We start from the raw sequence: 288,358 nt of genomic DNA on the forward strand, positions 1-288,358 counted from the left end.
CTTAATGTCACACTGTGTCGGGTCAGGGTATGAGTGTTCACCCAGAAGCCAGGGGGACTGGCCCCCATACTCCATAATGCCTCACCACCTCACCACAGCCCCTCCATCAGCCTCACCCCTTGCTGGTTTCAGAGATGGGACAAACTCTAAGATCCCTTTCACCTCACAAGTATTGATTCTTCGCTTTCTCCTATAAATGGAAAAAGAAAATCAACAAAGTAATTATTTCAGGGTTAGACAGAGATGGAAGGGTGACCAGAGCAAAGAGCATGAAGTAGCTCCTTGTCTCTGGACATTGATTGTTGAGCCATGGGGAGCCATTCCCCAGAACTGAGGTAGCAGCTTAGATTCACTGGAATTGCCAACCTGCCTGCCTCCACACAGTGAAATATTTTCTGGAAATATCCTAAGATGAAAAATGATCTTGTTTCATATTTAAAGCATTTTAAGCCAATGTGTTTCCTTTTCTAAGATTCATCAATACACACTCATTAAAATATTCAGTTTGCAAGTTGGTATCAGGATTTTCTTAAAATGGGACTCATCTCCCCTGTTCAGGGATTGCCCCCCATGAGTGTCTGGAAAGAGATGAGGGTGAGTTTAAAATGATAAGAAGAGGGACTGGCATGCTTGTTTGTCATCAGAAGTTCTGAGTTTTAATCTGTCACTTAATGGTTCCTCCAGCACCACTAGGAGTGACCTTCCCGCACTGGGCTGGAGTAGTCCCTGAGCACCCACCTGGTGCAGCCCCCAAACAAACGAATGATGATACTTAGAATATTAATATCAATAATAATGTTCAGAAGGTTGAATCAGCTTACAGATGGAATGACACAGAAATGGCCTTGGTCACTGCTTTTTCCATTTGAGTTGAGATCCAGTTTTCAGTTTTTAAAGGATTTGTATTTCAGTTTTGCACCCCCAAATTACAAATTCAGCCCCTCTTAAGGAGCCAGTAGCTCTTGTTCTTTATTTACTTTTGCTACAGCACTCTTGCCCCTCAGTTCCAGGCCACAGCCAGCACTCCCCCCAAGTTTGAGAGCTGAACCTCTTTCAACAAGAAACTCCCTTCCCCCATTCCTCATACTTCCAGATCAGTGGAGTGATGAAGTGAGAGCATAGGAGGGGGGAGGAGACCAAGCAAAGGGGCCAACAACTTTTGGGGGGCAGGGGTAGTCCCTTTCATTCAAGTGCAGCATCTACTTCCAGCCACTGTCGACATTGATCTTTTCTCTGCCAGTCTCAGCTCTCTCCTGCCAACCCACGCGCACGGGGTTGCCTCTTTCTCTTTCAGATCATTCTAGCCGTTCATGACTTCTCCAGGAAAAGGGAACACCTCTCACTGGAAGCATAGGAAGGGGGATCCAATCACACTCCAGAGGCTGCCTCTGGCTGTGAGCTCACACCTTCAGGCCAGGAAGGTCTCGGCTGCATTGTCATGACCATGGAATTATGGCTCTCTGAGGAGTCCGCATCCAAGAATTCCACCAGCAGACTGTTTATGCTCACAGCTCACTCAGCTGCCCCAGAACCTCTAAGATGACACAGAACTATTAAAATATCACTTTTCCTGCATTTTCCACCGAAGTGTTCTAATCTGGTTTTATTATTGTCTGCTAACTCACCAGTTTCTCTGCTGTTCTAATTATTCCACTATCCTCACCTAGAAAGCATGCTTGAGTTGGATCAGTCCACCAGGCAAGAGGGAAAGAGATGGGAGCAGAGAACAAGTTACAAAGATGTCCACAGGGTTTCCAAAGGGTCAGCTCTTCCAACTCCAGCACCAACAGAGGCAGGAGGAAGGTAACTCTACCTGTTCCCTAGAGCTGATATGCACAAGTTCTTGTCTCTCCCAATAGCCCTTCAAGTAACACAACATTGGGAACATGACATTGGCTATGACAGGAGTGGCCAGACAGAATCAACAAACCATGACACTGGGTACTTTTCCTGGCTGGCCAGATTACTATTACTCCTGCTAAGCCACTTTGGGGTACACAGGGGAGGGGGACAGGCAAAGCACAGTAACAAGGATCCTACCCTGAGACTAGGGCCCAAAGTGTTCATTCACCAATGCCCCCAAATGCCCTTCCACCCACCAAAGGCATTTGAGAGAGTATTTTAAATCTCCTCGGGTAGAAAAAGACAGGAGGATCCACCCCCAGTGAATCCACTGAAACACTGGTAGGTGGAAACATCCAAAAAAGAAGAAAACATGTCCAAAAAATGCTTCAAGGAGCACAAGGAGCAAAGAGACCATCCAATACCTTGCTGATGTTTAATGGACTCTCCCATCACGACGAATCACGACCATCCTGTTATTCGTCGATTGCCTCGAGCAGGCCCCAGTAACGTCTCCTTCATCCTAGCCCTGAGATTTTTAAGAAAGTGCTATATATTCAAGGCTCTTTAGGAGAATGAGACCCATCACTGTTACTGGTATTTGGCATATTGGGTATGCCACAGGGATTTTGCCAGACTCTGCTGTGTGGGTAGGTTACATTCGGCAGCCTGCCAGTTTGTCCAAAGTAGGAATGAGATAATAAGATGTCATAATAAGATGTCGTGTGGCCACGAATGTGGCCGTGCGGTTCCAGGAGCTGGTTTTTATAGTCTCTGAGTCTTGGCTGTTGATGGGATTACACGGCGACAGGGGGCCTGTTAGTGGGTGTGATCCCCGCCTACAGGACTCTCCCATGCACACCTAAACACTGCACATGCTAATCACAAGTCTACAGGCCTGTGCGTGTTCGTGAACATGACGTATATGTGTACATTTACATGCATAGATGCCCCAACAAAAACGCACATACCCATGGCTTTTGTTTTCATCTTTTTGTATAACTCTGAGAAATAATTTAGTGATGGACTGAAACACACATGCCGTATCTCCACTCTTCTGCAGATTCCTAGAACTTGAGGTCTGTCACCCACACACAATCACAAATACTCAAAACACAGAACCTCAGGCAGCCTAGCTGAGTCTGGCTCCAAAATTTTCTAAAACCATAGTGTATAGAAACAGACACACCTTCTTGCCTGAGCATTTTCATCACTTTATGAGTAATTCTTTTGGGCCTCTTCAAGTGTCCTTTGTATCACCCTTTCTTTACAGGGCTCCCAACTCCAGTAATGGTCTCAGGGAAGCAAATGGGTGGTAGACCAGTTGCTCTCAGATCTAATCATGTATCCAAGTCACTGAGAGTTAAAACAAAGATCTGGGTGAGTGCCCAGCACTGGATTCAATCCACTTAGGACAGGATCTCAGAATTTTGTCTTCCAACAGGTTCTCTGATAATGCTGAGCTTGGTATAGGAACCACACTTTGAAAAACACTCAGGATTCTAAGATGCTGCCCCCAATTATTTTAGCCCCTTTTTTGCAAGTTGTAGTGCACTGGCTTGCAAACTGTTGTGAACCCAAGAACCATTTGTAGGGCTCATTAAAGCAGGTGTCTGGGCCTCAACCCAAGATTTTCATTCAGTTTTGAGATCATTATCAGGTGGTGGGGCTGGAGCAATAACACAGCAGGTAGGGCGTTTGCCTTGCATGCAGCCAACCCGGGTTTGATTCCTCCGGCCCTCTCGGAGAGCCCGGCAAGCTACCGAGAGTATCCCACCCATATGGGAGAGCCTGGCAAGCTACCTGTGGCATATCCAATACGCCAAAAGCAGTAATAAGAAGTCTCACAATGGAGATGTTACTGGTGCCTGCTCGAGAAAATCAATGAACAACGGGAGGACAGTGCTACAGTGCTACCAGGTGGTGCTCACCAAGGCAAGATTGGCATCAACCTGCTCTGCTGCCCAAGTCCTACTCACCTATAGTCAGCAGCAGGTCTGGCAAAGGGATTTTTTTTTAACTCCTGGGTGACTGCAACCATATGGGAAACCACCGTGGTGTCTGTTTCCTGAACCCCAGCCCACCTGCTGTCACACTCTGACCTAGGACAGCTCAGTCCTCCACATCTTTGGTCCCCAGATGGACTCTGAGGGGGCCAGAGAATACTCTGAAATGTAGTCAGCCTTGTTCTCAGAACCATGGGGCCCATCCCCGTGCCTCAGAGGCAAGGTAAAGGAAATGAAACCACGGAGGGCAACACCCACCCGAGCAGGCCAGCAAGCGTATGCACAGCCACAACAGAGGTGGGGGGAAATTTGGAGAGGGGGCAACAGATGCGAGGTGAGGGGCAGGTGTGCCGTGAAATAGGTGCCCGAGGGGGCAGGAGGCAGCCACAGCAGGTGGACAGGGCTGGGCAGGTGTGTAGGCAGGAAGACCTCCAGCCCTGCGGCTGCCGCCCTGAGCCAGTAGGCAGAAGAGAAAGGAGAGGTAAGGAGCGTGGAAAAATGGGGGAGGGGGGAAGGTGGTTGGCGGCGGGGAGTACTCACAGGAAGGTGAACAAAAGGGGGAGGCCGGAAAAGGGGCACCCCCTCTGTGATCCTGGTGAGGCTGGCACAGGAATGGGCCTGCTCTCTCCTTCAGCACTTCCTTCTGCAGGTCCACCTCCCCTTCCCTGGAGGTGGGACGGGGGCTGGCTAGCCGCTGCTGCAGCAAGGCCTAAGCAACTGTGAGAGGGAGAGAGGTGGGGGTAGGAAGTGCCTGAATCGAGCAGCGGAATAGGGTGACAAGGCCAAGGGGTTCTCCTAGCCTCCGGGGGTGTCTGTGCTGCCCAGGTGGGGAAGCAAGAGGAGCGGATGGCTGTGTGCCATCAGCCTGGGTCTCGGTCTGAGCCATTGGCAGGGACCTGAGATGCTGCTGAGAGAACCATGGCTGAGAGGGCCCAGGGGCAGCATGGCTGAGAGGAACTGGGTCAGTGTGGTCAGTGTGGTTGAGAGGGCCCGGGGCAGGTGGCCAAGTGGCCCCCGGGGCAGATGGCCGAGAGGGCCTGGGGCAGACGGCGGAGAGGGCCCAGGGCACTGTGTCTGGGGGAGTGCAGAGCACTGCTCCCTCCCAGAATCAGCACTCATGATTCTTTCAAAAACGTTTCATCCCGAGTCACAAGGCATGGCAATGCTTTCCATATACGAAGGTGACTGCATTTCCCCACCCCCTCCAAACACACAGACACACACACACCCACACAGAGCCAAACACCCCCCAACTATCCCCGGATCCCTTCTAGTCTGCCCCCCCTCCCCGCCCCCCCGGGGGTAACCTCGGTTCCAGAGTCCAGGGGTTGGTTTGTGTTTGCCACTGTCCGTCCCCGGGCTCTGTTCTTCACGCCTGCCCCCAGCATCTGTCTTTCCCCCTCTGACCCACTCCGCTTCCCAGCTCCGCGCAAGGAGGGAGGGATTTCCTCTCGACTGAGTCTGAGTCTGACTCCGGCAGCCTAGGCCACACCTGGTCCAACCCGGGCACTGCGGCTCTTCTGGGTCTCGGTTCCTGTAAAAGACCGTCAGGAACGTAGGCGTGCGCGGACCTTCTCACACCCGTGTTGCTTCTGTCCTGGGGGGCAGCGCACGCCGGTCTCACCCCACGGTTGTTCCCGGGAGTCTCAGCACGGCCTACTCACGAGACCCTCACCACGCGGCCTTCTCTTCTCACGGACTCTCACAGGACGCGGCTGTTCTCGCGAGAGTCTCACGGCGCGGCTTTCTCACGCGATTCTCACCTCGTGGCCGTTCTCGCGGGAGTCTCACAGAGTGGCTGTTCTCGCGCGAGTTTCCCCGCGTGACTATTCTCACTCTCTCTCTCGTGGGAGGGCTGGGAGACTCCGTGGCGCGCGTCCGCTCCGTGTTCCTGTTTGAACACCAGGGAACTCACTGGTGCCCAACTCGCTTCTGAGCACGACAGTGCACGAGGCCCAGTGAAGGGCGTGGAGGGCCGCCTGGCACCCAGGATAGGCGCACACACCACCAAACGGGGCTGCAAACCTGTGCCAGCCCAGGCTTGGGGAATTGACTGAGCACAGGGATGGGAGCTCAGGCATTCCAGAAGCATCTCTGTTCCAGCCCCCAAGCCCCCCCCCCAACTCCCTGAGACTGATAAAGTTACCCTAACGCAGAACAGACCGTTTAGGAAAGCATGCACTTGGCTCTTTCTCCCTCTTCACTCCCCTCCCTGCTACTTCCCTCCCCTTCCCCGCTAACCCACCAGAACCCTCTGCTATTTGAGAATGAGAATGAAGCCCCTGGGTAAGAGAGATGGTGGACAGTGCTGTGGTGCTTACCTTGCATGAGCCCCTTCTGCTTCAATCCCCAGCCCTCTGTGCCCTGCCAGGAGTGCAGAGCAGATACATCCTGAGCACTGCCAGGTGTGGCCCCCAAACAAACACATAATGATGATCCCCTGTGCTAAGTGGACCTGCTACCAAGTCCCACAGACCCTGCACTTGACTGGCTGCTGTTTTGTCACACACACCCAGACTCTTAAGTTTTGGAGTCCCTCTTCCCTCTGCCTAGGGCACTGCAGACAGCTGAGCAGTGGGAACTAGGTGCCCAGAGGTCAGAGCACCCTCTCCTGTGGCAATAGCCCTGCTGGGCCCCGCTGCTTTTCAAGGTCCTTCATCATTCATGACAGCTGGGCACACACAACACACCTGTGTCAGCAGAGAGCACAGAGACAACAGTGGAGGCCCAAGGGAAGCCAGAAACACAGGAAAAGGGGCATTCGCCATGGGGAAGACCCAGCACCCCCTGCGCTCCAGGTTGAGGTGCAGCTAGAACACCATGCAGGGGCCTTTTTTTTTTAAGGGAAGAAATGGCACGTTCTTTATTCTACAGCACATGGGTCCCATGGCCATGAGGGTGAACATGCACACATGCATGCGGGCACACACTGCAGGCACAGTTCCTGCTGCCCAGCAGGGAGTCAGCCTGAGGCTACTGCTGTCAAGCTGTGGCTGGTTAGATACCACCCAACCTCAGCAGAGTCCTCATCTCTAGCCCCTCACTCCCGACTTCTACCTCCACCAAGAGCTGGGTGGGAGGAGGCTCAACCACCAAGCACAACGGTTGGTCTATAATAAAGGCCCTGAGTCTGCAAAGTCCCTGGGAGAACGGGGTGCAGGCTGTCCTCCTCCCCACCATACTGGTCTTTGCAGTGCTAGACACAAACCCCAGGCACCTGGAGGGTGCCCCGCGGGTAACTGGCTCCCCCAAAGCACCCTCCTACCACTTTCTCTGCACTGAGTCATTCCCAAATCCACATGCTGCTCTCCCGTGTGCCTTAGAACCTTCCCAGCACACCTGACACCACCTCATTCTGGGTCAAAGCAGAGACCCCCTGCCCAGACATCCCCCACTCCCCAGAGCCGCACCCACCTCTGCTCTGAAAGGCAAGAAGTAGCTGACCTTCCCTGCCTCTCACAACACCTGGAGAACCATATTTTACTATAGGTTCCTCACAGAGTTTACACCTTTTTATTTATTTTGTAAAATAAATAAATAAATAAAGTGGGATGCCGCCATTATGGAATGCTTCAGTTATAATGTTACAGGGGGAAAGCCATGCTCCAGCACTCAAGCCTTACTCCTGGCTTTTTGTTCAGGGGACCAGGGTATGCCTGGACTCTCGTACATGTCAGGTGTCTATTCTGCCTCTTGTGCTGTGACCTGACCCTTGTGACAGTTTTCTTTGCTCCTTGGTTTGGGGGTGGGCACTCCAAAGCAGGTCAGTGGTTCAAGTGCAGGGGAGCACCTCAGGATGTGGTGCTTCTGAGGTCCTTGCAGTGTGGGGATTCCCAAGCCCCACAAGGTATGCTAGGGCACCCAGAAATGTTTGGGGAACTTTGTGGTGCTAAAGATTAAGGCCAGGTCAGGTGCATTCCAGGCAGTCACCTTGCTCCAGAAATCTCCCAGCCCCCCATGAGGGTATTTTTTATAATAATTTATTGAGCTGTAGTTCGACGACTTAAAGTATGCAATTCACAGTCTTCAGAATCTCCACAGGGTTTTCTGCATCCCCACCATTAATTTTAGAAAGTTTTCATCAATCTCCACAAAGAAAGCCTGCCTCTAACAGTGACCACTGCCCATGTCCCCTTAAGTGCTCCAGTTCAAAGCAGCACTAATGCACTTTCTATCTAGATTTGCCCATCTGGGCGTCTCATACACATGGCACCATAGCATGTGTGGTTTGTACTATGGTATTCTCTGGTTGAGTGCACTGTTCTCAAGTCTCACCAGGCTGTAGCAATGACGAGATTCTAGTCCTCTTTATTGCTGAATAATATTCCATTGCATGCTCATTCCACAGTGGGTTGATCCATGCATCTGTTCAAAGATAGACATTGGATTGCTTGCACATTTGGGCAATTGTAGGTAGTGCTTCAATGAACATTCCTGTACAGGTTTTAGGTATTTTCGCTTCACTTGAGTATACACCTAGGATCTGGATTGCTGAGACACGTGATAGCTGTGCCTCTGATCTTTGAGGATCTGTCAGCTTTCCAAGGTGGCTACTATATCAAGCTTTACATTGCCACCAGCAGTAATGTATGAGAGTTCCAATTTTCTTCACTCCCTCATCAACATGTGATGTGGGATCCTGTTGGGTTGGGTTTGTATTACCTGTCTTTCTGAATATTCTTTAGGTGAGGGGGAGGCAGTTCCTAGCAGTTCCTCTAAAGCTCAGGGAGCAACCCCAGTGAAACTCATCATCTTGTTGCCATCTGATAGTTTGATGCACAGGTCTAAGGCTGTTCGGGACCCCCAGGACTGTACCTGGCAGTGTTCTGGGATCCATGTGGTCTCAGAGTTCTCTCCCTTGGAACTCTATCCTGGTGCAACTTTTATTTTCTTGATGGCAAGTAACCATGAGCATCTCTACAGGTCCCTATTGGCCACTTTTATATTTTCTATGACAAAAACTTAAATATTTCTATCCTTTGCCCACTTTGTTAAGCTATCTATCTTTTGTTTGTTGAATTATAGACTCTGATCATGAATCCCTGATCAGATGTGTGAGAAAAAGATATGTCCCACTCCTCATGAGGCTGTATTTCAACTTTCTTGAAACGATCACAATCACGATCATCCTGTTATTCGTCGATTGCCTCGAGCAGGCCCCAGTAATGTCTCCTTCATCCTAGCCCTGAGATTTTTTTAAAAAGTGCCATATTCAAGGCTTTTTCAGGATTAGGAGAATGAGACCCATCATTGTTACTGGTATTTGGCATATTGGGTACACCACAGGGAGTTTGCCAGACTCTGCTGTGCAGGCAGGTTACATTCGGTAGCCTTGAAACAATTTTTAAAAATTTCAATGAAATCCCATGTATCTTTTATTCTTTTACTTATTTATCTTGTGGTACCAGGAAAAATATCCAGGGCATGTGTCCTGCCACTGAGCCACATCACATTGACCTCAGTTTATCATTTTTGCTGTGCATTGCGGTCTCATCTCTAAGAAAACATTGCCTAATCCAAGGTCATAGAAAGTCTTCTAAATGTTTATATGGTTTTAGCACTTACATTTACTGATCCCTTTTGAATTGATTTTTTTTTGTACAGTTGTCAGGTATGGTCCTCAGGTTAACGCACTTGGGAATCAGTTGTCTAGAAATTTTTTGAAGAAGCTTATTATCCCCTACTTACAGGACCTACTCAGGACACCTCCTCTCCCAAATCTCTAATTGACATTCTTATTGTTTGATAGCATTTCCAAAACTTATCTGTCATGGATCTTCTAAATATATAGTCAGAAAAGCGAAAAATAAAATCTCATTAGCTAAAGAGCTCCAAGTACATTCAAATGCATAAGATTAAATGCCATTCATTACTGTAAACTTCTCAGAGGTTTTACTGCAGCAATTTTGTTATTTGTTTTTATTTGGGTACCACACCTGGCAGTTCTCCTGACTAACTCGTGACCCTGTGCTCAGAGATCACTCCTAGTAGTGCTCGCAGGACTGTATCTAGTGCAAGGGATGAAAGTTTAGTGACTTCTCAGCCTGGATTTCTCAGAGGTTTTTGTGTGCTCACATGTTAGCATCTCTAGGAGCACGCTTCCAAGGATCTCAGGCTGGCATGCTGGCGGAGACAGACAGCTTGTTTTAGAGCCATTAAAGAATTTTAACTTTTCTCTTTAAGAATTAAGCCACAGAGGTCCAAGTTTTGGTTTAGAGGGCACAGGAGTCTTTCCTCTTTAACAGGTCTGAACAAAGTTGGTTAACCTATCAATTCCTCTGTTTTCCTTTTGGCAACTGATATAAAGTGCACTGTTTAAATTTTAATTAATTAATTAGTTAAACAAAATTAATTAATTTTGTTTTGATTTTTTTAAAAAATTATGTATTGGGGAACTGCCAAGCATCTGCAGAGGAGGAGGAGAAGAGGCTGACAGGTACTTGGAACCAAGAGAGCGTCTTTCTTTCTTGGATTCTTTTCATGGTTGCCTCCTCAAATAGGCACCAGAGGGCGCCAGAGCATCTTCAAAATGGCACAAGAGACTCCCTCCAGTCTCCCTTCTCAAGCCTGTCTCCCACCTCCGGGATTCACCAAAGGACATCAGCTTGTTTGTTTAGTTTCTAAGTCACACACTTACTAATGGGGAGGTCCAGGGGAATTCACCTGGTAACCAAGTTCTTCTCCTAAGAAGTAAATAATGTGAGTCTATTACTGTCGTTCTTTTCATGGTTAAGAGCAATAATAGAGATGAAACTCCTTCTACCTGTGACTCCTATTATTCTTCTATGGATTGTAATTTGCATCATGAGGAAAACAGAAACCTTGAACTTCAAAACTGTATATGCCTAATATTATTAACAAATTGCAAATACATTTAAGTTTAATCTGTAACTGTCTTATATTCATATCCTCAGCAAACTTTCCAGCTCCTCGTTAATTTTCACGCTAGACCTGGTCACTTTTCATGCAACCTAGTTCACAACAGTGGCTGTGGGCAGAAGTGCTGACATTCACCAGAGGAAATCTCCTTCAAACCCAGAAGCCAGACCCCTTCCCCACACTCTTGCAACTTTCTGGTACATGTGGTCCCCTGATATGTCTGCTAAAGTTAACATCATATACTGTTCTCTGGGGCAAGGACATAGTGAAGATGGTGGAGATGGAGGCATTGGCTGTGTTAGTGGAGATGCAGGTGGAAGATTGGCAGTTTGGTGGAGCAGTTTAGTTTGTGTTGGAATTTTTGCTTTGTTTTTGAATTAAAATTGTTTTCTTGAAATATCACGCTGGACAAGAACTGAGTCTTAAACAAAGGTAAAGGGATGTACCTGATAACCTTTCAGTATCTGTATTGCAGATCACAATACCTGAAAGTTGAGAGAGAGAGAGACAGAGACAGAGAGACAGAGAGAGTAAGAGACAGAGAGAGTCAGAGAGAAAGAGAAAGAGAGAGAAAGAGAGAGAAGTGGTTGCCATAGAGGCAGACTGGGGAGTGGGTGAGTGATGGTAGGAGGGAAACTGAGGACACTGGTGCTGAGAAATGTACACTGGTGGAGGGATGGGTATTGGAGCACTGTATGACTGAAACCAAATCATAAACAGCTTTGTAAAGGTCTATCTCACAGTGACTCAATAAAGAAAGTCTTTTTAATTGTTTTATTGAAGGAGACTAATTCTAAGGAAGAGTGTGGGATGAGAGAGAGAGACAGACAGACAGACAGACAGACAGACAGACAGATGGAGAAGAATGGCAAAGAGCCGGGGCAATCCACAGCTTTAGGGAGAACAGAGGCAGAATCCGGGAAAGTGCCATGCAGCAAGGAGAGCTCGTGCCCACCACTGGCCATGGGTGCCCCAGGATGGAGTCTGCTTTGGATCTGGGCAGAGGCACGATCTGCATGCTTGCTCCTGCAGCCTCACCACAGCGCTGCTGCCACTGCTAGCATGGCTCATCTTCAGCCTCTGTTCAGAGGCTCAAGTCATCCACCCAATCTGCTGCCAAGCGCCAGGTGCTTCTCCGTGGCTGGTACTCTGAGCACTGCCACTCTAAGCTCTGCCATGTGTGTCCAACGCCAGCTCACATTTCCTAAGGGTGTATTCCTGGAGTCAGGGCTGGTCTGGGATTCCCCAGTTGGTTGGTTCGTTCGTGGTTCTTCCCTACATGTGTCCAAGGTCTGCACCTTCCCTGCTGCAGCCTACACGAGTTCCAGTTGCTCTGCTCCCTCATCAACACTCGATGCTATTTTTTTCCTTTAAAAAAATTCTTCCTTGTCCTGTTTTGTTTGTTTGTTTGTTTGTTTGATTTTTGGTTTTGGTGGGACCCACAACCAGCAGTGTTCAAGGCTTCCCCCGGTTCTAGGCTCTGTGCATCGTTTTTTAGGCATTTGGAAGTTTATTTCATAAGTTTAAGTAATATCAAGCCATTCACTACACTTTTAACTTTCAACCCATTAAAAACTACTATCAGAGCAGTTTTTGAGGTACAACTGTTAACTTAATACAGAAAATGTTGTTGATATGGCATGAAATGTGATTTAAATAATGCAGTCATGCTTTGCATACGGGGATGCCTGGATTCAATCCCCAGCATCACCTGGTCCCTCAAGCGCTGCTGGAAGCCATCCCAAGTGTGGAGCTGGTTGAGACCCCAATTTTTTTTTATTAATTTTTTTAAATGGTACATAGTGTAGACTACAGATGTGTCTCATAGCTTTTATGAAATTACAGCGCATGGTATTAACAAAAACTTCATGGCAGTTTGATTGGTCATTTCTCTGGGGACCATATGGGGTGCCAGGGATTAAACCTGGGTCAATCGCATGCAAGGAAGGCAAGCACCCTCCCTGCTGTACTATCCTTCTGGACCCTCGATGCCATTTTTCATACCCTCGTCCTTTATCCCAGGTCTATCCATTTATTTTCCCTCTCCCATGATTTCTAACTGGCATCCCTGTAACTGCCACACTCCTGTCACACTGGCAGCCGATGGTGGGACCTTCAGCTTCCTCGTGAACCCCTCCCATGTCCCAGACTCAATCACACGCATCCATTCCAAGAGCTGGGCTGGCGGGGGGGGGGGGGGGCGCTCTGCGTGCTTAGCTGGTTTGACTCTGCAGACCTTAACAATGACGAAGCTGAACCCTATCCCTCCTTTCCTCCGGCCACACCTTTGTAATCCCCCACACTCTGCACCCCAGTGCCTGCCTGCCTCTCCCTGTATGCCTCAGACGGCAGCTCGTTTGGCAGGAAAACTGTCTCCTTTGTGAGATTCTGTAAGAAACTCCCAGCCTGGCAGAGCCTCTGGGAGCCTGTTCCCACACCCTTGTGGCCAGAGGAGCCCTAACTTACAAAAAAGTTTTTAAGAATCCTAATGACCCTGTAGGTGTCCTTATGACTTGCAAAAAGTCATGTGTTACTGGCTGATAACATGTTCATTTGTTCTAAAATCAAGGGAACAGGATAGTGGTGAGAAGAACAATTGTTCACCCTGCTTTTAAGGCGACTTCTCTGTGAGAGGGAACATTCTCATCACCCCTACATTTACAGAGGGCTGTGAGCAACGGATGCCTTTGAAACCTCCCATCACTGCAGAGAAGCATAGAAATATGCTTGTACTCGAGAGCAGGCACATATACCCCAGTCCTCCTGAATTTTCACACAAATCATCACAAATCATCCTGTTAATCGTTGATTGCCTCAAGCAGGCCCCAGTAACATCTCCTTCATCCTAGCCCTGAGATTATATTCAAGGCTCTTTAGGAGAATGAGACCCATTATTGTTACTGGTATTTGGCATATTGGGTACGCCACGGGGAGATTGCCAGACTCTGCTGTGTGGGCAGGCTACATTCGGTAGCCTGCCAGTTTGTCCAAAGTAGGAATGAGATAATAAGATGTCATAATAGGATGTCCTCATATACCCCAGTCCTCCTGAATTTTAAGAAGGCAAAAAAAGCATGTGTAGTGTTTGTTTGCAGTATCTTATGATGATTGCTTGAAATAGACAAGGACTTCCCCCACCCACAAAACTTATGTTCCTACCGTTCCTATGAAAAACTTAGAGCATACGTTTACTATTTTCAGTGGCCATCAAGGCTCAGAGTTGGTATATTTTAATCACGCATGACTTTTATCAATCATATTTGCTTGGATCCTGGTCCTCTGACTGGGGCTCAATGCCCGATTATTGAATCGCATGGAAAGCAGAGCAATAGCACAGCGGTAGGGCATTTGCCTTGCACACGGAGGGCCCGGCCGAGCTGAGTTCGATTCCTCCGCCCCTCTTGGAGAGCCCGGCAAGCTACCAAGAGTATCTAGCCCACACAGCAAATCCTGGCAAGCTACCCGTGGCGTATTCGATATGCCAAGCACAGTAACAAGTCTCAAAATGGAGACATTACTGGGCCCGCTCGAGCAAATTGATGAACAATGGGAGGACAGTGCTACAGTGCTACCATCAATCTCATGCATTACACAAGGTGGAGTGATGTTTCCCTTGGAGACCTCAACTGAGGCTGGATACATGGGTCAGGACTTCCAGAACACCACACAGGACCATCAGGAGATCGATCAGCATCCACCAGTCGGCTACATTTCTCTCAACTTTCAAGTCTCTTTCTGGAAGAGGGTTCTCCGCTGGACAGGGAGATAGTACAGGGATTAGGATACATGCCTTGCACCTGAGTTTGATCCCCAGCACTACATGGTCCCCTAAACATGCTGAGTGTACCCCCTGAAAGCCCCCAAAACACCACCAGGTTAACCTTGGGATCCCCAGCACCACAGAGCCTGAATAGCATGCATCCTTACTTGAACAGTTGCATTGAATTGCACGGCCCATCTGGCTGAGAATCAGTGGTCCCCAGGTCCTTAAAGTATGACTTGGGAGCACTCCACAACCACAACAAACAAACAAACAAGCAAACAGTGTTGTTTCTCATCCTGCCTGCAGTAATACTGCTCAAATGCCAGGGGTCTTCTGAGGCCCATCTTTAGGCCTCTGGGGCATCATCTTAGGCATCTAAGACCACATCTCCTTGTGCCTACTAAAGAGACAACTGATGTTACCCAAACTCATTTACCCTCAATCATATCTGCTCATCGTTGAGCCCTTCTTTGCAAGTCATCTCTATCAGTTAGAGTTTGGGGGTGGAGTCTTCCCTAGGAGTGCTCAGAAAGACCAGTGGTTCCTCCTGGCAATTCTTGACCACTGGGCCAGTCGTTCAACACAACTGCTGGACTTCTAATCTCCTTTAGGGCCCAGAGAAATAGTATAAAATGTCTTGCATGGGGTTAACCTTGGTTCAATCCCTAGTACCACATCATTCCTCAAATATAGATCACACCACTGGATGTAGCTCTAGAGGCCCAGAAATACCTCTGGGTGGCTTGGGTAATTCCTGGCATCATGGGACCTGAGTAGTACTGTATCCCTGGTCCCTTGCCTCATGCTTACAAAACAGGTGCTCTACCACCAAGCCATCCTCAGGTCCCCTCATCCAGGAAAAATGCTGCAGGAAGATCTTTCCCCCACGAACTGGGAAAGGTGGGTACTCCTGTAGAGCAGGGGATGTGGGTCCTGTGGGAGGCTGAGACCTCTAGCTGGGCTTTAGGAATCACTGCCCAGCTTCTGGGACAGGAAAAGGCTTGCCCTGTGCGTGCAAAGAGCTGCCTCATGTGACCTGTGATCACCTGCCAGGTGATTGATGAGGCACCCAGAGTTCGTGTGGAGAAAATTGTCCTTAAGAGGGTGGGACCTGATGGGGTGTTCTGATAGAGACAGACGGGAGGATGAGGCGTGTGACAGCGAGCTGTTTCTGGAAATGCATGACTCACCGCAACTCACCATGGCAGCAGCTGTCGAGGTAACCTGGACTTGGAAACTGTCATCATTCCAGACACTTTTGGCTTCAGCCCTTTTCACCAAGAATGAAAAATAGGGATGCTTTAGAGCAACGCTCCCCAAATGAGAATGTGCTTGTAAATTCCCTGGGGAGTGATGAAAATGCAGATTTCATGACAGAGAGGTAGTACAGGAGGTCAGGCACTGGCCTGGCATCCCAACTCTTTATCCAAACCTGGTTTGGATTCTTAGCACTGCATAAAACCCCCTGAGCACCACCAGGGGTCACTCCTGACCACAGAGGTGACTCTTGAGCACTGAGAAGTAGAGCCCCCCTGCCCAAGAATTAATGAAATAAAATACACATTCCTGTTCTAATGGTCTGGGCAGAGATTAGAAATGAGATTCCTCCTGGGGTCTGAGCTGCCCCTGCCTCAGGTGTGTGGACCACCCTCTGCTGTAGCAGAACTTGAAAACAAGGGCGGATGAAATTCACCTCTCCCTGCTTGATTAGGAGCGAGGATGGCTAGAACCATCCTTGGGTGCTCGTCAAGCATCTATGCTGAACCTATCAATGGGAACCTGATGGCTCAGCATCAGCAACAAGCAAGTCATAGCTAGGGGCTAGGTAGGGGGACACGGAAATAAACTACCTTGGCTCGAATGCCTATCACATGCCATGATCTTATTTAATTTTTACATTTATCAAGGTAGTATTTAATGATTAATAACCACCATGAAATTAAGGCTTTCAAAGAGGAATTTTTTTTCTCCAAGATATTAGAGCTAGCTGGAATTTGAAACAGGTCTGTTAAATCACTAGATCCCTCTGATCCCACCCTTCCTCATTTGGGAGGAATTAAAGTGTGAGTGGTTCTGCATGTCACTTCAGCTGGATGAATATTAGAAAAAGCAAGAAAGCTTAAGATACCCACAAACCAATTATGACAGACTCTAAGAGAAAACCTTTCTAACAGTGTTTTACATGAGCCCTTACACACCCACCGCCCCTCAATTCCAACATGCAGAGAGTTCGCACCCTTTCTTAGGAGTCGAAGAAGGGCCATTTCTGAACTTTACTCTCTGGATCCCTTCCCTGGCATCCTTTACAACAAACCAGCTACACATGAAATAATGGAGTAGAACAAAATGGGAGGGAAGAAGTCTGAGTACTTGCTGAGACGAAATTCACAAAGAAGGGACTGGAGCGATAACACAGCAGGGAGGGTGTTTGCCTTGCATGTGACCGACCTGGGTTGATTCCCAGCATCCCATATGGTCCCCTGAGCAGCTCCAGGAGTAATTCCTGAGTGCAAAGTCAGGAGTAACCTCTGTGCATTTCCGGGTGTGACCCAAAAATAAAATTTTAAAAAATGCACAGAGAAAAGCAGAGAATCTCAACCACTGCTGTAGGCATTAAACGTTTGGAAACAGATGGGGAGAATCAGGAAGTCAGGGAAAATTGGAACCCTTAAAATCAGACTAGGATCTTGCTCATATAGATCCCCCTCATCCCTTGCCTACATTTGATAATGGATCCAGTGGATGGATGGAATGAGGAATATGCAAGGGACAAGAAATCTAGAAGTCAGGTTGAGTGGAGAAATGGGAAGACACACTGAGGCCAGGGACAATGATGCAAGGAGGACTTTACTTACCTGATATCATGCTACTATGGAACACTATGCAAGTGTGTTCCATCCAAAACACACTGGGAGTTGTTGCCCTCAGAATCAAGGTTTGTTTTTTTTGTTTTGTTTTGTTTTTTGCTTTTTGGGTCACACCCGGCGATGCACAGGAATTACTTCTGGTTCATGCACTCAGGAATTATTCCTGGCAGTGATCGGGGGATCATATGGAATGCTGGGAATCAAACCCGGGTGAGCCGCGTGCAAGGCAAATGCACTACCTGCTGTGCTATTGCTCCAGCCCCCAGAATCAGGATTTCTTTTGGTTTGTTTTGTTGACCTCACAGAAGGCAAGCACTCTGCCTGCTGTACTATCTCTCCTGCCCCAGGACTAGGATATTTTATTAGTAGAATGGGTCGCACAGAATGGAAATTTAAAATGAGGGGAAATAAACAGTTTGAGTTTCTTCTAGAGGCACCATGCATTATTTCTCATCAACCCAGAAGAAAGACTTAAGGCTGTCCACAGTCTCCTCCGAAGAAATCACAGATTCTATAGCAAACCAACCTCTGCATCACCAGCCTGGACCCAAGACTGTCTTTAGGGTGAATTTCCTCTCCTTTCAGGCTGGATGATACAAGATGTTCAATTAAAGCTAGTTTCTCCCTTCAACTGTGGACAAGAAGCTACTAAAACACTGATTATAAGATTTTCATGGATTATGATTCTGTAAAATGATTCTATGATTCTGTAAAAACATGAGATGAGAAGTCAAGGCTCTGAATGTGTCTTAACATTAAGAGTCAACAAAAGAATGTTGAGTTGTTCAGCATTTATCGATTTCTTTAATTTTTTTACTGGAGCTATCTGCCTCGGTCAGCAGTATGAAGCTCATTACCAATGTCATATGTGAGTTTCATTATGAACACTGGGGTTGGAGAGACAGTATGTGAGATCATACATTTGCATTGCAGACAGTCCGTCCAGGTTCAATCCTCAGCACTGATAGGAGTGATTCCTGTGCACAGAGCCAGTGGGTCTCAGCCACTCCCACTTCCCCAGTCACAGAGAACTGATGTCCTTGCTAAGAGCCTGTAACTCTAGAGCAGCCTCCTGGCCCAGAGTGGGACCAGAAGGGTCACTCATTCCCCCTTCTTTACTGGCCAGATGGAAGCAAAGAGAGACCCACCATGCCAGGAACCATTGTCCTGATGCTAACCAGCTGGAAGCCGTGAAATGGGTTGTAAATAAAAGAGCATCAGGGAACAGGGATGTTCCACTCCCAGCTGTATCCTTTCCCCAGAACATCAATCCTTCCCATGTTCAGCCTACTAATCTAGAGAGACTGAAGCCATTCTCCTCGACCTCTCTCCACCCTGTCTCTCCCTGGAACATTATTAGTACTCTTAATTCTGAATGTTAAAAAGTAGCATCAGCAGGGCCATTACTGGACCATATGGCTTACTCCCTTTGTGCCCCACAGGACCAGCAGCCCTTTCCTCAAGTTGTCAGAGCGTCACCTGCAGGAGTTGTGCTGGGATCATTACCAGAACGTCTCGGCTATGCTTGGTTTCTCTGTGCAGTGTACAACCTGCACACTGTGAACTTAGGTTGTGAACTCCAGGGGCCACAGGACCATGCGATGGGGCTCTCGAGGGCCTGCACTTGGTACCAAAGGCAGAATAAGGTCATAGAGATAGTGCAGTGGGAAAGGCACTTGCCTAACACGTAACCATCCCCAGTTCGATTCCCAATATCCCATAGGGTCCCCCAAGCACCACCAGGAGTGAGCCCTGGACAGGAGCAGGCTCTGAGCACAGCACATTCTGTGGCCCCCCCCAAACCATACTGCAGATGCTAATATGTGCAAGTGGATGGCAGCAGACACTGGCATCCTGGGAACTTGTGTAGGAGAACGTGGTGGCTCCTGGCATAGTGCCTACCCTGGGTCCAGTTCCTGCCAAGTTGCTTTCCACATTCCCCACCAGGCACCTTTGGATTCCGGGACCACGTGCTCTGAGAGTGCACTGGTGGCCCTGCCGCCTTGGATCCCGTTGCTGCCACACAGAGTGTACAATCCCTGGCACACGTCAAAGCCAGATGAATTAATTAAAAATAGAAAGGTGGTGCATGCGGGCACATGATAAAGAGAGTGAGCAGAGATGCGTACTTATGACACTGTCAGCTCTTGAATGGAACCGAATAATCGAAGAGCACTGATGGGCTCCAACCACAGGCACTGCCAGCCTCCCTTCCCCGCCCCTCCCCTCCCCCCCCCCCCCCCCCCCGCTATCCCTGGCACTGCACTCCCCTAGGCAGTGGGGGTGGTTGCAGAGAGACACTCTACTAATGCCTGCAGCGGGCTGCTTGGCCGGGCTTCTAGGGAATGCCTACCACAAAGGGCCTACCCCCTCCCTCCCAGAGTGGCTTTCTGGGTCACCAGGGGGGTTGGCTCCCATCTGGGCCTCTTTGTCTGACTGTTTACTAACCCAAATGCCGTGGACTCAGAAGACACTGCTACAGAGAACGCCGTGTCCTGGACTGGCGTCCCGGTCTCCCTCAGCAGGGGGTGGGAGGGCAGCAGGAATGGAGAGTGTGTTTGCCCCTTAGTAATCTCTCTCCCATTGAGAGGAACCCCGGTCAGGACCTAAGAGCGCTCGCTCCAGCAGCATTCTCCTGGAGAACTCGCAAGAGTGGGTGCTGTCCCGTGATGTGGCCCCCACAAAGAATTTGCACAACCAACCTGTTTATAGAGAGCTGGGAGCCCGCAGTTACCAGAAATGAGCGTGAACCATGACTTGCCTAGAAAACACGACAGATGCAAGAGATTGTAGGAAGGAATATTTGAATCATGTCACTATACAGAGTTTGGTTCTCTTTCTTCCCCACGTTTTCATCTCACTCTCAGACCCTCTTGCACAGATATTGTGTACTTCCTCAACCACTTCCTGGAAGGAGGTGTGTCATGAATAAAGAGAACTCTGACAAAGCAATCACGTTGTTCCAGTATCTTCCAGTCCTGGTGGGGCTCTGCAGTCTAAAATATTATTTTATTTATTGGCGAGTGGTTGAGGGTCCCACTCAGTGGTGTTCAATGCTCAGAGGTCCTCCTGACACTGCTCAGGAGACCACATGCTGCTAGAAAGAAAACCTGGGCCTCCTGCATGTAAAGCATGTGTTCAGTTTGCCGTGCTCTCTCTCCAGCTCAAACACAGCCATGGCGCCATAGCAGGGCAGGTGTCTGTCCAGTGAGGAAGAGGAACATAAATTGCTTTAAGTTCCCAAGAGTGTGCTCTGGCTGGGGACTGGGGTCAGGGTGTCTTCTTCTGGGACAGCCAGATAGAAGAGGAAAGAAAGCAAGTGCAAGAGTCTGGGCTGAGTGGAGAGAAAGAAACTTGTAGAAGCAGGAGCTCTATGAAGAAAGAAAGGAAAGAGGAGAGAAAACTGTAATATATTCCCCTGAGACTGAGCTGACAGAAGGTGGATGATGAAGTCAGAGGACAAGAAGAAGGAAGAATTTGTTGGCTGAATGACAGGGGTGGTTTTGGGGGCCGGAGGAAGAACTCAGGGAAAATCTGCTCCCTGCGACCTGGCAGTAGGGTTGGAGGAATCTCATCATCCCTCCAATCATCCACAACCAGGGAAAGTGAATGGCAGCAGACACTGGCATCCTGGGAACTTGTGTAGGAGAATGTAGTGGCTCCTGGTACAGCCTTGGTCCAGGTTCCTGCCAAGTTGTTCTCCACATTCCCCATCAAGCACCTTTGCATTCCAGGGCTACATGCACTGAGAGTGCGCTGGCAGCCCTGCCGCCTTAGATTTCATTGCTGCCACTCAGAGTGTGCAATCCCTGGCACATCTCTGGCACATCTCAACCCGCCAAAGGGGTGTGAGCACCATCACCAAGTATGCAACTCCCAAAGCTACCACAATCAACAACATCAGCAACAGGAAAGAGATGGTGGGAATCGGGAACTTTAGGTTGGTACCACAGTCTGTCTTAGCACACACCTGGTTATCAGACAAGTTGCCTACACGTTGTGGGCCTCAGTTTCCTTACCTGCAACATGGGAATAATGGAATGTACCTGGTGGGGTGTCTGTGACGGGTGGGTGTTCCTACAGGGCCCAAAATAGGGCCGATGCTTTTCACACTATCATTGTTTCTTGGAGGGTGCATCCATAAGGAGTTCAAGGAAACAAAGCTGCTTCCTTTCATCCTGTCCCAGGCTCTGTGTCTGGTTCCGTGTGATTTGTATTCCTCCTTCTTGGTCATATTGACTCCTTATTTTAGCAGGAAAAGAATATTAGGGGGAGGGGTAGAGTTGCCTGAACCTCATGATTTTAATCAATGGCCTGGACCTATGGCCTCCCTCTCAGACACACATCAGAGTTGCAGGGGGGGCACCTGGAGGGAGGGCGGACCACCCAGAGGACAAGGAACCCTGCGGTTTGGCGGGTGTCCAGGGGGTGGAGCCAGAGAGTTGCCTAGGGCCTTGCTCTGTGTGACAAGGGCTATCAGCCGCTGCAGGCGGCCAGGCGGGAGGTCGGGATGAAGAGACCCATGTGCCCAGCCATTTAGAGAGATTTTGTTCTGTGAAATTTCAAGACACCTATGCCATGCTTTGCCCTAACGAAAGGAGCCAGGACACTGAAGTTTTAAGAAGAATGGGGAAGAGAGAGGCTTGTCGCCTACATTTAAAATGTTTGTCTCCTGACTTTTCAAAGGCAGCAGATTTGATCCGAGATTCTCACCTGGTAAAAGGAACATTCCACAGGACCATTTCTACTCTGTTATTTCCTGCCTGGGGGAAAGGGCAGGTTGATTTCCAGACAGCAAACTGGAGGCCCCTGGTCTCCTCACCCTCAAACCACGCCCCCTCCCCACCCAGGCCTCTCAGAGTCTCTATACCTTGTACAGAAACGGTGTCAAATGAAAGAGAAAATTTCAGCCCGAAGCACTCACGACTCTCCATATATCTGGATACCACTCAGAGGAGTTGTTGGGGGTGTGGGAGGGGGGACGTGCGGAGTGGTGTTAGGTTTAAGTAAGACTCTCTGGAGACTTGAGTTACAAACCTCCTGCCCCCAAGGATTTCAGAAGTTAGTGGAAACAGAAGTTAGAAACAACAGCTTGGAGAAGAGAAAGATGAGCCCCTGTTGGGTCAAGGCCTGGCAGAGACCCTGGAATGGTGTGGAAATGATGGCAGAGCCCTTGGCACCATGTTTGGGAGAGAGAGAGAGAGAGAGAGAGAGAGAGAGAGAGAGAGAGAGAGAGAGAGAGAGAGAGAGAGAGCCAGCAGGTAAGAGAAGGGACCAGTTCCTGGGCAATGCTTTGGCACTGTTGCCTACGGTGGGAGGAGAAAGCCAAGCAGGGCTACGCAGCGCGGGGCTCTGAGTATAAAACCACTGGGTGCCTCCTCCCAGCACTATCTCCTCCCTTTGAATAGAGCCCGGCAGGGCTTTATCAGCCAGTGCCTTCTGCCACCAGGAAACCAGCTGCGGTGAGTTCCCTGTTCTTTGTAGTCGGGGCAGGGGCTTGTTTGTCTCTTCGTCTTCTCTTCTTTCTACTCTTTTTGCCCTTCTTTGCGGGAGAAATAGGTTTCAGATGGTCCGGACTGCGTAGAAGCAGCCAGGGCAGGGTTCTGGAAGGCTAGAAAGCAATTTTCCATAGCCACCCGCTCCTTGCTGAGACATGGAAAGGGGTGTCTTTCATTCAGGATTCTGAAGCAGGGTGCAAGCACCCCCCTGACTTCCACAGGGAGCAGGATTTTCAGCCAGGCATCCTCCTAATGTGGAAAAATTGATTCTGGTCTTACCCACAGCAGTTTGGGGCTTTGATCTTGAAATAACTAAGTTGGAGATGTATCAATATGACTCAAAAAAAAAAAAAAACCCAGAAAATAAAGAAACCAGGGCACTGGGCAGGGCCCTTTCCAATTATGGTTTTATGCCCTGCCTGCATGCGCTGTCACGCTGAAAGAAGGAGGGACTGGTGGTGACAGTGAAGCCACGGAATTGGCAGAGTCTCTATAACTTGCACTTAACTGTTGTGGAATTCAGACCCCAAGGCTTCTTCGGAGCGGTGTGCTCTGAAGAGAAGTGTTTTAACCAGGAGCCAGGAATATTTGACAGCATTTTCTTTGTTTCCAATTACAGCGTTGAAGAAAACCGTCCCACTACTAAAATAAATAACTGCCTAAAATAAAGATTATTGTAAGTACCAAAGGAGGTCAGTGCTGGAAGACTATTGTGATAGGGCATGACTGTTTAAATGCTTTCTTTATGCAAAACTTGGGGGTTATTTTAAAATATGACGCTTGAGGCATAGCCAGACTTTCGGGTCTCTCCAACTTCAGATATTTCTAACGTGCTGCTCAGAGAATGATCTGTTTCATAGAATGCAACAGGAAACACCGGCCAATGAAATCTTGATGTTGCTTATTGTAGTGATGAGTAACCGCTTCATTCACTCGTGAGTGATCTGAGCTTGGAAAAGTGCTTTCTGGTGTGTGCCGGGAAGCTCCCGAAATATTCTTGGGATGTTGGCTTTAGCTTATTACAGTATTGGTGTGGAGAGATGAGTCCTAGGGGTGCACGCGGCTCATGTTGAGGCATGGGAAGATGTTTGTTAGACTCTTCTTTCTGCAGAGACAGTGGTGAAAGGGGACAGTTGAATTTGTGCTTGTTCAGCCCCCATAGTTAAACCAGGATGATTTCAAAGTGTCAGGGAGATCTTGCTGTGTTTGCTCCCTCATGTGAACCTAGACTTTGAAGAGCTGTTCCTTCACTCCTTGTCGGCTCAGAGAGAATCTTAGGCAGCATTAAGGGAACTGGCTCTGCTGAGTAAACTTGTATGGTCTCTACTCTGAACTGCGGGTCTTCCCTTCTGGAAAACAAAGACTTGTAGTGCGTGCTCTATAGAACCTCACCTGGCTTTCAGTTTTTTGCATCTTGTGACTCTGAACAAATTGTGGAGTTGAAGGATTTCACTGTATCCATGATATGTGTGATTTAAGTGGTGGGAAATATATAGGAACCTTTTAGACATGGAAAAGGTAAGTACCTGCACTGAGGGACTGTGACAGTTCCTGCTGCCTTTTATTTCTTTTCTTATTTTCTGTGGGTCAAAGGCATGCAGGTCCCTGGGCTGAGATCTCTATGCCTGCTCGGATCGGGGCTGAGCATCCTCCACCCAGATCCTCCAAATTCCAGTAGGCAGGGGTCACACCCACCAACTTCCCCCCCCACCCCCACGCCCTGTAATTCCATCAACGGCCAAGACCCAGAGACTATAAAACCCAGCTCCCGGAAGCAACATCTTATTATCTCATTCCTACTTTGGACAAACTGGCAGACTACCGAATGTAACCTGCCCACATGGCAGAGTCTGGCAAACTCCCCATGGTGTACCCAATATGTCAAATACCAGTAACAATGATAGGTCTCATTCTCCTAACTCTGAAAGAGCCTTGAATATGGCACTTTTAAAAAAATCTCAGGTCTAGGATGAAGGAGACGTTACTGGGGCCTGCTCGAGGTAATCAATGAATAACAGGATGGTCATAATCGTGATTTTCTGCGACCATGTATAACATGAAATATTATTCTACTGAATTGCTTATTGCTGTTCTCTATCAAACAAAAATATACCAAATGCAATTTGCAGAACCATAGTTTGTTACTTAACTAGCCAGGCGGTTTAATAATGGAATAAAAACACAGACACACAATTCATTTCTAAGACATGTCATATTTTCCACCATTATGGAGTTTTCTGAATCACTTAGTTGAGTATAAGTTTTTCACATTCAAACCAAGCCAGTAGAAAAAAGTAAAAATTTAAAGGGGAAGAAAAAAGAGAGATACCAGACATACAACTTTTCTAGAATACAACTTTTCTTTTATTTATTTGGGGACCATACCCAACTGGGCTCAGAGCTTACTCCTGGCTCTTCACTTAGGCACCACTCCTGGAGGTGCTCGGGGGACCACGTGTGGGTACACGGGATTGAACCTAGTCAGCCACATGAAAGGCAAGCGTCTTACACACTGTACTATCTCTCTGGCTCAATAAAAATATATATTTTTTAAAAGGACAAAAAAATTGGAGACACAACCTCACTAACTGAGCACAAGCTTTGCAGGAAGCCCGAGTTCCATTTGACACCACAAGATCCCCCAAACACCTTTGGGAACCATCCTGAGGACCCCTCAGCACCACTGGGTGTGGTCCCAAAACCACATAAACACCAAACAAATGAGAAAGAAGGAAAAAAGAAATTTATAGTCATTACACTTGTTGAACTCCACTAAGTACACAATATTGTTTATTAATATTTTTAATTTTTATTGATTGCAATTTTGTGGTTTACAATACTATTAATAATGGCTTCTTGTGCACATAATTTCAAAATCACACCATCACTAGTGTGCTGTTTTGCTGATTATTAAGTTTATGCCAAGTATTTAATAATTATTATTTAAATATGAGACAAAATGCCATTTAACAGTCTTTTTATTATTAATTTATTTGGCTTGGGGGCTACACCTGGCTGTGCTCAGCACTTACATCTGGCCCTGCGCTCAGGGATCATTCCTGGTCAGGCTCAGAGGATGACCATATGTGCTGCCAGGGATTGAACCCTGCTAGGTTGCATGCAAGAGAAGAGAAGTTCCTTTTCCATTGTGCTATCACTCCAGCTCCCCTAACAGTCTTTCAGACTGGCATTATGCTGTGCAATCAATGTTTGATTACCAAGTAAATATACATATATATTATATAAAACTAAATAAATGTATTATAAATATATATTATATATAATTTAGTATGGTTCTGGAGCCACGGGTGCATTTCCATATTTCCGTGATTATGGCTGGGGGCTGGAGCAATAGTACAGCAGGGAGGGCGTTTGCTTTGCAAGTGGCCGACCCAGGTTTGATCCCCGTATGGTCCCCTGAGCAACGCCAGGAGCAATTCCTGAATGCAAAGCCAGGAATAAGTCCTGAGCATATAGCTGGGTGTGGCCCCCTTCTCCCCCCAAAAAATGTCCATGAATGTGGCACACCACATAAAGTATGTCATAGCAAGCCACCAACCCTAGACAACCACGAAAAGAAAATCAATCAACTGTAGCAAGGAAATAAGGTGCTGCTTATTTTCCTTTTCTTTTGTTTTTAGTAGTAATATATCTTTTTAAAAGATTCTTATTTTTCCTATGTAACCCTCAGGGGCTCAGGGTTCCTGGAGTGTGCAATACCAGACAACAACAACAAAGAGAAAGTCAATCCACAGCAGCAAGCAAATAAGGTGGGGGGTTTTGTTTGCTTGCTTTATGTTGTGTTGTTTTTAGTAGTACACGTATCTTTTTAGAAGACTTATTTATACTGTGTATTTGAGGGATTCGGGGTTCCTGGGGTGAATGACTCCCAGGGACTCAGTCAAGAGGCTGCAGAGTTCTAAGGGATGGGGGTGGGGAGCTGGGGGCGCCTGGGGCACAGTGCCAGGACCTCCCAGGCCAATCCCAGGATTGGGGGGGGGGCAGTCTGTGCAACACGGGGGCATCCCGGCACTAAAAGAGAATAATATGACAGGAAATAGAATCATGTCACAGGAAGTAGACCCCGCAAGGGACCTTGTGGCACCTGTAAATAACCAAACGGCAGTTTGGGTTATTGCATTACCAAAGTGGAACCTTAAGTATTGCCTTGGCAAGCTCCCCCGCCCCCGGTCTCCCCTAGTAATGAAACCCAACCTCCATGACCTCCCAGAGAAGAACAGCCTAAAGCAGCATCTGCGTGCTTGGGGCTCTCCTCCTTTCCATGTCTTTCTCGGGTCTTATCGCAAAGCCAGGGATGCCCTCCCCCAGCCCCCGGGTGGAGGTTTGTTCTAGGGTTCTCCGGCATCGAGAGAGGGAAGGCAACCCTGGCTGTCCCCGTCAGAATTGTGGTGCAGACATGCGAGGGTTTGGGACTGAGTCTTGCTGCCATGCTCTGGGCGCTGTTTTGTTCCCAAATGAAATGCACCCTGGGCTCAGCAGCTTAGCTCCTGTGGATGGAGAGGTTCGCCAGGTTCCTGGGGAAGGCTCTCTGGCTAGGAGGCGCTCGCTGCTTCTAGAACCTGCCTGCACACCTCGTGCATTGCACGTGCTCCTTCCTCAAGACCCTCCCCCCCCCACCCTGCACCCCCCAGCACAAAATACTCTGGGTCCAGGAGAGAAAGGAATATCTGAACAGGCTTTGATGCCCCGCGCTGGTACCATTCCCTCACGGTCCTCTCCGGGCAGACGTTTTAGAGCATAAAGCCTGCCCCCCCCCCAGAGATCACAGCTGGCTAAAATTAAGAATGGCCTGTGGGGTCCAGAGCAGCCGCACTCCCTGCATTACAGCTGCTGGCCCTGGGAATGTCTTCCTGCACCCCAAGTTTAGGGCGCCTTCTGAGCAGGTCTGCGCCTGGTATGATGCCCAGGGCTATGCCTGATGCCCTTGGTCCAGAGAGACACATGGCACTCGCCTTGCTAGACTGATGGAACTGTACGGAATTTGTTTGTTTTGTTTGGGGACCACACCTGGCAGTACTTGGGGCTTACTTCTGGTACTTGGCTCAGGCATCATTCCTGGCAGGGCTTGTGGGAGTGTATGTGGTGCCAGAGATGGAACCTAAGTCAGCTGTGCACAAGGCAAATGCCTTAATGCTATCTCCCCAGCTCACTGCATGGAATTTTGACAACTGGGAAAGAAAGGGGAAGCTCACTACAGACTTTCAGTGCACCCAGTCTTTTGTATGTTGTTGGAATTGCTTGCTTTTATTTTCCCCTTAATCTTGAATTCCAGTTAGGCTGTGGGTTTTTAAAGTTTTCTAAAGAAATACCAGTACCTAGTGTGACATGTTAAGGTGAACTATAGCTTAAAGTTACTAGTTTCTCATGGCCAGTTCTCAAGCCTAAGCTTTTTTCTCCCCACTTTATTTAAACTCTGTGGCTTACAAAGGTGTTCATGATGATTTGTTATAGCACTTTGTATTCAAACACCAATCCCACCACCACTCTCATCGTCCCTCCATCATTGTCTCCATTTTCCCAACAACTCCTCAAGCCTGTACCTGTAGCAGGCCCACAGAAATTTATTTTTTATTGCTTGTTACTACTGACAGCTTAACAGAATGATTAAAAAATATTTCTATAGAAGAAAATTTGTGAAAGTTGTTGTATCTCACCATGGGAACATTAATTCCTTGTCTGAGGGTTTACTAAGCTGATGTTGCAAGTTAAATCTTCTGTGTTCATGTTTTGTTAGTTAATATTGTTTGGCTTCTATATTACATCCATCCAATCCAGTGCTATATTGTGTGTGTTGTTGAAGAGTTTGGAGATGTCTGGAGATGTCACAAATGTGGCCACATGTTACAGAAAATCCAGAATGTTTCACTGTGCCATCTGTAAGGCTCAGTTCTGAGGTGGCAGAATCCTGCCAGAGGCATGGTGGCAGTTTTGGGTTGTGGAAATGGCTGCCTGGGCTTTGGTAGGGCAGAAGCTAGCCTGCCCCCTCCTGAGATTGCCCTGAAGGTCTCGGCCAGGAAAGGGTGTCTGAGAAATTTCAGCAGCTTGTTGATCTCTTTTGAGATTTATTTATGAGTCAGGTCTGAGTTTTGGAACAAATAGTCAAGGCTTCCTGGGGCTCAGAGGGGACTCACTGTATATAACAAATGGTTCTCTGAGGGGCAAGGAGATTGCTCCGTCAGCTGAGAGCAGGAGGTGGGGTTAGAGCTCCAGCACCACCTGGTGCATCTCCCTCCACCCCCACCACACCCCCAGATAAATAAATGGTTCCCTGGGGCAACCAACAGTCACTGTCCATCCTGGAAGATCTCTCTCACTGGCATCTGAATATCCTCTACTTCACCTCAGTCTATGGATGTTGGAGTGACATATGGCAATATGACCTCTCTATTAGGCTATGCCTTCAGACAAGAAAAGTTCAGTCTTGACTTAACTGCAGGTCAGGGTGGGGGGAGGGAATTCTAGCCACCCAGGTTCTCAATCAGGTCTGGCCTGTTATATTATCAAGTTTCACATCTGTATCTCCAGATCTAGGAGGTGATGTATTTAAAATGCTCTAAAATAAATAGGCATGTACCGGAAGTTTTGCAAACATGAATTTTTTCACCTGTAATAACTCTTATACATAATTGCTTCTGCAGGGGATAAAAATGCCACTTTTCTGATTTTATTCATTGCTCCCTGCTGTAGAACTTGACGAACTCAGTAACAGAAACTCAGCAGTTATAGTTGAGCTGTTTGGGGTGCTTTGTTTGTTTGATTTGGTTTGGGGGGCATTCCTGCTAGTGCTCAGGCTAATTCCTAGTCCTGCACTCAGGGATCACCCCTGGAGGGGTTGGGGAACAATATGGGGTTCTGGGGATTTAACCTAAGTAAACCAGGTGCAAAGCAAGCATGCTATCCATTGTACTACCACTCTAGCCCCCGCTGGGCTGTTGAGAGTGTGTGTGTGTGTGTGTGTGTGTGTGTGTGTGTGTGTGTGTGTGTTTTCCGAGAATTAAACCTAGGTCTCATACATGCAAGACAAGTGCTCTAATCACTGAACTATATGTGTGACTTAAAAAAAATTTTTTAAAAATCCTTCCTGGGGCCAAGAGATATGTCAAAGGGTTGAAACACATGCCCAGTTGGCACCTCCAGGTATTATCCGAATAGCCCCCAAGTATAGGAAGATGTGACCCCTGGACCCCAGCACTACTGATGAGCTCCCACTGCCAGGTAAAGATAAAATAATTTCTCGGATAAGACTATAGCTCCAGTAGATATGAAATCTTGAATCCTGTGCTCCCTTTCGCACTCCCCACACACAGACCCTTAATGAAAATCTTCATAAGAGAACTCACTAATGATGGTGGCTAACACTGTTTTGCCCAGCAAAATTAGCTTTGTTCAGAACAGGATGCATAAATCACTCCTTTATGTAATGATTAGTGGTCTGCCATTGTTTCGAAGTGAGATGGCGAGTTGCCCCCATTGGTTTCCGTCCTGGGATTAATAGAAAGTCCGACTAGAGTCAGGAATTTTCTTAAAGGGCATAACTTTTTATCTGTTGATAACAATTTGTTGGCTCTGATAAATGAAGCAGTGTTAGAGCCCCAAGGAGCTGAGCATACACCTCCCTTCCAGTGAGGCCATGGGATACAATGGGTGATTTAGCTGCATGAGCTGGGGGTGGTTCCTTGGCACATCCCAGGCACCTACAGAGCCAACATTCACCATTAGGCTTTCAGGGTTTAGAGGTGTGGCATGCCCTATACTCACCTGGCCAGGATCTTGACTTACCTTACACACAAGGTGTTTTTTCCCTTGGCTTTCTTTTTACCCTCACTGGGATCCCATACTCAGTATCCTTTTGTAACTGTCCTTGACGCCAGGACCCCTTCCTTCCTTTTTGTCTGCCAAACTGTAGAGTTCCATGGTCTGATGCTCTGAAGGCAAACTCATTATTTCTATTGTTCAGGACATTGGAAGAGCATCTGAGTGAGCACAGCCACAGTTAGACTTAGCTTACCTGGAGCACATTTCCTGTCTCCATGCCTTGGCCATTCCCTTTCCTTTGATTCCCCCTACCCTCACAATTTCCCTTGGTTGTTGTGATGGCTGAGGGTTACACACCTCCTTGGTTGTGGAGCTTGAGCTTCCAATGACGATGCTTGAACACCTGTCTCAGTACTCATAGAGGTCATGCACATGAAAGCCAAGATGCTTGTGTGCATTATGCTCACACAAAGCTCATGTGACATCACTGTAGTATTTATACACATGCTATGGAAGTTGGCCAGGTGCTCACACTCATGCTTGTGGGGGTGCTCTCACACACACACACATACTCTCTCAGGGTTGCACCTTTGGCATTGAGCTCAAGAACCTTTAGTTGTGGTGCTATCTGAGGATCACACACTCGATTTGTGCTCGTCCACACTTAGTTGTGCCCCAGAGATGGTGCACTCAGCTGAAGTGTCAGGCCAGTCCCACACAGCAGAGCTTCCAGGACCACATTTGTGCGTGTGGACTGCACCAGGGATGGAACTTATGACCTCACAGTGAAAAGGAGGAAATTTTGCTGCTGAACCATGCCTGGATCTCACGTAATTTCTTATATTACAGCCCTATGGTTTCCAGCAACTCTGTCTGCCTCCACCTTCTCTAGCTCCTAGACCTTCATAGATAATTATTCTTGCATATAAATAAAATGATGTAGCTGGGGCAGTTTACCTGGGTTGAGAATCTAGTCAAACCATCTTGACTTGAAGAATCTCTATCATAGGTTATACAGTCTGTATTGACACATACTGTTTTGAAACATTTTTGTTCCTTTCCAATCTTTGAACTATAAAACTCTCTTTTTTAAGATGAAATTTTAATTTCCGAAGACTGCTTGTCTTTAAAAGCAGTGGATTTGTCTGTGTTGGTGAGCAGATCATGTGGTCACTTGGTCCCTGGTTCTTGTGTCAACAACGGGCAGCTTAAGCATTGGAACTTAGCCCTTTTGACGTTTTTCTTTTTGACTCATTTCATTGAAACTCCCAATTTTTCCATCTTTCTCAGTAGATGGAGTCTTTTGTGGATGGCATGTAGTAAGGTGCTTAATCAATATGTGTTAAACCAGAACTAGAACTTGATGAGATATAAGGCCAGAAATGTGTCTTGGTAGTAGTGACAGTAAAGGTAGGAGGGGCTTGAGGTGAGGATGATGCTAAAGGAATGATGCCAAGGTCCAGAAGAAGTTCCTTTAAGTCTCTGACTGCTCTGCCCAGACCCATCACCAGGCAGTCCGAGGTGTTCTGCATCAGGGATTGAAGAAATCCTGTTCTTTTCAAGAAGCCTGAGAAAGAGGAAGCAAACCTCATGGAGGACAGTACCAGGATGGAGAAAGAGGACTCAAGTGAAAGCCAGATGTCAGCATATCAAAGGAGACGGTGCATCCCCAGGGTGCTAACCTACGTCACTGGGGATATGAGAGAGCTTGCCGACTGGCTGAAAGGTATGTGTGCCTCCAGTCCTCAGAGAGTAGGGACAGTGACTTTAGGAAGCTGTTTTGCTGGTTCTTCAACTTCAATCTTTAATTTTAGTCTCCTGCCTTAATTTTTTAAGCACAGAAAAATGTTTGCTTTCAAACATGATTCCTTTATTTATGTAGCAATGTAGCACTGTCCTCCTGCTGTTCATCGATTTGTTCGAGCGGGCACCAGTAATGTCTCACAACAAATTGTGAGACTTGTTGTTACTGTTTTTGGCATATTGGATATGTCACGGGTAGCTTGCCAGGCTTTGCCCTGAGGGCGAGGTACTCTTGGTAGCTTGCCGGGCTCTCTCCGAGAAGGGCAGAGGAATCGAGCCCGGCCAGGTGGGCCTCATGCAAGGCAAACGCCCTCCCCACTGTGCTACTTATTTTTACTTTATGTTGAGATGATCACAACATGAAATCTACCCTCTTAACAAATTTTTTAATTTAAGGGGCCATGATTTATAAATTTGTATGTGATAGGTTTTCAGGCATATGTTGTTTCAATACCACTCTCACTACAGTGTCAATTTCTCTCTGACAATGATCCCAGGTTTCCTTCTATCCCCAGTCTGCCTCCTTAGCAGGCACATTTTAAAGTGTATTTATAAAAGTTTGGGGCTCCTTTTGGCAGTGTTGTTGGCTCTGTGACTTAGAGATATGCCTACACCTCACCTCTATACTACTGATGTAACAAGGTCGCTGGCCCCTGCCCCTGTTGCCCCCCTACTTCTTACTCCCCCTCCCCACCCCTCCATTTCTTTCCTTCACTGCTCTCATTTCTTTCATCTTCCCCTACCTTTTAAAATGTATTTCTTTCTTTCCTATTTTGTAACATTTTTTTGGAGGGGGGATAGGAGATTCAGCCACACCCAGCTGTGGTCAGGGATCACTTCTAGTAGTACTCAGAGGACTCAGTGTCAGGGGTCCAATCTGGATCAGCCACGTGCAAGGCCAAGTACTTTACCCAGTATAATATCTCTCTGGCTTCTGTTTTATAACATTTTAAATGGTCCCTTCACAACCTGGCTCTAACCCATAACTTTATTTCTTGAAAACTGATGGTTTAGAGTCAGGAGCTATCATAGCAGTTAGGGCACACGCTAGACTGGATCCTCAGCAACTCTTGGCTTCCCAAGCGACACTGGAGATAGCCCTGGGGGACCCCTGCTCTTAGCACTACAAGGACATAGCAGCATTGCATCCTTATACCCTAGCATTTGTCAAAATCACCAGGAGTAACCCCTGAACACCTTTAAACTAAAAATTCAAGGGCCTGGAATATAGCTCAGTGGTATGGCATGCTCCTTTGTGTGTCTGAAGCCCTGGGTTCAATTCTTTTTTTTTTCTTTTTGGGTCACACCCGGCAACGTACAGGGGTTACTTCTGGATCTGCACTCAGGAATTACTCCTGGCGGTGCTCAGGGGATTATATGGGATGCTGGGAATTGAACCCGGATCGGCCGCATGCAAGGCAAACGCCCTACCCACTGTGCTATTGCTCCAGTCCCAGCCTGGGTTCAATTCTTACATCGCCAACCCACAAACCCTGAAATTGGACGGTGTGTAATTCTTTTTTTTTTTATTTAAATCTGTCTCTCTGAGCATAGTAAATCAGTGTGCTCTAGACTTCCTGAAGCTCAGGTTCTAGAAGGGTTTGTGTGGGTAAGCCTAAAGCTTTCAGAGACTGGGAATCTCTAAAGGATACAGAGAGAGCTTTAAGGAATTGAAAATCGTTTTCACTTTCATTCAAGGAGGAGTTGATGGTTTTACTCAGAACTTAGAAAGTTGTTTTTCTCAGGATGATTCCTGGACTTAGTGTCTTGCACCCAATTTCTTAATCCCATTGATTTTGTGTCTTCCAGACAAACCCCCGCTGCTCCAGTTCGTTGACTGGATTCTTCGGGGCATATCCCAAGTGGTCTTCATCAACAACCCCATCAGTGGAATACTGATTCTGGTGGGGCTCCTGGTGCAGAGCCCGTGGTTGGCTCTCAACGGCTGTGTGGGAACGGTGGTGTCCACCCTGACGGCCCTCTTACTCAGTCAGGACAGGTAGGTGTGACCCTCTAGCCTGAGAACACAGGAAACCCATGAGTGATTTGGGGCAATAAAGCCCCACCCTTCTCAGGATAAAAAAAAAAAAAAAAAAGAAAGATCTTTGTCTCAGAGAACTCTCTATTTGCCTTTAGTCAGGACTAAAAGAATCATTTATAACCTTTTCTTCATGGCACTTGGAGAGGTGGCCAGTCTACATGAACCTAGGTTCTCATGTCAGCGCATGGTAACCAGAACTAATCTACGCTTAATTCCCAAGAAGTGTCTAAAAAAACATTGTTGGATGCCTGATCAATTATTTCTTAACATTTTTATGAGGAAATATGTCTATGTCTCTGGAGCCAGAGAAATAGTACAGTGGGAAGGTATTTGCCTTGCGTGTGGCTGATCCAGATATGAGACCCTTTCATTGCATGTGGTCAACCCAGGTTTGATCCCTGGAATCCCATATAGTCCCCTGAGCATCAACAGGAGTGATTGCTGAATGTAGAGCCAAGTGTAATCCCTGAACAATGCCAGGTGTGGCACAAAAACAAACAAAAAATATATCTATGTGTTCATGGAGAAAAAATGTCTTAGTGGTTTGAGAGTCCCGATGATAGTTTGTTCCCATGATTATTTTAGCAAAATCATTCTTCATAAATAGTGCAAAGGTTGGCTCAGCTTATAGAGACATGAATGACCACAAATTACAAGTTCTGACTTAGGAGAGTATTGAGGGGTCTTCCGAAATATGTAGCACTATAGCACTGTCCTCTCATTGTTCATCGATTTGCTCGAGCAGGCACCAGTAACATTGTGAGACGTGTTACTGTTTTTGGCATATCGAATACACCACGGGCAGCTTTCCAGGCTCTGCTGTGCAGATGAGATATAATAAGTATTTTATATCCCCATTCAATGGTTCCATCATTGAATGGGGAGTGAGTTTACTCCTCTAGGCAGAAGACAGCTAACTCCTGAATAACCAGTTCAGTCTTCCAAGTGCCTGAGATCAATGCCTAGTTCCCAGAAGATGGTCCACAGACAACTAAACTCTTTTAACTTTACTGAAAATTGCCTAAAGAGGTTCTCAGAAGAGTCAGTCAATATTCCACTTTCCCAACAAGTCAAGGAACCTGAATTTTCCTCTGTCAGTGATGATTTTGTTATCTTAGTTTAAACCCTATTCTAAGGCTTGTGAGAAAAAGAAATGGACTTTATAGTTTGGGAGTGGGTACACATTTGTGCCATATTGAATAAATTCCTTCATTGCTTTGCTCCAGCATGACCTGCTTTCCTAATCAGGTTCTGCTTAGAAGACCAGCCATGGCTGCAGGTGTTAGTTTGCAGACCTCCGTGGTAGACATTCTAAAGTGCATTTAAGTCACATGAATGTGGTGATTTCTATCTTAAGAGAACGCATTCTATGGCTGTAAGGCTGTCATTCTGCGACCTGCAGACATTGCACTCATTTTCTGTTGAGCACATCCATGCACTTAATCTCCAGGTAGTTGCGGGGAGGACAAGTCTTTGCACAGCTCCACCCTGTCATCGGAGAGTCCCAGTGTCTAGAGGGCATTAGCACTTCCTGAGCTAACCCGATACAAATTTCTCCACCTCCCACATGTCCTGAGGGATAATTTAAGGGAGACAATGGACTCTAGAACAGGAATCCCACCTCTCTTCTCTCCCTGGATGAATGGAAGTGATGTCACCTTTCTGTTGATCTGGAGACTCCATGTCAGAGCAAGCCAAGAAGACACTCTTATGCCATCATGTCACCTGGTCCCACCCTGTGCAGTGGCTCTAGACTGCTTCACCTCCCCCTCAGGTCCTGCACTAGACCCCACCCCCTCCCTTTACCATGTTCACACCCATCTTCACAGTTGCAGCCCCAAAGACTTTTACCATGAGTGAGCCTTCACAGAGCTCTCCTTTGTCACATCTCAGAAGCTCAGGAGATCTTGCTTGTCAACGGTTTTACTCAGTAAGTAGGCTGGAGAGATTGTAGAGCCAATTAGGCATTTGCCTTGCACAGAGTGTACACAGGTTTCATCTCTGATACTGCATATGATCCCTGAACATTACCAGGAGCTATCCTTTTTTTTTTTTTTTTTTTTTTGCTTTTTGGGTCACACCCTGCGATGCTCAGGGGTTTCTCCTGGCTTATGCACTCAGGAATTACTCCTGGCGGTGCTCGGGGGACCATATGGGATGCTGGGAATCAAACCTGGGTCGGCCGTGTTGGCTGCGTGTAAGGCAAACGCCCTACCCACTGTGCTATCGCTCCAGCCCCCAGGAGCTATCTTTGAGCACAAAGCTAGGCATAAGCACTGGGCACAGCTGGGCACAGCTGGTCCAAGCCATCATGCCACACACAAGCCATCCATACACACACAAAAGAATTATTCTGAAGAGGTCAGAGATATAGTAGAGGATAAAGATGCTTGCTTTGCATGCAACCAATTTGAATCCCCAGCACCACATATGGTCCCCTGAGCACTGCCAGGAGTCAGTCCTGAGCAGAGAGCCAGAACTGGTCCCTGAGCATGATAGGGTGTGACTCCAAACCCCTCTCTTTCCCCCAGTAAATTATTCTATTAAAAACATTCTGCTCTTACCAGCGGGAAAATTACCAATAGAAACTTCCCCATAGGACTTTTTGGGTGTTTTGTTTACTTGTTTTTGAATTTATTTGAAACACCATGATTTACAATACCATTTATGATAGGGTCTCATGCATATAACATTCCAGCCCCGTACTCTCTACCGCCAATGTCTGCTTCCCTCCACCATTATCTCAGTGGAGGACAACTTTTATAAGTGAGATTAAATTCTGTGAAGTAAAACAGACATTAAAAAGCCATAGGTGTGGGCTGGAGAGATAGCACAGCGGGTAGGGCATTTGCTTTGCACGCGGCCAACCTGGGTTCGACTCTCAGCATCCCATATGGTCCCCTGAGCACCGCCAGGAGTAACTCCTGACTGCGGAGCCAGGAGTAACCCCTGTGTATCGCCGGGTGTGACCCAAAAAGAAAAAAAGAAGCTATAGGTGTGAACTCAGCAGACATTCCATAGAATCCCTTTGCCAAAGGCGAAGTCATTGTTTTTCTCTGTAATCATGTGAAAATATATACTCAGAGGTAAACTGGATGCCCTGGAAGATGAAAATATATGCTGAGTTGGAAGATGAATGCTAGTGAGTTCAAAGACACTTATGAAAGTAAATTTACTTTTCAAGCATCTTACATCTTGCACCAAGAAAATCAGACATAGGAAACAGTTTCATGTAAAAGTTCCATTCAAGTCAGTGGCCTTTAATGATTTAAAAAAAATACTAACTTTTCAAAGGAAAGGCTGAAAGGAAGCAGAACGGGTTGCTAATTTCCTTTTCCTCCCCTCGATGCTAGAATTTCTATCTTTAGCTGGGATGCCTGAGTCCGGGAGTCACTATCTGCACATTTGTGTTTTTAGCTGTGTCTGTTGCACCTTATCAGTATTCGTGTGGTTCTTTATAAATTTTGAAATTTATTGTTAGGTAATCACCTCATTTTCTCATTAAGATCTGGAAGCTATGCCCATCATTAATTAGGGAGCCAGCCCAAGTGCGACTGTCCCCACCCTCAAAACTATCGTTGTTCCTCTTGTGCTCAGGGCAGCCATAGCGGCAGGGCTCCATGGCTACAACGCCACGCTGGTGGGGATCCTCATGGCTGTCTTCTCAGACAAGGGAGAATATTTCTGGCTGCTGTTAATCCCCGTGACTCTGATGTCTATGACGTGGTAAGTTGTACCTGGTTTTCAAACATGTTTTAAAAATAAGGATGAGGTGGTGCAGTGGGGGGAAGGAATGGGGAGTTGCTGTTTAAAGGGTGCAGCGGTTTGATTTTATAAGACAAAAACTGTGGATGGAGTTGGAGTTGATGGCTGTTCAAAAATGTGTCCTCAAAGCTCCTGAGCTGCACCCTTGAAACTCATGAAGGGACCAGGGAGATGACTCAAATAATAGAACACATGCCGAGGCTGGGCACGGCTCTGCTTTGATGCCTGATCCTGTGTGTCCCTGAGCTTCCCAGCTCAGCTAGCTGTGGTCTCTATAAAAAAAAAATTAAAGTCAGTATATGGTCAGTTTGAAGTGCTCTACATTGTACACATTCTTTGGGGAGAAACAATAAATAGAGATTCAAAGTGTGTCTGTCAGAATCTACTGGTGCATATGATTTTTCCACATACTCCTTGTCCACCAAGATTTTAATGTAATGGTCTGGGAATTGCCCTGGCAGTGGCAATTCTAACTGTTCTCCAGAGAATTCTAAAGGTCTCCAAGAGCTGAATCCACTTCCTAGGTCAGAGGTCATCAAAACTGCCCACTCTGAGAGTCAATGACTGTTTCTCTCCAGTCCTGAGGTTGACTTGGTCAGTCTAGGGCGGGGCCTCAGGGCATGCTTTTCTCAAAGGTTCCCAGCTCAAGCTGGTGTGACTAACCCAGGAACCCCACTCTGAGAGCGTGTCTCGATAAACTTAACCACTTGCCTTGCTCCCTTCTAAAAATGCTCTTTATTGAATTGAATTCAATTCTATTTTTTTAATTGACCCTAAATTCTTTAAACTAGTTTCTGTGTTGACATGATCTTAAATCCTTTTTCTAGAAGTCAGAATTCCTTTCTACTATGGTGTATTTAGAATTAAATTACGAGGAGTTGGAGAAATAGCACAGGGGTAAGAGCAGTTGCCTTGAAAGCAGCAAGTCCCAGATCCATCCCCACCACTGCATGGTCCCCTGAGCACAATCCTCGAGGAATCGCCCCAAGTATGACCCCCAAACATAAAGAAGTAAAACAGGAATAAGGCTACATGTGAGAAGCACGGCCTCCTATGGGCAATGTCTGTGACCTGCCCACCATTATTATGTGATTTGCTCTTAAGTGGTGGTTCCAAGTCTGGGAGACCATGAGAGCAAACCCAAGGAGTCCCAGATCATGGGATCTAATCACCGTTCACAGACAGGGAAACAGCAGCTTTCCCATGGTCCACCCACTGTTTCAGGGTCTCTCTGCCCCTGCCTGCACACTCTGGACAATTGTTTCTGTTTCAGAATAGATATTCTAATGACTTATGAAAGGGCTGAAGTGGGAACTCAATGGATTGAGTGCACAGTTTGCCTGTGGGAGGCCCAGGTTTGATCCCTGAGCATTACTGGGTTCCACCACCACCTCACCCCCCAAAAAGCCATTAAAAATACTAGTGGCAATGATGTCAAGTCCAAGGTTTTGTCAGGAAAGTTAAATTACTCCAGCATATAAAGATTTTCTTCATCTGCCTGACTTCTCTTCCTCTGGGTTATTTCTGTTTTCAGCCCAATTTTCTCAAGTGCACTGGGCTCCGTGTTTTGCAAATGGGACCTGCCTGTCTTCACCCTGCCCTTCAACATGGCGCTGTCCATGTACCTGTTGGCCACAGGACATTACAATCCCTTCTTCCCAACCATACTGTTCACACCTGTAAGCACCGTTCCCAATGTCACCTGGTCTGAGCTCAGCGCCCCGCTGGTAAGAGACACAACTTTCTCAGATGGACTTATCTATGGGTGTCATTTCCTCCAATTCTCCTGCCTTCTTCCAACTCCAAAGTGTTACTGTCCATGAACCTCCCACCTTTCCCTAACTCCTGGAGAACTGTCCTCCATTGGAAGCCAAACATGCCATGCAAATATTGCCCTAGTTTGGTTGAGTGTAAATGAGAGCCAGTGCTTGCTAACAGAGCACTCCAGCCCAGATTTAAGTCTTCTACAGTCTGCCTCCTTTCATCAAGGAGGTGCTTCCATTAGATCTCATTATGGAACAGCTCTATTCTGTTTTTCCTTAGAGTCAATCTCATAAAATATGTACAAGAGTTCAGGATTGCTTCTCCGCTTTGGCAGATATCAGAATCATTGTTCTGTTTGATTGTTTTGTTTTACTGAGGTAACTGGTTTATATAACCGTATATGCCTGTGGGTACATTTCCACACCTCTTTAAAATATACATTGTGCCTAGGTTGACCCAGTTTTGAGGGTGGGGGTGGGAACAGTTTCCTTCTAGCCTTCACATCCATAGTCAAATTGCAGGGAGTAATACTCTTTCCGTGTACATAGACATGTCTGGCTCCATATCCTGATCTCATGCCTTAGAAAAGTCCAGGGAGATAGAAGTGTAATCTGGGATTTCTTCCATCCTCAGTGCAATGTATGTGTGTGTATGTGTGTGTGTGTGTGTGTGCATGTGTGCTTGCGCATGCGTGTATGCATATGTATGCATGTGTGTGTGTGTGTGTGTGTGTGTGTGTGTGGGGTGGTAGCAAGACTACCCTAGAAACTTATCAGCCAGTGGAGCAGAGTGTCAATGTGTGATGGGTCAGGAATAGAAAGGCATTTGGAGAAGGTGTGCCTTCCTGGCACCAGGGAAGGGTGGGTGTGTCTCAGGATGAAGCAGAGCAAGTTGGGTTTTTCCTTAGTGAAAGAGATTCTTGTGGTTGCTAGAATAAATCCATGACTGCACCCCATGTGTTTGTGGGTATCCAGTAGGTTTCCATCCCACCGTTTTAATCCCTTCCTTTTCTACATGGCTTTTGTAGCTGTTGAAAGCTGTGCCTGTGGGGATCAGTCAGATCTACGGCTGTAATAGCCCGTGGACTGGAGGCATCTTCCTGTGCGCCATCTTTCTCTCCTCCCCACTCATATGCCTGCATGCAGTCATTGGCTCACTGCTGGGGATAGTAGCAGGTAAGTCAGAGCGCCGCGCCCCCAGCTCTGCACTTCCTCCTCCATCCTGGATCCCTGACCCCTAGTCCCTTCCTGAAGGGTCTGTTTCTAGGGGAACAATGCCTTCCCCTACTTCTGGACCCCACCTGGAAGCAATCTGAGTTCTCATCCTGCCTCTGGTCCTGCCCGCCTTGCCCACTAGGACTCAGCCTCTCGGCTCCATTTGAGAACATCTACGCTGGCCTCTGGGGGTTCAACAGTGCCCTGTCCTGCATTGCAATTGGAGGCATGTTCATGGCACTCACCTGGCAGACCCATCTCCTGGCTCTTGCCTGCGGTGAGTAACACCGTATGGGGACGGGGCAAGTCATTTGTTACTCTGGGCTTGAAAGCAAAGGGGGGGGGGGGACAAACTTTTAAAAAAGAAAGTCAGTGTGATAAATTGGGGGTGGGGTTCCAGTTAGGATTCCCTGTTTTCTAAGTATGTCCCCAGGTAATTTCCAGCCCTGTAAAAGGCTCCAAGCTAGGCTGCTGCTCCATGGGGTGTGGTGAAGACAGGCGCACCCTATTGGGCCCCACTAGCCAGTTGCCATACCTCTAATTGAGGAGTAGCCTTGACTATCCCTTGGTCCTTCCTGAACTATTTGACCTAAGGAGCCAAAAGGAAAGTGCTTAAGCTAAATCTGGAATGCATTGGTCCTGCCCAATCACATGCCATTATCTAGGGTGCTGAGAGAACAATGCTAATGCAGTCATTCCCAAATTTGAGGGTTTGGTAGGAAAACCATTTCAAAAGCTTGTTAGTTATTGCTGCCCCTCTTCCACCCCTTCCTGTCCTGCTCCAGAATCAGACCTGGTGTCATTGCTGGGGAAGTTGGGGAGGGGGCTATATTTTGAGCGAGGTATCTGATGGGTCTGAGACTGCCCTGGGGGGTCAGGATGTGAAAACCACTGTGTTAATGAACCTCTTCAAAGCCCTACTCTAACCAGCAGTGATACCCCTGGAAGGTATTCTGGCCTTGCCGTACTGCATCCTCCTAACTTGGGGTTCTGAGCCCAGAGAGGTAGAGTAAGGCATCAGTTCAGCATAAATGCCAACTCAGATCCCATCTTCACAGTTAACTTCCCTGTCTGTTCCACCCATAACCCCTTCCACCCTGGCCAAGTTCTCTTCAGCTGTCCAGAGTAACCTTCAGTCCCTATGGCAAACCTATTGGTCTCATAGCCTCTCTTCAAGGAACAGTGATGGAAGACTAGAAAAGGTGCAGATCTTCATTGTAATCTAGTGGGAATACTTGTCCAGACTATTGATCAACTGAAGGACCAGTGCAATAGTAGTGCTGGGATCAAACCTGGACAGGTCATGTGCAAGGAAAGATCCTTACATGCTGAACTATTTCTCCAGTCCCTTACCAACTGACTCTTGTCAGGAGATGGGAAGGGTCGCAGCCCTCCCTGGCATACATTTGTGTATTGAGTAGGCAGCAGGAAGTGAAAATATTTTTCTCCTGCTCCCTGAATAGAACTTTCTGCCTCTTCATAGTCAGAACCCTGGGATTATAGTATGTTCACTTGGCTTTTTCCAGATCATCTCCCCCATCTTAAAATCCTTAACAAAATCCCAACCACAGAGTTGCTTTTGTGGAATAGACATGGGTTCTAAGGATGAGGAAAGGACATCTTCGGAGGTGACCATTGGCCTCCCATGCCTTCCTTTGTATAGTTCAGATTTTCTTTGCTAAAACAATGTAATAGTTAAGTCACTCCCCTGAATTTGTAAAGAGCCAAATCCCAGTGCCAAAATCCCAGCTCTGTTCATTTAAATTTCACCAGAAGACAGCTTCACCCTCACAAAAGTCATACCAATTTTTCCTTTCATTCACATTATGTGAGGTTCTGTTTCATCCTCACTGGGTACTTTCGGCCTCTTTAATCTTTGAACAAGACAGACATTTTGAGACAGACTTCCAGCCCCTCTTGTCAAGACAGCCTCACATGTAGAATACCATGACAAGTTTCAGCTTGCCCATATCACCCTGATACTGCCAAGCAAATGACCAGCCTTTATTTGTCAGCCAGAGTAAATAAATAACAGCCATTTATTGTGGAACTGCTCTCTTCATCATTCTGATGACTCTTTTGGGCAGAGGAATTCTAATAGAACCTGGGGTCATGCTGCCTTTCTCCAAACCTGAAACTATATTGCCAGGGAATGTCTTGAATTTCTTATTTCTTTTCCAGTTTTTTCCAGCAAAACTATAAACATGTTTTGCATCTCTTTTTCATGGTTGGGTTCTCATAGTGGGATGCACTCGTGGCAGCCTGTTGGGAGAAAGGTTGTTTACAAAGAACTAAAAGGCTGTTTTCCCTTAAGCACTTAGCACATGCATAGCATATACTCCAGCCCTTAGCCATCTCCCTGATCCCTGGGTAACAGTTATTCTTTAGGCTGCTTCACGAACATCTTTGAACCCCCTCTTCAATGCATGCTGAGTAAATGATCACTTTTCCCTTGAGATATTTGCCTTTGTTGTTGTACACTGAAAGTCACACAGACACTTCAATTACCTACAATTAAGATTTATTCTCACTGAGCTGGAGAGCTAGTACAGGAGGTAAGGAGCTTGTCTTGCATGCAACTGATCCAGGTTCGATCCCCACACCACCTGGTCCCCTGAGCACAGAGCCAGAAGTAGCCCCTGAGCACCAGTGGGTGTGACTCCACTCACCCACAATTTTTTAAATTTTAAAAAAAGTCATTCTTGCTCAAAGTGAAAGAAAAGAGCATGTGACTTCTTGACCTGTGTGCCATCTCAATAATACTGGGGGAAATGTGGGGAGAATGTCCAAGCTGACAGTCATTTTCTGTGATCTCTAAATTGCTACCTTGCTTTATAAACCATTGCTTTTTATAGATACCTTGTAACCCTGAATTTTTAATCACAGATGTAGAAGGATGGTACAGAAACCACATAGCTCAAAAAACACTTAGAAATTTCATTTTAATTCAACTGATTGAAATTCAACTTATTGAAATAAGCCCAAAGGAAGCTTTGTCTTCTACAGAAGGACCTAAGCTATAACAATACAGCAACACAATAGTAACCACAGACAAGCCACCTTGACTGGGCACTCTGTCTGCCAAGTCCAGACATTAACTCTTTTTATTCCTATACAATCTGTGAAAGATATTTCCATTCTCTTCATGGCAGAGGCAAGGGATTAGAGGCACCAAGCTTGTGAATGGTAGAACCCAAATCTGAACATCGAATTGCTGACCTTAAGCTCACACTTGTAACCAGGGTATGGGGTTAGCTGGGAAGCTGCCATTCCTAGGGGTTTGGGTCAGGGGACAGTTTCTCTGGTAAGGAAAAGTACACCATGCATTGTTCTTTCCTCTTTTTTTTGTTGCAGCCCTGTTTACTGCCTACTTTTCGATCAGCATGTCCCATATGATGGCTGTGGTGAGTCCATGTGCTCCTGCTTCAGCAGCACAGATCAGTTCTCTTTCCTGTGGGAATGTTCCCGGTGGAGGAGGGGGGAAGGGACTGCATGGTGATGGGGGAAGGGCCCAGGACACTGATACTCGCTGCTGCCTGGTCTTGCTCCTCAGCTTCCGTCACCAAGTAAATGTCAATTCTAGGTACCAGCACCAGCATACCCTGGTACATTTTTCAGCATGCTGAAAAACAGTGTTTGCTTGACTTCAAGAAGGGGAATTTAAGTTGAATAATGTACTATCTGTATCATATACTGATTGTTAAGAAGTTGAATTCAGAATAATCCTTTCCCCTCCTTTCCTTCCTCTGTTGATAGTGTGTTGCCATGATATGGTGTCACACACTTTCCTGTACTGCTCAAACATTTAGTTATAGGGTTCACACACATGCCTGCCGGGGTCACTCTGGTGTTTGCATATGGGCTTGTAAGGGGGTCACCATTGTGCTCACGTACATGGTCTCCAGGGGTCACCCTGCAGGACACAAATGTGTTACCCTGGGGGCCACGTTGAAGGTCACACACATGCTCCCCAGAGGTCGCGCCAAGGGTCACACTCCTGGCCACAGTGCTGGCCTATCCTTCCCCACCCCTCTCCTTTGTTTTTTGGGTCACACCCAGCAGCGGTGCTCAGAAACCAAATGGGATGCCAGTGACAGGCCCTGTATCAACTGCTTGCAAGGCAAGTGCCCTAGCCACTGTACTATCTTTCCAGTCGCACTGACCTATCTTTTTAGCTTCTGGCACATGCCTGACTGTGGTGTGGCCAGAAGTCAGTTGCAGCATAGAGCAGCTCAGACAACAAAGCCAACAGCCATAAACGTCAGAGCTGCAGGGTGACATTCAGCCCCTATGGAAGCACCAGACACAGACCTCTCGGCCTCACACTTCCACAAGGCTACTGTCTTGATACTCAGTTATGCCAACTTGAGAATATCTTTCAACTAAAATCCCAGTTGTCAGTGTGGTTTTTTTTGTTTGTTTGTTTTAATCAGGTCAGTAGTTTTTCACACCTCTTGTCTTTGTGTGAAGCCACACTTAGTCATCAAGACATAATTGGACCCAGCTCCTGGCTGAATTATTTCATGGGCAAACTCCTTGCCCATTAACTGCCTCCTGACACTGTCCTTCCATTTCAGAACTGTCTTGCCTGTGGATCTTCTCCATCCTGTCTTCTGAGGAGCTAGTACCTCTTGACTGTCCACCATACTTCCCCTCTCAGTAACCTTGGCTGATTCTCTCTCCCTCGACCTAGTTATCGGTGACAAAAGCTAGTCTCTGCCAGCCCCAGCCATGGGTGTGAAGTTTTGACTGCTAATGGATCAGACTGTATCAATCCATCTCAACAGCAGGCAGCAGAGCTGATCAGCTGATCTGATCTTTTGCAGATGCACTGTCTGTGTGGCAGGAAGTCAAATCCCTGTCGCAGGCCCTTCAACATGTTCACTGGAGCATTGTGGACCCTTTTACATGCCAAAAAGAAGGTTCAAGGACTCTGATCTCTGAGCCAAAAGTAGAAAGACTTTTCCCTAGCAGCAGCTAGGGGGATTTGTAAACTACAAATCCTTAGCTTCTGTTCTTTGGCATATCTGATAAAAGTGGCTCTTGAATGGGGCTTGGAACCTATATTTTTTGAAACTCCTCCAAGGGATTCTGTCAGGTCGTCAGAATTCCACCCTAGGAGCCAGATCCAGGGCATAGTGTCTGCTCAGTTTTGCTTAAGAAGGATCTTACCCTTGTGGAGCTTAGAATGAGAAGCCAGAATAAGGAGCCATAGTGAGAAGGAGAATAAGCAGAACCTAAGAGCTAGCCTAAGGGAGAGAGGATCCCATCGGCTGAACTAACAAAGGTGGCTGTGTGCATGTTATGAGTGATTAGAGACCAGTGGTGGTTTGCTAAGTGTCATCTCTGTGCCCTCTGGTATGGGACATCTTAGTGGAAGGGTTGGAGGGAGAGGCAGACAAAATAGACATGTAGTAGAGCAGTAAAGAATGTAGGATAACAAAGATTTAGACATATTACACACCCCAATATCTTAATCTCTGTAGGGACAAGCCCCGGGACTCACCCCTCAGACTGAAAAGCACAGGGGGCACCATGTGGGCTCACTTCCTGATAGGGATACCAAGAATCATGACCATGTCTCTCCTTCCCCAGTTTGGCTTGCCAGCCTGTACCTGGCCCTTCTGCTTGGCTGCGCTCCTTTTCCTCTTGATCACCACGGGAAACCGCAACATCTACAGAATGCCGCTGAGTAAAGTCACCTACACGGAAGAAAACCGAATTTTCTATAAGCATGCTAAGAAAAGGATGGCGGAAAGCCCTTTGTGAGAACAAGGTCAATGTTCACCACGGCCAAGGTCACAAGGCATTTCTGACCCCCTGCCTGGCAAACTGTCATTTTCACTGCTAGCAACTTTCATACTAACACTCCGGTGATCTGCTCTTAAGACATATTTTTGGTTTTTCATTTTAGACTCCAAGAACATCTTCAGACATGGGAGCAATATATCCCATGGGTGTGCTCTGGCTGGGGAATTTTAAACTCTAATGGGTCCTTGGCACTAAGACTGTCCCATGTTTATGAGTCATGGTGCTCCAACAAAAAGAAGGGAGGCTAGAGCTAGATATTGATTTATTTTTATAGATTCATCATATTTGATTGCTTAGATGACGCTAACAGTATTAAACATTAAGCTCTATGAACCTACTGAGCCTCAGGTGAATGGAACTCACAATCACAAAATCAAGGTCAACCTGGTATTCTCAGCTAAGCAGGCTGGCTTGTTAAAATCAATATAAGTTGCACATTGTAGACATGGTTAGCACTGGGGATGGGAGTGGGGAGACAGGAGCAGAGCAGATTGTTCACTGAGCTTATTCCTGGGTTCCTTAGTCTTGATGTTTGGGGGTGGGAGATGTTGTTTTCTTTTTCCAACTGATGAAGCTACAGGAAGGATAAAGAGATTTAATTAGTACAATTTTTCTATTTTGTCACTTTCCTTAGGAAACTGAAAAAGCTTTTTAAAAAAAATTTTTAATTAGTGAAACACCATGAGGTATAGTTGTAGACTTACACATTTTTGTGCTTGGGTTTCAATTATACAATGATCGAGTACCCGTCCCTCCACCAGTACCCATTCTCCACCACCACTGATCCCAGTATCCCTCCCACCCACCCCCACCCCACCCATCCTACCCTGTCTCTGTGGCAGGGCATTCTGAAAAGGGTTTTTTTTACTGTATTTTTTCTTCCTTAGAGTAGCTTTGTTTTTCAGTGACATAAAATAAGGGAAGTTCTTGGCTTACTCAGTTTCTTGATATTAAAGAACTTTTCTGTTTTTATACAATGCTAACCTGACTTTTTTAATGCCACCAATTCATTAAAATCAAGTCATGCACATCCAAGAACCCCTTGCAATCACATTTTCTATTCATCTGAAATATGGTGTTTATAAAAACTGAAAGTGAAGGTCAAAGTTCTTCCAGAAGTTTTGAAGTTGTTGAAGTTCTTTACTTTTTTACTTAAAAAACAAAATCATTCTTTTCCACATATTTTACCATACTCTTGCTCAGGATCCCAGAATATCTGTATAACCAAAGAAATCCAAGTAAGTAAAAGATTGTGCTGTTTTGCCAATTAAACATTATCATTCTATAAAGATCCGGTAACCCAATATGCTGAAGATGGTGGTGAAAAATATGTTTATCATCTTCCACCTGAATCTGTATGAACTCAGCATTTTGGAGGATGAGAAACATGAAAGTCTGGAATCTTCAAGGTTTTCCTGAGCTTGCAATGCTCAGTGCAAAATGCAGTGTGCTGAGTGAAACAATGACAATAAAGGAGAAGGAAGTCACCTTACTGACATCTGAAAGAGAAATTCACTTCTTTTTCTCAGGAAAACACTGTTTGCTTCATAAAACCCTGTGGCCAGAGAACCTTCGAAACCATGAATCTGAAAGTCATAAATTCATGTACATTTCTATGGGAAAAGTTAATTTTCAATGGTTGAACTGAATTTCCTTGGAAGGGAATTTATGAAATAAAAGATGAGGGGACAGATGTGGACAAAGAAGAAGCATCAGTTAAGATAACCAGTAGGGAAGCCAAGGGCCCGTGTCTAGGATGTAGCATTCAGACATGTGCTAAGTACATGCTTCCTCCTTGTGTGCTCTCAGACTTGTAAATAGAAATATTTAAAGTCTTACATATTTGCAGAGCCTGGCAAGCTCCCCGTGGTGTATTCGATATGCCAGATCCAGTAACGACAACAGGTCTCATTCCCCTGACTCTCAAAGAGCCTCCAATCGTTGGGAAAAGACGAGTAAGAAGAGGCTGCTAAAATCTCAGGGCTGGGAAGAATAGAGATGTTACTGGCGTCCACTTGAGTAAATCGACGATCGACAGGATGACAGTGATATTTGCTACTTTAAATGGCTTTCATTTTCCCAAGCTATTTTTTGTTATTGAGTATTGTTCTAAAATTAAGTATTTTATTCATTTTTTGAGAGAACCCTCGAATTCTTTCATATTTTCATTTAACCAATTTCTATGTAAGAGTGTTAATAAATAATACTCACAGCTCAGCTTCGTGTAAATTATGTTTGTAAGTCTTAGTTACCTTTTGACTAACATGTATATTAGCAACCACATGTCCAACTCTGTATTGCTTATATTTCCTAGTGTCCAAATTTTTAGATCTTTCTTAAACTTTATAAGAACACCAGATGTGTGAGTGAGCAAAGCCCTATTCAATTTCATATTTATGGGCTCATCCTCCCAAGTATCCATTGTTGAAATGAAAAAGTCACTGATGAAACTGAATTGTTAAGGGCTATTCAGGGCATATTCCTATCATCTGAGATTAATTACTCTGAGATTCCACTTTCATGAATCTCCATATTGGTTATAGATGTCCCAACCAAGCTGATGAGCTGATCTTGGACCAGCATGAGTGAGAGGGGAGTTGGGGAAGGAGGAGGGTCAGCGTTTCAGTATCAGTGACTTCTCATATTCTGTCCCTTGGGTCAAAGTATTACTTTCCTCCGCCACCTAAAACACTTGTCCTCCACTTCCCTTTGCCTGTGTTTAACATATGTGAAGTAAAACATAGTAAGAATGAAAATTTACCCCAGAAAATTTCAAAGGCAACCCAAGAAGGATAGGAAACAAGAAGCAAATAAGAAGAAGCCACAATGGACAGGCTCCTTTGTAGTGCCCTGTCAAAACAAAACCTCTCTCATCAATTGCTATTCTTTCAAGGTTATTAATTTACAAGAGTGAACTGGTCATTAAATATTCCAGTTGGTCTGAGGTAGAAAACTGAAAATTTTAAGGTCCTTTTGCCAAAGACTCCAACATTATATACCATGAGGAGCTGTAGGTGCCAATTTGTTCATTACTCATGATACCTGGTTAGCATGGAGCATGTTGGGATGGTAGGTCAAGTTTCATGAAAAGATAAGAACCTTCAAGGAATTTCTGACAACCTTGCAAGAATATTTGCGTGCTTGGTAAATACAAATGGAGGTTCTGTAGCTTGACCCTATTCAAGAACTTCCTTCCAAAGGCATTATTCTCTACAGTGTAATCTCTTTGTCCCTACATTGATATCTCCACCAACTATTAGAAGGTATGGAGTTCTAAGACCAAACAGTTTTATCTGCTAAAATAATCTGTGGCATAGATCCTGAAGAAATCTAAACAAGAATAGATAAGAGTGCTTTAAAGAAGAAAATATAGGGGCTGGAACAATAGTACAGTGGGTAGGGCACTTACCTTTTATACAACTGACCCGAATTTGATCCCTGCTGTTCCATATGGTCCCTGCAAGCACTGCCAGGAGTAACTCTAGAGTGCAGAGCCAGGAGTTATCCCTAAGCATTTCTGGGTGTGGCCCAAACCCTCCAATTTTTTAAAATTTTAAACATAAGTAAGGGAATATAGTTTCATTAGAGTCCTCTTTCCCAGCTCTTAACCATGAAAGCTTGTAACTATCTCACAGTGATTCAATAAAATTTTAAAAAAAAAACAGAAAATACATACTCTACATCAGAGAAGATCTGAAAAAAAATCTTATAGGAAAAGACTGCTCCTACGTCTAGACTGCTCCTACGTCTGACCCTTATTTCCTTAAGGAGTAGGCAGTAAGCGTTAACATACCTAAGCAAGTTTTGGGGGATGACAGGTCATCTACTGAAACCTAGAAGTTGAAGGCAAGTATAGGCAAGAGGTCATCACTGGGCACAGTAGCCCAGACAGTATAAAAGGAAATCTTTGTGATGGACTTGTTATAGTGTGGTCCCCTGGTTTAGCAAATAATCATTTAAATCAAGCAGCTAATGCCACTGATCTCATGAGCTATTTGGCTTCAGGTGTAAATTTGACTTCTGAAGAAATAAAACCTCCCCCAGGAGTTTCTGATATATGATGGTAGCTCTTCTTATTTTAACTGATAACTAATCTTGATATACAATTCTGTTAAGGGTTTTATTTGCTTATAGAGGTTATCCAAAGCCCAATAACCTGATGAGGCTGATCTGACAAAGTTAAATTTCTGAGGTCACAAGACCAATAAAGTTGAGGAGTGTCAAGGAAGGCCTCCATGAGGTCCTGATGTTTAGGCTGAAATTGAAGAACAGATGGAGGAGATGGCAGGTAGACTAAGGTGAAGGAAGACAAGAGGGGTATATGTTTTGAATGGAGGAATGGTTTAGGTCTATACACATTGGTGCTTAGGGCTTATTCCTTGATCTGTGTTCATGAATAACTCCTGGTGGGGTTACTATGTGCAGTATCAAGGATCAAACCCAGGTCTATCACATGCAAGGCCTTACCCACCGTACTCTCTCTCTCCAGCCCCAGCAGTGGTGTTATATATAGAGGGAGCCTTGTGGAAAAAATCCTGGGACAAGAAGATGGGAACTTTCAAGGAGGGAGAGAAGATGATTGTGGCTGGGATTACAATGAGTGAAAGGGCTTTGCAGTGAATTAAGAAATCAGAGTAGATGATGCAAGATGTGATGAGTTTCATCTCAAAGCGTGGGCACAAGGGGCTGGAGCAATAGCACAGTAGATAGGGTGTTCGCCTTGCACGCAGCCAGCCCGGGTTTGATTCCCAGCATCCCATACGGTTCCCTGAGCACCGCCAGGGGTAATCCCTGAGTGCAGATCCAGGAGTAACCCCTGAGCATTGCCAAAAAAGCAAAACAACAACAACAAAAAAAGAGTGGGCACAAGGAGGATGTAATAAAAAGAAGGTAGAATCCTTAGGACAACAGGTCTATGTCAGGAGTGAGGAGAGAGAGGGGTCAAGAAGGATGGTTTTCTAATTGCCTGTTTGACATAAGGGGAGGCTGGTTGTGCCACACAATGTGATGTGAGATTGGAGCATCATATTCTTCCTCATAACCTCATCCTTCTCAACTATTGGTTCAAATTTTATGTGCCAGTCACTACAGACTTTTACCAAAACACCTCCTCAGTTGCAACACAGCCAGGACAAAGCTCATCTCCTTCAACGCTCTGCTTCCCCTCCCATGTTGACTCATCCAGAAAATTACCACCCTCCAGCCAGCCAGCCACTGATGTAGACACAGAATATCATCCTTGATGTCATTTCCACCTACAGACAACAGCCAAACTCTAGAGATTCTTCCTCCAGATAGGCACGTGAATCCATCTATTCATGGGGACATAATTATTGAATGGCTTTATCATATATTGAGAACTGGGGTGACAACAGTAAACCAGTCTGTCACAATCTCCTTCTTCATGTGAATCTTATGGAGTTAACTGACAAGCTACTGAGTGAATGGTGTGTTGAAATGAGGAGACAGTCAGGCAACAAGATTGAGGGAGGTGTATTCCAGTGACTTCTCCCTTTAAGAAAAAAGAACAAATCATTTTTTAAAAAATTTTATTGAATCACTGTGAGATAGTTACAAGCTTTCGTGTTTGGGTTACAATCACACAATGAGAAAACCCCCATCCCTCCACCAGTGCACATTCCCCACCACCAATATCCCTGGTATACCCCCCTTTCCCACCCTCCCCCTGCCTCCATGGCAGACATTATTCCCCATTTTCTCTCTCTCTCTCTCTCTTTCTCTCTCTCTCTCTCTCTCTCTCTTTCTCCTTTTGGGCATTATGGTTTGCAATGCAGATACTGAGGTTATCATGTTTGGTCCATTATCTACTTTCAGCACACATCTCCAATCCCAACTGGTTCCTCAAGCCATCATTTTCTTAGTGATCCCTTCAGAACAGATCATTTAATACTCTGCAGCCAGAAGTTGGATGATTTGGGATGCAAGGATCAGGATCTCTAACTATGGGTGATTTAAACAAGAATTTCAGTACCCAAAAGTTGGAAATTTTATTTCAGAATGGGTAAGCTCAGTGATATCACCAAGGATGCAATCTTTTTTCATTCTTTTTACCATCTTTAACATCCTTAAAAGACTCCCCTTTCAGTCTCATTTCTTGCCTCATGAGCACAAATTATGTCAGGGAGAATGGAGGAAAGGAGAGAGGCAAATAAGTCCTGTTTTCCTATTGATCTTATTTATCAGAGAGACAAATTTTTCCTCAAAATACTTTCACAGGTGTCTTTTTGGGCAGAATTTGGTCACATGGCCCTTCCTGATTTTAAAGGCATCTGGGAAAGCCCTTATCTGGTGTTGACAGCATCCACTGTAGCAGGCAAGAACTGCCATATTGCAGCAGAAGTAGCAGAAATATGGTTACCGTGTGGTCAACATGGTTAGATATATGGTCAACACATCTGCCTCAGCAGCTTAATGAACCACTCTGTTCTCCTTCTATACCCAGGACTATGTGCCCAGATCACACTATGGAAAGCATATAGGGGCCTACAGTGCATGGCTATCAGTTGTAGAATTCACAGGGAAATTTGAAGCAAGATCTATCTAAGAATTTTCACACAGAGACATTTTGTGGAACACTTGCTGGAATATTCCCAGAATATTTTTAGGCTATTCCAGACTCATCCAAGGTTTTGTAGCCTCTGACTAACAGGATCCTGAGCAAAGGGTAAGATGGTCAATGATAACGATCAGAACGGGGAAAGCCTAGGATCAATTCATGTTCTAATTAGTTCTCTTGATCTAACAGTTGGAACGTCTAAATTATTCCACGTCAGAAAGCCCCACTGGAAATCGCTGAGTCTCCATTCAGTTCCAGCTCAAAGAGGTGCTGAAAACAAGTGTCCATCTTTTTCTGCTTCACAGATGCAAACAAACAATGAGAAAGCCAGTTTCCTGTTTGGGTTGGGTCCTTTGGCTCTGGGCCCATTGGAGCTTTGAATTATATCACAGTGGCATGCAAGGACTTGATGGGGAAGAAGTGAAGCACAGAGGAAAGATGGCACAGTGCCAAAAAACCTGGCTAAAGTTAGTTTTTCTGACCAAAGGACACAATGCCCTCTAGGACATGAGTCAGGAGTCCTAAGAACAAGTGCATCTTGAAACAACAGGGGTGAATTCACACTCAGGTCAGGAGCAAGCAGGCTTTTCTCTCTCTCTCTCTCTCTCTCTCTCTCTCTCTCTCTCTCTCTCTCTCTCTCTTCTGAGACCCCTTGGTGCCTCTTGATAAGAGGTTGGATCTGGGGTAGCATCTAGCTACATGCAGTCCTTGAAACAGCAAGCCCAAGTCGAGGTGGAATAAAGTATGAGACGCACAATGGATTATAAACAGGAGGGACAAAAATATATATGACATTCGATAATTTTATATTGACTACTTGCTGAGATGACAATATTTTAATGCACTGAATTAAATATTATTTATATTATAAGTGTATAAAGATTACTAAAGATTATTAAATCAGGGACAGAAAACTGCAGAGCTAAGGGCACATTCCTAGCATGCATCTGACCTGGTTCCATCCAGCACCACATGACATACAGAGAGCATTGTGGGGTGAGTCTTAGAGGCCCCTGAGCACACCCAGGTAACCCTCATGGTCCTTGACACTATAGGGGCTGCGCATCACTGCACTCTCGGGCCTTAGCACTGAGCCACTGACCTAGATGACCACATATTGCTGGGAGTAGCCCTAAGGACCTCTGAACACTGCTTGAAAACACCCCCACACCCCCGCCCAAGGAAAGGATTATTAAATTAATTTCAACTTATGATAAAAATTTCAGTGTGACTACTGGAACATTTTTGGGATTTGGGATTTTTGTTGTTGTTTTGGGTAAGAGGCCTTCCCTCCAGAGATGCAGATCAAAACCACAATGAGATACCATCTCACACCTCAGAGACTGGCCCACATTCAAAAGAACAAAAGCAACCGTTGCTGGCGCGGATGTGGTGAGAAAGGGACACTCCTTCACTGTTGGTGGGAATGTCCACTGGTTCAGCCCTTTTGGAAAACAGTATGGACGTTCCTCAAAAAATTAGAAATTGAGCTCCCATTTGACCCAGCGATACCACTCCTGGGAATTTATCCCAGAGAGGCAAAAATGTGTAGCCGAAGTGACATCTGCACTTGTTTGTTCATTGCAGCACTCTTTACAGTAGCCAGAAACTGGAAGAGACCTGAGTGCCCAAGAACAGATGACTGGTTAAAGAAACTTTGGTACATCTACACAATGGAGTACTATGTAGCTCTTAGAAAAGATGAAGTCATGAACTTTACATACAAGTGGTACAATATGGAAAGTATCATGCTAAGTGAAATGAGTCAGAAAGAGAGGGATAGACATAGAAAGATTGCATTCATCTGGGGGATATAAAGTAACAAAATATGAGATCAATACCCAAGAATAGCTGAGATCAGCACCAGGAGAATTACTCCATAACTTAGAGGCCAGCCGGGTATTCTAGGGGAAAGGACAATTCAGATAGAAAGGGCAACACCAAGTGGAGGGTGTTTGGAGGATCCTCCCAGGAGGGGAGATGCAGGTTGAAAGTAGACTGGACTGAACATGTTCACCACTCAATGCCTCTTTTGCTGATCACAACACCCAAAAGGAGAGAGAGAACAAGGGGGAGTGCCCTGCCACAGTGGCAGGGGGGGATGGGGGGATGGGCGGGGGGAGGGATGTTGTCCTGGTGGTGGAAAGTGGACACTGGTGGAGGGATGGGTATTTGATCGTGGTATGACCGAGATCCAAGCACAAAAATTTGTAAATCTACAACTGTACCTCATGGTGTTTCACTAATAAAATAAAAAATAAAAAAAAATAAAATAAAAAAAAAAAGAGGCCTTCCCTCCAGCATTTTGTGCAGTGAAAGCTAGCTAATCCTAGAGTCTTTTATCTCATATGCATAAATTCAAATATTGTAAACCTTGATTTCAGGCAAAAATTCACACCTTTCAAAAATATCTGTATGGGGGTGTGCCAATTTTTTAAATACCAATAAAGTGACTCCAGAGAGAGAATATTGATTGTGAGTGTATGTGTGTGTTATAAAGTTATTCTAAAGATAGTATCTAAAGAGAAGTCTCAGAAGTTCTCAGAGGGAGGGCAGAACCTTTGGGGGCTCTGGAATACTTCCTATTGCCCCATCCATGAATGATATAGTCACCCAGATCTGTTAGATCTGTTAAATTTTCATTAGTCACAAGCAATTTTTAAAAAGTGAAGCACCTAGTTGTAAACAACAGGGAATAATGAGGAATGTGGCAAATTGAAGCTTGCACATCCCGAAAGATGCACATTCAGATTTGTTTTAACCTGAGCTAGCTAGCAAAAAAAAAAAAAAAAGAGTAGGTGTTCTGCAGGCGGCATTTGGCAAATTCTAACCCTAGGAATCTCCTATAAATGTTCTGCAATATTGCAAAACCAAAAAGTGCTACAGTTCTTGCCTCTGCCTGAAACTCCTGTGCCTCTTTTTCTCTTTCCTCCTCCTGGCTGCTGTGATGGTGTGGCATGGTGGAGGTCTCACACGCAGTTGGCTGCATTGTGCTGGGGTTGCACTCATGGTGCCAGGCAATGCACTCAACAATGTGGATGTTCCCAGATATTGAACCCATGACCTCATGCAAGCAAGCCAGCTGTTCTGCCACTGAGTCAACCCCAGGATCAATCTCCTGAAGCTTGAGAGGTGATTATCATGTACTCTTCTTCTGTGTAATCACAGCATATGCAAGCTGATCTTACTTATCTGTGGTGTATAGAATAACTGGATGGGGGAATATAATGTAAACGGGGATGCCTAGATCACCCTTGACCCCAGAGTACAGAAATGAGAAGGGCAGAGAAGGAAAGAATTTGAGAGATGTAGTAAGAAAATGAGGAGGGATCCCAAAACCTCTGCCTCTGTAAACTCATAGGTCAAGTTTTGCAGATTCACAACCAATCTCAAAAGAGATGCAAGCCAACCTGCTAAAATTCACGGGTACACTATTCTTCTGGTTGAAAACTCAGGAGTGCCCTGAGGGGTGGGGGCCTGAGTCCTGGCCTTATTGATGCCCCAACAGTTATACCCCACAGCCACCACCATGCCAATGGCCCAGCTTCACAGCTTCACAACTAATCTCTGCAGAGCCGCCAAACCTACAAAAATTCCAGGTACACTGGTTTTCAGCCGAAAACTCTGGAATCTTCTCAGAGTGGGTTGGGAAGCCTCACCCCCCACACTCCATTCTTCCAGAAGCCCTGGCAGCCACACCCATATCCCACAGCTGTCACCATATAAACTCATGGGCCCCGTTCTACAGATTCTGGGGTTCCTGGAGTGCAGGGTTGCTTGACACCTCCAAATCCACAATACTGACAGTTCAACAGGAACATACCAAATTAGGTGGAAAAGTAGCATAGAAGCCAACTATGCTCAAAAAACAATAATCACTTAAACACTTAACTTCCCGTTAGTCGTTGATTTGCTCGAGCGGGCGCCAGTAACGTCTCCATTTGTCCCTGTCGCGTGCTAGTGTAGCCCAATGGCATCTGTTCGCTCTAGGAACACGAAGAGCCTCAAACCGATCGTTCATGATCTTGATGAAGAAGTCTGACCATCTGGTAGGTGGGTGGCCACGCAGTCTTTTGACATCCCGTGGAATCCAGTCGGTAACAGCACTAGCCCAGCGGTCGTCTTTAAATCTCATTACATGACCAGCGCATCTGATTTTTGACACCTTGGCAAATGAGACAGCGTCCCTGATTCTTGATCGTCGACGGAGGTCGGAACTCCGGATTCTTTCTCTCATTTGAGTGAAACGTGATATTCCAAGCATAGCTCTTTCAATTCCTCTTTGGGAGACCCGAATAGAGTTCTCATCCTGTTTGCGTAGGGCCCAGGTCTCTGAGGCATGTGTTAATGCAGGAAGAACAGTGGAATCAAAGAGATGTGGCCAGAGCCGGAGGTTCTTCGTCCTCTTAGCTATTTCTTTGACATTCTTGAAGGCGTTCCAAGCCGCTCTCTTCCTCCTGCGCAGCTCGGGTGCCAGGTCATTTGTCATGTTGACTTCTCGACCTAAGTACACATAGCTGTTGCATTCAGAGATGGTCGTTCCATTGAGAGTGAATGGGGTATCAGGAACAAGGCTGTTTCTCATAAACATTGTCTTCGTAAGATTCAGCTGTAGTCCTATCTTTCCACACTCACGTCAAAGTCAGCCAGCATTTGTGCCGCTTGGCTGATGTTTGGTGTTATTAAAAACAATGTCATCAGCAAAGCGGAGGTGGTGTAGTTGCCGACCATCTATCTTCACTCCCATTCCTTCCCATTCCAGTCATCGCATGATGTTCTCGAGGGTGGCACTGAAGAGTTTCGGTGAAATGGTATCACCCTGCCGAACCCCTCTCTTGACATCAATGATTACTTCTTTGTAGAATGGTGAGATCCTGGTAGTGAATCCGCAATACAGCTCACGGAGGATCTTGATGTATTGGGCTTGAATGCCCTAATTGGCTAGGGCTTCAATGACCGCTTCCATCTCAACAGAATCAAAGGCCTTCTTTAAATCAATGAACGTTAAACAGAGCGGCATCTTGAACTCCCGAGAAACCTCAATGAGCTTGGTTATCGTGTGGATATGGTCGATGGTGCTGAATCCTTTGCGGAACCCTGCTTGCTCACATGGTTGTCCTTCATCTAGTGTTCTGCCAATCCTATTTAGGATGACTCGAGTGAACAACTTGTAGATGACAGACAATAGGCAGATCAGGCGATAGTTGCCAATGTCATGGATGTCTCCCTTCTTGAACAGTAGTACGGTCCTGCTGGTTTTCCACTGGGACAGAACCTTGCATTCAGACAGGTAGCGAGTGAAGAGCCGAGCCAGTGTATTGATGAGTACTGATGGCAGGTTCTTCAGGTGTTCAGGTCTGACCTTGTCTGGGCCGGGTGCTGTTCGTTTCTTTACTGACAAAATGGCGTGTCACATTTTGGAAGGGAGAACGTTGGAAACGACATATCCATCCTGTGGAATTGGTATGCCGGCCCAATCTCTCTACTCAAAGAGATTTGAATAGAAGTCATGGATGATCTTCTCCATTGCCGTTCTGGAGGATGTGATGGATCCATCAGGACGTCGGAGGGCAGTCATCTTGGTCTTGTAGTTGGCAAAGGACAGGCGGGTGTTACGAATACTTTTCCCAGCTTCTGCCGCATCTACCAGCACTTCTGCTCTTCTCTCTTTGAGGTCTTCCTTGATCGCATCTCTGCACTGCTTTGCGAGCTCGGACATTAGCTTGCGGTTGCCTGAGGCATGCGCCAAACCACGCTGGCGAATAAGCTCAAGAGTTTTTGAAGACAGGCTTTTTTTGTGGCTATCTCTCTCTTGGCGTTCCTCACACATTCATGTAGGTGCTGTACCAGTCGATCGTATTCCTCATCAATGTTGTCAACAATGGCATCTTCCCATGTTGCCGCAATAGTGCCAAAGAGCTCCCAGTTGGTGGTCGTTCTGGGAGTTCCCTTTTTAAACTTTGCAGCCCTTTCTCCCCGCTCTGTGAAGTAGAATTTTGCACGAAGAAGATGGTGGTCCAATCCCGTTCGGAATTTTGGGACAACAGCGACATCAGTCAGGCAAAACCATCGATTGAATATAATGTGGTCTATTTCGTTGTGGATCGTCCACCGGGAGACTCCCATATCCAACGTTTAGACTCTGCCTTCTGGAACCGTGAGTTACCATGGATGGTCTTGGTCGACATGATGAACTCAGACAGTCTCTCACCCTGTTTGTTCCATTCTAGGCCATGGGTCCCGATGTGAAGTTCTTCAGCTGATCTTCTCGGTCCTATTTTGGCATTAAAATCACCCACAATGATCTTGTAGAAGGTGTGGTCTTCTTTATAGAACTTCTCCAGCTCCATGTAGAACTTCTCAATTTCTCTTTCATCATAATGAGATGTTGGTGCGTAGACAACAAAGATAGAAGCTGCCGGCAGTGAGCCACATCTATTCAAATGTAAACGTCTGATTCAGGTTGTTAGGCATTCGAATGAATCAATGCTCATGGCCAAGTTTGTGTTGACAAGGACACCGATGCCTCCGACACCTCTTTTATCGCATGTTCCGAGGAACAATTCTTCTCCAGTGTTGAAAACGGCATGGTGAGATTCGTGCCTTCTTGTCTCGGTCAGACCAATGATGTCATACTTGATCATTCGCGCTTGTACCATCAGGTCCTCGATGGATGCATCTGATGCTAGCGTATGTGCATTGAAAGTACAGACAATCACTTTTGTCTTCCTTCGTTGTGGCAGCCTAGTTCAGCCTTGAGATTTTATCGGCCTCTCCTTTCTCATCCTTCTCAAGTGCTGCCATGTTGGTGAAGCCTTCAGGGTCAAGTGAATGAGACCAGTTGTAGTTACTGGTTTTGGCATATCGAATACACAACGGATAGCTTGCCAGGCTCTTCCGTGCAGGCAGAATACTCTCAGTAGCTTGCCAGTCTTTCCGAGAGGGATAGAGGCTTTTGGGGCGACCTCTAATCGCCCTCGTAGGTGTTACCATATTTGAACCCTATCAAATATAGTACGACAATTCCGGAAGATGGGTATTTAGTGTCTTATGATGTGTTGCGCGGGTCCAGAAAGCATCCTGGAGTGTGGCGGCGACTGGGTAGTGGAGGTAGTCAAGCTACCCGTGGCGGCGTTCGGCCTGTTGCAGCGACCGGCCCTCGGCTCGCAGTCGCCGGCGCCAATAAACAATAACAAAATGTATAACACAGAAGGCTCAACTAGCAACAAACAGCTGAGTAAACCCTAGGAAAATGACTTAAGTGAACTTACAGCAAGATATAACAATTTTTACAAATTTTCTCTTACTGAATTATTTTTTTATAATTTCAATTTTCATTTAGTTGTAACAAGCAATATAAAATTATTTTATGCCTGCTAAGGAGACACTCTTAGAGGAGGGGGTAACTGGGGAAAATGGTAGAGCTAAGGTCACACTGGTGATGGGATTGGAACTGGAATATTGAGTGCCTGTAACAACTGTATTATGAACAACTCTGTAAACTATGGTGTTTAAATAAAGTAAAAAGGTAAAGGTAAAGGCCCTCCCGTTGATCATCGATTTGCTCAAGCGGGCCCAGTAACGTCTAAATTTAAAATAAAATTTTAAAAAATTAAAGAAGATAAGGAAGGGAAGTATTGGGGGTCAAGAGACCCAGGCATATCATCAGTAATGTGGAGGAGTTCTAAAGCTATATAGCCAAGGGGCTGGAGCAATAGCACAGTGGGTAGGGCGTTTGCCTTGCACGCGGCTGACCTGGGTTTGATTCTCAGCGTCCCATATGGGCCCCTGAGCACCGCCAGGGGTAATTCCTGAGTGCAGAGCCAGGAGTGGTCCTTGTGCATTGCCAGGTGTGACCCCCACAAAAAAGCAAAAATAATAATAATAAATAAAGCTATATAGCCAAACCACATGAAAACATGAGATCCAAACTACAACAACTAAACTTTATACTGTGCCTGCAGGGCAGGGGTGAGATGAAACTTGGTAACACTAGTGGAGGAAAGTTGACACTGGTGATGGTGTAAGTACTAGAATACTATATCTAAAACTTAATGGCTAAAACATTATGAATCTAAAAAATTGTAAATCATGGCTTTGTAAATCACTCTAATGGCAGTGCAGTGCTTGCTGGCAGTCAGATGCTTAGTTGAGGCCTACAAGTATCAGTGGGATACTCACTCACTGAAGGGGTGCTGTGGTATTCATACATAAACATATCCCCTCCAGGAGTTGCACTCCTGGGTCCCTCTAATTGCAGTGCTCCACAGGGGTTAGGTTCCTTTTTTTGTGGTGTTCACATACCCTTTTCTGTGGTGTAGTCAGAAATCATTGTGTGGGGAATCACAGACAGTAGAAACTGCCACAATCACACACTGCAGAACTGACACCAGGTCATGTTCTGCACATGTGAATCACCCAGATTTAAACTCATGACCATATGCTTCCAAAGCAGGCACTCCAAGCCACTGCACTGTTTCTGCAGATCCAGAAATCCATTTTCTCAAGTGCTAAGGCTCACCTAAAGTGTTTACAGTCCTCGTTTCCCATCTCACAATACTCAGCCTGTGCCAAGGTAGTGAAGGACCCAGGGTTCATCTTACCCACCATGAGCTGCTGTGGGATTCCTCCTCACCTGGACAGATGACCAGATTTTATATAGATACAAAGAGACTAAAAGAAGATGGGCATTGTGATTTCCCAGGCCTGTACCACCCCTCCTCCTCCTTTCTCATCACTGTAGAAAGGCTTGTTCTTCTATTCCCTTCTCCTAGTAACATCCTTTGTCTCCCACCCCTGGCCCACTCGTCTTGCCTCTGGCCTCCACATTCCTCATGGACACTATCCTGTCATCTGCAATCCTGCCCCTCCCTGTAGGGCCCTAGAGGCTCCAAGACACAAGCCGCTGGGAGACCCTTTTTCAGCATCCTGGACCTCATTGGTCAATATTCTTGCCAAACCAGTTAAGGATTTTTGCAGCCACCTTGTGAGCACACACAGTCAGATGATCCGATCTGATGCAGACAGACTTTGTGTGACTAAAAGCTGGTTGAAACTTAATGCAAACCTTTCTTTCTTCCCAGGCAGTGAGGTGGAGTCTAAAGACCAAGACTTGGCATTAAGGTCACAACCTTGGTATCAGAATCTGTGCCACCTGGGCCAGATCAGGCAAGCACCTAAATGATCTGAAAGCACCAAAGCCCTCAGTTACCTTTACCAGCAGTCCAACAGAATGCATGCCCTGAAGCCTGAAATCTCCCCTGGATTGCTCAGTAAAGGAGCATTCTGCTGTGACATCAGTCAGTCATTAGGATATCAGATAGTCAGACTTGATGGAATTCAGTTATCCACTTATTTATCACCCCATCCCTACCCTCTGCCCCGCTGCTGCTCAGAGTCAACAGGAACAAATGCTATAGGAAAGAAATTCTAGAAAGAGTTTTGTTGCTGGACAAATCCAAGAAAAACAACCATGGGTAACTAGGTCAGTGGTCATGAAGAGGAAGGAAAGAGGAGGAAGAGGGTGTTGGAGAGGAAAACACGCCAAAGCATAATTAAACCCATCCTCCGCCCAGCCTATCAATGTGGCTGGAGAAGCTGTGGGTGGGGACCTAGGAGAGCAATCAGGTGTGTGCAGTTTATGAAGTCGGGGTGAGTTAAAAAGCAGCTTCCCTCCACTGAGCCATTAATAATTAAGATCCTTCCTCTTCCCATAATCTCGAAATCCCAGCTTGCTTGCCCTAATCGTCCTTTGTTGTTTTTATGTTTCCAAATACGTCCCACCTTCTTCTGGTAAGAACACAGCCCTTTCCCTAAGGGATAGGTTACTTCCCAGTGTGGGGAGAGTTCTATTGGAACTGTCAATCTCAGTATCCTAAATCCATTCACAGTGGAATTCTGCTGTTGTCAATCCGGGACTCCTACCTTGGGGACACAGGGATTGGGTCAAGGGAAACCACCTGACCCAAACTGAGCCAATAGGATTCTGCCCTTCCAGAATTTGCCCTTTCAGCAGATATCTCAGTAGAGAAGGAAATGGAAGCCAAATCTCACAGCAGCGGTCTGGACTCTAGAGGAAAGACCATGAAATCGTCAAAGCCACCATGGCTCCTCCCTCCCCCAACCAGAAAACTGTGCAGCAAATGAACCCCTAAAACTTGCCATATATCCAATTGATACTTGAGTCACTCTGTTTCTGTTGCAACTGACAACCAAAATTGATAAAGAATATTACAAGGACATCCCTAGAAGAACAAATAGAGTGAGTCAAGATGAAGTGGGAAACAAAGATGAAGACACACACACACATACACACACACACATACACACACACACACACACACACACACACACACACCTGACCACCATCCCTGGCAGGGAATTCAAGTGTCCTTATACCACAGGGGGATCAAGATTGCTAGCTGCTGTACGTTTGTGTATCATGTTTCCAAAGACTTCCCACCTTTGGATTGGTGTAAAAACACTGCCCAAACCAAGCAACCTCATACTTAAAGCTTTAGAAACTCTTGGCAGGGAACTGTCAGGCTATTCGTCAAGCCATGTTTCTTGACTTACTGCCTTTATCCAATGCCACAGGCCCCACAGGTTGCACACTTGGCCTGTGCAGCCAGTGGACCACTGCCTCACAGCTCTGCTCACCTGCCTATACTCCGCTCAGCCTGCACAGGGGCTGGGACCTTGATGCTCACATTCCCCCTTGGACCTGGGTGGACCAGAGCAAGCCAGAGCAGTCAGGAGGGAAGATGGATTCACCACAGTCAGTCACTTCTATAGTATCTGGGTTCACAGTATCCCAGTTTATGGTATTTGAGTTCACAGTATCCAAGTCCATAGTGTCTGAGTCTACAGTATCCACGTCCACAGTACTCAAGCCCACAGCATCTCAGTCCACAGTATTCCAGTCCACATCATCTGAGTTCACAGTATCCAAGTCCAATAGCATCTGAGTCCACGGCATCCTAGTCCACAATATACCAGTCCACAGCACTCAGTCAGAATATCCCAGTCCATAGTATCCCAGTTCACATCATCTGAATCCACAGTACCCTAGTCCATAGTATCCTAGTCCACAGTATCCCAGTCTATGGTATTTGAGTACACAGGATCCAAGTCCACAGAATCCTATCCCATAGTACCCGAGTCCATAGTGTCTGAATATATAGTATTCCAGTTGACAGTTTCAGAGTATCCAAATTCGTAGTGTCTGAGTCTACAGTATCCAAATCTACGGCTCTACTCTAACCTGTGCCTCCAACTTAAACATCCCCATAGGAGGTCCCAGCTCTAGCCAGAACTCACAAGTCCCTTGTTCTACTAACAGAAAACCTTTTCATCCCTGCAGTAAAACAAACATCCTGAGCTGCCTGGGAGGGTAAAGAGAAATGGGTCTTCCCCAATCCCTTCTCCTCTAATTCCCTCCTAACCCCCTACGCAGCACTTCTTGTTCCTGTCACTGTCTCTGGAGAGCAGCCTGGTGCAGGGACAGTTTTGGTTTAAGGCTTGAGATCTTAAAGGGACAGTTTTTGTTTAAGGCTTGAGATCACCTACATGAGCAGGTCCCTGTCCTGAGCCTCTCCATAATACTTTAACATGTCCAGGGAGAAGAAGGGTATGGAGAAATAGTAGGAGGCAAGCTGCTTTCCTTGCAAGCACCCTACCCTAATGTCATCCCTTGCAATGCATATGGTCCAACTAGTACTGCCTGGGGTGACTTCTGAGAATCACTGGGTATAGATTCAATACCCCAAAATGAAATAAAATGTCCTAATCTGACTCTCCTCTGGCCTTCCCTGCTGACAAAATCACCGGGAGCAATGTCTTCCAAAGCTTTAAATTTCCCTTTTAAAGTGCATTTCATGCACCCAAGGTCACAGAACATCCTACCCAAACAGTCACACTGGCCTGGGAGGGCCCCTTCCGCTCCTTCTGACTGGACCTTGCACTTCCAGGTCACACTGCTTGGCTCCATTTTCAGATCCAGCTAAGGCACAGGCATCGGGCCAAGCAAGCCAATTTTCTAGAGTAATCATCCTTGGAGTATTAATGGCAAATAATAAAAGTGAAAAGTTCTGTCTGATTCCCTGATCTCCCCCTACTCTAAGCATGCTTCATTCTGGAGCTGATGAATTCCATGGAGGGTTAGACTCATAGTTTTTCTTCTTTCTTTCTTTCTTTTTCTTTTTTTCTTTCTTCCTTGAATTACTGTGAGATACAGAGTTACAAAGCTGTTCATGGTCCAGTTTCAGTCATATAGTGTTCAAACACCCAAACCTCCACTAGCGTACATTTCCCATCACCAATGTCCCCAGTTTCACTCCCGCAATTCTCCCCCCACCCCACCCCCCGAGCCTGTCTCTATGGTAGACACTTCCCTTATCTCTATCTTTCACTCTCTCTCTTCTTTTGGGTATCATGGTTTGCAATACAGACACTGAAAGGCTATCATGTTTGTCCCTTTACCTGTTTTCAGTGCGCAGCTCTTATTTAGTTATCATTTCCAACTATCTTTGTCATAACGGTCCCTTCTCGACCCCAACTGCCTTCTTCCCAGCACTTGAGGCAGGCTTCCAACCATGGACCAATCCTCCTGGCCCTTGTTTCTACTGTTGTTGGATATTAGTCTCACATTATGTTTTTTATATCCCACAAATGAATCCAATCATTATGTCTATCCCTCTCCCTTTGACTCATTTCACTCAGCATGGATATGGAGAGTATCTTACTGAGTGAAATGACCCACAGTTTTTCATTTCAGGAATTGATCTACCACCCAGATGAGGAAAATTTTCACATGAGCCCAACCGTAGCCTACTTCAGCAAGCATTGGAAACACTCAGGAGATCTAGGTGATGCTGGTAGCTTGATCTCATGGGATCAATTCTGACAGATGTCACCCAGGTTACATTAGAAGGGTTGACATTAAGCATTATCATTTGGAGAGACTAGAAGCTTATGCCTATCTCTAAACTTTGATCAGCTGAGGACCATGGTCAGTGAGCAGTCAAGTGTCACTGCCACTGAAATAAGAACAGTCTATCATCAACATAGTATGATAGAATTTCTCCCAGGGCTGGAGCGATAGCTCAGTGGTAGGGCGGTCGCCTTACAAGCGGCCAACATGGCCGACCCGAGTTCGATTCCCCCGCCCCTCTCGGAGAGCCCGGCAAGCTACCGAGAGTATTTGATATGCCAGACACAGTAACAAAAAGTCTCCAATGGAGACGTTACTGGGCCCGCTCGAGCAAATCGACGATCAACGGGAGGGCCTTTACCTTTTTACCTTTACCTCTGGGGAAGGGAATGGTCCCAGAGCAACTTGATTAATGAAAGTCAAATTGCCAGCAGAAATGCTAAAGAGAATACGTGTAATGGGTGATGGGTGTCCTGGTAACTTGAAGCCATGTAAAGGCATCAGCAGGTTCATTCATTATTATAAGTGCTTTTCAGGGGCACTGAGTTGGTGTGGTGATTAGTTTACCTCCAAAGGTTTTTATGTCTCCTAAAACACTGAGTGTTTTTTAAATTAAAATTGATATGAGTGGAAAGAAAATAAAATCATCTGTTAGATTGGTTGGTTTGGTTTGTTTGATTTTGGTCTGAAGGCCACATCTGGTGGTGTTTGAGGACTAATCCTAGCTCCATGCTTCATTTCAGGAGACCATGTGGTGCCAGAGATTGAACTGAAGTCTCTGTATGACCTATGAACTATCTCCCCAGCACCTAAAATACTGTTCTTTTAGTCCTGAGTTCCTACATTCTCTTATATCATTTCTACCAAAGTAAAAACCCAATTTTGACACCCTTACCACATAATGATACTCTCTGTTGGAGTTCCAAAAAGGCTATTTAATAGAGACAACAGTGAAATTAAGTTATAAAGGCTAATTAGGTGTGAGTCACAAACGAAGTAGGAGTGATGGTGAATACTGGGTAGGAGAGCCCCCATATGCCAAGGTCTGGAAGCAAGTGATTCCTAATGACGTGCAGGAACTTTGAGGGAGTCAGCATAATGAGCAGAGCAGGAAGCAGATACAGAAAAGAGTGGGAAAGTAAGCAAGACTGAGCAGGGGAGACTTGCATTATGAACACACATAGGAGCAGTATTTCGCGACCTCTTTCCAAATCTCATCCCCTTCAAAACTTGTTTCTAGCTGGTTCCTTACTGGCCCCCTTATCTCATCATGTGATACCACCCCCACTTATATGATTTTCCCCAGTGATCACCTTGGTCACCTGGGACCTCAAGGGGGTCATATGGCCCATGGTTGAGAAACAATGGCCCAGAAAGCAATGGTGACACCATATAACTCAAGGCAGAGTATAACACCAGCCGTGTGTAGAATAAAAGTTTGCAGTAGAGCTGGACTCCAACTGAAGAGATTTCTTGGTGGTGAGAGAGGTGGGGTCCAGACCCAAGATAATGGTAATGGAGGAGACCAAATAAAGAGTATGAAAATGGAATGAGCACTTAGTGATTGGTTTCACCTGGAATAAGACAAAGGTGGGTGTCAAGAAAGATAGCTGGAGAACCAAGGGGTAGTAACATTCACTGAAAAGTAAATTATGAAAAAGATGCAGCTTTACAAGGGTAGAGAAATAGGATCCCAAGGAGGGACTCCCAAGAGGCAGTTGGTCATGGTGGTCCAGAACTTAGCAAGGAAATCAAGGCTGCAGATAACTCAAAGCAACAATAAATAAAATACCGTTGCGTGTGGGATGAGAGAATGAATGTGAGATTGCAAGGAAAATCATCATTAGGGTAAAAAGGGGTATGGGGGAAGCTGGGGAATAGTCAGAGTGGGAGAAAAAACAGAAGAGTAGGCACTCCTGGATCTACAGGTGAACCGATTGTCAGAGGAGCATAGGGCTAATAGAGCCCAAGAGCTCTCTATGAGAGATTTTTGCCACAGAGAGTGCCATGGTGAAGAATGCTCAGACCTCTTGATGCCTCACTTTGTCTTGCTTCATACAAAACTGGAGAGTCTTGAATTTTTTCTTTTAATTATAGATTAGGGCCAAAGAGACAGTGCATTTTACCTCCTCAGCCTTAGAATGGCATTGTGTTGGGAAGGACCTCGCACTGAGGCCACAGGGTCAGCGTTAGCATCTGGATTTCAATTTGCTTTTACAGTTTAGTACAGAAGGTAAGGCACTTACCTTGCATGTGGCTGCCTTGGTTCAATCTTCAGAGCCACATTAGGGTTCCCCAAGCTGTCAGAGGTCACTCCCAAGCACAGATCCAGGAATAACCCCTGAGCACTGCCAGGTGTGGCTCTAAAACAATGATAAAAGTTGTTTACGCAATGTGGGCTCAGTAGTGTTAACATCAATGGCACTGATATACAAAGTTAGTTCACCCCTCACCTCCAGGTGCCCCCACTGGCCTTCTTTTACCTCCTCTTCAGCTGTCCCTTCCTTTCCACCCTTGCCCCCCCCCACCCCACTGCTTGGTAATCATAATTTTGTAGACTAAGACCAAATGTTTACCTTTGTTTACCATACTGTATGTTCCCTTGAATTATCTTTCTCTATACCACAGATTAGTGAGGTTATTCTGGATAGTTTTGGAGTTATGTGAGAATAGGAGCCAGAAAGTAGAGAAAATGACTTGGAATCCCTTCACGGTTTATCATGTTTTTAAGGGAGACACTTAGGATAATTTAAATGGTTTAGATTTTAGTACTCATATGATCTCATCTGAACCACAATTAAGCTCCATGAAGTTTCCCACTTCTAGCACTGTAGCACTGTAGCACTGTCTTCCCATTGTTCATCGATTTGCTCGAGCAGGCTCAGTAACGTCTTCATCGTGAGACTTGTTGTTACTGTGTTTGGCATACTGAATACATCACAGATTAGCTTGCCAGGCTTTGCTGTGAGGGCGAGATACTCTGGTAGCTTGCTGGGCTCTCCAAGAGGGGCGGAGGAATCGAACCTGGCTCAGTCAACTCGGCTGCACGCAAGGCAAATGCCCTACTGCTGTGCTATCGCTCCAGCCCTTTTAACAGTGTGGAAAAGAAAATTTTAGGAAAGCTTAGACTGTTTAAAGAACCTGAGGTGGGTCCATGGGAGCATTTGGAAGAGAAGACACAAGCATTCCTTCCTGCCCCCTCCTCCCAAGGCCCTTCCAAATTACCACAGCAGAAGCGAGAAGAAAAGAGGAAGGAAAGAGCATGCATGTACAGGAAGACTCTTACTCCCCAAGGCTCTGAGAGAGGCGAAACTGTGAGACACACACTTTATTTCCTCTGAAATAAAATCCTACTCAGCCTCAAAGTTGCATTGTACTGTAAAGGCCCAACACTGAGGCTGCAGAGTCCGTGCTGGCAGCTAAATTTCAATTTGCTTCTGCATATGTTGGGGCCATTCACTTCCACCAAGCTTTCATCTCAGGCAGCTGAGCCCTCTCCCCGACCACTGCTCTAAGGTCTCCATTCATCCCTCATGGCCACATGTTGGGCTATTTATCCCCCTCTATGGCCTCTCAAACCCCACAGGGTCCAGCTATCATGTCAGGGTCAGAGACCACATAGCACTGGGAGATCATGTGTCTAAAGAAGAGGAAGATGAAGGAAGACCCTGGTATCTTATTCAACGTTAAGTAATTCACAAGATTACTTTTATTTGTGGAGGTAGGGGCACACCTGAAAGTGTTCAGGGCTTACTCCTGACTCTTCTCTCAGATATGGCTCTTGGCAGGGCTCAGGGAACCATATATGGTATAGGCACCAAACCCGTGTGATCTGATCTGAACCACAATTAATCCCCATTAATTAATTTAAATTAATTAATTTCCCCCTTCTATCCCATGTTGGCCATGTGCAAAGCAAGCACCTACCCTATGCTATCTTTCTGGCCCAAAATATCACTTTTACATAGAAAGTAAAACCTGAATATATTATTAATATAAAAATCACTTTCATTTATGAGGTAAAACATGACTTCTATAAAGAGTCTTGTTGCTTTAATCTCTGACCAACTGCCACTTAAAAGATTTCAGAAAAGAACTATGAAGAATAACTGGCAAAGGGATTAAAAAGCTTAAGATGAAATTTCAGAACCTGTCTTTCCCACTCACTTCCCTTCTCTTCAAGAACATTACTTGATACCTTCTGTCCAGCTCTTGATCTCCCACCCACCATCACCTTTACTTCCCCTCCAGCATGAAGTTTCCCCTTCGACTAACTTATCTGAAATATGCTAACCTCCCACGAACTCCCATAGTATCAATGAATTACCCCTCTCCTGAGTCCCTGTACTAATTCAGCATATGCCACAGCTCCTTTGTGTTATTATATCATCCCCACATGTGCTGCAAGGTCTGACTCAATTACTTGAAAAATAAGAACAGAATCTGCTGTCTTCATACATGACCACTCCCGCAACACACAGAGAGCAAGAGACCATTCCCAGAGAAATAGACAACAGCAGCGCCACCAACTTATATTTAATGAGTATTCATATGCAGTATTTTGTATGAACCTCTAATAACCCAGAGATAATGTTTTCCTACCCTACAGTGTGAAAACAGACACTTAGAGAGGCTTAAGTGATCTTTGGACAGCCTCACAGGTGAGAAGAGACAGCTCTATTAGCACTGCATAGCCTCTGGTTCCAGTCACTAGGGACTGAAAATAGTTGATGTTCAATCTTAGAATGGCAACTGAATATTCTAGAAGATCTTCACAGACTCCACACAGAAGAGAAACACCAGTAGAGCCCCACTATCATTCTGCATGCACCAATCACTAAACATCATTAATTTAATTTTAACCACTGGGTCTTGGTTTAAGCTACCACATTTGTGAATAACTTGTTAGGGAGCAACAGAAATGAGGCCCTCTCACTGACTCTGAAACAGCCTCTCCCCTTAGCTGGCATTTAACGTTTCTTATGCTATCATCACTGATTGCACATTAGACAAGGACGCTCCTCCCAGTTCCTGGTTGATGCTCTTTCACCCAGAGCTCTGCAAGGCCCTGGGACACACCCAGTTCTTCTCACTGATTCCCTCCTGGGCCTCTCTTCCATACACAACCCAAACCTCAGATAGTTCTTTCTTATTCTCCTATATCCCTTCCCCACTTTCCCATCATCTGCCCTCTATCCTTGAGGTTCATTCTATGTGTGTTTGAATTTTAAAAGAAGAATTTAGTAAACCAGAAAACCAGGTTAAAAACATCCTCTTTTGAAGAGGTTTGGATGGAGAGAGTCCAAATTTTTAGCGGTCTCTCGATATGTCTTTCTCATCTTTTGCTCATTCGCCTACATGAACCAGAAGACCACTCATTCATACATTTTATGACAGATAATACAAAATTCCTCCTCTCACAACCTTCCCCCAGCAGGAGGTTCTAATTAATACTTGGTCCCGCAATCTAAAAATGGTTTGATGTTTCATTTCTCTTGAAGCTATAGTACTGTAGATTGCTTTATCTCTTCAAGGAGAAGCTATTTTAGGCAAATTAAACATTAACATGTGTAAGTATTTCATAAACCTCAGTCCATCTTTGGGAATCTTCTGTGCTGTTCTACTCACGCCATACCTTCCTTCCCTTCCATCCTTTTTCTGATTAACTAAGAACCCATTGAAATTGAGATTTGTCCAGTGCTACTTAATTGGTGTGAGAATAAGCCATTAACAGTTTCTAAACTTAAAAAAAAATTCCTTGGAAGATAAACTAACTTTTCTATTGTGTGGGGCACCCCAGGAACCCCAACAGCTTCCCGTTTCCATGTCTGGACCTTATGTGCCCACCAAGCTGCACATGCACCTTCCCCAAGCAGCTCTCAGGGAGTGTATAAAGGCCAGAGCCCCCAGAATCGCATGACTCAGTCTTTGTCTTAGACCTCAGGCATCACATCCTGTTGTCCACCTAAAATCCCAGAAGGCAACTGAAAAGACAAAAGATACTTATTATATACTTAGGATCAAATGCAATTTGTGACATACAGCTTCCAGTATCAAATTTAAAGCATGACACATCCCAGAGGGACAGTGTCAGGACTTTTTATGGAAAGAAAGGAAAATTTGATACATGGCATAAGATTAGTGTTAACAAAGGTAAAGAAGTCTTATCTATACAGAATTAGTCATTGAGTCTAGAGGGGGAAAGGATGATAAGGAATCTTGACTAATTCTTTTCTTAACCTAAAAGTTCATAGTTATCAGTTCTAGCAAATACCAATTGTTTGCTTGATAGTGTCTTGAACAAGCACTTTTGGCCCAGCTCATAGGACAATCTCCAGCCAGTTTTCAAAGGCCTTTCCATATCTAATGCCCTCCACAATCAACCAAAATAACCCCTATAACAAATTTGTTTTTATCCTTTTTATCACAAATAAAATGTCTTTTTAAAGAGTTTTTTCTCACAAACTTACAATTTTCCTTTTCCTTTTTATGTTCTTAATTTGTCTCATCTCTTTCACATTTTGAAATAACCAGTTTTACTTAAATACAAAATTATTTTCTTTTGTATTTTATTATCCTCAACATCATTATCCTCAATATTATTATCCTCAATAAATCACCTGCCTTCTCTTACTGATTAATACATCTATTATTACTTTGAGAGTCTGTATGCCACAAAACAAGAGAACCTAGAAGAAATGGATAAATTCCTGGGTTCCTATAATCTCACAATATTGAATCAAGAAGACTTGATAGACCCATTCATATCAAGGAAATTGAAACTGTAATCAAAATTCTTCCCCAAAACAAAAGCCCAGGCCCAGACAGATTCACTAGTGAATTCTTACAAACATTTAAAGAAGACCTTCTGCCAGTTCTCCTCAAGCTTTTCCAGGAAATTGAAGAAACAGGAACTCTTCCAAACAGCTTCAATGAGGTACATATCTCCCTAATACCAAAAGAAAACAAAGACACCACCAGCAAAGAAAACTATAGGCCAATATCCCTGATGAACACGGATGCGAAGATTCTCAACAAAATATTAGCAAATAGAATCCAGCAACTCATCAAATAGATCATACACCACGACCAAGTGGGATTCATCCCGGGGATGCAAGGATGGTTTAACATTCAGAAATCAATCAACATAATCCATCATATCAACAAAAGTAAAGATAAAAACCATATGATCTTATCAATAGACGCAGAGAAAGCTTTTGACAAGATCCAGCACCCGTTTATGATGAAAACTCTCACCAAAATGGGTTTTGAAGGAACTTTCCTCAAGACAGTCAAAGCCAATTTACGACAAAACCATGGCAAGGCATTATCCTCAGTGGGGAAAAATCTAAGATCAGGAACAAGACAAGGATGCCCACTATCACCACTTCTGTTCAATATAGTACTAGAAGTACTTACAATAGCGATTAGGCAAGAAAAAGACATTAAAGGAATCAAGATAGAAAAGAAAGAAATCAAGCTCTCACTATTCGCAGATGATATGATACTATATCTCGAGAATCCTAAATCCTCTATCAAGAAACTCCTAGAAACAATAGACTTGTACAGTAAAGTCGCAGGCTATAAAATTAATGCCCCCAAATCCATGGCCTTCCTATACGCAAGTAATGAGAAGAAAGTGACATGAAAAAAACAATCCCGTTCACAATCATGCCCCAGAAAATCAAATACCTCGGAATCAGCCTAACTAAAGAGGTAAAAGACCTCTACAATGAAAACTACAAAATGCTACTCCATGAAATAAAAGAGGACACGAGGAAATGGAGACATAACCCCTGCTCATGGATAGGAAGAATTAGCATTGTCAAAATGGCAATACTCCCCAAAGCATTATGCAGATTCAATGTGATCCCTATAAGGATAAATGAAATGAAATTCTTCAAAGAAATAGATCAAGCACTCCTGAAATTCATATGGAACAACAAACATCCATGAATAGCTAAAGCAATTCTTGTGGAAAATAAGTGGGGAGGCATTACTCTCCCCAACCTCAAACTCTACTACAAAGCGGTAATAATTAAAACAGTATGGCACTGGAACAAAGACAGAGCAGCAGACCAATGGAACAGGGTGGAATATCCGTACACATAACCCCAAATGTATGAACATCCAATCTTTGATAAGGAAGCAAGAAATGTGAAGTGGAGCAAGGAAAGCCTCTTCAACAAATGGTGCTGGCACAACTGGACAACCACATGCAAAAAAATGGGCTTAGACTTCGACTTAACACCATGCTCAAAAGTCAGATCAAAATGGATCAAAGATATCAACATCAGGCCAAAATCCATAAGGTACATTGAAGACAAGATCGTCAAAACCCTCAGTGATATTGAAGCTAACTGTATCTTCAATATCACTGACATCCGTCGACGATCAAGGATCAGGGACGCTGTCTCATATGCCAAGGTGTTGAAAATCAGATGGGCTGGTCACGTAATGAGATTTAAAGACGACCGTTGGACTAGAGCTGTTACTGATTGGATTCCACGGGATGTCAAGAGACCGCGTGGCAGCCCACCTACCAGATGGTCAGACTTCTTTGTCAAGATCATGAACGATCGGTTTGAGGCCCTCCATGTTCCCGGAGCGAAGAGATGCCATTGGGCTACACTAGCACGCGACAGGGACAAATGGAGACGTTACTGGCGCCCGCTCGAGCAAATCGACGACTAACAGGAAGTTAAGTGATTAAGTGAAGTGTATCTTCAAAGATGACACTCCACTGACCAACCAAGTGGAAACAGAGATAAACAAATGGGACTATCTTAAATTAAGAAGCTTCTGCACCTCAAAAGATACAGTGACCAGAATACAAAGACAATCTACAGAATGAGAAAGGATATTCACCCAATACCCATCTGATAAGGGGTTGATTGATATATAAAGCACTGGTCGAACTCCACAAGAAGAAAACATTAAACCCATCAAAAAATGGGGTGATGAAATGAACAGAAACTTTCTCAAAAAAGAAATCTGAATAACTAAAAAGCACATGAAAAAAATGCTCTACATCACTAATCATCAGGGAGATGCAGATCAAAACAATGAGATATCATTTCACACCCCAGAGACTGTCCCACATCCAAAAGAACTAAAGCAACCAGTGTTTGCGCGGATGTGGCGAGAAAGGGACCCTCCTTCACTGCTGGAGGGAATGCTGACTGGTTCAGCCCTTTTGGAAAACAGTATGGTCGATTCTCCAAAAATTAGAAATTGAGCTCCCATTTGACCCAGCAAAACCACTCCTGGGAATATATCCTGGAGAGGCAAATAAGTAAAGTTGAAATGACATCTGCACTTCTATGTTCATTGTTGTACTGTTCACAATAGCCAAAAACTGGGGAAAAAAAACCCCAGCACCAATGACTGGTTAAGGAAACTTTGGTACATCTACACAATGGAGTACTATGCATCTGTTAGAAAAGATGAAGTCAAGAAATTTATATACAAGTGGTACTACATGGAAAGTATCATGCTAAGTGAAATGAGTCGGAAAGACAGGGACATATATAGAAAGATTGCATTCATCTGGGGAATATAAAGTAACAAAATAGGAGACTAACATCCAACAATAGTCAAGATAAGTACCAGGAGGTTCACTCCATGGCTTGAAGCCCAGCCACACATGCTAGGGGGAAAGGCCACTCAGATTGAGAGGGGAACACCAAGTAAAGGGTGTTGGGAGGATCCTCTCAGGATGGAAGGTGCATGATGAAAGTAGACTATAGACCAAACATGATTGTCACTCAATGCCTCTTTTGCAAACCATGGCACCCAAAAGGAGAGAGAGAACAAAAGGGAATGCCCTGCCACAGAGGCAGGATGGGATAGGGGAAATGGGAGGGTGGGAGGGAAACTGGGATCATTGGTGGTGGAGAATGGGCACTGGTGGAGGGATGGGTACTTGATCATTGAATAACTGAAACCTAAGCACAAAAACTTGTAAGTCTACAACTGTACCTCATGGTGTTTCAGTAATAAAATTTTTTTAAAAATACATCTATTATTTTCATTTATTTTTCTTCATTTTTGTTACACATATAAATTAAAATTCTTAATAAAATATCTCAAGTATTCTTAGTTCCTTTTTAATTAGAAGACAAATATTTGAAAGTAATCAAAATATAAAATAAATGTCCATCTCTAACTTAGCAAAACAACAAGGAAATAAGTAATTGAAAGGAAAAATGGAAACTTTCTATTCATTTACACAAGTTTTGGTATGGGGCCACATCTAGAAGTGTTCAGGGTTTACTACTCCCAGTTGTGCTTAGGGCTCGCCCTCAAAGATGTTTAAGGGTCTGTGTGGTCCTGGGGGTTGCAGGCGACTGGACACATACAATGAAAAAACCTAGACACATGCTCTTTCTCTCATGTCCCTGGAAAATCTTTTGAAAACTATGCGTATATTGCTGAAATTTTTATCTAAAAATCCCTTTGATTCATTTACCTCTATTCTTTTTACTTCTTAATAAATCTTCACAAAATTGATCATTTAAAAATGACAGGGTCAGGGGGATTTAAAGAGAGGAAGGGCACATTTGCATGTGAGTGACCCAAGTGTGCTTCCCAGAACTTCATAATCTCTCAAGCATCAGTGGGAGCCCTATTCTGAATATTAAGTCAGTGTCTAAGCACCACTGGGTATGCCCACACTCCAAATGGTTTACATATGAAAGACAGTCGGGGCATACATTGTAGGTCCCAAAGCAAGCAAATTCCATTGAGAAGGACTTTATATAAACAGCAGCGGATTGGAATTGTGTCTTAGAGTCACCACACCGCAGGTCCAGTAAAGACTAAAAGTCATACTTGGTGCTCTAAACCACTGAGATATCCCCAAAGGTCCTCACTGATAGTTTTTAAAAAGCAATTACATTTGGTCCTGCCCAAACATCTTCAACTCCACTGAGAGATGCAATTTCTTTGCAGAGGTTTTCCAGGCTCCATTAAAAAAAATCTCCATAGATATCAACTTTTCATATTATCACTGTGCCGTGTCACTTGAAATTAAAATATGGGGCTGATTCTGCTAGAGGAAAGGTGGTTTCACTTAACACACACTTGACAAGACTCCTGTGTGAGCCTCTTCCTCCACTCCCACCCTGAAAAGGATCCTTTTCTTTCCACTCTACAAAAGGCCATCCACACCTCCAAAGTCCACTTCAAGTTCCACATCCTCACTAAAGCCTCTGCTAGCCACTTTACATAACCTTTTTCTGTAACCCTCCTGCAGCTATGGCAAGAAGTGTTTCATTTGTATCATTCTCCGAGGCACCACCAAGATCACAGAGAATAGCTTGTGGAATTTGTCTTCCCAACACCAATTTGAAGTGCAGAAAGTGTGTGTTTTCAATATCTGGACATCCTGCGATGCCTAACAATGGACAATGCACAGTGCAAATGGTTAGCCAGTGATTCTTTAAAAAAAAAAGAAGAAGAAGAAGAAGAAGAAGAAGAAGAAGAAGAAGAAGAAGAAGAAGAAGAAGAAGAAGAAGAAGAAGAAGAAGAAGAAGAAGAAGAAGAAGAAGAAGAAGAAAGAAAGAAAGAAAGGAAAAGAGTAAAAGAAAAAGTAACTGGATAAGTTAAAGGGAAAAGACACGCCATCTTTCATTCACTCAATTAAGAATATAAGTTCCTGGGGCTGGAGACATAGCACAGCAGGTAGGGTGTTTGCCTTGCATGCGGCCAACCTGGTTTCGATTCCCAGCATCCTATATGGTCCCCCTAGCACTGCCAGGAGTGATTCCTGAGTGCAGAGCCAGGAGTAACCCTTGAGCATCGCTAGGTGTGACCCAAAAAACAAACTAATAAAAAACAATATATATATATATATATATATTCCTGATATAAAGTCTGTGGTGCATAGAACAAGTCGCCGGAGATGTGGTGCAAACAAGACCAGAGAACTCACTAAGCATCACAAAACCAAGGAAGGGAACTTGTTTGAAGGCGACATGGAAAGACGGTGAGGTAAGAACCTTAGGAAGGCGGAACTGTTGGGCTGCGCAATGCAGACCTCCGCCCGGAAGGGTATTCTGCACGCTCTGGGACGCACTAGAGGAAGTGGCGCGGGGGACGAAGATAGTGCACCGTGGCTCGGAAGTCGGATGCTCTGTATTCGTACCTGCACTCCTGTTTTCAGTTGCATCCCCAAGTTTTCTCGAAAGTTGCTTTTGCAGCAAAGCACTCAGGTCCCAGAGTGCTCCCGGCCCATGACTGGCTGTTTGGGTGCCGGAGGCGGCAGGCACAGGAGGCGTGAGAGCGCGCCCACGGGACTGGGCTGCGGGAACTCGTGCCAGGTCTCGGCTGGTGACCTTCTGCAGAGCAACCCGGAGCCCCAGTGACAGCCCTGGCTGCACAGCCGCAGGCGAAGTTGCGATCCCTTAGGTTAAGACGTTGCCTTCTTTTGGAATCTTCCTCCAGAGAGGGTTGTGGCATGAATTTGAACGACTCGCGCTCGTCCTTAGAGAAGGTTGAATGCGAAGGCCCGAGAGGGTCGCATTCTTGAAGGGGAGAGGAGGTAAGGTCACGCTACAAATCCGTGTCCTACATCCCATCTTGATTCGGTGGACCAGGTAGTCAGGGGAAACGAGTGGCAATGGCAGAAATGGCCTAGAAACTGCTTTGAGATTTGAGAAGCGGCTCCGAAGAGGAGTTCATGCAGCGCCACACGAAAACTCAGCACTTGGGGACCATGCAGCAGAGATCCCAGGAAGGGCGGGGGGCTGTCCCAGTGAAAGACAGTGGGAAGGTGGGGGTCCAGCCAAACCACTGAAAATGGAGTGGGGTGTGTGTGTGTGTGTGTGTGTGTGTGTGTGTGTGTGTGTGTTGGATACTGTATTTGGAAATTTATCTGTAGAGGTCATTTGAGACCAAGGACAGTGTCTCCAATGAGACAAGACTTCCTCTTGTTTTGCCAGGCACTTCCAGACACTGTCAGTTCAAGATCAGCCAACTTAATCCAAATTTGAGACTTCGGACTCTGTTTCATCCACGTGATTCTGCGGGGTCCCTTGCCAGGTGAGGGCAGGTTACTTCTGGTTTGCCTTGGTCCTGCAGAATAGATCTTTGGGTTCCCAAGTGCCCAGTTGTGCCAGAGCACCACTGTGGAAAAGAAAGTTGATAATAGATTCCAGCATTTGGGCTCTAGTCATTTAGGGTCATCAAAAGCATCACTGGTTGTCAGCCTCCTCTTTGGATTTAGCCAATGGCTCTTGGACAGAAGTCATCCTCAACATTTTTGATTCCTGCTTTGCAGATCTGGGCTTGCTAATTCTTGCATATCCCATTAACTTTTTGATGCTTTAAGAGCAAAACTTTGAGTATTCAGGTTTCTTCATGGTTTTCATAAGGACCATATTAAGTCGTCTGAATCTACTGGAAACAGAAATCTTATTAGGGACAGCCCCCTCCCCAATTGCATCACAGCAGTAGCCTACCCCTCCTTATACTCCTCAAACTTCCCAGATGACATCCTGTTTTATAGCCTGGACAGAGACAGTGGAGCCATCCTCTGGCACTTCTGGCTTTAAAGCCACATGCACCACTGACTAAAACTTCACCCAATCATCATATCTGTAGTGCCACTACTGCATGGGATGGTCATATCAGCGGACTCCATCTCGTGCATCTAGCAAAAACACAGAACCATGGGCATCATTATGGGATGGATGGAGCTACAGCACACTGAAGAGCCTGCCTATCTTGTGATAACAGAAAAGCGCAATTGTCTTGACTTGAGCTAGCAAAATCAATAAAATCCCAGTAGTTTAAGATGCTGTGGGGCCACCTGACCCTTGCCGGCATATCTTGCTTTTTCTGTTATAGGATCCCTTTCTGCATTCCCTACTGGTTTGATTTTGTTTCCCTGACTGCCAACGACCTCTGTACATCCAAGAGAATTGAGGTACAATTTTCCTACTCGTTAATGAATCTCCCGTCTTATTTCACAGGAGGGCAGTGAGTCAGTGCCTCACAGTTGAACGAGACTGGCCCGGCCACCTAGTGTTTCCAAGGTCACCAGCACCATTCTATTGACCTGCCCCTGGAGCAGCTGGTTGTGAAATTCTTTCCCCTCCCCATTTTTCTCCTTCGTTTTCTTAAGGTGGGTCTCCTGGAGGAGTGAGTTGCTGAAGGGATCTACATTAACCCAAGAACATCCCCTTTTCATTCTCCCACATCATGGTCCTGTACTCAGACAAGCCTCTCTATCTTTCTGACTTTATTTCCCAACTCTATGGCCTCACCATCTACAACTCCTCTATTTTATTCCGCCTCTTTCCGGAGTTAGAAGTTACTGACCTATCCTGTATCTTCTGTGATGCGGCCTCTGCCTCCTTCGTGGCCTACCTCTCTCACAGCCGTCTCCTGGAATGCTTCCCTCTTTTCCTCAGCCACATTGTCTTCTGTGACAAGCCGCCCCATGTCCAGCCGTTTCACTATCTTGTTAGCCAGCTGCACTACCTCAAAGTCCTTCTGCGCCATTCAGCCGTGCCAGAACGCCCCTCTCGCTGCATTCCTCGAATACTTGGCACCCTCCAGAATTGGGCCTTGCGAAATCTTTTCTACCATGTCCGTGAACAGGTTATGCCCTACTTTTTTCAGTTATCCAACCTTCGGGATGCCCGGTCCAGGGCAATCCACCCTACGACTGAAGGTCTTTTCATTGGCCATACCTTGTGGAGAAACAACACTGAATCTGAGCAAGGCCAGCACCAGCCTCAAGTACTGGCCCCAGACACATCTAGAGAATAGACAGTAGGTTTTTCAAGCAAGACTCCCTCAAAACCTCTCCCATTTTCTCTCTCAGAGTTGAAGAAATAGGAAGTCCTGAGACATTTCTCCAAACCTACCCCTCTTGACCTCATCCCTCTCTTTTAAAATATAGGAGACAGTTCTGCTGCTTCTCTTCCCTCCATCTCATGCCCTGCACTACAGCCTCAAAAAGCTGGGAGATATGGATCCAGACCATTTAAATAAGAGACTCCTTGTCTTTCTATGTAACATTTATAATGAAGTCCCAGTATCATTTAGGATGGCCTAGTGGGTAACTCATGTCCAAACTGCCCTTTGGAGGGGCGGAGGCAGTACTTGACCAGAACAAATACCCTCATAAAATGCAACCCCCAATTTCCGACTTTTCCTCTTAACTGGTCCAGGAAGTCATCATTTACTGCAAGGGCCATTAAAAGATTAGCAATTTTCTCGTCTCTCAGGACAATGCTTTAGGCTCAGGAAAAGCCTTACCTCTGAACCCTCTCCGGAGTACCCCTAAATACTAAGGAGGAAGAATGAGAAGGAAAAGAAAAGTGGTAGGATGGGAACTGATGGGGAATACAGGGCAAATAGATAATACCCCCAATGGATCCTGGTAGAAATTGGTAAAATACCTGCATTATAGTCTTGGGAAAGGAGCAACTAATGGGCTGATAGAATTTTCCTTGGTAAGGGGCCCCGAGGAACAAAGCATTCGTGCCAGTCCTACCAGATATGCTTATTAAAATCATCTAACCTCAAGGCTGCTACCACTGGTGGAAAGGGTCCAACAAAGAGGAACATGTCCCAGGGCAGACTGGCCTGTAGGTGTTTACCCACCGACTTCCTGTGGATGAGACAAAATAGTGCTCTTTACAGGGGCCTCAACAGGATGGGCAAAAGCGCATCTCACCCCCAACTCCACCAAAAATGCATCAGCTGTAGCTTTCCTGAAAGAAAGCTTCCCTTTGGGCTGCCCAGGTCTCTGCAAAGTTATAGTGGCCCCATTCACTTCTCCCAGATCACTCGGGAAATTGAGCAGAAACATGATCCTGGATAGGTAGGGACAATGCCCTGCGTCAGCCCGAAGTAGCCTCACAAGATGTATCTTCGTCCCAAACCCCAGAAAGGTATCATGTCTTTGGGGGGAGGGGAGAATATTAGGGACGAATCCCTCCCATAGTGCCCAGAATGTGGGTCCACATAATACCAAGCCAGAGCCTGCCCAGTGCCCTCCCACATGCTCCCCAGAACATCCTGGTTTATTTGGCCTGATTGGAGAGATGGTGGATCTGAAAGTCACGGCGTACCCCTGTAAGACTGACCCTAATGTACTGACCTCTGTAATGCCACTATCTCATTGAAAGCTCATGCCTGTGAACTGCATCTTGTACATTTAATGGAAAACAGTTACGGAATGGATAGAGTCCCAAAGTATTCCAAGGGGCTTGTCTGGCGTAAGAGCTTGAAAGACAGAATTATTCTGTTAGGAACCTGTCAAAGCCAAGAAGATGCTGGTAGTTTAGAAACATTCTCACTTAAGCCCCACTGCTTCCACACTGTATCTTGCTTTTTGTGTTAAAGTGCCCCTTTTCTGAGAACACCACAATAGTGATGGAAGGAAGTGGGAGGAGGGACTGCTGAAAGGTGGTAAAGTGTTATGCATGACACCCTGTCTATAACAGTACTGTAAACCACTGTGCCAAAGGTTATTTTAAAAATACTTAAATGCCTCTCATAGAGGTAGGTTGGTGGGTAGGAGGGTAATGGGGCAGGAAGTGGGGGTGGGCATTGGTGGAGGGAACTGGACACTGGTGAAGGGATTGGTGTTGAATGAAACCCAATGATGAATAACTATTCAATGATGATTATGTTTTTAAAAAAATTAAAATATTGTGTCCTTTCCTATAACCTGTTTTGGCTTCATTTCTGCAGATCGCCTATGTTCATCAGAGCAGTTTCGTGCCCAAGAGGACAAGGGCCTGTATCATGCCCAGCAGTCTAGTATAATCTCTGTACAGAGGTGAGGATTCCAGTGCTTGAGCAGCATCAGGATATGAGCCTAGAAATCAATCAGAAAGCGATGTATAGATTTTCTACAGGGCCTATTGCAGGGGTCAGTGAGAGGTAAGGGCAGGAGAAATCAATGTTTTTCAGTTGGTTTCCTTACTTCAGCCCACATAGAGAATCAAAGCGTCTAATGGGTTAATGTTTTGACTGAGACTTCTAATCTTAATGGCACCTGTGGGGATTTTAGAAACAAGCAGCATTGTCTGACTCGTTTCGTTGCCTTATTGTTGGAGAGCCGTCCATTCCATGCCAAGAGGAAAATGAAACCTAAGCCACAGGTGGAAAAAAATATCTACTCCAGGAGCACTCAACCCTGTTCAGACCATCAGCCCTGCTCTCAGCCTCCTGCAGGCAGATGGGACTGGAAACGAGCTGAGAATCAGGAATAGGGACAGTAGCCCTGGGCAGAGGCACCCATCACAATGAGGGGCTTGTTTCCATATACGTATTGTTCATCTTCTTTGGGGATCACCCATTTACAAATGAGGTCGTTGGGTTCTTTGTTGTTGAGTTTGTGAGTGCTTTATAGAACTTAACTATCAACCCTTTATCTGATGGCTTATGTGCAAGTATTTTCTCCCATGCAGTAGAATATGAGTTTCTTTCACTGTACAGAAGCCTTTTTTGTTGTTGTTTTTTGTTTGTTTGTTTGTTTTATTAGTGAAACACCATGAGGTACAGTTGTAGACTTACAAGTTGTTGTGCTTGGGTTTCAGTTATACAATGATCAAGTACCCATCCCACCACCAGTGCCCATTCTCCACCCCTACCAATCCCAGTATCCCTCCCACCCCCCTATCCCCCATCCTGCCTCTATGGCAGGGCTCTCCCTTTTGTTCTATCTCTCCTTTTGGGTGCTGTGGTCTGCAGAAGAGACATTGGGTGGCAATCATGTTCGGTCCATAGACTACTTTTAGCAGGCATCTCCCATTCTGGGCAGATCTTCCCAGCACCCTTTATTTGGTGCTCCCTTCTCTATCTGAGCTGCCTTTACCCCTAGAGTGTGCGGCTGGCCTCTAAGCCATGGAGTGAACAACCTGGTATTTATCACAGCTGTTCTTGGGTGTTAGTCTCTTATTTTGTTACTTTATGTTACCCGATAGCACAGCGGGTAGGGCGTCTGCCTTGCACGCAGCCAACATGGCCGACCCGAGTTCGATTCCTCTGCCCCTCTCGGAGAGCCCGGCAAGCTACCGAGAGTATTCGATATGCCAGACACAGTAACAACAAAGTCTCCAATGGAGACGTTACTGGGCCCGCTCGAGTAAATCGATGATCAACGGGAGGGCCTTTACCATTACCATTTACCATGTTACCCAGATGAATGCAATCTTTCTATGTCTGTCCCTCTATTTCTGACTCATTTCGCTTAGCATAATATTTTCCATGTAGTACCACTTGTATGTAAATTTCTTGACTTCATTTTTGCTAACTGCTACATAGTACTCCATTGTGTAGATGTACCAAAGTTTCTTTAAGCAGTCATCTGTTCTCAGGCACTCAGGAGAAGCTTTTTTAAAAAAAAAATTCTTTGAATCACTGTGAGATAGTTACAAAGCTTTCATGTTTGAGATTCAGCCATACAATGATCGATCACCCATCCTCCGCCAGTGCACATTTTCCATCACCAATGTCCCCAGTACCCCCCCACCCCCATCCCAGGCCTCACCCTGCCTCTATGGCAGACAATTTCCCCCAATACTCTCTCTCTCTACTTTGGGGCATTATGTTTTGCCTGAATTTCCCCACCACCATTCAAGCCTGCCTGCCAGGAGCAGACGCTAGATAATTTATTTTCCATTGCTCATTTTGAATATCATGAGAGTTCATACGGCCACTTTGCGGCCATGCACTTATACAAAAGTTTTTAATTTGATGTGGAACTTAAAAATATACAGCAAGGTAAGCAACTAAGGGGCAAAAGCAGCATAATGGGAGAAATGATCCACAATGTTGAGTGTGGCTGGTGGGGTGGGGGTGTTAAGAAAAAGGGGCTGTTGGGGTCCTTGAGGGAGGGAAGTGGGTACACTGGTGATGGGTGCGATATTGAAATTATGTCCATGAGAATCCACTGTTAATAGTATTGTAAACCACAGAATCTCAATCAAAAGAAATTCTTCAAAGTGAGGGGCTTTAAAAAGAAAAGCAGTCTGTTCCCCAGGGCTGGGGGTGCTGGATGTAGTCTGTCTAGCAGGGCTGATGGCAGTTCTGTGGGGTGACCCCAGGCATTCCTACACCTCTCCCTTTGCTCTACAGGCTGCAACAGCCAACAGTCACTTGACAAGCATCCCTTCCTCTTCTAATGGTATTAGTGTACAGTTCTGGCCACCAGTGACATCTAATCAGAAGCTTGGTGGGCTGGTTCTGGGAAAGCCCTCGCTTCCCTGACAGAAGAGACAGATGAGGCTGGCACCGATTCTAAACCGGAGTGTTATGGTGTTGTCTGAAGTTGGAGTAGACATCTTGTGAGGAAAAGGCCTAGCACACTGCTTACACACCAGCGCTGAGATCTCTTATGTGAGAAGAATCAATTCTTACGTTCAAGCTTTGGTGGTTGGATTCTCTGCCATTTGCAAATGAAATACTCCTGTCTGATAAAGAGGGATTGAAGGGCCAGGCCCGGCATCAAAACAGAACTCTCCCCTGCCTTCATACAGTGCAACATGATCCAACAGCAAGTGTTAATTGAGCCTTCTGGGAGGCCAGCACTGGACTGTTGGAACTGGAACTCACCATGGCAGTGGACATTGAAAATACCATCTAAGAGATGAATGAATATAAGTGAAATCTCACCAGGTCATCTTAGAAAAGTCTCGGATAATCTAATGGATTTTGTCATATATTTCTTTCCTACCGGTACCTTTCTGGCCAAATACTGTGCAAAATCAAGATGTAGAACATAAAACCTGCTTAATTTTCAAGTAAACTGTCATCTTGGAACTGACTCAATCAGTCCCTCCTTATCTTTGATGATATGTGGTTGAAATGTTCTGGTCCAGGAACCGGAATGATAGTACAGCAGATAGGGCTTTGCCTTGAATGCCACTGACCTGGATTTGATCCCTAATATCCCATATGGTGTCCAGAGCTTGCCAGGAATGATCCCTGAGCTCAGAATCGGGTAGAATCAAAAACCAAAAGAAAAAAAGGGAAAAAGGAAATGTTCTGATTCAGCACCTAGTATGATTTGACAGTTGACCTACGGCCCCTGGGGCAACTTGCCAGCTGAGTTGTAACAGGTTTATGGTGGTTCCTGAATGGAATCTGCATCTCCAGGATATTTTTACAGCTGTCTTCTCACCTCTAAAGGGGGCTGTAGGGATGGAGAGATAATGAGAGATAATGCATTCTCAGCTCTAAAGGGGGCTTTAGGGATGGAGAGGTAATGCAATGGGCAGGAATGCATGTTTTGCACGTGGAAGGCCAAGATAGTCTGCTTGGTCTCCAGAGCACCAAGTAAGGAGTAGCATCTAAACACCACCAGGTGTGGCTCTGAAATTTTCTTAAAGGTTACCTTACTCATCCTCCTAAATTCACTTCTGTTCTTACACTCAGCCTGCTTGCAAAACTCAGCAAGCCTGTTACCTGGCGAGTAACCTGCAAGGTTACTTAGATGATGCCAGTTCCCTCCCCCACCCATAAGCTCCCAACTGAGTAGGCAGGTGGCAGGTGCTAGGGGACTGGATGTCCCTTTATAGTCACCAGCTTTGACCCTTTTTGAATCCTAACTGCTTAGCCCTAGCTACACTCTCCCACCCTCTGTAAGTTCTCCTGCATGTCCTTTCAGAGGGTTTCAAACCCCCTCTTTGAAGGATTCATTAGGGAAAGTGATGGGTGCCCCATGAACCCAGCTTCAGTGCGTATCTTTTCATGCATGTCCCGAAGAGAGATGTTGCCATGAAATTAATGATAGCTCCAACCTCAATAAAGCATCCATTTGATTGTGTGCAAAGTCTGGTCAGGGAAACAGTTCAGGATCACAGATGGAGACTCGGGCAAGCCCATGCTTCAAGCCATTTGACTCAGGAAGAGTGTGCAAGAAGCAACAAAAGGATTAAACACTCATTAGAGCACCTGAAGCCAAGAGTATCATGGATCAGCCTCCACCCAGTCCCGTTCATGTTCCCAGCCTCCACCCCCGCACTGCCTAACCAGGTTTCATGCTCTCAAGGTCCCGCTCCAAATCTTTCTAAGCATGCTTTTAGTGCTCAACCACTGATACCCCCATCTCTATTTCTAGAGCACTTTAGTCCAATCTTCGGTTATAGAAGGAAGAAAGAGAACTAAAGTCCTTGACAAACATTTATCCTATAATCTAGGATATTGGAGAAAGTACAGTTCTGTGCAGTATTTATGAAGATTCCGGGGATCACTCCCACGGATCCCTGGTTTAATTGATCATTATCACCTCCTTCATAAATAACCTACACTGACTCAGATCAACTTATTCCCATTCTTCAGATGAGTAATGTCAGAAAAGGCCCAGTCCTTTGTTCAGGGTTCATATTACAGAGTCAGTGCCAAAAATTATGTCAGACAAGATCAGCCCCACCCCCAATACAGACAGCTTATCACTCCTAATCCAGAGGATTGGGAAATGGAACCAAAGAGTTCCAAGGATGTTCACTCATGGAAATCTATTCACCCGGGCGGCCTGGCATTTCAGTCAGGGTACATGGAGAACAAGTTTCCTTTTACTAGAAACACACACACACACAATGACACAGCCAGATGGAAGGCCTGGAATTTCCTCCCCTAATAGATGTCCTAAACCCAGAGGTAGCAAGCTGTGGGGTGGAGATGAGGAAGCACCTCCACAAGAGGTCAAGTTCTGCCAAAATAAAAGCATTCGATAAAGCATTGCCTTGTGCTTGGACAAGTTAAAAAGAGACAATAACAAGGAGAAGAGGAATGGATTCTTAGCACTTCTTTCTAGGAGAAAGCAAATTAGATCAGACTATAAAAAGTGCAAAGAAATCTTGTGCAATTGTGATTTCCCTTCTGCTGCTGCTGAAAATGGGTACACAGACAGAGAAAACCCAAGAAAATCACATATAATATTTTTCACTGGATAAAGAGATTACCTCAATATTCTACGTTAGTTATTTTTCTCTTTTGGCCATGTATGGATTCTCATGTTTTTGTACTAAACATTTAAGTACACATATAGATAAATATACATGATATGCATATAAACACATATGTATAATTTTCAAATGTTCCTGTGGGTACAAGTCTCTGAGTAACCTCAAGGAAAACAGACGAAACGCCAAGGTGAGCCCTTGGCAGTGTGGATGATTAACTTGAATATCTGACAGCTGGCAGTCATCTGTTCCTGACACTGAAGCTTGGGTACTGTGCTACTTGGGGGGATAGAAAGATGAAAGACAATCCTTATCACAGATGGAATAACAGACAGAAATCAACCATGAAAATTATGTCAATGATAGTCATCCCTGTGCCCCTCTGCCCAGTTTCTTCCTCAGTGTCCGTATCATAGGAAGAACTAGTAGTCCTATTGAACTCAGCATGCAGAGTAGACCAGGCCACCTTCAAACCCGGATAAAAGTCGTCACTGCAAATCCCCTATTTAGAGCAACACCATGCACACTCCTAGCAAGTAGCTGTTGGATATGGAAAACAACACTTGGGGACATCAAGAAGGATACAGAGAATAAGACAGTTTTATTTGTTCTTGTTGTCAATATTAAAAACAAGCTCTGGTTAACTTTAGCAGGAACATAATGATAAACGATAGAAATGACAGCAAGGCTGGACAGTTGGGTTTGGAAAACAACTGAAAGGGCAGTGAGTGATAGCAATGATAGAGCCCCAGGGAATAGCCCCCAAAAAAACACCAAAGGTTGTCCACGAAGGTCTTCAATCCTGACCATCCATATGGTCTCTCGAGCACCACTAGGAGAGATCCCTGAGCACCACTGGGTGTGACCCCAAACGAAAACAAAACAATTCTGCTTAGCTTGATTTATTCATCATGGTTCCTGAGAATCAGCTCAGAAGTAAATGCTCTTCATGCTGAGAAATGCCCAGACACATGCCAGGCCTCAGTCCACAAGCACTTGGTGAAGAAGCTCAGATCAGCTCACTCAGCACACGCTCCCAGCCCAGCCAATCTTGCAGGTCCCATTTTTCATCCTGTTAGGTGACAAATTTCCTTAAGAGAAAGGACCTAATTGCACATTGGTGTGTGTGTGTGTGTGTGTGTGTGCGTGTGTACCACACCATCTGCTAGAGGGTGCACTCAGGAAACTAAAGAAAAGTTCATATTGTGAGAATAAATAGCACCCCATCCCCCTCCTCTGTCTGACCCTACTAGGTCAAAGAGTAATTATAGCCTCTTCCTTATCAATTCACCAGCCATCTATTCATCAAGACTCAACAAATCATCTCCAGTCCAGCACATCAGAAAAACAGTGAGTTTTTTAAAAGTGTATTTGACCTGGTGAGAAAGGAAGAGAATTCCCCAGAAGCTAGAGGTTTAGCACTGAGGCTGGGGTTTACCAGGTATCTGTCAACCCCTGGAATTTTCCAGATGTCTGCCAACTTCAGTCTGTAAAGGGCAGATGAGAGACAGATGAAGGTGTGGGGACCAAGCAAGGTAGGACTCATGTTGTATGTGTCTGCTTAAAGCCAAAACCACTAAGCAAAATACAAAATAAATTTAAAGAAGAGAATTCTTCATATACCCATGCTGGAGTTTCCCAGAGTAGATAGTACCAAGCACATCAGCCAAATACATCTTTCACTCCTTTATGGTACAAATGTGCGTGCTGTGACTTGAAATTGTAATATATTTGTCTGGAAAAAAAAAAACCTCCAATGCAGTGTAAACACCTAAAGAGATGACAGTGCAATCAATGCACAGAGATTTTCCTTCAGTAAAGACCATAGTAAGCCAAATCACCAACACAACTGGAGCTTTTTGTTCACTTTCACTCCCACTCCGAAATCCCAGCAGACTGTCAAGCTTCGCCAGAAATTGGAGAAAATCATCTATAATGAAAGAATTTTTTTCTTTTTGTTTTGGTTTGGGGGCCATAACCACTGTTCTCAGAGCTTATGCCTGACTCTGTGCTCAGGGATCACTGCTGGTGGGGCTCTGAGGACCGTATGTGGACCCAGGAATTGAACCTGGACAGCTGTGTGTAAGTAAGTAACCTAACTACTGTCTACCTGGTGCCAGAAACACTTTACTTAAAAAACAAAACAATGTATAGAAGAAAATCCTATGCAAGTGTTGCAGAAATCCTCACCAAATGTCAGCAAAAAAACAAGTAACATGCTTCAGAACTGGGAACACCCTATTATATTACACTAGCAGACCCAGTAGGGCTTGTGTTCAGAACTGGGGTCAGAACAAAGACAAAATCTCCGTTTAATAGGACAGATGATGGGGTTGGAACATTTTCAGGCAGCTTTGCCAGGAGGGTACAGAAGCAGAAATTCCAAAGTATGTTATTTTGAAAAGCAGAGTCTGAACCACCTCAAAGACATGAGCACATTTGAGATATGTTCCAGGTTATTAAGGTTACAAAGAGAGACTCTGACTACCTCAAGGGTGTCCTGATTATGTCTCCCAGACTCAGCTACTCATGGGCAGGTTTTGCTCTCTGCTGTTAGTCTGTTTGAAATATGGGGAGGGGTCTCCTTTCCTCATCAAAAGGAGAAAACATAATACAAATATACTACCATTGATTCACTGATAAATTGAGATCACTTGATGACTTAACATCCTGTTACTCATCGATCTGCTCGAGCAGGCGCCAGCAATGTCTCCATTCATTCCTGTCACGTGCTAATGTAGCCCAATGGCACCTGCTCACTCTAGGAACATGAAGAGCCTCAAACAAATCATTCAGGGTCTTGACAAAGAGGTCTGACCATCTCATAGGTGGGCGGCCATGCGATCTTTTGACGTCCCATGGAATCCAGTCGGTAATGGCTCTAGTTCAGCGGTTGTCTCCAAATCTCATTAAGTGTCCAGCCCATCTCATTTTTGATGAATGAGAGAATGAGAATGAGAATGAGAAAGCGTCCCTGATTCTTGACTGTCGACGAAGGTCGGAACTCCGGATTCTTTCTCTCACTTGAGTGAAGCATGATACTCCAAGCATAGCTCTTTTGATTCCTCTTTGAGAGACCGGAATAGCATTCTCATCCTGCTTTCGTAGAACCCAGGTCTCTGAGGCGTATGTTAATGCAGGAAGAACAGTGGAATTGAAGAGATGTGCCCGGAGCCAGAGGTTCTTTGTCCTTTTAGCTATTTCTTTGACGTTCTTGATGGTGTTCCAAGCCACTCTCTTCCTCCTACACAACTCAGGTGGCAGGTCATTTGTCATGTTGACTTCTCAACCTAGGTACACATAACTGTTGCATTCGGAGATGTTCATCCCGTTGAGAGTGGATGGAACTTCAGGAACGACACCATTTCTCATAAACATTGTCTTCATTAGATTCAGCTGTAGTCCGACCTTTCCACACTCATGGTCGAAGTCGGCCAGCATTTGTGACACTTGGCTGATGTTTGGTGTTATAAGAACGATGTCATAAGCGAAGCGGAGGTGGTATAGTTGCCGACCATCTATCTTCACTCCCGTTGCTTCCCATTCCAGTCGTCGCATGACGTTCTCGAGGGTGACACTGAAGAGTTTTGGTGAAATGGTATCACTCTGCCGAACCCCTATCTTGACGTCAATGATCACCTCCCTGTAGAATGGTGAGATCCTGGTAGTGAATCTGCAATACAGCTCACGGAGGATTCTGATGTATTGACTTTGAATGCCCTGTTTGGCTAGGGTCTCAATGACTGCTTCCGTTTCAACAGAATCAAAGGCCTTCTTTAAATCGATCAATGTTAGTCAGAGCGGCATCTTGAACTCCTGAGAAATCTCAATGAGCTTGATTATTGTGTGGATATGGTCATTTGTGTTAAATCCTTTTCGAAAACCGGTTTGCTCGCATGATTGTCCTTCATCTAGTGTTCTGTCAATCCTATTCAGGATGACTCGAGTGAACAGCTTGTAGATGACAGACAGGCAGATCGGGCGATAGTTGCCAATGTTGTGGTGTCTCCCTTCTTGTACAGTAGTACAGTTCTGCTGGTTTTCCATTGGGACAGAACCTTGCATTCAGACAGGTAGCATGTGAAGAGCCAAACCAGTGTAATGATGAGTACTGACGGCAGGTTCTTCAGGTGTTCAGGTCTGACCTTGACTGGGCCAGTAATTGAGATACTTTTTAGTAAAACAATAGTGAAAATTATAGACACAGTATTTCCAAAGGAACAATAAAATGTTCCTGTGAATTAAAAATAGGATTGTAGAATTGAACATTTAAACCAAGCTTAAAAGATATTGGTGAAGAACTCTCCTGGAAAGTAAAGAGAAATTTCAAAGCTGGTCAACAGCAGAGAAAGCTAGCAAAATAAGAAGGTGGGTTTACATAATACCCAAAAGTAGAGAGAGATTATGGGTAATCATATCTGCCATGGAGGCAGAGGGAGGGTGGGAAAGGGGGGTTAAACTGGGGATATTGGTGGTGGGGAATGTGCACTGGTGGAGGGATGGGTGTTTGATCATTGTGTGATTATAACCCAAACATGAAAGCTTATAACTATCCCACGGTGATTTAATAAAATTAATTTTAAAAAAAGAAGGTGGGTTTAAGAAGTTCCAATTTCTAGATAACAGGAATGTTATCTAGAAATTGTGAAACCACAATCTATATGTTAGAGCAAGGAAACAAAGTTAGAGCGTGTAGCACAGCGGTAGGGCGTTTGCCTTGCATGCAGCCAGCCTGGCCAAGCCAGGTTCGATTCTGCTGCCCCTCTCAGAGAGCCTGGCAAGCTACCGAGAGTATTCAGTATGCCAAACACAGTAACAAGAAATCTCACAATGGAGACATTACTGGGCCCGCTCGAGCAAATCGATGAACAACAGGAGAACAGGACAGGACAAGAAATAATTTAAAATTTCCCCAGGGTCTAGGAGGAATAAATAGCTGAGTGACTGGAGCACTGCCTTGCAAAGGTGTGGTCACAGGTTCAAATCCCTGGGACCACCACATTTGTGAAGTCAATCCTGGCTGCTCAGTGATCCCTGTGCTATGCATGATATCTGGCTGCACCACACCCATATGTGTGAACTTTTATCACAGGCTTCAGCCCCTGCACACACTGTATCTAGAGCAATGTTCAAGCACTGTGGTCAAGAAATACAGTCCTGCCAAGCATCTGTGAAGACGTCACAGGAAACATGACAGCCAGAACATGCATGCCTGGTCTAGAGTGCAACACCCAGAGTGCACACATACAAGCCCCACAACAGAAGGGAGTATAAACCTGGGGAACACCACATCCTAATGGGTGGCCCCTAGTTGCCCCCACAGCTAAAAATGAATGTTCAAACAGGGAGGTGTGTGTTCAATCTCTGGTCATTGCAACAACAGCATCAACATTAATAAGGGGAAATGGGAGGGGAGAGGGAATTTTTTTTTAAGAAATTTTTCCAGAATTGATAGACTAAGTTTCTTTTTTTTTTTTCATTTATAATTGATTTTATTGCATAGTTTTTTTTTCCCCCCTTTATTTTATTTTATTTTTTTTAAAGTTGTAGATTTACAATTTTTTGTGCTTTGGTTTCAATTATACAATGATCAGATACCCATCCCTCCACCAGTGCCCATTTTCCACCACCATGGATAATATCCCTCCCACCCCCATCCCCCCATCCCCCCGTCTCTGTGGCAGGGCAATCCCCTGTGTTCTCTCTCTCCTTTTGGGTGTTGTGGTCTGCAAAAGAGGCATTGAATGGCAAACATGTTCAGTCCATAGTCTACTTTCGACATGCATCTCCCCTCCTGGGAGGATCCTCCAAACATCCTTTATTTGGTGCTCCCTTCTCTATCTGAATAGCCCTTTCCTCTAGGATACCCGGCTGGCCTCTAAGTTATGGAGTAATCCTCCTGGTGCTGATCTCAGCTATTCTTGGGTATTAATCTCATACTTTGTTACTTTATATCCCCCAGATGAATGCAATCTTTCTATGGATAGACTAAGTTTCTGGAAAGAAATGGTTTTCCAAACACACGAAGTCATAAATTATAATGAATCTACAGTAAAGCACAAAAGGCGGGACACTAGTGACAAAAGAAGCAGGGTGGAGAGTTAGGATCCAGATTATTTAAAAATAAATAATAGAAATGGAATGAGGATTCTCAGCTAAAATCTAGAAAACAATGGGGGAATTTCTGAAAACTTTTGCTCGAGCGGGCCCAGTAACGTCTCCATTTTTTTTTTTTTGAGACTTGTTACTGTGTTTGGCGTATTGAATATATCACAGGCGAGATACTAAGGAAAATTACTTCAACCTAGAATTGTCTTTCCAGTAATACTAGTAAATAGGTGCAAGAATAAAGCAGCAATTTATATTTTGGAGCAAGTTGATCACACCAGCAGTGATTGAGGGACCATGTGCTACTGGAGACCAAATATAGGTCTCCTGAAGGCAAAGTATGCTCCTGCAGCCCTTTGAGTCAACTCTCTGGCCCATGCAGAGACAATTTCATACTTAGAGTCTCCACATATACACCCTTTGTATAGGCTTTGTCCAGTAACTTCTGGGAAATTACAAAGGATTGATGCAAGAAAGAGGAAGGCAAGAAATACTAAAACAGGTACAGAGAAACTGCTAGGTCATTGCAAGGGGAGCTATCAGTATAATAACTGAGAACCAAGTGAGGCCAACAACCCAATCCAACTGGTCAGGATAGAAGACAACTGGAAAGATACCATCAAGAAGATGAAATTGATAGAACAAGAATGTGGTTGAACATATGGAGATCAGATATCCCCAAAGGGTCCAGAGACAGTTTGGTTTCAATTTGAGACAAGAACAAAACAAAAACAACATTAAAAAATTCTAAACCAAAAGTAGAAAGTCAAATTAGACAGCAGTAAATCTACTTACATAGTCATAATATGGATCTAGAAAAAAATTAGAATGGTTATATGGAATGGTATGAGGGGAAGATGGCTATATATATTGGAGTGAAAGGGTCCATTTGCTCAAAAAAACAGGATCAACATATCATTGAATACTACAGAGAGAACAAAAGAATTTAGGATTGGAAGCAGCTGGGCCTGAGGAGTAAGAAAGATCTGGGACCACTATCATTTTTAGAGAAACTTTTCTTTTAGATTTTTTGCGTGTGTTATTAAAAATATAGATAATTTTTGTTTGTTTGGGGCACACCCAGCTATGCTTAGGGTTCACTCCTGACAGACTCAGGGAACCATATGTAGGGTACTGGGAGTCAAACCTAGGTAAGACACATGCAAGACAAACTCCTTACTTGCTGTACTACCTCTCCCACCCCCAAAATACAGATTTAAAGATAAGAGATATATATAATTTAAAACAAATATTCACTGCATGGAAGGTAAATACTCTAACAATAAAAATGTTATAAATAATAGAATAAAATACAGTGTTCAAAGTGACCATCAGCTAACTCATCAATACGTTACAACTTTTTATGCACTTATTTTGTATTTAAATATTTGTCTTAATTTTATTGAGTTACAATACTGCATAAGTTTCAGGACTACATATTTACCCCCCCCCCAGACCATGTATAAGCCTCCCACACCACTGTTACAGCCCTCCCCAACCCCACCCCCCTCTCTGGCAACCATTATATTTTCCCCCGGTATGCTAAAAGTATGTGTGTTATTTGTTTATCCATTTGCTTTGCTTATTTATATTCCATGTGTTAGAGGAACCATCTGGTAATTGCCTTTCACTTTCTGACTTATTTCATTTACCGTAGTTAGCCCACGTTCTGTCTTTGTTGTCAGAAAGACAAGGTTTTGTCTTTTTTAAAACTTAAGTAGTTTTCCACATAGTACATATGTCACAGCTTCTTTATCCCGTCATCTGTGGACAGGAAATTATGTTATTTCCACGTCTTGACTATTGTGAGTAATTGACACTACAAACATACAAGGATATTTATCTTCGAATTCGTGTTTACTTGTTTGGAAAATACTTAGGAGTGGTATTCCTGGATTACATGTTATTTCTGTTTTTAATGTTTTTAAAAGGAATCTGCTTATCCTGTTCTACAAGGGCTGAACTAATTCACATTCCTACAGCGTACGAGTTCCTCCTCCTCTGTGCCTTCCCAGTACACCTGGTTTCCAACCCTTTTCTATAGGGCATTCTTCGTGTGTTGTACAGTATTGACTCCTTATGGTTTTCATCTGCAGTTTCCTATAGTAAGTGAACTTGGGTGTTTTTTTTTTTCATGTGTCTGCTGGCCATCTTTGGCCAGCATTCTTGGAAGAAATGACTATCCAAGTCTTCAGTTTATTTTTGGATCAGCATGCTTTTTGTTGTTGTTCAATTGTATGCATTCTTTATATCTTTAGGACACTAATCACTACCACAACGACAAAGATACTCTTTTCCCTCTTTTTCTTCCTTCCCTCCCTCCCTTTACCTTTTTTCTTTCACTTTCTTTCTTCCTTCCTTTCTCTCTCTCTCTCTCTCTATATATATATATGTATATATATGTATATATATGTGTGTATATATATATATATATATATATATGTCTGTCTCTCTCTTCGGATGTCCAGGTTTTCCAAGAAAATTTATCAAAGAGGTTTTTGTTTCTCCAGTCTAGTCTGATTTCCTTTGTTTTAAATTAACTGGCCTATATATGTGTGCATTTATTTCTGGGTTCTCAATCTTTTCCATTAATTTCTGGCTTTGTTCCAATACCATACTTAAAAAAATATAACTTTATTGCCTCGTTTGGAATCAATGAGCAAGCAGTCTCCATTTCTCTTCCATCTTTTATTCAGGATTACTCTATTTCGTGTCTTCTGTGGTAACATAAAAATCTTTGAATTGCTTGTACTATTTCCCTGAAAACTGGCATTAGGCTGTTGAAAGGAGTTGCCTTGAATCTGTACATTGTTTTAGATAAGACTGCCATTTCAACAATGTTTATTCTTCTAGCACAAAAACATGGGATATCTTTCTATTTCTTTGAGTCTTCTATTTCTTTAACAGTGTTTCATAGTCTTCAGTTTACAGGTCTGTCACCATCTATACACTGTTAAATTCACTTCCAGCCGATTTATCCTTTTTAATGAAAGTAGGATTTATTTATTCCTTTACCTTTTCTCTAATTCATTGTTTTCCTATAGAAAAGCAGCACGTTTTTGTATATTGATTTTGTATTATGAGTTTAATAATCAATTCATTTATTTTTTCCTATTTCATGATCATGATCATCCTATTGTTCGTTGATTGTCTCGAGCAGGCACCAGTAACGTCTCCTTCTTCCTAGCCCGGAGATTTTAAAAGAGCGATATTCAATGCTCTTTCAGGGTTAGGAGAATGAGACCCATCATTGTTACTGGTATTTGGCATATTGAGTACGACACGGGAAGTTTGCCAGACTCTTCCGTGCGGGCAGGATACTTTCGGTAGCCTGCCAGGTTCTCCAAAGTGAGAGCAAGATAGTAAGATGTCGCATGGCCACAAATGCGGCCACGCACTTCCGGGAGCTGGATTTTATAGTCTCTGGGTCTTGGCCATTGATGGGACAATCTGGTGCTGGTGGCAGCTGGTGGGTGTGACGCCTACCTACTGGAAAATGGGGGATCTGGGTGGAGAAGGCCCAGTCCCCATCCAAGCAGGCTTGGAGATCTCAGCCCCGGGACTCGCATGCCTGGGTTCCTCTGCCGGTTCCTTCATGCATGAGGCTTGTCCGGATGTGTGGAGAGTAGTCTCAGCATGGCTGTGGCTGGTTCTGGAGGTCTTCGGCTGCCGGGGCTCTGGTGAGGGGGTGTGGGGAGGGAAACTCAACCTGCCCCCCTCCAAGGGGCCCTGGTGAGGAAAGCCAGGTGCGGGGGCAGGAGACTCTTTTTCCTATTTATATATTTATTGGGGTTTATTTTTGGTTGGCAGAGCAAGAAGTCTCCATTTTCTTTTTGGTTGACAGAGCAAGAAGTCTCCATTTTCTTTAACTTTTTAGATAAAATATTTTATTCAAACACAGTGGTTTACAAAGTTGTTCATAACACAGTCGCTAAAGGCTTTTGATGTTCCAGCACCAAACTCATCACCACTGTCACCTTTCCTCCACCATTGTTCCAATTTTCCCAGTCACTCCCCCAAGTCTGCCCCATTAGCATTAAAACAATAATTTATTTACTATTTTTTACAACTAAATCGATAATTATCAAAAACACTTCAGTAAAAGAAACTTCGTAACAAAATATATTAAACTTATAGGGTCTTTAAATCCTTGTCTGAGAATTTACTAAGCCAGTTGAGAATTTGTTGCTGGTTGAGTCTTCTATATTACTGTTTTTATTTGTTGAGTTTAGTTGACTTCTATGTTATGTTCCCATCTAATTACATTCCCATCTAATTCCAGTAGGTGTGCTCCTCAGAATTTTGGGATTTGGGAGTCTCACATATGCGGTCATGGGGTCCAGAGACTTCCAGAACTGGGTCCATGAGTTGACCTGGAGGCTACTGTGAGAGATGGGCATGACTGCTGGGGCATCTGGAAGTATTGAGGGTCGGGGGAGGCAGCCCGCCCCCACTCCAAGAAGACCCCAGAGTTTTCAGCCTGAAAACTGGAGTACTTGGAATTTTCACGGTTTGGTGTCTCTGCAGAGACATTAATGAGCACTGGAGTTGGGCCATTTGAGTGGCAGCAGCGGTGGGGTGTGGGCGCAGCTGCTGAGGCTTCAGCAAAACAGGGAATCCCTTGTTCCAAAAAGTGTTCCAGAGTTTTTAGCCACAAGACTGGTGTATTCATGAATTTTAGTGGCCTGGTTTGCATTTCCTCATTACTGTTCTAATTTATTATCTCTAGTAATTTTATTCATGCATATTATCACGCACCTATTAATAGTGATATTTTGCTTCTTTTCCAATTTGGGTTTCTTGTCTTAAGCTTTTTCTTGCCTAATTATTCCAGCTAGTACTTCAGAAACTGTTCGACATCAGTGGCAAAAGTTCAAACACTTTTGTGTTTGAAAAGTGGCAAAAAGTGGCAAAAAATCCTGTTTTTTTGTCTCATCTTAGGAGTAAACTTCTGCTTTCTCCAGTTGAATATAGTATTAGCTGTGGGTTTGTCATCTGTGGCCTTTATTGTGTTGAGATATGTTCCTTCATTTCCAATGTATGAGTCCTTTTTTATCATAAATGAGCATGTGCATATGCATGGTGGAGAGATTTGTATGTGTACCTCTATATAAAGTGCATGGACATGCACATAGGTATATTACAGTTCACAACATGATGAAAGATGGTGGACAATAACAATCATAAACACAGGTCATCAGACTGTAGGGGCAAGACACTGATGTGGAGACAGGGAGGAAAGAAAGAGGGAAATGAAGAGAAAACATAATATGGGGGCAATTTTTGTGCAAGCATGCATCACAGATTCACACATATATAGATCCTATATAATTTTATTTATTTATTTATTTATTTATTTGCTTTTTGGGTCACACCCGGCGATACTCAGGGGTTACTCCTGGCTCATGCACTCGGGAATTACTCCTGGCGGTGCTCAGGGGACCATATGGGATGCTGGGAATCGAACCTGGGTTGGCCGTGTTGGCTGCGTGCAAGGCAAACGCCCTACCCGCTGTGCTATCGCTCCAGCCCCTATAATCATATTTTTAAACCTCTTTAAATCTGTTGTCTGCAGAAGGCTCAATGTTAAGGGGCTTCCGGTTATTGTGTTTTCCAAGGCAATGGAGCAGCTGCACTGTCTCTTTTCAGGCAACCCAATCCCTGGGGCTTTGCAAACTGGGAGGTCCCTGCCAACAGCAGCAACAGATTCAGGGAGTCTCTCCCACCTTTAAATTCTCTGTCCTTCAAGGTACATGGACTTACAATGCTAGATACTCATCAGCCATGATCCCAGTGGCAAGTGAGGTCAAAATCATAACCCAGAGCCAGAGAACTCCCACTCCTCTATCCCCACCAGACTCGCCCCAGCCTCCACATCCTCAGAGGGTCAGCACTGAGCTTACTGTTCTCTCCCTTTGTTTGACGTCCAGCAGTGCAGAGAAAGAGCAGGGGCAGGGCATTTTCCCACACCTCTCCTACTATTCTCCTGTGGACCACAAGTGAATCTGCTTCCTTCCCTGAGGCTCTATTTCTTCATCCATAAAACGGGAATATGCGCTTTCCCAGGGCTGCAATGAGGGCTGGACCACACAGCCGCAACACAGAGGACAAAGGTGGCTCTTATTCAAGTCACCGGTTCTCCAGCTTCTCAGTTAAGATTGTCATGATTTGGGAAGCAGGCAGGTGCGTTTGGATGTGAAACTTCCCTTGGGATCAGTCACTGAAGGTGTTTTTCCAGCTCGCAAATGACTTCTCCAAATAACCTGGATGTTCACCAAGTGCAGGGCCACGTGAGAAACTAGGCAAGTAATGAGGAGGAAGGTGGTAATGGCTTTACAATGAGGCTGCCGCCTAAAGAGACTGAGGGAGTGGGCAGGGCAGGTACTCGGCCAGCCTAGGATTAAGGGAACCTTGTCATTCTCCTCACCCCACTCCCAGAGTCTGTCCTTGAGCAGGTGTACATCAACAGGCTTATTTCAGACTTAGTGTAACTTACAAGTGGAGCCACCTCAAAGAGCTAAAATATAAACCAATTTTTTAATGTAAAAGCTTATGGTAAGCTGGAGAGGCAGGAAAAGAGGCAGGACATTATGCTTTCATGGATGTCATGTGAGCATTTAAAAATATACATACAGGGGTGCCTGGATAGTAGAGCAGGTAGGGTGTTTGCCTTGCATGCAGCCAACCTGGGTTCAATCCCCAGAATCCCATATGGTCCCCCGAGCACTGCTAGGAGTAATTCCTGAGAGCAGAGCTAGGAGTAGCCTCTGAGCATCACCAGGTGTGACCCAAAAAGAAAATAAGATGCACACAGGTGTTTTCATTTGTTATCACTTGTGTCATTTGTCATCCCATTGATCGTTGATTTGCTCAAGCAGGCGCCAGTAACATCTCCATTCATCCCTGTTGTGTGCTAGTGTAGCCCAATGGCATCTGCTCGCTCCAGGTACACAAAGAGCCTCAAACCGTTTGTTCAGGGTTTTGACTAAGAAGTCTGACTATCTCGTAGGTAAGTGGCCACGTGTCCTTTTCACGTCCTGTGGAATCCATCGGTAACAGCTCTAGTCCTGTGGTCCTCTCTAAATCGCATTACATGTCTGGCCCATCTGATTATTGATGCCTTGGCAAACAAGACAGCATTCCTGATTCTTGATCGTCGACAGAGATTGTAACTCTGGATTCCTTCTCTCACTTGAGTGGAGCATGATACTCCAAGCATAGCCCTTTCAGTTCCTCTTTGGGATACCCGAATACCGTTCTTGTCATGTTTTCATTGGGCCCAGGTCTTTGAGATGTATGTTAGTGCAGAAAGAACAGTAGAGTTGAAAAAATGTGCCCGGAGCCGGAGGTTCTTCGTCCTCTTAACAGCTTCTTCGATGCTCTTGAAGGTGCTCCAGGCCGCTCTCTTCCTCCTGCGCAGCTCTGGCGCCAAGTCGTTCCTCATGTTGAGTTCTCGATCAAGGTACACAAGCTGCTGCATTCAGAGATTTTTGTTCTGTTGAGAGCAAATGGAACTAGTTCATTTTTCATGAATATTGTCTTCGTGAGATTCAGCTGCAGTTCGACCTTTCCACACTTATGGTTGAAGTCAGCCAGCATTTGTGCCGCTTGGCTAATGTTTGGTGTTATTAGAATGATGTCATCAGCAAAGCAGAGGTGGTGTGGTTATTGACCAGATATCTTTACTCCCATTCTTTCCCATTCCAGTTGTCACATGATGTTCTCGAGGGTGGCACTGAAGAGTTTCGGTGAAATGGTATCATCCTGCTGAACCCCTCTCTTGACATCGATGATCACTTCCTAGAATGGTGAGATCCTGGTGGTGAATCCTTAATACAGCTCTCAGAGGATCCTGATGTACTGAATTTGAACGCCCTGTTTGGCTATGGCGTCAATGACTGCTTCAGTCTCAACAGAATCAAAGGCCTTCTTTAAATCGATGAACGTTAGACAGAGGGGCATCTTGAACTCTCGCAAAACCTCAATGAGCTTGTTCACCATGTAGATACGGTCAATAGTGCTGAATCCTTTGAGGAACCTGGCTTGCTTGCATGGTTGTCCTTTGTCTAATGTTCTATTTTGTCTCATTCCCTATTCTATTCAGGATGATTCGAGTGAACAACTTGTAGACGATGGACAACAGGCAGAATGGGTGATAGTTGCTGATGTCGTGGATTTCTCCCTTCTTGTACAACAGAATGGTCCTGCTGGTTTTCCATTGGGACAGAAACTTGCATTCAGACAGGTAGCATGTGAAGATCTGAGTCAGTGTATTGAGAGTACTGGCAGCAGATTCTTCAGGTGTTCAGGTATGACCTTTTCTGGACTGGGTGCTGTATGCTTTTTTACCAAAGAAATGGCGTGTCAGATTTCATAAGGGAGAATATTGGAAACGACATATCCATCCTGCGGAATTTGGTATATGGGCAGGTGGATGTGGCTATCGAAGAAATCCATGTAGAAGTCATGCATAATCTTCTCCATTGCCCTTCTGGAAGATGTGATAGATCCATCAGGATGTCGGAGGGCAGCCATCTTGGTCTTGTAGTTGGCTAAGGACAGGTGAGCTTTGTGAATACTTTTCCCAGTTTCTGCCACATTGGCAAACTCTGCTGCTCTTCTCTCTGAGGTCTTCCTTTATCGCTTCTCTGCACAGCTTTGTGAGCTGGGACATTAGCTTGTGGTTGCGTGAGGCTCGTGCCAAACCACATTGGTGAATGAGGTCGAAAGTTTCCGAAGACAGCCGTCTGCTTGTGGCTTTCCCACTCTTAGCATTCCTCATGCAGTCATGGAGGTGCTGAACCAGTCGATTATATTCCTTGTCAATGTTGCCAGTGATGGCATCTTCCCACGTTGCCGTAATAGTGTTGAAGAACTCCCAGTTGGTGGTCATTCTGGGTGTTCTCTTAAACTTTGCAGTCCTTTATCCCTGCTCCGTGAAGTAGAATTTTGCATGAAGGAGATGGCGGTCCAATCCTGTTTGGAATTTTGGGACAACAGCAACATTGGTCAGGCAAAACCGACAATTGAATATGGTGTGGTCAGTTACGTTGTGGAACTTTCCACCGGGAGACTCCCATGTCCAACATTTAGATTCGGCCTTTTGGAACTGTGAGTTAGCATGGATGGTCTTGGTCGACATGATGAACTCAAGAGAGTCTCTCATTATGTTTGTTCCATTCTAGGCCCTAGGTCCTGATGTGGAGTTCTTCGGGTGACCTTCTCAGTCCTATCTTGGCATTAAAATCACCGACAATGATCTTGTAGAAGGTGTGGTCTTCTTTATAGAAGTTCTCCAGCTCCATGTAGAACTTCTCAACTTCTTCTTCATCGTAATTGGATGTTGGTGCATACATGACGAAGATAGAAACTGCCAGCAGTGAGCCACATCTATTCAAGTGTAATCATCTGATTCGGGTTGTTAGGCATTTTAATGAATCAATGCTCATGGCCAAGTTCATGTTGACAAGGACACCGACACCACCAATACTTCTGTCGTCGCATGTTCCGAGAAACAGTATTTCTTCAGTGTCGAAAATGGCATGATGTGATTCGCATGGCAGAGCCTGGCAAGCTACCTATGGCATATTTGATATGCCAAAAACAGTAAAAACAATGGGCCTCATTCCCTCTGACCCTGGAAGAGCCCCCAATATGGCAGCGTTAAGAAGGATGAGCAAGGAGAGGCTGATAAAATCTCAGAGCCAAACAAGGCTGCCAAAATGAAGAAGGACTAAAATGACTGTCTACTTTCAACACACGTACGCTGGCATTAGAAGTATCCATTGAGGATCTGATGGTGAAAGCACAGAAAATCAAGTATGACATTGATCTGACTGAGACAAGAAGGCATCGATCACATCACGCCATTTTCAACACTGTTTTTTTCCACATCATAGGAAAATTCTATGGACAGGATTATTTTAATTTGGTGGGGGAAGAAGGGGAAAGGTTTGGGTCACACCCAGCAGTGCTCAGGGGCTGCTTCTGGCTTTGTGCTCAAGAGTGACCCCTAGCCATACTCAGGGGATCACAGGTAGTTCTAGAGATGGGACCAGGCTGAAGAGCAGCATGCAAGGCAAGTGCATATTATCTCCCTATAGGATAGAGTTATATGTATAGAAGTAGAAGAGAAAAAATAGTTTAAAAATAAGAGAAAATAATTCTAATAAAATAACATAAAAAGAAATAAGAAAAACTATTCAGAGAAAATCCAACAGCCCAGTGATGGAGCAACCACCTGGGCAGGCATAAGGTACAGAGCTGACCCCTGCACCAACTCCATAGGCTGAGCGCCATCTCGGTGGGCCTGCAGTATAGGATCCCTAACACCTCAAGCAATTATGTGACCCTAGTCAGCGAACCTAAAACTAGAAAGGAAAAGGAAGGAGGAAAAGGAAGAAGAGCCTTCATGAAGCTAGAGAACCTCAACAAAACAGACCAGTCTGAGATATCAGAAAAGAGCTACAAGAGCACGAGGAAATTGAAGATACTAAGAGAAATACACAAATAACGCTTAAAAAGAAAAGAAAAACCATATAGAAAATAGTCATGTTTTCTATCTCAACTACAGGGAGAAAAAGATATTTGCAAAAAGTAAAGGCCACGGAGGGAGCTGAAAAGGCTGGGAGGAGTCAGGCAAGAACCCTGGGATCCCTTGATCCCTTGAGCCCCAGCCTGGAGTACTCCTCACCCCCACCCTTCCAATACAGCCAAGTGTGGTCCAACTCCCAATAAAAGGATTGAAAGAGAATATGCCAAAACATTCTCATTGAGGAGTAGGCCCATGAACAATTTTCATTCTTTAATTTCTAGGATTTCTGTGCTGGGCCTGTAACACCTTAATGACTAAGATGAATATTTCAAATAAAGAACATAAGCTAGTAAGACATTTCCCTGAGCAACTTTGGCACTTTGACCTTGGAGTGTCCTTGGAGGTCCTCACTTCTGAGAAATGTGTTCACCTTCACAGGCTCTGAATTTTCAGTTTCACTCTCCTGCCCGCACGGTCAAAGTGTCTCTCATGCCAGGCGACCAGGAAATCTGGGGATGCCTGATGTTCTTTCCAGAGTGGGAACAAGTTGGACTGTGAACCGGGTTGCCATAAGTAGAGGCAAGAGAAAGTGGGGAGACCTCCCCTCTGATCAGAAAATGCCTCTTAGCAAGGAGAGCGGCTCCTGGTTGGGAGATAGGGCGATCTGGGTATCGAGACATCAGTGAGGAGTTTTGCAAAGAAAGTGAACCGATTCCAAAGCATCCTCTTCCATCCAACTTTGTAAGTTGAAGAAAGTGTGCCGATGGCCAAAACCTCAGTAGTCAGTATATAGGAGGGTTACTACGAATCACAATAACACCAAATATCAATCAACAGGAAGAGGAGTTCCTGCAGGTGCTATGAGGTTCAGGGTGGCTGCTGAAGTGAGTGAAATCTGTCATACCACAGGGACTTGGTGACCGTCCTCCCATCTGCCACTGTCTCTGTCCACCTGAAACTGCACCTAGGAGGGAAGAGGGAGTGAGAAAACAAGGGTCCCTCTCTCAGGGAAGCTTCAAAAGGAGAAGGGCCTGGCCCACTGAGGGAAAGACCAGGGGGTGGGATATAGGTCACCAGGAAGGACCATGGCCCCCAGAATCTCTGGGGATATGAGGGCACTGTCCACAGCAGAGTCAAAAGTTGGACACCATAAGATCCCTGGAGGGGGTTGCTCCAGGCCCTGACCTTTCCCACCCTCCACACATGGTACACCTGAAGGAAAATTTAACAGGGAGAGAGAGGATACATTTGACCCCTGGCACCCCATCTTCCAGGGCTGACATTCCCCCCACCAACTCTTTAGCCTTAACTCCTGTTCCCACAGTGGCCGCTCTGGGGAAACACCAGTAACATTTTGACACCATTCCACGGACTGTCACGGAACCACAAGGAATCAGGTACAATCATGGAAGGAAATGGGTCCTGCAAGCCTAGCAGGTCCATGGTCTTAGGTTTAGAGGAGAAATGAAGTTTCTTTTATGGAGAATTTGAAATTGCCCCAAAGTTCTTAAGTCACAGAGGGTCAAAGGTTAATACTTTGAGCTGTTATGTCCCTCCCAGTTACATCTAAACAAGCAACTCCCACACCAGTCCCCAGAGAAAGCAAGAGGTAACTTGGCCAGCCCAGTTGTACCTCATATGTCTCACATTTCCCTGTAGTCCTGGAGCTCTTCCCCTGCCATGACTGGGCTGCCCCCACCCCCCACCCCATCCACCCTAATACACTAGCATGACTAAGTGCTTGGATACAGATTGCACATACTTGCTCATTTCTAATCACAGTCTAGCATCTCATACCCCCTCCATGGTAAATAAAATGGAGGAGAAGATGCCTCTTAATAACCTGGAAATTCAAGTTCGTACCATTCCCAAATCAGTCATTCTGTATAGAATTGAGCCAGAACCAGCATTTGCACATGGACTGGCCCTTGGCCTTTCTGCTGAGTCTCTCTGGGTATCATGAGTCACAGGAAAGGGCTGGTTCAGCCCTGGATGAGTCATGGTCATCTCCTGGTTTCATAGGTGGCCATCACTTTCTCTTCAGGAAGTAAAGACCCCATCCAGAGAGGGGTGAACTTTGCCATGCAAGAAACTTCAGCTAAAACCCTCCTTCTCCTGGGGCCGGATCGATATTACAGCGGGTAAGGCACCTTGCACACGGCTGACCCGGGTTCGATCCCCGGTGTCCCATATGGTCCCCCAAGCACTGCCAGGAGTAATTCCTGAGTGCTGAGCCAGGAGTAACTCCTGAGCATCGCTAAGTATGACCCAAAAAGAAAAAAAAAATCCCTTCTCCAGAGACACATCCAAATTTACTTCATGTCTGAAAAACCTTCCATTTGAGTCAGTCTTCCCCACAATAATCTCAATAATCCTTTAAGGTTTATTTGATTGGCCAGAATAGCATTGTAGTAGGGAACAGGGAACCTCAGAGGTAAGGAAGCCAGGTTCTGACTGAGTTCCCTTCTGGCATGGTGATTAAGCTCTTACTGTACTTCATGAGAACAACAGTAATAAATTATGAACCAAACAAACAGACTGCCAGAAGTGCCCGAGAGGGTGGAAATAGAAAGCTTTCATTTCAAGAGGAAAGGTGATACTTGAAAAAAGACAATCGTAGGTGGTGAGTCTCTTGTTTCCAGAACTTCCAGTCAGGAGTAATCTGTAGTCAGTATCCTGAGAGGTAGCTAATATGGACAGAAAACAGTTTTTCTAGCAGAACAGTGAACAGAGTTTGTCGCGCAACCACAGCTTCCAAAAAGTTGGGTTGGGGTGGGGAGGAGGTCCAGGAAAGGAGGGAGACAGAGAAAGGCAGTTTCTGTTTTCATATGTAGCTTCTGCCCAAATTTCCACCTGACTCCAAATCACCCTTGTATAGAATATATTTTAAGCAACTTACTTAAGCATAAGACAATGAAAATGAGCTTTGAGATGTCACTCAATCAACATAATTAGTAGTTTGAGCCCAACCAAGTTATAATTTGCTAAAATAAAATTTCAAATTTATTTGAAAGAATATCACAAATGCAGTCAGTCTTTATAGCATAATATCTGGAATACAATTCAGGAATATCTTGACTTGTGAAGAAACAGGAAAACATAACACATTCTCAAGAGAAATAGCAATCAACAAAAACTAAGCTCACACCTGGCACACAAGAAGAACAAAGCCCTGGCCTGGATGTGAAGAAAAAGGATCTCTCATTCACTGTTGGTTGGAATGTTGACTACTCGCTCAACCTGTTTAGAAAACAGTATGGATATTTCTTTAAAAATGAATAATTGACCTCCCATGTGACCCAGGCAACTCCACTTCTCAGCACTACCCCAAGGGCCCCAAAAACACTATTTTGAAAGACATTTGTGGCCCTATGTTCATTGCAGCTCTATTCATAGTAACCACGATCTAGAAACAACCCAAGTGCACAACAAAAGATGACTGGTAAAAGAAACCATGGAGCATATACACAATGAAATACTACTCAGCTAGAAGAAGAGATGAAACCATTCAATTTTCCACCTCATGTATGTAACTAAATAATACCATGCTAAATGAAGTCAGTCAAAATGAGAGGGATTGATATAGAATGATTTCTCTCACACATGGGATATAAAGAAACATAGTAAGGGAACAACAAATGTTCAGAGTCAACAGATCTACAAAGTTAGTCTACAAAACTGAGTTTACCTGGGAAAGGGGGAGGATCTCTGAGTCATTGGTGGAGGGATGCATGCACTCTGGTGGTGGGTGTGATGTTGAAGTGACATGCACAAAACTCTCATTGACAGTATTGTAAATTACAGTATATCAGTAAAAATTGGGAGGAGGCAAATAAGCTCACAATGACCCAGATATTGAAATTAGCAAAAAATTATTATTTTACAGCAATAATTTGGGGGGCTGGAGAGATAATACAGTGGAGTGGGTTTTTGACTTGCACACGGATAACCCAGGTTTGATCTCCAGCACCACTTATGGTCTCCTGAGCTTCACCAGGAGTAAGTCCTGAGAACCACAGGGTGTGGTTCAAACCATTTTTTTAGAACATTTTTTAAAAAAGAAACAATTTTGACTATGCTAAATTATGTAAAGGAAAAATGTGCTCATAATGGTGAAAATATCATGAGTCCCACCAGATACAAAATTTTAAAAATAATCTTCAGATAAGGATATGAGGGTGTTTTAATTGATTTCATTTCATTGGCAATGATAACCAAAAAATGTAATTACATAAAATTAAATAGGTTTTATATAACAAAAGAAACTCAAACTAATTTTATCAACTCCCTACTGAATAGGAGAAAATATCATCTGTACACAATATACCTGGTAAAGGGCTAATATCCAAGACATATAAAGCATTCACAAAGCCAAATAACAACAAAAAATTATAATCTCATTCAAAAATGTACAGAGGAAATGAAAAGGCATTTTCCTGAAGAATATGTACAGTCAATATGTGAAAAATTGTGCATTATCATTTTAATATTATGGAAATTAGATATTATCTCTCCCCAGTGGGAATGGCAAATATCAAAAGGACTAAAAACAACCTGTGTTGGCAGGTATATGGTGAAAATTGAATCTTCATTCACTGGAGATGAAAATGTTGTCTAGTTTAACCTCTTCAGAAAACAGTATGGAGATTTCTCAGAGAAAGTAGACTAGAGCTTCCACATCACCTAATGATTGCACTTCTCTGCATTTACCCCCCCAAACACAAAAAACGTTGATTTGAAATGATATAGGCACACCTATGTTCATTGCAGCACCTAGTATAATAGCAAATATATGGAAACAGCTCAAATGTTCAATGACAGATGAATGGGTAAAGAAGTTGTGGAACATAAATACACAATGGAATACGATACAGCTATTAAGAAAAAAAGCATAATATGCCATTCACTCCAATTTGGATGTAATTGGAGTGTATCATGGTAAGCAAAAAAAAATCAGGAGGACAAATATTGGATGATATCACTCATTTGTGTATATAGAGAAACAGGGTATAGTCACTGTAAGTGATAAAAATCCCTGGACCGTGGATTACAACACTGAGATTACCAGGCAAATACAGGAGTAGGTGAGCAGGAATGAGGGGGTGGACTGGGAATTACTTAACACAATAATAGAGGGGTTTGAGTACTTTGGTGATGGTTAAGTAGCAACTGTACATCAAAACCATAAACATTAACACAACTATAGTGACCTAAACTATGATATGTGTGAAAAGTTAAAAAAAAATAGATTATGATTTCCATAGTCACTGTCACTGTCCTCCCATTGTTCATCGATTTGCTTGAGCGGGCCCAGTAACATCTCCATTGTAACATTTGTTATTGTGTTTGGCATATCAAATACGTCAAATATCAAATATGGGTAGCTTGCCAGGCTTTGCCATGTGGGCAAAATACTCTTGGTAGCTTGCCGGGCTCTCCGAGAGGGGCGTAGGAATCAAACTTGGGTCATCCAGGTAGGCCACATGCAAGGCAAACACCCTACCCACTGTGCTATCGCTCCAGCCCACGATTTCAATAGTAGTTACTTAAGAGGGGGGAAAAGCAATGACATACAGCAAAAATACCAACACGTTAACTGAAACAGGATTCTAAAATATGTTCAAAATAATAGCTTTTAGAAAACACTAAATGGTGTATGGTATCATGGCTCAGCTTCTGATGTAGAAAAGGATTATTTGTGCAGAACCAAGTGAATTCCAAGTAAAGCTTGGCACTTAATCAATGATAATATACCAACGCTGGTTTTTCAACTTTGACAAACGTACCATTGACAAAGTCAGATGTTGACATCAGTGGAAATTGGGTGAGGGATAAGGAACTCTATTCTATCTCTGCAAATTTTCTATCAGTACAAAATTATTTTGAAATAGCTTATTTTGGGGATTGGGGAGATCGTTAAGTAGTCATGGACACGTTTCATATTTGTGGGAACGTGAGTTCAATCCTATCACCTTAAGGTCCTCTGAACACCACTGGGTGAGACACATAAGGGTCTTGAGAACCACTGGAGTGGCCCTGGTGGGCTCCAGCAGTGTCTGATATCTGGTAAATAGCCGGTGATCTTAAAATCCTGCTTTCTCTCATTTGTTCACTCTTCTCTCTTAGGCTTTAAGATAGAAGGATAGGATGTCAGCAGCTCTGGAGCCCTAGCTTTGAGCCTCCTGGCCTAGGCTGTCCAATTACAGCCAGGAATTGACCCCCAACTCCCTAAGCCTTGCTGGAAAAGATCTCCTCCCCACCCAGAAAAAAAAGAGCTAGTTTTCTTAAGACAGGAAAAAATGGCACAAAAGAAAAAACTCAGAGGGGAGCAAAAGAAAAAATAAAAGGATATATCTATACGAATGTTTGCATTAAGTGTTAATTGATAAAAAGCCAGTAAAAGTACAGAGATTGTGGGCTGGGGGCATGACTCAAGTGGTAGGGCACATGCCTAGAATGCGTGAGGTTCTGAGTTCAATCCCTGCAGCACAAGGGCCCCTGAGGACTACACATGATGGTCCTGCAGGCTCCTGAACTCCTCTGGGTGTGTCCCTAATAGAAGGGAGAGAGAGTGAGCAATTGCCAAAACAGATTATTACAAAAAGAATTGCTACGCATTAGAACTGAGTCAACAGAGGGATTAGGCTCCACCTTTTGAAGAGGAGCATATTTATGGACATAGATGAAAATCATCAAAGTTCTCAATCAATCACTGTCATTGTTTTTTTCTGAATCTTCTGCCCTTTTTGGCCACACCCAATGCTCGGCGATTACTGCTGGCAGTGCTCAGGGGCCCTTATGGGGTGTTGTGAATCAAACCTGGGTCAGCTGTGTGCAAGGTAAGTGCCCTACTTGTGTACTATGACTCCAGCCCCAGTTTCTTTTCCCCCCTCACTTTATTTAAACACCCTGGTGTACAAAGTTGATCACGATGATTTGTTACAGGCATTCAATATTCTATCAGTACAAAATTATTTTGCTTGCTACCATATTGCTTGCTACCACTAAATGGCTAATGGAATAATCAAAAAGTACTTCAGTAAAATAAAATTTGTAAAAATTGTTGTATATCTCACCATAGGGACAGTAAGCCCTTGTCTGAGGATTTACTAAGCTGTTGATGCAAGTTAAACCTTCTGTGTTAATGTTTTTGTTAGTTGAGATTGGTTGACTTCTATGTTACCTTCTCATCAAATCTGGTGTGTGCCTACTGGGATGTGAGTATCATAGAGTTTGTAGATGTCACTCTAGAAAATGCAGAATATTTAACTGGATGGTCCAGCCGTGGCATGGCAGCACTGTTGGGGTGTGAGAGGGACTTCTGGGGTTTTGGTAGGGTGGAAAGTTGGCCCACCCTCTCTGAGATTGCCTGGGAGGTCTCAGCCAGAGCTACAGCCCCAGTTTCTTCTGAGTCTTTCCAGAAATTATCACAGGTACACACACAGGATGGTCCTTTTTCCTTTTCATATAAATGAGATCTATTTACATATCAACACCTACAAGTCTATGCTACTTAGTTAAATAGACTTAACTAAGACTTAACTAGACTTCACTTAAATAAACTGTCTGGATAACTCAAATACTTAAGTTAGTGACCTCCGCTAGTGGTCATATAGATTGTTTGCAACAACAAAACAGTGCTACGAAGAAGATTCGAGTAGCATACTATTGCCAACCTAGGTAAAATATCTAGAGAATAAAATATGGAGTAGAATTTCTGGGTGAGAATATACATACGTTTGCAAACTTGATTGATTATGTCAAATTGTCTTCCAATGAGATGACTGTTTGGTACATGTACCTGTAACACAGCCCATTTCCCTCGATAATGCGAGGATTTAAACTAGCTTTAAAATGTTTGCCAATTGGGCCAAGGATGGAACTCAGTGATCAAGCACTTGGCTTGCATGTGTAAGTTTGATTTCTGACACAACTAAAAATATACATGCAACTAAATATATATATATGGTTTAGGTAAAACAGTATTTCTTTCTTTCTTTCTTTTTGGTTTTTGAGCCATACCTGGTTTTCCTCAAGGATAATTTTTGGCTCTGTGCTCAGAAGTGACCCCTAGCGGTGCTTAAGGGATCATATGTGGTGCCAGGAATTCAAATTAGGACCATAATCACATATGAGGCAAGAGCCTTTACCCTTTTACTACCTCTCCAGCCACAAAATAAAATTCTGCTTCTGTTTTGCTATTCTTTTATTGCCATTAGCTGAGTTTATCTGTCTAGCTTTGTTCCTTCTTTATGAATTATCCTATACTTAAATGTGTGAGACAAAGAAACCGGTCTTTACAATATTTACTGCAAATATTTTCCCTCACTATCATTTGCTGTTTGATACTTTTTCCACCTCTTTTTACCTCTCTTGGAGATCCCGGCAAGCTACCGAGAGTATCACCTGCACAGCAGAGCCTGATAAGCTACCCATGAAGTATTTGATATGCCAAACACAGTAACAAGAAGTCTCACAATGGAGACGTTACTGGTGCCTGCTCGAGCAAATCGATGAACAATGGGAGGACAGTGCTACAGTGCTACTTTTTCCATATAGGATTTTCGAATAGTCACGTTTTATTTTTTTTTAATTTAAATTAATTTTCGGAGAGCCCGGCAAGCTACCGAGAGTATTTGATATGCCAGACACAGTAACAACAAAGTCTCCAATGGAGACGTTACTGGGCCCGCTCGAGCAAATCGACGATCAACGGGAGGGCCTTTACCTTTTTACCTAATTTTATTTTATTTTTAATTTTTATTAGTGAAACCCATGAGGTACAGTTGTAGACTTACAAATTTTTGTGCTTGGGTTTCAGTTATACAATGATTGAATACCCATCCCTCCACCAGTGCCCATTCTCCACCACCACTGATCCCAGTATCCCTCCCACCCCCCATGTCCCCCATCCCACCCTACCTCTGTGGCAGGGCATTCCCTTTTGTTCTCTCCTTTTGAGTGCTGTGGTTTGCAAAAGAGACATTGAGTGGCAATCATGTTCAGTCTATAGTCTACTCTCATCACACATCTCCCATCCTGGGAGGAACCTCCCAACACCCTTTATTTGGTGCTCCCTTCTCTATCTGAGCTGCCTTTTCCCCTACCATGTGCGGCTGGCCTCAAAGCCATGGAGTAATCCTCCTGGTACTTATCTCGGCTATTCTTGGGTGTTAGTCTCCTATTTTGTTACTTTATGTTCCCCAAATGAATGCAATCTTTCTATGTCTGTCCCTCTCTTTCTGACTCATTTCACTTAGCATGATACTTTCCATGTAGTACCACTTGTATGTAAATTTCATGACTTCATCTTTTTTAACAGCTGCATAGTACTCCATTGTGTAGATGTACCAAAGTTTCTTTAAGCAGTCATCTGTTCTCGGGCACTCAGGTTTTTTCCAGATTCTAGCTATTGTAAACAGTGCTGCAATGAACAAACAAGAGCAGATGTCACTTCAAGTATACTTTTTTGCCTCTCTGGGATATATTCCCAGGAGTGGTATTGCTGGGTCAAATAGTCAAGTTTTAAATAAAACTATCTAAGAAGTTGTGGGGCTTGAGTGACAATATAGTGAGTAGGGTGTTCGACTTGCACATGGCCAACCTGGGTTCGATCCCTGGCATCCCATATTGAGCACTTCCAGGAGTGATTCCTGAGTGCAGGGCCAGGAATAACCCCTGAACATTTCCAGGTGTGGCCTAAAAAAATAAAATGAGAAGTTGGCTTTTAAAAATATATTTAAGAAGCTAAATCTGTCATTATTATGTTTTATAGTTTCTAGTGTTCCCCCAAATTAGATCTCTATTTCATAACTCATTTAAAAAGTACTCATATTTTGTTTTAATATTTTGATAAATTTTATATTTTTCCTTGAAATAATTGTATCATCTGGGAAATAATTTTTTGTTTGTTTTGGGGCCACACCTGACTGTATTCAGGCATTGCCACAGGCTTGGTGCTCAGGGGTCATACCCCGAAGTTCTCAAAGACCATGCAGTGCCTGGGATCTTACCCAGGCGTCCTGCATGCAAAGAAAGTGTTCATCTCATTGAGTTGTCTCTCTGATTTCTGATACATAGATGAAGAATTAGGGAAACAAGGAAAGAAAAACATTCATTCAAAAAGAAAAAGATACTTCGGCTCTCGGTACAATAACTAAGCTATGAAATCAACCTCAGTGTTCTACAACAGAAGAATGGACTATGAAGATGTGGTATATATACACAGTATAATATTATGCAGCTGCAAGAATAGATTAAATCATGCAATTTCCCATGAGTCTTTGCATTCTGTGAGCAGGCTCTAGCCTTTATCCCTCATAATGCCCACTCCATCATCCTTCCAGGAGGCAGACAATACCCACCTTTTCCCGCAAAATGAGGCAGTTTCCCGAAGATGCACACAGGTGAGGGAGATAGAGGGACCTGCTACCACGCCTTTGGTGGTGAGCATGAAACAGGCACGGCGCCATGGCCAGGGACAGCATCTTCCTCTGGGATCTAGAGAGTATGGGGAAAATGAGACAGGAGCTGAAAATAATGGGGATTCCCAGAAAAGAGGAAATGGAAAGAAGACATGGGAAGGAAGGACCAGGCCATCCTTCTTTGTCTGAAATCAGCCAAGGAATGTGGCCTCATTTCTCCTGACAGGATGACTCAGCATCCCGGAGCCTTCGGTCCCCAATCCCTATTGAGAGCTGGTGTCCAGCAGTCGCGTCATGGCCCCTGGTGCCCTGTGTCTGCAGGTCTCTAGGCAGAGAGCTGATCAGGTCTCCCTGGGACCCTGTCCCCCACCCCATTGCCACTCACCCTGACCCTACTCCCTGGTTGGAGTCAGCACCTAGGCCCAGTGGAAGTGGGCAGAAAGTCACAGGTGCTAAGGATGGGAAACTCCTACCAGCCTGTTACTGTCCAGTGTTCAGTCCTGTGGGCTCCTTCTGCCTTTCTTCCCACAGTTGCCTTCCCATGCACACCACCCTCTGATGTCCACACTCTGGTATCCCAGACAAGGCCAGCTTCACAGCTCACTGCCACCAGATTAAACCTGATTAAGAGTATCAAGATGGCAGAGCGGGGCCCTTGAATTCCCCCAGAAATAATTCTGGTTTCATATTCCAAGTCTTCCTCACTTTCTTCAGGGCATTCAAACAGGGTAGCCACATAGTTGCATGAATTACAGACTGCACTAGCTCATCTCATGCAAAAAATACGACACACATTCTGCGCTAGAGCAGTCCATGAGCGGAATCCTACACCAGGATTCTCGGAGCACAGGAGAATAAGCCTTTCCCTGAGTAAAGTGCAGGTCACTCCCCCGTGCCGTGTGTGGAACCAAGGGGGGAGCCTCAGTACCACAAAGGAGCACTGTGAGTACACAGTTTCTTTCATGGGGGAAGCATGCTGTGGTGTCTGGTTCTGGTGACAGGGACTCAAGTGCTGTAAATGTTGTCTCACTTGCAAACCCTTATTTTTAATCTCACTTGACCAAGAAGCTAGAAGTGGACTTGTGTGTGTTTGTGTTGTGTATGTGTGTGTGTGTGTGGTATAGCGGGGTGAGGGAAGGCTGGTCACACCCAGTGATGCACAGAATCTACTCCCAGCTTTGTGCTCAGGATCACACGTGGCAGTGCTCTGGAGACTATAAGTATGGTGTCGAGGATTGAACTAGGTTGACTACATGCCAGGCAAGGGTCCAAACCCTTGTACTTTATCTCTGACCACTGGCCACCTTGTTCTTATTACTAGCCTCCCAGAGTTATTTGTCCTTTCTGGATTTATCCTTGTTCGAGTGGATTTTCCTTTTGATGTCATACCTCGCCACTCTGCCTAACTCAAGCTTACAGAGAATTTTTTTCTTACACATTTTCTAGAAGTTTAACACTTCTTATTTTATATTTAGGTCTATAATAGGTTTCCTGGAAGTTTTAATGCTTTTTATTTCACATTTAGGTCTATAATACATTTTTCCTAATGTCTGTAGAAAGTGTGAATGATGAGTCCAGGAGTCCAGGTTGTTTTTATTGTATGTGTTTATGTATGTGGATCTGAAATTGTTCCCATACCATTTGTTGAAATAACTAACCTCTCGTTGAATCGCTTTTGCACCTTTGTATGATGTTAGCTGGATTTGTGGGGAGGTTTTTAAAGTCTGTATTTTACTGATCTTGGTGGCATCTTTTCACTAATGCTGCCTTACTTGGTTTCTGCAACTCTTGGCAGTAGTAGTATCTTAAATAAGATAATAATATCATTCCTTGTTTAGTTTTTCTTTAAGGACTTAAAAAGGCCAGTCTGTGTCCTTTGTTTTCCATATAAAATTTTTTTTTGGCTTATTGGGTCACATTGGCGATGCTCAGGGGTTACTCCTGGTTATGCACTCTGTAATTACTACTGGCAGTGCTCGGGGGACCATATAGGATGCTGGGAATCAAATCTAGGTCAGCCACATGCAAGGCAAATGCCCTACCAAGTACTATAGCTCCCGCCCTTCCATAAAAATTTTATCGTTGGGGTTATTTTTCTAAAGTATTTGTTGATGTTTTGGGTCATACCCAGCAGTGCTCAGGGCTTACTCCTGGCTCAGATAACTCCTTCACTCAGGTATCACTCTTGGAAGTGCTCGGGGGCATCTTGTATGGTGCCAAGAATCAATTCCGGGTGAGCTTCATGCAAGGCAAGTGCTTTTACCTGCTGTTCTATCTGGCCCCATCCATATAAATTTTAGAATATGCTTGTGAAAATCTCCTGGCTTTTATGAGTAATTTCAGGACAGAGGGCCTCCCACTGCCACTCTAAGAGCTGAAACCACTAGTTTTCTCTTAGTATCATCATCTACGCATCGTTATTAAAATAAAAAAATTGTACATCTCCCATGACTGAGAAAACCCATTCTGGGGAATGAGCTGATGAAAACACAAAACACAAGTGCTAGCAGTAAGGACGCATAACCTGGATTGCGCTGGGCAACTTCACTTGGAGCCTCCACACGTATTCTAGGGAATAATGGCAAAGTGACATGTGCTACATCTTCAAAACATCAACCCTGGCACATACCACTAGTGACTCACACTTGGATGTGGTTTCATTAACACCACTTGCAGCACCAGAGTCAACGTGGTATTTTTGTTTGTTGGTTTGTTTTTGGCTTTTAGCCCATACCCAGTGGTGCTCAGGGGTTACTCTTGGCTCTGCATTCAGGAGTCAGGGGAACCTGTATGGGTTCCCAGGGATGGTACCCAGGTCAGCCAATGCAAAGAAAGGGCCCGACCCATTGTGCTGTCTCTCCAGCCTCTCAATGTGTTTTTAAAAAAATAAATAAAAGGTACTGTAGGGTCCAGAGAGACACCATAGGGGCTAAGGAATATGTCCTGGTGCCCATCCCAGTTTTGATGCCTGGCACCACCTGGTTCCAGACCACAGCTAGGTGAAGTCCTAGAGGCCCAGGAGCATGGCAAGGGCAGCCTGGGCCATGATCAGCACACAGGGTCCCAGCATCACCTCATCCTTAAGTCACAGGGGCCCCTGAGTACCACTTGGGAGTCCTATGAAACTGTGTGAAAGTCTGGAATCACCAGATCTCCTGACAGGAACTTCAGTGTAGGGGACAACTGCAGTGTGAGCAACCAGCGCCCTCCGATGAAGCTAGCTGCTGGTCCGTCACAGATGGTTTCTGAGGTCTCTGCCACCTTTCTCCCCACAGACATGGCCAAACCTCCCAAGAGAGCCAGGATGGCGGGCTCCTGCTTGGGTGGGGCTGAGCCAGGTGCAGGGGTGAGGAGAGACCAGCAGGATCCTGGCATTGCTCCCCCTCCCTGGGAAGAGCATCATTGCTCAGGTCACCTTTGCACTCCAGGAGGGACACCCTGAGCAGCGAAATCCAGCCCAGATACCCCCTGGCAGATGGAAGCTGGAATAGGATCTCCTCCCGAGTCTCACTGTCCCTGAGACCCCACAGAAGCCACCAAGGAAGCTTCCAAGAGTCCTTCCCTCTTCCCCCAGGAGCTGGACATCTGCCTACACATCCAGTCATTCCCAAGAGCAGGGGTAAGGTGTGGGGCCATATCTGAGGGGTCTTAGCTCTCACTGCAGGCATTATCAGCAGCAACACCCCAGCACCTCCCATCTTGGAGTTCCGCGCTCCATGCTAGGACCTCTCTGGAGGGGGGTGGGTCAAGAGAGTGACACATCTTTCCCCAAGAAATGTGTAAAATGTCCCCAGGTGTGACCAATGGGTCATGGTGTTGGCAGGCTCCTCCCCTCTCTCCATCCCATCCTACCAAATCTCTTCCAGGGCAGCTGGGGAAGAAAGAAGGCCTGGAGGAAGGAAAACCAACCAAATGAGGAGGGAAAAGACAATAGCAATGAATGAAAAAAAGGGAAGGAAGGAAGGAAGGAAGGAAGGAAGGAAGGAAGGAAGGAAGGAAGGAAGGAAGGAAGAAGTAGGGAGGGAGGGAAGGAAGGAAGGGAGGGAAGGAAAGGAGGGAGGGAGGGAAGGAAGGAAGGAGGGAAGGAAGGAGGGAGGGAGGGAGGGAGGGAGGGAGGGTGGGTTGGAGGGAAGGAAGGAAGGAAGGAAGGAAGGAAGGAAGGAAGGAAGGAAGGAAGGAAGGGAGGGAGGGAGGGTGGGTTGGAGGGAAGGAGGGAAGGAAGGAAGGAAGGAAGGAAGGGAGGGAGGGAGGGAGGGAGGGAGGGAAGAGAAGGAGGGAGGTAGGGAGGGGAGGGAGGGAGGGAGGGAGGGAGGGAATGAAGGAAGGAAGGAAGGAAGGAAGGAAGGAAGGAAGGAAGGAAGGAAGGGAGGGAGGGAGGGAGGGAGGGAGGGAAGGAGGAAGGAAGGAAGGGAGGGAGGGAGGGAGGGAGGGAGGGAGGGAAGAGAAGGAGGGAGGTAGGGAGGGAAGGGAAGGAGAGAGGGAGGGAGGGAGGGAGGGAGGGATGGAGTGGGCAGAGACCAGAGGGCAGATAAGAGCAGCTTTTCCAAAGGACCCTGTGGCCCCAGGAAAGTTCCTGCATTTCCTCCATCTACTTCCCTCTTTGCTGTTCTGGAAAATCCTCCTGATGCTTCCCCCTTGATTTTGCACATGACTAAATCCCACGGGTCTTGTCTCATCAAATCAGGGGCCTCAACAGTTTCTCCCCAGTTCCTCCTGTGCCTGCAGAGTCAGGCAGGGGTGCAGACCTGGGCCCAACACCTGCTCCGTCCCCCACCCCCATGCCCTGGAGGAGCCTCAGTGGTGTCTGCGGGGGGCACCGCTGGGGTGTGCAGACAGCCCCAACATGACCGAAGGCTGTGTCCAGCTGCTGGCCTGCCTGGTGTGTTTCCTCCTGATGGGTGAGTCTCCCCGCTCAGATTCTCCCCTCCTCCCATGGGCCTGGGCGGGTGTGCCCGGGCAGGGCTGTGACTGGGGGGCCCAGACTGCCAATGCCAGGAATCTAAGTCATCAGAGGCTGCCAGTCTCTGGACTCCCTAGGCCTCTGTGTCCCCACTGTCTGATCCCCCCACTGCTGTGAGGATCCAGGGGTAGTGCGCTTCTCCAGGGGGTGATGAGTGTACAACCCAGTCCCTAGAGATGTGGGGCTTTGCCACCCAAGGGCTTTGCCTGGAGGACACAGCCTAAAGGAGAAGGGAGAGAGAGCATGAAGGTTTGGAGAGCGGGGCAAGTTCACATGTGCAGCAGCGCATGATAGAGGGCACCCCAAATGCACAGCAGGTACACGGCGGCAGGCTGCATGCCCCTGAGGCCCAAGCAGCTGCCATGCCACCTGTCAGGATGCATCGGCCCACCCAGCCAGCCCCCTTCCTCCCACCCCAAGACCCAGGCCAGGCTCACCTGCCAACTGCAGCTCCTCTGAGTGCCCCAGATCACCAGGCACGGGCCCAGGGATCTGCATTTGCAGTCTTTCCCCAGGCAATTGCAATTTGCTGCTTGCATTGTGTCTCAGTCCCCAGCCCAAGACTCAGCAGCTGAGACCCCAGGCAACTGGGGACAACATCAGAGCTCTAAGCTATCAACCTGCCCTATGGGGACTTCAGTCCCCATCATGGCACCAGAAAGTCACTGCCTGAGGCTTCAGTCCTCCCTCTGGGCACCTTAGCAGAGTCTGAACTGGTGCAGTCTGGGTAGTTACCCGTGCTCTTCTGAAAGGCCAGGGCCTTTACAGGCCCCCAAGGGAGAGGAGCTGCGCAGATGGGCGGTGAGAGGAGCCACATCTGCTCTCTGAGAAGGGGACAGCCGAGTCACCCTCCTGGACATATCTTTGGGATATGGGAGGGACGATGCAGAGGAGAGCATGGACACTCTGCACAGGTGGCAGTCCTAGCTGGACACCGAGGAGCAACTGGACCCCAAAACTTCTGACTTCTTTCAGGGAGACAAATTTCTAAAATTCCACATGACCTCCCTTATCCTTACTTTTATCCAAATACAGGTTTTTTGTTTTTTGGCATAGACCAAAAGTGTTAGAAGCTTCTCCGTCAAGAGCTCGAGACAGTCCTCTCAGAGGCTATTGGATTTACCTCAGTGAGGATCGCTTACAAAATGAGGGTCAGTGTATCCAGGGCAAGAGCCACAGACAGATCCTGGGCCTCCTCTGCATTCACACCTCTCATGGCCCTAAGCCTGTTCAGGGTGACCCATGTCCTTGGTGATCATTGGGCACCTGCTGCTTGTCCTGAGGCCTTGGGGATCCTCTCAAGACACCCCCTTGTAGCTCTGCTGTGATCCCTCTGTCCTGAGTCATCTTCCATTATTTTGCATTTCCTCCGTCCCCGAAGGTCACTTGCCATTTCTGACTGCTTTCAATGGGCCTAACGAATGGAAAACATTGTCTAGATGTTGGGTTGGGCACAGAGGGTCCTCGATAATGTCATCCAGCTCCACGCTGTATGGCTGTGACATAGATGAGAGACTAGAATCCTGTCAGAAACAGGATGACAGAACCTTTCCTGAGGCCCAGCTTCCGTTAGGTCACCCAGCTTCAGCAATCAGCTTTGAGAATCCCTCACACCTTCTGTGAGGGCCTCCAGTGTTCCTAGGCTGGCAAGTTAATTGAACAAACAGGTTAGTATTGTGCAGAAATGAAAAATAAACAGTCACTGAACAAAAGCCTGACTGTAAGGACCCTGTGGAAGGCCACTCAGCCATTGGAACCGCACCCCAGTCCATTGCTCATTTGGCACAGTTTAGACCCTTGATAAATCCCAAATGAGAGGATAGAGAACCAACAGCTTCCCTGAGTTCAGGCAAAGGGCTGGCTGTGTCTTCCACATGGTCTAAGAGGCCAAATCAGCCTGCAAATGTTTAATGTCAGAGTATCAAGGACTTGTCACCCCCAGTCGGCTGCAGAGCCCTGAGGCTCTGTGGTTCACTCTCCCCACCACACCAGTGACCTGTTCCCTCACGGGGCTGGAGAGAGAAGAAGTCTAGAGACATGACTTTCTTTGGCACTCAGCCCTGTGAGGAGGGCACAGTCTCCATTTGTCAGCAAAAAGGCCTGTGACCCAGTTTGACAATGTCAAGGGACACAGAATGACTTGCCTAGAGATCACCCAGGAACGGAATAACCTAGAACACCAGGCACAGAGCAGATGCTTCACCACGAAAGAAGGAATTTATGAAAGACTCACCCAGAGGTGAGGCTGAGGTGAGGCTCCAAGTCCAATGCAGGTCTTGGGTTTTGCTCCCTGGCACCTCAAAAAAGATAAAAGGAAGAAGTGGGGGCAGAGGAAGGAAGAATGGCACCAATCCCTCCATCTTGAAGCTGTAGTGTTTACCCCCTCCAAGGGTCCCTCACCAGTCCAGTCGTGAGGGGAGGGTCCGGGGCCTTGGAGAAATAATGGGCCTCCTGAGACCAGTTTCAGGGCCCGGGTTCCAGCTCAGAAGCCGGTACCTCCCTGATGGTGCTGAGAGACATGGAAGGGCTGCCCGGGGCCTTGGTAAATGTCACCGGAATCCAGGGAGCTTCCAAGGAGCTTGGACACCTGCCAAAGCAAATGTAGCTGCTCCCTGGGCTATTCCTGCTGGGCCTCCCCACCTTCACCTTCAAGGCCTCCTGGGGGACTCATCCAAAGGTCTCTGTGTGAGCAGGAGCCAGAAGCCTGCCTTTGGGAACACCATTCCAACAGGAAATATCCCTCTCCCTGTGATGGGAGCCAAGATCCCTCTGTGTGCCTGCTCTGATTCTAGACGCCCACATACACACACAGGGAAGGGGCCTGTCCTGCTGTCTGAACCCCACTTCAGGCTGTTTCTAAACAAGGGTGGCATCTGTGACCAACTCGGTATTCTGGTCAAAGTGAAGACCTGAAGTTCAAGGAAGCTAGGATGCTGCTTCTGGTGGATCAGATGATATTTTCAAGTCCCCTGGGCTCTCTGGGACCCTGTTCCCCCCTCCCCTAGAAGGGGCTAATGATAGCACCTGTCAGGAGAGCTGAAAACTGAAGTGAAATGAGACTGTCTCCCAAGGGGACACCCAAAGCACTGTGTACTGTTCCCCACTTTATCCCACTGTGCCTTGCAACCTCTATGAGAATGTCCCTATGTGGTCTCTGCCTTCCCACAGCTTCTGAATACCTGGGCTAAGACACAGTTAACAGGTCATTATCACACAGAGGAAATACCTCTGCCAGTCCTGGGGCACCACACCTGGGCATGGGGACCCGGAAGGTGGTTCGACGGTGAAGACCTGGTGATGTGTAGGAGGAAGGTGTGAGTGCTCTGTGCCAGGAGCCACGTTCAGACAGAGAGGACATTGTTTGCGTCCCTCCTTGGAGCCCCTTGGCAGGCTGGACTGTAATTCCTGCACACTCTGAGCTCCAGGTAGCTGCTAAGTTAGTCTTTGGCCTGTGTCACCCCAGCTTATATCCTGGTGCCCAGCTCAGAGTGAGAACATGCCCAATGACTGTTTTCTCGCTGATGAGCGCAAAATAGAAAACCTTCCCCAGGGAATCCATGTTGGCCCTGTGTAGCCTGTATGATGCAGGAGTTCTGGGAAGGATTAAGTTCGATGTTGTGGGAAGTGCAGGAAAACTGAGGCAGCATCTGAACATCAAGAAGTAAGAGGTACCCTCTGCAACCAGGACTGACCAAACACAAAAGTTTCAGAAAGCATTTTTCAAGTTCTGAACTAGACCCTCTTGAGTGTTAACAACTGAGCAAATCAGATTGAACCAAGAATGAATGTTGAATTCTCCATTTGGGTTCAAAAGTATTCATTTCATTTGTCCAGAAGAACAGACATTTAACTTAAAAGCAGGTTGGTCTCTCTCTCTCTCTCTCTCAAAAAAAGCAGATTTGGGGAAGATAGCTATGATTTTACTAGTGTTTTTAAATTAGCTTTTATAGGCAATACCACCACCCACACACCTGATCTATGGGTCCATACATTCTGGGTCCCTCTGCCCCAGGGGGATGGGGAGAAAGGATGGAGAGTAACTGGGATGGCCCCCAGAGAGGAAAAGACTTAATGGATCCCTGTGGCCTCAGTAGGCTTCCAAAAGGACCATCATGGGGAGGAGGCAGCAGGTTTCAAGAGCAAGGGTGGCCCTCGTGGTTGATTCTAATGTTCTAGTTGGTTCTGTGCAGGAGGGAAGGAAGTCCTGACCTGGAGATTTCTCTACATAGGAAGTACTCCCTGGATGTCAGCACCCCAAGAGCAGAGACCATGGGAGTCAGCCCAGCTGGATTTCTTCCACTTCTTGCCCTGTGACACTGGCTTCCCTTTATTATTTGTCCTTTGCTCCATTTTCCCTGTGGTTCCTGTGGCCTGGCACCTGTGAAAGAACATGTTATCTGCTTAGTCCTTGGAAATACAAGGGCTGCAACATTATCTAAGGATTCCCCTTGGGGACACTGTCAGGTGGGGTTAGGTCCTGTCCTCTCACATGCAGAAGGTGTCACCCAAGCTTCAACATGCAAGGACCAGGACTAATACCCCTCCCCAAAGCAGCACATTGTGCACAAACACACAGTAGGGCCGCTTATGTCCTCCTGGCTACAGGCAGAGCCCTGCGTCCAGGCTAGGGCTCGGCCTCCATGGTCCGGTATCCAGACCAGAGCTCGGCCTCCCAGGTGCAGGCAGAGCTGCGCATCCAGGCTGTGGCTCAGCAACACTCCCAAGGCTCACACTATGGCAGAACAGCGCCCAGAGACACCAGCATGAACCAAATTGCAGCTTAGTGGCTGCCAGCCTTGGTGTCCAACTCTGTGTGGGTCCCGGTCTCTGGGGAACCCCACTTTGACCTGGAGTCAAGAAGAATCTCACAGCCAACTCAATACACAGCTTCAAAGCATCTCTTCTCATCCCAAGACTTGTTCTCTCTGTGCACACAGGCATGTTTTACAGCCTTCTCTGTGAACTCCGCAGCCCTGGGTTTGAAAGCTGAGTTGGCCTATTCCTAGCTGTGTGACCTGGGGCAATGACTCAACTTCTCTGGCGCTAAGTTGATTCACATCACATGTAACCTAGAATCATTATGCTTACCCCTAGGATCATTTGTGAGAACAAAGAGAGATACCACAGGGGACCTGTTCAACACTGAGGCTTACAGTAAGTTGTTATATTATTATTATTATTATTATTATTATTATTGTAGTAATTGGTGGGGAGAGGGGCAGGGCGCTGAAACCACAGCTGTGATCATGGGGTCGCAGGACTTTTTTTTTCCTGCAGGGTTTGGTGGGTAAAAGAGACCCCTGGGCCTACAGATGAAGTGGGGTCACCCAACAGAGGCACACAGCGGCGGTGGAGCGATGGCACAGCGGGTAGGGCGTTTGCCTTGCACGCGGCCCACCCAGGTTCAATTCCCAGCATCCCATATGATCCCCTGAGCACCGCCAGGAGTAATTCCTGAGTGCCGAGCCAGGAAAAATTCCTGTGCATTGCTGGGTGTGACCCAAGCGAAGGGAAAAAAAAAAGGAGGCACACAGCGCCAGGCAAAGAGGGGTGGAATCCGGGGAGGGGATGTCCTGGAAGTCCATTTCCCCAGGGATGCGTCTGGAGTTAGGGGATGGGTCTCCAGATTGAAGTCCTGGGGTTCCCAGATCTCCAGGGGCTGAGCTGGGACCTCGGGGGGTGAGGGGAGATGTGCCCCGCCCTACGCCCCCCACCCCTGGGGTCTGATACGCGCCCTCCGCCCCGCAGGTGCGCCGGCGCAGCGCTGGTCCATGCAGGTGCCGGCCGAGGTGAGCGCGGCGGCGGGCGAGGCGGCCGTGCTGCCCTGCACCTTCACGCACCCGCACCGCCACTACGATGGGCCGCTCACTGCCATCTGGCGCGCGGGCGAGCCCTACGCCGGCCCGCAGGTGTTCCGGTGCGCGGCGGCGCGGGGCAGCGAGCTCTGCAGCACGGCGCTCAGCCTGCACGGCCGCTTCCACCTGCTGGGCAACCCGCGCCGCAACGACCTCTCGCTGCGCGTTGAGCGCCTCGGCCTGGCCGACGACGGCCGCTACTTCTGCCGCGTCGAGTTCGCGGGCGACATCCACGACCGCTACGAGAGTCGCCACGGCGTGCGGCTCCGCGTGACCGGTGAGCGCGGCGCGAGTGTGCGGGGATAAGGGCTAAGGAGTTAAGGGCTAAGGGGGTAAGTGCTAAGGGCTAAGGGGCTGTTGGCTAAGGGCTAAGCGGGAAGGGGCTAAGGGCTAAGGGGCTAAGAGCTAAGGGGCTAAGGGCTAGGGGGATGCTGGGCTAAGGGCTAAGGATGAAGGGGATGCGGACCTAAGGGGATGTGGGGCTAAGGGCTAAGGGGCTAAGGGCTAAGGGGCTGTGCTGTTTAGGGCTGCAGACTAAGGGTTAAGGGATGCAGAACTGTGGGCCAAGGAGCTGCAGACTCGTGGGATGCGTGGTCATGCGGCTCCTCCAGCCTCCCTTCTGTGGCCTTCCAAGGCAAACGGGTCTCAAGCCTGAAGGTTCCCCTGGGAACTAGTCCCAAATGCTGAATCCTGGGTGCCAGAGAGAGAATCTCAAAGGGCTGAGTTTCTCCCTGGGCCCCCCACCCAAAGAAACACCAAAGACTTCCTTTCTGAGGAAGCACTGGGTGGAAGTGTGAAATGGACATTGTAATGAAGCCCCCCCCCCCAGCAAAAAAAATGTGAATGGCCCCAAGAGCTCTTTAAGAGTGAGTCATCCTAAATATGGCAGATTAGGGACCGGAGAGACAGCGGGTGAGGTGCTTGCCTTGCACACGGCCGACCAGGATTCGATTTCTCCCCAGAAGTCACCCCATATGTTCTCCTGAGCCTGCCAGGAGTAATCCCTGAGTGCAGAGCTAGGAGTAATCCCTGAGCACTTCTGGGAGTGACCGAAAAAACAAATATATATTCCCCTCAATGGGGTGTATGCTCTGGGCATGTACAGGAAGCCCATCAAGTGCACAAGCACTGTTAGTCTAAGATATGGGAGTGGACGGTTATCAAGCTGGGAACACCTGGGAATAAACTGTCAGAGCATCTCTTTTCTTGGCGCCTGCGGCGGAGGATCCCGGCGCCCATCTCCAGGGGGCGCTGCTGAGCGCTTCCCGGACCCACCTCTTGTGGCAACCGGTCAGGTGTCCAGTGTCTGTGCCTCCCTGCCCTGCCACACTCCCCCGGATTCAATGAATGGGCCTAAACTCTGGTGACCTGGGTGAGGGTATCTGAGAGTAGGGTTGCCACGGAAATCACACCAGTAGGCAGCCCTGAACCCTGAGTTACAGCAGTAACAACCTTCACTGGGGCAGGGGAGATAGTACAGCCGGGAGCGTACCCGCCTTGCACGCTGCTAAACCTGGTTCAATCCCTGGCACCGCAAATGGTCCTCTGAGCACAGAGTCAGGAGTAAACCCTATAGCTGGCTGTGACCCCCCCAAAAAAAAAACCCTAAAAATAACCACAATTTAGTGAGTTCTTGCTATGACCAGCTGTCCCCACTCCTCCCCCTCCCCCCCCCACCAAACACACACACATGGTCACAACTTCCCCATAAGGTGAGCATCCCCGTTTTACACATGGAGAAACTGAGGCACAGAGCGGAAAAGCTTGCCTGAGGCATAGCTGGATTGGGATCCCAGAGTCCGGCGTCCGCACCCCCGACCGCCCCCCCCCCAGCCCTTGCACTCCTGGAGGAGGGTCCCCCTCGCCCGTGCACCCTAACCGCTGTCGCCTTTGTGCCCGCCGCAGCCGCCCCGCGGATCGTCAACGTGTCTGTGCTGCCCGGCCCGGAGCACGCCTTCCGTGCGCTCTGCACTGCCGAGGGGGAGCCGCCGCCCGCGCTGGTCTGGTCGGGCCCGGCGCTCGGCAACAGCTCGGCCACCGCCCTGCAGGCGTCAGCTCCCGGGCACGGCCACCTGGTCACCGCCGAGCTGCCCGCGCTGGCCGAGGATGGCCGCTACACGTGCACGGCCTCCAACAGCCTGGGCCGCGCCGAGGCCAGCGTCTACCTGTTCCGCTTCCGCGGCGCCTCGGGGGTCCCGCTGACCGCGCTGCTACTGGGCGCGCTGGGCCTCAAGGTGCTGCTGCTGTTGGGCCTCCTGGCTGCCCGCGCCATCAGGAGCCGACCAGGTGGGTGCCGTGGGAGCAGAGCAGAGAGGGAGTTTCTGGGGAGAGCAGGGTGGGTGCAGAGGTAGGATCCAGACAGCAGGTTCCCCAGGACAGGCTGTGATTCCGCTCACAGGGCCTCCGGTGCGGCAGGTTTTATTTACCAAACAGCACCCAAATATTGGGACATCTAGGGGCTCCACTGTGCTGTGGGGTGCTAGGAACACAGGATGGTTTTGTCTTTGAATGGGAGGTGACAATAGTGTGACAGGCAGTGAGGGGTGAGCGGATGGTACCAGGTGCAGTGAGGGGTGAACAGATTGTGCCACCTGCGGTGAGGGTGAGCGGGTGATGAGTGGCATTGCCCTAGAGCCCAAGGGTTGCAGGAGTGCCAGCTGTCTCTGGGGGTCTAGGAAATGGGCCAAGGAAAGGTGGTCTAGAGACCAAGGGGAGCTAATCCAGACCTGGGCACGCATTTCCTAGGGGAGCAAGGCTGTCCTAAGATAAGGTGAGAAAATGGGGTGATTGGAGGTGCTTGCAACACACACACAGCCCTGACTGAGCTGCGCAGGAAGTGTATACCCTCTTCTGCAAAATAGAAGCCCCTTCTGCCTCCAGACCCGGGGCCCAGCCCTTAAGTGCGTGGGATGAACTAAGAAGTTGCAGGTGCCCTCTGAGAGGTGCTGGCTAAGCGTGCTGGTCCTCGCATTGAGGGACAGCATTCGGTCTTCAGGGAGAACAGGACTCCCTCCCACCCCCCTCCCCCACAGGCCCTTTCACATCCTCACATCCGTGGGCCCGCCTCTGGGGATGGGGTTGCTGTGGAAATCGAACCACTCCCAAGTCTTCCTACAGCAGGGTCGGGGTGTGGCCTGCAACCTGTGGGGTCCTGTTAGATTCATGGCCCCCCTCTCTCTCGCCCACAGAACACCAAACCCCCCAGGACCCCATCCCAAGGTAAGTGGACCACCCTGCCCCACCCTGCCCTAACCCCCACTAACCAGGGCACTCAAGCTCCTGGGGGTCAGTAGAAGGGGATCAGCTTGGCTGAGGGTGGGGGTGGGGCCCCAGGTTTCGGGTCTCCGCCCTCACTGGAGCTTCCTGAAGACACTCTGAGCGCACTGAGCCCCGCCCCTGCCCCTCTCCCCACCCTCCCCTCATGTTCCCCCTTCCACTGAGTCTCAGCCAGGAAGGCTCCCAGGTCCAGAAGCCCAGGGTCCATGGTGCTGAGGGGCCATTTTCCTCTGTTGTCTGCTCCCTTGATTTGATTCCCGGGATCTGGGCTTCCTCTTAGGGGGGTCCTAGTTGTCTCCAGCAGGCAGGCCCCTCCTGCTGTCAGGTGCTGAAGGTTTTGCAGGGGTCCATCCATTGGGGTGCAGGTGCTGAGCGGAGCACCCTGCCCTGGCCTCTCACTGTCTGTCCAAAGGAAGACTTGTGTCTCACAAGATGCAGAGCAGAGCCCCCCTGGGGGCCAGGGTTGCCCAAAGGGCTGGAGCACAAGCCTTGCCTGCAGGAGCCCTGGGGTTGCTCCCCAGCACGGCATGGATCCCCGTGCACTGCAGGCGTGATGCTGATCACCACCGGAGGTGGTCCCCAACCAAAACAAAAAGGAAAGAGAGGTTGGGGGGGTGGAGAGAAGGCAGGGGTCTGTCTGGGGAAGTGGGTGGGGTGTCCTGGGGTCACTCTCTTCCAGAGCTTCCAGGTAAGCTCAGCATCCCCTAAGTGGGGTCCTGTGCCTGAGGACAGCAAAGACCACTGAGCCAGGGGCAGCCTCCAGCTGCCTGCTAGGGAGCCCCTCCCCCCCACATTCTTAGCAGCCTGTGCACCGCTATCTTTGCCCACGGGCAACCCCCCAAGGCACTTCAATCCCAAAGCTGCCAGTGACCAAGTGCGGATGGAATCCTTGCAGTGTGCTGGCACTGTGGGGGGACCTGGGGAAGCCTGGCCTCACAGCCCTCGCTCTAGTGGGGGGAGGGTTCAGCACGCAAGCAAGCTGCCCTTCAATTCTGGATGAGGCCAGTGAAGGAGGTAACAAGCCCCCCGGGCACTCCGCAGGACTGGGCCTGGAGCCAGGAGGGCCGTGGTGGTAGCGGCTCGGGTGCCCTTGGTATTCCTGGATGTCTTCCAGTGGGGTGAGCAGAAGCCGCCAGGGGGCGGTCCCAGAGACACCTAGGGGCGGCTGTACCCGGTTGAGGCTGGCAGGGGTGACGGGGCAGGTGGCCAGTGCGTGGGTGGGCAGCTTGAAGGCCGGAGAGAACCAGGAGGCCGGGACCTAGGGTTTACCCCGAGCCCTGAGATGGAGATGCAGAGTGGCGGGTGGAGACTAGCACATAGAGGTTCAGAGGCCCCAGAGGGAAAGTGGTCGGTGCTCAAGGAGGCCTGGGGTTCAGGGTTTGGAAGTCAGGGGCAATTTTTATATTTGGGATGCTCCCCACAGTGCTCCCCAACAGGAGCTATACCTCACAGTGCTGCTCAGCACCTGCACCCCAATGGATGGACTCCTGCAAAACCTTCAGCACCTGACAGCAGGAGGGGCCTGCCTGCTGGAGACAACTAGGACCCCCCTAAGAGGAAGCCCAGCTCCCGGGAATCAAATCAAGGGAGCAGACAACAGAGGAAAATGGCCCCTCACGTGGTGCTAGGGTTGAAACCCGGGTTCTTGCACCCACCCATAAGTGCTCCAGTGCTTCAAGTTGTCTCTCTGGCCCAGGGACATATCTCTGTGGAGTTCTATCACCCAAGGGACACCCTTTCCCCCACCCCAAGCCAGGGTCCTGCTGTCCCTTCCTTGCATCTGGAGGCCCTGTGGGAGCCAGGCACCCGCCCAACCCACCTGGCACTGCCCCCCACCCCCCTCATCTGTCTGTCTGTCTGTCTCTCCTTCCGATTCATTGTCAGGCTGTGCTTCGGGCCACAGAGATCCCTCTCTACTGGATGTTCATTTGATGTTTCTCCTGCCCACAGGCCCCAGGCACAGGAGTCCAGCTACGAGAATTTGAGCCACATGAGCACCCAGAGGCCCTTGGCAGCTGCGTGTTCACCATAAGGGGCCCCTGGAAACCGGCAGCGCATGTGGCCCAGGAGGAACCCAGGCCAAGGCCAGGGGATGGACTGAGGCAGCTGCCCACAGGGAAAACCTCCAGGGCTTAAGTCTTGGAGGCTCGGGGTCTCCTCCATGGACCTCTGACCAGAACCCCTGTGATGTTTATGTCACCGGGCTCAGCCCTTTGAAAGCGTCTGTGTGGGGTGTGTGTGTGTGTGTGTGTGTGTGTGTGTGTGTGTGTGTGTGTGTGTGTGTGTGTGTGTGAGAGAGAGAGAGAGAGAGAGAGAGAGAGAGAGAGTCTGTGTGTGTGTGTCTGTGTCTGTGTGTGCATGTGAGTTTCCAGCAGGAAACTTCCAGAATATGTCTCTCCTCCTTTCGTACCCAGACCACCACAGTAAAGCAAGCCGGACTGTGACCCACTGGCTGTGTGGCCAGGCCCCGCTGCTGCGAGAGACTGATAAGCTCTTCCTTCAGCAAGGGAGGCATCATGGACACAATGAGCTTCTGGGAAGCATAGAACTGTCTGTGCATGTGGAGGGCGTGCAGAGAGTGCCTGGGCAGTGGACCCCCAGCCTCATCGAGAAAAGGTTCCAGATAGCACACCCCCGGCTGGAGCTGGCAAATGTGTGTTCCCCAACACACTGAATGCTGGGTGCTCAGCAGTGGGGAGAGACCTTCGCCCTGAGTGCTGTCCACTCCCTGAGCCCCTTTCTCTTCTTTGACTGCTCTGTACCGCCTCAGGACTCCTGGGAAAAGGCAACAACCATCAACTCCAATGATTGTTTCTAGAAACTTCTGTTCTCAGGCCTGGAAAGCGAGGTGGCTAAAACAGCCGTGGCTCTAACCAGTGCCCACCCAAAAACATCACCGTCTTCCTTCCGGGATGAGCAGTGTCAAGAGCACCAGCCTCTCACCCCTCTGGCCTGAGTCCCGCTGCGCTGGCCTCCTGGGGTGCAGCCTTCCTCACTGACCCCACCGTGTGAGCCAGAGTCTGGCGCTTGGGAGAAGGGGAGATGTGCGTGGAAACACCACAGAGCGAGCACTAGACACGTGTGGGGACACATTCCCTTCCCTCCAGAACTTTCCCGGACACTGGAGTGGTATCCGAGGCTCCACACAGGGAGATAACCTGATAGTGGAGACTGCGTCCCAAGTAAGGACATGGGGCAGTGGGTGAGGAGGGTCAGGACAAGAGGGTGGTGATAGGGACGCATCCAGGTGGGTGTGTGTGGTTACAGAGAGGGGCTGGTCTTCGCCCCTTCTAGAGGGGGATGTTTGGGGTGAATCTTGGCTCACCAGGTAAGTCATGGTGGACACAGAGCACCATGCCTGGGAAGGTCTTGGCCTTCACAGCCATGAGTAGGGGCGATGGCACTGGTATCTTGCATGTTTTGTGCCAGGAACCGAGGCACAAGCGCGGGGCCAGGGAGAGGAAGTGGCCAGTCAGGTGGGGTTTCTGTGGGGACGGGGCTGCTCCCCCCAAGCTCCAAGCCGGCCACAGGTGGTGCTGGCTCTGCTCCGGGGAGCCTGCACACTCCTGGGAGACCCACCTCCCCGTCAACGCACCATCTCTCATGCTGTGGTGGCTGGTTTGGAGGGGCAAGAAAGTATTAGAACAGTCTTTTCTAAAGTGGGTGATTCCTGCTTCTGGGGGTGCTGGAACGATGGGAGTGTGGGGGACCTGGGAATATGCCCGTGGGGAACACTTCCTGTTTGTTCAAGATAGTAGCTTAGCCTCTTCATCCCCTTCCCCTCATGCCAGCTGCTGGGGAGGTCAGAGAACAGGGTCAGTCGACTTGAAGCCTCTTGTCTGGCCACTGGAAAACCCTTTTCTAACTTCAGTTGAATCTACAAAGTGAAGAGTGGTGTACTCACAGCCCCTCCCCCCCGCCACTGTCGGCTGGTGTGGGGATTGGAAGCTTCTCAAGGCAGATTCTCCCCCTCAAATAAAAAGTGCTTTTGTTTTTAAATTTTTAAAAATTTTTTATTCGTGAAACACCATGAGGTACAGTTATAGACTTACACATTTTTGTGCTTGGGTTTCAGTTATACAATGATCAAGTACCCATCTCTCCACCAGCGCCCATCTTCCACCATCACGGGTCCCAGCATCTCTCCTACCCCCCATCCCCCCCATCCCACCCTGCCTCTGTAGCAGGGCATTCCCCCTTGTTCTCTCTCTCTTCTTTTGGGTCCTGTGTTTTGCAAGAGAGGCATTGAGTGGCAATCATGTTTGGTCTATAGTCTACTTTCAGCATGCTTCTCCCAACCTGGGAAGATCCTCACAACACCCTTTATCAAATAAAAAGTGCTTTTGTGGGAAAAAGAAAAACTTCCAAGGGCTGTTGAGTAAATTCCCCTCCTCTCCCCGTCCCCAGCTCCTGGAAATGGGTGAGTCTGGAACCTCTGCTCTCACCCAGAGCGGGCAGGGCAGCCCCACTGAGGAGCCTCACTCAGGACTCCTCCAGGGAGACAGGAGCGCAGGAAGACGACAACTCCCGTGAAGGCGGCATAGGAGGATTTGTGGGCGCCGAAGCAGAGAGAAGCTGACTCAATCCAAGAAGGCTTCCAGGAGGAGGGACTCCCTGGGGGTGACCCCTGATGTTCATCCCCCGGAGTCTGGGCCCAAGTCCAGGCTGCTGGTGACTGCTGAGGATCCCCAGGAAAGCCCCAGAGCAGGAGGAGGACCAGGGGGTGCGAGAAAGAGGAGGAGGAAGAGAAAGGGGTTGGGGACTCATCGAAAGGACGGAGGAGGGCCCAGGGATAGAGCAGGTCACCCAGACTTCCAGACCAGGGCTGCGGGGCTGCAACCCCAGACTTTCAGGCAGTAAATGAAGCCCAAGCAGGATGGGAATGGGGTGTAGAAGGCCGTCTCGGAGGCAGATCCTGACTCTTCACCCTCCAAGGTGAAGCCTTTATTGACTTGCCCCCAAGAGCCACGTTCCGGCAGCATGCCGTGGGATGTTTCTGCAAGAGAGGACAAGGGGCTTCTAAGCCACTTTCCAACCTGCAGTTCAGGTGACCCAAACCAGCGGGGGCAGGGAGACATGCCCCACCTCTAGAACCCTGGCCTGGGGGTGGGGGTTGGAGGCGGCAGAGGGATCTCCAACTGATGTTAGCCCCTCACTCACTGTGGCCCATAAACCAGGCAGGCGAGGCTCGTGGGTGCTGATCAAAGTCCCTGACCTCCAACACTGCAGGGGGCTTCCAGAGCAGACCAGGACCCCGCTTGGCTTGCTTTTTCCCTCTTTTCCACCCAGCCCCACACACAGACAGTGGTAGACTGAAGCTTTGTGTATCCCTCTTCTCCCACCATGGTTTCAGCCTCATTACAGACCCTTGGGGGTTCTCCTGAGCTTTCAGGGTCACCAGGAGCCATGTATGCCAGTTTGGCCCCTGCTGGTGCTAGGGTCTTTATTCTGATTCTGCGCGGTGCTCAAGGGACCATACAGGGTACCAGGGTGTGAAGTGGGGTTGCCCGCATGCAAAGCCTTAACTCTGTGTTATTTCTCAGGCCCATCTGTGCCAGTTCTTTACCACACCCCCACCTCCACCCCGCCCAACACCCCTGCCAATTTCATTTCTCTTGGAAACTAGAGGCTTCCTCATAGAACTGTCACCGAATAGCCTTCCCATGATGACCTTTCTAGTTTTACATTTTTCTTACTGTGACTTCTGCATGAAAGGGCCCAGCAGGCATCTTGCCAAAAATGGGATGTGTCTGCCACGTGTAAATTAAACAGGAACCTAGTTTCTTTGTACAAGTTTACTTAACTAATGCTCTTTTCTTCCTGTTTCTTATTCTGTAGAAACTCATCATCTGTACAACTGCGTGTACAATGCTGAACAATGAGTAGGAAATAACACATGCACATTCAGTCACCAAAATAAAGTGGTTTGGAAAGCTGCATTAGATACTGGGGGAGGCAAAGGAGTTGACACTTCACTAGTATTCCTTGCCACCGAGTGATCTATAGCCGCTGGAAGATAAATAAAGGCCACTTCCAGTGCTCAGTGGCAGATGTCAGGGGTATGTTAAAAAAAAAAAGTTTTTTTTTTTCTTTTTGCTTTTTTTTGGGTCACACCCAGCGATGCTCAGGGGTTACTCCTGGCTCTGCACTCAGGAATTACCCCCTGGCAGTGTTCAGGGGACCATACGGGATGCTGGGAATTGAACCTGGGTCGACTGCGTGCAAGGCAAACACTCTACCCACTGTGCTATTGCTCCAACCCCAAGTTTTCTCTTCTTATAACACATCCAAAAAGTTAAATGAAAAAAACAGAAATACTGGGATTGGAGAGATAGTACAGCAGGTAGGGTGCTTGCTTGCACAAAGTCAAACTGAGTTCAATCCCCAGCATCGCCTAAGGTCCCCTAAGCCCACTGGCTGTGGCCCAAAATCAAACATACTATGAAGAAAAAGAGAAGTTATGCTCAAGAATATTTTTTAGTGATGCTGAGGTTGGTGGACCCCACGGATGGCTCATGTGAGTTGGGAAGGAGAAAGACGGTCACCTCCTCCCACTTTGCCTCTGCCACCCGGGACCTTCTGGGAAGACTAGAACTGGTCAAGTCTACGACGAGCCTCTGCTCGGCACGAGCCTGAGCCCCGCCTGCCCTACAAAGTGGCCATCAGGCTGCACCTGAAGTCCGCTTGGTCTGCAAGGCATGGGAGTTGATTGATTCCCACCACCTGATTTCTCGGGGAGCCATGGACTCAAGACTGAAGCGCAGATTTGCTCTTTGCAGGAAAGGAGAAACCAGTCCCAGACCTTACCCAAGGTTTTTGGGGTTCTTGCCTCACCCCGCAGAAAAGAATTTCAGTTGTAGACAAGCAGTGAAGTAAAACAGACTTTATTTGGAGAGCTTTTGAGGATGTGGAGGGGGAGAGAATGAGAGAGAGAGTAACGTGCTCAAGAGAGAACGCAGGCTTCTCCAAGGGTGGAGAGAGCCTTGAATAGGCTTCTGGACTGGGTTTTATAGGCTCTTCTCAGGTTGTTGTAGGTGGTTCGGAAAGTTCTGGATTATTCTCTGGGCTGAATCACTAAAGTTAATCGGATTAAGAGATACAGATGCTTCTGAAGGTAATCAAAATTTCCTTCCTGGGGAGGGGTCAAATTTTCTCAGGGTCTCCTGATGGTCTTGTTTCCTTCCCAAAACTTTGTTGACCTAAGTTTTATTGCCGAGGGCCTTTCCCTGTCTACCTGCCTATGTCAGTGTCATCCTAAAATATGGTGAGTAGTTTTGTTTTCTTTCAGATCTTTGCCATGAGGAACCAGGACTGGGTCCAGCCTGAAAGGAACTTGGGTCCCAGTTCCTAACAGAGACCCCTATAACAAAGGAGACCCTCATACACCAGAACAAAAATGCCAGTCAGAGGCTTTGCCCCACTCACCTGGAAGCGGACACAGATGCTTTTTTTTTTCTTTTTTTGGGTCACACCCTGTGGTGCACAGTGGTTACTCCCGGCTTTTCACTCAGGAATTACCCCTGGCGATGCTCAGGGGACCATAGGGATGCTGGGAATTGGACCTGGGTTGGCTGCGTGCAAGGCAAACGCCCTACCCGCTGTGCTATTGTTACAGACCCCCAGATACTTTTGTTTTAAACCAACCTGCTTACTTCTAGCACCATACTCTCCATTTTGCTTAATAAAGGCCCAGTGAAGGGAGCAGGGAATGAGTGAAAGGAGCAGGAAAGTGACTGATGACTCCCTCATCAGTGTGAAAGGACATGTGACTATCATGGAACCCACATACACCGGGAGGGGAGCTTGGTGGGCAGTGCTCATGTGCAGCTGATGTCTGCAGACTGAACACACTGCTGGCTGAACGTGTGAGGACCAGTACCACCGTGTGTCCACGGGACTGTCAGTGCTCGGCCCACACTAGTGACCAAGTTCCTGGCCAGGAACAGGCTGAGGTCCAGGGAGAGGACAAATGTTCTCTGGCCACCTGCAACTGAGTGCCAACTTGGTCTGTGCCCCGGTGCCTGTAATCTTCGAATAACACAGGCACATCCCCCGTGGTAGGTGTTTTGGGGCAAGAGGAGGGAGAAGACACTGGAAATTTGGCTGGAAAAGGTCTACAGGGGCAGTGGTAGGGCCAGGTGTTGGGGCAAGGACAGAGGCGGACAGGCAGGGACGGACAGGAAAGTGGGCCCCTCCGAGCAAGAAAGCCATGAGAACACAGGGAAGATGCACCTGTTGGTAGCTTCCTGGGCCAGAGCACAGCCTGCACAGAGACATGACCACCAAAGGGTCCCTCCCGCAGTTGCTTTTATGTGACATATGAGCCAACCCTTCTCCACAGGACAGTCTCAGCACATGCAGAGGAACCCTCACCCAGCAGCCCCACATAGACAGTTAATTGCCCACCTCTTCCCTTGCACGGGAAGGATCCTGCGCTTGCCTGAACCTGAATAAATGTTCTTCTCGGTTTTGTTCCTCTTTCTCATTCATCATGTAAGGGCTAGTAAACTGGTCTTCTGGGACCAGAACTGCCCGTCCAGGAAAGAGAGCAAAATCAGCCTGCAGCCCCAAGCCAATGAAGGGTGGGACTAAATGAGTCTGTGATGTCCCCAAGGACTTTAAAAGTCACGGTTCTCCAGTATTTGCCTGCTAGCTGCATAACTCATTTAATAATTCCAACTCCCCTGGACAGCAGAGATGCTTTCATGTCTCAAGGCAGCAGCTGGGCAATGCTAAGCAGCATGGACACAGCAATAAAGGGGGTGACACATGGTTGAAGGAGCCCTGGATTCATGGGGGGGGGGGGGCGGGGGAGGAGAGGGTCCATTTCCTGTATGAGACTCTCCTAGACTCAATGAATCGAAACTCAGCACAAGGGCTGGGGAAGGGCAGAAGGAGGGTACAGGCGTGACTACACCAACAAACTGATGAGAGCTAGGATGGAGTCGCACGTCAGGCTCCTGGGAGCCCCAAGTCTGGCAAAGCACCGAGCAGACCCACCCGCAGGCCCCTGACAGCTGTGCCCACCAAATCTGACCAGCAGGAGGTGGGGTGCAGGGGGATCCAGTGTGGATCCAGGCAGAGCAGCCAAGCAGGCACCATCCATCAGCTGCTGGCCATTGCCCATCTCTGGCCAGTGTGAGCAGCGTCTGTGGCGGCAGCCCCTTTGCCTCCCAATCTAGCCCTGCTTGATCTGGGGGGCCTATAGCCCTCTGAACGATCCTGAACCCTGGACCTGTGAATAAGCACAGGCCATTTGCCTGGGAAGGGACAATGATGCCACCATGAGAAGCTCAGATTCTTCCTAGCACTTCCTAGCCCAGAGCCCAACTGAGGAAACAGACCTCAAACAGTACCCCAACATCCTGCACCCCACCCCCACCATTAATCGGGCCAGTGGGGTTTAATCCAATCCAAACAGGCAAAGAAAGGGCACAACCCAAGTTCATGGAGAGCCACAAGCACCCCCAAGTGCAGCCCCGTAGGATATGCCCCGCAGGCCCACAGGAGGGGAAGCCACCAGCTCTCTCAGGAGAGGCAAGGGCTGTGGGCACCTGCTGGCGGGCACACGCGTGGGTACATGTTCCTCGCCACGCATGGACACATTCTCCTGGCCTCCTGCTGACAGGCAGGCGAGTGGACATGCACGCCTGGCTTCCTGCTGACAGGCCCCTACATGGACCTGCTCTCCTGGCCTCCCGACCACACAGGCTCCATGCTGTGACTTGATGTTCACTTGGTGAGGGAACCTTCCCATGGTCAAACAGTGAGAGATGGAGTAGAAAGGAAGCACTTTCACTGACCGTCTCCAATAATCCAGTTCAGACCCATGAGATGACATCGGCCATGAAAATCTCCATCAGCTTCACCCACTGAAATAACTTCACAAGCAAGACACAAGGAAAGAGAGCCCTAAAAATCAGGTTCTTAGAGGCTACAACCAAAGATTGATTTTATTTTTTTAATCATCTTTACAGACCAAATACATTATAAATATTATAAACCTTCAAAAATGAACAGATTACGCATAATTTTTCTTTAAAGTGGATATACTGTCACTCAAAATGTTCACATTCTAGGGTACTGATCGTTGCATCCTCCTCGAAGGACACAGAACACAGAATACTCCCTGATGGAAATTCTTTTATGCTGAACCAGCACAGCAAGCTGTCTGCAGCTTCTGAGGGTTCCCTCCACACTGCAGGGGGGCAGACGGCTGCTCAGAGAGGAGGAAACGCCCCTGGGGAGGCTCTGAGCCAAGTGCTTCCTCTTGGAGATGGCCACAGCCACCATAGCAGGGAGGGCTGAAGGCCGAGGGACAGAGATGACCTTCATCTCAGCACGTCAACGAGGCAGAATCTTCCCATCCAACTCAGGAAGTATTAAAAAAAAAAAAAAGCAGCAGCTTCTACAGGCTTCCAAACATTGGAAGCAGCACTCAGGAAGGAAGAGAGACGCATCACTCTGAAGCATGGTAGAGCCCCGTCTCCCAAAAGCACTCAGAAGTATGCGGGTCAATGTCCTTGGGTGACAGTGAACCCATGACAGCAAAGCACTAGGCCTGCTGGAGAAACAGAATCCATGCTGAGCCCACCGAATGACAAATACGACGACCGGAGTCAAACTGTTGATTCCCGAAGGAAAGAGCAGGCCAAGTGGCAGGACGAAGGATTAAAGTGTGGGACTGTGGGTCCCAAAAGGTGCGGGGCTCCTGGTAAGAGGCCACATCTCTGCCAAGTCCCCTGCCCGGCCCCATGTGCCATGGAGCAGATTTCAGCAGGTTTGCTAATTCCCTCCAGGCTGCACTGTGGAGTGAAGAGGCAAGAAGGGGCCAGAATCAAGCTCCTATTGTCTGCCTGGCAGCTGCAGCACCTGCAATACTGCAGCCTGGACTCACCAAGAGTTGAGTTGTCTTAAGTTACTTTAGTGTCACCTTCGATGGTGGACGCTGGCTGTGGGCAGGGAATGGGAGAGGCTGCCCAGAGGAAACCGACCTGCCTCCTCTCCTCTACCCTCCAACCAGAAGGCTGTGCAGCGAGCTCAGAACACCATAGGGTGCCCTCAGGAGGCGGGTGACAATGCTGCCAGGAGGCGCACTCGTGGAACTGGACGGGTCCTTCCCTCTGCCCGGCCATGGGCATTAGGATCAAGGGGGCCATGTCTCAGATGACTGACCAGGACTCTGCATTCTGATCTCCCGTTGAGAGAGCCCATGCAGTTCCCCCCACGTGAGAGATGCAGAGCCTGCCAAAGCATCTTTGACTCTGATGGAGCATCGGGGGGGGGGTCCCAGGTGAGGATTCTACAGAGTTCCCCGAGCAGTGAGGTCTGGCGCAAGGAGTCCTGAGTATAACGTGAAATGGGGCTGCAGGTGGAGCGGCATAACCCAGCCTCCCTGGGGCGCCCTGCACATGAGCCGGGCTTCACTGTGAGCTGCGCTACACCCGGTGGAGGCTGTGTACCCTGGGGCTCAGGGGACAGAGCAGCTCGCAGCCCCTGGCACAGACCCAGGCATCCACGCACAGCAGAGACCGGAGCTGCCCGGCTCCGCGGAGGCGCATGTAAACAGTCTTGGGGGCTACCGGATGTTGTCCAGGTAGTGCACTTCCGGGTAGAGACAGTTCACCAGGAGAGCTAGGAAGCTCTTTCCATCCTGGAGGCAGTGGCCAGGCTGCCGGATGAAGTGAGCGGCCTGGGAGATCTGTTCCTGGTATTCCACGTACTGCTTACTCAACGGCAGGGACTCAAGCGCACTCAGGGCCTACAAAACACGGGAGACAGGAGGATTAAGCCTGCAGATGCCAAGTTGGTGGCCTCCCAGAAGCCCTCTAAGCTGGACTCAGATTCCCAAAGGCAGAACGGGTTAGCTACTATGGGGAACCACACGTCAAGCAGTTTTGGCTTTGCCTTCAGCATCCGGCGTTCTCTTATCCGGGCACCCAGATGTGTTCCCCAGCCTCCCCTCGAAGAGCCTAAGTGGCACCGGGTACTGCGTGGTCCTCTGCCCCTCTCCTGCTCCCTTGCCGAGGAATCTGGATGGATAGCCCCGGGCACGCTGCCTGAGAGGGGCTTCTGAGGGCAAAGCAAAGGGCTTAGCATCTCCCAAGCACCAAGCTCAGATCCCGTTCCTCCAACTTCCACCAGACCACAACATGCAAATCACAAAGAAAATGTCCCCTGGTTCCCCTCAGGACGATGAAAAGTAACATATCTCCCTTTACCACCAGACAAGGAGAGAGAAAGACTGAACTATTAAGAATATGGACACGAGGGAAACACAGGCTCCTCAGGGTGGGCGCGAATGGGTCTGCAACCACAAGCTCACCCGCCCCCAGGATTCTGGATGCTTCCCCTTATCACCAGGGCCACACCTATCCCTACAGGGTCCCCCTTTCCTCTGCTGGGCTAGAGGGTAAACTCTACCCCAGACCGGCTTGCCCATGGCCTTGCTTCAAACCGTGTTTAGAATGCAAGGCCAGAACATGAGGTAACCGGGTTCCCACGAGGAGGTCACACTGAAGCACGCTGTCCTGTGAGCCCAGAGACCATCATGGCTCTCAGGAATGGCTAAGCTTCCACCTCCCTCCCCACCAGGGAAGGCCGGGGCGGACGCGTCTACCCCTCAGACCCACGTCAAGCTTTCAACTGACCTGCTGAGCTTTCGGTGTCAGATGTAATTCAGAGCCAGGCTTTAGGCGGATCTGATCCTCGGCAGGCACCTGAACACAGAGGAAGGCGGCCATGCCTCGGGCAACCACGCGGAACCTCAAAGTGAGGGAGACCAAGCAAAGGGCTAGTCAGCATCTGAGGTGAAGCAGCTTGTGAAAGCAGACTCCCCCAGCAGGCCCACTGCCATCAGTCCTTTCCAGAAAAAAACCTTAACTACAACCAAGTATATAACCCAGCCTTCTATCACTACCCACCAATGCAAACGTTGGCCAAACTCATGGATGAAAGTACTGGAAAGGAGCTAGGGAGACGGCTCAAAGGCCTGAAGCACATGCTGGCATGTCCCCACATCTGATCCCCAACACTATGTGGTGTGACAAGAGGCGTGACCCCCCCATCTGACATGAACCCCCCCCAACCAAAAAGAAAAAATTAACACCTCCTAGCAAATATGTGGAAAAATCATAAATCTCAGGCACAACTGGCAAGAACGTAAAAAATGTTATAAGCATACAAGCATTACAAAACACAGTTTGACAGTTCAAGTTAACTCCATGACCTAGAACTCAGCTCCTGGGCACAGACTACAAAGTACTGAAAACGTTTTCTAGCAAAAACTGATGGATGAATTTCACAGTAGGCCTAATCACTGGAGCCAGAAGAAGGAAGACTCCCAGATGTCTGAGTAGTCGATTAATGAGGCCTGCTCAACAATGGAATATGAATTGGTCATAAAAAGGAATGGAGTATTGATGTAAGCTAAAATATGGATGAGTCTTGGAACTTTACAGTAAATGAAAGACCGTATGTTTTATGATTCCATTTAGACGAATGTCCAGAACAAGGTAGTATTAAGAGGGGAAGCTGAGGAGTGGCTGCCAGAGATGCAAGCAAGCAGGGAAGACTGAGTGGCACTGCATATGGGGCCAAGAACATCATCTGGGTGATGAAGACGCCCTGGGCTCGGCGCTGAGGCCTCCTGGGACCCCCTGTGTATATATACTGCTGAGCTGCATGCTGAAAGCCTTATCTAGATGAGTCTTAGGTTATATGTACTTTCTCATACTTTAAGTGAACCCAAATCATAGTCCTGCCAAATGGGGAAAAGGTGTTAAAAGCCAGAGACACAGCTCCAAGGGCTGAATGCAGGCTCTGTGTGTGTGTAGAGGGGCAGAGGGGCGGGGGGGCAGGTTAGATCCCCAGCACCACAAGAGTCCCTGAGCACAGCCAGGTGTGGCCCAAACCCCACTCTGTGGAAAGGCAAATAATAATAATAATAATAAAATAGTAATAATAATAATAATAATAATAATGGCGTTGACTGGCAAGATCCTGATGGTTCCAAAGGTGTAACCACAGGTTGGGATGTTCCAGAACAACCTCAAAATCAAATTGCATAAGAACAGTCACTTCAACATGACAAGGGCTTGAAAAGAAAACCATGACACAAGTAAGTACCAGGCGATAAAATGGGAGGCTTGGGGCAAATTCTTTCATGCCCTGAAATTTTTCAGCACTGAGAACCTAGACCTGTTTCTCATTATCTACTCTACTCATCTGTTGACTTTCACAGTTCTGGTAGGCTAAGTTCCCCCTCCCAGGGTGGGACCTGAGCCACCCACCCGTATAAAGTGCTTAGCTGCCTATACTATACTCTACCTTCTACTGGCTCAGAGTCCAAAAGAAACCCAGAGTGTGCTTAGCACGAGACACTCTGTTCAAGATACACTAAAAATATCTCAACCTAAAAAAAAAAAAAATTTTTTTTTAAATTAGAGGGATGGGAACCCACCCAGTAGTATTCAAGTAGCTCAGTGCTTTGGGAACCACATATAGTGCTGGGGATTCAAAGCAGGGTCATGGTCATTGCCCCATGCAAAGCAAGTACCTTATCTCTCTCAAACTCTCTCTGGGCTCCACAAAATGTAGTTAAAGAGAAATAAATGAACATGTTTTTAAAAAATATGTCACTATAATCCACCTTTGTTCTTTCCCTTGATGTTGGGGGGGTGGGGGGCGGAGGGTGGTGGAATCCTAGCTTCTAAGAATCGACCCAAGTATCACCTCCGGGACGGCCAGAGCTGGAAGGAGTGGCAGGTGCTTCCTTACCTGTTAGACAGAGGCGACTTGCGGCCCAAGCCAATGGCCCCCAGGAGCCCGGAGCTGAGCCTCTCCTCCGCCACCAGGCTCTGCCGGCTCTGTAGCAGGAGCAGAATCCGAATGACGGACCCCGTCAGAACCGTGTCATTCTGCTCCACCTGGACCAGGGACAACTGCAGGACTTGGTGCCACCACAAGAACAGCTTGGCCTCTTCCTCTGTGGAGCTGGGCGGGGCCAAGAGGAAGAAGTCACAGCGGTGGGTTTGGGGACGCTCCCACTTAACCCAAAAGTCCACAGCGGCATATTTTCATTCAGGGCTGAGGCGAATGGGCCAGAGTATCAGTCACCAGGGGACCGTGAGGCTGTCACTTCCTGAGCACCAGCTTTACGCCTCTATCTCAAGGGGCTTTCTGCTTTTTCCCATAATCCCCAGTAGGCAGACATGGGGACCTTCACCTTAACACAGAGGAAGCTGGAGACTGGTGCTCCCAAATTTCTGCTTTAAGAAGTAAAAACCTGCTCAGCAAACAAGCCCGTGCAAGTCAGAATCTTTCTACAGGATGGCCCTGTACCCCAGGACTTGCCTCGGCCAGTCCTTGCTTGGGCAGCCCCTGGTTCTGGGCACTTCCGGGAAGCCTCCGGTCCTCTGAGGGCACTGAGGGTGTGCGTGCACAGCCAGAGAGCAACCTACCTCGGGTACACCTGCTCCAGCCACTTGCTTAGGAGGAGCAGCACTTTCATCTCGTTCCTCAGCGTCTGCTCGCTGTTCAAACGCTGAAGCAAATAGACGTAGAGCGTCAGGTAGCTGCCCAGGTTCAGGCACTCCTGCAGGAACTCCTCTATGGTGAGCTCAGGCACCTGAAGCGACACCAGGATGGGGCCCCAGCCTGGGTTCTGATGGAGCGAGTCTGCAGACAGAGCACGGCAGGGAACAGTGGTGTCAGCATCACAGCCCAGCAGGGGAGCCTGAAAGCCCAGGTGACCAACCTGCCTGATCAGCCATTTCCGCGTCTTACCTTCATTCTTATCACACTTAAGTATGTCGGGAATACGTAGGCTTTCCCAAGGGAAGTTACAAACTACTTTAGCTATCAGTATGCCTACTGAGCAGAGCTTGGTTTGAGGTATATCTTGATGGAAATCCTTGAAAATGCTTCATAAGTTAAAACTGAACAAACTATTTTGATGACACACACAACTGACACGGTGATCCGCACAGCACCTCCTCTGGGGCTGCTCACAGCTGGGCAGGGGCAGGTATGGGCATTTTCCAGCATTCCTGCTCAATTCCCTTCCGCCTCCCGGCTGTGTGCTCAATGCTGTGTGCCTGGACACTGAAACTCAGAACGGTTCTGCTCAATCGTTCCTAACCAGACCAGATAATTTCCCAAGTCCCAGAGTGTGGAGGTAAGAAACCCGACAGCAGGAAGATGTGTGGAGGTGGTGAGGGTATCCTGAGTGGCAGTTTCAGATGTGTGATCACAGGCTGGGCCAGTAGCACCTGCCTTATGAGTTCAACCTCAGCATCATCCCACGTGGCCCAGCACAACCCCATCAGCAAGACAGCTGGCATACAGCAACCCAGTGAATGTAACTTCTGGCCATCCCCAAACAAAAATAAAAAAACAAAACAAAACCAAACCCACAAGAGCAAGAACAGGTCAAAGGGGGTAGGGAGAGGGGGATGGGAATGTAATAAGCAATGAAAAGACATCTATGACAATGCATCTTTACAAGTGACATAAATAGGAAAACTGAATTGATTCTGCCTGACAGCAATTCTGATGGGTCCTGTCGGCTGCATGATGATCCTGTCACAAAGGGCTCCTTCGACATAACCAGAGGCAGAAGTGTGAGGAGCCCCCGTGGAAGCATGGTCACATGAAGAGACGAGAGCACCAGCTCTCACACCGACTGACCGCAGGTCTCCATGAAAAGGACAAACGCACCAGGGAACTGCCATAGTACCATAGTACGTACAGGAACAAAGCGGCAGAAGGCCTCTCTGGAAGGCCCCTCCTTTGAAAGCTTTTTCGTCTACCCTGCAAAGGGCGGGTCCGGCAGGAGCCTGTGCCCATAGCCCCTCACCTTCCCTGAAGTAGGCCGCGATGCAGGCTTCCGTGGTCTCGGCCATGTGGCGGACGGAAGCCAGGCTCTGGCAGGCTGCGGTGAGCAGGGGCAGCACCACCAGCCCGTGCACCTTCTGCCCGATCCATGTCCGGACGCTGCCCCGCAGGAACTCGGCTGTCGGGAGAGTGGCGTGGTTCAGCATCATGAGCACTTCCATGAAGAGGCCACTCAGGGCCATGTGGCGGGTCTGGCTGTCCATGTCTGGGGGGGAAAACATAGACACTCAGCCAGGTGTCCTGGGGCGACATGCACACCATCAATTCAATCCAGGCAGCCTTAGCTGCCCCTCAGGCAGACCTTACAGTTCAAGTGTGCCCTGGTTGCGGGGCCCAGAAGGAAGGCTCTGGAGGCACTCTGTTTTTCAGGTTAGGGCATGGTCCTGAACTGACCCCAAGATCCTCAGAGAGTGCAGCAGAGTCACAATCTCTGTGTCCAGCTGGTGCCAACTACTGCCAGACTTAAGAAACTGTGTGCAGGGCAAACCAGTGACTGGGATGACACTGCTGAAGTGACTGGAACAGCACCTCTTCCACCCCCCCACGGCCGCCAATGCTCCATGAGGATTTTCAAAGAATAAAGGTTTTGACCTCAACAAATAGAGAAGGAAAGAAGAATCCTTTGAAAGGTTCTGCAGAGCAACACTCAAGTCTTAGTTTTTGAATGAGAAAAATGGGTGCTCACAATATCAATGAATTCTGTTAAAAAATGAAGAGGCCAAAAAGATAATAGAAGGCACACAAAAGGGAGCAAGTCAGTTCTACAGGAAAACTATAAACGAGCCCTTTACTGAGAGCGAGCCCCTCCAAAGGAATACTTTACTGAGAGTGAGTCCCTCCCATCCCAAGGGAGTGAGCACTTCACAACGTGCAGGAAGCAACTCGTGCATGCCTAAGTCTTGCCAGCCAGTCTGAGTCCTCCTCCAGCTGGATGCACTCTATGGATGTGCTCTCTGCAACAGGCTCCAGCATTTCCATTGATGGGGGAAGTGGTCTACCTCAGTTTATCCATACTTCAATTCACTCACTGGCACGGATGAAATCACACCACCCAGCTGTGATATACTCGAGAAAATAAAGCCTGAGACGTAACAGCAGTACACATGTGCAAATACTCTTTCCCACACCCTTCTATAGACTTCCTCTCAGGGTCCAGGGAGACAGTTCAAAGGCAGCATGCACGTACTGCGCCAGGAGTATGATCCCCCGACACCAATGTATAGTCCTAGGGACCCCTTTCCCCCAGTACCATCTCCAGCGTGCGGAAATGAACAGCTACAGCTATAGCACTGTTCACGTTTTCCGTAGCAGAAGACAAGTGTCATCATTTTGGGTTTGTTTTTTTTTTTTTTGGTAAAAGTCAGGAGTGGGGGCCAGAGAGATGGTTCATGAGGCAAAGTGCTTCCCCTGCATGTGGCCAAACCCTCTGTGACCATTGCACCCCAGATGGTCTCCCAAGCACCTCCAGGAGTGATTCCTGAGTATCACTGGGTATGGCCCAAACCTCTCCCCTACCAAAAAATTTTAATTCTAGGTAATGGGACATGAAAATTAGATGATGTCAACTTCAAAAACAGTTGTGCCAACTAATTCTGTGCCTGGCCAGATATGAGCATTACACTAATGTGCATCCTTGCCAAAACTTGACATTAAAATCAAATCTTTTAAAATCGAAGCTACTGTGATAAATGTGCAATATGTCATAAAGACCTTAATTTACACTGTCATGACTCGTAGCATGACTTAGCACTTTCCCAAATGTATACTGTTTATACAGTCTTTTTTAACAAACTTTAACTTACAAGTCTTTTGTGTTTTTTAAGGGTTCTTTATTTTTTTTTGTTCTACTAGATTTTTTTTTGCTTATTTTATCCAAAGTGATGAGTTTATTCATTTATGTTGAATATAATCTATTCTTACTATATTCTATTTGTTCCCTCCAGAGTACAACCTCTTCCTTCTAATTGGGAAGGCATGTACTCATCACATTGCAGTAAATTATATCATGATTTCTTATTTCTTTCCACGACTGATGTTGTTAGTTGGTTTTCAGACAACACAGAGGTTTGGAAAACATCTTTCACTCTCTCTACTGCTGCTGCCAGTAAGATATTACTCTGAGTACTTCACTCTGCAATTATCAGATTTCATATATATTTATGACTCACTGTTCTTCATCCGTAATTTATACCCAATGATCTTTCCCTTGTTATTTCCCTCCTTATAAAGTTTTGGCAGTTTTTTATTATAATTTCTATGAACTACGCTGAACTCTGATTTTCACCTTAGAACATTTGTATTATAAGTATCAACAGACAGGAAGTTAAGTCCCATCTGAGCTGCCTCCCACAAGTTTTGATACCTCATTTTTTTAATACCCAATTCTCAAAATTTTAAATTTCTATTATGATTGTTCCTCTGGGCATCTATTTGTTCATCTAGACATTACTTAAAAACATTTGTTTCTTCATTTCCAATATATAGCTCCCTCCATGGTAATATTGTTACTGATTTCTAAATTCATTGCACTATGGCTAGAATATGTAGTTTGTTTGATGCCAGTGTTTTGGGATTAGTTGTGAGGTATTTCAAGCCTATTCAAGTAAGGTTAGGCATAGATCTCCTAACAGTTCCACATTAGGATTTACTTTGTTTCTGCGTTCAAGTAGTATTATATCTTTTAAACTTTTTAAAATTTCCAATGACTATCTCTATTGATGCCTATTTCTTATGATTTTGTTTTTTGGTCATGCAATGTCAGTGCAGGAAGACAAATTATAAACAATCTGTCCCTAAAATGATTACTGCCCCACAGTCCTACAGTGCAACTTCCTGTTCTGATTCTTACATGATATGACCTACGGATGTTTTCCTCAATCTGTGTTACAAGTATTCTTTACAAGCAGCTTAAATGGGATTTTACTTTGTTTTGTCCTGTTTTTCTGCAGTACAGGGGACTAAATCCAGAGAAATGTTCTACTGCTATGCCACATCCCTGGCCCCAAGCCAGATGTTTCTTGACTATTAATCCCAACAGTACCCTGAAGACTCAATCACTCATATTTACTGAAATATCATCTTAGTTTGGTTATTTTTGGTTTACCCTCTCCATGAGGCTTATCTTCTCTTGGTAATTCCTTTTAATCTCTCTCCACTAAAAACATCATGCATTTTATTTCCATTTTAATGAATTTTGCTCTATGTGCATGTATCCGCATCTATTCTAACAGGATAAAACCTAAACATGTAAAGCAGATATTTCCACTGAGCTACATTTCTGCTCTCTCAAAGAGTTTTCATAATTCTACTTTCTCACAAAATATACTTGATTTCTTAACCCTGTAAATTTTAGGGATGAGAGACAGAGTACAAGAGTAAAATACTTGACTTGCATGTGGCAAATTCCAGTTCAATCTCCAGTACCCTATACAATCCCCAGTACTGCCAGGCGTGATTTCTGATTAAAGAACCCTGGGCAACATTGGGTGGATTCCAAAATGAAAATTAACCCTAAACATAAAACTTTATAATGCTTTTATTCACCCCCGCTTCCTAGCTCTGGTACACTTAAGCTCTTGTTATTTGAGCTTTTGCTTGGCGAACCCCTAAAAGTTTTACATAGGCCTTTTTTTTTTTTGGTTTTACCTTAGCTTTACCACTTTTTCTGTTTATTTTTCTTTCTTACAATTACAGCTTTAACCTGTGATCTCTACTTCCTCCTAAAAATAAAGAAGGCAAAAAGAAACCCAAAAAACCAATCCTGCCTCATTATTGCCTTTTGTGATTTTCACAGAGCCATGGTGAGTTTTCCATGAAAATCCCATTATTTCATCCACAGCCTTGAATGTTTCTTAGTTTACAATTCCAGGTTATAAGTCACTTCCTCACAGCACAATGAAGCTGCTGTTGCCCTGTTTTACAACTTCCTTTATTGCTACCAAGAGGTTGCAGAGCAGTGTGAATGCTGTGCTGAGGAGCAAAGCTGTCTCTGCTTCCTGGGTATGAGAGCTTTAACCCCACCTGTTCTCTCACTGCATATACAGGCATATATACCGACCTAACCTCGGATCGGCTGGATGTACTGGACCTAACAATTACTGTCTTTAAAGGGTCTAGAAAATTCTCAGTTTTGCAGACTCTTCAGCAGTTACAGTCGTGTACCCCTCTTCCCCCTCCACCTCCCGCCTCCAATTCTAAATCTCATCTGCCTCGGGGAGTCTGAAGAGATGATGGGTCTTCTCAGCTAGATCTTCTCAGCCCTCAGTACTCCTCCCTGCCCCCAACCTCACTGTACCTTCTCCATCTCTTCTCCCTGCCCCTAACCTCACTATATATTCTCTGTTTCTCCACGCTGCATCCTCACGACTGGTCCATCTATTTTTCTTTCTTTTTTTTTAAAAAAAAAAGTAAAATTTTATTTCATTTTTATAAAGTTGTTTACAATAACTACATTCAGTCTTTCAACACCAATTCCACCACCATTACACCTCCCCAAAACCATATTTTGAATTATTCCACCCCGATCCTCAAAGCCTGACCTCAAAGCAGGACCTAAATAATTTATTTTGTATTACTTATTAGGAATAACCCACTGAATATGATCAAAAAAAGTTTTCTTAGGGGAAAATGTGTGTAGACTGTAGTATTACCCTGGAGCGCCATTAAGTCCTTATGTATGTAGATTATGAGATGTCTCTCCAGCAGTTTATGGTCCATGTATTTTCAAGCTTACTAGTTTTCTCCTCAAAGGTAGATCAAATCTACTTTATATTTAATTATTTAAATAAACCTACTTGCTTTAATTAAGCTTAATTATACATATACTTTGAGTATTTTTTCTAGAATTTAATTCTCGAATCTGTATACCTGTTCAATTTTTGACACATTTCAGATATTTTCAAACCTCTCTTAATCACATACTTTAAAAATGATGTTTGTGCTGAGAGTAGACTTTAGACCGAACGTGATTGCCACTCAATGCCTCTTTTGCAAACCACAGCACCCAAAAGGAGAGAGAGAACAAAGGGGAATGCCCGGCCACAGAGGCGGGGTGGGATGGGGGATGGGGGGTGGGAGGGATACTGGGATCAGTGGTGGTGGTGAATGAGCACTGGTGGAGGGATGGGTATTTGATCATTCTATTACTGAAACCCAAGCACAAAAATTTGTAAATCTACAATTGTACCTCATGGTGTTTCACTAATAAAAATTTAAAAAATAAAAAAATAAAAATAGTGTTTGTAAACCAATAAAAGACTAAAAGTACTGTTTCATATTTTTTTAGTAATTATTCCAAATTTTCCAATATCTTTGGGAGGGAGCAGGCAGGGAAAGCGGGAAGAAGGGATTCCCCAGGGGGTGGCCAGGAGCCGGCTCCCAAGGGCATCCAGCCAGGAGGACACTAGTGCTAGGGTGTTGCATGGGCTATGTGGGGCCAGGGACCAGGGATTTCACTGGGGCATACCACCACACTCAGTCCGGTAGGCTGTGCCCAGTGCAGCCTGGGAATCCAGGTGAGTCACACACCACTCTAACTCTGTGCTACCTCCCAGTGTTAAAATAAGAACTGGAAAGAAAAAATAGAAAAGAAAAGGGGGAAAAATAACAAAAATAGACCAAGCATAAAGTCAAACAGGCACTGGTCCAATACCCCGAGCCTTTATATGACTCTGCTGACACTTTCTGCTGAGCTGTTGGAGGTCCCTTCTTGCCACCACCCTGCAGGTCTTGATTTCTCCTTTACCGTGAGCTGAGGGCAGGTTTGCCCAAAGGGGGTTTGGGGCTGACAGCTCTGGCAGCCCAGAGCAACTCTGATAGAAGTCCCAGGTTGAGAGATTAAAAACAGAACCAACACTCTAGGCAGTGAGAGTTAACGCCCAAAACTTATGCAGGGGTAAGCGTGAACTTACAGAGACATCACTTCTGTGTCCAGGTGAGAGGGGAGAGGGGAGAGGGGAGGCCACACACAGGGGTGACTCCTCTCCCACTCCTCCTTAGCCTGGCCCTGCCTGGGAAGGCCTCCAGTTGCCCCTCGCTGGCAGCTTCCTGGCTCGTGGCCCCCCCACTTCCCATTGAGGGCCCGCACAGCCGTCCTGGCCACACTGGCCTCAGTGTACGAGAACCCAGTGGCTCCTCCTATCTCTCACCTGCTTTCTGCCGGGCTTGCGTGCCACCTCACTTGCTCAGCCCAGTCCTTGGTTCCTGACAACTCTCTGAGCCCACAGTCTTCAGCAGAAGAGGATGTCCAGGCCACTGGCCTGCCAGGAGCCTACACTCTCAAGGACAAGATTTTGGACAAGCCTCTGGATGACCCTTAAGTGCCCCCTGCCCAGTTTAAAGCCAGAACATCTGGGAATGCGGCTCTCGGGGCAGTGTCCTGTCAGTGCCCTATCAGCACACCCAGTCCTGTCCACCTTCGAGCACTCCCACCCTTCCAGCCTACCATCTGTGTCCTCTTCACTCTCCGCCCCTGGCACTGCAGGGTCCTGACCATCACCTGCAGCTGTGTTGCCTCATACATGGCAGGAATTCGTGCACTGGCAAATCCGTCCCTTCCCCGTGCCGCTTACCAGGTGGGTCAAAGACAATGATATCGTCGAGAAGCTTAGCCATCTCCTGTTCCAGAACTGCTAAGGTGATCTTCCCACTCTGTTCCAGGGAGCTCAGGAACTGCACCATCTGATGAACAAAGGCCTGGCATTTTGGAACTGCATCCTGACAATGAGAAAGAAAAAGTCATTCAGACGAGTCCAAGTGAGAGGGACCTGTGATGTCCCTGGAGCAAAGCACTGAGCTGCCCGCCCTGGCAGGAGAACTGAGCAGGGGCCAGTGAGGTGAAGGCCTTGATCTCAGAGAGACACATCCAGGCATACATAGCAACACTCACCCTAAATCCCACATCCCCCCAAGTTTCAGCATCAAACTCTTCCCTTTCCCCTAAATTAATAACATTAGCTACATTCCGTTTACTGGCTGAGAACTCTTTCCAGGTTGCCAGAGAATCGGCCCAGCTTCACGACCCATCTCAGAGAGCTGTCAGCAGCCAAGTTACTCCAGATAGGCCTGGCCACCACAAGGCCCAGATCTCTGGAACTTTAGTAGGAAATGGGGGCAAACTGAGTCCCCGCACTGCGAAAGGCCCAGCACTCCACCCAACCACATCAAGCTCCCGCCACTGTCAGAGACTTGGCCCAGCCTCAGAACTGATCTCGGAGAAGCCAGAGGGACACAACAGCTGATGGTGCCAGCTCCAAAACTCCTGAAGCATGAAGCCATATATACAGCCATGCAACATCTCCAAACTCCACAGAGCTGACAGCTCAGGAAAAGCACAAACAATTAGATGGGAAAATTGAGTAGATGCCTACTGAGCTCAGTGAGTGAAAACAGTAACACAGAAGGCCCAACTTGCACCTGACAGCTCAGTAAATTCTCAGGCAGGACTTTAGCAACACCATTAAGAGATACATGCTATCTATACACACTTTATATTTACAACATAAGATTATTTTGTACATTTGAGAAACTGGGGATACTGGTGAAAGGAAAGGAACATTGGTGGTTGGACTGGTGATGGAACAATGAAACAACTGTATTGTGAACAACTTTGGAAATCAAAAGTTTAAATAAAGTTTGATTCAAAGTTAAAAAAAAAAAGAAAGAACTTTTCCAATAACATCAGGCTTATTATATCAATCCTAACTTCACTCAGAGGTAAGATATCACTTCCAGCTCAGTGGAGAAAACCAAAGTCAGAACAGGGGCCTTGTTGGACCTCAGATTCATGCTCTGAACTTCTCTAATATTTGCTGCCAATGGCCTTCAGGATCACTCAGCCAACAGTCAACAGCCGACTGCCGTCAATCCTTCGAAGATCCTGTCACCATGCACCATGGACAGTTATACTAAGTGAAAAACAAAACCAAAGGACCCAAGAGACCAAAATCTGAGTCCACGTGCCACACATTTCCCAACTGTTGCTATACTGGGCTGTCTTGGGGCTCTCTGAGGCCCAGGGAAGCAGGTGTAGAATACCCGCCACACAGGTGCGAGGGCGAGAGCTGGCACCCTGACACCAGCACAGGCACTGCCAGTTGTGTCCCCAGCACCAACACAAATAAGTGTGTGTGCCCCCTGCACACACCCACCCACACACACCCAGTTGTGTTTGAGCACAACTGTGGTGTGTGACCCTCCGCAAGCTCTGTGTTGAAAACTGCACGCAACGCCAAGTGTGGGAGCACCTCAACCACATGTCATCACAGCAAAGGGAAACAAATCAAAGTACTGTACTTGGGAGGGAGGAAATAGTCCTGCGGGGAGGGCATTTGCATTGCATGTCGCATATCTGGGTTCAATTACCGGCATCCCATATGATCCCCCCAGTACTACCAAAAATAATTCCTGAGTGTAGAGCAAAGAGTAACCCAGGCGCATTGCTGGTCCCCAAACAAAACAACAGAAACAATAAAAGTTAAAAAGGAAAGAAAAATACAGTACTTGACAGTACTGATTAGACCACGAGTCTTAAAGAACACTTTTTATCCTGGGTGCCTGCAAGCAAAGCATGTGCTCCAGCCCTCTGAGACATCGCTCAAGTCCAAACAGGCTGACTCATTTTTTTTCTTTTGTTTTTTTTATTGCAGTGTCAGAGACTGGACCTGGGTATTCTGCAGGGAAGGGAAGTGCTCCACCTATGAGCCACACCCAACCCCCCCAAACACACTCCCTTTTGAAGCACTACAGGACTTACGATATGCTTTTGGCCATCAGTGGGGACAGAAAGCCCTGCAGATGCTTTCAGGAGCTTCATGACAAATTCTGCGGAAGACTCCTTTGCCAGGACGATGGATGGCTGGTAGTGGCTGCTGAAATAACCCAGGACGCTCTGGTACGACACCATGTCCACAAGATGCCACGAAAGAGAGCTTGTCTGACCAAGGAGACTAAGGAGAGGCGAATCCTGAAAATGAAACATATGTTCCTTCAGATCCAGAGACCTCACCTTCCCGGAAATCAGATGAGAATCTGTGGAGTGACCACTAAGATGGCCAAAGAAGTACAGGACAATTAGAATGCTGAATAATGGCTGAGCACCAACAAAGAAACAACCAAAATCCATTGGGAAGAAACACATTAACAGTAAGACTCCGACTACTCAGAACTCAATTTTCAAAGGAAATTTCTGGTCTGGTAGCAGAACCAGCAATTTACGAGATATTAAATAAGATTGATTTTGAGCACCAAAGCCTTCCTTCATTACCCAGAAGGAGCTTATCTGAGTAAAGTGGGCACATGATGCAAAGACACTGCCCAGATACCAAGAATCTCTTCCTTCCTGAAAGGGGCAGTAGGGAAATACCGGGAAAAGGGCCATTTCTGCAGAGCAGGGACTGCTCCCAAGTCAGGCATGGGCCCCCAACTTACCGTCTGCTCAACTAGTTCATCTTCCTTGGCCAAGAGAACCAGCATGAAAAGGAGGCAGACGACCATGCTCCGGGTCTCAGGGTGGGGCCTGGGACCCCAGGCGTTAGACAGCACGCTGACCCAGTTGACTTCACACAGGACGGAGCCCAGAAACAGGAAGCAGCTCTTGGGGCTGCCCCGTTCCACCTGGAAGGAAGGATATACATGAGAGCTTTTATGGGAGCTGTCTGCGTGCCTCAAGAAGGCATCAGGATCAATGCTCAATAAATTGTTAAGAAAACAACAGCCTCTCCCACCAGACTCTAAACAGCTCCCATACCTCTCGACCCTCGCCATCTGAGACGGAGCATCTGTAGTAGCTCCCCCTGCTCAAGTTTGGGTACATTTCCCAGCTGGCTGGTTCATTACCGAATACACCAGCCAATTGTTCATTCAGGGCAGGAAGGCAGTGCCTGAGTCATCCTTGGTGCTGCTAGGGGGCTATGGAGGCTCTATGCTTTGGGGTCACTTCCAGTGGTGCACAGTCACCCCCCTTTGGACACAGACCATGGAACCTTTCATTCCCCATGAAACCTGCCCTTGTAACAAGTTCCCATGTAACAAGTTCCCTTGTAACAAGTCACTCCCCTTTGGACACACACCATGGAACCTTTCATTCCCCATGAAACCTGCCCTTGTAACAAGTTCCCATGTGGGGCAGACACAGCCAGCCCGTGGCCCCCACTTTGGGAGAATGTCACTTCACACGGCCTTTGAGAAGAATGCTGTGTTGTGGAAACATTTCTAAGGGCCCAAGATGTGGCTCAGTGGGCAGAGCACCCACCGGCCTTGCAGGTTTGAGGCTGACAATTACCCACTTGTGTGGTCCCATATTGCTGACTGTGATCCCTGGTACCACAAGTAGTGTTTGAGCCCTAGGGATCCTGAGACCCAGTGTGTGACCTCCAGATACTGGGCTAAAACAACAGGGCTAGAGCAACAGGACAGTGGGGAAAGCATCTGTCTTGCTCACGGCCGATCCAGGTTCAATCCCCGGCATCCCATATGGTCTCCCAAGCACTTCCAGGAGTAATTCCTGAGTGCAGAGACACGAGCATCACAAAGTGTGGCCCAAAAACCAAAACCAAAAACAACAGAAGGAAGGGGAGAGGAAAAAGATGAAATGTTGTGCTCCCAAAAGATACATGTACACAGAAAATCATTATTTTACTGTTTTGTGGTGCCAGGGATCCAATCCAGGCCTTATCATGCAGGACAAGCACTCTACTGCTGACCTACAGACACGGCCCCCCCAAATTATTTTAACAGATGGACTTTCTGAAGGAGAAAAAAAACTTCCATGTCATTGGTCTTGATAATTTTTGGTGACTCCATAATGTTCATTATATCCCATGTAAAATAAACACAGGGATATAGAAGATGACCAAACTGTTATAAAGCTAACAATGTCAAAGTTAATGCTCATTATCTTAAGTCTGTTAAAATAGATCAAGGTACAATTTTCCTCTAGAAGTAAAAGTTCAGGGTTGGAGAGACAGCTCACAAGTCACGATGTATGTAGCTGTGAGAGTTTGACCCTAGCACTATGGGGGATGGCCTGATGGCATCCAGCCTTGCTGGCCTGAGAAGATCCCTACTGTGAGCTCTCTGGTCTAGACAGGTCCCAGAACACCCCCCCCCCCCCTTCTTGGGAGCCCCCTTCACAGAGAGAAAGATGAGAAAGCTCTACCCCTTCGAGTTTTCCTTTCTGGGATCATCTACACGCCCCCCACTCAACGTGTTACTTAACTCCCTCCCTCTCAAATCTCCTAAATGAAACTACCTACTTCAGGAAAAGTAAAATCATCAAAAGTTAAAGGCTCTGCTCTGTTTGAAAACCACCATCAACAGAATCTGACGTTGTTTCATGTCCTATCACCATGGTATTTGTAGGACGCCCATGACCTGCTTGCTCCCCTTTTAGAAAATGCCTCTTAGTCTTCCTTTGGACTTTGGCCCCATGAGAATACCTGCCTCATGATGACAGGAGACAGAGCTAAAAGGCTCATGGACCAGCCAGCTTCATCTATCTCTGGTCAGCCAGGCACCCTCACAGCCACGTCTCCTGCTCACATGGATACTGCAGTCCGGCTCTGCAGACCCACCTCTCTTCTGCATCCACTATGGTGACAAAGTCCTACTTAGGGCCTGTCTTGTGCTGACCCTACTAAAAAGTCCTTCATATCCAAGCACCTAAGACTGGAGTCCTTGGCTTACTCACAGCTTAGCTCGGATAGCCACGCCTCCCCTCAGGGTCCAGAGGACTGGGGGTCCCTAGGAACAAAGGCCCCTACATGGTCTCAGTGACAGAAGTGGCATGAAGAGTAGACACAGACGAACAAATGGCTCTGGGCCCAAATGGGAAATAACCACTAAAGGCAAGATGCCCAGGAGGTTCATTAGTTTAGGGCACCGGTGCAGGGTGACATGGGGCTCAGTGCTCAGAGCTCACTCTCCCATGAGCTTTCAAATTACAGTACAACCCTGACTCAAAGCTCAAAGCTGCTGGATTGGCATGCATGCGCTCCATACCCTAACTGCTTCCACTGCAAAGACACACAACTCTGCCCCTTTCCAGCTCATTTCCAGTCTTTACTGAGTTATGATGCCTTGTGTGTTGTTACCCTGTACTCCAGTCTTCGACGGTCTAATTATCTCCCTGCCTAACCACTTAAAGAAGCACATGGCTTGGGTTCTGGCCAATTTGCATTTGACTTTAATAGAATACTTAACAACAGGGAGTTCACACGACAGTGAGCCACAAAAAAAAAAAAAAAAAAAAAAAAAAAACATGCGTTTCCAGAAACACCAAGACTGAGCCCACTAGAGCCACTGAACAAGGCGCTGATCCCCCTGATCTTGCTGCTGACTAGGGCTTCCTGCCGTTTTACACACAGGACGGTTCTCTGGGTTTGAAAGATGGGTTCTGTGATGGATTCCTGGTCTGCAAATACAATCAAGTGCATTCTGTGAGGTCAAGAGGCCACACAGAATGTGGACATGGCCACAATCCAATGGGAACACATAGTGTGCCCCAAGCCCAGGCCAAGAACCACAGCAAGAGGCCATGGCCTGGCAGCAGGTGGGGACAAAGCGTGTATGGGGGGGGGGGGGGGGGGGCGTACCTTGAAGAAGGCCTCCATGAGCAGGGGGTCCGGGTGCAGGTCCTGCCATGGGAGCTTGCGGTATGCACTGTGGAAGGCATAGAGCGTGAACTCTGGCATCTGGGGCGCGGTGCACGCCTCACAGTAATGCAGCAGGTGAAGCCGGAGAACACCTTCATCCCCTGGCAGCAGCTTGTCTGAAACGGCAAAGAAAAAGCAAAGCAAGTAATTTTTTGGTTCACCCAGGAAGAAACAGAAACAAAACTAACACGGAACAGCCAACTTGCATTCAGGGGCTAAAATCTGTTTCTCAATACTGACCCAGTTTCAAAGGGGTTCGTGTGCCAGAAACATATAAAAGGATGGCAGCCTAAGAATAACAGGGGGACTAGCACACGACAGGGATGAATGGAGACGTTACTGGCGCCTGCTCGAGTAAATCTATGTATAAGTGATACAAGTGATACAAACATTTATAGAACACAGAACTTTGCCATCTGCCAGCTGGTTTACATATCATTAAAACTTTAAATAAAATAAAATGTTACCATGGTCAAGAAAAGTATGCAGTGTGCACTATTTGCTTAGCAAATATTTGAATTTAACCATTGAAATAGTTAAAATTGACTTCTAATATTAATAAAGCCAACTTCAGACCAAATGAGATGGCTGGGAATAAACCCAGGTCAGCCGCGTGCAGGGCAAGTACCCTATTTGCTATATTATCTCTCCATCTCTCAACTCAGCTTCTAAGTATAACAGGTTCAAGGGAAATTAAATGCTCTTTATGCCCCTCCCCCCAAAAAAAGAATAATAGAGGGAGGGCTGGAGCAATAGTATAGGGAGTAGGGTGTTTGCCTTGCACGCGTCCAACCGGGTTCGATTCCCAGCATCCCACATGGCATATGGTCCCCAAGCACCGCCAGGAGTAATTCCTGAGTGCAAAGCCAGGAGTAACCCCTGAGCATCGCTGGATGTGACGCCCCCCCCCCCCAAAAAAAAACGAAGAAGAAGAAGAAGGGACTAGGCTGGGCTAGAGCAACAGCACAGCGGGTAGGGCGTTTACCTTGAACACGGCCAACATGGCCAACCCAAGTTCAATTCCTCCACCTTCGATTCCTCTGCTACCAAGAGTATCTCGCCACCATGGCAAATGCTGGCAAGTTACCCGTGACATATTCAATATGCCCAAAACAGTAACAAAAAGTCTCACAATGTTACTGGGTCCACTCGAGCAAACTGATGAATGACGGGAGGACAGTGACAGTGACAGGGGACTAAGTGCTTGTCATGTCATACAAAAGGCCAGCCCAAATTTGATGCCTAGCATCACAGATGGTGCCCTGAGCAAAGCAGTGAGTAAGCCCTGAGCACAAGGAGGAGGAGGAGCAGCAGCAGCACAAAATTCTGCTAAATCACTGGGGTAACTGGTGAATGGGAGTGAGCCAGGGGTGCTCAGTTTTTCTTCAAAATCTCTATCTAGCTTTTACACTCAAAGGGGCTCTCACAAACCCACCCAACTCCCTGCATCCTTGTAGCCCATGGTCCTCCGCATGCTCATGACAGAAGTACTCCTCTGACACTCTGGAGGTATTCAGACAATTCAGAGAAGATTCCCCAGGGAGCAAATTTAACCCCACACACTGCCCAACTAGACTCAAGTGTCATTTCCTGATTCCACCTAGACTTGCTCTCCCTCCCAGAGTCCCTCAGCATCACCTTCCCACGCGTCCTTCCCTTACTGTCCACAAAAGCTAAGGGCAACATCAGGGCAGTTTTCATTTAAAGTCTCGCAGATTTCCCAGGTTTTCCCCAGGGAAACAAAGCATGAGCAGCAACCAGATGGGGCTGCTGACTCCAAACATGGTCTGAGAGCACCAGGCCCAGAGCACACCTCAGTCCTGCTCCCGGAAACTGGAGGTTGTCACAGCCCTCACTGAGCATTTGACATGGGGGGAAAGGGCAGCACCTGTCTAAATCAGGACACAGGAAAGGTGCTGGCATCAGGCTGACACAGAGTGACCTCCAAGATGCACTAGACTAGTCCTGGATAACACAAGGCTTGGGACGGACAGAGAAGAAAACACGAGCACCTGGGCAAAGGGAGAACAGGACAGCAAAGATTCGGGGGCCGGGGCAGTAGGCATCTATGTTGCAGGAGAAGTGCCAAACTTCCCTCACAAAAGGGCAGAGATGAGGGAAAACAATCCTGGTCTGCCTAGTTGGGGCTGCGTCTGCAGGGGAGAGACCTCTGGGGAGGCCGAGCCTGGCTGTGAGCAAGCATGGACTTGATCTCACACATCGGACATATGGGAGAAAGCCAAGAGTCCAGAGTCCAGCAAGTACATGGCTCTTTGCTGGAGATACTCACTTATCCGGGTCTTCTGGGAAGGTCCAAGCATAGACACACACACGTGCATGCACATGGACGCCACCTCTAAGAACCAGGCTGTGTGAGCCCCCAGCCCTGATGGGAATGCCAGCTATGGGGGCAGGACGGACAGCATGGAACAGGTTACACCATCTCCAGAAATCAAAGCAAACCAGAGAGAGAAATAGGATGTTACAAGAACGATGAAAGTGTGGCTGGGAGGCAGGTCAAAGTGGAATGCAGGCTTTGCATGCAGGAGGCCCAAGTCCAGTCCCTGGCCCCTACGCACAACCAGGAGTGAACCCTAAGCACCGCCAGATGCGGTCCACAAACGAAGATCAGAGCAGCTCTGGAAAACCAATTCACTCCCAGAAATCGAAATGGAAATTTCGATGAGTTGTTTTTTGGAAGCTGGTTCCATGAGGCTGGAGAGAGTGAGCAGATGGGAAGCAAGACCAGAAGCACAAAAGACCGGAGACAGGAATGAGCCCAAGGTGTGGGAGGGAGGCACCACCCACCCAGAGTGACCCTGGAGCTCCCAGTAAAATGCAAGCAGAGGCCTGGGAGCTGCGGGACTTCAGGGCTGAGTGGAGACCCAAAAGCGTCAAGACTGAGGCCATCTTACCTTTGAAGCCCTGGTGCAAGGCGTCCACACAATCAGCCAGCAGCTGCACAAGGCCTGTGGCTACGACAGCATCGCTCTCCAGCCAGGGGTAGAGCCGCTGGTTGCTGCAAAGGAAGAGGGGAGAAGGTCAGATTGATTCCTCCAGGTCCTCCCTGGAGTAGACTCAAGCAAGTCACATTCCTCCCTGACCCTTTGCAGCTGAGGAACTTCTCACCGGGAAAACATCTCCTCTATGGCAGGCTCTACCTTGTCACCCTTCACAAAACTCCCCACACATCCCCAGCTTCTGCCTGAATGTGTTGGGGAGTGATAGAGAGAGGACAGATTCGTCACTCTCAGGAGTTAGCTCTTTAGTTAGTTAGCACTGGTGCTTTCTTCTAATTACAATCCATTTTAAAAAGCAATTCCCACCCAGTAATGTGAAAAACCAGGTTAGCTGCCAAAAATTAACAAAATTAATTAAATAACATCAAAGTAGCTTTGTGTTGTGTAGTATTATCAAGAACAAATTCAGGAGGGCAACAATTCTTTCTCTGAAATTAAGTCCCATGACTAATTCAACTTTGTAGAAAACTGGAAATGAGTGCCCAGCTCTGCTTCAAAATAAAAGCATAATCACTTCAATTATGCACACTAATAGCTCCACAAACAGAAACTGTGTTTTAAAAAAAAAAAAGATCTTCTAAAAAGGCGGGCTCTACACTAAAACTTAGATCTGGGAAAGCACCATGTGTATTCAAACACCATCCAATCTTTATAGATTTTTGTGGAATCTGAATAGCTCGGGGGGAAAAGTATTTACCTATCATTGTCCTCCAAAACCAGGATCCATGGCTTAAAAAGCTGGATGATCACCGAATGCAGGTACCTTAGCACTGAAACAAAGCGACAGCTTGAGAGACAGAAACCTACTCAGCCTTCACCAGCATCACTGATGACCCCATATGGGAACCTTATCAACTGCAAACCCAGGGGCCCGTGTGGATGCCCAAGCGGCACACTGAATGTAGATGACAGGCTCGTGCTTTCACTTCCTGCAATGGATCCATTGGATGTGAAGTATTTCTATTGCGAGCCAGTGTCACGAGTCATTTTCTACTATGCGCCTGCTTGTGTGTGTGCACCAAGTGCACGCGCGTGAGTGCGTGTGTGCTGCTGGGAACTGAACACAGGGCCTCATGCTTGTGAGACAAGTGCCTTATGCCACCATTTAAAACAACAAACAGCAACAAAAAAAGTTAAATGCTTAAATATTCAGAACTCCTCCTGAAGCAAGGTGAACATGAAGAAGCAAGCGCTGGTGGTAGAAGCGCTCTCTCTGTACCCACCCTACAAGGGAGGGGCAGAGACAAGCTAGAGCAAGTGCCCTCCGTGTCAGTAATACCAGGATAACACACGGGTTCACGCTGTCCTGCACATCCCCCATGGCTACCTCAGCCACAGTTTCAGCTGCGATATTTTAAAATCCACCAACGTGTCCATTCAAGACCTCCCAAGTGGGAGGCCATGGGCACCGCACTCCTTCGCAAACCTCACGCTCTACCTGCTTTGCTGTCGGCGGACGGGTCCTGGGCCAAGCTGGCCATTTCTGAGTCAAGCAGCCTTTTCACCAGGTAGCCCAGGAGCGTCTTCACATCAGCCATATATGGGCTCCACTTGGAAAATAACCCGAAGCTTTTGAAGTCCAGTGTGGATAACCGAAGCTTATAGAAGAAGTCTGAGAGCCACTGTATCGTCTCCATCACCTGGGGAGAAGGGTCAGTCAGGGACTGATCAGGGAGTACCCACTGGTGTGCCAATGCTGTCAGCGGCGGCGAGGAGGGCTTGCTCTAGTGACGCAAAGGTATCTGGCATCTGAACGGTGAACCGGTAGCTTTCCATCAAGTTTCCAGAGCGGCCGAGCCTGTCTTTCACAGGCCAGCTCATTGGGTGCCCTTCCACATCCCACCCTGCAGTAGCGCTCTGTGGGCTCAGCATGGAAACCCGACCGGGGCGCGAAGCAGAGAGACATGGCCATATGGGAGGGAAGGTGTTGCAGGTGCTGGGCCGCTGCTGCTTGGGGTGGGCAACAATGACTCTGAGGGGTGAGAGATAGGAGATCTGGGCTCAGGGGGCCTGGCAAAGCACAATGCACACACAAAAAGCGGGTTTTAAAACAGAAATTGTCGGGGCTGGAGCGATAGCACAGCGGGTAGGGCATTTGCCTTGCACGCAGCCAACATGGTCAACACAGGTTCGATTCCCAGCATCCCATATGGTCTCCCGAGCACCGCCAGGAGCAATTCCTGAGTGCATGAGCCAGGAGTAACCCCTGAGCATCGCGGGGTGTGACCCAAAAAGCAAAAAATAAATAAATAAATAAATAAAATAAAACAGAAATTGTGAAGGTGTTCCAACTGTTTAAGAAAGAAAAAGAGGGGCTGTGATGGCAACAGAAACGAAGACCAGCGGGAGACCTGGGTTTCAGTAGGAAGCTACTGGGGCAGGGGCGGAGGATAAGTTAGGGAAGAGAGGGGCTGGAGCGACAGCACAGTGGGTAGGGCGTTTGCCTTGCACGTGGCTAAACCAAGTTCGATTCCCAGTATCCCATATGGTACCCCCAGCACCACCAGAAGTAATTCCTGAGTGCAGAGCCAGGAGGAACCCCTGAGTATCACTGGGTGTGACTCAAAAAAAGCCAAAAAAAAAAAAGTTAGGGAAGGGAACACAGGACAATGGGGGAGGGGAAACGTGCCTGCCACAGAGGACACTGGTGGAGGGGAGTGGACCCAAAACTCAATCACCAGTACCTTTATAACTCTGTGATTCACAGTAATTCAATTTTTTAAAAACCGCAATAAGAGGGGCTGGAGTGACAATACAGTGGGCAGGGTGCCTGCCTTGCATGCAGACAACTTGGGTCCAATCCCCAGCACCCCATGTGATCAGCTGAGCCCTGCCAGGAGTGATCCCTGACTGCAGAGCCAGGAGTAAACCCTGAGCACTGCCAGGTGTGACCCAAAAACAGAGAAAGAAAGGAAGGAAGGGAGGAAGGGGCTGTGGAAAGGGAAGGAAGTGAGGAGAGAGGAGGGGAGGGGCAAGTTAAAGGAAATGAGTTATGGGTGGAGGTAGGGGTGAGTGCACAGAAAAATCAAACCAGAACCCCAAACCACTCACCTGCTTGTCAGACAAAAGAGCATTTGGGAAACTTGGGCGCATGGAGCTCTCTGCAACAGCTGCCCCCTGGTGGCAGTCCGGGGTGCAGCAGCCCAGGGCTCTCAGCGTGGCTTTCCAGCACTCGGGGCTCAGCAGCTGCTCAGCGGAGCCTGAGAGACATAGACAGAGGACGGCAGTCAGACTCTTGGATATTTTGTTTGTTTGTTTGTTTGCTTGCTTGCATTTGGGTCAAACCTGGCGATGCACAGGGGTTACTCCTGGCTCTGCACTCAAGGATTAGTCCTGGCGGTGCTCGGGGGGAACTGTATGAGATGCTGGGAATCGAACCCAGGTCAGCCTCATGCAAGGCAAACGCCCTACCCACTGTGCTATTGCTCCAGCCTCCAAGTCAGGCTCTTGCACAGTTTCGTCTTGAGTCCAAGAACACATGCACCTTCCAAAGGACCAAGTGCTGGAAACCAAGTCCAAAAAGGAGAACCTGGACGCTGCCTTTTACTCTTGCTGCCAGCGCTGCTGGGCGCGAGCAGAGACACATGGCCTGAGATGGGAGCAGGGAGGGGAGTCCACCCCCAGACTCAACAGGCAGCCCTAGACAGACGGCCCAAAGAAGAGGTTGAGAGCAGGCCTGGGAGATGGCAGGCAGTGTCCACAGCAGGGTTGAGGCCCCCTTCTGCCCGTCCCTCACTGCTGGAACTTCGCTCCCAGTGACCAAGGACAGGAATATCAGAGGCATGTGAGGTCAAAGCCAGGAACCAAGGCTAAGGGGAAGGCAATGAGGGAAGCTGCCCTTTCCGGAGGGTGAGGGACTAAGGGGTCAGGGGCCCCAGGACCTAGATTCAGGACAGAGGGCTGGAACTCAGCTATAAATCAGGGGTTCTGGGATGCGGAGTGGTGGGGGGAGCAAGTAGTGCTCACCTGGGACAGTCATGTAGCCCATGGGTTCATGCAGGGTGACTGGGAACAAGGAGTAGAGGAGTAAAGGTGGGGCTCTGGAGCCAAATGGTGCCCGCAGGAGCAGGGCAGGGGGACCGAGAGGCAGGGGGCATGGCCTTGGACACAGGTGGATTACCAGGACGCCTTGAACTAATGACTTCTCCTGGGCAGGAGGACACTGCTACTCTGGGCGGGGCAACAGCTGCCCATACAGAAAGATGCCAGGCTCCGACAAAGCTCCAAGGTGTCCCGTGATCAAATGTAGGAGTTAGAACAAAAAATGAACTGAGCATCCAAGATGGACAACTCGCGCAACTGCCAGAAAGGCCGGCACTGGGCAGACGGTGCAAGCACCAAGTCATTCGCTTATTCCCCAAATGTCTTCTACTATGTGACTCAAGACCTGGCATCAAGTGAATTTAGTTTTCCATTACATCTATAAACAGTATGAAGCTTGCCGGGGGTGCCAGGAAGAAGTAAATATGATCTCATTTATCAAATTGTGATAAAATTCCTGACTAGCAAAAGTAAGCCTGAAAAGAAAACATAAATAAAACAAAGTAAGAAAGGCCACAGCTTTTAATCCTCCTGTAATCTCTAAGCCTGCCACAGAAAGCTGCAAAGTGGGGTGGGAGTGGGAGAGGGGACGAACGATGAGAACGGGACGACCCGGGGAGATGGGGGGACAGGGACAGAGAGGATGGGAAGGTTGGGGGTGGCAGTGCTCTTAGTGCTCTTTCCCTTGGCGTATAGAAATACAGGACTATCACTACACAAGATAAGATGCCTTTGCAAAAACCCAAAGTCAAATAATTTTGGGGGGGGACCCAAAATGTACCCACTAGTTGGCAGTACAGAGATGCCACCTGGCATATGAAACATATCACCAAGGGGCAATTCCCTCCCTGAGAAAACCTGCAGAGGAAGTGGCCCCTTCTCCTCCCCCGGCTCCTATGCTGCAGAGAGGGGCAATGAGGAGGTGTGTGGACTCCAGCTCCAGAGACTAACACCCACGCAGCCGATCAGGGCCCACTCTAACATCCAGGGAGTAAGTGATAGTAACTATGTACAGAGCGACCTTTTAAGCAGATTACTCATTGAGCACTGGGGACAAAGATCTGTGAGACTAAACTCCTGCAGCCTGAAATCACGTGTGCATGTCGGGATGACATCTGGAGAACAGAGCTTGTCATCTGGAACCTGCAGAGTGATGAAAAGTCATAAGGGAAAAGATACTCACTTTGCATCAGTAGCCGGAGGATGTCGCTGTACTGGTCAGGGAACTGGTAGAGGAGGAGGTAAGTCCAGTGTTTGCAGAACAGGTTAAAGGGCATCAGAATGTCGTCCTCAGGTTCGAGGCCCCAGGCAGTCAGGGCCAGATGAATGGACTCCAGGAGCCTGGTGCGATCTGACAGCGGAGGCTTCATGCTGTGCAGCCACTGCTTAAGATCGAACTGAAAATGAAGCAGACGCAGCCTCACTGCATGAGGAGCGGCAGGCTGTGCCTCCCCAAGGGCACCTCCCGCCTCAGCGAAAAGCCCAAGTTTCCATGGCATTTGAGATCGAAATGAAATACAAGAACCATGGTGCTTCACTCTTGGTGGGTCGGTGCCTCCCCCCAATCTCTCTCTGGGGTGCAGGCGTGGCTGTCCTCAGCCTTTCCCGGAGACAAGGACTGATGCTGACAGTTGTCCTTCCCCACGCACGGCACCACCAACAAGCAGCTAATCTGCAGAATCGTCTCTACCTGATGGGCCCATTTCTGTGCCTCTAGCCAGGGTCGTCTTGGTTAAGAAAACAGCAGCACTGGGTCAGCCGGGATCAGCTCAGAGGGCTGAGGGCAGGGAAAGCCTGCAAGGCACCCGCCACCATGTGGTCCTCCTCGCACTGAGCAGGGATTAAAACCACAGGCATCACCAGGAGCAGTCCAAAATCAAAAATGAAGGAGTCAGGGTTGCAATAAACATCCAGAATGCCCAACCATAAAGTACAGCACTACAAACTATAAAGCAGAGCACTACAAAACTATAAAGCATAGCACTGCAAAGTATAAAACACAGCACTGTGAACTATAAAACACAACACTGTAAACTATAAAGCACAGCACTGTGACTATAAAGCACAGCACTATAAACTATAAAACACAGCACTGCAAAAGCTCTCTGAGTTGGTTTTCTTGGGTGATGCAAGTATCTCACTCAAACGTGACACCGCGGCATGCACCACAGAGTGCGCAGGGAACTCAGAAACAGGCTGGCCACAGGGCCAGGTAAACGCCGGGCCCTGCCCCACACCGCCCTTCCTCTCCTCTCAAGGGTTCTGCTTCAGTTAATAACTGCCCAGTTGGATCCTGTCTCTCTCCTTTTTCCTTCTTTGTCTTTCTCCCTCTGTTTAAATCCCTGCTCATAGGATTTGAATTCATTAATAAAAAGGAGATGCCCTGGACCCATACACCCCAGCATCAACAAAAGCTAGGGGTGTTGGGACCCAAACTCGAACTTCTCCCCCTCTCTCCTCACAAATTCACTGTAGCCCAGCTATGTGGTATAATTTCCAAGTTTCATAATACCCCTCCTTTTTATTCTCAGGTTCCTCTTAGTTTTTTAGTTAACTGCTAAAGTTCTTGCAATCATAGTAAAATCCCATTGTGATATCAGCAGGCGGAGACCAACACAAAATGTTCTTACCCAGTATAGACTGAGATCAGATTCAAAGCCCTACAATATGCCCAGGCTTATGATTTATAGATGTCAGAGAAAAACAATGGAAGGTAAAAGAGCTACGGCTTTGAAATTCCCAAGTGGTTAAGTAAATTCATTGCTTTGGTCGAGTTAATATTCAACTCTACGGTAGAACAAAGGCAATTTGCTTTGATATGGCTTATCCTAAACATGAGAGGCTTTGACATATTGCAACTCATTCATCAAACACAATTTGGGCATTCATCAAACATGAATTCAGTCTACATGCAAAAGAAGAATGTACTCAATTTCTATTATCTTTAAAAATATATATACTACAAAGTTTTCAAAAGGAGTCACATCCTTTCACTTTGCGGAGTACAGTGGCCCACCATGACACAACCAACTGCCCCTCGAGAGTAAGCTGGGGGACTAAGCTGCCTGACGCTCAGACCAAAGGTGGGGGCAGGGTTCTGCCGGTCAACAGTGCCCCCAGAAACAGACCCTGGAGCACCTCACAGTTCTAAGGACTGAGAAGAAACGCTCACGCTCTGTGCCAGGGAGAACAGCGGGACGTCAGCCCCCTCACCTTGGTCAGCAGCATGAAAATCACATCACTATTGTCCTCACTTAGGAACGCCACCACCTTCTCGTATAGTTGGATGAACTGGGCGGGGGCAGCGTTAGGAGTGAAGAATGGGGAGAGCAGAGAGCAGAGCCTTCTGTTCTTCAGGATGGTCTGGAGCACCTTTTGACACTCGGACTTTGTGCAACTGATGAACACCTGGCAAGAAGTGAGACAGGAAGATGTCACCGGCAGATCTTCCTTCACAGACACTGATTTAAGCAATAGGGTGTGAAGGGGCGTGAGATCAGGCAAACAGAATGTTTTTCTTTAAATGAAAATATCAAATCACCAAAAGAAGCAAAACAAGAGAAACTTAAGGTGATGTTAAAACTTACAGATCAGGGCTGGAGAAGTAATACCGCAGGTGCCCTACCCATGGTATTACTGCAGGAGGTGAACCCGGGTTTGATCCTGGCATCTCGTATCAACCCCTGTGCCTGCCAGGAGTGATTCCTGTACAGAGCCAGGAGTAAGCCCTGAGCACTGGGAGTGTAGCCTCAAAACAACAACAACAACAATCTTACAGGCAATCTATTATTTGGACAAAGCAAGTGTCCAAAACATAGGCAATTCTGAGTTAAGCATATGAGAAAAAAAATTATCTTGTGGTGTCAAGGATCTCACAAATGCAAGGCTCTATCATTGAACCACATTCCCAGAATTGCTTGAGCAGGCCCAGTAAAAAAGTCTCCATCGTGAGACTTGTTGTTACTGTGTTTGGCATATTGAAAACGTCACGGGTAGCTTGCCAGACTTTGCTGTACGGGCGAGATACTCTCGGTAGCTTGCTGGGCTCTCCGGGAGGGGCGGAGGAATCGAACTCGGGTTGGCCATGTTGGCTGTTTGTAAGGCAAATGCCCTACCGCTGTGCTATCGCTCTAGCCCAAAATTAATTTTTTATTAATTTGTGATTATGATTTAAAATTAAAATTCTAAAATAATCTGAATACAGAAATGTGCAGTGTAACTCCTGTAATTACTAAGCACCCAAAGTGGTTCTGTATCCTCCAAAGAAAACAAAACTTGGGCTGGAGAGACAGTACAATGGGTACGATGCCTGCCTGCACGTGACTGACCCAGGTTCCACCTCCAGCACGTCTGATCCTGAGAGCCCTGCCAGGAGTGATGCCTGAGCAACGAGTCAGGAGTAAGCCCTGAGAACCTCGAGTTGTGGGAAGAAGAATCAAGAAAAAGAAATTAAAAACAGAGAGGAGGAGGAGATAGAGACAAAACTCTATTATAGACTTTGTGGAGATGTACCACTTTAATACATTTAGAAGGCAACCTTGCATAATTAATAACAATCAGAATAATATCACCTTGTTTTACCTGGTTCCAATGTTTAAATGCACTAGAATATAGTAAATATTTAAATATATCTCTAAGTCAGGAAGGCTTTTCTAAGTTTGGCTACAGATGCAGATGGTCAAGGGCAAGAATGATAGACTTAATCACTTAATCACTTAACTTCCCGTTAGTCGTCGATTTGCTCGAATGGGCGCCAGTAACGTCTCCATTTGTCCCTGTCGCGTGTTAGTGTAGCCCAATGGCATCTGTTCGCTCTGGGAACATGAAGGGCCTCAAACCGATCGTTCATGATCTTGACGAAGAAGTCTGACCATCTGGTAGGTGGGCGGCCACGCGGTCTCTTGACATCCCGTGGAATCCAATCAGTAACAGCTCTAGTCCAACGGTCATCTTTAAATCTCATTATGTGACCAGCCCATCTGATTTTCGACACCTTGGCAAATGAGACAGCATCCCTGATCCTTGATCGTCGACGGATGTCAGAACTCCGGATTCGTTCTCTCATTTGAGTGAAACGTGATATTCCAAGCATAGCTCTTTCTATTCTTCTTTGGGAGACCTGAATAGTGTTCTCATCTTGTTTGCGTAGGGCCCAGGTCTCTGAGGCATATGTTAATGCAGGAAGAACAGTGGAATCAAAGAGATGTGCCCGGAGCCGGAGGTTCTTCGTCCTCTTAGCTATTTCTTCGACGTTCTTGAAGGCGTTCCAAGCCGCTCTCTTCCTCCTGCGCAGTTCGGGTGCCAGGTCATTTGTCATGTTGACTGATTTTTCGACCTAGGTACACATAGCTGTTGCATTCGGAGATGGTCGTTCCATTGAGAGCAAATGGGGCGTCAGGAACGAGGCTGTTTCTCATAAACATTGTCTTCGTGAGATTCAGCTGTAGTCCTACCTTTCCACACTCACGGTCAAAGTCGGCCAGCATTTGTGCCGCTTGGCTGATGTTTGGTGTTATTAAAACAATGTCATCAGCAAAGCGGAGGTGGTGTAGTTGCCGACCATCTATCTTCACTCCCATTCCTTCCCATTCCAGTCGTCGCATGATGTTCTCGAGGGTGGCACTGAAGAGTTTCAGTGAAATGGTATCACCCTGCTGCACCCCTCTCTTGACATCAACGATCACTTCTTTGTAGAATGGTGAGATCCTGGTAGTGAATCCGCAATACAGCTCACGGAGGATCCTGATGTATTGGGCTTGAATGCCCTGATTGGCTAGGGCTTCAATGACCGCTTCCGTCTCAACAGAATCAAAGGCCTTCTTTAAATCAATGAACGTTAAGCAGAGCGGCATCTTGAACTCCCGAGAAACCTCAATGAGCTTGGTTATCGTGTGGATATGGTCGATGGTGCTGAATCCTTTGCAGAACTCTGCTTGCTCGCATGGTTGTCCTTCATCTAGTGTTCTGCCAATCCTATTTAGGATGACTCGAGTGAACAACTTGTAGATGACAGACAATAGGCAGATCGGGCGATAGTTGCCAATGTCATGGATGTCTCCCTTCTTGAACAGTAGTACGGTCCTGCTGGTTTTCCATTGGGACGGAACCTTGCATTCAGACAGGTAGCGAGTGAAGAGCCGAGCCAGTGTATTGATGAGTACTGACGGCAGGTTCTTCAGGTGCTCAGGTCTGACCTTGTCTGGGCCGGGTGCTGTTTGTTTCTTTACCGATGAAATGGCGTGTCGGATTTCAGAAGGGAGAACATTGGGAACGACATACCCATCCTGTGGAATTTGGTATGTCGGCAAGTGGACATGGCTATCGAAGAGATTTGAGTAGAAGTCATGGATAATCTTCTCCATTGCCGTTCTGGAGGATGTGATGGATCCATCAGGACGTCGGAGGGCAGTCATCTTGGTCTTATAGTTGGCGAAGGACAGGCGGGCGTTACGAATACTTTTCCCGGCTTCTGCCGCATCTACCAGTACTTCTGCTCTTCTCTCTTTGAGGTCTTCCTTGATCGCATCTCTGCACTGCTTTGCAAGCTCGGACGTTAGCTTGCGGTTGCCTGAGGCATGTGCCAAACCACGCTGGCGAATTAGCTCAAGAGTTTTCGAAGATAGGCGACTTTTTGTGGCTATCTCTCTCTTGGCGTTCCTCGCACATTCATGGAGGTGCTGAACCAGTCGATCGTATTCCTCGTCAATGTTGTCAACAATGGCATCTTCCCATGTTGCCGCAATAGTACCAAAGAGTTCCCAGTTGGTGGTCATTCTGGGAGTTCTCTTGATAGACTTAAATGATAGACTTAAATATATATATATATCATATATATATAGACTTATATGTATGTATATGTATATACATATATAGACGTATTTTTAAAAAGCTAACATTTACACACGATGAGCCTGGATTTGGTCCCTGCCACCACTACAAAAATTTGCCCTCTATAAGGCAAATTTAACATAAAGTAGAGTGACAAAGTAGAAAAATCACAACACATTTTAAATTCCAATTTAGCCCTGCTGCAGCTCTGTACACAGGAACAGTCTTCCCAGAAGGCACTGAGGGTACACAGACCCAACAGTAATCTCGGAGACAAGCGAGCATGGTTCTCAGAAAGAACTGTCGGGAAAACAGCTCAGCAAGCTCACCAAGACGTGTGAGAATTGGTATCTCACTCAGCCTTGGCATCCTCACACACTATACCTAAACACAAACTACCTAAACCACCACCCCCAAGACACTGGTTTCATGCACTGCGATACAGGATAGTACATGTACTCATATGCATTTGCTCTACAGTGCTCCAATTCTAAAGATTATACTAAGGACATCTTTATTAACATGGAATAATGTCTAGGAGATAAGTTAGAATTAAAAATCGCAAGTGACACAATGCCCTGCTCTTGGGTTTCAGTGTGCCTTTTCTCTGATTATTTATGCAACTAATTGCAGGAATGAGGTGTGATCTATATATACACACAAACATGTACTAGAACACACACTGGCGAGATAAACTGCAATGATGCTGCCAAGAGACAACCAACTCCAGGTGCTCACTGTTATGACAGTTTTTTTCTTTTCTTTTTTCTGGATTTTTTAGGTGAGGGTCTTACCTGGCAATGCTCAGGGGTTACTCCTGGCAAGTGATCGGGGAACCATATGAGATTCAGGGGACTGAACCCAAGTAGGACGCATGCAAGGCAAATGCCCTACCTGCTGTACTATCACTCTAGACCCATCAGTCTTCTTTAAACTTTCTGTGGTATATTATTTATAATAAGCATACATCAATTTTACAAGCAGTAAAAAACTTTCAAAACTTTTAGGGAGCCAGAGCAATATTATAGTGGGTAAACAGTTTGCCGGGCATGCGACCAATCCAGGTTCTCACCCCAGCACCAGATAGGTGAACCCCACCCCAAGCCCATCATGAGAGATCCCTGAGCACAGACCCAGGAGTAAACCCTGAACACAGCCAGGTATGGGCCCCAAAACAACAGTATCAACAAAAAAAATCTATTTTACTGTCTCCTCCTCAGCCTCACCGCATATGGGTGAGAGGAGACAGTAAAGGGGAGTTTACAAAATTTCCAACATGTGGCTTTCCCCTCTTGTGGAACATATATCAGCAAGACAGATGAAGAGCTGGTGATTGAGAGCCAGGAGCAGAGACCGCGGGGGTGGGGGTGGGGGTGGGGGTGGGGAAGAGGAGCCAAGGCGGAAGGCAGGGGGCAGCCCCAGCACTCACTAACTATCTTCCCCCGGCCACAGGGATGCTCTGAGGCTCAGGGTCTACATCTTCATCTTTTTCTTCCTTTCCCTTTGAGGTGCCAGGGACCAACCCGAGGCATCAAAAATGCAAGGTTCAATGGCTGGGCCACCTTCCCAGTCAGTTTCCGTTCATGTAGAAATGGTATCAGTGACAAGAGTCACTTGGGGGATAAAAGCAATGAACCAGGAAGAATCTCACAATTAATAACAAGCTTCGGTGGTACGACTATTAACACCCAGAGATTTCCCAGTAGGAATAATTTTGCAGCTCTTGTATGAGAAGCCAAGTCCTGTACCAAGTGCTCTCACCACCATTTTGAGGAGTCAACAATTCCAGAGGCTATAGCTGTAGGCCAAGTTCTGCACCTTCACCAGTAATCTGACATCAGCCACAGCAGTTTCGAGTGAGGGCATTGCCTGGACCCCTAGAGAAAAAGGCCCGAAACAGGCCTCGGCTCACCTGGCCCAAGATCTCAATGCAGGATGTAAAGAACTGCCTGGTGGGTGGGTGCCGCTGGGTCTCCTCGCCAACGTAATCCACGACAGTAAAGAAGAGGCTGATGCCCACCTTCTGGACGCCGGGGCTGGGCTGCAGCTTGTAGGTATTCACAAGAGCCCTGTGGGGAAACAGGTAAAACCATCGGTTGCCCCAAAGCACACAGAGATTTTGCCGAGACTCTCACAGTTCATTTCTACAAAGCAACATCCATTCCTATGAGGCAACATTCATTCCAAACAGTCCTCAGGGTCCCCTACACTGGTAACATTAGAAATATTTCATAATAGCTGGAGCAACAGCACAAAGGGTAAGGTGTGGGTTCCATCTCAGCATCCCATATGGACCCCTGAGCCCTGCCAGGAGTGATCACTGAATGCAGAGCCAGGAATAACAAATGAAAGAAATGTTTCATGGGATATAGAGCTTCCACCCTGAACCAACAATTTATTTTTCATCTACAGCATGTCGTCCAGAAAGAATCAGCGGTCTAACAAAACTAATTTCATACTCTTCTCCTTTATAAAATGTTCTTATTTTATATGCAATTCATACTTTGTAACTTAGTTTCATGTATATATTATACATGCTTTAATTTATTGGGGGGGGGGGGGATAATGGGGCCACAGCTGGCTGTGCTCAGAGGGCCCTCTTGGCTCTCTGCTGAGTGACACTTCATGCTAGCTGGGGACCATATGCAGTCCCAGGGATCAAAAAGGGTTGGTCATAGTGCCTTAACTCCTATCTATACATCCCACCCTCTTGTACATATTTTTAAAAATAAGAATACTTATTTCTCTAAACTTTAAAATGTCAAACTCTGACTTTGGATGAGGAAAAAAGATTCGTGTAGAGAGTAAGACTCTAGAACAAAACTCTCTCTCTTAATTCTCAAACTTTTTTGGCTAACCTCCACTGTTCTCCCTCCAGATCTGGTTCCCCAATCCAACCCACCGAAGGACTCAAAGTGCCGGCAAACCACTTCCCTAAGGTACTGGGGGAATCTGCTACTGGCCTCAGCAGAGGAGTCACCTTAAAGTACAACGCTGGACGTACTGACCGCTGACCCAGGTAAAGACCTGATGGCTTTGGGGGAAAAAAAGACAGTGAGCCAGAAGTTGCCAGAAGAAGCCACAAGAGTCCGAGGCAAGTGGTCCCTGCAAGCTGAGCACCCGAACTCCTGTGAGGCATTCTGCTGAGAATTCCAATCATTAATCGAAGCTGACAAGGACAACTTCCCTGGTAAACAGCACTGCGATCAATACTTTAGCACAAAATCCCTCCGTGAGTGAATTTCAATGGCATGCATCATCCTGTGATTGAGGAGTCAGAAATGTATTATGTAAAGAGCCAGAGAGCGAGTATTTTATGTGCTGGGGACCATAAATTGTTACTTCCACAACGGTTCTGTCACCTCAGCATTAACGTAGTCTAGGGCAGTAAGTCAAAGGGCATGGCTGTGTTCCAATAAAACTTTATTTATACCAACAGGCCAGACTAGACCCAGAGGCTCAGTGGCAGACTCCCATACTGGGGGGGGGGGGAGAATTGGAGCGCCCTTGACCGACAGTCAGGAAGAGTAGGGCCCCCTAACACTTATGTGATACTTACGTGATCAAGTTTTCTGCGTGCACAGCAGCTTCCACAACATGAAGAGATGGTGGCTTAGCAGCTTCGGCTTGTAACTGCTTCACTTCTTTTCGCAAAACATGAAGTTGTTGGCTTACGGCTTCATTCTTATACATACCTTCAAACTAACAAAAGAGAAAGCGGTCAACAAATTCCCCCCCTTTATATACTTAGAACAGATTTTAACCCTGAGCATGGCAGATGTGGCCCCAAAACCAAAATTAAAAAAATAAATAAAAACAGGCTAGAGCACAGGATGGATTTTGCCAACACGGCCAACAATGTTAAAGAAACCAGATGGTGGAGAAGGCAGGTGCCTTAGATCCTATGTTCACTCAAACAGCTTTCTGACCCTCACAGGTGAGTATAAGGAGCTACATTCTCTTTCTGACACACCTGCCCCCACCCAGGCATCCGCCAATAATCACAGCTATCCTGATGTAAAGGATAGAAGAACTTAATCCATACATGTAGCTGCCTATGGCTCTGGTGCCCATCATGAGGGCTGCCTCCTGGTCCCGTGAATATGCCTTACCCACACCCCTCAGACAATACTCTGATCACCCATGGTTTATGACAACTTTTCTATCATGAAACTCAATGGTGTCCTGTTAAAAACCTTTACAAAGCTACTTGGTTTCACGGAGAAAAAGCTTTTTAAAGCAGGAATTAAAAGACACAAAAGTTACTATTCAAGAACATAGAACGTGAACAATAACCACTTTGATTTTCACTAGTGGAGGAATGAAAGATTCAAAAACTAAACTATTCCCCTTGCTCCACATAATGAATTCACACCACTGTCACACTTCAGTCTTTAGAGGACAGAACAGAACACTGTCCAGCTGCCCAAAATCTGCTAGGAGGATGAGCAGCCAGCTTTGGGGGACTGGCAGGTCACCCAATAACCACTGGTCTTTGGGGTCAGGTTGGGAGAGAGAGAATTCAATTGAACAGAGAGAAAAAGGGGAAAACAGGAAGGGGGAAAGATAGCCAGGAGGAAGCAAAGTGGGCAAAGGAGAGAAAGAGAATTTCATTCTCCTCGAAAATCCAGAGCCCAGATTAAAACCATGTCACAGGAACTTTGAAACTGCCGTGGGGTGAGAGCAATAGTACATTGGTACGGTGTTTGTCTTACATACTGCCAGTCCAGGTTTGATCCCTGGCACCCCATACGATCCCTGCCAGGAGTAATCGCTGAACATTGAGCCAGGAATAAGCCCTGAGCACCACCAGGTGTGACCAATAAACAAACAAACATAACCCAACACCCCACCATAGAGACCACTGATACTAATAAAAGAAAACCATCTGTCTAGGAAAGTTTAGACAGTCTCACCAAAAGCAACCCTGAATCCCCTTTTATTCCCAAGTCTACTTATTTTTGTTCATTGCCCAAACAGCACATTGAAACTTTTCTCTTCCTCTCCTCACTCTGGGTGCGAGAGTCTGAATGAGACCAGTCACAATGACAAGAAGTGGCAGACAATAGAACAAAGCTGCGTGGGAGGGCACCCGCCACTTGAGTCACTGTAGTGGGACAAAGCACATCCGTGGGCAAGTTCCGACAATCATGGGAGGCCCCTGGTGGGCCTTTTCCATCTTTCATTTCTAGGAATGAACACATTTTTCACATGATGATAAATCAATCCCAGGGCAAGCAAACGTGCCCTGTAAGACTGAAGTACAACAAAAGGAACCTGTTATAAATCAGCCATTTCCTCAGGGAATAGCAGTGAGCTATCACAGGCTCCTGCAAGGAGGTGGCCACTAGCGCAGCACGTCCCCTGCCCAGAAAACAGCCTAGATCTTTGCAAACCCCAAATGAAATGGATACAGCTGAAATATTTTTATATGGCTGGAAATTTCCAGGGTCTTCCTTCCCTCCAGCTTTCTTCTAGGCCATAAATTACTTCTGTGATATAATTTGAAACCGTGATACATGAGGCACTGAAAATTACACATATGTATAAAACTATCTCCATGAAGCTGGTTCAAGTACAAGCCCATGAACTTTCTAATCACCAGAGAAGAAAGTTACCCCACCAACTCAGAGAGAAAACGGTCCACTTTTTCTGGGATTTGGAGGCGATGGACAGCTGACACAAATCATAACATCGATCTTCCAACTCTGGCACTGCCAACAGCCAGAGCAAATGGAATTTCCCTGCACCAGGTCTCAAACTCAGAAGGATGCGGCTGCCCTGACTGTGCCTGGCCCAATGGGGTGATTTTAGCAAGTCTCTAGCCCTCTCCACACTCAAGTCCCCTTCTCCTTATTCTGTGAAGATCACGCACACCAAGAGAAACCCGGGAGCACCTGCTGGGACATGAGCGTGCCCAAGCTAGTCATGAAAGACCCTCCGAACGGGGCTGGGAAAGAGAGTGGGGGTGTCTAGCATGAGCAAGTACCAAAGAGGCATTTGTTTTCAAGTTAAAAAAGCAAATGAAGCTGCACATGGTATAAAAGTCGCCATTCTGCGTGAAAAAGATGAAGATGTTCACAGCCAAATATTACCTACAAAGCTCCTGAAGGTCGTCAGCACATAAAGAATCTAAATCTAGAGTCCATGAAAATTGTCCACTGCACAATGAGTATTGGGGCCATGCCAAGTGTGCTGGCAGAATGGGATGCCCTAGGGCCTTGACTGTGTGCCTCGCTGGACAGCCTGGGCACCCTGGGGAAGAGGGGTGGGGGCTGAGGCCCGATCATTGTCTGGTAGTAAGACGAGAGACTAGGATGGCATTGTTGCAAGGCGGGATGATCTCCTGAAATTTCCCCAGTAATGGTCTTTGGAATGAAGCAGCAAAGGCTGAGAGATGCTGAGACATGGGTGAGGCTAAACAGCACAGACCTCAGGAAGTCTGGGGCACGGACCAGGGTGAGTAAAGAAAAGGAGGAGGACCCAGAGAACCCTAGTCCTGTGCACGAAAGTCCGGAGGTATGAAAAAATGGAGACAGATGAAAATGGACCAGCCGGGGAAACAGACTACAGACAGGCAGCCCAGGTCAGAGGAAAATGAGCCGACCACAGAGCATAGGCAACATACACAAAGACAAACGTGCTAAACTGAGGCATTTCAGAGACAGAGCCAATGTGATCTGGAAAGTAACCAGATGGGCAGTGGCAGGGTGAGAGACATGACATGGGTGCTAAGGGTCACCACAGGAAGCAGGTAAATGGCATTATAGAAAGAGACGGGCAGAAGACACGCAGACCTCGAGCCATCTATGGAATATTCATGGACTGTTAAGTAGGAAGGTGTCAACGAAAAGTTCTGGACTAGAGAAAGAGGAGTCCTAGCATATATGGGTAAAACCTGTGGGGGTCATGACCTACAGAAGATGAAGGTCTGAGGATTTCCCTGGCTTCGGTGACTCACTAAATCCCATTGCATACAGCCAACTCAGAACCAGGTTCCAGCACAGGGGACAGGAGACAGTGCCGAGGGCTGGGGAACAGGCACTGACTGCATGCGGGAAGCCCGGGCTCAATCTCAGGCACTTTACGGTCCCCAGGGCACAAGCCAGGAGCAGTCACCAGCAGAGAGAGGAGGCAAGAGCAGCTGATGTCACATGAAGGCATGACTCGGGAACAGAAGCCAACACAAGCAGCAAGCGAAGGGTTGAAGTGATGAGGAAGAATCCCAGGAGGGAGCTGGAGTGTGGCCAGTGATTCAAGGCAAGGTGACGACGGATTATGTAAGACTTTCAAATATCATCAGATGTTAGCATCTAAAATGCTGGGTATAGTCCTGAGGCGATCCGTGGACAAAGGCAGCTAGGGGTGACAATTTTATGCGTGAAAATCTCACAGCCCAACCTCTGCAAAACTCTTTCCCAGGGACAGTTTTGCGCTGAGTCATAAACAATCAGAACTCACCTAACCTACTCGTGACTAATACCACAACTCCCCAAAGTTAAGCCATCCCTAAGCAAAGTTAAGCACTTGTATTACATGGAGCTTAGCAATCTCTACCAGAGCAAATCTAATGGACTTGGACAGAAAACACCCAAATTCCAGGGTCGCTAGAGTTTCGACTTTCCTCTAACTGCCTTTTGGCAAGTTACGAAAAGACAAAGTGATTTTGTCTTCAATTCCTGGAAGTATCAACCAATAAGTACAGCCCAGTAAGTCCAGCTTTGCTTAGCAACTGAAATCCTATCCAAATCTCAGACTAGAAAGGGGTTCACTGCCTACACATTCTTAATTCCCCTTGGTAGACTGAAACAGTTACTACTGCTGATACCTACGCTTCCAGGACTCATCAGGGGTGTCCAAGCCTTTTGGACCTTCTAAACAGAACCAAAGGCAGAGGAGATGAGTAAGGCCAATAGGAAAGCAAAATGCACTTAAGAAAACACAAATCTTTCTAATGAGGTTACGGCCACAAAATATAACTATGCATTAAAATTATATATTACTATTGGGATCAGGCTGGAGCAATAGCACGGCGGGTAGGGCATTTGCCTTGTATGCAGCCGACCCAAGTTTGATTCCTCCATCCCTCTCAGAGAGCCCAGCAAGCTACCAAGAGTATCCTGCCTGCACAGCAGAGCCTGACAAGCTCCCCGTGGAGTATTTGATATGCCAAAAACAGTAACAAGTCTCACAATGGAGACATTACTGGTGCCCACTTGAGCAAATTAATAAGCAATGGGAGGACAGTGCTACAGTGCTACTATTGGGACCAGAGAGACAGTACAGCAGGTAGGGCATTTTTCTTGCATGTAGCTGACCCAGGTTCGATCCCTAGCACCCCATATTGTCCCCCAAGCCCAACTGGAGTAAGCCCCGAGCACAGAGCCAGGAGTAACTCCTGAGTACAGCCGGATGAACCCCAAAAGCCCAAAATAAAATTAATGAAATAACTTATCAATGAAATTTCTTCTCCCCTCTTCCTTATGTTTTTATTTTTCCTAAGCAATCTTCACATCTTCAATGAAGAACAAGCATGCTTTGCACTGTCTCGACAACAAAACCTAAGCCACATTCATTGTAATCCTTCATACTACAAGTCACCTTTCCAATATCCCTCCAATCACTTCAAGGGCATTTTAGAAAGGAGTCCATTTTTTAATTTAAATTCACCAAGCTAAAGTTTGTAAGAAAATTTTGATTCAAAGCTCCAGACAAAACGAGACTGTGATGTTTTTTTCTTGTCTCTTTTCTGTAATAGACAAGTCACAATGGCCTTGAAGCCAAACTCCCAAGTCTGTTGGGGTTTTTCCACCACAAGGCCTTGGGAACTAAGAGGAGGTCAAGAGAAGAGATCTGTCTATGGTGGGGCAGGAAATATTTATAACTCTTCCCAGGGCAAGCTATTAGGCCACACTGAGAACACTGCTTTGTACTAATCTCATTAGTCACTTAGAACAATGCAATTTTAGGAGAACTCCCTTCCCTATATAGAATTAACAACCTAGCAAAGACATGTGATTTCAAAATGTAAAATATATCACTTAAAAAAAAAAAGCATATAGATTAGGTAGGTGTTCCTTTTTTTTAACCGCTGAAGACATTTTCAACTCAAACTCTATCCTCCCCATTGGTAAACTTTCCTTCCAGATTTTACATCATCAAATGATCTTCCTTAAATACTCCTATGTTGGTCTTACTAAATGGATGGGGGAAAAGAAATAAAGAGAGACAGAGAGAATCAGCTTATTGAAGCACCTGGTCCGAGATGTTGGCTCTCAAAGTTAGGAACCTCACATATAAAAATGCCTCTTTTATTTTAGGGTTTGGGGGCCACACCCAGCAGTGTTTGGGGGCTGCTCCCAGCACTGTGCTTGGGGGGGGGGGGGTACACTCCCTGGAGTTCTTGGGGGACCTTGTGGTGCCAGGGATCAAACCTGGGCCTCTTGTACACAAAGCACGCACTCGGGTCCCTGAGCTGTCTCCCCAGTCCCAAATGATGCCATTTTATCAGAAATACATTCTGAAGGTGATTTCAGAAAAGACATTTAGAAAAAACAATCTCCGAAGAGCAATGATGAAGAATGGTTACACTGAAGATTATCATAGAAAGAAAATTATGAAGAGCTGAAACATTTCTCCTATTTCAAAACAGGAAACAGAAAGCAAGCTCTTTTTGGGGACATGCAGACACCAGGGGTGCCTGACCCTGGCAGGGAAAGCCCAAGTCCCCTGCAGAAAGAGGAGGTGCGGGGCAGTCTGGCCAGAGCTGAGTCTCCCCTGGAGGTGCCAAGCGCTGGCTGTGTCAGCTGGGATGCGGGATCTATGCCTCTGTCCCCACTTTCCTCAGGGAAGCTGGTAACACCCAGCTTGTGGGGTGGGAGGGCATCAGAGGAGCTATCATTTCGAGAGAGCAGTTCTCTGCAGAGGGGATGTCTGACGACACGCTGGCTCAGGCTAAGCTCCGTGCTGATGTCCTTAGGCTCCCACAGACCCACACGCAGTCTCCTTTCTCAAGAAGGGGTCGTGATAGGCTGCGAAACCATTGGCTCTGTTGTCTCCACGCAGGCTTCCTCCTGCCTACTGGTAAGGCCCACCCAGGACACCTGCTTCCCACATGGCCTCCCAGCTGTGTCTTTAGCAGTCCCTGCCCTCCAGAGCAAACATCGGGTATCCCAAGTGACGACTCCTCCCACAGATATTCCAGCCCTGCCAGCGTTAGCGCTGACGGCCAAAACCAGACTGAGGAAAGAAGCACCTTCCTCTTTTACAGGGGCCACCAGAGCCACATCCGGCAGTGCTGGGAGGAGGTGGGGAAGGAATAAGTTTCAATTTCCTAATGAACAAGGCAAGAGGGCTCTGAAACCCCAATACGGGCTTCTCTGACCACTGACCTCTTAATGACTTGCACGGTGAACTCATTCCCTCACTCCCTCTAACTGAATACGAATTCTAGCCATCAAATCTCCTAATGGTCAGAGCAAACCCTTCTAAGAACATTCTCAAAGATTCTGCTTTCCTCTGAATTTCTATCTCTGTGCAGCACTTACAGAGAACACCAGCCTGTGTGAATTCACTCCCCACACAGCCAATACTGAGTGGCAGAGGAGGTGCTGGACATGCCTTTCAGTCCTTCCCCATGACAGGCCACTATGAGATTCTACTGAGGTCCCAGGAGCAAGTCCCCTTACCTGGACTGTGACAGTTGCTGCTCCCTGGCACTTCTTCCCACCACTGCCTCGACACTCCAGGTGTAGCGTGACCTGCTCTTCTCGGTTGACATACTGTTTGGGTATCGTGTCCAGCAGCTCGCTATCCAGGGCAACCTGCTGAGATTCCCAAAGAGCGGCAGTTCTGAAAAATATCACCAAGAGGTCAAAAGAGGTCTTTGGTTCGTAAGTAACGATGACTTCCTGTCACCCCCCCCCCCCCCCCCAGCCTACACCAGAGCGTGGCAAGACACAAAAGGTTCCCCAGTATCCAGAGACCATGGCCCAGATCCCTGTGCTGTCAGGCCAAACAGAAATGGAGAGGGGAAAGTGGGCGAGCCCTTCAGCTGGAAACAGACCCACTGAGTGTCTGTGCCAGGGCAGAGCGTTGTGTAGACTGATCCTTATGACATAATCTTCCACTAGGGTTGCCCTGCTTGTCAGCAACAGTCACTTCTCTCTTTTCCACTGACATGATGATAACTTTCACGTCCAGCCCAGCCCACCTTCTTGGTCGGGGGGGCAGAAGGGGCAGAGCCCCCAAAACACTGAGGGCAAGAACAGTTTCCAGCCACTGGTTGATTCATCAAGGAGACCATTCTCCACTAGGGTGGGTACTTCTTGGGTCCTAAGATGATGAGGAGTCAGGAATCTACAGCCAGGACTGCAGCTTCCAAAAGTTCTTCCCATGGATAACAGAGGGGTGTCTGCTACACCAAAGCTGGTCAAAAGCTTGTGGACAATGTCAACAATGATGAGGACAAGAAGCCTATTTCCAGGCAGAGGTGCCAGCCTCTTGCTAGGCACCCATGTGAGACTCTTCAACAGGGCTGTGCGTATGTCCAGAGAGGCACCTGTGATGAATTCTACAAGAAGACACCTTTTCCCTGAGCCAGGGCGAAGGGGACCACGATGCCCAGAGGTAATCCAGAGCACAGGGTTTTGTGAAGGAAGTCACGGGATCGAAAGAGAACACAGGCAGCATGTCAATCTACTTCATTCCCCAGTGATTTCTTTGGAACAGGAAGTTCCCTATTTAATGATGATCAGCCTAAAATTTTTTTAACTTTAGGATGAATGAAGTGTACTGAGCACATTTAACATGTCCAGCTAGGACAAGCACTGGTCTTCAGCTTAGTTAACTGTGCTAGGTGCATTCTCAAGTTAGGATGGGTTCATCAAATGTGATCCCATGGTGAGTGGAACAAAGAGCTATCTTACAACTGTAACAAAAATAACAAAGACGAGGCAGCTACCTGTGGACAAGGGAGCCAGTACAGTACTACTGGCATTTGTTAACAGAGCTCTGATGGCATTTGTGATTACACTAATGTGCAGCCAGCACAGGCCAAATTAACACCTGGGCCAAACCAGCTGAGGAGTGAAAGACCAATGAGACACTGAATCCCATTGGGTTCATGCTCTCTGACTTCAGAGACTCACTCCACGAGCTCCTCCCAGGAGCACCAGCTAGAATCAAACGCTTTCACAGACACTGCCTCAGTAGCCGTTGCTGAGAATCCAGACCACACATTGACTTTCCTGCACGTAGATTAAGTGCTTTTGTCAGGGCCGAAAGATCAGAGTGAGTTCAACAACAAAGCAGGGACAAGAGGAGGTGAATCTCATTGACTAGCCTTTCTCCACCTCCCTCCCAGCATCACAAGCCTCCTCAGGAGAAGCTCACTGCCAAATGCCCCCACGGGGAGCCTGTCAAGTTTACAGCCCCGGAAAGCCCCGCATCAGTTCAAGGTGAAGTTCAAAGACATGTCGGGACTTGGTTAACCTGAGTAACCATCGGGCCAGTCTGGTCCCAGCAGCCTCGCGGGGAGAAGGCGGGTGCTTGGCACTAAATCACCGGCTGTCGGGGGGCCCCGCTCACCTGGCCTGCTGTTGCAGCACATTCAGGTCCGTGCGCACCAGCTGGGTGGTGTCCTTCTGACTCAGGAGCATGGCAGGGACGATCACGGGTACCGGAGGCCTGGCTGGGTACAGGGCCAGGGGAGGATGGGGCGCCTCGTGCTTTCGCAGATTACTCAGAACCCTCTCCTTGGCTAAAAGAAGATGAAGCGACACAGGTTTGATTTATCGCCATCACTGCCTCTGAACACACCTAGTAGGCAAAGCCCTGGCTTGTCACCCTCCTAGGGAATGTGGGAGCTGCAAAATCATTTCTCACGCCAGTGCTTGTCTCTGTACACCAGGGGACCAGCACCCATTTGCAGACTAGTGGCTAAAAACTCCTGCCATAGTCCATCAGAGGTCTAAATGAACAAAACTGTTCTGTGCTACTGTCTTGTTTTGTTTTGTTTCTTTGGGACGACATCTGGCAATGTCCAGGGATCATCCCTGTTAGGGCTCAGGGGACCATCTAGGGTGCTGGGGATCAAACCCAAGTTGGCCACATGCACGCCAAACACCCTCCTTGCTGTACTATAACCCCAACCCGTACGGTGGCTCTTACAGGCTATTTTAGCAGGAATTGAGCGCTCAGGAGTCTGGTAAAATTCAACAGAAACCCGGTCCTATGATAGAGCTAAATTCAAGAGGAAGGTAACAAAGGCCACAAAATCTCCAGGGACTTTCAGGTCACTAAGTCAACAAGTGCTGAAGGAACCACCACAAGCTGCAGATTCCATCCCACGTGTAGTATTCAAGTTTTATTCTTGATAAGAAAAATAAAAGAAAATTTCACAGCCATGACTTTACTTGGCATAAGAAAACCTGTATTGTTCAGACCATAAGCAAAGGAATTGAACATTCTGAACAGGTCAAGTACAAGAGGACTGTCCCTTAAACCCGGGATTTTTCCACTGGAACTAGAGCCCAGCACAGAATATCACTGAGCTGGGCATTCATCACTGGATAAAATTCCTGGCTATGTTCAAGTTTGTTTCAAGCAAGTATTTTAGACCATGACTCCCAAGAAAAATTTGGACTCTCTTTTTCAAACCTTACATAACATTAAAGAAAAAAAATTCTTTTAGCTATTAATGGAAAACTTTTAATTCATAGTCTACTGAACTAGGATCACCACTCTGAACCCAAACTAACAAAAATGTTAAAGCCAAAATAAACCAAGCTTAAGAAAAACTTAAGTTGGTACACACTGTTCTGCGGGCAATTTTTCCTACAATCACAATCATCAGTTAAATTGTTGATAAAAATCCTCATCAAATCTGCAGCCTCTGTGAAAAGCACAGAAACTCATTATTTAAAAATCTAGGGTCAGAAAGATACCACAGGAGGGGTTAAGGCACAAACCTTGCGTTTGGCATCACAGGGTTCCCTGAGCACCACCGAGTACAGCCCTGGGCCAGAGCAGCACCGCTCTCACAGTATAACCGACCCTGCAGGACAGCCAGGTCCAAGGTGACTCCCTGGAAGAGTCACTCTTCCCTGGAGGGACACATCATGCAGAGCTGAACTCAATGGCTCTGGTTTCTTTGCTCACTCATTCAAAGGGGCTGATGTCGGGACTCACCCAGCAGAGGGTCAGTGAAATCCAGCTGTACAGACAAGCTGCAGGGTGCAGAATGGGATTCGAACTTCACCTGTGTCCACAGCCTGACAGATTCGTCAAACTCATGGGCGATGCGCTCCATGTTCACATACTCCAGCCACAGATCCTAGAAAGGAGCCACAGACTTTAAGTTCCCCAGAAGACCTGACAGCGGAAGGGAAAGGCAGAGACACGTGACACCGAGAACCCAGGAGCATCAGCACAAGGTAGCTCGCTCACATCTCCCACATCAGGGTGAAGGCCTACAGCAGCATCAAAAGTCCTACTGGGAACTTGGTGTGCCACCATCAGAAATCCGGACTTCAGGTCAGAAAGAGCCACTGCCCCACTAAAGGTCTACTTGCAAATGACAGAGTGGCCTAGTACTTTCGAAGTAGTATGGCACATAGGTTAAAAAAAGAAGAAATGTGAAGAAATCAAATAATAAATGCTGAGAAAAACTGCTTTGGATTAGCTGTGAGTTTTTTCCAAAGCCCTTCAGGAATGACTCCAGCATTCCCTGTCTTTTCTCACACAGTATCTCTAACCATAGTGGCAGATTACGGCCAGATCCAAAGGCAGATCCTGCAACCTCATTACTCTATCAGTCTTACCATGTATCTAACATGGATGCAGATGGAATAAAATGGGTACTATGTATCTAACTAAATATCGTGTAAAAATCCTGCTGATTCCTCAACATATTTTTAGTTCATCCATTTGTTTCACGATATCTGCTCTTTCAACAGTTCCCTAAACAGCCTTGGAAACAAATGCAAAAAAGAATGGGGGGGGGGGGGGGGGCTGGAGTGATAGCACAGCGGGTAGGGCGTTTGCTTTGCACGCAGTCGACCTAGGTTCCATTCCCAGCATCCCATATGGTCCCCAGAGCACAGCCAGGGGTAATCCCTAAGACCATGAGCCAGGAGTACAGGAATAACCCCTGCGCATCACCGGGTGTGAACCAAAATAAAAACAAAAAGAAACAAAAAGAAAGAATTTGGGGGAAGTTCCAGGGATTAGACCTAAGAAACATGCCCTCTATACTGAGCTATGCCGCAGCCCAAATCGAACTTCTCCAGAAAAGTCTTTAGAGACCATTCACTGCTATCTACCTCTCTGGTGGCATTTGCCCTCCTGGAAGGGCATCTCCCAACCCACACCATTCCGAACATGACTGACTAGCTCATGGAGCTTAGCACACGTCCGAGTTCCTAGCATCCGCCCTGGCATTCCCCCCACCCCATGTCCTTCCCAGCTTCCTGACCAACCATCCATCCTCAGCCCTGCCTCAGTCAGGTCCCTCTGGGTTGCTACTGCGTGCGAGTACTCTCACACCTATTCTGCATCACCAGCTCGGAGCACCACTTTCCTGCCTCACAGTACGCTCCTGCGGGGCAGTACAGGCACCGAAGACCTGAGAAAGGCATGAAAGGATTCAATAAATACACATGAGAGGAAGGGAAGGAAAGAAGAGACACGTCCATACTTCACCTGCTGATTCTGCATCACTTTGGCGAGCCTGTGGACATCATAATGCTTTGGTAGAGAAGGGATATAGGTGTCTCCTTTCTGAAAAGTCTCATCTTCTAGCCATAACATATATACATTGAAGAGCCTAAAAGAAAAAAAATAAATTGCATCACGTATAAAAAGATGTGCGGGTAAATGAGGTTTCTTAATGTTCTAGGTACAATGGTACCACCTCATTCAAGTAACAAAAGTACAAAGTAAAGGGCTGGAGGGAGAGGGCCCTGGAGGTAAGGTTTACCTTGCATCCTGCTGCTGACCCCACAACACAGAGGTTGTCCCAAGCATCACCAAGGGTCACTCCTGAGCACAGAGCTAGGAAGAGTCCCCGTACACTGCTAGGTGTGGCCCCCGAATAAAACAAACAAAAAGTACATAAGACAGAAAATGTCCCCAACCAACACCACATTCCCAGGAAGCTTGTGATCCAGCAGGGAGAAAGAGAGAACTAGTCAAATCACAGGCGTGAAGAAAGCACTCTGTGAACTCTACACACTCAACAGAAAAACACAACCTCCAGGACAGAGAGCACGCAACAGGCTGGAGCACAGGAGATCCAGGCTTGCATTCCAAGTACCACATGGTCTCCTGAGACACCCCCAAAGCCCCCCACCCCTAAAGCACACAGCTGCGAGCAGCCCCTGAGTACCACCAAGTGTGGTCCCAGAACAAAACAAAACAATTAGAGAGGATGACTTTTAACACAGACCAAGGATCTGGTGCTTGGAGGAGTTTGAAACATTCTAATGAACATATTTTTCTTTGAGGAAAAAAAAATTTGTTTAAGCAATTTTATTTAGACGTGGAGAAAACCTGCCAGCTTGCAATCAATATTGATCTCCCACCTCAAGGAAGGACTAAAAGAAAACTCACCCACTTCTGCACCCTGTTCCCATTTTGAAGGGGCAGAACAAGGTCAATCTGAAAAAAACAATCTCAATTTTCTAGTAAGATCTTTTGATAATAGTTGAATGGTGTCTCCTTGGTTTTGTCATTTCAAGGAACTCGGCCCACTGTGGCTGAGCCCACTGAAACGCCAAGTAGCGACCTGTGGGCCCTAGGAGGTCAAGAGGTAGTGTGGCTGGGCCATGTCCAAGGTGGTGGAAAATTCCTGCCTTTACTCTAAGAGAGCTTGTGAAGGAGGAGACGAGAGCAGAATTCTGAGAGAAAATGCCAGAGCTGAGCACCTCCAGCTTCTACCTCAGCTCTACCGGAGGCAGAGGGTGGGGAGAGAGGCAGAGGGGAACATCAAAGGCCTTCTTGGCTGACCAAAGAGGCCCAAAGATAAACCTTTCCGCTAGTTAAGCCTGGTTAAAAGTAAGTTTTCCTTCAAGCTGGCGAGATAAGGACAGCAATCCTTCTGGAGGCTGAGAGATTAGCCCTGAGGGCCTGGCGGAGTCAGCCTGGAGCCTCAGTCCTGGGCCCGTGGAGCCCCAGGTGTCAGGCAGAGCTGACAGAACAAGTATCTGCCTCACACCTGTTTACCGGGAAACAGGGAATGATGGAGGGAGAGAGAGAAAGGGCCAGTGATTTCAGGGCTCTGAACCTCTGGGAGCCCCCATGTAGTATCTGGTTTTAGAAGGTTGAGAAGTTTAACAGAACCCTCTGGAAGGTCTATGAACACCACTTAAGAATCCTTGCTAGGGCTGGGGAGGTATCTGAGGGGTCAGGGGTGCACGTGGCTTATGTACACAAGCTCCCAGGTTCAAACCCACACCCTACCACTGCCATGTGTGGCCCCCATAGCCCCCAGTGCCAAGAAGCCTGAGAAGTGGCAAATCTCACCAGGCCTGGGCACAGGACTCTCAGTCTAATGGCCCTGGCACCCTGAATCCCACTTAGAAGGCCACCCTCTCACTGTCCCCCTCCCCAAATGCAGCAAAAGCCGGTCATTTGCTTTTATCTGGCAGGCTGGTGGGCTGATTTGGAGGCAAGACCCAGTGATGCAAGGGGCTACTCCCAGGATTTCTTGGGGGTCACACCTGGCAGTCAGGGGAGACGTGGTGCCAGCAAGCAAACCTGGGCCTTTGGCATGCAAAGCAAAGCATGTGCTCCTGCCCAGTGGGCCTGTTTCTGATATAAATTAAGAAATAAAAGGGGGCACCAGCACCCTGGAGTAAGATATTTCCCTTAACCCCAAGCACTCAACAGAGATGAGTAATCCAAGCTGCTGGCTCATTTCTCACGAGCATGAGAAATACAACAAGAAGCCAACGGCCGTCCCCAGCCCAGCAGTGTGTGACACACACGGGCGTCCCACACCACGCCATGGAGACCAAAAGATATGCGATGCAACATGGCCATGCATCACCTCACGAGCTCCGTGTGCAAGGCCGGGGACGTCAGGTGGCCAGGGGTGGCAGGCTGACCGGCCGGCAGTCCTTCGCTGCCCTCTGCTGGAACACGGAGGGCCTTGCTCGCTGCGTGGTGGAAGTCAGCCACCTCGGTCAGGCGCCTCTTCATGTCTTTCAGCAAATTAACATGAGCTGGGCTTTGGAAGAATCTTCTTCCAATGCAGCCATCAATGGGCAGCCTGGAAAAACACACGCAGAGGTCACAATCGGACCAGCACGAGATGCTCCAAGAGACAGAAAACTGTCCTCTGTCCACAAGTCCACGGATACAACTGCTTGAATAAACTATTTCCACCATTACGACAAGGCTCTAATGAGATGGAAGCAGTTTTCCTTTATATTATTTTTGTTGTTGTTGTTGGGGGTTGGTGAAGAGGTGCTGGGGATTGACCCCCAGGCCTCACACATAAATGAGCAGCAACCCCCCACCCCGTCTCTGGAAGCAGTTTTAAAAGAACAAAATGCTACAACCAGTCCCAAGCAGAGAATGTACTCAAGCTCATCTTTGCTCCTGAAGAACTGACCCTCTGGGAAATGACGGCATTGTTAAAGAGCGAGTGAGGGAGGGGGGCTCAGAAGGGACTTGGGGCTAGAACAGAGCTGGGAAGAGTGAGCAAGATCCAGCACTGTGAGGGAAAAGGCTGGACACCTTCAAACCAGTCCCAGGGCACCAAACGTGGCCTAGCCTGGACCCCTACCACTCCCCTCATGTGAGCCCCACGGCAGTAACACAGGCCTTGGTTTGGGGCAGTGAGTGACTGTGTGATCTCCAGAGGTTCTCAGCTAACCCTGGACCTGGTTCTGGGGTACTCCAGTCACCGCACCGAGTGTGGGGAACGGTAAAGGAGCTGAAGCATCCCCTAAACTCCACAGAGCTCTCGTCTGGGGACTGCAGAGACTACTCCAGGGGAGCCGAGCAGAGGCTCTGCATGGAGGCCGCCCAGATTTAAGCCCCAGCTTCACATGGTGCCCCAAGCACTGCTGGGGTCACCCCCATCAACCCACTGGTGTGGCCCCCGAGCACCGCTGAATATGGCCTCAAAACAAAATAAGCTCAAGTTCATCCTTGCAAAACAGTTCTCCCCCACCCACCACATGAGAACAGGGCAGCCCAGGAGCGCTTAAGAAGGAAGGAGGCACAGCAGTGGATGACGACAACACTGAGGTTGAGTGCATACCCGTACTGCGGTCCCGGGCGGTGAAGGTACAGGAGGAAGAACTTCTGCCAAATGAGTGGCAGGAGAGGGTGGTCAGAAGGCGTGATGAGGGCCTGGTGGGCCCAGCGGTAAATCAGCAGCCGCTGAAGGGAAGGGACGATGGGGAGCTTCAGCTGGGCCTGCGCTTTCTGCAAGAGAGGGGGGCCCTGAGCAACCACGCTCCCGGCGAAAACCAAGTTACCTGAAACAGCTCTCCAAGGGCCAGCTCACGCTTCCGAGCAGGATAGTAACCAATAGCCAAAGGCCACGGAGACTGAGAACTGAGCTTACGAGGCAAGAGATGTGGAGGCGGGGCTCACTCTGGTAGAGGGTGGTGGAACACTGTTTCATGAACCCCTCCAGTGGCAATATAGTAAATCATGGTGTGTAAAATAAAGCTGTGGTAAGCAAACACATGTTTCTGCAGACCCCCAAGTCGGACCCAAGGCATCACCTCGTCTCTCATTTATTTACGGGCCCTTTGCATGCAGATGCCAGGCAACAAGGGAGAAGATGCAAGCAAAAGGACAAAAGAGGAGTTTACTGTCCAACTTTATGAATAGAATCTCTTGAAATTGCGGGTGCTTTGTTTGGGGGCCACACCCAGCAGTATTCAGAACCTATTCCCAGCGTGACTCCCAGGGGTCACATCAGGCAATGCCTGAGAGACCATGCAGTGTCAGGGTTCAAACCTGGCCCTACACCCCCCACTCCAGCCCTTTCAACTGTCTCCCAAGCTGAAAATTCAGATTGTAAAAGAATCCAGCCCTCCCCAAACAATTAAAAAGGCCCTCCCGTTGATCGTCGATTTGCTCGAGCGGGCCCAGTAACGTCTCCATTGGAGACTTTGTTGTTACTGTGTCTGGCATATCGAATACTCTCGGTAGCTTGCCGGGCTCTCGAGAGGGGCGGAGGAATCGAACTCGGGTCGGCCATGTTGGCCGCTTGTAAGGCGAACGCCCTACCCGCTGTGCTATCGCTCCAGCCTCCCCAAACAATAAATACAATAAAAGAACGTTCAAGAATGACAAAAATTCCTTGACAGACCCTGAACGCCCCCCAAAGCAAAGCATATAGTCGGGAACCCTAAAATAAATGATCTTTCATTCTTCTGAGCCTCCTCCCTGCCTTTCCCACACATGCTAGTGAGCCAAGGGGTTAGTGTGGTGTGTGAGAACAAAGTCCTTATCCCAACCCAAACCTGGAAACTCAGGCCCTTGGAAGCTGGGGTCTAGGAATCTGAGTAGCAACAAATTCTCCCGGAGATTCTCACGCTGCCGTGGAATAAGTGCCCAGTGGGAGTCTCCCACCCTATACAGCCGCCACTCATGTTGCCTTCCCCGAGTCCTCAGCACAGGCAGCCACCGCGACAGGGAGGCCGGCAGCACAAACCACCCGCCCCTCTCCGACAAAGGACAGCCATGGGCACCTTCAGAGCCTGGTCCGGGGTGAAAGCAGGGCTGATGACCAGCTCCCCTTCCACAACTCTTCGGAGCTGGGAGTCTTCTTCAAAGATGGACTCCATGTTCAGGACCGTCCACGCAAACCAGACCTACAGTGACAGGAGGGCGAGGCAACGGGTGAGCAGCGGGCACGTGACGGACCACAGGAGCAGTTTCCTCGCACTGTCTCAGGGAGCACGACCTGGGGTTCTCACGGGAGCCCAGCCGTCCCCTCCCCACCACGGACAGAAATGCAGGCGAAGAGATAGCTGGGAGAGGAGACCGTCCTCCGATGGGGTGTTTGTGCATGAACAGAAGTTACAGGGCAGGACCTGCTGGTGAAAAAGCCAGGTAAGAGGTCTGCCCTCAAGTTTCCCACTGAGCAAGGAGTGAAGAACAGAGAAGGACTGTGGTGAGAACTGGGCAGGGGGCATAGGCAGCCCCCAACCAGGAGGAGGAGACTCCCTCAGTGGGATCTGACAGGCCAGCAGGGGTCTGAGAACGCTGTTACCATAACTTGAAGGAACTAACTGCAAGGAGGGTGTAAACAGTGCTCAGGGGAGTCAGGTTTCATTCCTGGGAAGACTCAGCCAATCAGGCCAGAGGGTTCAGTGGGAAGGCTTGGTGGCACGGTGATACTCTATGCCATCAGTGCTGGGGCCCCAGGTCACACCCCACAGTGCTCAGGTCCCCCGGACCGTGTGGTGACAAGAATCAAAACTCAAGTCCTTACTGAGCCAGGACCCTATTCCTGGCATAAAATTCAAGTATTCCCAGAACCACAACATAACCTCCTAAATCCTATCAGACTAGGTAGGTATGCTCTCATCCAGAGCGTGGAAACCTGGGCCTCAGAGGGAATCTGCAGGCACTGAGGGGAGGGCACACTTGGTACGAAAGATGGCTGGGCAAAGGCCACACAAGGAAGTCACCAGCAGCATGTGTGGGGTAACAGCAATAGACGGGAGCACGTGCAGGTACCAGCAGCAGGCACGGGGAGCAGGTGTGGATAACAGTAACGGGCATGGGAGCGTTTACAAGTAAAAGCAGAGGATGCGGGAGAATGTGTGTGTAATAGCAGCAGACATGGGAGTGTGTGCAGTGACGAGAAGCAGGGATGAAAATATGTGCGGGTAACAGCAGCACCCCCAGCTGGCCTGAAAGAGGAAGCAGCAAGAGGTGAGAGTACGCAAGGAAGCTGAAGACGTCATCACTGATTAGGGAGATAAAAGCAGACAGGATCTGACAGTCTGAGAGGAAGAAGTAGCTGATGGCCGTGATGATGACAGGGCGCTGGGGCACTAGACTCCCTGCCCAACACCTTCCAGTGCTTTCCATGCCATTACTCCCAAGCACGAAGCCCAGCGGCCCAGCTCTAGGGCTGCTTTGAAATCCACCCCCAACAGGCCCTCCCTCAAACTCATGAACAGGAAGAGCCTTGGCAGGGAACAACGACAAGGTCCAGACCAGCAGTGCCCCTCTGCCGAGCACGCTGGGTGAGAGGGTCCAAGTGACACGGGGGGTGGGGGAGGGGCACCGAGAAACATCTCTTACCTGGGAGGACGTGGCCAAGCCCTCCACAAAGGAAGGCGTGATGTTGCCTGCCACGATCCAGCTCACCAGCGAGGAGAGGAGACTGCGGTCACAGTGGTAGCCCAGAGCATTCTGCATCAAAAAAAAAAGAGGAGGGACAGCTTGAGGGTCCAAGAAACCCCCGTGTGTGGCCACTCCAAGATCACTGGCATCACCTGACTAGCAGGGAAGAAAGGCTGTCATTGGCCCACCCGGCTAGACACAATGGAGCCCACAGGGCTACCTGGCCGGGGTTCGGGGTGTGGGGGTCCTTCGCCTCGACGTGGATCTGTGCTCCAGACTATGTCAGTGGACACAGGGCATTGGTAAGGCAGAGCTTTCTTAAGAGGCAATGAACAGAACTGCCACTCGAAAGTAAGTACGTGTGGGGGCAGCGTGGGGGTGGTCAGGCAGTTAGAAGGCTGCCATCTGACAAGCAACGGTGAGAGACGTCCTCTAACAGGCTTACCTTATGCTGCTGGTAGAGCAACTTCTGCACACAGTCTTCCTGCGTCAGCTGAAAGGCTGTTTTACACAGCTGGTCCATGAGGAAGAGGATGGGCTGCTCCCGATACCAAAGATGGTGGCATATGAGGGCCTGAACCCAGAACTCCAAGACGGCAATGGGACCCACCTGGTTGGGCTGAGTGCTGACCGCTATGTGGGCCTGCAAAGCCAGAGGGGAGACGATGCAACAGCAGAAATCACCAGCCTCCCTCTACCCCACTGGTGCTGGAGGGGTGGGGGGTCCATACGGGCCTTTCAACCCTCTGTGCTCCCTCTCTGGCTCCAGCCCCTCATCTTTAAAATTCCCACAGATCAAGACACCGCTCTCGACTGCAGAGCCCCCAGCTGTGGGTGTCCCCCACAAGAACCCTCTCCCAAGCGCTCAGAAATGACTGATACCCGGAGAAACGGCCCCGCGCCTGTGGGCTGTGGGAAGGGGCGTGGGCGCAGTGAGGGGCTCAGGGGCCCTGACCTGGATCACGCTGTTGAGAAGCTTCACGTTCTCCCCGTGACTGGCTCCTGTCAGCTGCTGCGCCACCTTGTGGGTGACCTGCTGCGTGACACCCTGCGGGACGCCGCTGTCCAGGTGGAGGAACAAGAGGAGATGGGCCAGGAACCTGCCGGGCAGGGACACAGCACACTTCACCTTCCACAGAAGCCCAGGGCCAAGGGTTGGCAGAGAAGCACGAGTATGGCCCCTTTTTTTGTTTTCTTTTGGGAGGGGGGAAGTGTTGGGGCCACACCCGGCGATGCTCAGGACACTCCTGGCTCTGCACTCAGTAATTACTCCTGGAGGTTCCCGGGAAGGAATGGGGTGCTGGGGATCAAACCAGCACCCGTGTGCAAGAGGAACACCCTCCCCACTGTGCTATTGCTGGCCCCAGTGTTCTCTGACCCACTCTTTATTTGTGGATTCTAATCACAACTTGGGAATTTCCGGAGAGGTGAGTTTTACAACTTAATATGGGGTGAAAGGAATTCAATCCATGTGCAAGAAACTTCATGAACAGACGAAAGACAAAGACATGCAGATGAAAGAGCAATGCAGAAAAGACCCAAAGCAACTCTCTGCTGCCACCCTCGCCCCACTCACGTGAGCTAGAGAGACTTCTCACGTCACCTGGCAGCCTCATTTGAGGTATCATGTTTAGACTGGGCCCCCCTCCCACCACCTGTCACATATGCACCCTCGCTTCCCTGGGCACACAGGGCTCCCTCCTCTCTCAAGGCTTCTGCGCCTCCAGCTGTCCCCCTCCCCTCGTGTTCTCACGGCACCGCCAGTCTTCACTCACACCCACCTGCCAGCAGTAGGGCCCCGTCCAGTGCATCTGACCTGTATGCGACCCTGCACAACACACCATGCCATGGGGCCTCCAAAGTCACATGCTAGGCTGCGGGGACAACAGCCAAGCAAGGCTCTATGGTGGTCACTGTCGGCTTCATGGTCCTGGCCAGGCAGCAGGTGCTCTTCCAAATGCTACTAAGTGGCACAGTCCCAAACTAAGTGAGGAAGGGAAGTGCCTTTCCTGGGAAAATGGACTCAGGGTCAGTAGCTCAGTTCACCCACCTGCATCTGAGCAAGGCTGGAAGTCTTCTACCTCACAAAGACCCGCAGGAAGGAAATATCCTACCCTCTCCGGAAGACAGCCACCCGCACCCGCTGGGCTTGGCCCTACTCACTGCTCGTTCTTCAGCAGGTAACACTGGCAAGGGTAGAACAGCGGCAGGATCTTGTCCAGGACATGGACCACGGCTCTCAGATGACGGGAATGCACCAGCACACCCAGCAGGGAGATGCCATCGGCGCAGAACTTCTCAATGCTGCGGAAGAGGAAAGGCCGTGAGAGTTCAGAGAGCTGCTTCAGACAGAGCCCCCCACAGCTGCCTGCCCCCTTCTGCCAGCGTCATCTCTGACCCCAGCCCCGGGCAGCAGAGCCACGCTTCACCCTGCAACACGTGGCTGCGAATTCCAGCAGGATGAGCCTAAAGCCCACCGATGCCTTTGAGTTAGGGACAAGGAAGGTGGGATGGTGCGTGCAAATTCACCCCACTTACCCGGAAGGGTCAGCACAATTGCTCGGGTTTGGAAATGTGCATGCAACAGGCCTACCACTCCTGCAAGAGCCATGGACTTCCCCTTCTGCAGCCCTTAAGTTTTTATTGGCCCACACCCAGCAGTGCTCAGAGGCCACTTCCAGCATATGTAGTGGAAAGGATCAAACCAGGGTTAGCTAGGTGTAAGGCAAGCTCTGTGCTACCTCTGTCCTCTCATCCCTGAACCCCCCCATCACACTCTCACACACACACACACACACACACACACACACACACACATTTTATATAAAACTTAAGGGAACACCTAATGGATAAATTTCACCTGAAAATCTTGTTATAAGGAACAGACAAAAGCAATCTGTATTATCCCTTGACTTCAGCCCACAGAACTGTGGCTCCCAGAGGGTGGAGGGTACACAAAGGGAAGGCCTGGCAATGAGGCGTGTGGGGGGGGGGGGGGGAGCACTGCATTTCAATTGTGGGCATGTATGGCAATTTTTCAAGAGGCACGATAAAACACTCCTGAAGTATACAATAGGATATACACCAGTGGTTTTCAATCCTTTAAACCTGTGGACTAATGAAAATAAGAGATGTATTTTACAAAAATTTAAAAAAATCAAAATTTAAAACAGTAGTCTGTACACTCATTTTCATTTCACTTATATTTTGTCTTCTTTGTTGGGGGCACACCTAGTACTTCTCAGAGCCTACTCCTAGTTCTGTGCTCAGAGATCACTTCTGCTGGTGCTCAGGGAACCACATGCTGTTCCAGGAATCAAACCACATCAGCCTAGCACAAGGCAAAAGTCTTAATCCCTTCACTAACCTCCAGACCTATACATTCATATTTAAAACTAATACCATAAAGTGAAGAATATATCCAAGTGTAATGTGCTAAAAACCAGTAATTTATTCATGGGCTCGTGGGAAGTTTTTGCGGACACCAGTCCATGGACCAGCAGCTAAAAACCAGAAGCATAAAATGATGGTATCAAAATCAAGAAAAAGAAAAAAAAAATTTCCCCCAAAAAAGTACATTTAAGGAGATGACAAGACAGTTATAAGAGTAAGGTGCCTTGGGGTATGGTGCCGCCAGCAGGTTAATCTGTACCTATGAGGTGAGTGCATCAGCAGCCTGATGGTGCCTTCAGACTTCTAGATATCCCAAAATTGCTGCTGTGCGTTTGGCTAAACCCCAATAACTTGGGGGAAGTTTACCAAGAAAGTAAACGCCAAAAGTTACGTATGTGGGAGACACACCCACAAACCACCTCCGGCTCAGCTATATAATTGGAGGCAAGCCTCTCTGGTTCCTGATCAAACTGGTTAACGGTCATGATCCCAGAGACTCAGAAACAAATCTCAGAATCCAGCGGCTTTCGGCAGAAATGCATCCGGTCCCCACAGTAGGTTACCGGCACCGGGCCACCCCAGGGGGGAAAAAGTGTTTTCCCTCTGCCTGCTCCCTCTTGGCAGCTTGGTGGTTGCCATCCTCCAGAGGCCATTGGACAGTCAGGTTTGGGCCTGCAGTGATGAGACACACGAGGCTTCATGGGGATGGGGTGGAGCTGGCCCTTTCCTCCCAGCCCCAGCAAGACCCTGGGTCACCGCCCACGAACGGCCTCTCTGGCTCCTGATTAAGCTGTTTACCAGCGATGATCCCAGAGACTCAGAACAAATCTCAGAACCCAGCAGGTTTTGGCAGAAACCCCTACAGATTTAATTGTTAAAATTTCAGAATTCCAAAATCGTGCAGTCACTATGTGACCATACAACATCATATGTTATTCATAACTAGCAATAGAAAACAAGTTGTCTACGACTGCCTTTTCGGCAGACCTGAGTGCTGGGGCAAAATCCCAAATAATAATGGTGGGTCTGGTGTCGAAATATTGAATGTAAAAAAAGCAGAGAGAGTAATGTGGAAATCATCTGCCCCACAGTTAGGGAGAGGGTGTGCGAAGGGGAGTATACTGGGATTTTTGGTGGTGGAAAATGGGCACTGGTGAAGGGGCGGGTGTTTCATCATTGTGTGACAAAGACTTAAACCCGAAAGCTTTGTGGCTGCTCTCACGGTGATTCAACAAATAAATTTATATAGAAAAAAAAAAGAGCATGGTGCTGCCTTGCACATAGCCAACATTGGTTCAATCTCCTGCACCACATACAGTCCCTTGAGTACCACCAGAAATGACCTTGAGCTGAGAGCCAGGAGTAATCCCTGAGCATCTCCAGGTGTGGCCCCAGAATAAAAAATCCAAACATAGTTCGCTCTGCTGAGCTGCCTGGCCACCCCCATTCACCAGCACAGTTTCAGTCAGGACTGTGTCCATATCACTTCCCTTCCCCTTCCTCAGACCTGCTGCTCCTTCCCACAGTCCTTCAATTCCTACTAAGGTGCATTCTGGAAAGAGAGACAGGTGACATTCAGAGAGCTCAGGGCCAGGGGCAAGGCAGAGAGAAGCCAACCACTGACATGGTTCAGCAAGTCTGTGGCCATTCTTCCATCCTGAACTCACAGGAGACCCCTCAGGTTACATCTCAGGCAACCCCAATAACGTCTGACAAATGCTCCTATGGAAGACAGGCAAACGACAGCCATGGGTGAGGCCTACCACCAGCAAAGCTGGGGAGCTGAGCAGACATTTTCCTCCCTGCACGGGGACAGTCCTTTAGTGGGGAGGCTGAGAGGGACCACCATCACTTCAGAGGAGATGACAGGTAGTCAATTATTTTTTTGGGGGGGGGGGAAGGGCAGTCACACCCAGCAATGATCAGGGGTTACTCCTGACTCTGTGCTCAGGAATCACTCTAGTGGTGGTGCTTGGGGGACCATATGGGATGCCGCGGATCAAATTCGGGTCGTCTGCATGCAAGACAAATAGCCTGCCTACTGTATTATGGCTCTGGCCCCATGACCAGTCATTTGTATAGCCCTATATCAGGAGGAATAACGCCCACCTGTGGATATTTCTAGTCTTCATCACATGGCAGGTGATTTCAGGTGCAAACCTATCTTATCTGAATTCGGGTAACATTCCTCCCTGGCGACCTATGCCAAGGTTATTATTTGGCCAGAGTTATCATCCCTAGGGTAGCTAGTGGTCCCTGACCTTGTGGTGAGAGGTGAGAAGGCGGAGCCAGTGACTCCCAGTTCAGCAGGCCTGGAGGTCCAGCCCAAACACCATACCTGTGGCCCACAGATGTCATGGCTAAGGCCAGGTAACAGCCAATGGGCATGCCAGCCTTCACAGCCTTCAGGAGCGGGTGGAACGTGGGCGACTCCGTCATGTCGGGCACCGCACTGGCGAGAGGAACTGCTGGGGCATTCTGCTGTGCTCCGTAATCATTTCTGTGCAGCTTTAACCTCAAGATCAAGTTCCAGGCCCACTGATTAAATGAGGTCTCAGGGGTCTCTCCATACCGGACAATACTGGCCAAATAGGAAACCTGGAACAAATGCACATTAGTCACACTAACACATCAAATCCATGAGGCCATCCACAATGGCCTCACAGGAGAGGCACAAACTATGTGCAGGCAGCCAATTTCCATGGGCTCAGACTAGCCTCATCCAGGAATGAATCTATTGAAAAACTCAAGTATGGGGTTTTGTGGCCAAAATCTCCAGGCTCTCAGGAGTCAGGGATGAGCGACCCCACCCCACTCATGCCCCCTGTTCTTCTGGGAGCCTGGAAATCATGCCTACAAACTGCCTCTGACACCATATAAGCTCATTAAGCAGCCATGATCCAGAGACTCACAAATGTTAGTAGAGATCAACAAGCTGCAGAGATGCCTCAGATCCCAAAGTCAGTTAAAAATTCGGTTAAAAATTTAACTCCAACTGTATTACCTTATTTAAAACTTTTGAATTCCTGGAGTATGCAGCCACATTTGCAGCCATGAGACATCTCATAATCTATGCCACTGATGTACCAGTAGCACACATTGGATAGGATGTAAAGTAGAAGGCAACCAATCTCAATTAAAACAATACTGGCACACAAGGCTCAACCCGTAACAACATATGAGTAATCTCTTACACAAGGTTTCAATGGCTCCAGGGTGAGATACAACAATCTTCACACACTTTCTCCTAAGAAACCCTGTTTTTGATCATTTTTAGAGAATTATTCATAACAAGCAATACAAAATAAATTATTGAGGGCCGCTATTGGGGCAGACTTGGATGGTGGTTGGAAAAAATCAAAATAATAGTGGTGGGAAGTTTAATGGTGGTGGGATTTACGTTGTAATACTGAATGTAATAAAATATTGTGAACAACCTTATAAAAATAAAATTAAATTAAAAAAATAAAATTAAAATTAAAAAGGGGGGAGGGACCCTACATGCCGGAACTACACGTCTACAGCACACAATCAAAGTCGTATCCCATGCATGCCTCACTACTTCTGTTTACTTGCTGGGTCACTTCGTGGATGTGACCTGGGTCAACCCAGCAGTACAATGGATGTGACCTGGGTCAACCCAGCAGTGCAGGGACGCAGTGAAAGGCAGTGGAGCAGTTGAACCACTGGGGGGAGTGTGGGGGTTCAGGTACAGTATTTGCCAATCTGGGAGGGGGTCAACCCCCCAACTGTGGTTAATTTCAAGTGACCAACAATTTAACTATTGCAAAGTTCTAGAAACAGTCACAGCTGATTCTCCTGAACCAAGCATAAGGACATGCCAGCACTGCCCCTGAGGTTTAATGCAGATTCCAGAACAGTAAGACAATCTGAGGAAGGCTACCTTCTTTTGAAAAGCTTTTTACGCAACCATCAAGCTCACATTCAGTCTCTGAAACAGCCTGGAATGTTCTGAGGAAGTGTCAGGCTTGGCACTACCCCCCAACCCTCCTGCACACGCTTGGTCTACCCCGGCAAAGCAGTACCTGCTTCATGCTCTCGGAGAGCAGCCCAGCATACGGCTTCTGGGCCAGGAACTTCTGATGTGCCTCTAGGACCAGTAGAGCCACCTCGGCATGGACGGCCTGGCCCAGGTGAAGGGTGTCCTTCCAAAAGAAAAGACACTACAAATGAGTCCTCTGAGTTCCTCTTAAACACCTCTGAATCAAAAGATCATGCAGTACAGAAAAAAAAAAGGAGCTTGGGTAAGGTATCTAAGCTTCCTTCCAATAGCCCAGAGAGTGGTTTGGGGCTCAGGTCCTTAATAAACTGTCTTGGGAGACAAACAGCATAATGATGTGCGAGACAAAAATGCAAGAGAAAGAGAACTCAGAAGAAGGAGCACAAACAAGAAGGAAGTGCGGTAAAAAAACTAAAGAACTAGTGCTAGGGGCCTGAGAGACAGCACAGAAGTAAGCACTTTTCTTGTAATTTGCTAACCCAGGTTCCACCCTATATGGTCTTCTAAGCCCCACCAGAATGATCCCTAAGCTCAGAAACAGGTGTAGCCCAAACCATACCAAACCCAAATCAAACCACCTTGTCTCCCCACTCAAAAAGAAAAAAAAAAAGAGAACTAAAGAGAAAATAAGGATTCAAATGGCCTAAAGGAAAAGGAAAGAATTTTCAGCTGGGAAAAATCTACCTTCATTCTGAGGATGTTCACAGTGTGAAACAGAATGAAAGAGAAGATGCTAAACTCTGATGCAAAGGCCACTTGGAAAGGTTAGTGTTTGCAGAAAATGTCTCTTCGAACCTGACTGGGGTTGCATCCTCCATCTCTAGGGACAGGTTTTGAACACACACCTGTTCACCAAATCCCCAATTCAGTCCTTCTAGGATGACACAGGCCAATTTATTCTTCACTGTTGTCAGGTTATAATTCAACAACCAATCCCGAATCACAGCTATCTCAGAAGGAGAAGGTCGCCAGAGATACAGAGGCAGTTCTTTGAACAAATATAAAGAAACCTTATAAAAAAGAAAATAAAAACCAATTACAATCAAAACCAGTGGACATTACTGTAACACTATGTTATCAAAATACATGCAAATTTTTTCTCCAAAAGTAAGAATAAGCCTTTTTTTTTTTTTGGTCTGCTTTTATTTTTGTTCTTGAGTTACACCTGGCAATGCTCAGGGCTTAATCGTGAAGGGGCCATATGTAGTGCCAGGGATCAAACTTGAGGTAGATGCATGCAAAAACAAGTCCTTGATCCTACCTTACTACAGACATAGGAATGTCTCTCTGGCCCCCACAGCAAAATTTTAGTGAACCAAATCCAACCACCAGTAATGTCCAAAAACTAAAACAAACCCCAAAAAACACTCACGTATACCAAAATGTTCGTGATAAATGACAGAAATAAACCGTGACCTTGCTCAATAACTAAAGCTAGGGATTTTTCATTCTGCTTTGGGCTAAATCAACAGAGCCTCCTCTCTTAATCAAAGTTCCTCCAAGAATAAACATAAAAAGGGAACAAAATCATAAAGTGTGGAAATAAAATTGTGACATAAAAACTATGAACTAAAGGGTATAGCAAAAGTACAGCCTCGACACTGAAGGAAGAGATGAAAGAAAAATCTCAGTTTGGGGTCCAGAGAAACAGCACAACAAGGAAGGCATTTTCCTTGCATACAGCCAACCCCTATTCAATCCCCAGGACGCCACAGGGGACCTCGGAGCCCCGTCAGAAGTGAGCCCTGGGCACAGAGTCAGGAGTAAGCTCTGAGCACAGTTGAGGCCCAAAATCAAAAACACAAAACCCAAACAAACAAATCCAAGTTTGTATCTAAAGCAGCTAAGTCCAGGCCCTAGTGAGGGACTGAGCAGGGACAGGACCTGGGTCCTCTTCTTCCTGTTGTGAACAGGAATCAGTTACTGCCCACAGCCAACTCATCATCTGTTCAGTGAAGACTGAAAGGTTTATAAAAGAGCATGAAAAACAAACCAAGTCAGAGCTCTTACCATTCCAACCTGGTCAATAGTGTCTTGAACTCTATCCAGAAGGATAGAAATGATCTCAGGATGAACAGCCGTAATGGCCCCTAACAGCTCACGACCAACCTTCGAAAATGTCTCTCGGGTGGAGAGTGTGACATAAGAGACCTGAAAACAGGAAGTAGAGAGATGTCCCATTAAATACCAAGCATGGCCAGAAAGCATCTCCCAGCTTTATCAGGGCTTCTCAAGTACAGCAGGCAGCCTCACAGTGAACCTTGGTTCATACCATGTCAGCTGCCGAGTGCAAACTGTCTGCCCTGAGGCAAGGCAGGAGAGAGGATGGAAGGGCAAGGGTAACTGGCGCCTGCTGGCATCAGGAACACCAAGGGGAAAGCAGGCGGCAGCAATGGCGTCATGCTTTAATCCCAGGAGAGCGGAGGAAGAAACCAGGCCTCACACCAGGAAGGCAAGCACTCGACCACCACGCCACATCTCTTGGCCAACACCTTGAACAATGCCCTACAAGTGGAAGGTTACATCCACGGTTCCAATGGTAACATCATACGAAAAACACTGGCCTGGAATGGGAAAATAATGGAATAAAACAGACCAGAAAGGTGTAGCGGGATCAGGTGAAATATGCTTCAGGGCCAGGGGATACCTAAAGGGCAGGATATGTGCTTTGTCTGTGAGAGGGGTGAGAGGGTGGGTCTGACCCCAGCACAAGGTCCCAACCCCCTCCGCCCCCCCCCCCCCCCCCACACACACACAAACACTGCCAGGAGCCACACTGAGAACAGCCTGGGAGCACTCACAGGTGTGGCTCAAAACCAAATAATCATTGTTACACATGTAATGCACTAGCACTATCACTAGCACTATCTTCCTGTTATTCATCGATTTGCTTGAGCGGGCCCAGTAACTCTTCAGTGCCACCCTCGAGAACATCACGCAACAACTGGAGTGGGAAGGAATGGGAGTGAAGATAGATGGTCGGCAACTACACCACCTCCGCTTTGCTGATGACATTGTTTTAATAACACCAAACATCAGCCAAGCGGCACAAATGCTGGCCGACTTTGACCGTGAGTGTGGAAAGGAGGACTACAGCTGAATCTTATGAAGACAATGTTTATGAGAAACAGTCTCGTTCCTGACGCCCCATTCGCTCTCAACGGAACGACCATCTCCGAATGCAACAGCTATGTGTACCTAGGTCGAAAAGTCAGTCAACATGACAAATGACCTGGCACCCAAGCTGTGCAGGAGGAAGAGGGCGGCTTGGAACGCCTTCAAGAACGTTGAAGAAATAGCTAGAGGACGAAGAACCTCCGGCTCTGGGCACATCTCTTTGATTCCATTGTTCTTCCTGCATTAACATATGCCTCAGAGACCTGGGCCCTACGTATACAGGATGAGAATGCTATTCGGGTCTCCCAAAGAGGAATTGAAAGAGCTATGCTTGGAATATCACATTTCACTCAAATGAGAGAAAGAATCTGGAGTTCCGACATCCGTCGACGATCAAGAATCAGGGACGCTGTCTCGTTTGCCAAGGTGTCAAAAATCAGATGGGCTGGTCACGTAATGAGATTTAAAGACGACCGCTGGACTAGAGCTGTTACTGACTGGACTCCACAGGATGTCAAAAGACTGCGTGGCCGCCCATCTACCAGATGGTCAGACTTCTTCATCAAGATCATGAACGATCGGTTTGAGGCTCTTCATGTTCCCAGAGTGAACAGATGCCATTGGGCTACACTAGCACGCGACAGGGACAAATGGAGACGTTACTGGCGCCCGCTCGAGCAAATCGATGACTAACGGGAAGTTAAGTGATTAAGTGATTAAGGGCCCAGTAACGTCTCCATTTTGAGACCTGTTGTTACTGTGTTTGGCATATTGAATACATCACCGGGAACTTGCCAGGCTTTGCCTTGCGGACGAGATACTCTCGGTAGCTTGCTGGGCTCTCCGAGAGGGGCGTAGGAATCAAACCCAGCTTGGCTGGGCCAGCTGCATCCAAGGCAAACGCCCTACCTGCTGTGCTATCGCTCCAGCCATGTATAGTAATGTAATTTTGACTCTAAGCAATGGTAAAAACTCTCAAAATGTCCAAGAGTATAAATATTACCCTAGTGGTGGCCCCTGAGAATGCCATTTAATATATGTTAAAAATATATATATTACATCTCCCCTTATGAATATAGCTGGTATTCCGCATTCCTCTAGGCCTCAACCTCACACAGAGTACTAAGTACAAGCAGAGGACGTCCTTAATAGAATATTTGATCCTGAGGTCTGAAAGCACTTGCCTTGCACTCAGTGGACCACTGGCTTATCCATAGCACTACTTAGGGTCCCTAAGAGCACCCCCAGGAGAAATACCTGAGCAGAGAGCCCATAGGAAGCCCTGAGCATTCATGAGTAGGATCAAAAAAAAAAAAGAATATTTGATCCTGAAAGAAACTTTAGATGACACAGGTCTGTTATTCTCAAACTAGAACTACTGGAGAGAGTTGAAATAGCGCAGTGAAAAGTTTTTTTTTTTTTTAAAAAAAAGCAAGTGTTTCACCCCCCCCCCCCAATCTGTCATGTTATAATGCAACTCAAGACACAATAGCACACAGTATTCTAGATGAGATGGGCAGATTACGGACATAAAAGCAACCCAGGTCCAACCTGAGCTTCAGCATTCTTTCCACCTCAGTTAAACAGGCTTGGAAACCAGGCAGAGTCAGAGGAGAGGGGCTGGGGCTTGGGTCACAGGTCATGCTAAAACAGGAGTTTTGGTTAAGGCTGGATTACTACAGGAAGAGTTGAAGGGTAAATGGGATGGGCATAAACTCAAGATTCAATGTTCTTTATAATCAAACCATGGGCTTTTGACGTTCTATTTCCACACAAGGATGCAATATAAGGTGGTCATATTTTAAAAAAAGAAAGAAAAATCCCGAAAAAAGGTAAATGGACAATAGAAAAGAAAGCATTCTTAGCTGATTCTCAGTTTAATGCCCTCACCTCATATATCTCCAGAACGATGATTTTGATGAAGTCTTCATCCACATTGGTTCTTTTGGCCTGAGCCATCTGAGCAAAGGTAGTGAGAAGGCAAATCTCTTCCGAGCTATTCATGGATGAAAGACACTTCTCAAAGTTCACAAAATGTTCTGGGTCTGCAAAGTCAAGTCAAAAAAAACTGAAAGAGGGAAGAGTAGATAATCATCACTTGAATGATCTTCCTGAGAGAAAGAAGGTAACTGAGAATGAGAAGACAGAGAAATATTCAAAAACACAATGGTTCCTTCTTTACTTCAGAATATATTTCTATGGGCACAAGAAAGATGAGTGAAGCAAAATTTCAGTCCTGTGTGTAATGTAACCTCAGAGGGAACATATAAAAACTCAGTTCGCTCATTTAAGGCTACTTAAAGTCAGATAATATGTCACTGAAGTGCTCTGTCAAGTTAAAGTATGACTGCTATCCCCAGGTGAGACATCTCCAAGACATACCAGAAGCCACCTGATAACTCGACCCACAGAGGAACAGCCCAGTAATGATACTGCTAAGACCAGGGGGAAAAAAATACAAAAACAAAGTCAGATACACCAAACTTCCATGTAACAGGCATCCAAAATGAAAAAAATAAAAACTTACAATAAAAAAACTGATTTATCAATATAAATTAGAATTGGGGGTAGGATAGCAACTTGCCTTGCACACGCAACCCAAGTTCGATTCCCAGAACCTCATATGGCTCCCTGAGTAATGCCAGGAGTTATCCCTGAGTGCAAAGCCAGGAGTAAGCCCTGAACACCACCAGATGTGCGCCAAAAACCAAACAAAAAATTTGGAAAGAAATTGGTTCTAACCATAACTGAACTACTGATGAACAGGTCAGTGGAAATGTTTTACCTGTATCTTAGGCACCATATATACAACACTATGGCTTACAGAAGGCAGTATGGACAGGAAGCTTTGCAACACAGCAAAGAAAACTCAGTGCTACAAGGGCAAAGTTGTCCCAAAGAATACACCTACTCCAATACCACCCCTCAAAAACAAAAAAGTGTCAGTTAAAAATATATATTCCAGAGGCTGGAGCAAGAGCACAGCGGGTAGGGCATTTGCCTTGCACGCAGCTGACCCAGGTTCCATTCCTAGCATCCCATATGGTCCCCTGAGCACCATGAGGGGTAATTCCTTAGTGCAGAGCCAGGAGTGACCCCTGTGCATTGCCAGGTATGACACCCCCCCAAAATATATATATCACGATCACGATCACGACCACCCTGTTGTTCGTCGATTATATATATATATATATATATATATATATATATATATATATTCCAGCGCTGAAATTTTTCCTACACACACACACACACACATATATGTATATAGTCCAGCACTGAAATATTTTCCAGTAACAATCCAACGATCATTTACCTATGATGACACACTTGCGAGATCAAGGCTAGTTCATCAAATTTCCATTGTTTTCTAAACAAATCCACAGTGCATTTACCAACTCAATTTTCATTTTTCACTCCCCCCGCGCCCCCCAACCACAACCACCACGCTGGAGTTATAATATATGCAGAAAATGTATAGAATAATACAAAGTGAAATTATCACGCTAATAAATCCAAAACAACAAAGCAGTCTTCTGGATTTCAAAATGACGGCACAAGCACATGGAGTAAAACACGCCTGTTAGTCCTTCTAAGAGCAAGACGAGAACAAAGCCACGCAGAACACAAGTGGACAGGCAGCCCAGCTGTACCTTGCAGGTGCTTCTTGCACTCGGCAGGCTGCAGAGTGGCGCTGAGCCGCTCCAGGTTCCCGCTCTCCACCTGGTGCATGAGGTAGAAGAGCTTCCAGAGCATCTGCCCCGATAGCGTCCCGAAGGGCATTTCAGACATGAACAGCCAGATGCCAAGTCTGCAAGTCATAAAGAGAACAGGGTGAAGAAACAGATAGGCCTCCTGCCCAAACAGGAGAAATAACAGCTTGCTTCCCGCTAAGACAGCTTCTTTTTAATCTTGCTGGAAAAAGTCACTTGTCTACACCAGCTTGCCACAGCGATCTGAGAGCAGATCATCTTTCTATAATAAACCAGTGTATAACCTCGAATCTTGTATTTCAGTTACCCGATACCCAAACAGTCTTCTCAAAAATCAATCAATCAAATGTTTCTTAAGGTTCTATGAGAATTTTATCTCAATTTAAAAAAAAAAAAAACTCAAGACCTTATGTTATTTGGAGGGAAAGAACACCAAAAAAAAAAAAAAGGAAAACCTGCATGAACACAACAATAATAGTATTGGCTCAGAGAAATAGGTTTAAGGACAGAGCAGACACATGGGCGGCTCAGGTTTGAACCCGGCACCTCATGGCACCCCAGTACCGCCAGTGACCTGCAGGCACTGCCAGCTGTGCTCCACTGGCCAGCCAGGGAAGGCAGAATGGACACGCAACTCAGCACATCCTGGACTGTGGGCGGCAGCACAGGCTGTGAGCGGCACAGGCCATTTCAACTGTGAAGCCAGGACCAGGGCTCACGGCCTCACAGGGAGACCGCTTCAACCAACAGTCACGTGCACTGGGTCCTGATCATTTCCGTGGCATTGGAAGCACTAGAGGGGGGAGTGAAAAAGAGTTCAAGGCTACATGGAAAGTTCAGGGGCGGCAAAAAGGAGGCATCAGAAGTGGGTCATTGAAGACTCAAAGAAACCCAAAGGGAGGTCACTTCTGTCCCCAGAGAAGGAAAGGCCACGAATGTGCCCAGGCCGGGAAGGAGATGAGCCCCAGCATCTCAGCGGTCAGTGCCTTCCCACACGGGCCGTCCCCATCAGCTGGGATGCCCCTGCCCAGAGAGTGCCACCCCACTTACCTTTTGGCTTTCAGCACATGCAGAACAGCTCTCAGGAACAGCTCATCAAACTCCAGCTGCAGTTTGGCCGTGGAGAAGGGCGATTGTACGGCCGATCCCAGGTTGTGGTTGCAGCTGGCATACTGCGCCCAGTGGTCACTCACATAGCCGAGGGTCATCCTGGGCACAAGGAAAGGCAAGACAGTGCTTTTCATCACTGCACTGGATCCTGACACCTTTGCAGTGCATCTGATTCAGCGCGTGCTTACGGACCACCTCCTCTGGCCCAGGGTGGGAAGGGAATCCAGCAGGATTGGGAGTGAACTCTCCCTTCCTGGAACCTCCGTTATACTGGACAAGACACAAATTTCGTTACAATGCAGTCTGTCTGGGGGTGAAGGGACCTGGAGAAATACACAGTAATAGAGGGAGAGGAGAGCAGTTCACAGGAGCGTCCCAGGTGGGTGGAGAGGGAACAGAGGACTGGTCAGGAGCAGGCGAGGCCTCCCAGAGGAGACACAGAGCGTACAGCCCGGAAGCAGTCTCGGGATATCTCCGAAAGAGCACCCATGAATAGAAACGAGAGGGTTGGGGGGGCGCAGAATCCTTAACACAGTGAGTAAGGGCGAGGCAGCAGGATAGCCCCTCAGGAAGGGGAAGGGGCCCCTGAGGCCCCTCCAGGAGGGCCCCTGTTTTCACCTAGGGTGACAGAACACAGCGTCCTGGGAAGAGGAGTGACCAGAGCCAGCTCCTAGTGGAGAGCGATGAGGCTGAGTGAGACGTGTGCAGGAAAAGAGACAGGACACGGGTGCGCATAAGCACCACCAAGGGGGCAGGAGGTGAGACGCGACTAAGACGAGCTCCCACAGTGAGTCTCAAACGGAGGACACACCGTCACGGCAGTGACTCGCCTGTCTTAGTGACACACAGCAAATGTCTTCAGAAGCCAGGGCCTCTTTGGTTGGACGAAAGAGGCTGTTCTGAAAGGAGGGATGACAGAACTGGTGGTCAGACTAGAAGCGGGATGCCAAAGAGACATGTCAAGGGGACACAAGGAACCATGGCCTGAGAACACAGTGGCAAGGCAGGGAAATGCAGAAAATGGTGGGAGGGCACAGGTGGGAGGCAGTTAGAGAGTTTTAAATCCCCAGCATCCCGGAGGAGGTACAGAAGTGGCAGCTGGATACACAAGCATCTGAGAGAATTAAGTTCTCAGAAGTGTGATCGTGTTTAGTTTATAAAGAGAGAAGAATGAGAGTCAGAAAGAGTCTGGGGCTGAGGCACCTGCCTTATAAGCAGCTGAGACAGATTCAATCTCCGGCCCCACAGGAGGTTCTCTGAGTGGCCTGGAGTGATCCCTGAGTTCAGAGTCAGGAGTAAACCCTGAGTTACAAATCAAAAATCACACACAAAAAAATAGACCTAAGTCACAAATCAAAAATCACACACACAAACAAAAAAATACTCAGCAAAACTGAAGAGAGGAGTGTGGGGGGGGGGGGGAGGGAGAGGCATGGGGGGGGGGTGCTGGGGACAGGGTAAAGAGTATAAAAGAGTATAGCGGGTAAGACCAGCAGATGAGGCACTAGCCTTGCATGTGGCGAGAGTAGCTGTAACCCTATCTGAGTTTCCAGTAGCACATAAGGTACCTTGAACACCACCAGGGGTCACTCCTGAGCACTGCCAGGGATGGCCCCAAAACCAGAAAATAAAGAATAAATAAGAGAGCAAAAGCAGGAGAGGAGGCAAAAGAGTTACTGCCAGTTTCTGTGACAAATCTCAGGCAGAAGCTTGGAGAGAGAAGGAAGATGAAGAGCAACATTTCTATGACCCCCCCCCCCTTCTCTCAGGTCAAGTTCAAGGTAGGTGTGGCTTTGAGGAGCCTGACCCAAAGTCCAGTTGCCGAATAACCCACTTAAAGAGTGGTGAGATAATTATCTAAATACTCTGGCTGGAAGGGCTCATAAAATCCCCATCTAGCAGATGGCGGGGGGGGGGGGGGGAAATGTCTCATTTTTGTGAAAAATAAGACCTGAGGTCAATACCAAAATGCCTGTCACATCCACTATGTGATGTCAGCATCTGACCACAGCATGGAGGAAGAGGCATCCACCTGCAGTATTACCTGATCATATAACCGATGCGCTTCACAAACTGTCGGTAGCGAGCTCTATTAAAGGTTTCCAAGCCCACAGCCAGAAGTTCCACTAACGAGTTGGCAAAGGCAAACATTTTCATCATCTCCTGAGGTCTTGTCGTCTCGGGTAAATAATCACCTAGAAGTAAATCCAAAAAAGAAAGAAACCACAAAAAGATGAGATTACTATGGAAGAATCCTGATGGGTGAGAGCAGGAGACAGACTTCAGGGAGGAGGAAATCGACCCTAGACAGAGAAACAGAGAAACAACCACCCCCATAATTCTGGTTCCTATGACAATGTTCAAGAGAGCCAGCACAAAATTACAATTTACTCAAGCACAGTCATACAAGTGAGCTGGTCTTTTAGTGCCTTCACACACCACACAGGAATGTCGGTCAGTGAGGCAGAAAGGAAGGGAGCATCAGCGAGGTGAGGCAGCGGCTGCCATGTGACTGGGCATGAGGGCAGCTGAACATGGCCGGAGCTGCGAGACCTTGTGGAAGTGGAGCACTAGCACCTTCTGCCACAGAAATGAGTTACCTTTGGCTTCAAACCCAAGAAGATGCTGAAAGAGTTCTTGGAATGGGAACTGGGACAAGAGAGTAACGAGGTCATCCTCATTTAGGAGGATCCAACTGGCCTCAGGATCTTCGTCCTAAGGGAAAATGTGCAAAGATTCAGTCAGATGACGGTTTTAGATTCACAACATCACAGGCCTCACTGGTGCCTCTGTGGTACCACACACCAAGGGCTTCTCCTCCAGGACCAAGACCAATGGCCTGATAAGCCCCTGCCCAAGTCTGCATCTAGGTCAGACCATTCTTCGGTGGCTAAAAAGTTCTCATTACATTTTCATCCCAAAGAAGATTCAAACCCCTGAAGAGTAAGGGGAAGACCTTGCATACAGCTCAGTGTTTTGACAACAGCAACTGAGGATACTGAATAAATCAAGTCCTTGAGCCCAAACAATCAGCAATGAAGAAAAAGGGTGGAAATGAGCATGAAAACATCATGGATAAGGAAGGGAAATCACCGGCGGGGGTGGGGGGGTGGGGGGGGGGGTGGGGGGAATACAGGGCACTAAAGTCACCTTAGAAACCCAGCTGCCCTATACCCTAAGATAGGTTAGGGTCACAGGCGAAGGGCGAAGGCTCCATTGAGACCCAGAGAAGCTGAAGGAAGAATACATGATCACAATTTCAACAAGGACTGACAGAGTTCATTCCGTTTCTATAGGCCACTCATTTCCACCAGTTTTGCGTGTTGTAAATGGCTAACCCACGAAAGACTCAGGAAACAGTAGGCCAGGGGCTCTCAGCTCTGGCTACAGAATCCCGAGGGAGGTGCTTCACTATTTGTCAGTCAGGTGTGGCTTAGGGTGGCTCTAACAGACATTTAAGTGTCCAGCAACCTGCCAAGGATGGTCCCTCCACAGCGCTCCCTCCAGCACCTCTCCTGAATCATCAGCGCCGCCGCAAAGGTCCCTCTCCTCCCCACAGAACCAGCCCGGAGCCAGGCACTGTGGCACAGTTTTTCCTCCACATCTGTCCCAGCACATTTCTTCCCCTGAGTCCCAGGAGGAGTGATGAGCACTTGGCCAGAGTCCCACAGCTGCCAGTGCTGTCACTCTGGTGACAAGAAGGAATTTCAGTAAACTGGGCCCCAGCTATCCTGAACAATCACATCAAATCAGGATTGGGACCATCAAAAAAAAAAATACAAGGACTGATCAAAACTGGTAGTAAAACTCCTTACAAATACACTAACTGGGGTTGGAGTGAGGGCAGGAGAGTGCAGGGGAGCGAGGATCAACAGAATGAATCAAGTGTCTTAAGAAACTGAATTCTGATCATTGTATTCTTGCCAAAGAGAACCACCTTCAACCTTTCAAAAAAGAAAATCTAAAGTGATATACACGATAACCTTTCGGTAACAACACCGCAAACCAAGTGCAAAAAAGGGTACAGAGAGAGAAACAGAGAAAAAAAAGTAAAAGTGTCTGCCAAAGAGGCAGGCTGAGAGGGAGTGTGTGCTGGGAGGGACCCTGGGGACATTGGTGGTGGAAACTTACACTGGTGAAGGGATGGGTGCTGGAACACTGTATGACTGAAACCCAAACATGAATAACTTCGTAACTATGTATTTCACAGTGATTCGATTAAAAAAGAAAATCTGGGTAAGAAATTCTTAAGGCAAAACCTTGGTAGGTTCCAGTTCTTAATAACGAAGATGGCTACAGGTCAGCTCGCAAACCCAGAAATGTGCCACTGAATGAAAATCCTCAGTGTGGGAGATGGCTCACAGCTGGAGCCCCTCAATGGATCCCAGCACCACATGCTCCTCTGAGCACTGCTCTAGGCCACTGCCCCTTCATACCACCTGGCGTGCCCCAAAGAGGGAAAAACAGAAAGTAAATAAATATGAAAAATGTGGTTAGGTGAGGATCTGAAGGCTCCAAATTCGCCCAGCTGAACAGGAAGGTCTTTGAGAGGCAGCCGGAAGCACAGCACAGCGGCTCAAGTTCTGGTGCTAGAACCAAGAGCCCAAAGGTATTGGCCTCCCTCCTGCTTTGCACACACAAGCTACTCAGCGCCCCTCTGGAAATCTAACATCTTCAAGCCCACAAACAGAAAGTGCCCCCAAATTGCCTGGCTACCAGCCCAGCACAGCATCCTGGGGGGTACCCGACCCCCCTCCAATCCCTCTACCACTAAATCACTACAGGACCAGGACAAATTACTTCGCCCACCTGTACCTCAGGGTTTAACTCTAAAATGAGGATCATAAAAGCAACTGCCTCCTTGTGCTGTTGGGAAACCCAACAAGGTAAGATGTAAAAAGTGGGCCGGAGAAACAGCGCAAAGGACTGGAATTCCCACTTGGCACACGGGAGGCTTGGGGCTGGCCCCCAGCACTGCACGGAGCACCAGGAACAATCCCCAGCATTGAGCCCCTGAGCACTGCTGGCTGTGCACCCCTCCCCCCTACTTACACACACAGATATAAAAAGTGCTCAGAATAACACCTGGCCCAAACCAAGAGCTCAGAAACAATTTAAGAAAACATCACTGACAGCACGTTACCTCTTCTCCTCCCTCATCGACGAGCGTCCAGGATCCAGAGGCAGGCCCCGAGGACGATGCCTTCCCGTCGCTGGGCCTCATGTGGCACAGGAACTCCGCTCGGTTTCTGAAGGACAAGGGAAACCAGTCACATGGGCACAGAGAGGCAACAGGGTTCCCTGGGGCCTCCACCCAGCCTACCTCCAAGCCAAACCCCGGCCTGACGTCTGTCCATGAGGAACAAATATGGGCTCTGGGACTCAAAGAGACCACATAGCTCCCATGTTCCGGTACCGAGCCCAGGGCCACATGCAGGAACATAATGAGTCACTGCAGGATGGCGAGAATTCTGGGCGCACGGTGGGTACTCAAAAGCAGTGACTGCTGTGCAGGCTCAGCTCCAGGCAGGCCATGGAGCGCTACCTGCTGAACCACCACAGTCCATATGCTAACCCAAAAAAAAACAGGCAGAGAACACAGAGGCAAAAAGTGAGGAAATCTTAGTGCTTAACATTTTTAACTCATATTCTGTCTACCACAGAGAGGAGCGGTCCCATTGTGTCTGGGTCTGGCTGGGTCTGAAGAGGTTCTGCTGTTAGACCCCAATCTAATACACAGTGTTCTGGCCCTTCCTTTCCGGTCTGATCCTGAAAATGGGTCCATACCTTCCTTCCACCAGAACTTTCTCCCACCACTTTGGGCTCTGCAGCTCTGGTGCCGGCAGCCCAGCCCAAGAAGTTCCAATCCTAAGGGTCACGCTTCCCACTGGCCTTTGTCACCTGACTGGAGTCACCGTGTCCCTACATGACCCCCAAGTTTTCTTCTTACTAGACAGCTCTCATTTTATCCTATCTCTTGGGGTTATCAACATCCTCTCAGTCACTGTGAATCAGAAGTTATGTCCAATCTAGAGCCTTTCAAACTTTTTCCACTTGTGACCCCATTTTGCCTGATAAATTTTTACGGGACCTTGGGTATACAAAATAGGTATAAAACCGTTCACTGAGAAACGACACATTTCTTTTTGCAACCATACTCAGTCCCATGACCCCAAGTGGGGTGAGGACCCAGAGTTTAAGATCCCAAGCTCTAAACTTCCCCACAATGCCTGTCCAGGCCAGCCTTTTTACCCTTCCTCAGGAAGGAACCTTCCGGGGTCCCTTTCCTGTTCCCATCCTATGCCCTCATTCTGGGCTCACGAAGGCTTTCAGGCCCAAGAGCACAGGGCTAGGACACCGTCATCAAGGTAACCCAGATGCAAGCCTCTGCCTCTCTCCTGGGTTTAAGACATGCCCCCCTAAAATGGCATGAGGGCCACAGCCAGAGATGAATGCCAAAGCCATTCATTTTCCTCAGCATCCTCAATTACAACTCTGAGCCTCATTAAAAAAAAAAAACCCGCTGTTGTTAAAAAGCCAGACTATACTGCTGATTTCTGTCTCAGTGTCTATATCACACTACGGCCTCACTAAGGCCAAACCCTCTCCGTCTTGACTGTCATGGCCTTTACTTTGAAGCATCACTTTTCTCCCATAGGGGGAACACCCTTCCTTATCTCCTACTAAATCGGTTCCATTCTTCAAGGCCAGCTCAGCCTTGGGACCCACCCTGGTGATTCCACTCTACTCTAGTGTCTCTTCACTCTATAGAAGCAGGCAGAGCTGCACAAGTGAGTCCTTAAATCTTAAATGCTCAAGTTGCTTCTCCCTCCACTGCTAAGAAAATCTCTTCTTCTATGGAACAGAGGATCGTGTCTACCTACAGAAGAGGCAACCCCACTAAAATGGGGATAAATAGCTTAAGGTGTCAGAACTTCATAGCGTCACTGGGGACAGAGGGAAGAAAGCTCAATAAAATACACCATGGTAAACTATGGAATGCTGGGGTCAGAGAGCTAGTACAGCAGGTAGGGCGCTTGCCTTACATAAGGCAGACCCAGGTTCAGTTCCCAGCACCCCATATGGTTCCCTGAACCCCTCCAGAAGCAATCCCTGAGAGCAGAGCCAGGAGTAAATCCTGAGCACTGTTAGGTAGGACCCAAAACAAAACAAAGAAGCAATAGAGTGAAATGCTGACACTCCCTGAAACAATTCCAGAACTGGACTGGGGCATTCAGGAAGCCAATCGTTTATTAGAAAGAAGCATCTTCATGTCTACTTTGCAAAGCTCTTCCACACTTACTTGACAGGAGACATTAGCAGGGCAAGGGACTGCATAAAATGAAACACCCCAGATGGGCTATTCAACACTTTGATCTGAAATCAGAAAAGGAAAAGCTTGCTGTAGCCAACCAACAACTGGGAAGCCATCATCTCAGTTCCCCGCCACTCAGACAAGGGGCGCTGTTCTGAGAGCAGAGCAAGAGATGGCACCTAATCCACAAGAGTGGCTCACAGCTTAGGTGTGGGCCACCATGGACTGATTCCACTGTGCTCAGAATTAGAGGCAGCTGAGCAGTTAGCTAAATGTAATGATATGGGGAGAAGGAGAAATACTGCTCTTTTAATCCAAAGATAAACTAAACAGAAGAAAAAAAAAAAAACTCCTACCAAAAAGAGTCAAAACTCTCCCCACGGGAAATACCAAGGCAAGGGCAATGTGGAGCTTATTTAGGATTCATGATGCACTTGATGGGATCATGATCCCATATTTAACAAACAAGCCTCTAAACCACACAACCTACAGCAGATGACATGATCCCATGATCAGACACGTGGCCTTCTGACGGATTCGTACTGTCTGTGCCATTACAGTATTGTGGTGGGTCAGTTTAGGGAGCTGTGTTGGGGCGTAGGAAAAACTCCAATCAAGTCTTCCAGGAGAAAGATTATATACAATTAAATTCTGTTGACTCCACTAAAGCCAGATTAACAACTGTACTCTTCCAACTGCATCTTAATTTCATCAAGTGTAAGGGGCCTATGAAGTTCAGGCATTAAAAACCCCAAAGTCTATATCCTGGATAAACTTTAAATATCAACATTTTCAAAACAGCCTTCTTCCTACCGCTACCCCCACCCACCCACCCCCAAAAAAAGGTGTTTCTTCGGGAGAGAGCGTTCACCAAAATCGCCCCTCTATACCCGTCAATATCAGTGGGACCCTCCTTCGTCATACCTGGATGAAAGGGACAGCCCATTTGCTGACACCAGCCGGGCACCGAAGAATATGGTTCAGAAGGAAGAGGTGATCTCCAGGAGAGCCGACTTTCTGTAACACTGACACCTGACGGCAAGGGTCAAGCATTTCACCATATACAAAGAAAACATACGGAAAGAAGTCACTTAGCTGATGCTTAGATACAAAACATCTTCGCAAAAAGCAATCAGGTGTGAGATTTACTGTAAATAAAGACAGTATCCATTGCAGAGGCCTGCATCTACTTAGCCATTTCTCTACAAACCAATTATATATATTATATATATTAAATAATGAAACTCTGGAGTGTTTCATTTTATGCAGTCCCTTACCCTGCTAATGTCTCCTGTCAAGTAAGTGTGGAAGATTATATATAATAATATATAATTATATACATATTATCAGGCAAGTCAGACATCACGTATTTGGACCACTGAAATCTAATCTATTCTCAGTTTGCAAAGGCTGCTCAGATCCAAAGAAGTATCTGTGGAGTCTCAATCAAGAACTCTAATATGAATCCAAAACACAGCCCCCTGGGAGCACAGTCCCCTGAGAAATGTAGGCAGGGACGTGGCTCAGTAGTGCAATGCCCACCCTGCATGTGTGAGACCTGGACTCAGCCTGATACTGACCCCCTAAAATAAAAGCAAACATAACCAATGAACAAATACTATTCCCCACACATTGGTATATACCTAACATCTTTTCTAAGTTACCCAAATCCTAACATCTTTCTTTCTAATCTTAAAGAGTCAGAAAGAAAGATGTTATTATGTCATCACACACACCCCCCCGACAAACACACCCCCCCACCAGGAATGACCCCAGAGCAACCATCAAGTGTGGTCTGAGAATAAAAACCACCAAGAAACAACGTGAGAATATTTAGCTAGGTTTCAATATATATAGCTGTGAATACACAGCTAGTTTTAAATTTAGAATACTTTTCATATTTCGATTGCTTCTTAAGCTGATGGGCTGAGACCATTGAGAACTATGGTGTAGCAAAGAGAAAAAGACTGGGCATAACTGTGCACCAGGTCAGTATAACTTACTTCCACATGTTATGATGTAAGAAAATGTGACAAAAGAACAAATTAAATGAATTAGATGAAGAAGCTGCCAGAGAAAAATTCAAAGAAAACAAGTGATAAGACTCCCATGTTCGGGGAGACACAAGGAAGACTATAGTATCCACTCCTGTTCCCTTACCAGTTTCTGCAGCCAGAGAAGAATATCCTCGTGGAACTGAGCATCTTCATTAACTCTCCTGGTGAACATGAATAAGACACTAATGCACTCCTTTAGCTGATAAAGATCAGAGGGAATGCTTTCCGTCTGCTTGGAAGCTAGAGAGAAAGAGAATTAAGCAAGTCACATGGAAATGGCATTTTAGGGGAGAAATTTTAGTGTCTCCACTTAAAAACAAACAACAATAAAATCTCTTCAAAAAATATTTAGTTCAGGTACTGGAGCACAGCGGGTAGGGCGTGTTTGCCTTGCACGCGGCCAACCCGGGTTCGATTCCCAGCATCCCATATGGTCCCCTGAGCACCGCCAGGAGTAATTCCTGAGTGCAGAGCCAGGAGTAAACCCCTGTGCATCACCAGGTGTGACCCAAAAAGTAAAATAAATAAATAAAGGATTAAATATATATATATTTAGTTCAGATAAAATTCTAAAGAAAAATGGTGCACCAAAACATCTATATGTCAAGGCCAAAGAGAGAGAGTACGGTAGGGAGGGATCTTTTCTTTCACATGCCCAACCTGAGTCCCTGGCATCAGAGAAGGTGCTCCAAGCTCCACAATGCTTAATGTCTGAGCACAGGGCCAGGAGTAAGCCCTGAGCACTGCCAGGCATGCCCCCACCCAACAAAAAGTCAATAATTAAAATACAAATTTTGACTAAATATGTAAATCAAGAAAGTACTTTTTAACTTTGCAAAGTATTTCAAAGCAAGAGAAAATTAATTTTTTTTAATTCAAAACTCATTCAGCCTGGCCCCAAATCTTGAACAAGTTATAAAAACAACAGGAGGGAGAATTTTTTAAAATAGTAGTAATAATAATAATAATGCTCTCTCCCAGAAATAAAAACCACATGACTTAAATACCATAAATGATCTTTAATACATCAAACAATAAAGGCTAACACAAAATAAAATAAATTGAAACACCACACAGAACCTCTGATAAAAAGCTAATAAAATTAAATAGCTGGGGGGGCTGGAGCAATAGCATAGCGGGTAGGGCATTTGCCTTGCACTCAGCCGACCTGGGTTCAATTCCCAGCATCCCATATGGTCCCCTGAGCACCACCAGGGGTAATTCCTGAGTGCAGAGCCAATGCACCCCTTTGCATTGCCGGGTGTGACCCAAAAAGAAAAAAAAAAAAATTAAATAGCTGAACAAGCTAAAGTCAAGTGCAAGAGAAAAAGTCCTCTAGTCACAAGTTTGGGGATTTAAAAAAAAAAACAAAAAAAAGACGTTGGAGTCAAGCATGTAAATTAGGGCTGTAAGGGACGTTACTGATAAGAGTTCTCTTTGGGGCTTTCGACAGAAGCCCTGGTGAGGGGAGACCCAGCTCTGAACTGGGAGCAGGGTAAGACAACAAGTAGAAGCAGCCCCCTGTAACACCAATGAGCACACCAGCTGGACTGCGCGCCCCTGCTGACACAGAGAGACAGGTGCCTCTGTGACTTACACACCTTGGCCTTGCTTATGCACGGCTAGAGCCCGAAGGACAGGCGGACTACTGAGCAGCGCATAGACATAGGACTCCACCTGCAGCCGCGAGAGCACAGACGTGTAGGAGTGAAGGGCCAGCGTCTGGTGCAGGTGCTCTGACTTGGCATCAAACAGCCTCCGCAGCTCCGCCAGGGCACCCTCGCTCATCTCCACTCTCTGGAAACGGTGGTAACCCGAAACTTTCACTTGATCCGCACAGATGCCCTGGAGGGAGACAGAGGGGTGGAAGGAGAAATCACTTCCTCTTTGAACCCGAACTAATTAGGCTGGCCACAGGTACCATCTTCTAAGCACTCATAAACCACGATGGAAAGACAGCACCAGGAGATCAATAAAGTGAGTGAGTGAGCCAGCCGGAGCTGAGGAGTCCAATGCCATTTGCAAATGCAGCACAGGTGAAGAGACATCGTGAGGAGTTCAGGAAAGGTGCAAGAGAAGTGCAAGGTCTTTTCCGTAAGACTCTCGGACCCGTGACCTGACCTTCCACTCCCTGGTGCAGTCCATGAGCCAGACCCCCAACTTCCAAGGACTCTGAATTATCTTTGTAGCCATTTTCAGCATTCCTGATGACACCCCTCTCCTTTCCCATGCTGACACCTCTGTCAGTGCTTTTCTGTTTATCTTCTACCCTGTATTACTGCTAACTGTTGCCCATCCCACAGACTCCTTCCCACCAACAGAGACGCGGCAGGCCTCCCAGTCAATGTGGGTTTCTCTGACATCCGACTCGTCAAAGCCGGTCTTCCCCTCCCCACAAACTCCCCCAAGTCAAGAAGTGGCTTCCCAATGGCCTCCCTCTTCACTCCCAGGGTCCCCTCGAATGGCCTCCCCTAGATCTGCATCAGCCCTCTCCAGACACCCCTACCCAGTTGCCGCTCCTATGTCCCAAACAAACCATCGTCCATGGGCCAAATGAGACCTGGAGAGACGGGCTCCAGGCCCTACCCAGTACACCTGAGTGTCGGAGCTCACCTGCCAACATTACAAACTGGGGCAGCATGCCTAAAAAGTAAATGGATGAACGAGACCCTTTTACCTTCTCTTGGAAACCTGTGAGACGTGGAGATGCTGAAGAGCATTCTCGAGAACTCAGGAGCAGCTGCCCCTCCACTGGCCCAGGCAGGACTGTACCCAGCAGCCACCCTCCAACTCGACCTTCCCCACTTCACTTCCCCACGGCACTGAGGTGGCCCCGTACACATGGGACTCAGTGACTCCTGAAGGGACCCTAAGGGGCCCGAGAGGGTGAATGTGGCCTCAGGACCCAGATAGCATTACAGGAACAGCAGCAGCATGGTCAAACACCCCCTGCCCCCCACCAACACACACACACACACACACGGATCCTGAGGGCATTTGGGGCCACAAGTCATCATACCTGCACAGACACTTGCTCCTCCTTAAAGTGCCACAGCCGGCTCCGGGCACTCTGGCAGTCGGCGGTGAGTGTGAGCAGCTCCGTTTCCGCCAGGAGGAGCTGCTTCCGGCAGCGCGAGTAGTTCAACAGCAGCTCGTAAAACTCATGCCGGTCCTGGTGGGCCAGGCTGTCAAACTCCTCCACGTAGGCCTCCACATTCTCCAGCCACGAGCCGGGCTCAAAGATTTTCAGCTGCTCTTTGGTAAACGGGACAAGGTCCGGCTGGTCCGGGAGCTCCGGGTAGAGTCGCTCGTGGCGAAGCGAGGGCTTCGCCGCCACCACCAAGGATGGCACCTCCGCTACTCCGACGGGCAACGGCGGGTACAGAGTTTTCACCTTAGGGGTCCGGAAAACGTCTTTGGCTTCGCAAGAACTCTGCAGGCCCACATGGCATGGCACCTCTGAAGGAAGACTCAGACCCACTTTCTCTTCTCCCCTGGGCAGAGTTTCTCTGCCCTGTACCTTTTCCATCTCCTGCTGAGCAGATGGAATACCAGACAGTAAGCCAGGAAGCCCACTCTGCGCCACATTCTCTTTCTCCATTGCACTGAAGTCCTTGAGGGTCTCTCCTTGGGTTCCAACAGCAAGTCCGGAACTGACCTGCGGCTGGGCTGCGTCGTCTCCAACACAGCCTCTGGCCTCCTCCTCTTTCTGTGGGGTGCCCCCCGTACACACCAGAGACCCTTCATCACTTAGGGTCAGGGAGGTGAGTGGCACATCGACCAAGGCAAGCTCGCCCTGTGCACGGGCATCAGGCTGGAGCGGGGAACCAGGCACAGCCTGCAGAGGGTCGCCCGTGCATTCCCATGCCGGAGCTGGGCTCTGCTGCTCCCCGGGGGCTGAGGGAAGAGCCACATTATCAGACTCTTCTCTCTGAAGAGTTTCAGATTTCTTCTTTTCCTGGAAATAAGATGTATAGAAAACAATAATGTAACCAATGCATTTGAGATGAGAAATGATTAAACTGTAGCTAACTCTAAGATTTGTTTTGTTTTGAGACTACACCTGGTGGTGCTCAGGGCTTACTCCTGGCTCTGTGCTCAGGGATCACTCTTGGAGGGGCTCCGAAAACTGTATGTAATGCCAGGGATCAAACCAGGAACAGCCATGTGTGCAGGGCAGGCATATTAATGCCTCTACTCTCTCCAATCCCTAAATTCTTTTTCATTTAACAAAAGGAATCTAAATTTACTACCTAAAGGGACTCACGCATTTGATCTCAATGGGCAAGGATATCCCAGTAAGAGAAAAGGGATGATCCAGGGATAGAGAAGGCATTAATTAGGGCATTCTCCATTCGACAGAAGGCAGATGTGTCCAAAGAGCTCAGGCCCAGCAGGTTGGTCTTGACTGTCACAAACACAACAATTGGGCAGGAAAAGTTCAAATCACTTGAGCAATAAGGTAACTATAGCATTCCATGATAGCCCACAGAATCAAATAATTGCCCATAGTGACACAACTGGATAAAGAGCCAAAGGAACGAATAAAAGAAGCCCCAGTTCTTCCTTACAGAATTCTGACTAATAATGGTCACTACAGTAGGAAACACTTAAAAATCAATATAAGAAGACCACGTGGCCAGAGGGCAGTGGCAAGAGAATGTTCCCTGCATGATGGAGGACCTGGGTCTAAAAACTAGTGAGCTGGCAGAGAATTAAATGGAACTTAAGAACGTAGAGGCTGGAATATGGAACCTCTTTGGAAGAGGCTTTTATTTACTCCCTTAATTTGGAGGAGGGTGCTTTGAGCAGGTGTTTACATGTTCACTAGAAGACCACAGGGAGCTGGAAGCAACAACCCAGGCGATAACATCAAAGGCTCAGCAGCCACACCAGCTCCAAGCCACAGGCCACCAAGCCTCCTCTGCAGCCTGGCCCTCGGGCAGACTTTACCTCCCTATGTGCCACCATACTATGCACATCCACTGTAAGCTGCCCTAGCAATTTCCAGTTTCCCTCTCCACTAATACATTAATTACTCCAGCTATTCCCAAACTAGCATGCTGATGACCAGGAAAGAGCCTAACCACAGCAGCAGCAAGAGAAGCAACAGAAGGGGTAAAGGAGGAATGAGACAATCAAGGAAGATTGCAAAGACCTTCCTAGCACCCCCAGGGTGAAGCCACAGCCTAGGAACATTTCCCTCAGAATGCAAAACTTCTGAATTAGGAGAAAAGAAGGAAGTCCAGCCCTTAGGGACCAGTGAGGACAAGTGAGGCTTAACCTACAGTTGCCCCGAGGAAAAGAGGTGAAAGAAGAGGGTGGTTATTCACAGGGAGCAGTCATGGACTGAGTATAGCAGTCAAGGAGCTTCCTTTACATGTATGTGGCCAACCCAGGTTTGATCCCTAGCACCCCATAGGATCCCCTGAGCCCTACCAGGAGTGATCCTTCAACGTAAGCCCTAAAGGGAGCAGCCCAAAAATGCCCCCTGAGAACTGCTGGGTCTAACCCAGCAATAAGACAAAAACAATGGAGTCACACCAGGGATGGTAGGCCATGCCAGCCCACACTGATCCCTGGCAGCGGAAGGGCTGAGCTCTCTGGCTTACTTCCGGAATGTAGGAAGTATGTAGGCCTCAAGTCTCCAGTCTCCACCCCACCATCACATCATCCCAAATACTATCACAGGACTGGTCTCCCTGAAACACTGCGCTGTCCTCGGGATGGAGGTAAATCTCGGTAGCCTTGATGGCTTGGTTATAATCAGGTTCCAACACAAAATCCTCAATGACCACACTGATCCTTCCGCATATAGTCTAGTCAACTTCCTCATCAAAACTATACAAGGAGGGGCCAGCGCAATAGTACAAGAGGGAGGGTGTCTGCCTTGCATGTGACCAACCAAGGTTCAATCCCCGACTGACCTGGGTTCAATCCCCGGCAACCCATATCATCCCCCAAGCACCACTAGGAGTAATTCCTGAGCACAAAGCCAGGAGTAACCCCTGAGCATCACTGGGTATGGCCCAAAAACCCGGGGAAAAAAAAGAGTATACAAGGAAGTTTCAATTTTCATATACTTGCTCACTTGTTTTGTGGGTATGGTTTCATCTGGCAGTGCTCAGGGCTTACCCCTGGCTCTGTGCTCAAGAGACCATTCGTGTCATGCTTGGGAGATCACCTGTGGGGCCAGGATTGAGCCTAGGGAAGCCGTATGCAAGGCCTTACCCTTGGACTAGCTCTCTGACCCCTTAAGGGATTATTTTTAAAGGCAGGTTCGGTTTCTCTTTAATATCAGCCTCAGCACTTAGCACAATGCCTAACTCTCAGCAAATAAAAGGACCCGGACATGAGTTCAACCATCCTCTCAGGGTCATTCCACTGGGCTGACGTGGACAGCCAAGAATGCAATACAAGAGAAAGACTTCAGGGCAAAACATACACCACCTGTACACACTGTTCACAGCACACTCATCTTCTGTTTTCCATTTTGGTTTAGGTCCACAGGCGGAGCTCAGGCTCATCACTGGCTCTGCATTCAGGGATCACTCCTGGTGATGCTTGGGGGCCTTATAGGGTGCTAGGTTGGTCAAGTGCAAGAAGAGCACCCTCCCTGCTGGAGTCACACCAGGGATGACAGGCTTGGCCCTGGCTGACATTAATCTCTGGCAGTCGCAGGGCAGAGCTCTCTGGCTTACTTCTGGAATGTAGGAAGTATGTAGGCCCCAACCATCATATCATCCCAAATACCATCACAGTATTTTATCTCTCGGCCCCTCATCTCTCAGTCGCTGCCACTTTGGTGTTGCACGTACCTGGCTTTCCCTTCAGCAGTAATTCACATACTTCATCTTTCCGCTGTCCTCCTCTCAGCACCTAAACCCAAACCCAATTAAAGCCCTGAAAGCACACATACCACACAGACCGATCCTCACATGCCTTCCTGTTTCTCTCCAAGGGTTCCACTCTTGGCAACAATATTTGAGCTATGAGTAATATGCACCACCATATCAGTACCAGCTCTACAACACAGTGATTCAATGTTTGTAAATGTTGCTGAATCATCCCCATAATACACCACCGGTTTAAAGGACATTCATGCCCAGAGGAACCTAAGAGGGCCCTGGCATCCTCCCAGGAGGGGAGATGCATGTTGAAAGTAGACTATGGACTGAACATGATTGCCACTCAATGCCTCTTTTGCAGACCACAACGCCCAAAAGGAAAGAGAGAACAAAAGGGAATGCCCCGCCACAGAGGCAGGGTGGGATGGGGGGGATGGGGGTGGGAGGGATACTGGGATCCATGGTGGTGGAAAATGGGCACTGGTGGAGGGATGGGTATTTGATCATTGTATAATCAAAACCCAAGCACAAAAATTTGTAAATCTACAACTGTACCTCATGGTGTTTCACTAATAAAAAAAAAAGAAAAGAAAAAACAGGGCCCTGGCTTTGAGAAACTACTGTGTGCTGATAACTTCCCCCCAACTCCCTTTTCAGTCTCACGTCCTCTCCAAACTCAAGATTCGTACATGGCACCGGACTGGACATTTCCAGTTGAATCTCCAATGTCCACGCCTGAACCCCCAACCTGTCCCTGGCAAACCTGTGGCCCTGTCATCCCTGCTCCGTGACTGTTGGCCCTCACATTCCACATCCAAACCACACCAGCAGCTCCCCAGACTTGAATCACTTCCCACCACCTCCATTCTACCAGCTGGCCAAGGCACAGCAGCCTTCACGAGTGGAAAACTGCACCAGTCTCCTGGACAGGCTCTTAGTTGCCCCTCTATGGCTAGTCTCAGCAAAGTTGGCACAATGAACCTTAATGAAAAAGAACGCTAAGGAACCACACCCAGCAGTGCTGGGGAGTTTGATGGCACCCCCATCACCTCCCTGGCCCAGAGGGAGGGGAGGGAAAAGGGGAAGGAGAGGACACCAGGGTAACACCCGGGGATGCTCAGGGAACCATGCAGAGCCAGTGCTCAAATTCAAGGCTTACACATAACTGCTCTATACTATCCTTTCATGCAGGGAAAGGGAGTCTTTTCTGTCCAGCGTCATGTGTACTTTCTGTGGGAAAACTGAAGAGGCTGGTGTCACTTGTGCTCAGGACTTATTCCTAAGTGCTCAGGGATCACTGCCAGTGGTACTGGCAGTGGGGTAACCATCTCTCTCTGGCCCAGTAACTGTAATTCACTCGTAGGCCATACCATACAGGGAGATGGGTGTACGCATCCAGCAAGAAAGATCATGCCTGTCCTGTCAAGCACCAGGAGACCTTGTGATTTCCCAGACTTAAACTGCACATAGGCCTAGCTTTTAGGCATAACTCCACTCACATTACTCTCTGCTTGAAACTCTAACTCCCTCTTTCACTAAGTAAAAGTCCTTATAATAAATAAAGGTCTATCAGATCTGCGGATCTGACCCCACATGACCTTCTGGTTTGCAATTACTCACCCGCTCCCACACCACCCTAACAATACAGCCTCCTCAAAGGACAGGGCTGGACAGGTAGACACAGGCAGATTCTGCCCAAGGCATCGGTCCAGCTATCTCCTCTGGCCAGCAACACATCTCCAACACGCCCCTGGTCAGTGCCCTTCATAACCTGTCCCTGCTTTAATTTGATTCAGTAACCACTACCTAGATACCACCTTTTACCTCTCACAATGGTTAAAGAAAATTTACTCAAATTGAAAGTTCATCTCCCCTTCTCTCCCTGAGCATCCTGGCAGCTACCATTCTGCTGGTAAGACTCAGGATTGCTACTGGCTTCCCTGCCCTGAAAATCTCCAGGTAAGAGAAGGGCTGCCTATTTATTAGAAGAAACCATTCGTGGATGCCTGCCTGGTCCAACAGTCTCCATCTGTGTAAGCCATTTCAAACGGTGACCACCTATATAACTTTGCAATACAGGGAGCAAGGATATGGCTCAGCACGGCCATTAGCGTCACATCTCTGGACACACACCACTCCACCCCCCCCACACACACACAAAAATACTTGTACAGTTGCCATAACTCTTCATCTTTCACAGTACTCCCCAACCGTTCTAACAAGGACATTTTTGAATGAGTTTTTTGTTTTGTCTTTTCTCTCTAGATGTGAGCTCCAGTAATACTTTTTTTTTCTTCTATTTATGCCAAGTCCTATTTGTTTCTGGGACATTGTGGATGTCAATTAGCATAAGAAATGAATGAATTTTAGGAGACAAAATGGATGGGGTGGCTAGATAATGTGGGAAAGCACCCTCTGACTTGAGACCACTCCTGGATTAGGCGATACCACCTCTTCCAAGTGCTGGAACAATCGAGTGGGGACTTTCAATTTGTTTACTTGAAGGAAGATAATTTCCCGAGGGTGCTAAATGCTGGTTTTTTCTTTCTCTCTTTATGAAAAGGGCATGATAGGCCCATATATTTTGGGAACCTCTGATCTAGGGTGAGGAGTAATGGGAGGAGAGAGATTTAAAGGGCTTTCTTCCTGTTTCTTTTTTTTCCTTTTCTTTTGCTCAGGAGTTCTCCTGGATTTGCACTCAAGAATTACTCCTGGCGGTGCTTGGGGAACCATATGGGATGCCGGGGCTAAAACCCGGGTCAGCCGCATGCAAGGCAAATGCCCTACCCGCTGTGCTATCGCTCCAGCCCCACTTCCTGTTTCTTCTATCAGCTCTCTGGAACACATTTTTGTCTGTCCTCGGCAGTTAGCTCTGCCGACTATGAAGCTGTGGGCATTCAAAATGGAACAGTCACCAGAAAGACACTTTTCATGAGGAGAGACAGGATAGGTAAGGTGTTTGTCTTGCATGTGGCTGTCCCACAATCCTGGTTAGAATGAATCCCTGGAGCACCACCAGACGTGGCCCCTGAATAAAAGAGCCTGTGGCACCTGAGGAGCACTGCTGCACCCATCTACACCCCAATCTGCTGCTCTCCACCCCAATCTGCTGCTCTCCACCCAGATATGACCTTCAAGAATCAAGGAACCAGAGCCAGGTAAGGTGGAAGATATTCTAGTAGGTGACTCTAAAGGGAAAAAAATGTTGTAAGGACTGTCTCTTACGCATCCGGTGACAACCACAACGTAACAATGTGAGATCATCTACAGCAGGAGACACTCCAGGGAATGTAGGTCGGCTGCAGGAAACCAAAAGCATCTGACTATCCACAGACCCGTGACAGAACTCACTTCCTGAACTGGGCCTTGGAACCACTTTATGGCTCTGTAAATAGTTGGCAAATTACATCCCGTGGGATAAAAGCTCTCATTAATGCAGCCTTCCATGAGCCAGCCCAGACCCCAGCTTTGAAAGAAGAGTTCATTGTCTAGAACTCTAGACTGACAGTAGACTTGCCTCGCTCGATCAGGAGCTTCTTCCCCGGGTTTCCTGGTCGGAGTCAGGGAAATTAATTAGAGTCCATTTTGGGGCTTACAAAACTTAGACATGGCCTGCAATACTGCACTCAGTACTTCATTCGACAGGCACTGTGCAGGCCATTTGAATGCTGGAACAAGACAGGGCCCTCCCAGAGCTGACTGGCAAGGCGGGTAATGATGAGGAAGAGGACAGGCTCCCTCCCCGAGGAAGAACCTGTGTATGCAGTCATCCTGAATGAGCAGAGTAGGTGAAGGGCCACAGCACAGGAGGGCAGGACAGGAGGAGGAGCTGGGAAAGGGGCCCTGAAGCAGAAAAGGACAGATAAAGAGGCAAACCAAAACAGCCACACAGGCAGATCTGAGGCCAGAGAGAGGAGCCGGGTCAGTCCATAGCCAAGAAAAGACCTGCGCACTGGAGGCGCCAGCCAACAGGAAACCTCTGAAAGGTCTCAAAGAGGAGAAGACCCATTTTCTGCTTACAAAACAGTTCTTTACGCAGAACCCCAAGAACTCTTCCTCTAAGGATGGGGATGGTACTTAGGTCGGAAGGAGACAGAAGCCAAAGACTACTTAGAGCCCTCAAAGGGCAAGAGTTGGAGGTGGATCAGATGTGGAGGGTGAGAGAAAGCCTGTGTCAAGGGGGGCTCCTGGTTTGGCCACAAATACCCCTGGGATGAAGGTTTCTTCATAAGTTGCAGTAGTTAAGGTGGGAGGAAAAATGATTACTGTGTATTTATATTTGTGCAGGAAAATAGTCGATGATATGCCAATAAAATGAGCAAGTGATATTTTCATGATAGGTTTGAAAATTACAACTTTGTTAGAAACCCTGTTCTAAACAAAATAACAGAATTTCTTAACTGGTCGTTTTAAGTTTTATTTCTGTTTGGTGGCATTGGGAAATGGAGTCCCAGACCTGACACATGTGAGGCAAGTGCTCTTCCATGGAGTCACATTCCTGGCTGAACTTGTGGATTATACCTGGAGGTGCCAGGGTGCAGGGACTATGAGCGCAAGGGATCAATCCAAGGGTTCCCTCATACAAATCACACTTTCCAGCCCTCTGCACCATCTCTGGACTCCCTGACCATTTCTTTTAAGTATTATATTCAGGGCCAAGGAAGTGGCTCAAATGTGGAACACATGTCTTCCATGTTTGAGCACCCCAGGACCACTGGGTATGACCCCCACAACTAACAAAGAAGTAAAGTACTATATAACAATTTATCTTAGAAAAAAATTATATATTGAGAACTGGATTGAGAACTGAAATCTGGAGCTTTAATTTGCATTCTCTCACTAAATGACTTTTAGCTTGTCATTTAATTTTTCTGAACTTAGTTTCATCTTTCATTGAAATAAAAGAAAAAAATCCTGGAGATATAGGAATTAAGTTTCATCTCTATGAACCCAAAAGATTGTAGAGCCAGTAAAGTGCCAGCTGGATCCCAAGTACACAGAAGGTCCCGTGAGAACTGTCTGGAATGACCCATAAGCACCCCATTCACCTCCCCCAAAAAATAAAAGAGATTCAGCTCCTTGTAGCATATGCTATAACTACTGTAGTAAAGTTGAAGGCCTTTGAACGTACCTGACCAATAGCTCTTTTCTTCTTCCTCTGTCTAGGTAGCGCTTTGCTAACCTAATATAATGCAAGCTTTTTGGAGGGAGAGGTGGGCTGCATCCAACGGTGCTCAGGTTTACTTTTGATTTCATGCATAGGAATCACTCCTGGTGTTACTCAGGGAATCAAACTGGGGTTGGCTATGTACAAGGCAAACCTCTTAACCTCTGCACTATCTCTCCGCCTCACAATGCAAACTTATTTCTCTTATTAAAAAAAAAAAATTCTGGGAGGCTCAGAAAGATAGAACAGGCCCCCCAGAGCCATCTTACAGCACACAGCAACAAAGAAGAAAACCGGCCGGAGGGCCCCACAGCTCCCAGAGAATGCTCCGGGCCCCAAACAGAGTTGATATCACCGGGAGGTCCCAAATGGGATAGTTGCTGCCGTCCCGCTTCTCCAGATGGAATCCCGGTGACCATGAGCTTCTACAAGCATGGCTCTGACATGCGGGTACCGGGACATTTTTTCTGAACTGTGCGGCCGCATAAGTGGCCGCGCAACATTTCCTTATATGCAAAGTGATCAATGGAAAGTAAATCATCCAACATTTCTCCCTGAAAATCAGGCTTGACTCTTTTGCACACCACAACACCAAAAAGGAGAGAGAGAACAAAGGGGAATGCCCTGCCACAGAGGCAGGGTGGGATGGGGAGGATGGGGGGTGGAAGGGATACTGGGATCCGTGGTGCTGGGAAATGGGCACTGGTGGAGGGATGGGTATTTGATCACTGTATAATTGAAACCCAAGCACAAAATTTGTAAGTCTACAACTGTACCTCATGGTGTCAGGTATGTTCAAAGGCCTTTAATTTTAATAAAAATTAAAAAAAAAAAAAAAGATAGGACAGCAAATAAAGTGCTTGCCTTGCACACAGCTGACCTGGGTTCGATCCGTGGGCCTCCAGAAGTGATTCCTGAGTGCAGAGTCAGGTGCTGCCCTGAGTACTGCTGGGTATAGCCAAAAAAAAGACCAAAAATAAAAATATTCTGGGAATTCTGGGAATTAGAGCAATAGTCACCAGGCTGAATAAATGCATTGCACATGAGAGGCACCACATGGTTCCCCCCCAAGCACCACGAAGTGCAACCAAAAAACTTAAAAATAAAATACTGAAATTAAATTGCGAGGAGATTCTGATTTTTTCTCCCCAAAGTAAGTCACTCTGGCACAACAGTCTTTTGAACTGAAGGCAACAAGGCACTGCAGTCTCAAGGGATGTAACTATGGAGAACAGAGGTTTCTAACACTTTGTTGTTATTGCCATACCCAGTGGTATTCAGGTCTTGGTCCTGGCTCCTTGCTCAGCGGTCAATCTGGTGATGCTCAGGAACAATATGTGGAGCCAGTGACCAAACCAGGGTCAGCTGACTGCAAAGCAAACACCCTATCCACTGTACTATCTCTCTGGACCCTGTTTTCAACATTTTTGTATCAGTGAAATTTTTCAGCTGATTTTCAGTCAGTTGAAAATCACTGGCCAAGAACTGAAGAGTAGTAGGTGAGAGTGTTATTACTAGAAAAAACCAGGTAAACACCCAATAACCAACCGTTAATCACATAAATCACCCTCCTGTGAAGCTCCATGCCCACCCTGTTTCACTCCTCAACTCAGAATGGCTCATGTACCTCATTTTACCTTTTCTTTCTCACCCCCGCCCCCATGGCTCCCTACACAGAGAAATGAATTAAATTGGGTTTCATCTCCCATTAATCTATCTGCTCTAATACAATTACCCAACTAGCCTGAAAAAGCAAGAAGGCTTGGAGAAAATGTCCCCTCCTCCCTAATGGTAGCAAAAGACTTCCTGCCACAAAGAATGTGCCCTCCCTGCCCTGGTACACTCCCTCAGTCTTTTTTTTAAAGGCATCATAATGAAAGAGAGCCACATAGAGTCAAAGCAGCTCATTAAGCACAGTGCCTTTGAACCTGTGCCTCCCATTTCAACCTTGTTCCCAGCAAAAAATCACGTTTTGGTATCCCTTTTTAAGCTACACCTGCTTTGGAACACCACCCACTTGAAGGGCATGGCATTTTCTGTGCTTGTCATACCGCATTATCTCCTGAATGTACATTTCTGCTTCAGTCAAAACCAAAATGATCTAGGTCCAGTTATCCTAAGGTAGCGCTGAATCTGTTCACATAAAATAAATAGCATTTCAGGAAAATTATAGAAACAAAATAACCAAATCACACTTAGGAAATAAAGCAGATGGGGCTGGAAAGGCAGTACAGTGGGTAAGGCTCTTGCCTTGCAAAAGGTCGATCCCGGTTTCATCCCCGTCACCCCACATGGTCCCCAAAGCATCACTAGGTGTGATTCCTGAGTGCAGAGCCAGAAATAAGCCCTGAGCATCGTCGGATGTGGCTTAAAAACCAAAACGAAAACCAACAACAACAAAGGAAACACAGAAAATCCATTCTGTCTCTACTATAAAAACCAACAGGTTTAATTTCTGAACATTCATGTACCATCATAAAAGATCAGAATAATAAGAAATAAAGAGTGGCAGCACTGTGAGCCCTGGGAGTGACCCAGCCCTACAGTCTTACTTTCCAGGTGAAGGGAAGAACACCCCCAAATGTGTCTTAACATAAGAATTCTACTTCATGGAAGGGGTTCTGTAAGCCAGACAGAGGCTGTCCTTTCCTAAGGGACATTTCCAAACTGACCCTCCAACAACAAGGATTTGATCCTGAACTGTGAGGAGCCATCCATGGATTTTCTTGTAAACGGATGACACAGACTACGATATCAATAAATATAGTACAGTACCATAAAAATATTTTTCTCATCCACAATTCATTTTCTCTAGCTTAAGAATTCAGGATATGAAGCAGTTAACACACAAAGGTATGCTAATCAACTGTTATCCATCAACAGCAGACGATTAAGTTGTGGCAAGTCAAAAGTTGTAAGTAGGGGCTGGAGCAATGGGACACCCCCTATGGTCCCCAGAGTCCTACCAGGAGTGATCCCTGAGCACAGAGCCAGGAGTAAGCCCTAAGTATCACCGGGTGTGGCCCAAAACACAAACCAAGAAAAAGTCAAAAGAAAAGGGGGGGGGGAGGGGAGAGGATGATAATAACACTGGCCACTATAAGGATCAAGAGTAACTGTAAAGGAAACATAGGGGCGTCTTCCACGCTAAACCAGGAAGACAAAATCTTTATTTTTTCCACTCGTTACCTGGAAGACCAGATCCCTTTAACTGTCATTAATGGAAAGAGCAGCAACTGAATACTGTATAACAGCCACACCCTCATTTACCCCTTTCCTGGAAATAGCCTATCAAAGACCCCCTTCCCGCTCCACCCCCAACTCCTTTAGTCAGCTTCCCCGCCCCCCCCCGACCGCTGCCGTTATAAAGGGGTGGGGGGAAGCATTTTAGCAAGTTACTCAATGTCACTGGGGTCTCTCGCACGGAGACCAGAGTAACCCAAGTTCATTATCCCACTTTCCGCGGGGGTGGGGGTTTGCTTTGCCCTTCTCAACCTTTATTTCAATTCACGAGCGGGCCTGGAAGAAACAAGAGGGGCTCTGCCCACCGCTCCCTCCCGGTTCCACACACACGCAGGTCTCCCTCAAGATGAACCCAACACCTTTCCCGGACACAGGAGGGAAGGTTCCCTTCAAGTGTGCCCCGGCGACCCTGAAAGAGTCCAGAACGCAAGAAAAAACAAAGAGGGAGAAGAAAGGAAAAAATAATAATAATACGGGCCGGCTGCGTGAGGGGGGGACCGGAGGCACCGGGCTGGGGTCACGGGACAGAAGATGCCGAGAGCAGGGAACGAGGCGCAGGAAGCCGGGGTGCGCGCCCGCTCCGGGCTCCGCGCGGCCGGCGACATCCTCACCTTGACTTTGGTCCGGCTGCCCTTGCCCTTGGTCCGGCGCTGGGGTCTCACCGCCTCGGCCATAGAGCCGCCGACGGCGCGGTCGCCGTTTGTTTTTGTCAAAACCCTGCGCGTCCCGGCGCCTGCCGAGTTCCGGCCTCGGCTGTCACGTGAGTGAGTCTGACCACTCCCCGACGAGGGGCGGTCTTTCCAGGCTGCTACGGGTCGCGGTGGCGGACAAACTACCGCAACAGGACTTTTCATTGGCCGATACGCTTCAGGCTCCACCCCCTGACCTAGACGCGAGGCTCCAGGCTCCGCCAGGCACCGAGTCCTCCCGGACTGCAAGTTTGAGGGTTAACAGGCTGCTCCGGGCTCCCCATTCTGCTGAATCACAGTCTGGACGCCCCCCCCCCCTTTGAGTGCGCTCGCACCCTTAACCCACGTTGGCTCCAAGGAGTCAGGGGAGACATGCTTGTCAGTCTTAGATAACCGCGTCTAAGGAACCTAAGTGTGTCTTCAGACCTCAAAGAGTGTCTATCGAGAGGGGCGATTTTGTTTCCTCCTTTGTAGAAAGGTTGAAGATGCTCGAAGATGAAACGGATGAATGAAAGCGGCCCGGTAGCCGCAAGCGTGTCAGTAAAGGCTTGTTCTCATTACATAATCTCGGCTGAACCGCGCAAAACCAAAAAAGCAACAGATAAAACGCCTCAACGTTTTGGGGGGTTGGAGGGGCGGTTGGTGGTTTAGTTTATTTGCTGATCTGTTTTTCCATTCCTTGTTTCATTTGGAAATTGAAGATGTGAACGACGTGATTCTTTATCGCTTTACTAGCTCTACAATTTCTCTACAAGCACGGGTAGCTCCTAAAGTCCTTTTTCATTTGCTTGCTTCTGTTTGTGTCCCTCCGGCTAGGCCGTGTCCCGGATAAAATACAAATCGCCTAAAGTGAAACAGTAGCATTGATTAGGGGTCCTGGATCTGTAAATCAAGGAGTACAATTTCAGGAGACATCCTAAATTGTGTGTTGACTGGGGTCTTTGTGAATGGAACTTTTTAGTTTTTAGTTCCATTCACAAAGAAGGGACAAAAAGAAGGGAGGGTGAAGTGGGGGGAGAAAAAAGGGAAGGAGGATGGGATTGCAAAAGTTGTTTATCAAGAATTAGGATTGGTTTTACATAATCCCTAGAATTTATTGGCTTTTGGTCAGCATAACCTTGCTTACTATGAAGAGGAGAAAAAGAAAAATATTTTTGCCCAATCCCTGGAGGTCTTATCTATCTAGAACTTGGTTCTTGCCACTCAGTAAATAGTTTTTATGTATTTTGTTTTGGGGCCATAGCCACTGGTACTTGGCAGGGAGGGAGGGACCAGTAGTGCTGCAATCAAATCTATGATCCCCACATGTAAAACATGAACTTCTGTTCTTTAAACTGTCCTTTCTGTAACCTAGCAAGTAGTTTTTAAAAGTTGAAAGTTTAGTAAAGAAGAAGTTTCAGATGCAAGATTGTGTTCTTTCATCTGTCCAGGAGATCTTTTTCCCTCAGTAAAAACAAAGAAGTAAAATACAGTCTATTTAAATTTCCAGAAAAAGGGCAAACAAAATGAGGAATTTTTTTAACTGATGAAAGATGCAATCTATTATATTATGGACATCAATGATATTAATCTGGTATGTTTATGGTAAAAATAAATATTTTGAGTGGGTAACATTTTTAAAAAAAGAGATCTTCAGGGGCAGAGGTCCTTGGTTCTGTTTGTTGGTCGGCAGGGAGCAGTGGTATTCTCCCAAGCATTTCTTAGGGGGCTTTGACCAAGCCCCGTGATTCTCAGCCAACTGGACCAGCTATTCAATGTAAGGGCCCAGGAACGTGGTGTTTCCAGCGAGGACACTGTCACTGTCACTGTCCTCCCGTTGTTCATCGATTTTGCTCGAGCGGGCCCAGTAATGTCTCCATTTTGAGACTTGTTACTGTGTTTGGCATATTGAATATGTCATGGGTAGCTTGCCAGGCTTTGCCGTGTGGGTGAGATACTCTCGGTAGCTTCCTGGGCTCTCCTAGAGGGGCAGAGGAATCGAACCTGGCTCAGCCAGGCTGGCTGCGCACAAGGCAAACACCCTACTGCTGTGCTATCGAGGGCACTGTAGTACAGGTAAAACAGGAGGTGCTTGTGGGGGGTGGGGGTATCATGTGGAGCCAAGGATGGAACCAAAGTTAGGTACATGCAAGACATATGCATCAGTCCATGTAGTCTCTCATCTGCCAAAAGCATTATTTGTTTTGTTCCCTGAGGCATCCAGGGACTCTAGACACTGGCCAGCACATAGTAGAAGTTCACTAAATAGTTGAGGGGCCAGAGAAATAGCTCAATGAGCTGGGCACGTGCTTTGCATTCAGGAGCTCCGGTTTGCTCCCCAGCACCACATTAGCCCTGAGTGTGTGCCAGGAATAGTCCCTGAGCACCGCTAGGTGTGGCTCAAAAAAGCAAATCAGAAAGGAACTGGAGAGATGGGTACAGCATGTAAGGTACTTGCTTTACATACAGTCAACCTGGGTTCAATTCCCAGCACCCCATATGGTCCCCTAGCACCACCAGGGGTGATACCTGAGCACAAAACCATGAGTAAGTTCTGAGCACAGCTAGTTATGGCCCAAAAACTGAATTTTTTTAAGTGAATGTTAAGGTATCACTATTTTATTATTATTATTATTATTATTATTTTGCTTTTTGGGTCACACCTGGCGATGCACAGGGATTACTCCTGGCTCTGCACTAAGGAGTCACTCCTGGCGGTGCTCCGGGGACCATATGGGATGCTGGGAATCGAACCCGGGTCGGCCGTGTGCAAGGCAAACGCCTTACCCGCTGTGCTATCTCTCCAGCCCCCCAAAAACTGAATTTTTTTAAAAAAATGTATTAAGTCAATAAATAGCAAAGTAAGGGGCTGGAACAGTAGCACAGCGGGTAGGGCATTTGCCTTGCACACGGCCAACCCGGGTTCGATTCCCAGCATCCCATATGGTCCCTTGAGCACTGCCAGGGGTAATTCCTGAGCGCAGAGCCAGGAGTAACCCCTGTGCATTGCCGGGTGTGACCCAAAAAGCAAAAAAAAAAAAAAAAATAGTAGGTGAAATAGATGTGCTGCCTGATAAAGGGGTACGATGGTTGGGGTGGGAGGGATTGAACCTAGAGTTCCTGCAAGCAGAGCATAAACTCCAGCCTTTGAGCTCTCTCCTCAACACTGAAATTAATTTCAATCTTATAGGGGCTGGAGTGATAGCACAGCGGGTAGGGCGTTCGCCTTACAAGCGGCCAACATGGCCGACCCGAGTTCGATTCCTCTGCCCCTCTCGGAGAGCCCGGCAAGCTACCGAAAGTATTCGATATGCCAGACACAGTAACAACAAAGTCTCCAATGGAGATGTTACTGGGCCCGCTCGAGCAAGTCGACAATCAACGGGAGGGCCTTTACCTTTTTTTATGAAAGGGGGGTGGAAATCACCTCAACTGTAAACAGAACATACAGGACATATAGAAGGGAGCTCATACTTCACATTTTGTTTTCATTTGGGGGTCACACCCAGCTGTATTCAGAGGTTATTTCTGGCTCTTTGTTCAGGAATCACTCTTGATGGATCGGGTGGACCTTCTGAGGTTCCAGGGATTGAAAACAGGTCAGTTGCATTCAAGTCAAGAGCCCTACTCACTGTATTATTTCTCTGGCCCCCATAATTCACTTTTTAGGTGGAATTCCCAAACTTTAAATAGCTCCAATTCCTAAGGCAGCCATTGTCTGGAGCAGTGCTTGTCATAACATGGTTTTGGTGAAAGCTGTTGAACTTTCAATGAGCCTTAAAGAGTTTTGTTCTAGAGGCTTGTTAGAAAAAAAAAGAGGTCTCAGACCGTGCTCAGGGGTCATTCCAGGTGGTCAGGGTGTGTTCCAGCCCTTTGGACTATCTTCCCAGATGGAAGTTCCTAACCCCCTTTGGGTAGGTGGGTGAGAGAGTGGAAAGAGGGAGAGAAAAGGATTTGGGGTGGAGGGTGGGTGTGTGGAGAGCCAGAGTGGAGAAAGACCAGAGCTGCCATCTGGTGGCCATTTCTCAGTGATGCACTCTGGCTGATGACTGCTGACAAATCACTTTTCCTACAAAACAGCTTGTCACTTCCTGTATTCACTCAGTCAGGTGATTTCTAACTGAGGTGCTACTCCCAGGTCAGTACTGGGTTTATCTCCTGGTGCTAGTTAGGGACCATCCAGTCCTAGATCAAACCAGGATTCCTGCATATAAAGCATCTTCCTCTTGATGTATCTCCCTAATCCTTACTTCATTTTCTTTTTTGTCCTTTTTGCGGGAAATGTAGGGGACCACCCCTGGCAGTGCTCAGGGCTTCCTCCTGGTTTCGTGCTCAGGGGTCATTCTTGGTGGTCTCACGGGATCATATCATAGCAGTACCAGAGATTGAACCAGGGTCAGTCGTGTGGAAGGCAACCATCTTTACCTCCATACTATTTCTCCGGCCCTATTCCATTTTCTTAAGACAATTAACTGGCAAAGCAAGTAAGTCTCAAAATGTACAGCCTTTTTATAAGAATAAAAATGTCTTTGCAGAGGCTGGAGCAATCATACACTGGGTAAAAAAACTTACTCTTACAATGTGTCTGGCCCAGGTTTGATCCCTAACACCCTATCTGCACAAAGCCAGGAGTAAGCCCTGAGCACCAGCTGGTATGCCCCTAAAACAAACCCCAAAAAAATCCTGTTGTTTCTATTTGTTTTCTTTCTTTGTTTTTTTTTCTTTCCAGTCCTTTGGATGAGGATGGAGAGGACACGCTCAGCAGTGCTCAGAGCTTACTCCTGGGTCTGTGTTGAGGGGTCACTCTTGGAAGTTCCTTGAAGACCATTTGAGATGCTGGGGATCACCTGCATGCAAGATGAGCACCTTCACTTTTGGAATATAAAATAACATGAGACTGACACCCAAGAACAGTAGACACGAGGGCCAGGAATATTGCCCCATAGTTGGAAGCCTGTCTCATGAGCTGGGGGAGAAGGCAGCCAGAATAAAGAAGGGATCACTAAGACAATGACGGTTGGAGGAATCATTCGGTAGGGGAGATGTGTGCTGAAAGTAGTTAACAAACCGAACGTGGTAACCTCTCATTATCTGTATTGCAAATCACAATACCCAGGTGTAGAGAGAGGGTATGGGGAAAATTGTCTGCCATGGAGGCAGGGGGAGGGATAGAAAGGGGTGGTATACTGGGGACATTGGTGGTGGAGAATGTGCACGGGTAGAGGAATGGGTGTTTGATCATTGTATGACTGAAACTCAAACATGACAGCTTTATAACTCTATCTCATGATGATTCAATTAAAAAAAAAGACAAGCACCTTAACCTCCTGCACCCCCTCCCTGGCCTCTCCAGTCGTGTTTGTAAAGACCATTACAGAGATCTCTTCTGCTATAGACTTTTGCTTCCATATAAGGAAAACAAAGGACAAGTCTTGTATTTTTTTTTCTTTCCTTTATCTTCCTTGCTTAAGAAAAAAAGTGAAGAGTCACAGAAGCAGTTATTTGCACCCACAAAGCATCAGACGCTGCTGGTCTCCAGCTCCCTCCCTTCGGCACAGACTCACCTCCCACTGCCATGTCTCCTGCCTCAGACCCCACCTCAGACCCCCTCGACCAATTGACGCCAATTGACGCGGATAATGGACCAACGGTGCTGGGAAATGACACCCTCCCCTACCCTGAGAGCCAACCTCACCGGGGACAGAAGGCAACTGGCTCCTCCAAACAGTCAGGAGTTGAAAATTCAGATGGTGAAGTTCTAAACTTCAATGTCATGCTATTAAGAGCTAGATCTTCACTGTGGAAAGGTAAAGGCAAAGGTAAAGGCCCTCCCGTTGATCGTCGATTTGCTCGAGCGGGCCCAGTAACGTCTCCATTGAAGACTTTGTTGTTACTGTGTCTGGCATATCGAATACTCTCGGTAGCTTGCCGGGCTCTCCGAGAGGGGCGGAGGAATCGAACTCGGGTCGGCCATGTTGGCCGCTTGTAAGGCGAACGCCCTACCCGCTGTGCTGTCGCTTCACTGTGGAAACCAAATAAAAATAATTCCCAAGGTGGATTTTATCCAGGGATCTTATTTAAAAAGTGAGGGGTGGGATTTAGAACTGGAGTGATTGTGTAGTCATTAAGGTGTCTGCCTGGCATGCAGTTCCATCTCCAACACTGCAGGGTCCCCTGAGCACCTCTGGGTGCAGCACTATCAGCACCACCAGGTGTGGCTCTGGAGATGCCCATGAATACCACAGGGCTAGGAAGCACCGAGTTCTCAGGTGTTTGTTGAACCACCAGTCTGGGTTGGCCAAGAATTGCTGGAAGAGGCCTCCAGGCCTCCCAGCACCATTTGGGAGGCAAAAATTGAAGATAAAATGAAATGAATCAGGACTGGAGCAATAATACAGAGGGTAGGACACTTGCCTTGTATGCATCCAACCCTGGTTTGATTCCTGACTCCTCCTCACCATAGGGTTCCCCCATGCTCCACCAGAAGTGATTCCTGAGTGCAGAGCCAGGAGTAACCATTGAGCATGGCTGGGCGTGGCCCAAAACCACAAAAAAATTGAAATGAAACAAAATTAAAGTTGGAGGAGGGGGTGCAAGATTTGGACACAGAGACTCTGAAGAAGGAAGATAACAGTGAGTGAACAAGGCCAAGAAACAGCCCCTTCCCTCACAGAAGGAACCAGCACCTCGGGGACTTCCAGACTCCACAATGTAAGAAAAGAACTTTCTGTGGTCAAGGCTACCCATTCTGGGGCACAAAGATAAACAAGCCAGAATGGAGGAACTGGACACACGAGCTCAATGCACCAGGCAGTGCGTGGGTCACCCTCACTCACTCACGCCTACTTGTCACTGTGTTCTCGGGGCTCAGATCCTGGTCCCTGAGGGAACCCGCACTCCAACACTGGCAGAGGTAACACTGTGGGGTCACGGAGGGATTCTGGAGTAAACACCCCCTCTTGGCCAGAGGGCCATGACAAGCCACCTGGTGACATCCTCGGGCCTTCAGTCCCCCATGACAAGACCTCAGCTGTGAGGAGCTGAGGTGGGATGCAGGAGAAATGACTTAGCTAATCTCCCTGCCCTACCATGTGAGAGACTGGGGGATACAGGTGTCAAAGATAGATGTACCAGAAAGTGGGTTGATTGGTGACAACTGCCTTGAGCACACAAGAGAAGGATAAGTTTAGTTCATTGGGACAATAAGTAGGCCAGGTGTTTCTAAAGTAGCACTGACAGAAATCTGGCAGTGCTCAGGGCTTACTCCTGGCTGTGTGCTCAGCATTTTGTTTGGAGGGTATTGTTTGTTTGAGGAACACACCCAGTAGTGCTCAGGGATCACTCCTGGTTCTCCATGCAGGGATTACTCCTGGCAACTCGGGGGAAAGAATGGAATGCCAGAGATCAAATCCAGGTCGACCGCATGCAAGGCAAGAGCCTTACTTACTGTATTATTACTCCAGACCCGAGAAATACATTTTGTTGAAGAATAAAGGAAACATAGGCAGGAAGTAATGGAGCCATATGAACTTTTCTTCAGACCCCTGAATCAAGCAGGCACTTTAGCCAGCCATGAAAATGGTACATCCTGGTCAGAATAAGCCAGAAAGCCACATATATCATTGGAAAGGGCAATCCTCATCACCTTCCTCCACTCGAACTGATGCCTGTCCCTGGGCCATTTGCAAGCAGCCATCCCTGGCCCCCGCTCTGCTACCCTGAACCCCACCAGGAGTCATCCCTGAGCACACCCAGAAGTAATCCCTGAGCATCACTGGGTGTGTCCCCAAAATGGAAATAAAACTAAACAAAAAAATAATAAATGGAATTCTAGGAATGGGACATAGTACAGCAAATCGGGGCACTCACCTAGCATATGCCTGACAGGGATTTGATTCCTGGCACCACTTTGTCACTCCAAGCCTTGCAGGGAGCAGCCACAGAGTCCCACAGCACCGCACACTTCATCCCTTGCATTGAATTGCTGGCCCAGTGGAGCTTCCAGGCCTCTTGAGCATCACTTGGGAGAACCTCCCAGGCACCTTCAAAAAAGGTGGATCCCTGCCACTGACAACCACCTAAAGACTCTTATGCTCAGGAGTATAAGAGAACGAGAAATATGTAATAAAGCAACCCCCAATGTGAGGAATCAAAACAAAACCAAATCTGAGACTACAGCAACAAAACAGCATTTATGAGAAGAGATGGGGGAAACAGGGTACATAAAAGGGGCCAATCGTACAGTGATGGGGGCTGGGGCGATAGCACTGCAGGTAGGGCATTTGCCTTGCACGCGACAGACCCAGGTTCAATTCCCAGCATCCCATATAGTCCCCCAAGCATCGCAAGGAGTAATTCCTCAGTGAAGATCCAGGAGTAACTCCTGTGCATCACTGGATATAACCCAAAAAAGAAAAAAAAAGAAAAATTGTAGTGATTGACAGATGGAAGCTGGACTGCTAGAGACGAGCATGTGTGGTCTATACAGATGTTGATGTAAGTCTGTACACCAGAAATCTATGGAATGTTATGAACAAATGCTGCTACTAGCATTTGTGCATCAGTGGAGAGCTGGAGAAATAGAATAGGGGTTAAGGCACTTGCTTTGCATGCAGCCAATTCCAGTTTGATCCCGAGAACCATATGATCCCTTAAGCACAGCCAGGAAGGATCCCTGAACACAGCTGGGTATGGCTCCCCACCAAAAAAGAAAATAATAATAATAAATAAAAATCAGTGGGGAAGAAAAACTCTCCCAGTAAGCAACATCAAGTTGTACTACTGTCAGTGGCCATGGTGCTAAGGACCATGATCTTGCAAGGAAATGACCTTGCAGCTGGCTAACAGACTAGTGGGAAGTGCCCGCCCCTGTACTATGTGGTCTTTAGAGCAAGCAGGTTGTCTTCTTGCTGTGTCACAAAATCAAATGCTAAATGGCTCAATCGGAGCTGAAGAGAGAAAGTGACCGCCAAAAAATGCAAAGGAAATTCCCAATCACCATGAACCTTTATTTGACTTCCAATCAAACTGAAAGACCCACAGAACCTCAATTTCCATTCATCTGACACTTTCCCATCCATTACACACCCGGCAGAGAGATGTGCAAAACCCCTGAGGAGTTGCTAGCAATAAATAAACTAAAGGCGACAGTTCTAAGTTCAAAGGAAAATTTCCTGAGTCTGCTCCATTTGGGGAAGTCAGTGGCCCTTAGCAAACTGCAGTTTCTCAAAAGGATAACCAACCGATGGTGCAAGCTTCCTGTCCTAACTAGAGGCTGTCACTTTTGGTAGCAGAATACATGAAAGAGGGACAGCATCTTCCAAGCAAAGCAGACAATGTCTCAGGAAGGGAGTTGCAATGAGCAGGAGAGGAAGCTGGCCGTTCTTGTGGGGTCACGCTGTAGGGTATGTACTGCTGCAGCGTGAACAAGCCTCTAATCAAAACACACCCAGCGCGTGCTCCCCAGAGTCAAGCTGTCTGCAGGTGACCAAAGAAAGTGTCAGATATTCATAGAAGGTTAGGATGGACACTTGAATAGATTTCAGAGTTGGTGAGGGCAGTGTTTCTCACTGAAGATTCAGGTGCAAGGGCTGGCACTGGCCCTCTAAAAGTCTCCAGAAATAATATCAAAATTCCACGTCTCATGGACTTGAGGATGTGCAGCTAGGTGACCCCCACACTTCAGCATTTTGAGTTCAAATATCCTTTGCCATTCAGGGTTACAGCTGTCCACTCCCCCACCCAACTCTCTAGGGTACCAAAAATAGGTTCCTGGCTTCTGGTCCCTGGCTGCTGTGATTAGATGAAACAGCCTGCTCCAGGGCGCAGCACACACAGAAGCCAGATAAAAATAAACTTGACATTTATAGTCCAGTACTTTCTCCAGCTGAAAAGATGCTGGCCACAGCACGGGACATCTTACATTTCAACAGCCCCATCACAGCCTCAGGAAGGGTGAGGTGAAGGGTGAGCTCACCCTCCAGTTAAGGTTCTGGCCCGAATCCGCAGGGAAAAGAATGCAGGAAGGGATTGCCCACTCCTGGGGTTTATCTCCTCATCTGAAAAATGAGAAGGCACCACCATGCAGATCAGCATTCTTCAACCAGAAGTCCAGGGGATGATGTTGTTGGGTGGGGTGTAGAAAGCTACAAAAGCACTGATCTGCTGCCTCAGTTAGAAATGCTCATCCATGAACCTGTGTGGACAGAGGTTCTGGCCCACAGGTATAAAAAAGTTGATGAACAATGACACAGATGGTCTCCAAGGCCACGGCCAGAAAGGGTGGTGACAGTAAATCTTGCACCACTGAGAGGATGGGTCATGGTGCACAGTCCTTTGGCTGCTGTGCAAGCTGAAGGAGCTTTTGCAAGTTGATGGTTCAGAGCCTCCTGCTGCCCATCTGTTCTGCTCCTCCCAACCTCTCAACAAGCTTCAGGCTCTAAATCCTAGACTTTCCTGGGTCAAGTGGGGAAGACACACACACACACACACACACACACACACACACACACACACACACACACACTTCATTCACAACCTAAAAGGGACTGATCAGGAAAGGATCGTTTACAGCCTGGGGCAGTTTGCAAAAACTGCAAACTCTACTAGCGTACACTGGATTCAATGTCTACTATAAATTGTACATATTAAAAAATGAAAGCAAGAGTTCACTTCAAAGTCTTCAGGATTGACATCATTTCTACAGATTCTGAGCCTCTGGGTGCCCCGTCCACAGAAGCACAGTCAGAAAGAGCATTGTTTCTGCAAGAGATGACAAAGAAATTTTTATTGGAATGAACAATTCATACCGGACCTCCTACCCTAAGAGTATATTAAATGAGAACAAATGGCCAAAGAATGCAGATGGCTGTGCTTGGGGTCTTTTCTGGCAGCTGTTGGGAATCATCAGTGGTGCCAGGAATGGAACCCAGGGCCTCAGACAGGCAAGGCAAGTGCTTTACCTTTAAACTGCATTCCCAGCCCAAATATATATATTTAATTGAATCACGTGAGATACACAGTTATAAAACTGTTCATGACTGGGTTTCAGTCAAATAACATTCCAAGACCCATCCTTCTGCCAGTGCACATTTCTCATCACCAATATTCCCAATTTCCCGACTGCCAGCACCACCAAGCATTATCAATGCCATTGACTACTGAAGGAAAACCATTAGGGAGCAATTAAATTTATTTTGTTTTATGACTAACAGGAAATGTCATTGATACCAAACCAGGACAGGTAAGTGAGAAGCTGTTCTGGTTCCATGACAATTTTCTGCATCCCATCTAGCCCTCCTATCCATGCCAGGAACACACTAAGATCAGCAATATACACAAGGACTAACTCTTAAAACAACTCTTCACAGATATAGAATAGCAGCATTCATTTGTAGAATATTAAAAATATATTTTAAAAAATATATGTAGTAGAAGACTAATATCCAAGGCCAGGGAAAACAGGGCCTAGGAGGACTGGTCAATGGATTCTACCACAAGTTTGTGTGGGGGGGGGTAAGTAAGATGAGACCAATATGACAATCATAGTTGGAAATGCTCACTCACGCTTGACAAGAACTGAGAGTTAAAAATAGGGAAAGAAATATACATGTTAACCTTTCAGTATACGTACTGCAATCCACAATGCCCAAAAGAGACGGGGGGAAGGGGAAGAGGAAGTGATGGGATAGAAACTGGGAATGTACATGGTGGAGGGATGGATACTGGAACACTGTACTAATTAAATCTAATCACGAAGAACAGCTTATTAAGGGTCTATCTCACAGTGATTCAATTAAAATCATCTTTTTATTTTTTGGGGGGGGTCACACCCGGCAATGCTCAGGGGTTACTCCTGGCTCTGCACTCAGGAATTACTCCTGGCAGTGCTTGGGGGATCATATGGGATGCCGGGAATCGAACCCAGGTCAGCTGCGTGCAAGGCAAACACCCTACCCGTTGTGTTATCGTTCCGGCCCCTAAAAGCATCTTTGAAAAAAGCTTAAAAACAACAAGAACAACAAAACAGCTCTACATTAAAGAATCAATGCTTTAGCCTGTAGATCAATTAGAAGACATGGGTGAACAAAAAGAAAATATGTTGCCTGCTTAGGAATACATCCTTTTAGACTTTTTCTTTGCTCATAAATGCATACTTCATCCAATCCTCAAGATATGCCAATTTGGTTTAAAGAATTATAGTTTATTTGTGGGCTTTTTTCTTCTGTTCTGACTTGGTTTTTGATTTTCAGGTCACATCCAGGCCTTATTCCTGGCACTGCACTCGGGGATCACTCCTGGTGATTCTTGGGGGAACCATATGCGCAGGCAGGAGATTGAATCAAAATTAGTTGCTTACAAGGCAACTGTCTTAATCACTGTGCTCTCTCTGGCCCCATAGGAATATGTTCTGAAGCATTTCCTTCAGTATATCCTTTTGCCTTTGGAGGCGTTTGTTCACATTTGTGAGGACCAATCCTGACTGGAGGGCACACAGCAGGCACCAAGGGGAAGAGTCTTTAAACTAGCCACTGCCGGCTCAGTCTGTGCTATTGGAACCCTGTGATTTGCCTGCTCAAAGCAGTAGTAGTCCAGTGGGAGGTGGCCCCATAGGTGCTCGGGCGTGCCTGTAGCAAGATATATTTAATCTCATTTTTATTGACTTCTTTTTACTTGACTTTTCCCCCTGAGGGTGGGGGTAGTGGTGAGCATGCCAGACTGTAAATAAATGATGAGAAACATATGGGTTTTGTTGGGAAGTATTGCCTTAAGTGTGGGTGTGTACTCATTTAATAAAAGAGTTTGACAAAAGCAGAAAATGAGTAACAGAGTAATTATTAAAGAAAAAATACCTGAATTCAAGTAGGTATGGAGTGGTGCCCAATTCTTTCTTAGTTAGCTGTGCAATCCACACACACATTCATATACATACTCTCACAAACTCACACACATACTCTTATACACAAGCACACACATACTTACACATGCAAATGCATATATATACTCACACATATACACTCATACAAAGTACACACATACACAGTCACACACATGCATACACATACATACATATATTCTGATACATGCACACTCACATTCACACACACATATACATACTCTCTCACACATGTACACACATATACACACAATACTCTTTCCACACAAGTACACACATACACACACTCACACACATTCATAAACACACCCATGCATGTGCATTCACATACATGAGTACCGGCCTGATAGTAGTTAGTAGGTTGCTTGTTTGTAGGTTATAAAAAACGGCTTTGGGTGCTTAAATAAATCCAATCACCAGTCTAAACGCAACATGAAACATGACTTGTAAAAATGAAAGGTTCTTACCATAGATGTTACTGATAGATCAAGCTGTAGTTATCAACCAAAGAATATTCAGGGTCATCTGCAAAGGGAAAAATACAAAGAGGCATTAATATTTCTTCATCATCAAGTGAGCCCTTCTCAAACCAAGGCTAAACTACTTGAAGATTCTAATGTCCATCCTTTTATTTAAAAAAGAAGTATGTTCTGGTAATAAAACCCACAAATCATCCCCAGAACTTCAAACCAGAGAACATTCTGGAAATCACCACTATGAGTTCTTTGCTCTTTTGTATTTATGCCTACTTGGCAGTACCCACAGTGGCTCTGTCTTCAAAGATAGAAACAAAGAAGCCCATGCTACCAAGTGGTAACTGGGAAGCAATAGAAAATAATAAAACTTAAGTCCTTACAATATTGTTCAAATTTTCCATTACTGAAGCCTTTGTTTTCCAGTCACTAAATTTTTGCCAAGTAGCTATATGCAGCATAACTTGTTTCTTCTCCATTCCCTTGTATAGACAAGCATATCTTTCTTTTACTCAAATAACAGAAGTATGCTGAGCAGGTACTAGGTGCTTATGACCATGTTAAGTGTTCCAAAAGTTTGCTATACAGAATCTTATGCTTATGCAAGAAATCTAATTATGAAATGAGAATCTGCTATTGTGACTGGCTCTTCTAGAGGTTCCACGGGGATTCATTCAAGTCAGTGATTAATGAAAGATCCACCTATGAGCAGTATATGAAATTTGTAGTATGGAGGAGCTGGAGAGATAGTACAGCAGGTAGGGTGTTTGCCTTACACAGGTCAACCCAGGTTGGCATCCTATATGGTCCCTCAAGCCTTCCAGGAGTGATCACTGACCACAAAGCCAGGAGTAAGCCCTGAAGTCAGCTGGGTGTGGCCCAAAAGTTAAAAATAACACACACACACACACACACACACACACACACCACATGATTCTGAACCTCTGAACCTCTGTGAGTGCTATAATAGTATGTTTGTGTATAATGTAAAGAAAACAGCTCTCAGTTTTTATCTTCTCTTGGGTCAAATCAAAATTATCTCTTAGGCAAGCATGCTTTCCACATATGTTTTGGAGCTTCAGTATCTGATTTTCCTGGGAGATGTAAAATAGACCATCAATGATTGGATCCGGAGCCATAACAGTATTATGGCTTATTCCGCATTCCGTTCTTTTATTTATTTCAGAACTCTACTATCTCTTCCACCTGAGGGGGGGGGGGACTGACATAGGCTTGAAAGGCCTATTCCAGTGGCATACCTGGCAAACTCTTAGGAATTGGATGAGGTCCTCTCCTATAAAAAAAGAAAAACCAAAGTCTGTCAGAGAAGTCATTGTAATTTCTCATATACTCTGCTTCACATTGCAAGCACATTGTCCATTAATCAAGTAGGATTTCTGCTCTGGAGGCTCCAGAAAAGAGCAGCAAAGCTAACACCTACAAACAGGCTCCTGGAATCCACACTATGGCCCTGCAGTGTTTGGAAAGGCAGGGCCCTGCCCCATCGACCACAGGGTATATGCGCCTCTCAGATCTGCAGGCAAAGTGCCCCAGAGCTAAAAGGTCCAGTGGAAAATGCAAACAGCCTGGACCTCATGCTGAGGCTTAAATAAACTACTTCACAGAAACTGTGTGTGAACATGTTTGACATTCTTGAATAGAGTGATGATCACACAATCCAACCCCCCAGCCCTTCCCATCTGCACCAAAACTGTTCCCCTCTCAATATGGCTCTCTGTGTAAACCTGTCAGGATCCTTTCTACAGAGGACAGGACACTCTGTTGTGCTAAACTGATGTATTCATATCACTGTTGTGGGGCTGTACCCGGAAGTGCTTGGGCAGCTGTTTAGGGCTGGGGATTGGATCCAGATCCTTCCCCTGCAAAGCAGGTGCTCCACCACTTCAGTCCCAGTCCCCAGAGAGCAAACTGACTGTAAGGAATCAGACCATATGTAGTTTAAGCATAGCAGGCCACACAGGACAACACTATTCAACTCTAGTACAGCCATGTTGTAATACAACTGTATATGAACACTCTAGATGCCAATTGTGAGCGCCATGTAACTTTCATGTATCACAAAATTGTATCCTTTTAATTTTTTTCTATTTTTGGCCATTTAAAATGTAAAACAAAATAATAAAACGAATGCAGGGGGCAGAGATAGTACAGGAATTAAGGCACTGGATTTAAAAGCAGCTAACCCCTGTTCAATCCCTGGCAACATTTAAGCATCCTCAGGGATCACTTCTGAGGACAGAGCCAGGACTGGCCCCTAAGCATGGCCAGTATGGCACAAACTGCCCCCACTCCAAATGTGTGGGACTGTATGCATGTGTTGCATGCAGGAGGCCTGAGTATAGTCCCTGGCACTGCATTGTCCCCTGAGCACCCCTAGAGCCTTGAGTCAAGAGTGGCACCCAGACACTACCAGGTGTAGCCCCCAAAATCATTTTTTTAAATTTTTAATAAAAAATTAAATATAATCACTGCCCTTAAATTATAGATCTTGCCAAAATTGGCAGGCAAAGTCTGACTCATAGGAGACTGGATTTGCAGTCACCTGCTTTGTACAGGTTATCTGAAAAACACAGGTATCACTAAGGAGTTACAATGACCACTCAAGTGCAGACAACAAAGTCCCAATTGAACTGGGAGTGGCAAACTCCTTCTAACATTTGTCCTAAAAACACCTATATCGCAAGAACTGGCAACCTCACTAAGCCCTGTAGTCAGAGTTTGTTCCAACTCAAATACATCTGAAAACAGGAGTCTGAGGATGCGTGGGATCACATCCTTTTCTTTGTTGAGAGGAAATTGGTCATTACCTTGCTATGTTAGGTGCAGTAGCCTTTCCAGGAGGGACTGCATTCTTCTGGGGGGAGTAGAAGTTCTCGTACATGATGGGTGCTAGGGGAATCATCAGAAAGCCAAGTTAGGGGACCGGTGTTTCTGTCCTCAATGACATAATAAGACCAACAGATTTACTTAAGGAAATCCCACTGGCTGCTCTACTCACCTGGGGGCACCTGCCCAGTTTTGCGGTGATTCACAAAGTACTCGATGTCCTTCTCAATACTGCACATTTCTAAACTCTTTCGAATTTGTTCATACATCTAACAAAAAGAAGATAAACCCAGGTAGAGGTTATGAGCATAATCACTGGCCCAGGGCTGATACAAACAGGAGGCTGGAGGGAAGGCTAATTCTCTCAAATTTTGTGGAAAAAGCAGAAGACAGTCATGACCCTGATTCAAATAAAGGGATTTCTCTGAGTCATATCTGGTAGTAAAAATATTGTTAAAGATACCAGTGGTTATTTCTCAGCAAAGTAGGTTGGCGATTCTTTGATTATTATGCTCTCAGATCTGGGAATCCTATGCTCATTGAAACAAGAAATTCAATAACGGATCACGGCTTTGGGACTGGGACTGAAGACCACTCTTCTTCCTGGAGTGACCATCAGCCTGGGCATGAGTCAATTGGCTAGTACTTGATGCTGGAGGGACCCCATCCAGACTGGAGAGGTCTCTGCGATTCAGATTCATGCTGGGACCCCTCTGTCTGCCACAAACATGCTCTCTCCAGCAATCCTTTCACTGCTCTCTTGACTTGATCTGAGTTTCTGAAGGTGAAAGTCATGGTAGTTGATGGCCCCAGAGCAAACAGATTAGGTAATTCTCTGGGAACTTTGAACAACACACTGTGCGACCTGAAGCAAATCACTGTGCCTCTCTGGGTCACAAATAAGGGGGTGAATTAAAAACTATCTATAGTTCCAATAGGCAAGAGCCTCAGTCCTCCAAGAATGCCTCAAACTTACGTTATCACTGTTGACACACTGTTGTGACAGCTGATTCACATGGACCCACAATGCATTCCTGAAGAAGTTTATCCGTTCACATTCTTGAGCTTCAAACACCTACAGAAACATCACACGTATATATGGGTCAAGAAAGGGACCAGTTGTCTAGATGGGTATATCTCAACCAGTTTCCACTGTGACCTTCTTTGCTCTCTGCGGCCCCATTTTCCTACTGGTTGACCTCCTTCTCTTGTTTTATGCTCCCATTTATGAGACTTTTCACGAGTGCCCCCTTGGAATATTCTTGGGGTTCATGGGGGGGGCAGTTGGTCTGCACTGATTATGACTACAGAAATTAGTTAACTGGGAATGTATTGTTTCATTTGGGCTACTCTGGACACCACCAAAGGAGCTCATAATACCTTACTACAGACAAGAATGCAAATGGGTTCCAGAATCATCACAGAAACGGGATTGGGTATGGGTATAAAGAGATAATAATAAGTCCAGACAACAGTGTTCTAACCCAAATTGCAGTTTACATTTCCAGTAGCCTAATGGGCATCTCCACCTGCCAACCTTCCAGATTCTCAGATTCAAAATGCTGGCTCTCACCCCATCATTGAATGAATGACAGTCATGGACAAGAAGGTCATTGTTGTTGAAGCTAGATGATGAGCACAGAGAGGCATTGTACTAGTCTTTTATCTAAGTATGTTTGAAATTTTCCTTAATATAAAAAACTATAAGGGGCTAGAGCAATAGCATAGCATGTGGGGCATTTGCTGTGCACACAACTCCCACAATTTCTGATCGAGGAGGTCTGGTGTAAAAACCTGCATCTCCGACAGTGCTGAATCTGACAGGTCCAGGACTACGCTGGAAACTATTGCTAAGAGGATGTGTAGACAAGGCGAGAGAAACTTCAAGTTCCATCCTGAATTTTCCCAGGAAATTGTATGTGAGGTTGTATGCTGAAGATGCAGAGACTGTCTGCCCTCTTGCTATCTGTTTTCCTTATTAGCTAGTGTAGGATGACACTGCTTTGTCCTTTATCCCTTGCCACAAGGAGCTTAGGATTATCAGGTTACACCCATCACAGTGCTCCGGAGTCACTCCCATTCCTTCATTTATATGTAACCACTTCTCTATGCTCTCTTCCGCAAACAGTTAATCAGCTTTTCCCCTTAATCAGAATCTATTAACTTGTAAGGTCAGATTCCTCAGAAATCTGAGGAATATGATTTTATATGTATGAGTAAAATATTGTCTTTCTCCTCTTCTTATATCTTATGAATAGTTTACTTTAAAGCAATGTCCTTTTTGTATAGATACAGGAAAACAGTTAATAGTATGCTTTTGTAATTTAGGATTTAATTGGCTTTGAATATTATTCACTCCTGAGCATCTGCTTTCTCGACTTAAACCTCAGTTGCCCTTAGTTCCTAGCATCCCAAAAGCAGGGTCCCGACAAGGGATTGAATGGACCCAGGGCAGGCTATGAGCTACCCTGGTATCAAAATGGGCCAGGCCAAAGTGCCACAATTCTTAACTATAAGTTAAGAGTTTGATCATAGACAAATGCTGTCATGATCCAAAAGTAACGACGAGACTAGGATCCTGCTAGGGGTGGGAAAGACTATCTGGCCTGAGCACCGTAGTCTGAGATCAAGATGGCCCTGGGAGAGCAATTCTATAAGCTTAATGTATCTCTTACAGCATCCATACAAAATAATTAATATTATGAATGCTTATATGTTTGTTGGACAAAGGAGAGGAGAAACACAACCACGGGATTCTGCTCTAGGGATCGTCCTGCTGAGAGAGTATCTTTCCTAGAAGCGGCTTTCCCCAAGGGAAAGAACTCTACCCCTATTGACTGTGACCACACCTATGTGTAATTGTTACCCCAACCCCTCATGCTGGAGGATATAACTAGACTATAAGAGTGGGCTGGGGGATCAGGATCCGAACTTCAGAAGGAGAAGGAGAAAGGGGATCCAGAGCCTGATTCCAGAGTTAAAAGGAGGATGAAGGGGGATCAAGGAGGAGAATGAAGTAGCATGGGGGAGGAAGAAGCAGAGGGGGAGGCAGAGGAGAGACAGGAGTGACTGGAGAGAGGATTGGAATAAACTGCAACTGACACCAACCAGCCTGGCCCTTGTTTCCTTCCTTCGCCTGCCCATCGCCAACGACCTCCCCGGGGTGGGGGAACTGGCTTGAGCTATAGAGCCGCTGCAGTCTTTTTGAGTTTACACAACCTAGAAAGTTCAGAGGAGGTTCTCAAAGGGTAATTACTTAATCATTCATTGATTCAGCTGTTTTATGCCTAGAGGGAAATCTAAACTTGACAGCACAAACTTGACAGACTAAAACTTGACAGCACAGTGAGGACAGGAAAAAGTCAGACATTGGAGGTTTGAGTAAGAACTCCAGTTCTTTCCTTCCATTCTCCTCCTACATTCCTGATTTCTCACTCACCCTCTAACTGTTCTACCAGATTTGGGCATTATAGTAAGGGAGTGAGGGCTTTCTCAGAGCTGACTCTCCAGGGCCCGGGAGGGAGCCCCCCCCCACCCACCCACCGCCACCAGTTTCCAGTTCCGGTTCTGGTTCCGAGTACCTTACCTCACAGGCCTTGATGTGCTCATTCTGCCATTCCTCTCGAATTTTATCCAGCGTGTTGATGTGTGCCATGTATGCCTTATCTGAAAGGGAGGGGTCTGAGTTGAGAAACCAGTGAGAGGGGTTGCCAGCTGACCCACCTTTGTCACCTCCCAGTCAGCCCTGTTGAGCTGCTGTGAGCCCACAAGGTCCCCCATGAAAGGCCATAATTAATTCGTGGTACGGCTGTGAAATCAGCAAAGGTGAAAATCACATTAAATATCAAACTTCCCTTGAAATATTGAATTGGCAACGGGCAAGAAATGCTCTGAAGAGAGAGGAGAGAGGCAGGGAACTCAATGAGAGTTTTCCTTCATCTGATTCATCCCTGAGATTCCCTCCCACCCTCACCCCTTCCATCTTTATACATATCTACTACCCAGTGGGGGTGTTGGAGGAAAGAAATAAGGTACCCCAAGCCCTCGAAGACTGCCCCATGACTTAAATCTGGAGTAGAGAGACGTTTGAAGAGGCCACAATTCCTAGGTTTATCTGTATTCTGATACTGTTTTAGGACATCAAGCCCTTTGCCAAACTTTGGTGTGGATCCCGGGTTTCAGCAGTGGCCAACCATAGCAATGTCCAGCCCTTACCACTTAGCTCTGTCCTCACAGCAGTTAGGCATGGCCAGGACAGGACTCAGTAGATAGTTTGAAGGGCTGGGGTACTTTGCATATGGGTAGCCTGTATCTGATCCCAGCCCCTCATGGCCCTCCATGTAACACAGTGCTGAGAGCAGCTCCTGAGTAGCATCCAAACAAATAAAATTACCAGGACTGGGGCTGGAGAGATAGTACAGCAGGTTGGGTGCTTGCCTTGAATGCTGCAGACCTAGCACCCCGTATGATTCCATGAGCCCCCGCCAGGAGTAATTCCTGAGCACAGAGCCAGAAGTAAACCCTGAGCATGGCTGGTGTGGTCCCAATATTAAGAACAACAATGAATAATAATAATATATTACCAGAACTGAAAAGGGCCTTTTATCACATTTTACTTATTTTGTCAGAAGCCACACCCAGTAATGCTTAGGAGCTATTCCAGGTTCAGTGCTCAGGAGTGTTCAGGAGTGTTGGGAACCATATGTGTTACCAGGCATAAACATGGAGTTGGCTGCATGGAAGGCCAGTGCCTTTATCCCTGTACTATCTCTCCAGTCCCTAAAATGGACTTTTTTAATTGAGTCACTTTGAAGTATATAGTTACTAAGTTGTTTATGATTGAATTTCAGTCCTTTCTTTCACCGACTGCCAGTATCCCCAGATTTCCCTCTCATCCCCCACCACCCCTGGCCTGCCTTTATGACAAGCACTTTCTCTCTCTCTCTCTTTCTCTCTCTCTCCTTTCTCTCTCTCTCTCCCACTCTCTCTCTCTGTCTCTCTCTCTCTCTCTTATTGGCATTATGGTTCACAGTACAGGTTATGAAAGCTTATCATGTAGATGTCTTTACCTAATTTCAGCACACAGTTCTTATCCAGAGTGGTAATTTCCAACTATTTTTTGGTTCAGTGGTAGAATTCTCGCCTGCCACGCGGGAGGCCCGGGTTCGTTTCCTGGCCAATGCAACGGTAATACATTTGGGCTGGAGCGATAGCACAGCGGGTAGGGCGTTCGCCTTACAAGCGGCCAACATGGCCGACCCGAGTTCGATTCCTCCGCCCCTCTCGGAGAGCCTGGCAAGCTACCGAGAGTATTCGATATGCCAGACACAGTAACAACAAAGTCTCCAATGGAGACGTTACTGGGCCCGCTCGAGCAAATCGACGATCAACGGGAGGGCCTTTACTTTTACTTACTTTACTTTTTGGCTCATACCCGACAATGCTCAGGGGTTATTCCTCATTCTGCACTCAAGAATTACTCCTGGAGGGGCTTGGGGGACTATATGGGATGTCAGGGATCGAATCTGGGTAAGCCGCATGCAAGGCAAATGCCGTACCCGCTGTACTAGTGCTCTGGCCCAGTCCAACTAATATTGCCATAGTGGTTCCTTCTTTATCATAACTGTGAAGTGGGATTTTTAAAGAGACATGTTGGCAGTTCCTGGGACACATCGCCAGTCACATGTGCAGCAGTGAGATTTAAGCGGATAGTGATGAAAAAACCTGCTTCATTTCTAGAAAGTTCTTTTCTTTTTCCTTCCTGATAGCTTTCTAACTTTACTGTATGTCCATATTTTGAGGAGACAAGGCCTATAAAATTTGCTTCCTCAGAGACACAGAATTACTTTATCCTTGTCTAACACCCCACCCTCCACAACACCCCACACACACACACACACACACACACACACACACACACACTTTCTGGAAGCAAACTCACCTGAGTCTTCTACTGCAGTTTTACAAGTTGCCAGTTTCACAAAAAGCTGTGAGGGGAAAATATAAGAGATCAAGAATGCTGAGCCAGGCTACTAGAGGCAAAGTAGATCGAAGACCAATGAAAAGACAAGTTCCAGTTAGTTCCAGGATGACTTCAGTTTCTCTCCTGAGTAAACCAGGCAGTTTTCCCTCTCACCTTAACACCATGAAAAATGCCCATCTGGAAGCTTATCTATAGACTCCTAAAGACAAAACCCTTGTGTTCCAGTTGCAGCCTTTATAAAATCCAATTGGAGGCAGCTGACTATAGAGATATTTGGCTGAGTTTTGAAAAAGCATGAAAATATCAGCAAGGGAACCAGGATGAGGGAATGTGAGGCCATCGATAACATTAATGTTTTGTTTTTTAAAAACGGTTTTGGGAGGGATACTGGTATCAGTGGTAGTGGAAAATGGGCACTGGTGGAGGGATGGGTGGTACTCAATCATTGTATAACTGAAACCCAAGCACAAAAATTTGTAAGTCTACAACTGTACCTCACGGTGTATCACTAATAAAAAATTTTTAAAAACAAAAAAAATGGTTTTTAATAGAGAGGAGAGTAACTCATTCCCAATCCCAAAGTGTGACCAGGGTTTTTTGTAGTTCAGAGACCCTTTCCCCAAGAAGCCTGAAGAAAGATGCTGCCAGAAGCATGGGGTACAGACCCACAGTTACATGCATTCATGGATCAGCATCAGCTTGGCAAGACCAGGCTCTGATGGTTCCAGGCTCGAGGTTCCCAGGTACCTTTTCCTGTTGCTTCTGGTTTACCAGGTTGGCATTTCGGTGGACGGCCTGCTCCGCCTCGTCCTTGTCACGGCATTTCTGTTCATATATCTTCTTTGCCTTTGTGGGTAGGAGCCAAAAGAAAATCTAAACAGGTGAGCAGATCATGACCCGAGAGAGTGGCCCCGAAGGCTCTCAAGTCAGGCTGTGGAGAGGAAGTTTCCACTGAGATGGGCTATGTGTGTGTGTGTGTGTGTGTGTGTTGGAAGGGGAGGGTGTCTATCCCCTCTCTGACTAGCACCAAACATATGAGATGTTTCAATTGTTTAAGAAAGAAATAGATGGGCCAGAGAGATAGTACAGTGGGTAGGGCACTTGCTTTGCATGCAGCCAACCCGGGTTTGATCCCCAGTATCCCATATGGTCCATCAAGCACTGCCAGGAGTGATTCTTGAGTGCAGTACCAGGAGTAAGTAGTGCACATCGTTGGGTATAGGCCAAAAACAAGAAAGAAAGAAAGAAAGAAAGAAAGAAAGAAAGAAAGAAAGAAAGAAAGAAAGAAAGAGGGAGGGAGGAAGAAAGGAAGGAAGGAAGGAAGGAAGGAAGGAAGGAAGGAAGGAAGGAAGGAAGAAAGAAAGAAAGAAAGAAAGAAAGAAAGAAAGAAAGAAGAAAGAAAGAATAGAGAGAGAAAGGGGTCAGAAAGATAGTTTAGCAGGTAGGGAGGTTGCCTTGCATATAGCCAACTTGGTACTGCATACAGTTCCCTGAGCACAGAGCCAGGTTACGTAGGCTCTAAGCACTGCCAATGTGGTCCAAAAGTGAGAGAGAGAGAGAGAGAGAGAGAGAGCATGCGCACACAAAACAATAGAATGAAAACCCAAGAGGAAATCTGAAACAGGCAAGATTAAAATGCTGGTGCCACTGTGAATGTGTCACCCAGCACCCCTGTCACATTCATGATGGTCAGGACTTACAGAGAGTCACTTTGCCACTTGGCCATGGGAACTAGACTTCTGCTTCAGTCTTCAAATGAGCCTGCTTGTAGCAGTGGGCCTCAGTGACAAGGTGCTTGTCACCTGCCCCCTCTCTGCCACGCAAGGCTAGGCACTTTCCTTTTTTATTTCAATTATTGTTTTAGATGGTTTAAAAGTAGCTATGGCCAGAGAGGAAACTCAGTGGGTTGCATGGAGGTGTTGCCTGCTGTAGGCTCAAGGTTGGTCCCTAGCACAGAGCCCTGAGCATGACCAGAGTGACCCCCAAGCACAGTGCTGGAGTAGCTGCTATGCACCCTTGGTGTGTCCCTGTAATCCCCAAATAAAATGAAATGTAAATAAAACTTAAATCAGTCAGAGGCCATCACCAGACTCAGAAGAGAATCAGAGATGCTCCCATAGCAGAACTCACTCAGTCCAGAGCAGTCAGCACCCTAGAAAGTCATCAAACTCCCTAAAAACCTGTCCCTACTGGGATTGGGGTTGGGGTGACCTTTAGACTCCCAGCTCACTGATTGGCAGGGTGGTGACACCTATCAGGGCACCTTGGGGTGCCAGGATTGAACCCAGATCTCCGACAAGGGAAGTCGCTGCTCCAGCCCTTTGAGTTATCTCTCTGACTCCTAGTTCTGCCTTGTTTTGTTTTTTCAATTTCCCATAAAGAAAAGAAACTTTCATATTTTTTCAGATATCTTAAAATAAGAAGGTACTACATAGTAAAACAGGGTAAGAAGTCAAGATTTAAAATAGTCACGGAGGAAAGCTTAAATCCAACAAGACAATATACTTCAATCAAACAATATACTTCTTTTTTATTTGATTTATTTCTATTTTGAGCCACACCTGGTAGTGCTCAGGGCACACTCCTGGTTCAAGGGGTCATACATGGTATTGGGGATCAAACCCAGGGTGCAAGACAAGTGCCTTACCCACTGTGCTTCTCTCTAGTCCCCCCACCCCATAAATGGTCTTGACCAAAAATTGGCGGGGAGGGGAGAGCAGGAGGGGGGAGAGGGAAGTGGCAGTTTGAGCCACACCCAACTATACTCAGGGACTAATTCTGGTTCTGTGTTCAGGGGTCACTCCTGGGTATGCTCAGGGGATCATGTGCAGTGCCAGGGTTTGAATCGAGGTGAGCTGCCTGCCAGATAACCCCCGTTATCTCTATGGGCCCTGAACTTCCTTTTGTGGTGCCAGGGTGCAGGGTGGTGCCCAGGGCCTCCCTCTTATGAACCATGCACTCTATCACTGAGCTGCACCCTAGCATAGCCAGCTGTTGGTTTTTTTTTTTAATCTTTCTGGAACCTGAGAAAGCACAGCATCACAGCACTTCCACACTGACCCTTTTCATGGCTTTCCAGGGAGCAGGGCCAGACCATACTGGTGGTGTTTTCTAAGTGTCTCCCGCAGTTACCAAAAGGTTGCTGCATACACATGTGCACAGAACATGAATTTTAGAAAAATGTGTCACCATTACCAAAAAGACTGTCACCGTCACTGTTCTTCCGTTGTTCATCAACTAGCTCGAGCGGGTCCAGTAACATTATGAGACTTGTTACTCTGTTTGGCATATCGAATATGTCACGGGTAGCTTGCCAGGCTTTGCCGTGTGGGCGAGATACTCTTGGTAGCTTGCTGGGCTCTCCAAGAGGGGCGGAGGAATTGAACTACGGTCAGTCATGTTGGCTGTGTGCAAGGCAAACGCCCTACCCACTGTGCTATTGCTCCAGCCCACCAAAAAGACAAACCAATAAAATGGTACTCACTTCCATAGTTTTCTTGAATTGAGAGTGCCTCTGCTTATGGGCAGCATCCATCGCAGCCTCTGTCTGTGAAGAGAACATATGTACAGTTGCTAATCAGGACGAGGCATGGGGCAGACCAGCTTCTTTTTAGGGCTAAGTGTACTCACACTAGCGATTCGCTCCCTGGGTCTTCACACTGCCCCAGGTAGGTCTTTGCTTGTGCCTGTCTCAAACACAGGGAGGCTGAGAGGCACAGAGGGGCCTGGGACAAGACTATTGGGTTCTGCCTCTGACGGGCACCAATGAGGTCCACCAGCCACCTTGGCAGCCTTTTCAGAAAATTTGAAACCCAGGTTTATTTAAAGAAGGGATTCAAGTTTATTTCCAGTTTACTTCAAGTTTTATTCCAAGAAGGAATTTCTTTTTCTCTTCTTGAAAGGTTTTGAAGTCACATCCAGCAGTGCTCCAGGATTACTCTTGGCTCAGGGAAAACTCCTAGAAATGTTCAGGGGACCATTTGGGGTATCAAAGATTGAACCCAGGTTGGCCATATGCCAGGCAAATGCCAAGCCCACTGTACTATCTCTCAGGCCCTTCAACTTCTGAGTGGGCTGAATGTCATCTACTTTCAACATTCCAGACATGGAAGATGCTCACGGTCCACTTGGGATTGAAGTGTAGGTGTGTTCTGATATATGTTCCCTTATAAGTTGAATTCACACCTGGCAGTGCTCAGGGTCTCTTACTGGCTCCGTTTTCAGGAATCACTTCTGACAGTGCTCAAGGAACTGTATGTAGTGCCAGGGATTGAATGCCTTACCCTGCTGTACTATCTCTCCAGCCTCAAAGCAAACTAATTCATACAAAATAATACTCTTCATTAGAATCTGACTCATCGGCTTGCTCCTAACCATACTCTAAACTACAGTTATCTATATGATAGCTCTGTAAAACCAAAGGGGCACATACTTTCCATGTGGGAGCTCCAGATTCAATCCCATTAACCACATACTTGCTGGGAATGGTCTCTGAGCACAGCCAGGTATGGCAAAAAGGGAGAAGTGGGGTACTGGGCAAGAGAACTATACAACGGGTAGGGCACTTGCCTTGGGTTTAATCCCCAGCACCACTTACAGTCCTCTGAGCACAGAGCCAGAAGTAATCCCTCAACACTGCTAGCTGTGGCCCAGAACACAACAAGAAAAAAAAAGGGGGGGACGGGGCATATAAAAGACAGGGCGAAACAATGATTCCAAATGAGCTATGACTTTGTTTTCGTACAAAGTCATGAAATGCAAAATACTAACATTGAAAATAATATTTAAATGTGATTTATCCCCTGGAATAAAATTTGTGTGTGTGTGTGTGTGTTACCACAACAAAAATGGTTGGGGCTGGGGACATAGCTCAGAGGGGCTGTAGCACGTGTTTCGCATGTAAACTGTCATAGGTCCCCCGAGAACTGGACTGGACCTAGCCCCAAGTACCCCCAAAATATAAATTGAAAAAAAATAACATGGTTAGATAAATAAATCAAGAGTTTAAAAGGGAAATAAAGAAAAAAAACTAAATTAATCAAGAGTTCTCTTTGATGAAAGAGTTCTCTCTCTCTTGGAAAAGTGGCATTTTTGGTTTTGTTCTTTAGGACTAAATTTTCTACTAAGGGTAGTATAGCAGTGGAGTGATAGAACAGCAGTTAGGGCATTTGCCTTGCATGTGGCCAACCTGGATTCAATTCCCAGCATTCTATATGGTCCCCTAAGCACTGCCAGGAGTAATTCCTGAGTGTATGAGCCAGGAGTAACCCCTGTGCATCATTGGGTATGACCCAAAAAGAAAAAAAAAATTCTACTAAGACCAAAGGAAATTTGGTTGTTTTGTTGTTAACCAACAGAAAATAATACAAAAGCACAGTTATCTCTGATGTTGGGTGGGGAGGAGAAAGAGGGAGGGGAAGGGAGGAAGATAAGTCTGATGACTTTGCAGTAAGTGGTTGAAACAGCTGCTCCATGATCTGTTTGCCTGTCGCCTATCCTCAGACTGTTTTCAGAAAACTGGAAGTGCCACCCTCTGTAACCCAGGAGGGTCCTTTCTTAGAAGACTTCTCTCTGCACAGTCAAAGGCAAATTCATGGTAACCCCAGTTTGGTTTTTGGTTCCCGTTTGTTTTATTTTTATTTACTGCTTTGCAGTGCCAGGGAACAAACCCTGGTAGCCCGCATACAACTCTTGCATGCACTTTAACCGCCGAGAGCCACATCCCCAACTAAATTCAGTTCTGTAACGTGCAGGCCTCCCTCTTGAGCCACTTCTCCTGCCCCTACAGTCCTGGCTAGGTTGAGATGGTGAAGGCAAGTGTGGGCACCAGAGGAAACAGTTGGCTGCCCACGTGCAGTGTGAGTTAGGCTGGGAAAGGAAGCGCAGGACCCTAAAACTCCTGTGAGTGTCTCCTAAGAGCCCTCCCTCCCTGCCACCTCCCCTCCTATGGTAATAGGTGCCCCCTCTCACCACCTTCACCTCTGCTGCCTTTCCCTCTGCTGGTTTGGATTCCCTGGCCACATTCTCCTGGTACGACCCAGCCCGGAGACCAGGTTAGGGATCTGCCCTGTCATTTCCCTGCCATCAGACTCCATCCTGTTGCTGTGTCCCATAAGCTTGGGGAGGGGCGGATGACCCTGTCCTCCATACTGTCCTCTACTCTTCAAAAAACAGCGGTAGACATGAGGACACCATCAGCTTCTGCCTAGTCATGGATCCTCAACCCTATTTACTAAAAGCGACCATTGGCTTTCTCGAGAAATGAAAACGGCCTCATTTCTAAGAAGTGAAAGACCGAAGTGTGCAGGTTTCAACCGGTAAAAATGAGAAGTTGGGCATGATGCTTCTTCCTCTGATGATTATTTTTCTTTAACGTAACAAGTCTTGTTCTGCAGATTAAGGAATTTGAGATTGCTGCTAGAGATCTTCAATCATACTTAATGATTGAGGAACAGAATATAGTGATGTACTTTCTAAACAGAAATTGTGGGTGACAGAGAGATATTGATATAGATATAGATATGTATAGTATATGTATAAATATGTATAGATATCTATATCTATATAAATATGTAGATAGATACAGTGGGTAAAGTGCTTGCTTTGCACATGCCCAATCTGGGTTTGGCTTTGATCTTCGACATCCCATATGGTCTCCTGAGTACTGTCAGGCGTATGACTTCAGAGACAGGAGTAACCCCTCAGCATTGCTGGGTATGGCCCAAAATAATAAACAAAAAATATTAAAAAAATAAACAAATTGTACCCATAATAAACTGTCTATTTATTTCAAATATATATCTAGGATACAGTATTGTTTCATAATTTACAATAGAAATACTTTACAAGAGTTTAATTAAACTGAAAAATTCAGAATAACTGCATCTTTTATTGTTCATTGGTTTTGTTTTGAGGCCTTACCTGGTAGTCAGCCTTTACTCTTGGTTGGTTCTGTGCTCAGGAATTACTCATGGTTGTAAGGAGTATATGGGGTATTAAGGATCAAACCTAGGTAGGCCACATGCAAGGCAAGCTTTTTACCCACTGTAGTATACGTCCACCCCCAAAACTGAATCTTTTCAATGTAACACTGAAAAAAAAGGTAATAATTCCACACTTATTTTCTTTGAAAAGAAAAAAACAAGAAAGAAAGTGTGACCTGGTGTGTCATATAAATGTTGCTTTAGTTGCAGTAGTCAAAATTCAAAGTTCAAGAAATACAGGAAAGAATATAAAGATATCCCTGAGGTACTTGGTTGAGCGAGGTGGGTGGGAGGGGGTGGAAGGGAGATAGCTCAAAAGACAGCAGAGCATGGGGTTTGGTCCTAGCCAGTCCCCAGAATTTTCAGGAGTGTTCTGCCACCTCCCCCCTCCCCACAACACACACACACTACACACATACAAAGTCAATTGTTTTTTTGTAGAGTTCTCAGCTGGACTGAAGGTCACCCAGGAGTGGCTCCTGGACCCCCTAAAAACTTTGGATTTGATGATAGATTTTTAAAAGTAAAGTTTATTTATATACTAAGAATTAAATGACATGTTCACATAATGAACAAATATACTGCAAACAACAACATTTTCGAATGTGGAGCCAAAAAAGAACCAAAACAACCACTAATCCTTCCGGGGTGGGGTGGGGGGGTAACAACCAAAGTTTGATGTTTTATTCTTTGGCTAGGTGGGGAGTGGGGGTGGATTGCGCCACAACCAGGTGTGCTTACCTCTGGCTCTGTGCTCAGGGCTCTCTCCTGGAGGGTTGGGGAACCATACGTGGTGCTAGAGATTGAACCTGGGTCCAACATGTACAAGGCAAGTGCCCTCCCACTGTACTATCTCTCTGGCCTCAAGTTTGGTTATTTTTAGAGAATACAGAATCAGAACTTGTGACAGAAGCAATTGGGAATCACTTTGTAATTTTCAAAGAAACCTAGGGAGGAATTATTCTATTGTCTCGAGCTCAGGATATAGGGAAGTTGAGAGAGGGAGGACTGTGGAGCGGGGCCCCTGATTGCCTAACTCTGTGACTCCACACCGCCTGCTAGCAGCAGGATTCCTTCCTGGCCAAGTGTGTGCATCGGGGGAAGTTTGGGAAGCCTTGCAAAATCAGTGAAACTCCCTGAACTGATTTTATTGCACAAGGGCGCCTAGGAGCAAGAGGAAACGATGCTCCTCCCTGCTTTGTGGAAACCCCATGTACAGAGGAGATGCTGGTTATCTAAGGCAGTGTTTCTCACCCAGGGGCCATTTGGATATTCCAAGGAGGCCACAGGTGCAAATGGCCTAAATGGAGCTGGTGGGGTAGGGGTGGGGGTGGGGCGGTAGGAGGGAAACTAAGGACACTGGTGGTGGAAAATGTACACTGGTAAAGGGATGGGTGTTGGAACATTATATAACTGAAATCCAATCACGAACAACTTTGTAATTGTGTATTCACTGTGATTCAATAAAAATAATAACAATTTTAAAATAAATAAGAAAATAAGAAAAGAATAATAATGAAAAACGGGAAATTATCTACTGGGTTAAAATAGGGGGGAAAAAAAGAAAAGAAAAACACATCTCTTCTGTTGAGTTCTCCAGGGAAATGATATCTTGATCATTTGAAATATATAATATAAACTTATTTTTTCTGATGGGTATTAAAATATCATATGTGTGTGATGTGTATGTAAGCACTTATGCATAAATTATAAGAATATGTATGTGTTTAAATACATATATATGCTGGTAGAAAACAGAAGATCATTTGAGTTTGCATAAATAATGAGATAAAATAGATACATAAATTTAAAAAAATGGAGGACCAGGACTTAAGACCAGGGAACCAACTGGTAGGGAGGTGGGGAAGGAGGGGGGAGTACACAAGGAAGGAAACAAAGTGGGAAGTAGATGACAGAAAAAGTCTAGAAACACTCATGTGAGGCTCTGTCCTTCAGCATGTGTAGAAGACCAGTCCATTAAAAATTTCCCGGTGGCCCACTAAAATCCCCACCCCACCCCCACCCCATCACGTGGTGGCTCCATGATGCCAAGCTACAGTGAGTTTTGTTTCAGTCTTGGCGATTCTGCAAAAACATTTCTCCTGTTTTCCCCAGTCCACAGGTGCAAGCAAGGCAGAAGAGCACTGGTCTAGGGGATCTGCTTCTGAAAAACTCATTGCTCTCGAGGACAAGGCCAGGCTGGAGACATCAGCCCAAACAGACTCAGACCCTCCCGTGGGGTCACACACATAATATTCCCACTCTGATTTTTCTTTATTTTATTTTATTTTTTTGGCATTTTGGGTCACATCCGGCGATGCACAGGGGTTACTCACGGCTTTCCACTCAGGAATTATTTCTGGCGGTGCTCAGGGGGCCATATGGGATGCTGGGGATCAAAACCAGACTGGCCACGTACAAGGCAAATGCCCTACCTGTTGTGCTATCGCCCCAGCCCCAATATTCCCACTCTGAGAAGACTGTCTAGGCCAGCTGCAGCCCTCAGAGCTGGGAGATAAAGCCTGCAAGTCTGTGTAAGAGCACCGGTTACAGAGCCTCTCCATGCTGACACTGCTTGCTGTTTGCAGAGGCTGTGTGCTTGCTGGCAAGCAGGCAGCCTGAAGGACTGGCTGGAGGATTCTGGCAGGGGCCGCTGTGCAGCTGCAGGTGCCCCAGGACTGACTGTTAGCAGGGCTGACTGTTAGCGGGAGGCAGTCCTCTTCCTCAGAGCTGGGAGGAGGTCCCACCGAGCAGTGAGAAGAGCAAAGGGTGTGTGCCTGGCCAGCTAAAGAGCTGAATCTGCCCTGGGGATCCCTGAAGGAACAGGAACGGGGTCACTCACCACATCTAAGACTCAACCTCAAATGCCAAGTGTCCCTCCCCCATCCTTCCTGCAGGCTAGCACTGCACATAGAACCACAAAGCTGCTGTGACTTCATTCTGGGTACAATCAATCTAACTGGACTCCCCCAGCTGACTGATAAAATAGCACCTGCAATGCCCAAGGAATGGTGAAACATGGGAAAGAATTTCTCAAGCCCACACACAGCTATATGAGACACCAAACAGGAAAAACTTTTCGCCCACGTAAAGACTCCAACCTTGGATACAAAAACTTCAAAAGAGAGACAGACAATACAGTAAATAGGGTTCTTGCTTTGCACGTTGCTGACTCAGGTCCAATGCCTGGCACCACATATAGTCTCCCAAGCCCCACCAGGAGTGATCCCTTAGCACTGAGCCAGGAGTAAGCTCTGAATACTGCTAGATGTGACCTCCCCCCCAAACAGATCAATTTTAAAACAATTTTTAACTCCTAACGGGCCTTAATTGTGTCTGCCAGGGCAACCGGAATATATAGATCTTTCACAAACAAAACCGAAGGATATCAGAATAGTGTCTGGTCTGACCAAAGTTAACACTTCCCTCGACATCTAGATTTATGGTTTCTCGATCCTTCTAACTTCCCAAATGTGGGCCATTTTTAGGAACCCTTGCCACCTTTATGCTCATGTCTCTCATTATGATTAACAAGAATAAATTCCACCCATGAAAAAAACATAGAGGTACCATCACCTTTGAAGATGAAAAGGAGTTGATCTCTCAAGGCCTCAGTCTCATCACACGGTCCTCCCGTTGTTCATCGATTTGCTCGAGCGGGCCCAGTAACGTCTCCATCGTGAGACTTGTTGTTACTGTGTTTGGCATATCGAGTACGTCACGGGGAGCTTGCCAGGCTTTGCTGTGCGGGCGAAATACTCTCGGTAGCTTGCTGGGCTCTCCGAGGGGGGTGGAGGAATCGAACTCTGGGTCGGCCCTGTTGGCTGCGTGCAAGGCACCTACCCGCTGTGCTATTGCTCCAGCCCTTGACAGGCATATTTAAAGAAAATTTTAAGTTAAAAATATTTTATAACCTGGATAGATAGAAAGGGTCGGAATTTTTTGTTTATTAATTTATGGGCTGGAGCGATAGCATAGCAGGTAAGGCGTTTGCCTTGCACGTGGCCAACCCGGGTTCGATTCCTCCGCCCCTCTTGGAGAGCCCAGCAAGCTACCGAAAGTATCCACCCGCACGGCAGAGCCCAGCAAGCTCCCCGTGGTATATTCGGCATGCCAAAAACAGTAACAAGTCTCACAATGGAGACATTACTGGAGCCCGCTCGAGCAAATTGATGAACAACGGGAGGACAGTGCTACAGTGCTAATTTATTTTGGGGCCATATCTGTGATGATCTGAGGTTATTATCCCCTGAGTGCTTGGGGGGCCTCCTGACTACAAAATACACGCTCCAGTTCTTAGAGCCCTTTCCCCAGTTCCCCATGCATAAAATAAGGGAGAAGGTAGATGATACGAAAATCTCCAATCTTTCTTTGATTGACTGGAGAAACTTTCTTTCATTTCTTACTTTTTCTGGCCACCTTACCCAAAAAGGAGAGTATGGCCCAGGAGCCCCTCCAGCTTGTATAGTATAGCGCCTGCTAAAGACAAAGACATTGTCATGGTGGCCTCTTCCTTGTCCTCTCCCCCTCCCCACTGCCAAGTCAATAAATAGAAAAAAAAAAACAGGAAGACAAAACTCAGGAGGCCTGTTTCCCCCTTTCCAAATTTTGAAGCACAGCTGGAGATACAAAAAAAGAAAAAAGGCACTTCTAACCCCTGGGTAGTGCCAAGAGTTGAAACAGGACTGCGTGGGGTGCAGAGGACACAGAGGCATAGCCGGGGCAGGGGTGGGCCACCAGCAAATGAGCAGAAGCGCCACCTGGCTGACCACGCACCACACCTACCTTCTTCCGCTGGAGCTTTTGCTTTTCCCTGAATTCTTCCATCTTCTTGGCCTCTTCCCTCAGAGTCTGTGCAAGGTGGATGTGACATTGCGCCACGTTGTCTAGTTCTGGAAAAGGAATTTTTTAAACGCCAACAATGAGTCAGGGCTACCCTTGGTTGAATTTCAACGTGCAAAACCACACAAAAAATGTTAAACCTGTCCGGGACACCAGAGTAAGTGCTAAAATGGACATATGTGGACAACAACATTGATTGAGTCCCTCTGTGACCCCGCCACGGCCCTGGCCACCAAGACCAAGCTAGAACCCCACCTGCCTCCCACCAGAGCTAACTGTGCAGAGAAAGAGCCAAAACCATAGCAAATAGAGTCCTCGTGAGCGAAGACATTACTGAACCCAGCACAACTTCAAATGGATCCTAACAGATAAACATTTAAGTCTGTTCTAAAATGTAAAATAATAAAGCTAAAGAGAAAATTTCTGTGGTGACCAAGCACCACATATGTGGGACTGGGGCTCACAGGGCATTTAAAAATGGATTAAGACTAGACCTGAGTGACAATACATAGGAAGGGCATTTGCCTTGCATGCAGTCAACCCGGCTTCGATCCCCAGATCCCATATGGTCCCCCGAGCCCCACCAGGAGCAATTCCTGAATGCAGAGCCAGAAGTAATACCCAAGAATCACTGGGTTGAGTAAGAAATAAAAATGGGGGACTGGAGTGATAGCACAGCAGGTAGGGCATTTGCCTTGCATGCGGCCGACCCGGGTTCGATTCCCAGCATCCCATATGAGCACCTCCAGGGGTAATTCCTGAGTGCAGAGCCAGGAGTAACCCCTGTGCATCTCTGGGTGTGACCCAAAAAGCCAAAAAAAAAAAGAAATAAAAATGGGAAAATGGGTTAAAGGATGTGGAACTTGGGGGGGGGGATAATACAGCAGGTAAGGCACTTGCCTTGAATGCTCCCCATATGGTCCCTTGAGCCCTGCCCAGAGTAAGTCCTGAGCATAGCTGGGTTTGACCCAAAAACAAACAAAAGAAATTGAAGTTTAGAACTGGGGAAAGGGCTCAAAGGATTGGAGCATGTGTTTTGTATGCAGGAGACACCACCCCTCCCCAAGCACTCAGGAGATAACCTCAGTTCATCACAGATGTGGCCCAAAAATAAATTAATAAATAAAAAATTCCAACCCTTTCTATCTCTCCAGGCTATAAAATTTTTTTGACTTTTTTTTTTGCGGGGGGTCACACCCGGCGATGCTCAGGGATTACTCCTGGCTCTGCACTCAGGAATCACTCCTGGCGGTGCTCGGGGACCATATGGGATGCTGGGAATTGAACCCGGGTCGGCCGCGTGCAAGGCAAACACCCTACCCGCTGTACTATTGCTCCAGCCCCCTCCAGGCTAAAACATCTTTTTTTTTACTTTTTAACATGATTTTTATTTTTTTATTTTTTTTATTAGTGAAACACCATGAAGTACACTTATAGACTTATAAATTTTTGTGCTTGGGTTTCAGTTATACAATGATCAAGTACCCATCCCTCCACCAGTGCCCATCCTCCCCCACCACGGGTCCTAGCATCCCTCCCACCCCCCATCCCCCCCGCCCCGTCCCATCCTGCCGCTGTGGCAGGGCATTCCTCCCTGTTCTCTCTCTCTTCTTTTGGGTACTGTGTTTTGCCAGAGAGGCATTGAGTGGCAGTCATGTTTGATCTATAGACCACTTTTAGCATGTCTCTCCCACCCTGGGAGGGTCTTCACAACACCCTTTATTTGGTGCTATCTTCTCTATCTGAGCTTCCTTCTCACCTAGCACATGTGGCTGGCCTTCAAGTTATGGAGCAAAATTCCTGGTACTAATCTGAGCCCTTCCTGGGTGTTAGTCTCCCGTTTTGTTGCTTTATGTTCCCCAGATGAATGCAATCTTTCTGTGTCTATCCCGCTCTTTCTGACTCATTTCGCTTAACATGATACTTTCCATGTAGTACCACTTGTATGTAAATTTCATAACTTCATCTTTTTTAACAGCTACATAGTACTCCATTTTGTAAATGTACCAAAGCTTCTTTAACCAGTCATCTGTTCTCGGGCACTCAGGTTTTTTCCAGATTCTGGCTATTGTAAAGAGTGCTGCAATGAACAAACAATTGCAGATGTCACTTCGACTATACATTTTTGCCTCTCTGGGATATATTCCCAGGAGTGCTATAGCTGGGTCAAATGGGAGATCGAATTCTAATTTTTTGAGAATCGTCCATACTGTTTTCCAAAAGGGTTGGACCAGCCTGCATTCCCACCAGCAGTGAAGGAGGGTCCCTTTCTCGCCACATCCGCGCCAGCACCTGTTGCTTTTGTTCTTGTGGATGTGGGCCAGTCTCTGTGGTGTGAAATGATATCTCATTGTTGCTAAAACATTTTTTTAACTTAAAAAAAATTTTAATATGCCTGTTAAGGTGGCAAGTGGTAGTGGCGGGGAGGAAGACAACTTAGGAACACTGATGGAGGGAAGCCAACACTGGTAGTAGAATTGGTGCTAGAACATTTTATGGTTAAAACTCAACTGGAGCCAAAGAGATAATGGGTAGGGCACTTGCCTTGAATGAGGCCAAACAACCCAGGTTCGATCCCTGGTATCCTATATTGTCCCCTGAGCACGGCAGGAGTAATTCCTGAGCATGACTGGGTGTGACAACAAAAAATTAAAATAAATAAATATAACTAAACTATCAATAATTTTGCATGTTAATAGTTTCTTTAATAAAACCTTTTAAAATTAAATCTTTTAAATAATCTAAATTTTAAAATGTGCTAAAGTTTAAATCCCGTGTAATCCCATTAGCGGCCAAGACTCAGAGACTATAAAATCCAGCTCCCGGACGAGACCAGTGCAGTCTCCTGCCCCTGCGTTTGGCTGTTCCTCGCCGGGGTCCCTTGGAGGGGAGCGGGTTGAGCTTTCCTCCCCACCCCGACCAGGGCTCCGGCAGCCGAAGACCTCCAGGACCAGCCACCACCATGCCGAGACCTCTCTCCGCACACATGAAGGTACTGGCAGAGGGACAAAGCCACGCGGGTTCCGGGGTCGAGATCTCTAAGCCTACTCGGATTGGAGTCGAGCATCCTCCACCCAGATCCTCCAAATTCCAGTAGGCGGGGGTCACACCCACCACCTGGCCCCCTGGCGCTGTGTAATCCCATCAGCGGCCAAGACTCAGAGACTATAAAATCCAGCTCCTGGAACCGCGCGGCCGCAAATGCAGCCGCGCGACATCTTATCAAGACATCTTTTTATGACATCTTATTATCTCATTCCTACTTGGACAAACTTGCAGGCTATCGAATGTAGCCTGCCCACAAGGCAGAGTCTGGCAAACTCCCCGTGGCGTACCAAATATGACAAATACCAGTAACAATGATGGGTCTCATTCTCCTAAAGAGCCTTGAATATAATCTCAGGGCTAGGATGAAAGAGACGTTACTGGGGCCTGCTCGAGGCAATCGACAAATAACAGGATGATGAAATGAAAATGAAAAAAATGAAAAGTTTAAATGGACACCAGGCTCTTGAAATTTTGTCTTGAAACACTTGAAAAAGGAATCAGAAGGATATATCACCTTGGTTAAGGCACTTAATTTATATAACACTGTTCTGGGTTTGATCCCTGGCACCACATATGACCCCTTGAGCACCAACAGAAGTAATTCCTGAGCACAGACCCAGGAGTAAGCCTTAAACACAGTCACATGTGGCCCAAGAACTATTGAAAAAAAATGAAAAATTTTAAAACCCAGAAGTAAAATGATTGTTTGCCTTTCAGTTTGGCCACACTTCAAAAGTGTGAAAAATCTTGGTGTTGGTGATCCTGGGGAATATAGCAATACTAGAGGGAGTAAATCAGTACACTCTTTCTAGAAGAAATTCAGCATTGTGTAGGGGCACTCTAGGTGGTGCTCAGGGGACCATGTGGTGCTTCAAGAACCAATCATGTGGGATGGGCAGTGAACTCAGATGCCTGTATGCAAGCTGGACTCCAGCCCCATGAGTCATTACCTCCACCCCCTGAAATTAGAAATATCTAATGTAAAAGAATGAGGAAAAAAATAATGAGGCAGATCTATATGAATTGCAATAACTACGATATATTAAGTAAAAACAATAAACCTATAGAGGTCAAGAATATGACTCAGTGGAGGGCACGTGCCTTGCATGTGTGAGGCCCTGGGGTCAACTTCTAGTTCCAAAAAGTCCACCTAGCACCACTCAGTGTGGCTCAAAAACAAACAAAGCAAATTTAAAGAGAGAAGTATAATCTCATTTATATAAATACTAATGTCTATTTTGTGTGAATGTCTGCAACTAAGAGAGACTGTTAAGGAAAATAATTGCTAAGGGTCGGAGAGATACATACAGAAATAGCGAAGTGATTAAATGTTGATATATACCAAATATATATATACCAAATACCAGTAACAATGATGGGTCTCATTCTCCTAACCCTGAAAAAGCCTTGAATATGGCACTTTAAAAAAAAAAAAATCTCATGGCTAGGACGAAGAAGACGTTACTGGCACCTGCTCGAGGCAATCGACGAACAACAGGGTGGTCGTGATCGTCGTCATGATGATTTTTCATTTAAAAACACTACCATAGTATCATCCTATCTAGTTATATGAATCTGTATTTAACTGCATAAGAATATCTGAGTATATATTTACCCATACTGCTTTCACTAAGAAGCGTAAACTTGGTGTTTAATACCATCATTACAGTTAGCTGTTTCATTTGACTCTTAAGGACAAAGATATATTTTTAGGTAAATTATCTTAATAAGGGCTGGAGCAATAGCACAGCGGGTAGGGCATTTGCCTTGCAAGTGGCCAACACGGCCAACCCAAGTTCGATTCCTCCGCCCCTCTCGGAGAGTCCAGCAAGCTACCAGAGTATCTCGCCCACACGGCAAAGCCTGGCAAGCTACCCGTGATGTATTCGATGTGCCAAACACATTAACAAGTCTCACAATGGAGACATTACTGTGCCCGCTCGAGCAAATCGATGAACAGCGGGAGGACAGTGACAGTGATCTTAATAAGAAGAAAGTAAAACTATTTGGAAAGGAAGGAGAAAACAAGCAAATTGGCAGGCAGGGGAGTGCGTGTGGTAAAGCATATGCTTCAAATGTTTGAAACTTGGATTTGATCACTGGTACTGTGCTTGCACATGTCACACACACTCACACACACACACACACACACACACACACACACACTATCCTATATTGTCCCCTGAGCACTGCAGCAGTAATTCAGAAAACTTGTTCAGAAAACAAGTACATTAACTGCAGGCATATATGTTTAGGGGACCCCTGAAGTTCTCATGAACTGCACTGTGTGTTTCACTGATGAGGTGAAGAAGTGAGAAGACCCTTGCATAGAAAAGTTTAGGTAAATTTTTCTTGCTCTAACATTCGCCACAGTCTAGGACCATTCGATCAGTGATGGAAACATTCAGCAATGGTCATATGTTCATACATGAAAATCATTCTTAAGATGACTGGATGTGGGTTCTATACTTTGACCACACCCAGTAGTGCCCAGGGGCTATTCCTAGCTCAATTCCTGGGGGGCATAAGGAGAACAGGCAGTGCCAAGGATCCCAGTTAGAGCTCAACAAGAAAGAATAGCCTTGGCACCAGAAGTTCCCGAAGTCCTTCCTGGACCAGCAGCCCCTGCACACTCTGCGGATGACCATACCCAGCAAGCTGTCTGCGTAGTTCACCTCCAGGTGATTGAGGGGTGGGCCTGGCCTGGAGAGGTGAGCAGAGGGGGTGCAGGGGTCTGCCAGCCACCTCCACACAACACGATCCCTTATATCAGAGATGCTCTCCCCTTTCCTCCCACCTAATTTGAGATTGCTGTGCAAAGAAATACCCGCCTGTGATGACAGACACAGACATGTCAATGACAGTCAATTATACAGAATCACTTACGCTGCTTGAAGACTTCCAGGGCCCGCTTCAGGGTGCTAAAAACAAACATAGAATTTCAGTTTCAGAAATGGGAAGTAGTGTCTTAACAAGGAAGCCAGGAGTGATCCCTAAGCACAGAGCCAGGAGTAAATACCAAGCACAATTGAGTATGGAGAGAAAATGAGAGGGAGAGGAAGAGGAAGAGGAAGAGGGAGAGGGAGAGGGAGAGGGAGAGGAAAAGGGAGAGAAAGAGAGGGAGACGGAGAAGGAGGGCAGGGGAGGGGAGGAAGAGATGGCCCAAAGGGCCTGAGAACATGCTTTCCAGTCCAGCCCTTTGAACTACCCCCAACCAAAACCAAAAGAAAATATGCTAACTGGGACTGGTTGTCCTGTGTCTGAAGAGAACACATATTTTAGGGTTGTGTAATGATCTTTTCAATATCTTCCAATGTTCTCTCCCTCCTCAATGATACAAAACTTGCAGAAGCCAGACTGAGACGAATGTGTGTGAGAGCAACTCGCATGCTTGTGTATATGTGTGTTCATGTATGTGAATGAGTATTTGAGCATATTAGTAGAGAAGAGGAAGTGCAGTACCCACCTCATCTGTGTCTCTGAGAAAGGCAAAGACTGCAGGGTGTCAGGGAAGCAGTGTGCAGGTCAGCATGGGAGGCGACTGGTTCTGCAGGCACCCACCAACACATGCCCAAACTATTTCTCCCAAACCTCCCTCAGCCAGCATGTGTAGAACTCTCCACGTGAGTCTAGCGGCTCTGAAACTCGCAAGATCCACTGCATAATGGAAACATGGAAGCTTGCTTATGGATTATTGAGGATTCCAAGGCAGCAGCAGCAGCAGAGAGCAAGAAATCAGCCACAACTCCATTCTAAGCAGAAGCCCCTCTGCTGGGCATGAAGCCCACCCTTTGAGTGAGGAGTATGAGCACCACTAGACACCATGGCACCTTCATGCACCTTCCTGGAATAAAGGAAGGAGTCACTGAAAGCTCAAAGTGGCAGAGGGAACTACAAAGGGGTGCAAAGATATTCTCATGTAGTTACTGTGAACTATATATATAATATATATAGTAATATATAGTATATATACTGAGTATATATAGTATATGTACTATATGTAGTATATATACTGAGTATGGGGAAAAGGGAGCTCAAATAGAGAAAGGAGCACCAAATAAAGGGTGTTGGGAGGATCCTCCCAGGATGGGAGAAGCATGCTGAAAGTAGGCTATAGACCAAACATGATTGCCACTCAATGCCTCTTTTGCAAACCACAACACCCAAAAGGAGAGAGAGAACAAAAGAGAATACCCTGCCACAGAGGCAGGGTGGGATGGGGGGATGAGGGGTGGGAGGGATACTGGGACCCGTGGTGGTGGAAAATGGGCACTGGTGGAGATATCGGTGTTTGATCATTGTATAATTGAAACCCAAGCACAAAAATTTGTAAATCTACAACTGTACCTCATGGTGTCTCACTAATAAAAATTAAAAATATATATATACTATATAAAATATATATTATATACTATAGTATATATAGTATGTATATATAGTTCACAGTAACTGCATGAGAATATCTTTGCACCCCCTTGTAGTATATGTATATGTATATATGTACATAGATGTTTCTATATAGGTTGAAGGCTGGCTATTAAGTTTCTCATGTGAACTTATGATACCCTGCCTCATGAAAGAACACACATAGCAAAGTCTTTATTGGAGCAATACTATAGCAGGTAGGGTACTTGCCTTACATGTGGCTGATCAGGGTTCAATCCTCGGTACCCCATATAGATTCTCCAAGCACTGCCAGGAATGATCCCTGAGCACAGAGCCAGGAGTAAACCCTGCACACAGCCAAGTATAACTCAAAAATAAATCATCAATTTTTAATTAAGAAAAGGTCTTTAAGGGGATGGAGTAATAGCACAGTAGGTAGGGCATTTGCCTGCACAAGCATTCCATATGGTCCCCTGAGCACCCAGAAGTAATTCTTGAGTGCGTGAGCCAGAAGTAACCCTTGTGCATCTCTGGATGTGACCCAAAAAGAAAAAAAAGAAAAAGAATAAAAGAAAAGGTGTTTAAGAAAAACTGAGGGAAAAAAACATGAGCAATGGCTTCACAGTTCACAAACTTTTTTTGCATTTTTTTTCAAACTGGAAAAAAAGGGTGGGGGGAGAGCTGGAGCGATAGCACAGTGGGTAGGGCGCACTGCATGCCGCCAACCCGGGTTCAATTCCCAGCATCCCACATGGTCCCCTGAGCACCGCCAGGAGTAATTCCTGAGTTCATGAGCCAAGTGTAATCCCTGTGCGTTGCTGGGTGTGACCCAGAAAGAAAAAAAACTGCAAGGTAAAAAAATATAGATTTGGAGAGGTTTCTTTGGTTTAAAGACCATATTTGGTAGTTTTCAGGCTATCCTCCTGGGTCTGTGCTCAAGGGTCACTACTGGCAATGCCTGGGGTACCAAACCGGGTGCTGCTGGGGATCAAACTGGTGTCAGCTGCATGTAAGACAAGTGCTCTCTCCCTCCTGCACTATCTCTCCAGCCCCAATAATAAACTTTTTTTTCACCTATCACATTGCATCACTGGCCAACCAGGTTGGCTGGAGCAATGGGGGTTCCCCGAAAGAATCAGCATCCCTGGCCGCCAGAAAGACAGAGGCACCTACTTGATCTCCGACTGTCCACACGCCTTCTTCCTGCAGAGGTTAAGCAGATCTTTGCCATACTTTTCTTCAATTGACGCCCTAAAGGGGACAGAAGAGAATGTCTGAGTGCTTCCCAGAGCTGATGCAGTGACACATGGCGCTCCCATGAAGGAGCTGCATCATGCCAAGTAGATGCTCAACTATAACACTGCGTCTAAGATATGAAATACTCTCTGTGGAACAGGGAAGAACTGGAGAAGACCAAGTCCTTCCATCTCTCTTAGGGGTCTCCTCGAGCTCAGAGTGTTAGTGTAGGCATGACTGCAGAAGTCAGTCTGGCCCCCAGAGCTGTGCAGGATAGCACAGCTGCAGTCTAAGGAAAGGGGTAGAGATGCAATGATATATAATATAGTCACTGTCACTGTCCCCCCATTGTTCATCGATTTGCACAAGCGGGTCCAGAAACATTGTGAGACTTGTTACTGTGTTTGGCATATCGAATATGTCATGGGTAGCTTGCCAGGCTTTGCCATGCAGGCGAGATACTCTCGGTAGTTTTCCAGGCTCTCTGAGAGGATATAATATAATAAAGCATATTCACATAGACTAGTGTACTACAGACAATAGAGTCATATATAGGACTACATTATACTAAATATACTGGATATTAATATATCTGGGCTGGAGCGATAGACCAGCGGGTAGGGCGTTCGCCTTACAAGCGGCCAACATGGCCGACCCGAGTTCAATTCCTCCGCCCCTCTCGGAGAGCCCGGCAAGCTACCGAGAGTATTCGATATGCCAGACACAGTAACAACAAAGTCTCCAATGGAGACGTTACTGGGCCCGCTCGAGCAAATCGACGATTAATATATCTACTAAAGAGGAATAAAAGATATTTTCCTCAAATGCTGCACTTCTGTACCTCCGCTCCTCCTCTTCTTCCTTCTTCTCCAAGAGAAGCTACAGCTTCCCACTCATAGTCAATTCAAATACACAAACTGGACCCCCAAGAGGAAGATGTAAGTCTAAAGCCTGAGACTGTTGTGTCTCACAGAAACTTCTGGTTGATCCTTGCTGAAATTTAGTCTAGGGTGTTGTAACAATAGTACAACAGGTAGTGCATTTGCCTTGCACATGGCCAACCTGGATTGATTCTCAGCATCCCAGATGGTCCCTCTGAGCACTGCCAGGAGTAATTCCTGAGTGCAGAGCCAGGAGTAACTCCTGCGCAGGGCCAGTGTGACCCCCCCCAAAAAAACCCCTAAATTCATTCTGTTGAAAGCACTGACATTGCCATAGTTGTCTCTTCTCTATCCTAGTGGCCTTCTCCCCCAGCACTTGAGTCCCCCCGGCCCTTGTTTCTACTGTCCTTGGGTATTAGTCTCATACTATGGTTTTTATATCCCACAAATGAGTGCAGTCATTCTATGTCTGTCTCTCTCCTTCTGACTCATTTCATTCAGCATGATACTCTCCATGCCCATACATTTATAAGCGAATGTCATGATTTCATTTTTCCTAACAGCTGCATAGTATTCTATTGTGTAGATGTACCATAGTTTCTTTAACCAGTCGTCTGTTCTGGGGACTCAAGTTGTTTCTAGATTCTGGCTATTGTGAATAGTGTTGCAACTGTATATCTCACAGTGATTCAGTTTTAAAAAATTAAAATAAAAAAAAGCATTAATAGCCTCTTTCTCCCACACTTCCCCCTTCCCACTGCTGTGTGTCACTATCCTATGTTGCGCTCCAGCCCCAACCTTGTCAAACCCAAGCTATTAGCCTAAGGACATCAGACTCCTGAGTCCCAACTTCTTTCTTCAAAGTAAAGGAATGCACAGTAAGTGAACATAGCTTCACTGCAAAGATTCAAGCAACATTACATGGAACAAAACTCAAAAGTCCCCCATCCTGCCTTTCCCATCCTCACTGTTCACCCCCATTGAAAGCCATTGCTAAATTTCGTTTATTTTTTGGTTAGGGGGCCACACCTGGCAGTGCTCAGGACTTACTATGGCTCAGTGATCAGGGCTTACTCCTGGCTCTGTACTCAGGGATCACTCCTGGTGATGGTCAGGAGATCAAAAATGGGATCAAACTGGGATTGACCCCCCCCCCGCCCCTGTACTATCTCCACGGCCCCAAGGTTGGTCCGTTTCAGCTGTTCAACATGAGGCCCTCAGCTCTGTTGCACTCTTGTTTATGTGGTTTGACTTCATTTGTGTTTCTAACACACTGTTTTCACCAACCCTCCTCCCACCCCCATGATTCATTTATTCATGGGTTTTATTTCCTCATGATGACCACTCCCCACCTGCCCCACGATGCTGATGTTGCCACCATGCCTGTCTGTGGCGCTTGCACATTTATCTGGGGTGCTGATGGGGGTCTCCTGGCACATGGTTGTGGTGCTCACACTCTTGGTCACAATGCTCACCCCCTAACTCTGTGCCCTGGAGATGCTCATGTGATCATATGTTATGTCAGGGATAACATATGATCACCAGCAGCATCAAGACAAGTGCCTTAATCCTTATATTATCTATCCAGCCCATATTTCTGCTGTTTTAAGCCACAGGCTTTGTCCTAGGAGACTTGTGCAGCTTAGAAAGACCAGGTTGGTTGGCTGCAGAGTACTGATGCCCAGGGGAATCAGTCATTCCCACCTCAGCCTACCAACCACCAGATCGTTGGGACAATAGCTGATCACTGCAAGGACCCCAGAATGACAGTGGTCACAACAGCAAGCTGGCCAGGCCCGACAAACGAGCCACAGGACTCTCCAGGGAAGAGAACTAAGAGCTGGGGAATGCCCAGATCAGAGGTGTAGCCACTCACTACAAGTCCTGTAGAGTTCCGGGGTGCAGGGATCTGCAAGCACACCCCTCCTCCCTCCCTGTTGCAGCACAGTTAAGGGAAATGAACAGGCTGTCAGGTTCCTGGGGGGTGGGGTGGGAAACCCTTACAAAATACTGCCACCCTTCTTTAGCAAACCATTGGGTAAAGTGGGAACATTACCTGGTGTGAAGTTAAGGGAAGTCCAGGCTTCTCTACTGAATGATTTTATAATCCTGGGGAAGTGATTTCGACATTCCCTACTACCTGAGTGCCCATTGAGTGCAAACTCAATTAGGTAACACATGCAAAATACATGGCAGACAGTATCAGGTAAACTTTCAGTACATGGCAGCTATAAACTGAATCTCCTGACTCACCCTGAGGTACCATCTGCTCATACAAGGAGCTCTATATGCAATGCCTGACCCACCTGCGTTCCCAGGGACAGCACTGTGCTCCCAGTAACAAGGTGGGCTTGGTTGAGCTGTTGTTGTTGCTGTCAGTTGTGAGAGCCACTCCTGGTGGTGCCCAAGCTTGAACTCAGAGTCTCACATGTGCATGTCATGTGCTCTACCATTTGAATCCCAGCTTTGAACCCAAGATAGGCTTATTTTAATAGAGAGCAGTAGAAGATGGCATGCTGGGGTATTATGTATAATGCTTCCTTTGAAGAAAGAAATAAGGGTCAGAGCAATAGCACAGTGGGGGGGGCACTTGCCTAGCATACAGCCAACCAGAGTTCGGTCCCTGGCATCCCATATGGTCTCTCAATCCCTGCCCGGAAAAATCCCTGAGTAAGCCCTGAGTAAGGCCAGGAGTAAGCCCGGAGCACCGGTGGGTGTGACCAAAATAACCAGAAAGAAAGAAAGAGGAATCTGTTTAGACTGGCTTGCAAGGATGTGGAAAATTGGCCTGGCCTGGTTTGGAGAAGAAAGGCTATTTTGTTTGGTTAGGTTTTTTTGTTGGGGGAGGGGTTGGTTTTGGGCCACACCTGCCTGAGCTCAGGGCTCACTCCTGGCTCTGTACTCATGGGTCATTCTTGGCAATTCTCAGAAGACCATATAGGGTGGCAAGGATCCAACCCCAGTTGGCCACATGCAAGCAAGAACCCTACCGCCGTACTATCTCTCCAGCTGGAAAAGGCTATTTGGGGGTGAGGGATTGTGGAGCAAAGGGCAGAGACCCCCCGAAAATCCTGCTCACTACAAAACCTGTAGGGTTGACTGGAAGAGTGAGCTATCATGAACAGCCTGTATGAGGCAGGAGGACAGGGAGGGAGGGTTCCTCACTGTGCTGGGCATATGCCCGTCTTCCTTCCCTCCCTCCCCCAGAAAGCCACCTGCCCTTCTGCCCGGAGTGGCTGAGTCATCTGGGTGACATGTCCCTGGAGCACTTCTGGATCCTGTTGCCTTTAGGTGCCCTGGCAAAGGAGACTTATCCACCTCCTTGACAGAGCCACATGGAAAGAACGTTACTTTGAGCAATGGTTGACAAGAGACTACTTCCAGGACCTGTGTTAACCTCTGTGTTACGGGAATAAATGAGACAAAGGTCCTCTGAGAGCCTCTCACAGATGCTCAATATACTATACTGATGATGGGTGATGCTATATAGTGACCCAGGGATTGTCTCTGCTCTGGGCCATGCCTTTCCAGCTGACCAGGTGTGAACTATGCACACTGACAATCTCTCATGGCTTTTGGTTGCTCTGTTCTGTCTTGTACAGCATCAAGGTGCTCGAGAGAGGGGGCTGTCCAGCTCTGAAGAAAGGCAGGAGATGCGGCCCCGGAAGAAGGTAGAGGGGCAAGGAAAGCCCTGCCCACTCAGAGCATCAGCCAACACGCCCCCAGACATTTAGAGACGCATCAGTGCATGCCCCACATGCATGTACACGGAGCCTCTGGGCATCACCAAGGGGATGGGAGGAACCAGGAGGAAGGGACAGAGAGAATGAAGGGCCAGGAGCTCAACATGAAGAGCTGCATTTCCTCCCTTTGCTGCTCCTTGGATACAGTGAGCTACAAGAAATGTCCAAGAGGCCCACCTAGGACCATGCCCCTGGTGGCAGAAATCCTAAAAACTACTGCATCTGGAGTGATAGCACAGTGGAGTGGGCTGGAGTGATAGCACAGCGGTAGGGCATTTGCCTTGCACGCAGCCAGCCCGGCCGAGCCGGGTTCAATTCCTCTGCCCCTCTCGGAGAGCCTGGCAAGCTACCGAGAGCATTCAATATACCAAACACAGTAACAAGAAGTCTCACAATAGGACGTTACTGGGCCCGCTCGAGCAACTCGATGAACAATGGGAGGACAGTGACAGTGACAGTGACTGCATCTGATAGCATGACAAGCCCCATGCTGCACAAGAAAACAACAGGCACGGTTTACGTGCATGATTTAATTATCTAGTAAATGCAAAGTAAATTATCACCGCATGTGCCAGACTGTCCCTGTGCCATGTGGCATCTAGTCCCTCCAACTCCCCAGGGAAAGAACAGCCGCTCTTAATGAAAGTGCTCTTGTCCAGACCCGGGGGTGCTCCAACCATGTCAGACTGTGGTCCAGACTCAATGGATAAGTCCCAGGTTCCACAAGCACCCACACTTGCCAGAGCAAGTGGTAAGGCTAAGCCCCAAAACCTGAAGATTTGCACTGCTCCCCAGAAGTTCCCCATTCACAGGGCAGAGCTGGGGGGTATACACACGCCCTCAGAGAGAGCCACTGTTTCAGCAAGTACCCCACCAGGAAGGGAAGAAGTTCTGAACAGGTGAAGGGAGGAAGGAAGGAAGGAAGGAAGGAAGGAAGGGAGGGAGGGAGGGAGGGAGGGAGGGAGGGAGGGAAGGAAGGAAGAAAGGAAGGATAGAAAGAAGGAAGGACCATAGAAAAAGCATAGTGAGTAAGACTCTTGCCTTGCATGTTGCTGACCTGAGTTCAATCCCTGGCACCACAAAAGGTCTCCTAAGCCCTCCAGGAAGGGGAAAGGGAAAAATGAAAAGAGGAGGAGGGGAGAGGAGGGGAAGGGAGGGGAGGGGAGGAAAGGAGAGGGGAGGGGACCGGGAAGAGAAAGCAAATAGGATTCCTTTACCATACCGTATTTATCATACTACAACTTCACGGTGTCTGTATATGAGAAAATCTGCATGTAAGTGGACCCATATAGTTCAACTGTGTTTGTTGTACGAGGGTGAACTGTGTTTGGGCACCAGCAGTCACCCTGCCCAACTAAATATCTATTAATCCAGAATCACTGGGAAATGGAATGTTCCAGAAGGATATCATACTTCAGAAATACTATCCCCATTAACTTAAATGATCTTCATCATTTAACAAAAGAATAACCTCTACTTAATGTGATTTTGACCCGAGGCCCACGGGGAGCTGTCCAAGGGCATACACGGGCCCAGCGGGAAATGCTGCTCTGCTTATGATGACAGTTTCCCACACCACGAGGCCAGCTGCCTCCTCAGCTGCTTCCCCCTCACCAGGTGTGCCATGTTCCCCCCTAAGCTGCTGTCCTACAGACTCTTCAGTGTCACTCCACCATCAGCTCCACCCACCCTTCCAGACCACTCCACGGGCCTTCTCCACCAACTGCCTTCTGCCCTTTCTTCCCTCCGCGTCTGTCCTCCGCTGTTTCCCTCTGCTCTGTAGCCTCTGTATTATTCATATCACATAACTTAGAGTTGAGGGGCTGGAGGGATTGTCCTGTGGGCAGGCGCTTGCCTTGCACGCAGCCCAACCTGGATTCAATCTCTGACATCTCATGTGGTTCCCTGAGCACTGCCAGGGAGATCTCTGAGCACAGAGTCAGGAGTGTAGTTCTTATGCATAGCCAGTTGTGGCTAAAAAGGAAAAAAAAAGAAAAAAATAAAGAAAAAACACTTGAACTATACAGATTTTTCCTGACACCTGAAAATCCAGAGCCCCGGGTGATGCCTTCAGTAAGCTGGAATGGCTTAAAGGCACTTACTCTTGTTTAGAGGGAACATTTGTAAGCAGTCCAAGAGTCAAATCAGACACACACACACACACACACACACACACACACACACACACACACTCATCCTGAGCACCCGTAGGGGTCACCCCTGAGCACAGAACCAGGAATCACCATGATGTGTGAACCAAAAACAAAAACAAAAAAAAAAAACAAGAAAAACTAAAATAAATAAAATAAATCCCAAGAAAATACCAATGTCAAGGAAAAGTAGGAGTGAGATGCGTGGGCAGAGAAGCGCGAGGTGGCAGGAGTTGGTGGGGATGAGGGAGGGGTCTCACCTGACATCTGGAACTACTGCCACTGCCAATACCACACACATGTTAGTTTCACTTTCCTTTTTTTTTTTTTTTTTGCTGGGGAGTTATGCTCTGTGATGTTCAGGGGTTACTCTTGACTCTGTGCTCAGGAACCACTGCTGGCAAGCTTAGGGAACCATATGGGGTGCTGGGGATGGAACCCAGGTCGGCCGTGGACAAGGCAAATGCCCTCCCCGCTGTATTATCACTCCAGCCTCTAGTTTTGCTTTTGCCTTGCTTCATAAGAAGAAAATCCTTCTCGGATTTCCTTCCATTATGGGAAACAGATACTAACACGGATCTTTCGTAAGAGTAGCATGACAAAAGATGAACTTCCAGAAAACGTGTCTGTTGTTTGCTGTCCATTCTCAGTGCTGGCCCTCTGGTTTTTGAAGACCTTCTGAAACACGCTGAGCTTCAGGGGGATCTGCTCCCTAACCTCCTTGTGGACTATTCAAACAGAACACAGGAACCTGCTGCAGGTGGCAGAGCACTTGCCCTCCACATATGCCCAGACAGAAAGCCACGGGTACCTCTCTTTTAAGAAGTCTTCAAACTCCTTGCAGTTCTTGCGGCCATTGTTGAGATGCTGGATAATGTTGTCATAGCCAGAGGTGCTGAGAATGTCCGGACTCTGCAAGGAAAGATGACAAGAGTGAGGAGAGCCTGGTGGGTTCAGAAACACATTACCTCCAAGACATGTGTGACAGAGGAGGGAGGGAGGAGAGAGGAAGAAAGAAGGGAGGGAGGGAGGGGGGGAGGAGGAGGGAGGGAGGAAGAGGGAGGGAGAGGAGGAGAGAAAGAGAGGAAGAGAGAGAAGGAGAGAAAGAGAGAGGGAGAGAGATCAAGGCGGCTGGTGCTGGCAACATACATGCCACAACCGGAAAGGCACAAAGTCAAAGATTTCCTTTACTTTCAATCACATGCTGAAGAATAGCATTGGACTTTGGTGAACTTAACGTGGTATAAACTCATGCTGACATTGTTTGTGGCTACACCCTTGTGGTGCTCAGGGACTAGCAGGAATCACTCCTGCAGTGCTCAGGGGACCAAATGTGGTGCTGGAGTCCCAACTGGCATCATGGCAGAAGCGTCTTGCCTCCTGTGCTGCCTCTCCAGTGCCTGCATTTTACTTTAAAAAGTGTAATAGGTGTCATCGAGTGATGCTCGGGGTTCTCAGCCCCTGAGAACCTCAGCAGTGCTCCGATATATATTTTCACAAAGCCCTTTAAATAAACAGATTAAAAGCATTGGTTATATGCATGAATCCAAATTAGAAATAAAGAGAAATAAAGCCAAGTTGAATTCTGTGGATTCTGGCTGCTATTTGACCACCAAGTCAGGCCTCACCCTCCAGCCCTTCAAACCCCAGGAATCTGTGAACCCCAGATTTCTGGAGACAGCCTGAAGAGGTCCTCTGCTCCCTCCTCTGGGTTCTCAGAGCACCCCACTTCTCAATGTACTGTTCACCATTACCTCTGTGAGTAATAAATAAACAGCCTTATAGAGCAACTCTATGGCCGGTACTTGCAATTTTGTCCAAGTCTCGGAAGCTCCTGAAAATGTGCTCATTCTCTCTCTCTCTCTCTCTCTCTCTCTCTCTCTCTCTCTCTCTCTCTCTCTCTCTCTCTCTCTCACACACACACACACACACACACACACACATACACCTCTACTTAATATGTACACAAAAAGTAACAGTAAAATTCTGTAGAATTGAGGTTGGAGTACAGTGGGTAGGGTGTTTGCCTTGCATGCGGCCGACCCGGTTTTGATTCCCAGCATCCCGTATGATATCCCGAGGACCGAGGACCGCCAGGAGTAATTCCTGAGTGCAAAGCCAGGAGTAACCCCTGTGCATTGCCGGATGCGACCCCCCCAAAAAATTATGTAGGATCAAAATTCTACCTCCAGGTGCGTCAGAAGACTGGAAAGAGGCTCTTGAGTGAAGAAATGAAAGAGGACAAAGGATTACCTCATGGTGTCTCACTAATAAAAATTTTTTTTAAAAAAGAAGAAACAAATAAACCATGTCAAAAGTAAATAAATAAAATATTTCTGGATACCAGAAAAAAAAAAGATTACTGTTAGAGTTGATTTACAGAAGAAGCTTTGCTCTTCCCAGAGAAAGCATTTAGGGTTCCGATCTTACAGTACTTATTTGGACTCTTCCTCTCAACTAAGAGTGCAGCCTCTCTGAGCTGGACACTGAGGGTGGAGCTAATCTGGGGTTTCCTCAGAACAAACCAAAGCAGCAGGCCCCGGGCCACAGGCTTTTTCATAAACCAGATCTGCTGGCAGCAGTGGCTAGGCTTTAGATTCAACCAAGAAAGGAAATCCCCAGGAGAAAACAGAGCGTCCCAGGCTAAGCTCCAAGTAGTAGTAGGACTGGCGTGCACACATGACACTGTTCAGAGCACGGGGGTGAGCTCTTAGGGCAGAAATAAGAACAGGAAGGTTAACTACGGAAGAGAGCCCTGAGAGAACCCCAAGGTGACTCTGCAAATGTCCTTCAGAAGAGAGTATATACCATCCCCCACTGGAAGCTAGTATATCTATGCCATAGATCAGAAA

The 288,358-nt window shown here is 47.0% G+C and overlaps 4 protein-coding genes across 7 annotated transcripts in view; 2 read left to right on the top strand and 2 right to left on the bottom strand.

Annotated features, from left to right (window-relative positions):
• Window positions 1-22,744: 22,744 nt before the first annotated feature.
• On the top strand, window positions 22,745-47,746 carry SLC14A1 (solute carrier family 14 member 1 (Kidd blood group)). 3 transcript variants are annotated; one of them, XM_056138062.1, is made up of 9 exons: window positions 22,745-22,819; window positions 32,195-32,357; window positions 34,244-34,433; window positions 38,073-38,201; window positions 39,775-39,967; window positions 41,032-41,179; window positions 41,361-41,495; window positions 44,573-44,622; window positions 46,814-47,746. In XM_056138062.1, the coding sequence occupies exons 2-9, from the start codon at window positions 32,222-32,224 to the stop codon at window positions 46,985-46,987; spliced, it is 1,155 nt and encodes a 384-aa protein (XP_055994037.1). In that variant the 5' UTR covers window positions 22,745-22,819; window positions 32,195-32,221; the 3' UTR covers window positions 46,988-47,746. The 3 variants fall into 3 exon arrangements, with proteins under 3 accessions (XP_055994037.1, XP_055994036.1, XP_055994035.1); XM_056138061.1 differs by lacking the exon at window positions 22,745-22,819 and adding an exon at window positions 23,316-23,547; XM_056138060.1 differs by lacking the exon at window positions 22,745-22,819 and adding an exon at window positions 23,316-23,531 and having other exon boundaries at window positions 46,814-47,745.
• A 72,632-nt stretch (window positions 47,747-120,378) lies between these two features.
• SIGLEC15 (sialic acid binding Ig like lectin 15) lies at window positions 120,379-131,658 on the top strand. Its single transcript, XM_056137975.1, has 7 exons — window positions 120,379-120,433; window positions 125,590-125,649; window positions 126,244-126,627; window positions 127,260-127,262; window positions 128,256-128,636; window positions 129,539-129,569; window positions 131,577-131,658. Exons 1-7 carry the CDS (start codon window positions 120,379-120,381, stop codon window positions 131,656-131,658), a joined length of 996 nt encoding a protein of 331 aa, XP_055993950.1.
• A 7,902-nt stretch (window positions 131,659-139,560) lies between these two features.
• On the bottom strand, window positions 139,561-236,111 carry EPG5 (ectopic P-granules 5 autophagy tethering factor). Of its 2 annotated transcripts, none has more exons than XM_056137985.1 (44): window positions 235,983-236,111; window positions 223,133-224,071; window positions 221,715-221,958; window positions 220,217-220,353; window positions 218,981-219,088; window positions 218,045-218,118; window positions 215,885-215,990; window positions 213,342-213,456; window positions 212,786-212,936; window positions 210,682-210,840; window positions 209,572-209,729; window positions 207,809-207,963; window positions 204,812-204,952; window positions 203,647-203,811; window positions 202,827-202,946; window positions 201,119-201,378; window positions 197,551-197,691; window positions 196,343-196,487; window positions 195,833-196,030; window positions 195,346-195,456; window positions 193,779-193,901; window positions 192,332-192,498; window positions 191,111-191,332; window positions 188,764-188,887; window positions 187,252-187,396; window positions 185,650-185,821; window positions 183,750-183,912; window positions 176,621-176,763; window positions 174,974-175,130; window positions 169,447-169,641; window positions 167,417-167,630; window positions 165,244-165,392; window positions 163,631-163,832; window positions 162,890-162,962; window positions 162,088-162,188; window positions 159,113-159,288; window positions 155,949-156,134; window positions 155,275-155,484; window positions 153,092-153,236; window positions 146,485-146,727; window positions 145,088-145,304; window positions 144,405-144,620; window positions 142,277-142,391; window positions 139,561-141,387 (listed from the first exon to the last, which is right to left on the bottom strand). In XM_056137985.1, the coding sequence occupies exons 1-44, from the start codon at window positions 236,043-236,045 to the stop codon at window positions 141,205-141,207; spliced, it is 7,731 nt and encodes a 2,576-aa protein (XP_055993960.1). In that variant the 5' UTR covers window positions 236,046-236,111; the 3' UTR covers window positions 139,561-141,204. The 2 variants fall into 2 exon arrangements, with proteins under 2 accessions (XP_055993960.1, XP_055993959.1); XM_056137984.1 differs by having other exon boundaries at window positions 162,088-162,191.
• Window positions 236,112-249,401: 13,290 nt separating this feature from the next.
• The window catches only part of PSTPIP2 (proline-serine-threonine phosphatase interacting protein 2), a 63,386-nt gene continuing 24,429 nt past the window's right edge, over window positions 249,402-288,358 (bottom strand). The window contains exons 2-14 of the mRNA XM_056138126.1: window positions 286,318-286,418; window positions 278,670-278,747; window positions 275,997-276,031; window positions 270,006-270,112; window positions 261,722-261,784; window positions 258,985-259,083; window positions 258,196-258,241; window positions 255,841-255,920; window positions 253,231-253,329; window positions 252,427-252,523; window positions 252,236-252,317; window positions 250,667-250,701; window positions 249,402-249,459 (exon numbers count right to left, since the gene is read on the bottom strand). Of these exons, the coding sequence (XP_055994101.1) occupies window positions 249,410-249,459; window positions 250,667-250,701; window positions 252,236-252,317; window positions 252,427-252,523; window positions 253,231-253,329; window positions 255,841-255,920; window positions 258,196-258,241; window positions 258,985-259,083; window positions 261,722-261,784; window positions 270,006-270,112; window positions 275,997-276,031; window positions 278,670-278,747; window positions 286,318-286,418 (972 nt within the window). The 3' untranslated portion in view covers window positions 249,402-249,409. The remainder of the gene's footprint in view (window positions 249,460-250,666; window positions 250,702-252,235; window positions 252,318-252,426; window positions 252,524-253,230; window positions 253,330-255,840; window positions 255,921-258,195; window positions 258,242-258,984; window positions 259,084-261,721; window positions 261,785-270,005; window positions 270,113-275,996; window positions 276,032-278,669; window positions 278,748-286,317; window positions 286,419-288,358) is intronic.

This window comes from Sorex fumeus, unplaced genomic scaffold (genome assembly GCF_029834395.1).
Source record: "Sorex fumeus unplaced genomic scaffold, SorFum_2.1 ptg000128l, whole genome shotgun sequence".
NCBI lineage: Eukaryota > Metazoa > Chordata > Mammalia > Eulipotyphla > Soricidae > Sorex > Sorex fumeus.

Bases quoted from the DNA above. Each gene is read 5' to 3' on its own strand.
- SLC14A1 (XM_056138062.1), top strand. From the start codon at position 32,222: ATGGAGGACAGTACCAGGATGGAGAAAGAGGACTCAAGTGAAAGCCAG. The intron at 32,358-34,243 runs GTATGTGTGCCT...TGTGTCTTCCAG, and splicing joins GCTTGCCGACTGGCTGAAAG to ACAAACCCCCGCTGCTCCAG. The intron at 38,202-39,774 runs GTAAGTTGTACC...TTCTGTTTTCAG, and splicing joins ACTCTGATGTCTATGACGTG to CCCAATTTTCTCAAGTGCAC.
- SIGLEC15 (XM_056137975.1), top strand. From the start codon at position 120,379: ATGACCGAAGGCTGTGTCCAGCTGCTGGCCTGCCTGGTGTGTTTCCTC. The intron at 120,434-125,589 runs GTGAGTCTCCCC...GCTTACCCCTAG, and splicing joins GGTGTGTTTCCTCCTGATGG to GATCATTTGTGAGAACAAAG. The intron at 128,637-129,538 runs GTGGGTGCCGTG...TCTCGCCCACAG, and splicing joins CGCCATCAGGAGCCGACCAG to AACACCAAACCCCCCAGGAC.
- EPG5 (XM_056137984.1), bottom strand. From the start codon at position 236,045: ATGGCCGAGGCGGTGAGACCCCAGCGCCGGACCAAGGGCAAGGGCAGC. The intron at 196,488-197,550 runs GTGAGTAGGGCC...CCTGCCCGGCAG, and splicing joins TACCTGCTGAAGAACGAGCA to GTTCCTGGCCCATCTCCTCT. The intron at 156,135-159,112 runs GTACGCCCCCCC...CCTTCCTTCCAG, and splicing joins TCATGGAGGCCTTCTTCAAG to GTGGAACGGGGCAGCCCCAA.